Raw genomic sequence first — 280,820 nt, 5'->3', positions numbered from 1 at the left:
GTGTTCTGCAGGTTGTATGGGCCTACGCTACTGATCAGTTTATACTGAATAAACTATGTCAAGCACAAGGCGTGTGGAAGTTTTGATTCAGTCATTATTTCCTCATATTTATCATCCCTATTAATTCTGGTTCCGTTTCTAACAAGTACATTTAATTGTATTGCAATAGTAATACACAGTAAACGGGCAGAAACAAATGTGTTGATGCACAGAACAATTAGATCCTATCATTTGATAATCACTTTGATTTTTCATGCATCAATGTTGCTTTCAACCTATAGTATTTGATTTTCCTGCATTACTTCCTATTTTCAGCATATGGCACATAAAATCACATTAAACTTTGAAATACGAGGATGGATTGTTTTTTACTTTATCATTCCCACTCATTGTGACATTGTAGAAGTAGTGAGACTGCACACTGGCAGAGCTTCTTAGTAGATATGAGTAATCATGTGAGTATATAAGAGGGTCATTATGAAATAGTTTATGAAGATGCAGAGTTTTTTCCACACTAGAGAAATCTAGAGTTAGGCGTATAGTAGCAAAGCCATCAAGCCACAAAGTGCAGTGCTTGAAGGGCTGCCATGTTTTCCAGACCAACAGATGCATCGCGTTTGCAGCTACAAGCAAGCATGCAACCTTTTTCAGCACAAAGAAAACCCTAAAGCAGGCCTATTCAACTGGCGGCCCGCGGACCGGATGCGGCCCAGAACCAACTCCCGAGTGGCCCAGCCTCCCGTAGCCAAATTCCTACACTAGTACAGACCATGAACGCAAAACTCCGCGTTGCATAGAAACCCCCAAACCACAACGCAGCACGTTTTTTGAAAGTGCATCTAGTGGTGCTAGTAACGGTGGTCCTATGATAGCAACTCTAAAACATGTCCCTCTCAACTCTGAAGCGTAAACAGAGACAAAACGGTCATTGATCTTGTGGAGCAGATCCAAGTCAAGCTGGACCTTTTCGCTACCGACTTGAGCACGGGTCGGATGCTGGATTTTCCGACGCTCCCCAAACACATCACATCTCTGGCCCAAATCAGGGATGTGATGACAGATTTCATTGCGAGGTTGAAAGAGAACTTTGCCGGTCGATTGGATGGACTTGCTCTGCCCACAGACGTGATGATGGGCTTTGCCAGAGACCCCTTCACTGTTGCAATAGAGGGGGACGTATCAACCAGAGCAAAGGAAGTGGTCCCCTGCATCGACAAGGGGAAATATACACTGGAACTTATTGACATGCAGCGCACTAACGGGCCAGCGAAGTTTTGGAGTGATGTCAAAAAACAGCAGTTCCCTAACGTTCAGAAAGTAGCGATCTGTGTGCTCAGTATGTTTGGATCAACATACACATGTGAATCAAGCTTTTCACACATGAACTCAATCAAAAATATTGCTACAGTACTACCTCTGTGTTGCATTGAAGCTCTTTAGCTGTTTTTTTTGTATGTGAGCGCATTTATTAAGACTGCTATTATTGTATTCAGTAAATGCACTTTGTGATGTGCCTGGTTCAGAAAAAATAACCTGAATATTTGACTTCTAAAGCAAACAAATGTAATGCTACAACTGTGCACTTTTTTTCAGATTCTGTTAAATTAATGCTAATTTGTTGTGTTTTTATGCACTTTTTGACCTACCTTTGTTAGATGAACAATGAATAAAAATTGCAAGTTTTTCATCGCAGTAATATGTGTTGGTTTAAAATGTGTCACTACCCACTTTTTACAGGCCGCTGAATGTCTGGCCCAGCTGAATTTTGTACTTATAAAATCTGGCCCAACTGAATGTGTAGTTGAATAGCCCTGCCCTAAAGGCTGGATTCACCCATCACTAGTAAACACTTCCTGAAGGTGTAACCAATATTCTCTGATTCACAACTCTTCCAATAGCAAGAAATGTACAATCCAAAGTGTCAGTACCAGCTTATCCTGCTGGCTCATTAACATGAAACTAAAGGCTAAATACTATGCCTCGACCTATGTATGCAGACAAAACAGTGAATAATCTGAAAACTCTTGCACAACTGAGCCCAATTCAATGTAAGAACTAAGTCACCAATGAATATTACTTGCAAAGACTTGAAGGTGTAATGACAACTAAAAGGCCATTGTCAACATTTCTATGGTCAAGTGAAGAGAGAAAACTGAACAGATGATTTTGTCTTCAACACAGATTTTATTTTGTCAATAGAAAAAGCCTCTAAGCTTTGACTGCAAATTTGCGGACTGAGTAGAGGAGGTCTTTCCTCTGCTGTTTCTTGGTCCGCAGACCCTCCTCATGCTTGTTGAGCCGGCGGCGCAGAGCTCTGGTCTTCTTGGGTCTCAGATCCAGGGGCTTGTACTTCTTACCCTGAAAGAAAGGACATTAACTTTCAGTAGAGCTGAAAACATATGTGGTCCAAATGCAAAGAGAGAATAGTGAAGGACAGGAAAGTAAAATGTGAACAGCTTAAGATGTCGAAAACTTTGCCATTTTACACTTTAACCTGTTAAACCCTGAGCCTGTTTTTCAGGTTTCAGGCTCGAAAATGACATTCCCAGAACAAATGACCATATCTTCCCTTCTAAAAGGGTTAAATTAATAATCTTGATTGATGCAAAACAAGTGAAATTTGAAATTTTTAGACAGATTTAGCACAAAAAAAACTATTCTGGGGCCATTTGGGTGTATGTTTCATATCTCTGGCTCTGCCTGCTGGATTTTGACATGTGACATCTCTTTCTAACCGTCAGAGCCAATGGAATCGAGGGAAACTCCCACATAGTCCTTATTTGGTCACGTGTGTGTATTATACTGCCGCATAGCCAAGACCGGAAGCAGCAGCCACTCTGGTGGCTACCATTAGCAGCTAACTTTTGCTCTGCGATTTTTACATAAAAATGGTATTATGGATTATAAATAATTCCAATTATTGCCCAGAAACTTTATCAACCTATGGATTAACCGATTCAGCCGCGTTTTCTCGTTTTAATGCCATTGAACACGTCTTTTGATCAGATTAACAGCTACGGTGAGACGATCTCCCTAGAAGCTACGTAAAGGTACGTGTTGTGATGTCTGTCTTTGATTTCCCTGTCGCAGGTTCAGATCACTCAGTGATGATACTACCGTAATTTTCGGACTATAAGGCGCACCTGAATATAAACCGCAGCAGCTAAATTGAATGATGTGTACATATATAAGCCGCACTGGACTATAAGCCGCAGGTGTTTTAATGTTTAATTACCATATGTAAGGGTTCGTGCACAGAGGGGATTGTCGGGAAAGAGATGGCTGTTTGAGGAAGCTCCCATTTATTAACATTTCAACAAACAAGTTGCATATTTGCATAACTTATTCAAGTGTTACCATTTAGTGCAATAGTAGCTACAGAACATGTACTGTGCTGTGTAAACTGTACTGTATCACATGGCGTTTCAAACACAAACTTTTCAACTTTCAAACTTAAACGGTGCGCTCCCAGCGCACGTACCGGCAGTGATCTACAGCAGCGGTTTTCAACCAGTGGTACGGGGACAAACTGTCTCGCTCTCGTAATGTCTGTCTGTCTGTCTGTCTGTTTTGCTCTCGTTCTGTCTCTCGTACCACTCTCGGTTCCACTTTTGCGCGCTACCTGTCTCACTCTTTTCCGGCCTCCAGCTTTTCCTGCTGGAGCCCGCCGCTTAAAGGTGGGGGGCACGGACCGGCCATAGAGCCCATAGAGTTAAAGGTGGTGGACTGTAACCTGTAAAATCCATAGATTTAGGAGGTCCCCTGGTGGCCGTTAGCTGTAAAAATCCATAGATTAGCCGCACCGTTATATAAGCAGCAGGGTCGAAAAATGGGGAAAAAGGCGCGGCTTATATTCCGAAAATTACGGTATATACCTAAATAATCTGTGGAACCTCAGCTTTAATCGGATATCTTGTATGTGCAGCTACGATAAGTAATAAGGGTACTTTTATCTTGAGTTCTGTGCCAATGTCCGTTAGCATTTTTCGCTAAGGGGTCATTTAGATGCTTTTTATGAGACTTGTGTTTTGTTGTGGTAAAAATGGTTTATATTGTCAATTAGCTGAGATTATTTCCGTTAATCTGGTATAACACATCAATAGGTTCTTAAATATTAAGATCCCCTGAGACAGTGTCCTGAAAAAAAAAAAACATTAACAGGTTAAAGTAATGTCTTCATAAGAGTTATTTAGGAACACTCGCGTCATCTCAAGTCTCAGTCTGTTGGTAAGCAGTTGAGAATGCATCAGCAGTACATCAGCTCAACATGTATCAACTTTGACTTGAGATCCACACAACAAGTCTTCTCTCAGGGGTGGGTTACTGCTAACAGGAAGCTTCTCGCTCTTACCTTGTAGAACTTCCTCAGGTTCTCCTTCTGCGTCTGGTTTATTACAGTCAGGACTCTGGCGATGGACTTGCGGACAACACGGCTGCAGAGAAGACAAAGTCACAGTGGATTAGCCCAGCAGATTTCACATAAATCATGTTGGATCCCCATGAGAGAACACAGTTCTAAGATTCAGATAATACATACAAAACAATGGTTTGTTAAATGTGACTCATTTCAAAAGCAGTAAACTGGTACATGTCTCGGTAGATTCTTCATACCCTGAAAGAATAAAAGTTATCTCCGTCATCTCAAGTCTCAAGTCTTTTGGTAAGCAGTTGTGAATGCATCAGCAGAACATCAGCTCAACATATATCATCTTTGACTTGAGCTCCACACAGGACTTTGAAATTCTACCATTTATAAAGTCTCTCCCTTCACTGCCTGCCTGGATAAACCATTTCATACCGTGAGTAACGTTACTTACATCTTGGAGAGCTTGGAAGTTTACATTCCATTCACATCCGTCAGATTTCTTACACGTTTGCTCTGGAAATGGATAGTATACCAGTATATGCTCTCAGAATGTTCCTATATCCCGGTTTATTATTGGAATTTAAAAAATGTGTTTTAATTTACGAGTTACATTGACGCATTATAGCATTCACTACAGGCAGAGTGGGGGCGCCAACTGTCTGGGGAAATATTGCCCAATAATACTGTCTTGGTTCTGAGTTGAACGTGGCTAAAGATATTCAGTGTCTGAACATCGATTCCCCAACTCAACAAAATAGCTCATAGTACTGCATAACCCTAATTTCTTCATAGATGTCATGTGCCACATGCAGTCGTGGGACATGCAACGGTTTAGAGATGGGTTTGGTTACACTTTCCATTTAATATAAGAAATGCTCAAAGTTTCATGGTGTGTGAAATTATAACATTTCCTGACTTTTGTAAGTCCTGCCTATGGTATAGTTTCAGAATCAAGAATTTTAGACAGGTGTCAAATTAAAGTTCTGACTATTATTACAAGGAAGAGTTGTGAGGAAAGTGTGCCCGACGGTAAAATCATTGTTGTACCGTGAGTAATGTTACTTACATCTTGGAGAGCTTGGACGCAGCTCCTCCGGTAACCTTTGCCACACGGAGCTGGGAGAGCTCGTTCTTCAGGTCGTCCAGCTGCTTGAGCAGCTCTTCCTTCTTCTTGCCCCGCAGATCTCTTGCCTTGATCTTGGCCTGGACAATTACAAAAACAACATTTATGTGAGACAGTGGCGCATCGGACTCGCACCACCTCAGACACTCTCTTTCCGACACGAGTCAGTCTAGCTAATGCAGCTTGTTGTGGGTAACAGAGCTACGTAAGAATACAGCTCTAAAACAGTAGTCTTTAGTCTGTCCCAACCTAGCAAGCCGCAACTTAAGCCTGCTTAAATACATCAACTAGCTAAGTTATCTACAAAGCCACTAGCTGTAGGCAAGCCGCTAATGTAGTCCAGCAATTGTAGCTGCTAGGCTATTATTAGCCAGACATGTATCCATTAGCCTCCTGCTAGCAGCTCCACAGCGCCGTCCGTCAGAAGTAGTGGTTCAGAATTTAACATTTTATTACATTCCTGTGGCAGCCTACTTATCAATACATGCAATAATTTATACACGAATAGATTATCTGTACCCATAACAAAAATTAATAGGGTTTAGTTCAGATACACATGACAAAAAACAGAGTTTTTGTGCGAGTGTCGAGCTCCTCACCATGTTTCTTCTCGCAGCCCTGTTGGAAAGGCCGGACACACCGCGTGCCGAGAAAATGTAGCTTCCGGAGAATTTCTTCTTCACCGCTTGAATGTCCCTTTTGTGGAAATACAAACAGCTCCACTGACGGCGAAGGGGGGAACAGCGCATACATCAAATAAGCCTTTGTGAAATATAAATCCTTCCTAATAGTAAATTATAAGAAAACAGGAACTTTGTTAAATTCCCTATTCTCTTTACAATCTACAATTAACATTCTATTACGACAAAAGATTGAAATATGTTCTGGCCATGAGACTTGACATTTATCTCAGACACCTCTCATGTGAGAGGTGTCTGAGATAAATGTCATCATCATTCTCTCATCATCTTTAAAATGTTTACACCTTGATTGGAATCTAACTGTGGTAAATCCAATTGATCGCAAAACATTTGTAAAACACACGCAGAGTCCAAAATGTAGATTTCTGTTTCACAAATAATATTTAAATTGAAGAATTATCAAGATTTACAATAACTCCCGGCAAAAGCCATACAAATATGAAATATATAGGAATAATATAACCGGAACGCACAGAAAAGGGTCATTCTTAAACAATTAAGACTTAGCTTTTTACATCAACCTCGGAAAACAAGGGAAGGGGGGGAGTAAATGGTTTGTCAAAACCATGAGAAATTTAACATAAGAATATTATATTATATTATCTGTATAATGTATGTGTGTCTATTATTTTATATATTTTTAACCTGAGTGTATAGCAATAACCATATAAATCATTTAATTAACAAACTAAAGATAGAGCAAAAAGAGCAGCCAATTTGGACATTCTCCCCACGCCATTGGAAGCTTCTTGTTTAATACTATAATCAGAACTTTTCATTCCACTGACACTCGGGCACTGTGGAATGCACACTTTCTTCCATAGTCTAAAGCATTTATTACACACATGTTCCCCTCTCATATTCACAGTGTGGATCAATTGAGACAGCGTGGTGTCCAGAGAGTTGCAGAGACTTTGGGAGAAACCTCAGCGTGACGGATGTCCTGTCTGTGGGTTTGGCTAAAGAGGACTGAGGTGGAGCGGTCTTTCTCTGGGATGACGACCAGGGGCCTAATTTTTAAAGGGATACACGCTCAAAAAATTGCGTACGACAGTTTCTACGCAATGTTTGCGATTTATAAAATACTAACTTGACGGGAAAATGTGCGGTCCTCCACGCAGACTCTAACCCATGTGTACGCCCTAAGCATAAAAACGGGATGGACAAGAAACTACGACACCGTTGGCAGAAGGAAGAATGGAGAGAAATATATGGAAATAATACCATAAATAAAATGTTACCTCTCATTTATCATATATGAAGAATTCATGGTCACAAATTGATTAAAGCCAATCTTAAAATGATTAAACAAACGCCTGTTTGAGACTCCTCAGTGCACACAAAAACATAACTTGGATAAATAAATAAATACGGATATGTTATTTAAAACCACCTCGAATATGTTGTGTTAATTTTATGAAATGTTTTATCATAAATGATGCGGTAAGCAGAAGGACAGAATTACGTCTAAACTGACGCCGTTTTGCATTTCTATAGGTTGTAGATACGAGCATGGTTTTATATACTATCACGTTTAATCGTGTTTTATGCCGTTTGTCAAGACTTGATAAGTCGCTCGTAAAACACAGGAGGTATGGAAAGACCTATGTGGTAAATTGAACAGCTAATACAACACAAAACATTAGTTGTATTTCCTTTAACTGGTTGATTATGGATATATAGTTGCTGATCAACAGCTGGAACACAAACCATCAAATACAACAAAATTATTCAGATCCATTCGTCATGACTCCACTCCGGAGGGATTCCCCGATCATTTCTTAAAGTTTCTCATCAAGGGGGTGTCTCCTGTCCCCGGTACAAACAGACTGCCTGAGGAAGGCTATGTGTATTTTTTTTGTCATTAACCTTTTTCGGACCACTAATTTATTTATTTTGGTGACGATCCGACCTCCATGCTGCTACACTGGTTCATTCTGCATCCACCAAACAATATGATTTATCTCGACCTCCCCAAAATAACCAAAATCTGACACGGTGTGAGATGTCTTTTTTAGCTGGTCTCTAGTAATTTTCTGCAATCTTCTTCATAAAGTCAGTCAAAATGAATGAATGAATGCGCGTTTCTTTGACTATTTATAGGCAAATATGGGCGTTACCTGAAGCCCGCAAAAGCTGCGCCGCATTTCGAGTCGATTGTGATTTATAAAGGGAAACCGGCGTAGGAAGTGCCGTATGCACTTCCCTCACCGGTACGCAATGTTTTGTGAATCGAAAAATGTCCTATTTTTTTGCTTTGTACTACGTAAGTAACCTTCCCACGTGAATCCTACGCAAGGCGTTATAAATGAAGCCCCTGGCCTGATGAAGAAACCACCAAACTGCATCTGTGAGCCCATACTGGGGACATTCATGTGATTGGTTGTTGGTCGCGTTAACCCCCCAAGCTTCAGTCACGCCCACCGCCAAGCGTCAACGCACGCCGCCGTGTGGACGCTGCAACCGTAGCAGATCCAGAGATCCAGGCATACTCATCATGCACGAGTCAATAGCAGACTCAGATTCGCAAATCCTGACTCACTGAGGCCCAATCCCAAATCACCCCCTCGACCCTACCCCTCCGTCTGTAGCCACACTCGCAGCTGAATGAAGTTCCCCCCATTATGGCGCATTTTGCATTGGCATTGGCGCAGGCCTCGCTCGACTTAGTACGAGTTTGTTAGGCCTTGTTAGGCCTTGTTAGGCCCGGCTCACTTTAATGCTGCGCTTCCATTACAGTTTAGGAGCTGGGGCAGTAACTATAGTAACGCAGTGTAGGCGGAGCCGTGACGTCATCTTCAATGAGCACCCCAGAAAACCAACATCAGCCATTAGCTGTTAGCACTCAGAGCTCACAGCTCCTCATATCTGTTCAGAAACTAGACAAAAGTTAAACAAGTACAAACCATAGACTGTCTGTGTCATGGCGAATACAGTCGCTGGTTTATTTATGTCTGTATAGGCCGTTGTTGTGAGTGTGGACGGTCGGAGTATATATTGCGTTAGCTTCGCCGATCTCCATTTAGACAACAAATAAAATAAAATCAAGTTTTATTTATATAACACATTTTTAAACAATATTTGGTCGAGCCAAAGTGCTGTACATATAATAAAAATACCCTACAGTAAAGAAACTTTTCAGCAAATACAACAGCACAGTTTGTAAAGAATATCAGCATGAGAAAACGACACCCTCTGTCCTTAGACCCTCACATCGTACAAGGAAAAACTTCCGGAGAAACACCCACAGTTTAAAGGGGACAATGGGAGAAACCTCAGGGAGAGCAACAGAGGAGGGATCCCTCTCCCAGGATGGACAAACGTGCAATAGATGCCGTGTGTAAATCAAAGAGATAATACATTTTACAGCATAGGTAGTCCAAATGTTTGGAAATGCAGGTGTCTGTAATAAGAAGATGCATCACGCATTTTAAAAGGTTTTTCACCTGCCGTCTGTCTGCAGACTTGTCAAAGCATTAATTCATGGTTTTTACTAACCGGTATCAGTATGTTGTTACTTCAGCATCATTTTGAAACGTGTATTACAATTAAATCACGGTCAAATATGTTCATCTTGTTGTAGTTGTAGCCCCCTTGCCAGCGATTCTCTCTCTGGTTTAGCAAACTCAGCCCAACTCAGCCCTGTTTGTTGGCCCCGATAGAACCACGATTTTGTCGGGCCAGAAAAAGGGTAAAAAAGTAGCCCCGGGCACGCTTAAACCGCGCTCCGTGCCATGGTGGAAATGCGCCAAAGAGAGCAAGTTTTGGGACAAACTCCCCTCTCTCCGGCAGAAACAGGAAATGCAGTAACTGTATACAACGGTTTCAAATCAGCATCTCTTTGATAAAAAATGTAAATTAATAACTCAAATAAACTCCAAACATCTTTAATTGTGTTACTTTTTTGTAAAACTCTTTTAGTTTTAAACCTGATGTTTATAAGCTTCTTAGTTTTTGCAACAGTCTGTAAATATACAGAACTTTATAATAAAATGTACACATTTACCTTTTTTTCTAGCTAAGTTAAAAACATATTAGGCTATCATGAGGTTGTTAACATCGCAGTTTATCAGTGGATGTTTGCTGGAACTACTTGTAGCGTGTTTCCTGACAGTAGGGTTGCAAAGGGGCGGAAAGTTTCCATGGGAAGTTAAGCTGGGGAATTTTGGAAATATTCGATGCAAAATTAAACAAAAAAATAAGACATTTCAACAGATTTAAAAAAAAAAATATATATATATATATATATATATATATATATATATATATATATATATGTTTTAAGTAGAACAGAACAAGTTTTTATTATTTTATTGAACAATTATTTGTTTCATTGAAGAACAAAACAGGAATCTTGAGTTAAGTATTACTCATCCCCCCCAACCCCACTCATTAAAAAAATGAACAAAAATGCACCCCCCATCCAAAGATCCCCACAAAGTCCCATTCAAACTGTTAAATGAAAAGAGCTCTTCTCCCTCCAAAAAGTCCCATTAAACATGCAAATCTTCCTTCAAGCAATCCTCTGCATTTTTGCTAAACCCTTTCAGTCAACGGGCCTCATCAACATCCAACTCTGAGTCTTCCTCTTCAGTGTCACTGTCCAGCCTTGTTGAGCATGGCTCTGTGTCAGGCTCAAAGAGCCTTAGGTTTGCCCGAATGCCAACCAGTTTTTCCACTCCCACATTTGTGAGCCTTTTGCGAACCTTTGTGTGGTCTCAATAGCCATGCAGTAAGCAGTGTGCTGCCATGGATATTCAAGTGTACTTGAATGGCATCCGTTTGTTTTAGTCAAGATTATGCTAAAAATATACTTTCCCCAACTATATTTAAGTTCCCTATGAAGAGCCAACCTTCAATTTAGAAAATTCCCAGTTTATTCCCATAAATTCCCGTTTATCCCGTTAATTCCCGTTATTTCCCGTTAATTGCCGTGGAAAGTTTCCATCTTTGAAAATTCCCGGAATTTTGCAACCCTACCTGACGGACACACACAGCGTTGACTCCGGTCAGGTAGAGACCGGTCTCAAGTCAGCACCGCTGCAGACTCGCTGTTTGAGGGCTTGATAGCCCACCCCCCCTCCACACCGCTCCACACTCATTGGTTTGGAACAGCAATTAATATGGCGGAACCTCCACGCGAACGCGCAAACGGAGGGGGAGTGTGTAGGGGTAGGGTGTAGGGGGTGATTTGGCATTGGGCCTGAATCAAGGGAACTTCCTTCACTTCCTGCAGACTCGGGAGTCGTGGGGACTCAGAGCCATAACTGTATAGCAGATCCAGTCAGAGATCCAGACCATACATGCATGCATTTCAAAATAAAAGACCTTTGAAGCCTCATATATGAGCTATCATCCCTGTTTTTAGATGAGAATAAAACAAAAACTGTCCAGTATCATAGATCCATCTCACTCCAGGGTGATAGCAGGACACCCCATCTAGTCACTCAGAAGAAATCAGGACATTCTGATGTACAGTTTCAAAATAAAATACCTTTGAGGTCTCATATATGAGCAATCATCCCTGTCCCCAAAGGTCTTTTATTGACTGTGAGTACATGGGGTGTCCTGCTATCACCCTGGAGTGAGATGGATCTATGATACTGGACAGTCTTTGTTTTATTCTCATCTAAACACAGGGATGATAGCTCATACAATAGAGATTTCAAAGGTCTTTTATTCTTAACTCTACATCAGAATGTCCTGATTTTTTCTGAGTGACTAGATGGGATGTCCTGCTATCACCCTGAAGTGAAATGAGTCTTTGATACTGGACAGTTTTTGTTTTATTCTCATCTAAACACAGAGGGATGATAGCTCATATATGAGGCTTCAAAGGTCTTTTATTTTGAAACTGCACATCAGAATGTCCTGATTTTTTCTGAGTGACGACATTGGGTGTCCTGCTATCACCCTGGAGTGAGATGGATCTATGATACTGGACAGTTTTTGTTTTATTCTCATCTAAAAACATGGATGATAACTCATACAATAGAGATTTCAAAGGTCTTTTATTTTGAAACTCTACATCAGAATGTCCTGATTTTTTCTGAGTGACTAGATGGGATGTCCTGCTATCGCCCTGAAGTGAAATCAGTCTTTGATACTGGACAGTTTTTGTTTTATTCTCATCTAAACACAGAGGGAGGATTTTTGTTTGACTCTACCGTAATGCATAGGATATTCGCGCACCGCAATATCACGTGAGGGCTGGCTTGACTAGGTTTTTCCGAGTGGAGGCTGGCTTGACCGCAGTCTAAAACTAGAGAGAGAATCGCTGTCAAGGGGGCTACAACTACAACAAGATGAACATATTTGACCGTGATTGAATTGTAATACACGTTTCAAAATGATGCCGAAGTAACAACATACTGATACCGGTTAGTAAAAACCATGAATTAAGGCTTTGACAAGTCTGCAGAAAGACGGCAGGCGAAAAACCTTTTAAAATGCGTGTTTTCTAATGGAGATTTGGCTAAGCTAACGTTGTAAATGCTCCGACCGTCCACACTCACAACAACGGCCTATAGGCCTGCCTACAGACATAAATAAACCAGCCACTGTATTCGCCATGACACAGACAGTATGTGGTTTGTACTTGTTTAACTTTTGTCTAGTTTCTGAACAGATATGAAGAGCTGTGAGCTCTGAGTGCTAAGAGCTAACGGCTGTGTTGTTTTTCTGGGGAGCTCATTGAAGATTACGTCACGGCTCCGCCTACACTGCGTTACTATAGATACTACCCCAGTTCCTCACGAGTCTAAAAAACAACTCATGTCAACGCACGTAAGCAACGTGGGCGCCAACGTGAGCGCTCTCGTGACCAAAATATTTGACGGCGCTGATTGGCTGAAATTATGTTTCGGCGGCACAGTTTACTATTGAGACTTTTGCAACGTGCTGGTTGCTGCTGTTTGGCTCGGGGGCAGCGCCCCGTAATGATAAACTAATGCCAAGGGCAACGCCAGGCAGGAAACATGTGACTTATCAGTAACTTTAGACATCGTAACACAATTTTAAACAAGATTTTATTGTAGATTATACATTTTACTGATACTAATTGTATGATATTTACCTTGTTCATTAAAAATAAAAAATAAAAAATATATATTTTCTTTTTAAATATGTTTTTTTAAATATATATATTTTAATTTAATATATTTTTTGATATATTTTTTTGTATGTGGGAAGAGTTGGGGCGGCGCCCCTAGCGCCCCTATGGGCCGGCTTCCACTGCAAGCATCCATGATCCAGACTCGTCATGCACGAGCATAGCCGCGGGAACTTGGAAGTCATTTTACTTAGGGGGTGCAGACAAAAGTGGGGAGAGATTTCAACAACAGTAACATGAAGTTTTTCAAATGTACACCTTTCACAGCCCCGCCTCCAGCACCACTTCCCGCGGCTATATGCACGAGTCAACAGCAGACTCAGAGATTCACAAATCCTTACTCACTATGCAAAACATAGCAGACTCGTGCGGACTCAGAGCCGTAACATTATTTATTTGATTTTATATTTTATAATGGGACACAGGGTTCGGTCCGGATTGATTTGCAGTTCGGTCCGGATCCGGACCTTAGTCCGGAGTGTGAGAAGCCCTGAAAGACCAGACACTGCGCGTGCTCAGAATATTTAGTAAATCTTCTCCGTGGATTTTAAGGCCCATTCCCAAACCGCCCCCTACACCCTACCCCTCCGTTTGCGCGTTCACACGTAGGGTCCGCCATATTGAGGGCTGTTCTAAACCAACGAGTGTGGAGCAGTGTGGAGGGGGAGTGGGCTATCAAGCCCTCAAACAGCGAGTCTGCATCGGTGCTGACTTGAGACCGGTCTCTACCTGATCGGTCTCAACGCTGTGTGTGTCCGTCAGGAAACACGCTGTTAACATAGGAGTCCCCGTTTGTATTGCCCTGTCCCCGGTTGAAACTGTCCCCGGAAATGTCCCCGTTTTTTAATATATGTTAAAAACACATAGCAACGTGAAATAAAACGTTTCATGTCAGCAAACACTGGGTAAACAGACTGTGGTCAAGCCAGCCCCCACTTCGGAAAACACAGTCAAGCCAGCCCGCACGTTGTATTGCGGTGCGCGAATATCCTATGCATTACGGTAGAGGCCTGTAAAAACCGCCTTCAAAATAAAAGCGTTTACTCGGTCAATAACAAATATACCTAAAAAACACACCAAACATATTCATATATACTGGATCTTAAATTAAGAAATATTTACTATATAATGTGATCAATAATCATTTAAAACAAACTACATATAACTACCACATTATAACTGAGTGAATGTAAAATGTAAGGATACAGTTATGAGGACATAGCTGACATTTCCACTGGGTGACTAATTTCAATTGATGTTGACATCTCACAACACTCCGAAAATAACATTACTTTCTGAAGCACAATTTAAAATGTATGCTGTTTAAAATCTCAAATTAGATCTATTGTCTATCTATATTTTGATTATTATTTAATGGGAACCGTCCATAATCAAAGAGTCATTCGAAGTCAATCAAATACTTATTTCACTTCAGGGTGATAGCAGGACACCCCATCTAGTCACTCAGAGAGAATCTGGACAATCTGGATCAAACCTTTGAAGTCTCATATATGAGCTATCGTCCTTCTGTTTGTATCCAACAGTTCAAATGTTCGAATTACATTGAACCAGAATTGTCCCCCTTTTTTCTTTAACAGCGAAGAAAATTGGATATGTTAAGGAGATTTCGACCGCAAAACTCAAAATGTCCCCGGTTTTCATTTTGAAAATTTGGTTACCTTATGAACAAGTAGTTCCAGCAAACATCCACTGATAAATTGCGATGTTAACAACCTCATGATAACCTCATATGTTTTTAACTTAGGATCATATACCTGTGTTTAGTCTAGAAAAAGGTAAATGTGTGCATTTTATTATAAAGTTGTGTATATTTACAGACTGTTGCAAAAACTAAGATAAATGCTTATAAACATCAGGTTTAAAACTAAAAGAGCACAATTAAAGATGTTTGGAGTTTTATTTGAGTTATTCATTTACATTTTTTGTCTAAGATCTGATTTGAAACAGTTGTTACATAAAGTTCCGGCATTTCCTGTTTCTGCCGGAGAGAGGGGAGGCCGTCCCAAAGCTTACCGCTGTATTTACTCCCTCCATCTGACAGGAGGGAGCCTCATTCAGCTGCGAGTCTGGCTACAGACGGAGTTCACTCCGTCACGGAGGGGTAGGGTCGAGGGAGTGGTTTGGGATTGGGCCTAAATCTCACTTTGATTCTACACAAACAGCGCCACTATAAAGCTTTATACCTGTATAACATTTCAAAGAATTTAAAGATCAAGCAAAATGAGCTGAGGTTTAAAGTGTCATGGAAAAATTACTGAAAATGTATGTCTTTGTGATATTTAAATGTTTTAATACTAAGATATTTATACAAATATCTAATCCTGTTTTTCACCTTATGTTGTTTCAATTGTTAATCGATGAAGAAAATGTTTAAATTTAAATTATTATAGCATTGGGTTACAACTTTAAAAAGGTAAATCGGTCTGTATTCTTGATGAATATAAATAACAATATAAGGAAATGTACTTAGTATCAACCAAACTGATCCACAGAAAACGTCTGTTATAGCCTACCTATTAGTAACAAACTAACACATTGAAATGTTTTAACACTAACAATATGTACTGCAGAACTGCCAAGTCTCACCCTTTGAGAGTGAGAGTCACGCAATTTAACCTCTTCACACGTCTCACGCCACACTTGCCATTTCACACGCTTTTTTCCCCCTCTCACTACTTTATAATTATTTTTTTATTTAATGATATATTTTCATAACTTGTTGCTTGAGGCTTTCCGTAGTTCGAGTCAGGGACAGGGTGAGCCCGCCCTATTCTGCCCCCGATTGGCTGACCGAGATACGTGATAACCAATTATCAGCCCCCAACGAAAGGCACCACGTATACAAACCAATCAGAGGCAGCTTAGGGCGGCTCATTGCGTCTCTATCCTATGAAGACAACTCTATAGAGAGGCGAAGTCCCGCCCATCTACTTCCGACCCATGGGACCCCGGAAGCGGAAAATTATACATTGACGTCAATGGAGAGAGAAAAGTCATCTTTCGATCCCGTTTGAATTGTGCCACGAATGACACATATGATGTTTGTCAAATTAAAAGAACATTTTGCAAGTGAAAAAAATACAAATGTGTCGTAAAACTGTGAAGTTACAATTTTTTTTGTGTGAAACCGCTCAGTGAACTACAGGTCTCTGGTCTCGCACAATACGCGTCACCATCACAAAGATGGCCGTCACGTTAGTAAATTTCACCTGTTTCTTTCAGAATGAGGCGAAAAAGTATAAAACGAGGTGAAAATCACTACAAGTCTGGGCATGTTGAGAGCTGTACATACACGAAAGGGAGCGGTTCTGTAAGAGCCAGCATGCGGGACCGGCTTTACAAGGTTTCAGTGAGTAATATGAGTGCAATGTTTAAAGAGCATCTTGCAGGTTTTTATTTTTTCTACATTTATGCTTAAACTTGCTTGAAAATTACAATTAAAAAAGTGAATGCAGGATTTGATATGTTTTACGAGACATAAGGGCAGGAATTCAGAGGGAAAGGAGCAATTTTGAGCTCTGCTCTCCCCTCCGGTACACGGCACCGTAAGACATAGTGTCGAGTTGCACTAGGTAACGCTGTGGTGGCTGTACTGCTCCAGCCGTCTCCTTTGTGTTTGTTTGTTTCCCCCTGTCTGTGTTGTTTGTGTGGGTGTGGTGGCTGTCACTCCTGGCTCCCGGCTCAACCTCCACTCACCTGCTGCAATCAGCTGTGCACCCTCCCCGACTACACACCTGCTTTCCATCAAGCCATTTACAACGGCATATCAACGGAGGCTCCACAACCTTTCTCCGCCAGATCGTCAAGTATCAGCCGTATCTCGCATCTCCACTCCGGTACACAGCACGGTAGTGTGGAGTTGCATTAGGTAACGCGAGATACGGCTGATAGTGATGGCAGTTTGACACTGAAGCTTCGAACGGAGCTTCAACCCTGGACTTCCTATTCCATAGAAGCAGTGCTTCGAAGCTTGCTTCAAATCACGTGACATGTGACGTCCGAAGCAGCAACTGCTTCAAATCACGTGACATGTGACGTCCGAACCAGCAACTGCTTCATTTCCTGAATGAATCAACTCACTGGTTCGCCGTCCAATCAGGTGATTCAATGCACTGCCTCGTCTCGATTCTGACAGGTGACAGGTTGAAACAGTTTCAAATTTGAGCGCTTCAACACTTTATAACCGCTCTAAACAATGCGCAATGTGTGGGTTGTTGTCGTAGTTTGCATTGTTGCTGTTGAGTTGTTGTTGGCATTGCATTTGAATTGGATCATTATAGAGCAAGCCAGGAAGAAAAATAGGTCGTTCTGGCTCGTGAAACACTTCGAAATGTGGAGAAGTTGTGAAAAAAAAGACAATGAGTAATATAAAAACACTTTAATGGTCGAAGGAATTGATAGCCCAGTGGATAGAGCCGGCGGCCAGGATGCGGCGATATCCTCCGCGCAGCTGGTTCAAAGCTCTGAATAGTTACACTTTTAATCATTGCTTTTCAACTTTAATACTTTAATAACTGATAAAAGGCCCTCTCCGCCCCAAAAAATGTCAAGCACTCTCTAGTCTCTTCTCAATAACCCAATACACACTATTATCAATCTTTAATTGCAAATAGAACATGATATTCAGTCTTAGTGTGTGTGTGTGTATCGAATATTTTTCAAGGCAAAGATAGGTTAAACCCACTGCAGCCTTGCACTTCGCCAGGAGAGGTCGCTGTAACTGAAGCTTCGAGAATTGAACCTATTTCCGACACAATTGTCCAAGTGGTTCGACGCTTCATTCAAAGCTTCATTTTGCCATCACTAACGGCTGATACTTGCGCATTAGTCTCTGTTATGGATCAGTATCAACAGTCCTGCCAGTAACGTTACTATATTATCAATGCTACGTTAGTTATAGCCTGATATATGATAGCTAACTTTACAATGTTGTGATGTGACATTAGCTAACATTCTGTAGCTAATGCCGGTCACTCACCAAGATAGCTGCCCAGTTCTCCACTGGTTCTCCTCACACCACAGCTCAATTTCTCTCCGATGGCCGTTATTTCTTCTAATCCTTGGCTGCTCCTGGTCTCTTGGACGCCTAGCAGGCTCATAATTATAAGGTTGTGGTCCGTCATATGCATTCGAATATTCATGTTCAACTTCTTCTGTGTCTTCTGTGTCGAAACTAGCATTGGCATCCATGTTTATTAATACGTTACACCGGCCGCTCTCCCCCTTGTGTCCCCAGTGTTACGTCACACGCGGGAGGTCACGTGCCGAGGCTTTTTTATGCGGAAGTGAACATTTCTTACAAAAACGACGCCAGATGTCACTGTAGTGTATATTTCTGTATATTTTTTTGAAAATCTAGTGTATTCATCATTTTCCTACACATTTATTCACAGGTGTCTTTAACCTGGAAGTTGCTCTTTAAGGTTAATGTCAGCTAGCTAACAAGGTACACTAACGTGTTTTGTTTTAGCAACTAGTTTTCTCCTTAAGAACTTCGTGGTGTCTGTGTATGCTGTGGATAACATTAGTGTTCACAAGAACAAGATACACTCCCGTGTTTTGTTTTAGTTGCTCTTCAGATTGAAGCGGCCAGTTTTATATCGACTATATGTGTGATCTCCTTTTTACATCTCGTTGTGTCATTTGAGTTTATTTGCTGTGTGTAGATTCAAGGATTTTGGTTATCTTGTCCAGGGATGCAAACTTGTCACCTTTCGGCGAAATTCTCCATTTTGAATCCAAAATAGGTCGTTTGTGTGATTCATGTAGATCTGCAATAAAAATATTTTGGGGTATGGGAGGGGGTCTGGGACCCGGAGTAATCTGCGGCCGCGAGCTTTTTTTATATATTATAATGAAGCGCGAGCTGTGTGCTCGAGTCTTCCTGCCTGTCGGCTCCGCTCATGATGTATAATAAGGCTCTGCTGCTCCGAGATGATGGTCTAGCTTCAGCAGCTACATTACCTACTGGTGCGTTCGTTAATTTTAACTGTGCGTCCGGAGTCACTGTGGCACAGACTGGACCGCTGGTGAACAGCTGTTAGAACGGGCCGTTCAGGTGTTCAGAGCAGAGCTCCCTGTCGGAACGGCAGAGCGTGATGTGCACTGAAAAGTTTTCTTTTCCCGTCGCAATATTATCGTTGAGCTAGCTAACTAGCATACATTGTCACTATCTGCTAACGTTAGCTTTAGCCTAAGTTTTGTAATCGTTTTTTTCATAGGCTATAAACAGAGGTGGTATAAGTATATATCTTGTACTTGAGTAAAAGTAGAAGTAGCCTACTCAGATCGTGTAGGCTACTTGAGTAAAAGTAGAAGTACTCAGATCTTGTACTTGAGTAAAATTAGAAGTACCAGAGTGTAGGAATCAGGGCAGGAATTTCACGAGGGCCACGAGGGCCATGTGCCCTTAAAAATGATATCTGCCATAAGGCCACAGTGGCCTTGATGCCCTCTCTGACTAAGTTTTGTGGTTTAGCAGTCTGCCTCTTTTCTGACACGGCTTCAACACCAGCATATTTTGAAGGAGGAAAAAAAAATCAGCGGTGCGCTTGATTTGAGCCTGGAATGCACCGCTCGGACGGTCTATGATGACAGTTGACATCAGTCTAGGACCTATCTCCGCCCACCCCCTCACGCGTCCGTGTGCGTATGGTCTAGGACCTAGCTAGCTGATTCTCCGCTCAAGAAAAGGCTGAGGTGAGGTAAGGTTTTGTGATGATCCTGTTTGCCGTTAAGTTTTTCATTTGTCCAGCTTTAAGTGTAATTTTATGGATAACATTACTATTTCTTGCTCGTATGGTAATGCATAATTATAATATTTTGAAGTGTTTTTGTTACTACTTGGATAAGTTATGTTGCAGTTGTGTTCTTTTTTTATTATTATCTAGTGCTAGGCAGTCAGCGCTGTGTTGTTAGCTGTCAAAGACCTCTGTGCAGACTTATTTGACCACCGGCGATCGCAGACGGAAGTTCAAAGTTTGCTGCTCGTTTATATCGCCCAATTTTCAAAACGCGATCAAAATACTTGGGTAAGAATAAGAGAGACAAATAGTCTACTATATAGATGTAAAAATATGTTTGTTTGTTTTTTTGCTTTACAATTAATTAGAAAAGGGCAGGACAATTGAGAGAAAGAATGTAAGGATTTTACATAGGTTCAGGTGATTGTAATTACATTTTCACTTATTTAATAGTAAGAAGACCTAATTCTTAATTTCTTTTTTGTGTTCCATATTTTTTAAAGTATTGCAGAGCCAACAGCATGTAATGCAGATGGAATATTTGAGGCCATTATGGAAAAGTGTGCAGACAACAACATTGATCTGAGTGGCTGCTTGACAGCAACAGCAGCTGATGGTGCAGCAGACAAATGGTGTCCTCACCAAACTACAGGGACATGTGCCGTCAGGGCCGGGCCTAGACTTTTGGGGGCCCTAAGCAAGATTTTGTTTGGGGGCCCCCCTCACTCTAGCGCGTTCTCACTACACACAACACGGAACCAACTTTTGTCTTATGATGTTAGTATGAGCACACATATTGTACAAATAAGCATGTAAACACTAAAGTGGGACCTGAGAAGAGCAGCACAGTCTTTAAATTGACTACAAATAACTACCTAGGCTATAACTAATGACTATATAAACTCAGTGAACAGAAATATAGAAACTCCTCAGTCCTCAGTGACATATGTTTTGTTGTTGTGGCTCTGAGTCTGTACTCCAGCACATTAGATTTGAAATGAAACAAGGACTATGAGGTTAAAGTGCATACTGTGACCAAGTATTAAATATGACTACTTTGTTGAAGTGTATGTTAATTTGTCCAATATTACATTTGATCCCCCATTTTAGGGGATCAAAAGTACTCTGACAAATGAACATAAACTTGAATAAAGTAGTCATATCAGATAGCACTGATGAACTGACAGTACAGAATAAAAAGACTGACAAAGTGACCATCACTGTTCAAAGATAGATATTTTTAATAAAAAACACTCAACACTAAATAGAATATATAAATAGATCCAAAAATACCTTTAAAGGATTAAATAATATGTGCAAAACAAACTGCTTAACAATGAAATGAAATGTAAAAAAACAAATGCAAATACAAATGTTCCTCTCGTACGTACAGTCAGAATTGTTCTCTTCTTGCTTTCCTGGAGGCAAAGTCATTGATGACCTGATCATAGGAGATCTGGCTGCCAATCTGGTGGTTTATGCTGATTATTGCCATTCCACTCAGGCGATCCTGGGCCATGGAGGACCTCAAGTATGTTTTTATCAGTTTGAGCTTCGAGAAGCATCTCTCTGCGGACGCCACTGTCACTGGAAGGGTACAGGCTATTCTCAGCGCTATCCAAAGATTTGGATAGATCTCACACAGCTCGTTTTCATTTAAGAAGGTGAGCATCTCCAATGTGGTCATATCTTCTTTGGGAAGCTCTGGAAGGCTTTGCATCTCCATGGCTAGCTCTCTCCAGTCAACGTCTGCCTCTTCGCCACAGGTCAATGTTTTTCCCAGCAGGGCACATTGGTCTGTAAGTGACTCATCATCCAGATTATGGAAGTTGTGAAGCACTCCAAACTTGTCTCTTACTTCCCCCAGGGACTTGAATCTGTCCTCCAAAGACTGGATGCCACAGTCCACCACAACATTAAAGAATCCTGTTTCCAGTCTCGTCATGGCATCAGCCACTGCCTCGTCAGCTGCCTCGTAGGCAAAATGCCTCTTTTTGCTCCGCAGCCTCTTTTCTTTCAGCACTGCCTCAACATTCATATTTCCACAGAGCTCTTTTGCTGTGGCCTGAGCATCTGTGAACCCAGTGGCCCTGTAGGTTACCAGCGATGCTTTGGTTTTGTCTAAGAGACTGACCGCAACATCCAGCTGCATGTTGACAGACTGAAGGAGCTTGCTAACTGTATTGATCTTTGACAGAATATCATACCAGACAACAGTGCAGATTTGGAATCTAAATGATCCAATTTCTTCTGCCAGGGATTGGGCCTCAATTCTGACCATGAGATCATTTGCGTTTTCCCTCACCTCTAGCAAAGCCTCCCTGACCTTATCCGTTTGGTAGCGCAACGGCTCGATGCTATTCACTCTGCTCTCCCACCGCGTCTCACTCCAGGACTTGAGAGTGATGTCCACATGTTTTTTCAGGATGGTCCACCTCTGGGGAGAACCTGAAAACAAGGTGTACAGCTTCTGAACATTACCAAAGAAGCAAGTAGCATCTATTGATCCTTTGGCTGAATCCGCCACCATCAAATTCAGTGTGTGGGCTGCACAAGGAACATACAGAGCTCGAGGATTCTTCTCCAACAGCCTGGCCTGCACCCCTTTATTTCTGCCCTTCATGTTTGCACCATTGTCATAGGATTGTCCTCTGCAGTCCTCAAAGGGGATCTTCAGCTCCTCCAGCCTGTTCAAAATGAGTGTAGACAAACCAAGCCCTGTGGATGCAGGGGCTATGATCTACCCCAGAAAGTGCTCCCTGATCTCAGTCCTTTTCTTCACACTCACTGTTCGAATCACAACAGTCATCTGCTCCTGGTGGCTGACGTCTGGGGTGCAATCCAAAATGATGGCAAAATACTTGGACTCTTTGATTTCAGCCACCATTGCTGCAAGTATTGTGTCACTGATACAGGACATGAGTTCATTTTGGATTGTTTTACCCAAGTATGTAGTGTAATTTCCTCCACTGTCAATGCGTCTGATGTGTTCTTTCAGAACAGGGTCAAACTTGGCAATTAGCTCAACTTCTTTGAGGAAATTCCCGTTGTTGTGGTTATGCAGGGTGTCAACAGTCCCTCTAAGTCCCAGGTTCCTCTCTGCTAGAGATTGGATGATGGAAACCAACCGAATGAGCACCTCTCTCCACCTCTTCTTCTCTGCCTCCAGGAGGTACAACTCTGTTTTGTCTATTGTCTTCCCTTTTCTAAGACGGAGCTCTAGTTCCTTCCAAGTCAACACACTTTTCACATGATCTGGGCTGTTGTCGTGTAGCTTCAGTAATGCGCCAATATTCACCCAGTCCTGTTGTCCCTCTGTTATGAGCTTTAATGATTTCTTGGAAAACAACTTGCAGCAAAAGCAGTAGACTGAATCATTGTTCTTGGAGTATATTAACCAGCTTCGCTTAACTTTCTCACCATTTACAAGTGTTCTAAACATGTAATGATAATGAACGCTTCTGTTGTTTGGTGTTTTCGGGAATACAAAATCTCTGTCCACCTGTACTGGCCCCCTAATCACCAGATCTGTACGTACGTGATCGTTAAGTACTGATGGCCACCCAGTTGGATCCATTGGTGAACCAGAGAGAAAAGGAGTAGAAGTTACAGAGGTAGGTGTAGTAGGCGTAATGGTACTGCTCTCAACTTCAATGGGTACAGAAATACCTATAGGGAAATTAATTTTAAAAAATAAGTTTTTGTTACTTGACATGTTTACAAGTTGATGTTCCTGGCAATGAACAACACAGTTGAATGATTGAACACAATAGTAATAATAATATTCATAATAATAATAATAATAATAATAATAATAATACCATGATTGATTGGACATATAGTGCTTTGCTTTTCTTGACAAACAAAGTTAAGGTCTCTTTGATGTAGGCCTAAACTTACCAGCATTGTCAGAGGTGGTTTCTTCAGTGATGGAAGTTGATGGAACTGCTATGGAATAAAGAAGTATATCATTGTTTAATATATGACTATAGGACTGTCTCTAGATCAGCTGTCTTTTCACCACTATGGCGCTGCTTTTGAGATAGCTCCAAAGTGCTGATCCAGAATCAGTCCTTAAAAACAGGTATCATCAAACTCCTGCCCCTTGCATGACAGATATTTATTATAAGCAATGAACAGCGAGCTTGCTCAATAGAACTTCGACAAATGGCAATTGTAGCTAGCTCTATGGGCTTAATCTATACACTTAACACATCATTTACCAGCATTGTCTGAGGCGGTTTCTTGGATGACATCGGAGTCACTGGTGCCAACAGCTGACCTTGTGGTTTCACATTCACCAACAGCAGCAGTGGAGGTTGATTGACCTGCTATGGAATAAAGAAATATATGATTCGTAATGTAATGACTTAATATTCCAAATTCAGAAAGCTCTCACTTTGGGCCCATTTGAACTCACCAACAGTGTCCTCAGTGGACGTTGTGGTGTGTGCTGGCACCTGCTGTGGGCTTCCAAAGTACTTCAGAAGTGCTCCTGAGGAGAGTATGTTACAGAGTTAAGCTTTATGGAAACAGACTTGAAATGGAACATCAAATGGAACATACTAGCTTTATATAGCTAATTCAATATTCAGCCAATGAATACTTGCATTTACATGAACTTAGAACCCACACAATGATGTTTGGATAGTTCGATAGATAGATAGATAGATAGATAGATAGATAGATAGATAGATAGATAGATAGATAGATAGATAGATAGTACTTTATTAATCCCAGGGGAAATTGGTTTACTTGGTCAAAATATGAAACAAGCACATATACCTAGCTAACATTAGCTACGAGTGTGACTTGCTGCCTGAGCTAAACTTTTCTAAAGTAAATTAATCAGTAACGTTAATAGCATCGCATTATTCTACAGAAAGGCTGAGATAATAATGATAACTTAGCTAGTTAGCTAGCTGTAACGTTAGCTAGAAAGTAAGTAGTAGTAGTAAGTAAGTTAGAATACTCCCAAATCCAAGTTATCCAACTATTGTTAGTGGGACACAGGACAGGAGACAGAGCCATAATATGAAGTTACATACCTTTATTGTCTTGCCTTTTTTCTTCATTATGTTTTCTATTTTTTCGTTTTTGATCACCAGAGGCGTATGTCCTTTTTTTGCCAGACATCATGCAAACTGAAGGCACCACAGTTGAGCGCTCAGCTTTGCCTGCCTGCTCGCTCAAGTTGTCACAGCGTTACAAATGTGCCACAAAACCAACCAATCGGAGAACTCGAGAAGGTCAATTCTGATTGGCTGGTCGTCTCCAATCATATCTTCTATCTGAGATAGATGAGAGTAACACCTACGCCACGACGATTGTTTTTGTACTCCAAATATTAAGCAAAATATGTCACATTATATAATGACTGTTACAGAGTCATCATTTTGAGAAAAAGGCCTTCAAAGTTTCCTCTTCTCTGGATCGATCTGATTGATTATTAGCGGAGCAAATTATCAAAATAGTACGGAGGGAAGATATTTTCGTTTGGATTACTGGTCTGGGGGAAGCCCGCGAGTGTGTGTGTGTGTGTGTGTGTGTGTGTGTGTGTGTGTGTGTGTGTGTGTGTGTGTGTGTGTGTGTGTGTGTGTGTTTGTGTATTTTTGCATTTGTGTGTATTGTGGGAAAACACTCGAGAAACACCGGCTGTTGTTATGCCTGCTGTGACGTCAAGTTACTCCGTTCTCCGCTTTTAATTATGCCGTTACAAGCTTCAAAGTTGTATTTATCATCTAAATTTGCCGAAACAAGTTTAATATTCTGAAAGCCAATACTTTGTTTATTTGAAATCAGATGAAAACAAACTGTAACGGACCCTGCCGTGTTATCTATGATTACTATACACCTTACATTCATCATTTCAGCGGAGGGAGGGGAAGCGGCGCTGCGGAACAGCAGAGTGGCGAGTGAGAGCTGTCATCCTCCCTTTACAAGCTTCAAATGCCTGTAGCTAATGAGATTGAATCAGTGTTCGAATTACCCATTTGCTTTCGGGGGAGCCCTATTTATTTATTTTATTGCTAATCATATAGGCAGACCTGAAAGATCTATATGTTTCCTGCATTAGGTCAACATTGATCGCCAATAGCTTGTTTGGTAGGACATCTTTTTTTCTCCTCTCCGAAATCTCGATCGCTTTTTCGTTTGCCTGGCCCTTATGGTGATTATAAATCTTTTTCCGCAGGTTATTCTTTTAATCACTGCTGACTTTTCCCTGAATCCTTTCTTGTGAAAGGTGCACTCCGGTGGATTTTTCTGCGAGCGGCAGAGAGATCAATATACTTTTTGCCTCTTTGCAAATCTCATATCCACATTCATCAGAAAAGATGGAGTGAGTGGAATGAAAAGCCATGGATAGCTTTCATTCCACTCACTCCATCTTTTCTGTGTCCAGTTAAAAGGCAGGTCATGGGCATCGTCAGGTTTGCTAGTGCAGGTGGCGCCGGCGGCTGTGGCCGTTGTTGAAGCCTCTTCAGGCTCCGCATCGGCAAGCCTCTCCCTCGGTGTGGAGCTGTCAAACGCGACCCTAACGCCGCTTACAGCCGGCTAGCTAAAAGTTGTTCCGTTCACGTTGTCATTTTTAGAATCCTTCGCTTCTTTGCTTGTGAATCCAAAAGCTGCGAGGCTTGGCTGATTTCGTTTCGCCATATTTTTTATGAACATTTCAAATACGCCGCCGGCATCGCCGCCGTAACCATAGCAACGTAAGTAGCGTAAAGAATGCAGCGCCGCCACGTACAGATGGCAACACCCAGAAATATTCACAAATATAAAACAAATATTCAGAAACTGTAATGAACAATGACTATTATTTATTTCAAGAACTTTTATTTACAGAAACTCAACATTTCTAATCTGTGTGACACAAATATGCAGCTCCCCCTATTTATCTCAAAGTCGGCCTTCAGGGGAGCTCCCTCCCTCTTCGGGGGAGCCAAGCTCCCCCTTGGCTCCCCCCCATTTCGAACACTGGATTGAATATAACAATCAAAAATAACAAAATATACACAGCTAGATCAGATCGCGTTTTAGATGCGACTTTAGAGTAGAGCAACGGTGTACTGAGATAAAAAAAAAATAAAATAAAATAATTTTTTTTTTTGCTAGGGGGCCCCTCAGTGGCTGCGGGGCCCTAAGCGGCCGCTTATGTCGCTTAATGGGTTGGGCCGGCCCTGTGTGCCGTGGATGCTTAAAGTACATTGCATTGCCCACAGACTAGAGCTATGTCTGAAGGATGCCTTCAAGGGCACATACTTTGAACAGGTAGGAGGAGTAATTCTTCTATAAAATATGAAAATAGAATTTGTAATACAATGTCTGATTAATGCCTTAATAATGCCTATTTAATTCTGTATTTTCAGTTTTTCTTTGAACAAGATTGATGACCTGCTCATGAAGATTTACTCTCTCTACCGTCGTTCTCCCAAAAAATGGAGGGAGTTGAAGGCCATTGGAGAGGAACTGGAGGAGCACGTCATTAAACCAGCTCGCTCCGTGGGGACCAGGTGGATAGATCACAGGAGGAGGGCTGTTTCCTGTCTTACGACAAAAAACTACAGAAGCATTGTTACCCACCTCCAGGAAAGACAGGATGAGGCATCACCAGACAAAGAAAAGATCAGGGCAGTGTTAAGGCAGTTGACCTCACCAAAGTTTATTCTTCACATGGCACTGTATCAGGATCTTCTATCTGACCTGGCTGAACTCTCACTGAATTTCCAAGGTGATCAACTGCCCTTGTCGTGTGTGCGTAGCAGGATCCTTGCTGTACAGGCTGCGCTACGCAAACAAACAGAGAAGCCAGGCCCCTATGTCCGTTCAGTGCTTGAGTCCTTCACAACCACCAGTGAGGAATTTGCATACAATGATATTAACATCAGAAAGTCCAATGTTTCTGCTGAAGCCTTCCTTCTGTCAAGGAAAAACATAGTTGACAACATCATTGCGGCCATTGGTGAGAGATTCTCTACTTTCTCCACCGACCCTGTACTCCTGGCTGTCTAAATATTCGATCCCATCAATTTCCCAACAGAACCAAATTTCTTAGAGGAGTTTGGGGAGAAGGAAATCCATCATTTGTGTAAACACTTCGAGCCCCTCCAGACCAAAAATGGCTGCAATGTGCCTGAGGTAGACAAAGAATGGTTCAGAGCCAAACACGACATTGTGCGTCACCATAGTAGGGAAACTTTCCTCCCATTATGGTCCAGATTCTTGTTGGAGAAGGGAAGAATGTACCCCAATCTGCTGCACCTAATACAAATAGTCCTAGTTTTTCCTGTCTCTACCTCTCAAGTTGAACGGCAGTTCTCAGTAATGAAGAGAATGCAGGGCGATTGGCGTTTAAGCCTGCACACTTCAACAATTGAAGATCTACTCCTCATCAAATCCCAGGGTTGTGCTCCTGCTGAATATCAAAGTGATGAAGCTGTGGCAAGATGGTGGGCAGCTGGCATCAACAAAAGGAGACCCAATATTCATCCCTATGGTCAAAGGAACCCCAAAAGTCCAAATCTCCCTGACTCGTCATCATCTCCATCTTCAAGTGACTCAGAATAAGGACGCACCTTGACGTAGGCCCACTACCACAGTCTCACAGTGAGCCAAACATGTCCGTGCTATAAGAATCCTTTGTAGTTTTCATAAAGAATTTGTTTAATTGCAATTTGGTGTCCATTGAATGCTTAATACATATATATAAAAGTATTGTAAATGCATATACAATCGTAGTCACTTCATATCGTATGTTAAATCATTGTTTTAATTTATGGCCTTGGTGCCCTTGCTTTTGGCCTTTGTGCCCTTAAAAAATTGACAACTCAAAAGGCCAAGTGGCCTTGCCCCTAAAATGACGAAATTCCAGGCCTGGTAGGAATACTCTGTTACAGTAAAAGTCCTGCATTCAAAATGTTCCTCAAGTAAAAGTAGAAAAGTATTATTATTATCAAAATATAGTGAAAGTAGCGACAGTAAAAGTAGCCATTGTGCAGATTGGTCCATTTCAGAATAATATATATGATATGTTTTATAATGATTGATCATGAAAGTGTTCTCAAAGCTGGTAAAGGTGCAGCTAGTTTGAATGACTTTGTATTCTGCAGGGTAGCTTGTGGATTTACTCCAGGTGGAACTAAAGTCTGATTTAACACTTGATTATATTTCACATCATTCATCCATTCAAAAATGTATTGTATATTATATAACAGCTGCACATCACAGACCGGAGTCTCTGCTACTGTGGACCACGAAGGAGGCGATCATCATCCCCATCCCCAAAGACCCTGCATGGCATGGAAATCTCCTCCTCCTGGAACAATTCTACACCCAGCATATGCTCCCTGTGTTGGCCAGTAGAGAGGAGGACATTTAAATAAACATACTCTTAACACCCTCGGACTCTGCGTTGTGTTTCGTATGTGTGATGGGGTGTTACGCAGAGGGGAGGAAAACAGGACACAGCAGATTGGGATTGTGGTGGAGATGCTGAGCAGTTATTTAATTGTTGCATGTAATTATTATTATACTGCGTGCTTCTTAGTTATTCCATCTTTTGCTGTAACATGGATCTGTATGTAACTCTATATTTACTTGTTATCTACCACACTTCCTTCTACATCATACACCATCATTATACATGATATAGGATATATATATTTGTATACATATCTGTAAATTGTATAATTTTATTTTTCGTATTTGGGATTTCTCTTTTGTCCACTCAAATACACTTGGCCCTTTCTCTTTTCCATGTGGAAAATGGCAGCTGCATATTCTGCTTCTCTCGTCTGGCCCCCTGTCTGCTCATCTACAATGAGACAATTATATAATTAATTACTAATAATCATTTAAACCTGTTATTACCAATATTTCACAAATTCTTCATGTCAACTTAAGAGCACAGCTGTATGTTGAGTGTCAGCTTGGCTTGGTTCATCTTACTGGGGGGCAGCTACATGGATGTCGGTGCAGTCCACAATAATTTTGCAGTTGAAGGCAGAATGAATTATTGACTCAGAATGAAGCACAACTTCGTGTCATACAATACATTGACTTTATTTGTAATTGTGTAAAAAAATATGAGCATTGATGAGCAAGCAGGACCTGCAGGAACAGAGAACGGTGATGGATGGAGCTGGGAAGAGAGAAGAATAAAGAAAACAGATCAACTTTATTATCGGATATTAAAAATTCAATTTCAAAACAAGTTGCCGCTCCTACAGTTTTCTAGTATGTAAAGATGATTTCACATGACCTATGCAAAATATCACACTCAATACATGTGTGTCTCTGGGGGGTGCATTGTGCCTTTGATGTATATAAATAATATACCATAACCAAATACTATTACATACAGTGGAAATCAGGTTGCCAGAGCAGGTCAGTGTGCATGTTCCTCAGGGTCTCAGCAGTTACAGGTGAGGTCAAGAAAATAAAAGAGAAAAAGGTCAGTAACAACACTTTAAAGTAACAACACTGAATAATTATCTCTTTTAATAATTTTCTCTCAGTGATCACTCAACTGAAGTCTTTCCAACAAACAGATGGACTCACTCTCACTATCATCACAATGAAACACGTCCAGAAGAATGTCATGCAAAGCTCCCTGCCTTCCTTCCTTCCTTCGACTCTCCCTGAACTGCCTGATCTTTTAATGTTCAATGTTAACCATTTGTGCAGATAGCATTAAGTAGAAAATATGCTAATGTGGCGTTAGCCTACCTCCCGCCCCCTTAGCACCTGGTGGAGGGGGCGATAGGCTACTCTTCAAATGTATCACAAAATACTTACCATCATGACTACTCTTACTCTTTAACATTTTGGTTTACTTCATGTTAAGGCTAATACAAATGACAAGGCTAAGTAATGTAATGTAATGCTAACTAACATGCTCGCTACTAGCTAGGTAGCTAACTTGACTCTTTTCCATGCAAAACATGTATATTACCTGATATGTTTGGTCCAACGACTCCTGGTCCTTTCATAAGGCGGGAAGCGATAGAACGAGCAAGTGGTATGATCACTTTTGTGATTACAACCTGGTACAAAGCACACAGGCATCTTGTAAAAGTGAATTTATTGGAGCAATCTCTTATATTTATTGGAGGGAATAAATCAGTCTTCTTATTCCTCTTTGGAATACAGGCTGCTGTTGAGCAGTGTGGCAGGTTGCTGCGGTGGGTTTAACAACAAACAACCGTGACTAATAGCAGTGTTAGTTAAATCATCACGTATTTGCGTGTGTGAGCTAATGGATACTTGCTATGAGCTAAGGGAATTTACAGTACTGTACCTGTGCTGTTTGCATTTCTGTCTAATAAAATATTCAATCAATCAAACAGTAACATGTAGCTATCTTTTGAGACTGGATCATTCATTCCTTAACTGTATACTTCGATTTCTGTCTGATGTTTGTCTGTTAGTTTGAAAGTCTGAAAGCTGTCAGGTAGACTCTTGGCTTTTGTCACATTTTCTTAACATTTTCTTAATAGATTGTAAAGTTCAATGACCACATCTGAAAAACAACCCGTTTCAGCTACATTACTTTACCACATTGTGTTATTTTTAGGTTTCCTAAACTTCTCCCATACAACGGACCTGACGAGCGTGACAAACTGAGTGAGGAGTTTCTGGACTACCAGTCCATGGACATTGCAATGCCCGAAGACCCAGCCACGTTCGACATTGAGAGCTTTTGGGGGAACATGGCATCAATGAAGAATAAGGTAAGAATTATTCTGCACCCTTTGAAATACAATATACACAAATACTTGAGAGTAATTAGGCTTCCTATGTACATTTTTCAAAGGTGACCGGTATGAGCAGATTTGGGAGGCTCTCTCGTATTGCCAAGTTGGTGTTGGTACTTCCACATTCAAATGCTGAACGAGTGTTCTCTGTGGTGGGACTGAACAAAACCAAAACCCGAAACAGTTTGGCTCTTGATGGAACTCTATCATCCATCATGACTGTGAAGATGGCAAACCTTGAGCCACAGTGTTTCAAATGGGAGCCCCCTCCCTCTGTCATCAAGGCATCAAAATCTGCCACAAACACCTACAACATGAGACATGTCATGTAAACCAAAACACACAAACAAAGACATGCACTTTTATTTTTGTATAATATATATTATATGTATATTATTCTGGTTCTAATTTTGTTACACTTAAAAAATAAATGCACTAAAGGAAAAGGCTGCTATTGTTTCTTAAAAGGCTGCTATGTTTTCTTTTATATTGACATTTTATAAATAAATGTATTTTATTCGTCAAACTTTTTCTTGTTACAATTGTTTTCATTTCTACTTGTGCTGGTCAATTATTAACACTATATAAGCATGAGGAGGCCGACAGTGCAGGGAGAGCAGCTGGCATGGGGGTGAAGACATCACAACAGTCTTAATGTTAATTTAAATTGAGATATTCCTCTAAATCGACGTTAAAAAAGGCCACATTTTTTTCGCCGCCGACCGAACGCATCTTCCCCCGAAAGTCTCACTCCTACTTTTTACTGAAACTTGGCAGCCCTGTATACTGATACAACTATGAACAAATGCAGTAAAACACTGTGGTCTCAGAACAAGGTTCTGAGTAAAAACCTGCTAGCGGGCTTTTGTGTGTCCAGTTTTCATGTTCCTGGTGTCAGCTGTGCACCTGTCCTGTCCCCCCCCCCCACACAAGGCGTGATTTTATGATTTAAAATGTGTTATTAACAAATGGGGGAAAGAAACCTTTGCAGTAGCAGCAGTGAAATCATATACAGCTAAATACATAACATCTTTAGTGATTAGACTGTTGGGTTTAAGGGTTTAAAACAGAATCAGATTAAAAAGTGCATTAGTTTTCTCCTTTGTTTCTCAAGCAGAGACAGTATATTACCCAGCAGAGTTTGGGTGACTACGGCCCAATCCCAAACCACTCCCTCGACCCTACCCCTCCGTGACGGAGTGAACTCCGTCTGTAGCCAAACTCGCAGCTCAACGAGGCCCCCTCCTGTCAGGTGGAGGGAGTAAATACAGCGGCAAGCTTTGGGACGGCCTCCCCTCTCTCCGGCAGAAACAGGAAATGCCGTAACTGTATGTAACAACGGTTTCAAATCAGCATCTCTTTGACAACAAATGTAAATTAATAACTCAAATAAAACTCCAAACATCTTTAATTGTCTTTCTTTTTTGTAAAGCTCTTTTAGTTTTAAACCTGATCTTTATAAGCTTCTTAGTTTTTGCAACAGTCTGTAAACATACACAACTTTTATAATAAAATGCACACATTTACCTTTTTCTAGACTAAACACAGGTATGATCCTAAGTTAAAACATATTAGGTTATCATGAGGTTGTTAACATCGCAATTTATCAGTGGATGTTTGCTGGAACTACTTGTTAACAGCGTGTTTCCTGACGGACACACACAGCGTGACACCGGTCAGGTAGAGACCGGTCTCAAGTCAGCACCGCTGCAGACTCGGGTTGCGGTCGGATAGTTTAAAAATCAGCTCCTAAGTTCTAACCCTATCTCCTATCCCTTGACCTCTGAGTGAAATGTCACGGGGTTAAGGGATAGTGGATAGGAGAATTCAAAAGGACTTAGGAGAAGAGACTGCGGTACTTTAGAGAATCCTAATGCACTTTCACTATCCGACGTGTTTATGATGCTCCAGCGGACGTCATTGTGTGCGTCTGCTGCTGTGGTGAAACTATGGAAACTACAGTGTTCTATACAACAGACTACATGGATGTTTATTAAGAACGAGGGACTACTGTAAACTCATCTAGAGACTCTGCACCGTGCTCTGATGCTGTTGTTTTATGCTTTATGAACGTGGACAACAGAGAAACATATTATACATGACCAAAGTTGTAATTGAAATAAAAAAGGAAAGTTAAATGTATGCTCGTCACCCTCTCCCTCCGGTCCACATTAATACAAATGATCCCAATACGTATGATTGTATGAAAATATCTTAAAATAAATACAAATGTATTTATTATAAACGTTCGTCCTTAACATCTATCACTGTGTATATCACCATTCAAACATCTTTTAAAAGTTGAACAAACCCCACACAGCTCAGTGAAATGATGACTTTATTTGATCATTTCAGTAAAAACTAACGTTCATATTTCTCTTTTTGATTATAATACTGATGAACGTTCAAAACAAAGCACTTTGGCAACTTACCACATACGTTTTAAAATGCTTAATAAGCACCGTAACTTTCATGATATAACTTCTCCATAATCGTTTGTTTTCGTGAACGGCCGACTGTTGTGTGACGGCAAATGCTGCGGCTGCAAGGCATTGTGGGGCAGCATTTTCTCCTCTCCTTTCAGTTAGGTAGGTCCAGTGGTTCCTAAGCTAAAGGAGGTTATAAAGGAAGTTTGAAACCTCCTTTCCTATCATTCTAGAGAATTCGAACGGCACTTATCATGGCTGCCACTGAGGGACTTCCGGGTCATTTCACTCCGTTAGGAAGGTTCCTAAGCTAAATGGACTATTCGACTTCAGCCCCACTGTTTGAGGGCTTGATAGCCCACTCCCCCGCCACACTCGTTGGTTTGGAACAGCCCTTAATATGGCGGACCCTCCGCGTGAACGCGCAAACGGCGGGGTAGGGTGTAGGGGTAGGGTGTAGGGGGCGGTTTGGGAACGGGCCTAAGAAGCAGGATTTTCGTTTAGCAAGATAACTTCTGGGATTTCCGGTACTACGAAGCTGGTTCCATTTTTAGCGGGCTAGATCTCCATGGTGATTTATCCTGGAACCTAGTCTGTGCTCCGAAGCAGGATAGGTTCCAGGATAAGAGATCAACTCAGCGAAAGCACCACGCCTGCTGACCAATCAGAGCTCAGTGTGCGGAGGAAATACAGTTTAAACTGCCGTTGCAGGAAGGACGGCCGGCCAAAATCACAGACTGTGTGAAAGTGAAAATGAATAGAACATCACCTCCCATCCTCAGAGCAATCTGACTATTATAACATTAGCGTGAAGAAAGCTTACTTAAATATCTGCCACAACATAACGGATCAGAGTAACATTAAGTACAGTCCGCGGCATATCACATCATATTGTATCATATATTTCCTTATCTGAGTCACCTGAGCCGTATCTGGCCGTGCAACACTTACGGCCCGTCCACACACAGGCATGAAAAAAATCTTTCAAAACTTCGCCCATTCACTTGAATGGGGTATCGTAGAAGATTTTTAATCTTCGCCGAACTGCATTGTGGGGAGCGGAGCAGAGTCCTGCATCTGGTCGGGTATCCGCGGGTACCCGACGGGTGACCCGCAAAAAAGGTGATTTGCGGGTGGTATTTTTTCAAACGCTTTTTTCCGGGTTCGGTTCTGGGTAAAACAAAGATGATGCGGGTCGGGTTGCGGGTGTTGCATAATAAATATATTTAAATAATAATAATTTAGTTTAATGTTTAAATCCTCAGACCTCTCCCCCGCGGGACCGAGCATAATCATAACCTCTGCAGCGCATCTATCTGCTGCTGAGCGCGCCACATTCTGAAAGGCTGAGGTGAAGCTCTCTAGCGGAGAATACAGCATTTTCAATAACTCTTCCTCAAGAGCGAAATCCAACGTCTGGGAGGCTTTTGGTGTCATCCTAGATGGAGAAAATAACCAACATCCCACGCTTTTTGAGCCAAATATGCAACTGCGTGTGTTAATAATTACACGTTTTCACTGCTCATATATATGCGGGTTCGGGTCGGGTTGCGGATCTTGTGCCGGCGGGTCGGGTCGGGTTGCGGAAATAATTGGCAATATGTGCGGGTAGCGGGGCGGGTTCGGTATTGCACGTCGCGGGTGCGGGGCGGGAGCGGGTCTTGAAAATCAGACCCGTGCAGGACTCTGGAGAGGAGCATGGCTTTGCATCGTGAGCATCAAAAGTTGAGCAATGTTCAACTTTTGATGCTCCCAATGCTTGCAAAGCTGGCAATATATCCAGAACTCCGCCGCCCGTCTACTCACCCACACCCGAATCCGTGAACACATTACACCCGTCCTCATCAAGCTCCACTGGCTCCCCATCCCCCAGAGAATTCAGTACAAGATAATAACCTGGCCCCATCCTACCTGACTGACCTCCTCCACAGACCCACTCGCTCCCTCCGCTCTGCCACTGCCAACCTCCTGTCCCTCCCCACCCGGACCAACCTCAAGTCTTGGGGCGACAGAGCCTTCTCCGTTGCTGCACCCACCCTCTGGAACTCACTACCCCAATCCATCAGAGATTCTTCCTCCCTCACAGCATTCAAAACATCACTCAAAACCCACCTGTTCAACACTGCATTCAACCACTGACCAGCCCCCTCCCCCCCTATTTTCTGTTTTGTTTATCTCTTTTTGTATTTCTTTGTCTTTTTTTTGTTGTCTTTTCTTAATTCTCTGTCAAAGCGTCTTTGAGTTTCATGAAAAGCGCTATAAAAGTCCCATGTGTATTATTATTATCAGCCAATCAAATCCGGTTTATGCAAATCCCGCCAGTGCAAGCTGGGAGAGCCAGACCGCAGTTAATTTCCTCATATTCCAAACGAGATATTGCGGTAGTAAATCACCCGGTTCTTTACGACCAGAACTATTTACCGGGATACAAACCGGAGGAACCAGGCATGGAGGGAGGTCTCAAAAAGCTTGCCTGAAGTCGGACAGCTCCGAGTCGGCTTCTTCTTCTTTGCCTTCTTCTACTTCTTCTCTCGGTTTTTTGGCGGATTGCAAACAACTTTAAGGCGTTGCGTTGCTCGCAAAAAATCGCCAAGCTTCAGACACGCCCAGCTCCAAGATTTTTCAAGATTTTTTTCATGCCTGTGTGTGGACGGGCCGTTACAGTGTCACATACTGTGTGCAGAAGTATTATTTTAAGCAACACATTAAGTTGACAAAACACTCGAGTCAATGTAATTAAAGTCAGATCCACTCGTGTCTTGGACGGGGCAGTGATATCATAAACCTGTTAATGTACGCATTCAAACACTTTTTCTTTTACCAGCTGTATTCACCTTGCAGGTGCAACTGTGTGGCTTTTATCCTGGATAAAGTGTTTAAGTCATGGATGTTTAAAGTTTAACTTCTTCATATTTGACTAATATTATAGTTGACTTTTCATTCAGGTAGTATGACGCTGCGCTATCAGTATGCTTCTCCATGTTTGTGATTGGTCGAATGCTCCAGATACCACCCCTTTCATGTGAACGCGCACCTAACTAGATAGGGCACGGCTGGCATGAGCGAACGAGTTGATCGCAGCGTTGTAGGACAGTTTAGCGAGAGCGGGTACAGTACGAATCTAGTTCAACCGTATGTTTTGAGTTATCCGGTTGACTTAATCCAAAACAAAGCCACTGTTCTATATGAACATTATGGGCAGTTTATACATTAAATAAATCAACGGTATAGTGGTGATATGCTCAAAGTGTATGGGATTAGTTTTGTATCATAAAGATAAAGCAACACTTTCTCAGAATAAGCAAACTGAGAGTTTAAAAGAAAAAAAAACTGAGTCAAGCAAAATAAAATAAATTTCAAAAATAAAACTATAAGTTGGAAAAAAATCTTTTTGTAATCATGTAAACTGTAAGTCTTTTTTCTTTGTTTTACATATATTTTTGTTTGCAGTTCTCTTTGCTCCTTTCTCAATGATCAGACTTTTGCTCTCGCTGCAGCTCTTCTCATTTATATGGCGTTATATTTGTGCCTCTATCCTGAGCACGCAATGAAACATGTTGAGCATAGAAAATGCGATTGAGCGCGCACTTGAACATTTTTGAGCACAGAGAAATATATTTTGTCTCATAAAACTCCTGCTCCGTGCGCAAGCAGAACGCTGCACGCGCTCGCTCGACCTCTCCACCCTGTGCGCGCTCAGCTTTGCCTGCGCTCTCTCAAGTTGTCATAGCGTTACAAATATGCCACAAAACCAACCAATCGGAGAACTCAAGAAGGTCAATTCTGATAGGCTGATCGTTTCCAATCATATCTTCTATCTGAGATGAGAGAGGGATTTTCGGTTGCCATCAGGCTGTTGACGTTCTTATTACACATCCATCATTGACATTTACAGGACTTGACAGACTTGAATAAAGAAAATAGTACGCCATAGTGTCAGGTGAGTTATACATTTCTAGTTTTCTGATATCACGTTATTGTTTGCAATGCCTGAGTTTGCTAGCCGGCAACATAGCTATAGGGGTAGTTTAAGCAAACGGCTAACAAACCGTAGCCTACATGTACATGAACCCTTCTGAGGTATTGATTACTTGCTGTAAGCATTAGAGGTGGCAGAATGACAAAACATGTTTCTCTCTCTATCACAATTTTGGGTTGACCAGAACCTGGACCAACTTCTGTTTCCTGTTCTACAATGGGCATAGAGCTTGCGTTAATTTTCAATCGGACAACTAAACAGATTAGGCTAGGACCGGATAAAGTTAGCAACACACGTTAACCATGAACAGCCTATTAATCCGTTCTCTTAATGTTATTCCGTCCAACGTTGTGGAATTAGAGAGAAAGGGCTTCTTAACGTGCTTTTATCCGGGGTGGAGGGAGTTCAATATTAGTTCAATATAACATTGGGGCGTGTGATTGTAGTGGGTGGAGGTGGTGAAATGAGGATATCCATTTTGGAGTTCAAACTAGTATAATATAGTTAACGTTACACAATAATAAGGAAGAGAGCTATTTTTGTGATACATTGCTATTGATATGGATTTAGAGTGCATATTTGAGACTTCTAAACAGTAAACAAAAACGTAACTTATAGGTGAGTGTTTTTAGCAGTCATATTATGTCCTTGTGATTCTGTTGATTATTACCTCTCTGTATTATGTTGCAGCTCAGCTGATTTTGGATTGATGGCAAAGGGAGAGGGACTTAAGTGAGAGTGAAAACACAAGGTAAGTTTCAAATAGGTCAGCAATTTCTCCTCCTATAGGTTGCTAGATGTATCTAACCCTTTCTCCTGTCTTTGTCTCCCTCTCTCAGCACAAGAACCCAAGGGGGATTCAATGGAGCCTGAAGACCTACAATGAGACCCTCACCCTGAGCCTGAGTCTCACCTCCCAGAGCTTTGCAAGCCTCTCCCTGTTCCTTATTTTGATTTAAAAGACATTAAGCTTCCCAATGGTCTGGTTTTCGTTTTGTGAAAAATACCTCACATATTTTGTTGCTTTTGTTGTTGTCTTTTGTGATAGTTAAATTGCTCCTGCTGACTTGAGCCAGCCATTCTTTCCTCCTCTCTGTGTCAGTGGGGAAGCCGTACATTCATACTCCTTTCTTTGAGTGATTGAAGCATCCCCAGTGTTAAATATGTTCGCTATTCTCGCGTCCAGGAGAGAAGCTTTAAAATGAGACTAAAAGGAGTCTCTGAGAAGATTCAAATGGGATACTTTAATTTAAAAAAAAGGCGCGGTAGTGTTACAGACAGAATATTGTTCAGGCGGAAAACAGCTGTGATCCGGTGTCGGTACCAGATGTGTTCGGGGTACCAGATGTGTTCGGGGTTCGTCTCTTACCAGTGACGTCACGACGTACGACGTAATGACGTCAATGATGTTATTGTAGCTAAAACGGCGATTTCTGAGAGATTTTAAAATCTCAGATCTGCTCAACTCCAGCTGTAACTCAGGTCTCAGTGAGTCACGCCCCTCAAGTGTGCATTACAATAGGTAGGAAGACTCTGCTGTCGCCCATCAGCAGAAAATAGTTAACTAATTACAGGGGCGTGCTCCCAAAGCTGTGAGAACTGAGCAATCAGGTATCCATCTTAGGTTGCGTTTTAGTGGAGCGTCAGCTTCAGCGTCAGCCAGACGAAGACTGACAAAGACATTAAGAGTCCTGTGGGAGTCACGTGGGAGGCAAAGAGGAGGCAAATCCTACTCTGATTGCGCCAAGTATCGCTGGTGTTATTTAGTTTTATTCAATTCTCTTGGGTTCTCTAGCCCCTCATGCTATAATCATGTGTATTTTCTGCATTCCTGTTCATGTGTCTTCTCGCAATTATCACTGGCCCCGTGTTTCTCCTAATCGATTTCACCGGCCTGCTCTCGTCTATCCCACATACTCCACTGAGATCCAACATCTCGTTTCAGGGGGCCTGTGGAACTGCCAGTCAGCTGTCCCTAAGGCTGACTTCATCTCTGGCTACGCTTCCCTGCAGTCTCTGGATTTCCTTGCTCTCACGGAGACCTGGATCACTCCATCCAACACATCCACCCCAGCAGCTCTCTCCACAGCATATTCCTTCTCCCATACACCCAGACCCTCTGGCAGAGGAGGTGGCACTGGTCTCCTGCTCTCTCCCAACTGGAGCTTTTCCCTCTTCAAGCTACCTAATTTCACTCCTTCCACCTTTGAATTCCATGCCGTCACAGTAACCCATCCTATACAATTAACCATTGTTGTTCTCTACCGTCCACCAGGCGCCTTGGGGGACTTCTTGGAGGAGTTAGATAATCTCCTCTCACACATCCCTGAAACTGGCCCTCCCGCTGTACTTCTCGGAGATTTCAACCTCCAGACAGGGAAGATATCTGAACTAACATCTCTGTTAACCACCTTTGCTTTCTCACTGTCTCCATCCCCACCAACTCATAAAGCTGGCAATGTCCTTGATCTCATATTCTCAAGGAACTGCTCTACTTCTAACCTCTCTGTAAACCCGCTCCACACATCCGATCACTTCTTCATTTCATTCTCTCTACCCCTTTCCAAACATAACAACCTAATCTCTTCTAACTCTGCTCCTGTCCGCCGTAACCTCCGTTCCCTCTCCCCCTCTACCTTTGCCTCATCGGTGCTCTCAGCCCTCCCTTCCTCTGACTCGTTCCAACTCCTGCCTCCAAACACTGCTGCAAAAACTCTCCTCTCGACTCTCTCATCCTCTATGGACTCTCTCTGTCCTCTCACATCGCGGCCGGCTCGTCAGTCCCCTCCTGCTCCCTGGCTAAATGACGCACTGCGTGCTAATAGAACCATCCTTCGGGCAGCAGAGCGGAAATGGTGGAAATCCAAACACCATGACGACCTCCTAACCTATCAGGCTCTCCTCTCCTCTTTCTCTGCTTCCATCTCTCAGGCAAAAAGCACTTTCTTTCAAGATAAGATCCAATCTTCCTATTCCAATCCCAAAAAACTATTTTCTATCTTCTCCACCCTCTTGGACCCCCCCAAAGCACCTCCCCCCTCCTCCCTTCTGTCAAGCGACTTTGTTAACCACTTTGAAAAAAAGGTTGATGATATTCGCTCTTCTTTTTCTGACTCACCTTTACTCACCGCTGGGTCACCAGACCCTCCCTTCACCCACACACTGACCTCCTTCTCCCCTCTCTCTCCAAGTGAGGTTCTTACCCTCGTTACCTCTGCCCGTCCTACCACCTGTTCTCTGGACCCTATCCCCTCAAACCTCCTTCAGACTATCGCTCCTGATATTCTACCATTTCTCACCCATTTCATCAACACTTCTCTAACTTCTGGTCACTTTCCAAACAGTCTCAAGGAGGCAAGAGTAAACCCTCTCCTTAAGAAACCCACTCTCAATCCGTCTGATGTTATTAACTACAGGCCCGTCTCTCTCCTCCCGTTCCTGTCTAAAACACTTGAACGCGCTGTCTTTAAACATCTCTCCTGTTATCTCCATCAGAACAACCTTCTGGATCCGCACCAGTCTGGTTTCAAGGCAGGTCACTCAACAGAAACTGCTCTCCTTGCTGTCTCTGACGAACTGCACACTGCTAAAGCAGCCTCCCTCTCCTCTGTCATCATCCTTCTGGACCTGTCTGCTGCATTCGACACGGTGAACCATCGGATCCTCCTTCGCACTGTCCAAGAACTTGGAGTTTCAGGCACTGCACTTTCCCTCCTCACCTCATACCTCAACGACCGCACCTACAGGGTTACTTGGAGAGGGTCCGAGTCCGACCCTTGTCAATTAACTACAGGGGTCCCTCAGGGCTCGGTTCTTGGTCCCCTCCTCTTCTCCCTGTACACAAACTCGCTCGGGTCTGTCATTAGCCCGCATGGTTTTTCATACCACTGCTACGCTGACGACACCCAACTAATTCTGTCCTTTCCCCGCTCAGAGACCCAGGTCGTCGCACGCATCTCTGCTTGCCTAGCAGACATCTCTCGGTGGATGTCTGCTCATCACCTCAAGCTCAACCTTGACAAGACTGAACTGCTCTTCCTTCCGGGAAAAGATTGTCCCACTCTTGACCTAACAATCAACATCGGCACCTCTGTTGTTTCCCCGACTCAGACTGCAAGGAATCTGGGTGTGGTCCTAGATAACAAACTGTCCTTCACTGCAAACATCGCTGCTACAACCCGCTGCTGCAGATACACGCTTTACAACATCAGGAGGATACGTCCCCAGCTGACCCAGACATCAGCGCAGATTCTGGTCCAGGCTCTCGTCATCTCACGCCTAGACTACTGCAACTCCCTCCTGGCTGGTCTACCTGCATGTGCCATCCGACCTCTGCAGCTCATCCAGAATGCAGCGGCTCGTCTGGTCTTCAACCTTCCCAAATTCTCCCACACCACACCGCTCCTCCGCTCCCTTCACTGGCTTCCAGTAACTGCTAGAATCCACTTCAAGACACTGGTACTTGCGTACCATGCTGCGAATGGATCTGGCCCTTCCTACATCCAGGACATGGTTAAACCGTACACCCCAGCACGTGCACTCCGCTCTGCATCAGCCAAACAGCTCGCTGCACCCGCACTGCGAGGGGGACCCAAGTTCCCGTCAGCAAAAACACGTGGGTTTGCTATCCTGGCTCCAAAATGGTGGAATGAGCTCCCCATTGTAATCAGGACAGCAGATAGCTTACACATCTTCCGACGCAAACTGAAAACTCATCTCTTTAGACTCCACTTCGAGCGATAGAATTACTAACAAAGCACTTATATACTAATAAAGGGCTGGCTTTCTAAATGCCAGTTGAGTAGCACTTGAAATGTTTGGCTCTATGAAACCTGATGTACTTATATGATTCTGTTTTCTTAAAGGTTGTATCTTCCTGGTCGAATGCACTTATTGTAAGTCGCTTTGGATAAAAGCGTCAGCTAAATGCAATGTAATGTAATGTAATGTAATGTAATGATGTCACGCATTGTGATTGGCTGTACGGTCATTTACCCACGCTGTCTAGAGTATAGAGGTTTTTTTTTATCATTACATTACATTGCATTTAGCTGACGCTTAAGTGCATTCGACCAACAACATAAAAACTTCAAGAAATACAATACAAACTTGAAGAAAAACAAAGACGAATGAGGAGAAGAACAAGAGAAATCGAAGGTAAGAAGTATATAACGTAATATGGTAGGTAATATGTAATATGTTCAGTGCCGTTGGTACGTTAGTTCAAACAGTAACAACGGACTATTTTTTTTATTTCGTTTTGATTGTTATATTTGATTATATTATATATTATCAAGAAATGATATATTATATATCAATATGATATACTTTTCTATATAATAGATTATCAAAAAAAGTATTTATTAAGTAAGGGATAATGCGCAGCAATCACAATCCATGAAATATGTATATATACAACATTTTCGCGCCATAGGTAATATGTAATATGTTCTTTTGTTATGTTCATTGCCGTTGGTACGTTAGTTCAAACAGTAACAACGGACTATTTTTCTTAGCGGATGCATGTCAATTTCAATCAATACATACAACTATTTTTAAATCAATAAAATCATTTTCTAAATCCACAAAAGCATTTCAATTAATATTGGGAGTCATATCGTTACTTTGTTGAGAATGTGTCCATGTAATAAGCGGGATAATGTGCAGCGACTTGGTCATTATGGTGAAAAGAATACCTTCATGCCGATCTAAATCCCTCCGCTTCCCCATAATGACCACGACATTTTCGGGCCATAGGTAATATTTTCTTTTGTTCTTAACTTTCATGACAGAAATTGAGAGCTTTTATACTGAGATAAAGCACTACGTGCTCAATGGTGGTTACCACGATCTCACCATCGCCGCTGAAAAGCCTGATACAAGGATGGCGTTAATCCAGAGGGCATCCAAACAATACCTGATCAAAGGTAAGTAACAGAATAAGGCCATGGTTAAGTCATGAACATACGTTTTTATTATGAGGTATAAACCCCTGTACATGTGACATCATCACATCCCTTTACTTTTAGGGATCAATAAAGTATATATCTATCTATCTATTTATCTAATGGTGTTTTTTGGTGCAAAAGTGATCATACCTCTAATGGTTTATCATATTGCAATTCCAAAATGTTTCAGTAAATCGCAAGGACTCCATAGCTTGTTTCTCCTTTTTCTTTTTATTAGTATACACACTATTACTGTAGTTGTTACGTCTAAACCCCATTTGCCACTGGATTTCTTGAACAGCTTTTAGTCATAATGTCATCTCTACCCATGTCTAAATGATTGTTTTTTTGTTCCTGATGTGCCAGCTGGAGATTTGTACTACAAGTACAAGGACAATGAGAGGATGGTTGTGTGCACCAAGGACCAAATTATCGATGTCCTGAAGGAGTGCCATGATAACCTGGGTTCCGGAGGTCATGCAGGGAGAAGGCGCACCACCGAGAAGATTTTGGCAACGTACCACTTGTCCACTATGCGGGAAGACGTGAAGAAATGGGTGGGAGTTTTTGACTGACTGATTATTGATCTATAGAAATGTGTTGTATGTGTACATTGAAACAGAGTGAGACAGTTTGAGCTACATCGGAGCTGATTAAAAACATATTTCAGAACTTGAACAGTTTAATTCTGTCTCCTCTGAAAGTTTTCTCTGTTCTATCATTTTTATACCTAAGATTTTTTGTTTTGCTGATTGAAAATGTATGATATTTGCGAAGGTTGATGAGTGTCCCCGCTGCCAGCAACACGAGGCCATTAAAACGGTTGCACCCGTACTGCATCCGATTCATGTTCCCGAGGCATGGACTGTCCTTGGTGTGGATCTCATTGGCCCACTTCCCACCACTGCTAAGGGCAAAAGGTACTATCATGATGGGCTGAAGCATGTGTAACCTCCTTTAAAGGTTCTAAACGTGAAGATTCTGGTTTAAAAAGAAAGGAAATAATTGACAGTTATTCTGTATGTATTTACAACATTCTGCATTTCATATTGCAGATACATTCTAACAGTGACCGATTTATTCACGAAGTGGGTGGTAGCAAAAACTCTCTACCAGAAAACAGCTGCTGAGGTCTTAAAAAAGATCATCAACATTCTTCTCGATTTCGGGCTTGTCGAGAAGATCATTACCGACCAAGGACGGGAATTTGTGAATGAGGTACAATAATCTATCTAATACAGTGTATGTGTTATGTGTAACAATGTAATACGATCAGGGTAATTGGTGTACACTAAACCACCTGCAGTTCAACCGTGGTGTTTTCGATGCATTGGGTGTAAAACACTGCATCACTTCAGCCTACCATCCCCAGTGCAATGGCCAAGATGAGCGTACCAACCAAACCATCAAAAAAGCACTTTCCAAGTACTGCGGAGAGGACCAGAATGACTGGGATGAACACTTGAGGGGCATTGTGGCCAGCATTAACACCTCAAAGCAGGTACAATGTTGTAACAAATGCAGATGGAAACAATGCTCAACAGAGATACTAAAAGGAATTGTTATGTTTTCAGAGGTCAACCAAGTGCACGCCCTATTTTGCCCAGTTTGGGAGGCACCCTCGCGTCCCGGGTTCAATAAATGCAACACACAATGACGGGGATGATACCTCTGTTTTGGTGCCTGCTGATGAGGCAGAACAGCAGCTTGAGGCAAAGGCTGCAACCGTTGCAGATTTGCACTCGAAGGTGAGAATAAAATGGCAATATTTAAAACATAATAACTCCTAAAAAATGCAAGCGTATGTTAAAGACTGTAAATGATAACTGTTACATATCTTTCTCAGATTTACCAGAACATTCAAACTGCACAACAGAGACAAAAAATCCGTTATGAAACAATCAAGCGAAAGAATGTAAAATCTTTCCTGATTAATGTTGGAGATGAGGTCCTGAGAGCGAATAAGAGGAAGGAGGGCCGAAAAGGTGGAAAACTGGAGTGCAACTGGTTTGGGCCTTATGTGGTTTCCTCAATCACCAACAAGGGTGTGGCAACCCTGTTGGGCTCAACAGGAGCTCAGCTGAGACAGGGTGTGAATGTGTCTCAGCTGAAGCCCTTTATCCAGCCTACGTTGAGAGGTATTTCGATTATCAATACAAGGACACATTTTAGGTATACTTCATGTGTGGTACTTGAATAATACTGTTTATTTTTTGTCTATCTATCTAATAACAGCTGAACCGAAGTTGGATTCGGAGGGATCAGTTGCTGACCACCAGTATGCCCTCTCTGGTGCGAAATACGCAAAGGATCTACATCCGATTCAATCCAAGCTAGATTACTAGTTTACTTCATTTACAGTGATGAAGGTGCATTGTTTTGATTTTAATTTTTCTATTGGCTTGAAGTATGTTTTGCAATCTGTTATTTGCAGCTCAGCTATGTGCTAGACCACGATAGGCCTGGAGCAGAGGTCATTGTGAAGGAAGGGGATGTGTGCCTGACCAGAGAGGACTTTTGGAGCCTGGTTCTTCCTCAGTGCATGGAGTCAAATGTAGGTATACTAGAGCTTTCCTGCCAACTTTATCTTGTCTCAATTAAATGGCACAGGTACTGAAGGATTATTTGAATTATTTGAAGTATTAAAGTAACGTGTTATGGCAGGAAAGTTAAATCTGGTATATTCATTTTAATGTCACCTTATATATATTCATGTGTGTTAAATTTGAAGGGACAAAGTATATTTTCCCTCCCCAATATATTGAGGTGAAGTCTTTGTGTTTAGAGAAGGATGGGAGCAGGGGACATCCTAATTTGGGGATAGCTCCAAGACTCTGGAATGTTTCCCTCATAAAAGAAGAGTGTGCGTTACACATGCTTAGGGCAAATGTGTGTGTTTTCATTGCAGTAAATATATGTGCTGCATGATTACTGTTCAACTATACCTCTGTTTTTATTCCTTCATGTGTGGGTACTAAATGGCTACAAACATTGTGGAGAAATTAGCTTAAACATGTTTTATTACTCTATGAAATGGAAGCAGCTTTTATGAGAGGGACGAGAGAGCATTTTCAGCATGTCAATTATCAGGGAAATCTACTTGTTTTCAATAGATGTGTGTGGTTAATTACTTTGTATTAATAATAACAGTATGTGTAAAGGAAGCTGGAAATATGCAATGTGAAACCTTTTATTTGAAGTAAAGATGTGAACAATAGCTCAAATGGCGGGAGGGGCTGTAGGACAAATGAGTGTGTTCTCTATATTAGGCCTGTGTGAAGTTTGACTATTTGAAAAGCATCTATAATACTGCTTAAGAGCACAGGTAATGTGTTCCTCGTTATTATTGATATGAAAGTGATTTACATGTATTACGTATAGTTAGCCAACTATAACAACTATATCTTAAAACATACGTTTAACTTGTGTGTGGCAGCCTGAGGCGGGAAGATGGACTCAGGGACAAAGGGCCATAAAGGGGATGTGTGTGTGCTGGCTACAAGATGTGAAATAAGATAAGGAAACTTGTTGTTGAGAGCAAGTTCGTACCAGACACCAAAATGTGTCTGGTCTTCGTCAAACTGAAAGAGACTTTTTGTTTCCGGGTTTCTTCTGCTGTGTCGCACTGATTGGGTGCGACAGGCCATGTGTTGGTCTCTCCCAATAAGATGACCTCTGGGGGAAAGCACGCACACACCTCCTCCTGTGTTTTAGTATGAAAGCCTGTGTTTTCCTTTGGTTCGTGCTCTTGTTTTTGACCGGCCGTTCCTGAGACCTGTCTCACACGTGGTAGAACCTGAGCCCGGAGTACTCTGCAGAGTGCTTCGCGATTCCTTTGTATTTGTATTGTTACCTTGTATCATTAAAACAAGATTATTGTTTCACTTGCATTCTGGTGTTTCTTAATCCCTTCCTTTTTACGAATTTACCCAGCTTATCAAACGACACGCGGAGACGAGGTTGGTTTTAAACATCCTCCAAATCTCCAACAGTACCTTACTGTTATTACTGTTTCAGATTGGAAACACGTGCCTGAAGATGGTACAAGAAGCCACCCAAATACATGTAAGGTTTTCAACAGACATCATTGGCCAGCTTTTTTCTTTTGAATAACACATATTTTCTAAATAGCTGTTTAGTGGTGAAACTCCAATCTCGTGAAGTGTGGTTTTCTCTTGTTGTTGAACATACTTCTATGAAGATTTCATTTTTTTTGGAAAACTATCAATATAGGGCAAACATATACACATCGTGGACATGTATGTGGTTCCTACCTGGAAGTCCAAAACAGCTGACGCGTTGGCCAGTTTTCCAGTGAGTTCCTGTTGCTTGAGACCTTCTATGTTGCTTGACATTGATATACAGCAACTTAAAATCCCTTGTTTATAATACGAGGCTGACAAAATGGCCACCAAGGACATGGTTTGAATCCCTGCCTGGAGTCGAAAGCAAGGAGAGGCAGATCACTATTTGCTTTGCGTGAGTCTGTTCCAAATGATCTCACCAGCTGGTACAAAATGAACACAAGTTGTGCTGTGTGGTTTTCTTGAGGTGTTGGATTATGTCTAATTTCAGCTGTTTTGTGAATGGTTGACAGGTGATCAAGCCAGCAAAGAGAGAGTTGTATTTGCTCGACCCTCTTAAGCAAGATGGCTTTGGTGACAGTTTCTACAAGGACATCTTTAGTTTTTGTAACATGATTACCCAGCCCCGTTCTGTGGCTTGTATGGGAATTCTAAATAGTTTATAGTATTCTAATACTGCAGTAACCATCTTGTAGACCAGGGGTCTGAATTTGATCAAATTCATTTATAATATATCTCCATTTCCACAAAGTCTGGTGTGTCCTTAGTGGAACCAAAAAAAAAAGTCTGCAACAGGATGCTATGAATTATAATGTTCATTTTGTTATAAGCCTTGTTCAAAGGTTGTTTTCAAGTTCAGCTTTGTTCAGAGGCTGGTAAACGTCTTTTTGTTTGTTTTATTTTAGCCCCGTTCAGTGGCTTTTCCAAAAACATTAATTATATTGAGTATAGCGTTCCTTCACCAAATCAATTCCCATGTCTTATAATTTATTTTGACAGTGACCTAGCGCGCCACATTGCTCCAGGTCAGTGGACAGTAAAGTTTGGCATCGACGTCGAGGTACATTTCTCCACCATCTCATACACCTGCTTTCACATGTCTTTATTTTCCCTTTCACCATGCACATCACTGTTATATTCCCAATTCTTACAGGGTTTGCCTCACCAAACCACGGGCAATGACTGTGGTGTCTTCATACTGATGGTAAATTCCTCTCTTGACACTTTTTTTTAAGGGGTTTTGTTAATTTTTGAAACTCAGAACTTTACAGATCTTTATCCTTTCACAGTATGCACTCAACCTCAGCACAGATTCTCCACTTTGGTTTACCGAGGTCAGTATTTATCCTCTGAGTTAGTATTTCAGGGGGAAGAGGGGGCAAATGATGAGGTTCCATTCATTTTCAACTTTATTATTGTTACATTGTCTTGTAGCGGGACATAGCACAGATCCGGAAATGGTGGTGCATTATGCTGATGGAACGGTACCAGATTGAAAGGTAAATCATACCTTTTAAATGTTACTTTATAGACAACAGTTTCTTTGACACTGATTTACATTTTCATCCTGATATTATGTGATTTTTATAGCCACGGACAGAGGTTTTCTTACTGGACCAATGAGGCCGGAGAGCTGCTCAAAGGGGCACTGGAGCCAGTGTACAGGGTCCCAAAGAAACGAAAGACAGAACATGAGGTGAGCATGAGGCCGATTGTGTCACTCCTGTTGTGATAAACAAATGTAACAATCCAGATTATTTAACACATGCATACATATCAATATTGATAATTGTATACACATGTAATTAAACAATTACATGACCCACACCTTATATTTTCCTTCAAAGGTCCAGTCTCAACAGTCCGACATGTGCTTCATATTGGAGGTAATATCTTTTCAGTTAAGCAGTTACTTTTTTTTTGTTTAAAAAACGACCTGTGATCACGGCAGAATTTCCAACTATTATGTCTCACTGCTTTTTTAAACTTTATTGATAGCTGTTTTTTACCTCAAGGAGAAGAATAACAAAACATAAATGTGTGTGATATATTCAACATTAATATTAAAAATGTGTATTTTTGCTACCTGAAGCCCAAAGAATCTTGGTATTTCGATTGTGCTGGCAACAGTCTCGTCAATGTGTTGTTAAATATGTTTGATCTAGTCTGACCAATACTTCACAGCTGCCAAACTGTCTTCTTTCGGACATTCTGATGGAAATGGTTCTCTAGGAAGGTGACAAAGCGTACTCAACAATCGCTCTAGTGCAGGGGTAGCCAACGCGGTGCCCGCAGGCACTAAGTCGCCCACAGGGGGGAAATTGGTCGCCCGCGTGCATGTTCTAAAAATAGCACAAGTCACCATGGAGCTCCGTCTAAAAAAATTATTGAATACATGTTTATTTTTAAAATGACAATATTGAATATAACATTTTAAAAGCACACATTTTGTATGTACATATGTAAGTGAAATGGAGATTTGGTGCGTGAAATTGAACTCTGACCCCAGATAGGTTCAGAGTTGAACTCCACGCACCAAATCTCCGTTCCACCTTTAGCTGAGACAAGCTAGCATGAGCAGCTAGGTTATGGCTAGAAAGGATCCGTCTAATGTAAATATGACGTCACGTTCTCGTTCTAACTCTCGTTGTAATCGGAGCGGCTCGGTTGTAATCGGAGCGGCTCGGTAGCGCAGTCACGTGGCTGAATGTTTACGTTTGGGATGGCGAGAAACTAAACTATATTAGGTATGTAAATACTTGTTAGCGGTCTTGCTGTTGAAAGAAGAATGACAACACTGTAGATCAGCAACACTATGGTTTATTTTGTATTCACAGGCAAGTCAACGTTGTTGCAGTAAAAGTCCCAAGATAGCTCCTGGTGCAATAAAATATATGTTGCATGTTACTGCTGTAGATGTGTTTACCTCTTTTATATCCCGTTGGGTAGTTTAATCTGCAGCAATGCATCATATTCTATAATATCATCATATATGTGTAGCTTTGTCTCTGTCGTATCTTTCAAAAGTAAAGTGAAACAGCTGTTTTTTTTTGTTTTCAAATTAACATACAACATTAATATAACAGTAACGAATAAAACAAAATAACATTATGCAACTCTGATCTTCTTGCTGATACTTTTCAAAGTTACTTTTACATTTGCTCTACTTCTCCTGCTACTGTTTGCTCTGCTTTCAACTTCTCTTTCAACTCTGCTCTTTACTCTGCTTTCCCTGTTTCCTCTGTTCTCCTCTCCTCCTCATACTCTCCTCCTTTTGCTGTCTCCTCTTCTCTGTTCTCCTCATCTCCTCTCCTCCTCAGACACTCCTCCTTTTGCTGTTAGATATTTAGACTGTAATGACAGCTTATGATATACTTTTTATAACTACATCAATCACATGCAATGGATTAAAAACGTTGTTTTACTTACCACCTCTTTACAGCTCCATTCATCTCCAAGCTTCCTCTTCTGCCTTTTGTGTTAGGGGGGCGTGAAGGTGAGAGGAAGACTACTGTCATGTGGGGTGTGTTGCTTTACGTCCTCCAAAAGATCATTTAGTCTTGATATCACTGTACACATGAACGTCTCATCCTGTAGGTGGTATTTGTGCTCAGTAATTTCCCGCAATAAGGTCCCACACTGCTGTCGTTTCCTAGAGTTAGAACGACGTCTCTTCTCGATCTTCCCGCGTCCCGCCCACCCCGACCCTTTCCGATTACAGCCGAGCCGCTCCGATTACAACGAGAGTTAGAACGAGAACGTGACGTCATATTTACATTAGACGGATCCTTTCTAGCCATAACCAAGCAGCTACGATCATGGGCCTCATCACCCCACCCACCCACCCACACCCACACCCACACACACACACACACACACACACACACACACACACGCACACACACACACACACACACACACACACACACACACACACACACACACACACACACAGCAGTGGTGAGGATCTCAGCCTGCCACTGACGTTCAACCAGAAAACATCAGCAGTTAGCTGTTAGCAGTTAGCAAACAGAGATCACAGCTCCTCATATCTTTTCATTAACTGGACAAAAGTTAGACAAGTACAAACCACAGACTGTCTGTGTCATGGCGAATACAGTCGCTGGTTTATTTATGTCTGTAGGCCATTGTTATGAGTGTGGAATGAGCATATACAACGTTAGCTTAGCCTGGTCGACCCAATCTCCATTCAGAAAACAAGCATTTCAAAAGTTTTTCGCCTGCCGTCTTGTCTGCAGACTTGTCAAGCATTAATTCATGGTTTTTACTAACCGGTATCAGTATGTTGTTACTTCGGCATCATTTAGAAACGTGTATTACAATTTAATCACGGTAAAATATGTTCATTTTGTTGTAGTTGAAGCTCCCGAGCCAGCGCGTTTGAATGATGCGAGTAAGGCCTATGCCTTTTAAACGTATTGTATACCTGTGGTGTTTATTTTTATTATTTTATTATCTTTGCTTTGTAATGCCTGTTTTAAAATGCCATTATATATGTGTTTTTACTGTATGTATCCTAAAAAGTCTTTTAATTTGTTTTGTAAAGCACTTTGAATTGTCGCATACAGAAAAGTGCTATATAAATAAACTTGCCTTGCCTTAACTTAACTTACAGCCAAACTTGACAGACTCTTCTCTGTCATTGTAGACCGCAAACACCTCATTCCTTCCGTCTACTTGGATCCAAAATGCTTCTCGTTTTGCGCTGTCCCCCCGTTCAAATCATATTTCCAGGCTCGCGCCAGGGCCGGGGGAGGGGTTACAAGGCTCACGTCTTGTGCTGCATTCACTTGCACTCGGACATTAGAGATTTTCTCTCATAAATGTCCGATGAGCCACAACTTTTCTTTCAAAACAAAGCTGCCAACTGGGGTGGCAGCTGGGGTGGCAAGGCATTTTTCTGAGGTGGCAGCTGCCACCCCGTGCCACCCCGTAGAACCGCCACTGCACGCTAGGAGTAAAGGAATACTTCAATTCGGTTCGTCATGATCTGTAGATGTGATTTTCCCCCGAGCACCCCTGGGTAAATTACCGTACAGCCAATCACAATGCGTACAATGTGTGACGTCATTGGTAAGAGACGGCCCCCGAACACATTTGGTACCCCGAACACATCTGGTACCGAGACTGGTGTCTGCACGCTCACTCACTGCTAGCTATGTAGCTAACTGTTAGGCCACTTAGCTTGCATTGTTATGGATCTAAAGGTAGAAAAAGCTAACTTTCATAGCACAGCTTTACTTCTCAATTAACACAATAAAGAAACAGACCGTATAGTACAGCACAAACAACACAAAGGATCAATACTTACATATATTTTCTCTTGTAGTATTATAATAATTGAAATGCTGGTTCTTCTGGGGGTGTTCTGTCCACGCTCAGCTACCGCACCGCAGCTGCCTGCACTGTACAATCGCTGGAGGACTGGGCTGTCACTCAAAAACTGAGTAGCCAATGGGGACGCACCCCTGAAAGTCCCGCCCACCTGGGAGGTTTGTGTCAGAATCTCAAACAAAAAGTAAAGGAGCGCAAACGAGAGAGCTGCAGTGAGAGCAAAAGTCTGATCATTGAGAAAGAAGAAACAAGAACTGCAAACAAAAAGATATGTTAAAACAAAGAAAAAATACTTATAGTTTACATGATTACACAAATGATTGGTTTGCAACTTATAGTTTTATTTTTGAAATGTATTTTATTTAGCTTGACTTAGTTTTTTTTCTTTTAAACTCATAGTTTTGCTTTATGCTGAAAAAGTGTTGCTTTATCTTTATGATACAAAACTAATCCCATACAGGTGGAAGCGATTCGCCATTAAAGCAAAGAAGAAGAACAACTCCGCACAGTTGATCTCTTATCCTGGAACCTATCCTGCTCCGGCGCAGGCTAGCCGTTCAGAATAAGTTATCTAAGCCCGCTAAAAAGTGAACCAGCTTCGTAGGACCGGAAATCCCTGAAGTTAGCTTGCTAAACGAAAATCTTGATTCGTAGTATAGGCCCCTGGTTAGCCGCTCAGCACTTACCATGGAGATTTAGCCTGCTAAAAAGAGACAGCGTCGTAGGACCGGAAACCCAGAGTTTTTCCTGAAGTTAGCCGGCTAACCGAAAATCCTGCTTCGTAGTACAGGCCTCTGGAGAACAACACTCGGCCTAAAGTACTGTTACTGATAATCCTATGCAGACAGCACTTCAATGTAATTCTGCTTCATATTGCATGCCAAAGAATAAAAACAAATGCTGTTACCTTAACACATGAAGGTAATTGTAGGGCTAATTTAGAGATTCAAGGTCAGCAGCAAACATGCAGATTCCCTGGGCTCTCCACAGATGTGAAAATAAAGCTCATCATGTTGGAACTGATATCAGCCTGAGGAAGCATTATGTTGGACAGAGTGACACACTGAGGCAGAAACCAGTATGTGTTGTGATCTTAGATAAAAATGATAAGCACTGCAAACTGGTCACATCCAAACATTTACATCCACAGATTTATAAAGATTGCAATGCATAGAGTATGTACATATTTCTATATATAAATAGACATGTGGAATGTATTTCATTTACATTAGCAAAGGCAGGTAAAGGTAGAGCATGTTCTCCGGTCATCATTAAAATAGCATTCACTTATTTTATCACATTATATTATCTAAATGGACAACTGTAGACTAAATGAGTTTTTTTTAAGTGGGAGGTGGGGTTCCAAACATTTGCAGCTGACTCAGTTAATGGATCTAAATCTAACATCAAAGAAAGATCTCATAGAACAGCATGTGTGTGAGGTGATTAAAGATATCATTCAGAGATGCAGTAGAGAATTGTAAAGTTGTTCCTACTTTCCAAAAGTCAAAAAAACTAATGAAGAACCCCTTGGGAAATACTGTTTTATGTAAATAATGACATCTGAAGTGATTGAGTGGGTGGACACCTTTTCCTAAGCTTTGTCTGAGTAGAGCAGACAGTCTCACACTTTTAAAATCCATTTTGATTATTAATTGGAATTATTCAAATGTTACCCGTATCAATAACAGTTTGCGTGCGAGGTAGTTTTTGCCCTAGCCACACGGAGACGGTAACGAAAACAGTCAAAGTCTTCCGTCCACACGCAATCGGCACCAGAAACGTGTCCACACGAGACCGCTCGACCCGCTGTAGTACATATGCCGGGCCTGTAAGTGGCGCTGTACTTCTGCCAAAAAAATACACCAATAGCAGCGAAGAAGACTTCCCGAGCATGCATGTGCCATGGTTTCCCTTCTGTTTACTCTCCACGGTGGATTTAACAGCAGAGGTGGGGAGAGGCAGGGCTCTGGCTCTTTTTCTCCCTCCCCGAAGCAAGCGGGTGCTCCTGCTGTAAATCTCCCCAGTAGTCCACCAGCAGATGAAAAACACCCACCTCTCCGCCTCTTCCAAGGGACGAGGAAACCGAGCGGCAGAGTTTCTTTTCGAATTTTTTTTCACCAGTCAACAAGTCCGTTAAAGTTGAAATATTCCGAAAATAATTATAAAAGTGCCGGTCAGAGGTCTTCTTTGTTATTTATTGAGCTTTAAAACAAATGACTAGAGACTCTATATAGGGTGCCACAGTGACGCGTCCTAAAACCCGGAAGTAAGCTGCGCATGGGTTCCTTCGACAAAAAAGCAATGCAATTTCTCCATAGGATTTTGGAAAATACCTCGAAATAAGGTCTGTGGTTGAGGCATATTTAAGAGACGGCTCACGTTTTGTTCAGTCGGATAATCTCCACATGTCTACCCTACTTTTATAATTTTTGGATCATAAACCTATCGATCATAAATCTATCGATACACGGAGTCTCTCTTTTCCTCCCCATCTTCTGACAGCCCGTCAGTATTTTCGTTATCAGGAAATGATCGTATAGGGCGTAATCACAGAGCCGTTTCCCCCCCCAGAGCGCAGCATCCTCAGATCTACCCACCTTGGTACCCGTTATCGTTATCTGCGTTTCCCTGTCAGCCTCGTGTGGTCGAACCGTCTATATGATAGAGAACTGTATGTATCCTTGTGGCTAGGGCATGATGACAGTTTTGTTAACAGATTATTAGGCGCTGTATGTACTATGCTGTTATCCTGGTATAAGACCGAAGAACCAGTACCAGTCTACCATCTTGTAAAAGTGATTCCAATGACAGTGTAAAGAATTAAGAAGCAAGTGTGCTTTTACAGAGAAATTAGAGCAAGGAAGTTTCATTAAATGCCCAATTTACTTTTGAAGTGATTAAAAAAAACTGTTAATTGTAAAGTTGTAAAGTAGTCTTTTAAGAATTGTATACCTTTTCCATCAGACCATAGATGCACACATTCCTTTCAATTCTATAATGAATATATAAAATGATGTACACTTTTCAAGCAAGGAAAATGTGTGATGGCAATTTGATGAAAGAAAATCGGCAGAGGGGCCTCAATCTCTAAATGTAGATACATTTAGATCCTTTGACAGAAATGTGAACTATTTGTCAATTTGGCAGGTATTATTAAATAAACTCACTGGTACTGAAACCAGCTTGGGTAACCTGTCCCATCGTTCAATGACACACTCATTGAGAAGCCCTCTGTGATTTATACTGAAAGAATAACCATGTGACCGTTAGCAATGAATGCAGCACCACTCGTCCAGTAAAGAAGTCACAATGTTCTTCTGTTCTGACAAACAGATGTGACTGTGTCGTGTGAGTCATTGTAGAAATGATCTAAGATAACAGTGGAGTCAGTCTGTCACGTCTTCTAAAACTCTCTCACGTCCTGACATGCTAACTCATTGTGATGTTTGTCACATAAGATAAATCAGACTTCATGTAGACACTTAAAAACCATAGTACGAGTGATGTGTGTCAGTTTACTCTCTGTAACATATGGCCACAGGTCCATCGGCCCCAACCAATGAGAAGGAAATAATGTCATTTAAAAATCAACAATTGATGAAGAACATCCTGTGTAGCCCTTCTCTGTCCCACCGGAGCAGATGAACAGTCCTTCCCTCACAGAGCCAGAAAACCAAGAGAGGCTGTTCAGAGTTTAAAGCTAGAGCTGCTCAGTGATGGGAGCCCGAGCAGAAAGATTGTCCCTCCTTCAGTTTCTTACTCTCCACAGCTTCAATCTTTGCTGCTGCTACTCAGCTCCAGTTCGTTGAAGAGCCTGAGATTGAAGGCCGGATGGCACCCTTCGGAGAAGGCTTTGATCCAAACCAGGACATCTAAAACATTTAACACAGCAGACATCAAGTTAGGATGCAACTCTTTTAATAAATGCACTGTATATATGGGTTCATTTCATTGAAGTGCTCTAAGTTTCATTAACCAAATCATTGCACAGACAGGTGTTTGAAGCTGCAGACTGAAGACCAACCTTGTACTCCAGAGTTTGTTTCAACATGTCCTCTTCCTCACGAGAGAAGTTCAGCAGCACAGACACAGCGCGTATCAACTGGAATGCCTGACAGAGCAAGACACACAGATTCAGACTTGGTAACAGAACTAGGGTCAGTCAGTCAACAACCAGCTGACATAGATTATTTTAGCCTACCTCAGCCTCTCTACATGACATAAATTTGAGTACGACGTGTTTGAGATACTCAAAGTTGATTTCTCGTGAGTCGTTGAGGTCGGAGGTGTTGGTCACCGTGGTGATGGAGGTGGGGGGGCTAAGCGTGGATGCTGGTGGCGGCTCTGGATAAACCCTCTCTGGTTTTTCTGCCCGGCTTTCCGGAAACTTCTCCTTCCCTTCGGCTTCTGGTTCAGGCTTAAGCTTCTACAGAGCACAACAAGTAAACACTGGTCGTTCAGAGAATATTCAAACCTCTTCACTTTTCCCATTTTCTTATGAAACTGCCTTGCACTGAAATCAATCTATTTCAACACTCCATCAGGAAAAAGTAAGAAGAGGATTTTAGATGGACTGGGCATTAGGGGTGTAACGGTACACGTACCGAAATTATTCGGTACGGGCCCTTCGGTTGGGTACACGTGTGTACCGAACAAATATAACGTTAAACGTAAAAAATTGAGAACGTGAACAACTTCTTGGAAGTAATCTCAGGTGCTGCGTTGCAGCATTCTGAGTAATTTGCTCACATTGGGTTCAACGCGTCATAGAGCGAGCAAGTCATTTCATTGGACGAGAGGCAGACTATGAGAGCTGGTCAGAGGGATGCGTTCAAATGTAGTCAGTAATTTGAGGAACTATCCAAATGGCGAACGCAGATCAAGTTGAGCTCGAAAATCCTCCAGCATCATTGAAGTCTCCGGTTTGGGAACATTTTGGTTTCGCAGTTACGTACAAGGATGACGTACAAAGACAGGTGGACCGAATCAAAGGTGTTTGTCGGCATTGTTCAACTAAAATTGGTTACGCGGCTGGCAATACATCAAACTTGCATACTCATTTGAAAAGGCATCACCCGAACGTGAATATCACAGGTACCAAAAGAAAAAAGACTGAAGTGCAAACCAAACTCCCGCTAGCATTTAAGCCTCCACCACTCTAGCTATTACAAACGCCAAATATCCTTATGTTGCCATGTTAGCAAAGCGCTACCTGGCTGTAGCTGCTACCTCTGTCCCTAGCGAGAGGGTGTTCTCCACAGCAGGAGACAAGTTAGTGCCAGCAGATCTGCCCTTTCGGCAAGCAATGTGGACAAGTTATTTTTTCTTTAAAAAAACATGAAAATACAATGACAAGCAAGTCATAATGTCAAACTGGCTGCTTAGGTACTAGTACAGTACAGTTCAACTAGAAAATGCATTTCCTGCAGAAAATGTGTGCGAATGCTGTAAACTGTGAACATTTATGGCTGAATTTAGCTGAAAATGCAGAAAAAGCTGAATATGTTATTAGCTGAATGGTAGCTGCTTTTAGCTATAAAAATGCAGAAAAAGCTTAATATTTAAAAGAAAAGGTTTAAAAAAAGGTATAAACAACAACATGTAAAGCCTTGATGTCCTGAAATAGCTGAATAATGTAATAGTTGAATGGTTTCTGCAGCTGAAAATAGGCTGAAGGAGTTAAATATCAGATGTAAGTAGTAGTGAATGAATTTGTATTAAGATGACAAAAGAAAGTAAAAAGGCTTGGGCAAGCAGCAGAATATACTGCAAACTTTTCGACTAAAACCATACGTCACCAATAATGTATAAAATATGTGGAACCTGTTGAAGTTTGTATGAAGTCTCCATCAGACAGAAAATAATAGGCTGAAAGAGTCTGTTAAAGTCCAGTCTGTCAGTGTTTGTTTCTATTCCTGAGCACCTACTCATAACACCCAATCATAACACCTGTGTGTGTCCAGAGATCAAAGACAACCAACTGCAGCACTGTGTCCCATAAGAATGCATTGAGTTGTATATCTGACCATTTTGCCACCCGTTCAAAAACTATGGAGAGAGAGAGTCTGTGAGAGAGTGTGTGTTCGTCTGTGTTTGAGAGTGTCGGTCTGTGTGTGTGTGTGTGTGTGTGTGTGTGTGTGTGTGTGTGTGTGTGTGTGTGTGTGTGTGTGTGTGTGTGTGTGTGTGTGTGAGAGAGAGTGAGAGAGAGAGAGAGAGAGAGAGAGAGAGAGAGAGAGAGAGAGAAAAAAAATCAGAAAAGACCTGAGAAAAATAGCAAATGAAAAACATCGGCAACCAAACAACCCAGCCTTACGCATTAGATACAATGACGTTTTAAACAAATATAAATGTAACAGAAACATGGTGTAAAAATGATCTGCTCACTCACTGTCCTCCAGGTTATAATGAAGTAATGGTGCCCTCTATAAAATCAAAAAACATACGCAAGGGCAGAACATCGGGGGGGATCTTGGTGTGGTATAAAGGAGATCTTTGCCATCAGATCTCAGTAGTAAAACAAGGTAAATCACACATTTGGCTAAGGTTAGATCAAACCCTGGGCATAACTGACAGGAATCTATACGTGTGTGCTATTTATATACCCCCAGTAGATTCTCCTTATTTTGAAGAAGACATTTTTGAAACTCTCCATTCAGAAATAGCCTATTTTCAGGCCCAGGGAAATGTGCTTCTAACTGGAGATCTGAACGGACGAACAGGAATTGAACCTGATGTCATAGACCCACAGGGCAGCCACCATGTATTTGGTGAACCCCCCCTGTTTACCACACCAACCGTCAGCCATCGGAACAGCCTTGACTCTGAAATCAATCAGAATGGCAAAGAGATAGTGCATCTCTGTCGGGCCTTAGGCCTGTACATAGTGAACGGGAGGTTCAGAGGGGACTCTTTAGGGAGATTCACATACTCCTCAGCTCTAGGGTCTAGTGTAGTAGACTATGCAATCACTGACATGGACCCCTCCACTATCAGTGCATTCACTGTCAGACAGCAATCCCCCTTTTCAGACCACAACCAAATCAATGTGTTCTTTAAAGTCTCAGGTCCAATGAGTGACACAACAAGGGAACCCAGTAAGCTGTATACATTAAATCCTACTTACAGATGGGCCCCAGACAGTGGAGACAAATTCACCATGGCCTTGAACTCACCTGATCTGTTGAATGACATGTCACTATTTGACCAAAATCAATATGTTCCTACCAAAGATGGTGTAAACATGGCCATTGATTATATCAATATGGTATTTCACAAGGCAGCTATTAAAGCAGACCTTGTAAAACAAAAGCGGAAGCCTGTTAAAAGGCAAAACGCTGACAAATGGTTTGACCAGGAATGCAAGACCATCAGAAAAACATCGGCAACCAAACAACGCAGCCTTACGCATTAGATACAATGACGTTTTAAACAAATATAAATGTACAATAATGAACAAAAAACAAAATGATACCCACATGAAACTTGAAGATATTGAGAAAGCCATTGATCAAAATCAATTCTGGGATCTGTGGAGCAACTTCAACACAAAACAACCACAAGCATTACCCATCCAAAACGGTGACATCTGGAGAGAACATTGTGAAAGTTTGTACAAAGACATACCAATAAATCTAATGAATTCAGGTCAATGTATTACAAAAGAGAAACTCCAAACATTAGAAGAAACTATTAAAGACAACCAAAACCCCCTTGATTTCCCAATGACTTGGGAAGAATTGACCATACAGACACAATCTCTCCGGCGAAGGAAAGCTTGTGGCCCAGACAACATTAAAAACGAAATGCTCAGATGCAGCACCCCAGAGATGCAGGGTACAGTGTTAAAGCTGTTCAATATCATATTGCAGTCAGGATGTTTTCCTGACATCTGGTGCAAAGGGCTCATTTCCCCCATTCATAAGAGTGGAGACAAATCAGACCCTAATAACTACCGTGGCATCTGTGTCAGCAGCTGTCTGGGGAAATGATTCTGTAGTATTCTCAATAAAAGAATACAAGATTTCCTTAACCAACAATCCATCTTGAGTAAAAATCAAATTGGCTTCCTTCCAAAACACAGCACCACCGACCATGTATATACCCTTCACACTTTAGTTAACAAACATGTACACCCAACAAAACATAAGATAAGGTAAGATATTCACTTGTTTCATTGATTTCATAAAAGCTTTCGACTCTATTTGGCACGAAGGGCTCTATTATAGACTTCTACATTGTGGTATAGTGGGCAAAATGTACGATCTGGTTAAATCAATGTATTTAGGGAATAAGTGTGCTGTTAAAATTGGAGACAAACAAACTGAATTCTTCACCCAGAGAAGAGGTGTTTGTCAGGGTTGCAATTTAAGTCCCACTTTATTTAATATATATATAAATGAACTTGCTGTTCAGTTGGATCACTGTGCTGCTCCTGGCCTCTCCCTCCTATATAGAGAGGTGAAGTGTCTGCTTTATGCTGATGACCTTGTTCTGCTGTCTCCTACTGAACAAGGACTACAACAACAGCTGGACATAGTAGACCAGTACTGTAAGAACTGGGCCCTGGCAGTCAATATGAAGAAAACTAATGTCATGGTTTTCCAAAAACGCCCCAGATGTCAGGAGAACAAATACCAGTTTACCATAAATAATCATATCATCTAACATAGTATGAGTTACACCTACCTCGGTTTAACCATAACAGCATCAGGAAGTTTCAACATGGCAGTGAATGCACTCAAAGAAAAAGCCAGAAGAGCTCTAAATGCAATTAAGAGAACATTTTATAATGTCCAAATTCCAATTAAAATCTGGCTCAAAATCATGATAGTGTGATCCAGCCCATTGCGCTGTACGGTAGTGAAGTATGGGGTCCACTCAGTCACCAGAGCTATACCCGCTGGGACAAACATCCAACAGAGTCTTTACATGCAGAATTCTGCAGATACATTTTACGTGTTCAGAGAAAAACACCAACAAATGCATGTAGAGCAGAATTAGGCAGATACCCACTGATCATTAACACTCAAAAGAGAGCACTAACATTCTTTAACCACCTTAGATCCAGCCCCAGAGACACCCTCCACTCCAAAGCCCTCCAAAGCCAAGAGCTAACCCCAGAGAAGAGTCCCCTATGTCAGCTGGTACTGAGGCTAGCTGCCCCCTCTCAGAGCAACTCTGACCAGTCTCTCAACAACACTGCTCTCCAAACACCAATCACAGTCAAACGCATTATAACACAATGTAAAGACAACTATTTACAACATTGGGAAGAAGAAACTAAAAGCCAAAGTAGATTAGAATGTTACCTGGCTCTAAACAGAGATTATGAGCTGGCAGAGTATCTCTCTACTGTCAGAGATAGAAAGCAGAGACAGATCCTAACCAAGTACAGGCTCAGTGATCACAAACTGGCAATCGAAACAGGAAGACTCAAAAGATCCTGGCAACCAAAAGAGAACGGTATACAGGACTGTCTCAGAAAATTAGAATATTGTGATAAAGTTCTTTATTTTCTGTAATGCAATTAAAAAAACAAAAATGTCATACATTCTGGATTCATTACAAATCAACTGAAATATTGCAAGCCTTTTATTATTTTAATATTGCTGATTATGGCATACAGCTTAAGAAAACTCAAATATCCTATCTCTAAATATTAGAATAGTTCCTCAGACCAAGTAAAAAAAAAAGATTTATAACAGCAAAACACAATCAAACATTTGAAAATGTCCATTAATGCACTCAGTACTTGGTTGGGAATCCTTTTGCACGGATTACTGCATCAATGCGGCGTGGCATGGAGGCAATCAGCCTGTGGCATTGCTGAGGTGTTATGGATGCCCAGGATGCTTCAATAGCGGCCTTTAGCTCATTAGCATTGTTGGGTCTGGTGTCTTTCAGCTTCTTCTTCACAATACCCCACATATTCTCTATGGGGTTCAGGTCAGGGGAATTTGCAGGCCAATCGAGGACAGTAATGCCATGGTCAGTACACCAGTGACTGGTGGTTTTGGCACTGTGGGCAGGTGCCAGATCATGCTGGAAAATGAATTCCTCATCTCCATAGAGCTTTTCAGCAGACGGAAGCATGTAGTGCTCTAAAATCTCTTGGTACACAGCTGCATTTACTCTGGGCTTGATGAAACACAGTGGACCAACACCAGCAGCTGACATGGCTCCCCAAACCATCGCTGACTGTGGGAACTTCACACCGGATTTCAAGCAACTTGGATTTTGCTCCTCTCCAGCCTTTCTCCAGACTCTGGCGCCTTGACTTCCAAATGAAATACAAAACTTGCTTTCGTCTGAAAAGAGGACTTTGGACCACTGTGCAACTGTCCAGTGCTTCTTTTCCTTAGCCCAAGTCAGACGCCTCTTCCGTTGTCTTGAGTTCAGAAGTGGCTTGACCATGGGAATACGGCTATTGTAGCCCATTTCCCGGACACGTCTGTGAACAGTGACTTTTGATACCTGGACTCCAGCTTCAGTCCACTGTCTTTGAAACTCCCCCAAATTCTGGAAGCGACTCTTCTTCACAATGCTGTTAAGGCTGCGGTCATCTCTCTTGGTTGTGCAGCGTTTCCTGCCACATTTCCCCCTTCCAACAGACTTTTTGTGGATGTGCTTTGAAACTGCACTCTGTGAACAGCTTGCTCTTTGAGAAATTTCTTTTTGTGTCTTACCCTCCTGATGGAGGGTGTCAATGACGGTCCTCTGGACAGCAGTCAGATCAGCAGTCTTCCCCATACTTGTGATTTAGTTTACTGAACCAAGCTGAGTGTTTTTCAAGGCTCAGGAAACCCTTGCAGGTGTTTCGAGTTAATTAGACGATTCAAGTGATTCGTTGAACACCCTACTAGTATACTTTTTCATGATATTCTAATATTTAGAGATAGGATATTTGAGTTTTCTTAAGCTGTATGCCATAATCAGCAATATTAAAATAATAAAAGGCTTGCAATATTTCAGTTGATTTGTAATGAATCCAGAATGTATGACATTTTTGTTTTTTTAATTGCATTACAGAAAATAAAGAACTTTATCACAATATTCTAATTTTCTGAGACAGTCCTGTATGTGGTCACTGTACGACAGGTGAGACTGAGACAGAGATGCACTTCCTCCTGAAGTGCCAAACATTCAACCAAGTAAGGAGCATTTACTGGAACAAGCTGAACTCTGTAATCCCAGGTTTCAAGGAGGTTGATGACCTCTCAAGACTGAGAGTACTCCTAGGAGAAGGAGACAAGGCACACCTTGCTGCCCAATATGTATACACATGCCACAACCTGAGGGACAGTGAATGAGACACACACACACACACACACACACACACACACACACACACACACACACACACACACACACACACACACGTTGAAATGTAATTGTATCACTGTATATATATATCATCAATAATATGTAAACACTTGAAATGTATGTTAATGTTGTTAATTATTTTGTATTGTGATGCTTTGGCAACATTGTTTAATTTAACTTTCATGCCAATAAAGCCCCTTTGAATTGAATTGTGTGTGTGTGTGGGGGGGGGGGGGTGTGTGTGTGTGCCTGTGTTTGAGAGAGTGAGTGAGAGAGTGAGTGAGAGAGTGAGAGAGTGAGAGAGTGAGAGCGTGAGTGAGTGAGTGAGTGAGTGAGTGAGTGAGTGTGTATGTGTGTGTGTGTGAGAGAGAGAGAGAGAGAGTGTGTTTATTCATATTCTGAAAAAGTTAAAAGTTTCCCATCATGTGCTGAAAAGGCTGAATAGTTTGATATTTGAATGGTTCCTGCAGCTGAAATTAGGCTGAAGGAGTTAAATAAAGATATAAAATGTAAGTAGTAGTGATTGAATGTTTACAAACACCTGTGTGTGTAAACCCAGAGATCAAAGGGTTCCATGGTGTCTGCTCTGATTGGATGATGTGTCTCACGTGTGTGTGTGTGTGTGTGTGTGTGTGTGTGTGTGTGTGTGTGTGTGTGTGTGTGTGTGTGTGTGTGTGTGTGTGTGTGTGTGTGTGGCTCCAATCTGCCCAGCAACACCATGACAACCAACTGCAGCACTGAGTCCCATAAGAATGCATTGAGGAGTATATCTGACAATTTTGCCACCTGTTCAAAAAATATGGCTTTTCAATTACCAGGCCTTGAGCATCAGGGAACCCCAATAAACTGAAATATGTTTGTTTTTTTGGGTTTTGTGTGGTAAATGTGAAGAGGAGAGCAGTTTGTCTGAAGTGCACTTCACTCTGTTCTGAAGAAAGATCCGGATGTTCTTAACATGGGAATCAATTGGGAGCTAGCTGGACTTTTTGTCTCTTCATGCCCTCAAGAGGCATTTTGTTTAATTTTTTTTCTAAATCTTTTTTTATTTTCCAACCTAGGAGAGTTTTTCCTAAGTTTTTCATGAAATAATATGTCTGAGGAGTTTAGGGTTTGGGAATTATGGCAAGTTTAAAACATTTTTGGGGGAGAATTTTAACCACTGCTCCACTCTGTTTTGAGATCAAAGCACTCTAGACTTAACAAGCTGCTCCATCCACTGTAATGATAAAATCTGAAAAAGGCCTCTCTACCAAGCGCCAATCTAAATTCAATATCTCAAAAAGTTTAAAAGATATCAAATCTGAATAGGAATTGAATAGCTGACGGTCTTGTGATCATTTGAAAGTTGGAAGGAAGTGTCTACCTGAAATTATATGGAAGGAGAAGCATTTGGCGAAAAGTGTAGCAAAAGTGGATTTGAACGCATCTCCCATTGACTTCAATGTTAAAAAAAGAGATTTAAAAGCTGAATATTTAAAAAGGTGTGAAATATTTTGAAAAAGTTGAAAGTTTCCAATCAATTGCTGAAAAGGCTGAATAGTTTAATATTTGAATGGTTTCTGTAGCTGAAAGTAAGCTGAAGTTATGGAGAGCTAAAGTATTGGCTGATTTGAAGGCTCTTCCCATTGACTTCCATGTAAAAAAAAGAGTTTAAAAAGCTGAATATTTCAAAAAGTATGAAATATCTTTAAAAAGTTGAAGGTTTCCCATCGATTCCTGAACAGGCTGAATAGTTTAATATTTGAATGGTTTTTGTAGCTGAAAATAAGCTGAAGTTATGGAGAGCCAAAGTATTGGCTGAAATAATAAGGGGAACTAGAAAATGCATTTCCTGCAGAAAATGTGTGCGAATGCTGTAAACTGTGAACATTTATGGCTGAATTTAGCTGAAAATGCAGAAAAAGCTGAATATGTTATTAGCTGGATGGTAGCTGCTTTTAGCTACAAAAATGCAGAAAAAGCTTAATATTTAAAAGAAAAGGTTTAAAAAAAGGTATAAACAACAACATGTAAAGCCTTGATGTCCTGAAATAGCTGAATAATGTAATAGTTGAATGGTTTCTGCAGCTGAAAATAGGCTGAAGTAGTTAAATATCAGATGTAAGTAGTAGTGAATGCATTTGTATTAAGATGAGAAAAGGAAGCAAAAAGGCTTGGGCAAAAAGCAGAATATTTTGACTGTAAACTTTTCGACTAAAACCATACGTCACCAATAATCTATAAAATATGTGGAACCTGTTGAAGTCTGTATGAAGTCTCCATCAGACAGAAAATAATAGGCTGAGACAGTCTGTTAAAGTCCAGTCTGTCAGTGTTTGTTTCTATTCCTGAGCACCTATTCATAACGCCCAATCAAAACCCCTTTGTGTGTCCAGAGATCAAAGACAACCAACTGCAGCACTGCGTCCCATAAGAATGCATTGAGTTGTATATCTGACCATTTTGCCACACGTTCAAAAACTATGGATGGATGGAGATGAAGGGAGAGAGAGAGTGTGTGTGTGTGTCTGTCTGTCTGTCTGTGTCTGTGTTTGAAAGAGTGTGTGTGTGTGTGTGTGTGTGTGTGTGTGTGTGTGTGTGTGTGTGTGTGTGTGTGTGTGTGTGTGTGTGTGTGTGTGTCTGTCTGTCTGTGTGTGTCTGTGTTTGAAAGAGTGTGTGTGTGTGTGTGTGTGTGTGTGTGTGTGTGTGTGTGTGTGTGTATGTGTGTGCCTGTGTTTGAGAAAGAGAGAGAGAGTGTGTGTGTGTGTGTGAGAGAGAGAGAGAGAGAGTGTGTGTGTGTGTGTGTGTGTGTGTGTGTGTGTGTGTGTGTGTGTGTGTGTGTGTGTGTGTGTGTGTGTGTGTGTGTGTGTGTGTGTGTGTGTGTGTGTGTGTGTGTGTGTTAGAGAGAGAGAGAGAGAGAGAGTGTGCCTGTGTGTGAGAGAGAGAAAGAGAAAGAGTGTGTGTGTGTGTGTGTGTGTGTGTGTGTGTGTGTGTGTGTGTGTGTGTGTGTGTGTGTGTGTGTGTGTGTGTGTGTGTGTGTGTTAAAGTTATATTTTGGTTTCATCTGACCATATGACATTCTCCCAATCCTCTTCTGGATCATTTTAATGCTCTCTAGCAAACTTCAGACGGGCCTGGACATGTACTGGCTAAAGCAGGGGGACACGTCTGGCACTGCAGGATTTGAGTCCCTGGCGGCGTAGTGTGTGACTGATGGTAGCCTTTGTTACTTTGGTCCAAGCTCTCTGCAGGTCATTGACTAGGTCCCCCCGTGTGGTTGTGGGATTTTTGCTCACCGTTCTTGTGATAATTTTGACCCCATGGGGTGAGATCTTGCGTGGAGCCCCAGATCGAGGGAGATTATCAGTGGTCTTGTATGTCTTCCATTTTCTAATAATTGCTCCCACAGTTGATTTCTTCACACCAAGCTGCTTACCTATTGCAGATTCAGTCTTCCCAGCCTGGAGCAGGTCTACAATTTTGTTTCTGGTGTCCTTTGACAGCTTTTTGGTCTTGGCCATAGTGGAGTTTGGAGTGTGACTGTTTGAGGTTGTGGACAGGTGTCTTTTATACTGATAACGAGTTCAAACAGGTGCCATTAATACAGTTAACAAGTGGAGGACAGAGGAGGCTCTTAGAGAAGAAGTTACAGGTCCGTGAGAGCCAGAAATCTTGTTTGTTTGTATGTGACCAAATACTTATTTTACCAAGGAGTTTACCAATTAATTCATTAAAAATCCTACAATGTGATTTCCTGGATGCTTTCCCCCCATTCTGTCTCTCATAGTTGAAGTGTACCTTGGATGAAAATTACAGGCCTCTCATATTTTTAAGTGGGAGAACTTGCACAATTGGTGGCTGACTAAATACCTTTTTGCCCCACTGTATATTTTATGTTTTGTGAGAATTTTTTGTGCTGTACCGAAAACGTACCGAACCGAACCGTGACCTAAAAACCGAGGTACAGATGGAGCACTGAATTTCGGACTCCAGCTTACAGCTTCCTGCCTACCACCAGCCAAAGACCAGTATAGAGGAATGTTAAGCCCTCCCACTATTTTCCAAGAGGGCGTTGCCAGATTTTCAATTTCAGGTTTTAACCAGGAGATGGCGCTTCATTCACAAATACAGAAAGACAAGTTTCATGGACTTTCAGTTGTGTTTTGAAGAGCATTTTAACACATCAATATTTTAGATCAACTAAAGTATATCTAATCTTGTAATTCAATAATATATAGTCTTTATATATTAAATAATCATAATTATAATGTAAATGTTTACATTACACTTCTTTATTTGTTATGCTCATACTTTAACCTTTACAATCGTTTGCTTTAATATGCAGTATATTTTTGTGTTTGCTTCCTCCTGCTCCCTTTCGGACACATACTGTATGATTTATTATTATTATTAATATGAAGATATTATTAAGATAAGATAAGATGTTACTTTATTGATTGAACATTTTAGTTTAGAATGTGCTGTCCCACGGTAATTCAGAAGGCTCACAGGTCACATTCCGACCATTATTTAAAACAATAGGTGCTTTCACACCGTCTACAGTTTGATTTGTATAGAGGGAGCTCTGTCAGTTTTCGAATTACCCATTTGCTTTCGGGGAGCCCTATTTTTCAGAGCACATCCTGCTTCTAAATATGTCACACGCACGCTCTGTTGACTGGCGCAGCAGCGCGGATGCGATCAATTGCTATAAAAACACTCTTCTACTAATACAGACGGTGTCACTATGCCGGCGGATGTGGCCGTTGTTGAAGCCTCTTCAGGCTCCGCATCGGCAGGCCTCTCCCTCAGTGTGGAGCTGTCAAGCTCGACCCTAACGCCGCTTACAGCCGGCCAACTAAAAGTTGTTTTCCGTTCACGTTGTCATTTTTAGACTCCTTCGCTTCTTTGCTTGTGAATCCAAAAGCTGTGACGCTTGGCTGTTTTCGTTTTGCCATATTTTTTTATTACACAGCCAGAGTTAAAAAAATATCAATATGAACATTTCAAATACCGCGCCGGCATCACCGCCATAATCATAGCAACGTAAGTAAGAATGCAGCGCCGCCACATACAGATGGCAACACCCAGACATATTCACAAATATAAAACAAATATTCAGAAACTGTAATGAACCATCCATCCATCTTCTCCCGCTTATCCGTGGTCGGGTCGCGGAGGTAGCAGTTCCAGTACTGTAATGAACAATAACTATTATTTATTTCAAGAACTGTTATTTACAGAAACTCAACATTTCTAATCTGTGTGACACAAATATGCACGACTGTTTTGGGCTCCCCCTATTTATCTCAAAGTCAGCCTTCAGGGGAGCTCCCTCCCTCTTCGGGGGAGCCAAGCTCCCCCTAGCTCCCCCCCATTTCGAACAGTGTCTGTGGCTGAATGGCCAGCGATTAGGTGCGGCGCATTTGTCATAGGTGATCAGAGCTAACTGCCTGCCGTCAGATTTCATTTAAAAAACAGATCTGATTTTAAGACTATTTCTGCGCTCATAAAGAATGATAAGAATAAGAATAATGCGTATTGAACTGGTTTAATTAATTAGTGAGTTTATTTAATACTAGAACCGCCAATCGGGTCAATTTGTGTGATGTGTTGTTGTGTGTGTGCAATGTAACTTTTTTTCAATAAAATATTAAAGTCTCCCAGTCCCTGACTTTTCCTGAAAGTGTGTTATGTAGCACCCTATGTTGTTAAAAATTGCATTCTAATAGCGGGATTTGACGGGTTTAGGTAGGCCTATACAAAAACCTCTGGCGGTTCTAGTGTTAAGGTAATTAGGTACAGTAGAAGCCCTTTTTTATCAGTAACGAATTTAGCAGTTGAACATAAAAGTCAACTAACTGAGGGTCACTTGCAATCACAGTGTTGTGTCTAACTGTAAGCTTGTCACTCAGAGTAACCTACCGTTAATTTAGCTGCTGGAGAAGAAAGATCAAGGGGGGAGGGGGGGAGAGAGCTGTGGTTGATGGGCCATTAGTTGTGTAAATACACAGCTGAGAGCTGCCGTTTCATTCAGACTGTTTAAAAAAACTGTAACAACGGACTATTTTTCTTAGCGGATGCATGTCAATTTAAATCAATACATACAACTATTTTTTAAATCAATACATACAACTATTTTTTAAATCAATAAAAAAAAATTCTAAATCCATAAAAGCATTTCAATTAATATTGGGAGTCATGTCGTTACTTTGTTGAGAATTTGGCCGTGTAATAAGCGGGATGATTTGCAGCGACTTGTTCCTTATGGGGAAAATAACACCCGTCATGTGTGTGTAGTAGAGGTGTGTGTGGTTAAAACACTTTCATGAAGTGAAGGAATTTCCTTCTATAAAACAGCTGTGGGCAGCAGTGAGTGTCACGGACATGAATTCATAGATCAAGGCAGACTGGTGCACACACTCTCCTGTCCTGCCAGGCGACACGCCCGTTCTAAGCCGTGTCCCTCACTCCTCACATCCCAAGCATCCCCACAAGTGTATTATGTTGTTACATCGTTTCAGATGTTATGTTTCAGTTGTGCTCTGTCTATGTTCAGTGATGCAAACTTGTCACCTTTCGGCGAAATTCGCCGTTTTGAATCCAAAATAAGTCGTTTGTGTAATTCATGTAGATCTGCAATACAAATATTTTTGGGGTATGGGGGGGGCTGGGACGCGGAGTAATCTGCGGCCGTGAGCTGTTATGTGCCATCATGACACGCATGGTGTTCTTTTTTTATATATTATAATGAAGTACGAGCTGTGTGCTCGAGTCTTCCTGCCTGTCGGCTCTGCTCATGGATGTATAATAAGGCTCTGCTGCTCCGAGATGATGGTCTAGCTTCAGCAGCTACATTACCTACGGGTGCGTTCGTTAATATTAACTGTGCGTCCGGAGTCACTGTGGCACAGACTGGACCGCTGGTGAACAGCTGTTAGAACGGGCCGTTCAGGTGTTCAGAGCAGAGCTCCCTGTCGGAGCGGCAGAGCGTGATGTGAACTGAAAAGTTTTTCTGTGGCAATATTATTTAAGGAATCGTTGAGCTAGCTAGCTAGCATACATTATCACTATCTGCTAACGTTAGCTTTAGCCTTCTATTTCTAATAGTTTTTTTCATAGGCTATAAACAGAGGTGGTATAAGTATATATATTGTACTTGAGTAAAAGTAGAAGTACTCAGATCTTGTACCTGAGTAAAAGTAATAGTCCCAGAGTGTAGGAATACTCTGTTACAGTAAAAGTCCTGCATTCAAAATGTTCCTCAAGTAAAAGTAGAAAAGTATTATCATCAAAATATAGTGAAAGTAGCGACAGTAAAAGTAGTCATTGTGCAGATTGGTCCATTTCAGAATAATAGATATGATATGTTTTATAATGATTGATCATGAAAGTGTTCTCAAAGCTGCTAAAGGTGCAGCTAGTTTGAATGACTTTGTATACTGCAGGGTAGCTTGTGGATTTACTCCAGGTGGAACTAAAGTCTGATTTAACACTTGATTATATTTCACTTAATTAATCCAGATCTGTGAAGTAACTAAAGGTATTAAATACATTTAGTGGAGTCAAAGTACACCATGTACCTCTGAACTGTAGTGGAGTAGAAGAACAAAGTAGCAAAACATTGAAATACTTAAATAAAGTACAAGTATCTCAAAATTGTGCCCAAGTATAGTACTTGTTGAGTTTATGAACTTAGTCACTTTACACCATGTGGCTATAAAGATAAAAAGACTTAAGCCTTGCACAGAGGCCTGAAAATAAATTTTCAAAATGCTCAACAGTGCTGCCAAAATTATAAACTGACTGCTACACAATTTGAAATAAATGCTTTTCTATATTTCTATTGTGTGACTCTTTGGCGTTTCTGTTATTATTAACACTGCTGCTTTAGTTGTTCTGCTAAAATCCTCTGTCATTCCGTGGGGTGGGGGGTGGGGGGTGGGGGAGCCGGGGGCTCGGATCCTTGTCACCTTTTTCATACCTGATGAGTTTGCATCCCTGTATGTTAAAAAGCCTCAGTCACCTTAATTCATGTCATAAAAACATCTTAGGTCAGTAACACTCAAAGCTAAATGTGCAATACCATGTTCAGCTATGTTACTATTTATAATGTTATTGTTGTTACATCAGAAGATGTACATATTGAAATGATTTCTTAACTTACAGTAGGCTATTTTTTACAATGTGTGTTGGAAGGATTTATTAAATTACAATGAATATTGTCATTGTTGACGGCTTTTAGAGAAGGGTGAACTATAAGCCTGAATTACATAACATTTTATACCTAAAAACATAAAAGCCACAATAAATAAGTCACAATTATTGTAGTTATTTTTACCTCCCGTATTGCTTTCAACCCACCAGCTTTTATGGATTTGTTACGTCACTAACTGTAAGCTTGTCACATACAGTCTATGGTCACTCAGAGTAACCTACAGTTAATTTAGCTGCTGGAGAAGAAAGATCAGGGGGGGAGGGGGGGGAGAGAGCTGTGGTTGATGGGCCATTAGTTGTGTAAATACACAGCTGAGAGCTGCCGTTTCATTCAGACTGTTTAAAAAACGGTAACAACGGACTATTTTTCTTAGCGGATGCGTGTGAATTTAAATCAATACATGCAATTATTTTTTAAATCAATAAAAACATTTTCTAAATCCATAAAAGCATTTCAATTAATATTGGGAGTCATGTCGTTACTTTGTTGAGAATGTGGCCATGTAATAAGCGGGATAATTTGCAGCGACTTGTTCTTTATGGGGAAAATAACACCCTTCATCCAGATGAGGATCCCTCCGCTACACTTTGGGATCCTGATCGACCGACGAAACTCCATTAAAATATACATATCTTTGGTGAATTACTGAGTTTAGGCAGGTTAATAACGTTTTAATGAAGTTGAATACAGTATATTCATATGTGTCAGTGATTTCATATCAATTCGGCAAACATAAACATAAATGATCGTGGTGAAGATGATGATTAAATTAGGATTAAAAATCGAGAGCCGGGCTGCATTTCCTCCCGTTCGTTTTTTTCGAATAACAAAATTATTTTGTTAAATAACAACATGTTGATGTTTTGTAAATGATTACATGTCTCTTATTTAGCACAGAGTATGATATCCGTGACATATGGATCTTAACAAAGTTCCGCTGTACATCCAGCGTACTGTATCTGACTTTATTTCACATGAGCTCCAGTGTGGAACCCCACTGCACCTCCTGGTGGATCAATGATCCATTGCAGCTGGCTTCATTATAAATACATTTATCTATCACGGGGGCGGTCTCAAGTCAAGCGGGAGGTTTTCCCTTGAGCGAGGGCAGATCCCGTACCAATCACGGCCCTCGCGTTTCAAACTGTCCGAAATGAATCGCTCCATCTGTACGTACCGAACCGAAATGTTTGTGAACCGTTACACCCCTACTGGGCATTAGACGGGGCTCTGGCTGGGCCACTCAGAAACATTAAGAGCTGTCCAGATCACATGACTTGTGCATGTTTCACCAATATATAAAGAACAGGGGGGACTGGCCACAGAGGCAAGAGAGGACTATAAATACATTCTGGTGATTTTTCTTTCAGTCTTTTTTTAAATGATTTTCACTCCTGTATTTATGACTGAAGTACCAGTGGAGAAAAAACAAAACTAAGATACAACAGATGTAACAAAATACAATATATGTTCATTGTGTTTGGAGTGCTGGAGACATTAAAACTCACCTAGAAACAAACACATGGTGACGGAATTAGTAGAAACACTACGGTCAACATTTATAATCAACATGTTTCCATAGATGACATTTTTTAAAGAAATAAAAAACTTTTTTTAACCTGTTGTACATGCATCATTAGAATGTTGTTCTCAATTGCCTCTCAGGGCTTCTGTTCTCTCTTATCAAGACGTGTTCACAGTTTGCAGACATATTGTGAAAAGGAAACAGTGAACCTAAGAAGATCGTCAGTGTGTCTCACCAGTTCCTTCTGCAGCGTCCTCTTCAGTTCTGCCAGTCTCTGCTGCAGCTGCTTGATGGTCTGCAAAACAATGACAGTGTGTTTTATGTGTGTCTGCAGGTATGCGTTCATTATGAATAATTGTTTAAAAGCTGGAGGAACAGAGTGGAGTAAAAAGATAACCAACCCTGTTCTTCTCAGTGAGCTGCTGCTCCAGGTCTCTGTTGACCTTGTGGATGTGATCTAGGTCATCCACCGTCACACTGCCGTTCTGATCCTCCTCACACACCTCAGGGCTGTGGAGCTGCTCGGTCAACGTTTCCACCTCCACCTCCAAGAACGAGATCTGAGCAACAGAAAGCAAACCACATAGACCAATCCTTCAAGTTCCATCAGTGGCACTGACCCAGTGTTTGAAAGTAAGTACATCTATTGAAGGACTGTACTCACTGCAATATTGAAGTACTTGTACTTCATTGAGTATTAACATCTCAAATACTTTTACTCCACTTTCTTTAGAAATTAACTATTGTACTTCTCACGATACTATATTTTGACTACAAGTTTAGTTACTTCGGAGGTAGCACGGTAGCTACAGTATAGTTATTGCAATGCAAATTGAAGTCTCATACTTATTATTATGATATATTATTATGGATTAAGATGCCCAAAAGTATACAAAGTAATTTAAATAAGCTACACCTTAAAATGTAAATGAACAACACATTAATGCATCTCTTATTATAATCCCACAATACAATACATTTGGCATAATGAGTATTTTTAGTTTTAGTGTTTCAAATATAATTTGATGCCAATACTTTTTAACTTCTACCTAATGAATGCATGCATTTAACTGTGGTTACATACTTTTAAAAAGGTATGGGTAAACAGTTGGTGGCCCATTCAAAGAGAATGTAATAAATGTATTTACAGGTATGAAAAACAAAATGGGAAAATAACATTATTTTTAACGTCAAACTTATCTCTTAATGGAATAGTTTGGATGTTTTGTGTGCCGACCGCCATCTTCTGTAGGTCATACACTGACTATGGATGAGTAACTCATAAAACCACACTTCACAACAACCAAACTATCCTTTAAAACTTGAGCTTCTAATATTGAATACTGGTCTTCCTGAATGTATTTTTCGCGTTAGAAATGACAGGATGTGCCATACAAGAGTATGAATGCATGTGTGTGTGACCCTGTGTGTGTGAGACTGTGTGTGACCCTCTGTGTGTGTACACTGAGTGTGACCATGTGTGTGAACCTGTGTGTGTGACTGTGTGTGTGACCCTGCATGTGTGACCCTGTGTGTGTGTGAGACTGTGTGTGACCCTCTGTGTGTGTACACTGAGTGTGAACCTGTGTGTGTGACACTGTGTGTGAGACCCTGTGTGTGAGACCCTGTGTGTGAGACCCTGTGGGTGAGACCCTGTGTGTAGGTGCTGACCCGAGCTTGGCAGGTATCGAGCTGCTGAGTCTGGCTGAGCAGCTCCTCCCTCAGGCTGCTGAGCTGGGAGTCTTTGTCCAGCTCCACCTGCGCCAACTGCACTCGCTGCTGCTCCACCTCCGCCTGCAGCTGCTCCAGGGAGGCCTGTCGGCACTGCACCTCTGCAACACATACACACATAAGCACCATCATTTATGAAAAAATTATGTTTTATTTAAAGAACCATTTAAAATCCAAGACTTTACATATAACACTTTTATACAGACAAAACCTGCAGAGTGACTAGCAACCTAAAGAAAACTTAATGTTTTAACAATGTTTTAATTGTCTTGTGAAGTCCACTTCTAAGATGATTTGGCTACTCTCAGTGCAAGCATTTCAATTTAAAAAGCCTGTAACACTGCTCTTAGATCCAAGATGCTTATAAGTATTCAAAGCTTCGATAGTGTTTTTCAGTCTCGGAATGTTGGAAAAGAAACAGCGTTGAGACCTTCACGTAACTTTAATTCTCTCATGAAATCCATGCGTTTTATTTCATGTAGAGTAAAAGGCATATTACTGTGAAATCAGATGACTAGTTTCTGAAGGGGAACTGAAGCCAAAGTCACACATACAACAGTGACGGAGGCAGCCTTGGACAAGCATCCCCCGTTGTCTGCGATGTTAGAAAATATATAGATTTTCTTATTTTCAATGGACTCAAGACAACTTTTTCAGTTCCCCGTTGAAACATATAGATTGTGTAGCTGTCCCACAGCAGGAGAAAGCCGTGAAAATACTGTACAAGCACCTCATACAACAGAACTGCAAAACAATCCCAATTAACCCTTTAACCTGACTATGGAAGCACAGGAACTGCAGGTGGACATTTTTTTTAAAGGATGTGAAGAGTGAGAGCTTGTGTGTGCGTGTGTGCGCGTGTATGTACCACTCTGAAGCGTTTCGATGTCTTCTTCTTTCAATGATAGCTTCTTATTGACAGTGGACACCTGCTGCAGTGAGCTTTGCAGGGATGCAGTAAACTCTCCAACCTGACACCAAGCAAAGGAAACACTTTTTATTACACTGCACAGCTGTTACACTCACACACAGGATGACAAGCCGCTCTGTATTTCTTTTACATTGTCTTACACTCTGTAATTAGCGCGAATGCTGTGCCACAGCATTCCACTATAGTTCTTCAAATCTTTATTCTTCCCCTTATTATTTCACCAATACTTTGGCTCTCCATAACTTCAGCTTATTTTCAGCTACAGAAACCATTCAAATATTAAAATATTCAGCCTGTTCAGGAATCGATGGGAAACCTTCAACTTTTTAAAAATATTTCATACTTTTTGAAATATTCAACTTTTTAAAGAGAAGAGAGAGAGGGCTATCAAGAGAAGAGAGAGAGTTACGGCCCGTCTACACTACAGGCATAAAAAATCTTGAAGCTGGGCGTGTCTGAAGCTTGGCGATTTTTTGCGAGCAACGCGACCAACAACCAATTACATGAATCTCCCGCCCCCGACATACAAAGCAATAGCAATGTTAAAACAAAGTAAACTGGATATAAACTCTCCAAACAGGCGAAAAACCTACCAGTTTCACCAGCTGTCTCTGCCACTTCCCTCCATGCCTGGTTCGTCCGGTTTGCATCCCGGTAAATAGTTCTGGTCATAAAGAACCGGGTGATTTGCTACCGTAATATCTGGTTTGGAATATGAGGAAATGAACTGCGGTCTGGCTCTCCCAGCTTGCACGCGGTTTGAATGGCTGTGCTTGCACTGGCGGGATTTGCATAAACTGGATTTGATTGGCTGATGCCAAGCATCGAGCCTCAAAAGTTGAACAATGCTCGTGATGCTTGCAAAGCCATGCCATGCTCCCCATAATGCAGTTCGGCGAAGATAAAAAATCTTCTACGTCACCCCATTCAAGTGAATGGGCGAAGCGTTGAAAGCATTTTTCGATGCCTGTAGTGTAGACGGGCCGTAATGTAACCTCCTAATATAATGTATAACTCCAATGAAAATGTTAAAAAAGTGCTCAAAAAACTTCACATGTGTGCTAACAGTCCAGCCGTGAAGACATCTACGGGACAGTTGACATTTCTTCAAATGCTGTTGCCATGGCAACACAATGCTCACCATGAAACACGGTTTTCTCATAACTTCAGTGAAAATGCTCGAAATGGCCCAAAACTTCACAGGTTTGGTAACGATGCAGCCATCAACACATCTAAGCATATTATGGGGTGTCATCAAATGCCGTTGCCATAGCGACAGATAATTCACCATCAAGTTAGTTCAAGCTTTTTTATTTTATTTTCTCTTCTTAATACAAATTCATTCACTACTACTTACATCTGATATTTAACTCCTTCAGCTTATTTTCAGCTGCAGAAACCATTCAACTATTAACTTATTCAGCTATTTCAGGACATCAAGGCTATACATGTTGTTGTTTATACCTTTTTTTAAAACCTTTTCTTTTAAATATTAAGCTTTTTCTGCATTTTTGTAGCTAAAAGTAGCTACCATTCAGCTAATAACATATTCAGCTTTTTCTGCATTTTCAGCTAAATTCAAATGTTCACAGTTTACAGCATTCGCATGCCTTTTCTGCAGGAAATGCATTTTCTGCAGGAAATGCATTACTAAACAGGGACACTGCCACATGTCGGATGTTGCTTGTCAGGCTTTGTGAATGTTCGGTGACGTGTGTTGCCTACAGACCTGTGTTTGCAGCTCCTCCTTCTGTCTTCTGCTTTCTTCTAGAGCTTTTGCGATTTCTGTGCTCAACATCTGCCGACTGTTCAGCTCCGCCTGAGGGGCCGAGGCAAGATGTGAGGACTACAAACACAATCTGCTCTCCTTTATGAAAACAATCTTTACAACTATACATTTGTAGTGGATCTGACAATTCTGGTGAATGTCACCAAGTACTATGGCTGCACAATTTGGATAAAATAACTTATTGTGAATTTTTTACTGATATTACCATTGGGATATGCTTCACGATATTGAAGGGATTGATACTTTTTTTAATCAAAATTATCATTATAATTGGAAAATATATTAAATAATTATGGCATTATTTTCAGGAGGATCTGGACAAAGCAAATATGTTTTTTGTTAATTGTAGAATACAAATTGTAGGCTGGTATAGCTCTGCAGCTCCACATTTCTTCATTCAAAAAATTGTATTTAAACACAAATGTAGCCAAATGTTGTGCTTCTTGCAATATGAATATTGCACTAGTCCATATTGTCATTTCGATAGAAAATGCATTAATTGCATAGCTGTATTAAGTACTAAATATACAGCTTTTAGTTTAGTTTATTTATTTATAGTGTCGTGGACAGTCCCCATCGCCGAACTTTCACAAAAACAGTAAATGGTGCAGCTTTAGCCGACATGGCTAATTTCCAGCTGTTGTCCCCGGCCAGATGGTAATAGACACCCTTAAAATTACAATATATCAACAGCATTAGTGACATTTTGAGTATGTAATAGGGCTGTCAGCAAAGTTGTATGACATTATGTGAAGACAGTACAAAATATGTAGGTTTATGTGTTTACATACTTTTGAATTACATTTGTAATAGTTATTTTTCCCCATTTCATGTTTCTATTTAAAAAACAGTGGGTTAAATGACTGTCTACTGCTTATTTACAAGCAATACACACCAACAAACAACAGTTTGCAGGTCTGGCTTGGTGGGCTTTCATATTCCCTTGCTCCTGAGAAACGTACCTTTGTGCTTAAGGGTAAATATTCTACCTTTGAAAGGATTTGGAGAAGCTTTTTCTCATTTCTCGAAGGGAGAACCCCACACCAACCTTTCTATAAATGTGTGATTTCATGTGTCATGTAAATGCCTATTTTCTTTTATTATTTGTTTATTTGATTTAAAATGTTCCTTTTAAACATGTAAGGGACTCGTTGAGGTACCTTGTATAATAACACTTTGTAGGAAGATGAATGATGGATCAGAGCTTTGTGTATTGTAGTGGATCTTACCCTGCACTGTTCCAGCTCCTCAGTCCGCTGACTCAGGCTGGAGGTGGCCTCGTCCCTCTGACTGTCCAGGTCAGCCTAACACAGGAACAGGGAAACGATCAGTCATCAAAGAGCAAACAGTGTTTTTGCTCTGTATATATATATATATATATTGGTTGTGTTTATAGTAAAGTTTTATCTATTAAGCTATCAATGGAACAGCATGACTACTGCATAGTCTTACGATTACAAAGACATGTTTGCCTAATGAGAAGAGACCATGAGGAGCCTACCAGCTGGTGGTGCAGCAGCTGTCTGTCATTCTGCAGGGAGTTGATGCTCTGCTGCAGGCGGCTGGCCTTCTCCTCGCTCTGCTGCTGTAGCAAACACACCTGCTGATTCAGAAAGGCCTTCTCTGCATTACACTCTCCCTGCTGATCATAACACACAAACAAAATGCATTGTTAACAAAAGCATCCAAAAACCCAGATTTTAAACCCATTGGAAATAGATATATATTTTCTTTTCCTTACAAAAGGACTTGAGTGCATAAAACATTTCAGATTTTCACTAGCAACATATGTTTTTTTTCTTTCTTAGAAATGTTAGAAATGGATAAAGGTTGTAGATAAATAGCTTATTATATAAATGAGTATATAGTGTGACAGCACACCCGTAATGGTTATATTCATACAGTGCATCCAACTGGCCTGAAAAAGAGAATGTGGTCTTTATCATAGAGGTTAAACATTGGATATCATGGACACGGCCACCAGGAGTTAAGGTTTGCTGGGAAAAAACGTTTCCTGGACCTGAAACTGAATTCTTCGTAATCGACAAACAATTTTTACTGACAACATGACTAATAAAACTAGGGCCGGGACTTTAACGTGTTAATTAAGATTAATTAATTACACAAAAATTAACGCATTTTAATCGCACTTATTTTTGCACCGCGGAACGTTTCTCACTGGATGAGTTTCAGGGGTACCGATTATACTGGAGCACCAACTAACGTTCATGACTTCAGACAACAACAAACCACAGTGAACAATAGTCAAACATGAACGAAGAAGCTGATGAGACCGCTTTGGTTGGCCCCGTGGATGGGACATTTTGTTTTAAAAAATGGACGGATGGAAGCATTGATAAGAGCACGGTTGTATGCAAATTATGCAAAAAGGAATTTGCATATCACCGCAGCACATCACGCCTCAAGTATCACCTCAATGCAAAACATATAGCAGTTAGCGTGGAAGCTAGCGTGGACGTTAGCCCGACTCGGAGTACAAGGACCCACACCCAATTCGCGTTGATCAAACAGTGGCCTATGCAACAGAGAGATTTTATTTTTCATCAGGATATTGGAAGAATAGGAGGGATTGAGGTCAATCACTGGCACTTTTTTATTTTATTTTAAATGGTACACTTTATGTTGAACTATTTATTATGTTGTTGGTGCAACTGGCACTTTATGTTGAACTGTTTATTGTTTTGGCCAAGGTTATTGAGAGAGTTGGACTGACATTTATTAGATTTTTTAAATCAACTGTTGGTAAATCAACAAAGTCTGTTATGGCCTCTGAAGCAACAGAGAGATGTTTTCTAATAGTCAGGGTTTCCAATGTTCTGAATGTACTTGAAAGTATTGTGTTTTACTTAAAAAACAAAGTGTTATAGTTTACAGAGGGTCTACCTACCTATAGGCTACCTGAGTCTCTGAAATGTACTATATTCCTAAATATGCTATTGCTACACTTTATGGCAAAAATTGCACTTTTCTGTAGGTCTTGGTTAAGTACCATCTTGAAAAAAATAAACAATGTTTTGTTGCTTAAGCTTATGTATTCAGTCATTATTCAATGGTATACTAAAATCCATGTGAAAGAAATTGCTTCTCACTGTACTCAGGTCAAATATTTATATGTGATTAAAAATGCGATTAATTTCGATTAATTAATTACAAAGCCTCTAATTAATTAGATTAATTTTTTTAATCGAGTCCTGGCCCTAAATAAAACAAATGTTTTCATGAATAGTTTTTCAATAAAGTGATTTTCCAGCAGGATTACCCGCGCTGAAACGGTTTACGTTATGGAATGACATTATTACATTACAAATCATTATCATTTATGTGCTGAAAAGATGTCACCAAAGTACAGACTTTTCTAAATAATAAAATATTATTGTAATAATTAATATATTTTTTTATATTTAATTTAATATTTAACAATTTTAAAATAACACATTGCTTAACAAGTGCTTACATTTTGCATTCATAGTTCCCGATTATTTCCTATTCGGTGAAGCAAGCTCAACTTCCTAGTACTATTTACTATCCTGAGCCAGTTTGTGGAGAATGAAACCCCAGAGAGCAACCAAAGGTTTCTAGGTATAAGTCAACCTACAGTCATTTCTGGAAGCGTCTAAAAGACAGTGTTTGCTCTTGATAGTTGTGGTACTCACCAGTTTCTCCATGTGTTGCTGTTTCTCTGTGATCTGATGCTCTGCACTCCTCAGTCTGTCACTACTCTCCACCACCTTCAGCTCGAAATCAGCTATCTGAAACAAAAAGTTGTACAATGATTATTTATAGCATTCTATATTTTGAGCAACATTATCAGCCATTCAACATAAATCAATGTATTTCCTATCAAGGTGAGGACCCATATACAAACCCCAATTCCAATGACGTCGGGACGTTCTGTAAAACTGTATACAATTATTTTGCAAATCCTTTTTGACCCATATTCAACATTTATTGAATACACTACAAAGACAAGATATGTAATGTTTCATCTGATAAACTTTATGTTTTTTTGCAAATATTCAATTATTTTGAATGTGATGCCTGAAACACATTCCAGAAAAGCTGGGTCAGGGTCATATTTACCACTGTGTTACATCACCTTCCCTCCAACAACACTTTAAATGGAGACAGGTCTGGAGTGCAGGCAGGCCGGTCTGGTAACCCCACTCTTTCTCTTGGCATTGTCTTGCTGAAATAAGCAAGGACGTCCCTGAAAACGTTTATGTAACTTTCAGCATTAATTAGACCATTCAGAAAAACGCGATCCTACGATCGCAGAATTTACCGCATAATCAGCAAAATGGCGCAGATTTTTTAAAAGGCCGCATATTTATCAAAAGGCCGCATAATCCCCGCATTTTCCACACAAAGTTGAGAAGAAAAAAAATGTAACTCGTCTTGACGTGAAGTAGTGATGATGATGATGATGATGATGATGATGATGATGATGATGATGATGATGATGATGATGATGATGATGATGATGATGATGATGATGATGATGATGATGATGATGATGATGATGACGTGACGTCTCGCGCATCACAGAAGGTAAACAACACCGTAGACTGAACGTGTGGAACTCACACGACGAACATTTCTGCTAAAAACCGGGCAAAGCAGTACCCCGATGTCTTTCACGAAAGTGGGGGGAAACTATTCTGCACCCCGTGCAACTGTGTGTTGGAGCATACGTCTTAGAGAAAGTCGACGGTGATGACCCACTTTGATTCATTCGAACATGCTTTCTGCTGCTGCGGACAAGAAAGCCAAACAACTCACGTTCACCGAGGCATCAACCTCCAAAACCCTTTCAAAGTGAGTAGCCTACAAGATTGAAGCTGGTCAGATAACGAACGAGTAAATGAAAACAGAATGAGGCGGAGAAGTGTGTGTGTGTGTGTGTGTGTGTGTGTGTGTGTGTGTGTGTGTGTGTGTGTGTGTGTGTGTGTGTGTGTGTGTGTGTGTGTGTGTGAGAGAGAGAGTGATTAAAATAGCCCCATTGCTTTTACAATAAATAAACATTGAATGTGTTTAATTGAATAGGAAAGGGGTTTAACGTTAGTGGCAGGTTGTGTGTGAGACAGAATAAAGAAGGCAGCCCAATATTTAAAAAAAAATCTATTCTTTTTCACAGCTTTCCGCATATTTTGCAACTTCCCGCAATTTCACCGCATAAAATCACATTAAAACCCCACGTTTAATCGCATAATCAAGGATTTTTGCCCGCATTTTTCTGGAGGGTCTAATTAATAGAGAACCGCAGTAACGCTTCATAAAACCCGGAAGTAAACTTCTTCCGGTTCCTTCACGAAAAACCAATGCAAATTCTCCATAGGATTTTGGAAAATAGCTCGAAATAAGTTCTGTGGTTGACACACATTTAAGAGAGGGATCACGTTTTGTTCAGCGGGATAATCTCCACATGTCAACCCTACTTTTATAATTTTTGAATCATAAATCTAGTCGCCAAAAGCGAAATGCTAACGTTATGCTATAAACGAACTACAAGCCAGTACAGCAGCAGGGTCGCACGACTTCAACGTCACGCCAACTTAAGATCGTTTCAACTGCCCGTTTTGTTTAATGTATACCACGTTTATCTAGGCCCTTTTTGTTTTGTTTTATGTATACATGTCACACTGTGGGAAACGATATTTAGATATTTCTGGATGTATAACACATGTAGAATTTTTTGCTTGCATATTTTAACAAAGCTTTTCATTTTAGCCAGACTGAATTTAACTAGAAGTCATGGCTGTGTCAATTACCAGTCTGATATCGTTTTACAAAGATGACAAGAAGAGTGTAGATAGAGGAGAGAACCACTACAAGTCAGGACACGTTACAGTGCAGCCTAGATGAAGGTCTGCTTACCGGTGTTGTCAGGGCTAGCATGAGGGACAAGGTTTATAGTGTCGGTGAGTAGTGATAGCAAGAGTACCGTTAACCTAGAGTTAATTTATTCACATTAATTCCCATCAACAAATCAATTGTATGTGTCACATGAAATCTTTATTAGGCAAGGCAAGTTTATTTATATAACAGTTTTCAACACAAGGCAATTCAAAGTGCTTTACAAAAAATGAAAGACATTAAGAAAATGGCATTTAAAATCAGTCATTAAAAAGAAAAGCTAATAAAATAAACATTAAAAGAAAAAATACATGGATAAAAGTTACAGTGCAGTCTAAGATATGAATAGTTCAATTAAAAGCAGCGACAAAAAGAAAAGTCTTCAGCCTGGATTTAAAAGTAGTAAGAGTTGCAGCGGACCTGCAGGTTTCTGGGAGTTTGTTCCAGATATTTGGAGCATAATAACTGTACGCTGCTTTACCATGTTTAGTTCTGACTCTGGGGACAGAAAGCTGACCAGTCCCTGAAGACCTGAGAGATCTGGATGGTTCATCATTTAGCAGGAGGTCAGAAATGCATTTTGGTCCTAAACCATTCAGTGCTTTATAAACAGCAGCAGTATTTTGAAATCTATTCTTTGACACACAGGAAGCCAGTGTAAAGACTTCAGAACTGGAGCGATGTGATCCACTTTCTTAGTGTTGGTAAGGACTCGAGCAGCGGTGTTCTGAATCAGCTGCAGCTTTCTAATAGATTTTTTAGTGAGACCTGTGAAGACACAATTGCAGTAGTTCAGTCTACTGAAGATAAAAGCATGGAAACGTTTTTCCAAATCCTGCTGTGACATTAGTCTTTTAATCCTAGATATGTTCTTTAGGTGATAGTAAGCTGATTTAGTAACTGTTTTAATGTGACTGTTGAAACCAATAACTAATTTAACCCGCTGACAAGAGAGCCTACCTCCGAAGATCGTGACTGGCTGAGGGACAGACTCGGGGGCAGGTTCTCAGGAATTTCTTGGCTTCTCTCCCCCGAGCCAGAAGAGGAACACTACAGCTTGGAAACACTTACTGTTCCTGAAATGATCAAATCTGTTGGGCATCAGGGACCTGAGGCAATTGTGGCAAGCATGGCATTGTCTGAAAAGCAACAGAGGGCAATTCAGGTGGCTACCACTGGTCAGCGAACCAACCCAAACTGGCATTTGTTCAGGAAAGGAAGGTTGACTGCCAGCAACTTTGGAGCTGTCCTGAGGTCAAAGCGTGTGACTGCTTCCTTTATTGCCAGGGAGCTTGGGCAACAACAGGCCCTTGATGGTATTTTCTCTGTACAGTGGGGGACTATGAATGAATGTGAGGGCGTCAGGGCATTCACCACTGCAACCCAGATGCAGGTCCATGAGTCAGATTTGTGGCTCTCCCTATCAGGATTGTTGGGGGCATCCCCAGATGGTCTGGTAGGGTCTTCTGCTGTGCTGGAGGTAAAGTGTCCCTACGGAGCCAGGGAAATGACAATTAGTGAAGCATTGCAAATCAAGGGCTTCTGTGTCAGTAAGAAAGAAACATTCAGCCTGCGTGAGAAACATCCTTACTGGCACCAAGTGCAAGGTCAGCTTCACCTCACTGCAAGGAAGAAGAAATAAAAAAATTGTGAATTGTTTTTAATTTACATTTACTCGCCTTTGCAATGTTGTGGTTGTTAGAGTGTTAGGTTTTCTGTCAGCTCGTCTGTTGGGAAGATAGAAAATATTAGTTTCATGGAAGTCACACCGTCACATATATTGTAAGAGCATTAAGACATACAGTACATAGGCTAAAACAAAACATCTAAAGATATAACCTTGCACTTTGATAAGTCTCGTGAACATTTTCACTATTTTGACATTTTTATAGATGAAAATTGAACTAAAGAAATAAATGGTAGATTAATCCATATTGAAAATAGGTGTCAGCTGCTACACTAATTATAATAGTTATATTTCTTAATTAATTAAGATAAGATATTACTGTATTGATCCCAATTTGGGAAATGTTTGTGTTGCATCAGCATAACAAGAAAAACAAAATATAAGTTATTATATATACAAAAGTATGTGAGGGATGGAATATTAAATTGAATATAAATGTAAAATGTACATGTGATTTTAAGTCCAAGAGAAGCTATGGAGCAGAGAGTTCTCTGCCAGCCAGAGGTGATTTGTTATTAGTTCAATATGTCAAACTGATTTCCCTGACTACAATCTTTAGTTACATGGTGAAACGTTATGCTGTTTGTACTAATTAGACTTATCATATAAGCCACACAGGTTTTAATAGGATGTATTCATTATCTTTACTTGTGTTGCGGTCTTTTCAGCAGCGCCATCTCTAAAATGGCGATACAGTCACTACCCATTATTTACATTTCACCGTGACATGGACAAAAATGTAACGTCAGCTTACCTCATGGCACGAATCAAGACTCTCCTTTGGAAAACATTGGCCGGGAAACGATTGAACAAGCACGTTTCATGCGAAGACCTGTGGCTGCAACCCGGAGCAAAGCAACAAACCATTGCGTAGCTAACTAGTAGCGCTAACGTTAGCTAACGAAACGAACTGGAAAAAAATTGGAAAACACTGGTAATTAATTATTCTATCATTTGTAAAACTACGGTGTTAAAAACGACAATTTCAAAAATACAGATTCTAATGGTCAGATATAGATATAAAGATACTAAAGATAGGCAGGTACTTGCTTTCAAGCAGAACACAGGGGAAAACAAACTTAGCGGGAGTGTTTATGTGTTCGGCGTAATGACGTACAACGGCCTCGACAATTTCTGTAGTCCTATTCAGCCATTCGGTAACAACCATCGTTTTTCAGACACGTAAACTCTTCAAAAATCCCCAATGGGGTCACTGCTGATGTATTTAATGTCGTAGAACAAAACGTCAATTATCTCTTAAATTTGTGTCAACCACAGACCTTATTTCGAGGTATTTTCCAAAACCCTATGGAAAAAATGCATTGCTTTTTGAGGAAGGAACCGGAAGTGCTAAAAATGCTAACTTACTTCCGGGTTTTACGACGCGTCACTGCGGTTCTCTATGGTGCCTTCACAGATGTACAAGTTGCCATGTGCACTAACACCCTCCCATACCATCACAGATGCTCGCTTCTGAACTTTGCGCTGATAACCATCTGGATGGTCCTTTTCCTCTTTAGCCCGGAGGACACGACGTCCATGAAAAACAATTAGGAATGTGGACTCACCAGACCACAGCACACTTCTCCACTCTGCCAGTCCATCTCCGATGAGCTCAGCCCAGAGGAACCAGAGGAGTTTCTGGGTGTTGTTGATATATGGCTTTGGCTTTGGTAGAGTGTTAACCTGACGAACTGTGTTCACTGACAATGGTTTTCTGAAGTGTTCCTGAGCCCACGTGGTAATATCCTTTACAGAATGAGGTCAGGTTTTAATGCAGTGCTGCCTGAGGGGTCGAAGGTCACAGGCATTCAATGTTGCTTTCCGGCCTTAAGTGCAGGGATTTCTCCAAATTCTCTGAATCTTTTGAGGACATTATGGACTGTAGATGATGAAATCCCTGGCAATTGTATGTTGATTAAACGTCAGTCGTAAACTGTTGGACTATTTGCTCACGCAGTTGTTCACAAAGTGGTGAACCTCGCCCACACTTGCTTGTGAACGACTGAACCTTTTGGGGATGCTCCTTTTTGACCCAAATATGACACTCACCTGTTTCCAATTAACCTGTTCACCTGTGGGATATTATATAAAGTTAGACCATTCATTATGGTCACTGTCAGACAGTTTTTACTGTATGCTTCCCTTGTCCCCCAATACTATGTGATTTGTTAATGAACAATGCTTTAAGGCGGGCATCATTTGGTGCGAACCCAGACGCCGACCTGTACAGACCCGGACTTATAATCAATGAAGTATTAAGGGATTTTCAATTCTGACGGGGCGCTTCTATTCTAACCGGCGCAGACAGGGGGCAAAAGAGAGTGAGCGATACAGTGAGAGAAACACAGAAGAAGAGACGAGTTGCGGAGAGACGAGTCAGCTGCAGACAGGGAGAGAAGAATAAGTACACATGGCGATCTCTAAGAAGAGAAAGGTGGACAGTGAAACAGAGCTTTCAACCCAGAATGGACAGACTCATCCATGTTCATCCTGCCCACTGGGAGTGTCTTGTTTGCTAGGAGACCATGGCGCTCATTAAAAGTCCCAATGTGAAACGCCACTATGAGACAAAGCACAACGTTTCCCAAACATTCCCAGTCTGAACTGAGGTCACAGCTTTTCATTCCTGACAGGACAAGCAGAACCGGCGCCAGAACAAATCTAAAGGGAGGGCATATGATTTTTATGGGAGGGCACAATATATATCAAACAGCAAGGCCAACAGCATTGCGCAAAGACGCACACTCATCGCAAATACATACACAAATAAAGGGCAACATAGACACCACTTTTGAAACATTGTAAATCACGAGCAAGGCACACTGGTTAAGGATGGCAGCTTCCTCATTGTTGCACTCGGAGAGAAATAGTAGAGACGGAGATGATGAACTGCTGTTAATTCTATTTTGGCATTTTGCATGTCGTGAGAGGTGTATGTTGCTGTGTGGGGAATGCTTTCCATTGTTTTGCCCAACTCTGCATCTTTGTGCAGCGTATACTCAAACAGCGATAGGAAGAGCCCACTGCCTGACTCGGACATGCTGTGGAGTGAATCGTGGTCACCTCTGAGAGGGAGTTGGTTGACAGCTAAAAAAGCTATAATATCAACGACAGCTGACACGTAATAACGGTTCCGTGCCAGCTGATCTGCACCAGAGTAGTAATTTCCTTATTTGTTTCCTTGTGTATCTGTCTCTCTCTCCACAAACTCTCACATGAAATGTGTTCTTTTGATGCGGCATGCCTTAGCAGTCCTTTATTAGTCTGTAATGCGTGTTTCCAGACGCAAAAACCTTTGACAGTAAAAGCCGCATCAGATGAAGACGTATTTACTTTAAACTGTCTACAGGGGAAACAAAAGGCTGCGTCTGCTTTGAACGAATCTTCAAGCCATGGTCTGTTGTTGTACCATGCAGTGGCAAAATTGCACTTCTTTCTTGAAAACAATCTCCCTGGATAACGATCCAGTTTCACCTGGTTGGGTTTATTAACCCCACGATCATCTGGGGCTGTTGGTCTTTGAGCGGTTGCTGGCCCAATAGTACCTGTTGATGTGCTGCAAGGTAGGGTCTGTAGTGGAGGCACCGGCACGGAGGAGGAGGAGGAGGAGGAGGAGGAGGAGGAGGAGGAGGAGGAGGATGCTGCTGCTGCTGGCGGGTGTGGTACAGGGTGTGGCAACGCAGGTGGTGTTGGTGGGGGCACAAGGAGCTGTGCCTCGGAGGACAGCGTTGGTGGCGGCCGCCTTGATGACTCAAGGATTGGGCTCGCTAACTCAGCCCCGGGGTTTGCCGAGGTCAAGCTTGTGACATTAAGGCGTGCTGCTGCAATGGCAGGTGCAGGGTTGCCAGCAGCACCATTGGCTGCAGTTCTTTCATCGCTATTTCGTTTAATAAATCCTTAGACCATTTAATCCAATTTCTGATGTCCATTTTGTAATTCAAACAGAAATGGGAGTCTACAGAATGCACAATAAACAAACAACCTTGGGTTGCGTTTATTTGTTTTTGTCATAGTGTTGTGGCGATGTGGTTAGTGTCAGCTGTTTTCGGACACCTGTCTCGGGGGCACGTCCGCGTGATTTTGTGGTGTTGCCTGCGTGCAGGTCGCTCCATAACTCCGCCGGGTTCCAGTGCGTAATTACCCGCCGCAAGCCACATGAAGACCAGGTGAGATTAGTACGATTTTCTGTTGGGTTTTTCTTTTGCCCATGCGTGTTGTCTTTCTGATTGGTAATAGGTAACATATTATGGGTTCTTTGTTGGCGTTTGTGGATGCGCCCTCAGTGTCTTTCTTAGATGATTGCCAGAAGGCGCAGTTGGTCGAAATAGCAGAGCATTATGAAATTGCTGTTGTAGGGAGCAAGCGGAAACATGAGATTAAAGCTGTCATCATGTCATCTTTATTTGAGCAGGGGGTGTTGCAGAAGAGTGAGTTTGGTGCGGCAGGGGTCGTGCCGGTAGTGGTTCAGAAAGCTGGTTTGACGTTCGAGCAGCAAAAAGACCTTTCGGCCATGCAGTTTGAGCAGGAGAAAATGAGGTTGGAGCACGAGAAGTTGCAGTTGGAGTTGAGGTTGGAGCAGGAGAAGTTGCAGTTTGAGCAGGAGAAGTTGCAGTTGGAGTTGAGGTTACGGTAGCAGGAGGTAGAGAAGCATTTAGAGGTGGAGAAGGTGCTGGAGGTGGAGAAGAACATTATACATGCCCACAGTATTATATTTCTTTATAGTTCAATGTTAAGTGACAATAAATATTAATATTACCGTAATATTCGGACTATAAGGCGCACCAGAATATAAGCCGCAGCAGCGGCATACCACTCTCGGTTCCACTTTTACTTTTGCGCGCTACCTGTCTCACTCTTTTCCGGCCTCCAGCTTTTCCTGCTGGAACCCACCGCTTAAAGGTGGGGGTCCGCGGACCGGCCATAGAGCCCATAGAGTTAAAGGTGTTGTCCGTTAGCTGTAAAAATCCATAGATTAGCCGCAGAGTTATATAAGCTGCAGCGTTGAAAAATAGGGAAAAGGCGCGGCTTATAGTCCGAAAATTACGGTATATATAATATTTGTTTATTTGATGGTCAGTTGTTGATTAAATGCCGACAATGATACAGCTAATAAGCTACTTCAATATATATCAAACTAATTCATAACACAAGTTAGACATTATGATGTTCCGGACCTTTGCTGGAGGAAACTTTGTTGAATTTGATTTGAATACCCCTGCTTTAAGGGAACAAGAAGATGAAATATGAAAATGAATAATGTTATCTGTCATTGTGACACTGATGTGTCTGCTTGCTTACTTGTGTGTCTGTTCTGTCTCTGTAGGCTCTGGAGGAGTCGTCCTTGTGCCGGAGAAGGGTCTGCAGCTCAGTGATGTTGCCGTTCTGTTTGGAAACCTGGGTCAGAGAGGAACACACAGCCCACACTGATTTATTACTTTCAATATGACCGGTTTCCCTTTGACAACCTTTGTATGAAGGTTACAAGAGCTTTGCCATAGTTAACCTTGTGCTTGTGATAAGAAATGAATGCAAATGACAATAGGCAAATGTAAAGTGGAAAGAGTAGGAAAGGAAGTAGAACTTCTTTTATTCACCTGAATGCTTCAACACCAACTGTAAATTGGTGACCTATGTCTGCTTATTTAGCACAATGAGTCAATATTACATCAATTATCGTTCAAATAAGAGCAAAAGATACTATCTTCAGCAGATATCCCCGCAGTGGTTTACCTGTGTCTCCAGAGCGCTCACAGTATCAGCGTGGTTTGTCCGAACCAACAGCAGCTCTGCTCTCGTCTCCTCCAGATTTTGCTCAAGGCCACACTTCTGAAAAGACAACAACTGGACAGGTAAATGGTTTGGTTTTCAAATCATATTTTTTCCCTCTGCAGGACATAAAAAGGATTTTGGATTCTGAAAAGATTTCTGATTAATTCCCTAGAAAAGGGACGGGGCATAATCAGAATGAAATGTAAGGTAAGCTCAATATTATACTCTTCTATTAAGAGATTGATAATTATTTAAATAAAAGGACCAGCAACAGAAAACAACTAAATCTAAGTTCTGAATATATTTTGATGTTATTTAAGATTTGTTTAGAGTTTTGCAATACTTTTAGCTATGAGCAATACAATGGTAGTTTTCATCCTGATGGTGTTGTTCACCTCCTGGAGAAACTCCTGCAGATGCTCTTCCTGGCTCAGGTTCCCTTGGAGCCGCCTCTCCAGAGACGTCACTTTCTTCTGAAGGTCTGCTAACAAGCGCTCCTTGTCCTCCTCTGTAACAGCAGCCTGAGGAGGTCAAGGGAAAACATAAATCACCAAAGTTTGACTTGAATTGTTAATATTGTCATTTTAAGATATTGTTAATTAAATGAGAAACATGGTGGTACAGTCTCATCAGAGCTCCCTGTTGTCGGTGAAACCTCCTCCTGACTGCAGAACGTCTCTCATTATACTCATGTGTTATAATGTTTTTTAATGCACGTTGTCTGATTATATAATCCTATGAGCTTTCCATTAAAGTCTGTTGATCTCCAGATTAACAGCAGCATGGAAATAACCTGCCGATGCTCCATTCGGGGGGCTACGGTAGAAATGCTGGGATTTGTGTTTTTAGCCGCATAATGTCTGACCAATTGTTGAACAGCATTGCCGTGCACATGAATTTTATTGACAGTTTATAGCCCTTCTGAGGTTTGCCTATGTGAACGCAAACCATACATTCATAAAAAATGAAACAATGTAACAAACTGTCGTCTGGTGCGCACCAAAGAAGTGACTATTAGGTTTGAATGCGACCATAGAATGGCGACCAGCTCACAGGGTACACTAGAGAAAAAGGTTGGGAACCACTGTGCTAGAAGATACATGAATGGATCTGACCTTCTGTTGTTGCAACTTCAGGGCGTCATGTTCAGTCTGCAGTTCATGGAGGGACCTCTCTAAAGTCGACACCATACCCTGTGACTGAAAAACAAACTTCTCTCATTGAAAGGGACGTGTGAATGAGTACCATGATACGACGTTAAGTAAATAAGTAGCGGAGCTTGTGTTCTGACCTTGTGGAAGTCTTCAGAGACCCGCTGGAGGACGGCCTGCAGCTCACTCAACTTCTGCTCCGCCTCTTCCTTGAGCAGCAGCAGCTCCTCTCTGTGCACAGTCACACACATGCACTTTGTGCTCTTTCACACAAATCAAGTACCAAAACTAATGCAGACTTATAAAGAGAGGACATTTTATACAAGTATGCAGGAAACATAAAGGTGACAGGACTATGGTCTACATCAGGGGTTCCCAACCCCCGGTCCGCGGACCAGTAAACATACAAAATAAATCTAAATTGGTTAGCATAAGGTCTCAGCCTCTCGTGCGCAGAGAAAGTTACCGGTGCGCCAATAGGAAGTGGAGCACACAGGAGACAACGGTTTCATCGCAGACTGTTATGTTTATGTGGGGATATGGCAGTGCATACATTATTTGAGATATATTTCGAACTCGGACTTCATTTTAAGGACATTGCGGCCAGGGGTGTAGAGCTATTTTTTTTTTTTTAAAACCTCCTTCACTTCATGAAATGGCTGCAGCATCAGGAGGCAGCCTCTGAGAAGTGCAGCACCGGCACGTACACACTGCCTTCACTGCGTTCCCCACTGCAGGCTGCTACGCTTCAACCACACACACCTCTACACACACACACACATCGAATGGCCCGATTATTCCCCCTATTACTCGTATGAAGGAAATCAGTAATTTACACACATCTGGCCAACTCCATAGGTATGTGGGTGTTCCCAAAAGAAGTTAGTTTAATCTTAATCTCGATGTAGTGCTAAATACTGTTGGAGTGCACCGGAACGAACGCCCCCGGTATGACGTTATTATGGCTGGCAAACAAGCCCAGGGGTCTCACTGACATTTCAGTTCATCTATATGTGTACAGTGGTCCAAATTTGTTTTAATTGTATCCTGGTTTTAAACTTTGTTAATATGTTTTGGATGCATATTGTTCTATTATTTGTTGAGGCTGTTACATACAATTAGCAACTGTTGCCACCTATATTAGGCTATATTACATTATATTAATATTTGTAAAGCGATCCTAATTTTTTGTTTTAATTGTATCCTGGTTCAGTCTGTTAAATACAATTAGCCTCTGTTGCCACCTGCTGGTGAGTAAATATTAAAATCAGTTAAAATTGACAAACAGTCCACGAATTTCTTTTATTGTTTCTGCCGGTACTTGGCACAATAAAGGTTGGGAACCCCTGTACTACATGGTTTCAAATATATTATATCAGCAGTAAACCTAAAAAGCAAAAATCATGTTTAAACTCTATATTGTGATTTATTTGATTATATTATTTTTAATGCTGTCAAAATTATCGCGTTAACGGCGGTAATTAACTTTTTGAATTAATTGCGTTAAAATATTTAACACATGTGCAGAATGGCCCGCCCCATACATCCCACCAGTGGCAGCGCTGGGGTAGGCTACAGCCATACCAAGAAATGGCTTAGCCCCACCTTAGCCCCACCATGAAAGATGATGTTAAAGTAAGCAAAATAAAGTCCGCCAACTCGCGCGGAGTAAATTGCACAGACAGCAGAGTAAGATTTTCAGTTGCCACTTGTCTGGAAATACCGAAGACTAGAAACGGTTTTGAAAACTTTTGTCACGTAGTGATCGTCTTCTCAATAGAACATCTTTGATAATGTCTTCTGGCCAATCAGAATCAAGATAACGGCGTGGTGTTGTTGCAGGAAGTCCCGACGGAGAATACTTTTGCTGTAATGCATCTATATACATCGATACAACATTACGTGTTGATAGAAATCAACACGTAATGAAATAAGACCCCACGGTTTGATGATTGATTGATGTGTGTGTGTGTGTGTGTGTGTGTGTGTGTGTGTGTGTGTGTGTGTGTGTGTGTGTGTGTGTGTGTGTGTGTGTGTGTGTGTGTGTGGTGTGGGTGTGTGTGTCTTTCATTTTGACACACAAAACAATGTTATAATAAACATACATACTGTATGTTAAATGGATATATCCGCCTTCTTTCATTTATCTTTCCATTCCCACAACAATATACATAAAGAAATGGCGTATTTTGGACATAGTTCGAATGGTGATTAATCATGATTAATTCATTTTTAAGCTGTGATTAATCTGATTAAATAATTTAATCGTTTGACAGCCCTAATTATTTTTAGTTTCCTTCATTTGTTAACTTTATAGTTAACAGGCAAATCCCCAGCAGTTCCACTGGGGATGACTCTGTCTGGGAAAGCTTAGCTATCTGATAGCACAGCTGATTCAGAAGATGAACCAACAGGCCAAAAGAAATGAGCATAGAAATCCCATCAGTCCTGCTGCGTTCCTCCTTACCGTTCGATTTCCAGCTCAGTGTTGATTGTGCAGCTTTCTGCGTTCTGCTGTTCCAGAGTCTGGAGTTTCCCTCTGACCTCAGACAGCCCTCGCTTTGCTGACTGAACTTCAGCCTCCTTTTGCTGGAGCTCCTCGTCCTTCCGGCTCAGCTGCTCCTCCTTCTTCAGCAACTGATAGACACAAATGGTAAACAAATCATAATTAAAGAACATACATGGCCAAAAGAAGTGCTGATATGAACCCAGGTGAAAATCACACCTGAACAAACTCAGAGACTCTCCTATCACTTTTAAACCATAGTTATTCAAATGACAGCAAATCCTTTCAATTTCAAAGTTCCCATCCAATAGCTGACGGCATCACTGGGATGAAGTTGTGTTCTTAGACTGTATACAAGAAGCCAATGTAGACTCTGAGTCTAAAGTCAAGCCAATATGTAATATTGCAATATAACAACTGTCATTTTATACTACCATATGTATAAATGTTTTCTGCTATTTTAATATATTGTGGAACAGTCTAAATGATCTAGACAATGTTATAATGAGTATTTCTGTGCTTCATCTTAAATTGTACTCCATCTGGAATACAATTAAGAAAATATACAATAAAGCAGAATTTGCAACTACCAGAATCTGAATTGAGTAGTAGCAATGTTCCACCCTCTTGTCTAATTACAGTATGATACTGCTGTAAATCCAAGCTTCCAGCTCACATGTACGCACCATGTGTTTAACTTTAGCGAGCTCCTGCTGCTGAAAGCCCTCCAGTTCATCCAGGTCATCCCTTTTCTGGAAGAGTGCTAAGCTTTTCTCCATCATCTCCTCTAGCCGGGCTGACAGGGCAGCTTTCTCCTAAACAAACACAACAGTTATACCAATTTATGGTACACGTGCATTATTCATTTTGAGGGTATGAGCAGGTTCCAAGTCCTAAGCCCCTGGAGAAATAAGCCCCTTACACCCACTAACATCTGGCTTTTGATTCTGCAGAGGAAAAGTTACATTCTGCATTCAAATCCTGACTCTGCAGTAGTCACAGTATTTACCTGATCAGCAGTGACAGAAACATGACGCTGGGTGGACACAGTGATTTTCGCCACCTTCTGGGCTAGAGCTATGTGACGTGCTTTGAAGGGATTTTACAGTGGATACAGAAAAAAATTGTATTTGGACCATTATTATAATTTATAAATGTAAAAGCTCCTGTAAGAAAAAGGTAACTGTACCTTAATGGTTTTGTTATTTTGAATAAAATAACTTAATTCAAACAGAAACAAAAAGAGACCCATTAAAACCTATTTGTTAGTCTTTCCACTGCTCTGACATCTCCAACTTTAAAAGTCTGAAATAGACTGAAACAGTGACAGATAAAAGAAGAAGAAACCACTTCTACTTACATCAAACGTGATCCACCAGAAAAAACACACACAAAAAAACTGAAATGCATGCTGGTCTGTTGGTAATGGGGAGGGACTCTACCCCCTCTTCGAACGGGGTTTGTGTTTTTGTAATAATAATAATAATTTTTTGTAAAAGGGGAAAGTGGGCTTTAATACCTGGAGTTCAGTTTGGTTTCAACCAATTATTAATATTGTTCTAAAATAGTTTCCCTTCAGCTGTGGTCCCCCCTTTTACGTACTTGTATAGACAAAGTAGGACACGAGCAGAACAAACTGCTGTAACTTCTTTTTGCTTTCTGATACTTGGTGACAGGCATACTTGATGCCATGGTTGTAACTTTTAAAAACCCTATATAGTATTTACTATGAGAAGATCCTGTGGTTGGTCTGGAACCAGATTGTTTTAAGGTTCTTAACCAGGTTGTTTTCTGTGCACCAGACCTTAATAGACCATTTCCCCACCAGCAGAAGCAAGCCCAACTAAATGGGCAGCAGCACCAACTGAAAGTCAATAGGGCTGCAACAAACGACTAATTTGATAATCGATTAATCTATCGATTAATGAAACGATTAATCGATTATTCGGATCGTTAAGGTTTTAACTGTACTACTACTTATATCGATACTGCTTATCGATCCGGTCCTTTTAACGATAGTATTAACGGTTCTTTTGACAAGAAATAAGGTAAACTAACTAAACAAATTGTGAACAAAACTAACATTGCTTTTTATTTTAATTACCGGTAAATGCATAATATGTCACATCAAAAGAAACAACAATGTTTTAACAAATCATATTAAATAATGTGATGACAGAACTGTAAACAGAATAGCTGAAACGTTAACAACATAAATAACTCAGTTACCTCTAATCATTAACCTAACATACCTATGTTTTTATAACTGAGTTAACTCAGTGTTACTGCTAGCATACATAACTCCTGACGTGGAAACGTTACTCGTGGACGGGGGGGCTACAGAGCTGCTGGAAAGACAGTGGAACCCGGTGCATTTCTCCGTCTGGATGTGGAGCACTTTTGCTAAATGTTTAGACAAATTGCTCGTGTTACCGCCCTTACATGATAAACTGTTATTGCACTTTTGGTAACGAGCTTTGTCCACATCGAGACGGCTAAAGTTGAACCACACCTCGGAGCGCGTTCTCTCCACCATCTCCTCCGTGTGTGTGTGTGTTGCATGCATGTAGCAGCGGCATGTGTGTGTAAACTGCCCCGCCCCCTCGCAAGCAGGCGGGGGAGAGAGATCTCTCGTCTGAATTGAGAAAATCGAAAATACATTATAGACGCATTTTTTAGTCATATTGCATATTAGAAATGGAGTTGGCAACACTAAAACTGCGATATAATGTTTATGTAGCAATAATACATATGACATATGTTTTAAATGTCTCCTGTACCGATAAAAAAAAAGCGATAACGTTGGAGCTTAATGGGGTGTAGAACACATGTGATGACGTCACCAACGAATCGACGACTGAATTAGTTGCCAACTAATTTGGTAATCGATTTTAATCGATTAAGTCGATTAGTTGTTCCACCCCTAAAAGTCAATCACTCAGGATAATGTGAAAACACCGTATTGTGTCCTTGACCCTTCTATATAAGATGTTGAAAACAGACATAATAAGCTTACTTTCATTCTTATAGAATTAAAAACCCACCTTTTCCAAATCAGTCATCTTCTCAATCCATTCCTGCAGGTAAATTATAGAAAGTGATTACTAGACATGCCATAAATCAGGACTGTGCATTAAGTGAAACAGGAGTGTTATTTACCTCATCCTTCTTCTCCAGAGCTAGAGCCATCCCCTCTGCCATTTTGGCTCTGCTGGTCTGGTGAGTCTCGTTCTGGTCTTGAAGTTTCTTTATGGAAGCTGGGCATTGACAGTAGGAAAGAAAACAGAAAGGGAAAGATGGAAACCATACAGAGAGGTTTCTATGAAGCCAAAGAGAAGAGACATTTTAAATAGCACAGACAATGGCATTGTTAGTAGTTGTCTAAAGTAAGAGTCAGATTAGGAAGTGTGTTCATCCCATAAGCAAAGACAGGCAATGCTTAGCAGCTGTCACAAACTAAAAGCACAATTTGTAAAAACTAACACTGCAAGTATTGTGTGAACTCAGAAAAACACCATAAGAAGAGGTAGTACAGTAACTTCACTTTTCATTAAAAGCATCGGAACTTTCCTCACAGCCGTCTCCAAGGAACGGGACACAGCTCTGTCACTGGGCTCAGATTGTGATATTTGGCCTGCACTAACCCAAATCAAGCACCAAAACTTCAACCTCAGAGTCAAAGAAGATTTACAGTATAATCTTAAAATTGTTATAAAAAAGTACCTGCAATAGAAGTGAGTCAAATCTACCAGAGTGCAACACAGCTATAAGACATGTTATAAACAATGGATGTGGATCTGCAATAGTCTAAATGTTGTTATTGCTCATAAGCGCTCATACAAATGAGTCCAGCTTTAAATAACAGGCAATTAAGGTAGTTGTCACAGATTGTAGGAAATCTAGGAAACTAATGTAGGTGTGTGAGGCGATTGAGAGAAAGTGAGTACAGCAACAAATGAATAGAAAATGCAAAGATTACTCTGATTAATATGCCAATAAATAGTAGAAACGTTTTAAGGGTGAATTAGATTAGAAGTAAAAGCATTCAGCACTCCCAAAGCAAACGTCTAAAGCTGATACTGACGTATAAGGTTCTGAATAAAAAAAACATATTTATGGTAGAAGATGATGATAGGCTAGGTGATCGTTATTAACAGCAGAAAGACAGATGAGAGAAAGTTAGCTCATTGGGAGGAGAGTAGAGGTACGTACAATCCTGTTGCATTTCTAATGCAATTTCAAGCTTGTCCTTGGTCTTCTGCATAATTCGTAGCTGCTCAGCGTAGTCTAGTGTTGGGAGGTGATGATGATGATGAACACACACACACACACACACACACACACACACACACACACACACACACACACACACACACACACACACACACACACACACACACACACACACACACACACACACACACACACACACACACACACACACACACACACACACACACACACACACACACACACACACACACACACACACACACACACACACACACACACACACACACACACACACACACACACACACACACAAGAAAGCAAAAGGGAAAACATGATTGAGAAATAATGGAAGGGTAAACTATTAATGGTTTTCTTATCTGAGAAAACCATGCTGGTTGAAAGGCTGCGTGTGCGATCTTTAACCGTTATTAAGGGCACAAAGTCACATAGGCCACCCAAAGGACAAAGGGGTTATTAGACTGAGTAAAGGAGAAAAACACCCTAAGCCTCAAATATGTCAGGACTATGTCACACAGCAACACATTATTATATGCTCATTCTGAGACATTAATATGATCATCATTAGAAAAACACATTCTTTGTGCTGAATATTGCATCAGGCAAACAGAGCTTAACATTCCAAACTTTGTGGCAAATTCAGATGATCTAGAAAGTGAATGTAAAAAAATATATATATTTAGAATTTCTACCGTATCACGCTTAACTATGCATTGATATATTTATATTTATGAAGTATAATATATATACATATACTGTAGCTTTAACAATGCTATTGTTTTTTATGAAGATGAACAATAGTCTTGATTAAATCAAAAACATATTACAACAATTTATCTATCCCTTGGCATCTTGGATTCATAACATTCCAAAGTCTTGTTGTTGGTGTATTTACTCTATGACGTAAACTAAATATGGACAGGAAACAAATGATATTAGTCAGTCACAAATCGAAAAGCGATGAGCTGCACAAAAAATGTGGAAATCCGACCCTGGTTGTTATTTTAAACTCCATCTTGAGAATTAAACTTGATTTGATTTTGATTTGATCTTAAGTTTAATATCTCATATCAGCAGGAACCAAGGTGGCATTATTTCACCTCAGAAACATTGGAAAGGTACGGCTATTCTTGACCCTCCAAGATGCCGAAAAATAATTCATGCTTCTATTCAAATTTGATTGGAATATTGTGTTGCATTTGGACCCAAACTCTAAAAAAGTTATTTGATATTGTACCAAAACTCTGCGGCTTCTAACAAAAACAAAGAAAAGAGAACACATCTTGGACACACTGCTCCCAGTGGCCTCTACAACTGTGTTAACGTCCTTGTAAGTGGACACTAAACGTGTTACTTGTCTTCATTCTGTTGTCATTGTTGTATATGTAAAGCGCTTTAAGCGGCATGTGTTAGATGAAAAGTGCTACAGAAATAAAGTCAATAAATGTTTGTATTATCATTAGCCTCGGTCATTCAGAGATTGCATTGTGTTTCTATCATTTCATGATAAAACAGTTAGGATAGGGTCTATGGCCGCAGCACTGGTGGATGTTGGACTTACCTGATAGCTTGGCCTCCAGCTTGCGGATCTGATCATTCCTCCTGAGAAGCTGTGCAGGCAGGTCGTCCCTGGAGCTGCTGCCATCAGATGCCTGAACACACACAAACACTCACAGCGTTAAAATATGTAGCACCTAATATTCATCCTGTTTGAGGAGGGAAATGGACCAGATATCCATCTAAAGTTGGTTTATCACAGTCAAAAATCCTCAAATCTGTCTAAAGCACAAGTGTTAAGTTTTGTTTTCAGAGTAGGTAGTTTCACTCTACTGATTACTTTATAATCTGGTTATTAATCAGAACATTTCAGAAAGTCCACACATCAAGTCCAAAACCTGAAGTGAATCATTCATGTTTCCTATCAAAGTGTTCTGTACAAGCCCACACAAATCTGGATCTGCAGAACTCTGACAACACCTCCGCAGATTAAAACAAAAGAGATGTTTCTTCGTTATCCTAAATAAATATTGTCAATCACATTACAACAGAAATGTGGCTAGGTTCTGCAGATGTTCCTTCTGGTTCATGGCTGTAAACTATTTAAAAAGATATCTCCAGATTTGGGTCTGAATACCAGTGTATTACTGTACATGTCAGTGGTATTTGGCTAGTCAGCTCCAGGTAATACAAATCTATGAAGTGGTTGCAAGGCAAGACAAGTTTATTTATATACCACCTTTCAACACAAGGCAATTCAAAGTGCTTTACAAAAATGAAAGACATTAAGAAAATGGCATTTAAAAGCAGCATTAAAAGAAAAAATACATGGATAAAAGTAACAGTGCAGTTTAAGATTTTAATAGTTCAATTAAAAGCAGCGGCAAAAAGAAAAGTCTTCAGCCTGGATTTAAAAGTAGTAAGAGTTGCAGCAGACCTGCAGGTTTCTGGGAGTTTGTTCCAGATATTTGGAGCATAATAACTAAACGCTGCTTCTCCGTGTTTAGTTCTGACTCTGGTGACAGAAAGCTGACCAGTCCCTGAAGACCTGAGAGTTCTGGATGGTTCATAATTTAGCAGGAGGTCAGAAATATATTTTGGGCCTAAACCATTCAAAGCTTTATAAACAGCAGCAGTATTTTGAAATCTATTCTTTGACACACAGGAAGCCAGTGTAAAGACTTCAGAACAGGAGTGATGTGATCCACTTTCTTAGTGTCAGTGAGGACTCGAGCAGCAGCGTTCTGAATCAGCTGCAGCTTTCTAACAGATCTTTTAGTGAGACCTGTGAAGACACCATTACAGTAGTCTAGTCTACTGAAGATAAAAGCATGGACACGTTTTTCCAAATCCTGCTGTGACATTAGTCTTTTAATCCTAGATATGTTCTTTAGGTGATAGTAGGCTGATTTAGTAACTGTTTTAATGTGACTGTTGAAACTCAGGTCAGAGTCCATGACTACACCTAGATTTCTGGCTTTATCTGTTGTTTTGAAAATTGCAGGCTGAATGTCAGCGCTAACTTTTAAACTTTCTGCCTTGGCTCCAAAAACCATTACCTCAGTTGTATCTTTGTTTAATTGGAGAAAGTTCTGACACATCCAGTCATTGATTTGTTCAATGCACTTACTCAGTGTTTTTAACTGGAGAATAGTCTCCTGGTGAAATTGTTACGTAGATTTGTGTGTCATCCGCATAGCTATGGTAACTTATTTTGGTGTTTTTCATTATCTGAGCCAGTGGTAGAATGTAGATGTTAAAGAGAAGAGGCCCCAGGATGGAGCCTTGAGGAACCCCACATGTCATATTTGTCAACTCAGATGTGTATTTACCTATAGAAACAAAATTGTTTCTGTCCTTTAAGTAGGATTCAAATCAATTTAGAACTGTTTCCGAAAATCCCACCCAGTTTTCTAGTCGGTCTAGTAATATATTGTGGTCAACCGTGTCAAATACAGCGCTGAGATCTAATAAACACTGAAGTTCTGCCACTGTCTGTGTTTAAGTGGATGTCATTGAAGACCTTTACAAGAGCAGTCTCAGTGCTGTGGTTTGGACAAAAGCCTGACTGGAACACATGGAAACAGTTACAGTGGGGAAAAAAGTATTTAGTCAGCCACCAATTGTGCAAGTTCTCCCACTTAAAAAGATGAGAGAGGCCTGTACTTTCCATCCTAGGTATACCTCAACTATGAGAGACAAGCTCGGGCTGCGGTGGTGCTAGAGACGGGAGCATGTTGATACGACCTTCCTAGCCGAAGATATGGCCGCCTTTTACAAGAAACATCCGTTGGGTCGCTTAAAAACAAATATCGCAAATCCAATCGCAATCGCAATATCTGCCAGAAAAATCACAATTAGATTATTTCCCCAAATTGTGCAGCCCTACTGTGCACTGCCCGGCACTAAAACAGGTCAATTAAGCAGTCACATCCAAAAAAAACAACTCAGTTACAAAAGACAGAAAGGTCAGCTGTGCGGGTTCTGTTGGGAAACGAGAAGTGAATCAACATGGCTTCATGTTAGACTGGTTGGTTTGGGACTGAGTTACACCGTATCCTGCCTACATGAAATGAACACGATGTAATGTGAGACACACCCCGGCCCTGCTACCTAGAAACTGCCTGACTGGTGACTACTTCAAAAGCTGTCAGCCAGGGTTCCCATCATAGCACTGACATTCATTCCTGCCATTTTCTTCCAGTCTCCAGAACTACAGTGACAAGAAATAGTATGTGAACCCTTTGGAATGTCCTGTTTTAAGCATGAATTGGTCTTTAAAGGTGATCTGGGGCCTCATTTATAAAGGGATATACGCTCAAAAAATGGCGTACGCCAGTTTCTACGCAATGTTTGCGATATAGTGGAGACGCTGCGCACAGCTGATCGACAGCTGGGACACAAACCACCAAATACAAAAACATAATTCAGATCCAGTCGTTATGACTCCACTCCGGAGGGATTCCCCGATCATTTCTTAGAGTTTCTCATCAAGGGGGGTCTCCTGTCCCCGGTACAAACACACTGCCTGAGGAAGGCTATGTGTATTTTTTTTGTCATTAACCTTTTTCGGACTATTTATTTATTTTGGTGACGATCCGACCTCCATGCTGCTACTCTGGTTCAAACTGCATCCGCCAAACAATATGATTTATCTCCACCTCCCCAAAAGAAACAAAATCTGACACGGTGTGAGATGTCTTTTGTAGCTGTTCTGTCGTCATTTCCTGCGATCTTCTTCATGCAGTCAATCAAAATGAATGAATGAATGGGCGTTTCTTTGACTATTTATAGGCAAATATGGACGTTACGTGAAGCCCGCAAAAGCTGTACCGCATTTCGAGTCGATTGTGATTTATAAAAGGGAAACCGGCATAGGAAGTGCCGTACGCACTTTCCGGTACGCAATGTTTTGTGAATCGGAAAATGTCGGAACATTTCTGTACCTATTTTTTGGATTTCTACTACGTAAGCAACCTTCCCACGTGAATCCTACGCACGGCGTTATAAATGAGGCCCTTGACCTTCACCAAAGTCACAAGAATAGACAAACAAGCTATTAACACACAAACATTTCTAATCTTTTATGTCTTGGCAGGAAAAGTAAGTGAACTCTCTCCATTTTATAACTGGTAAAACCTCCTTCTGCAGTAATAACCTCAAACAAGCGCTTCCAGTAGCTACGATCAGACCTGAAACGAGGGGGGAAGGAGAAATGGAGCATTCTTCCTCACAGAACTGCTTCAGCTCAGCCATACTCTCAGGATGTCTGGTGTGAACGGCTCTCTTGAGGTCATTTCAGTGCATTTATATTGGGATGAGGTCTGGGCTGGGTCATTGTCCTGCTGCACCAGCCAACCATGGCTGAGCTTCAGCTGGCGTACACCAGTCTGAATTTATCCTGGAGGATATCTTAGTAAACTTGAGAATTCCCTTTTCTTTTAATGATGGCAAACTGTCCAGGCCACAAATCAACATCACAGCCCAAAGCCTGGTGATCCCTCCACTCAATTTATAAATAAATGCAGGTTATTAAAAAAGGGTCCACATACTTGTTCTTGTGCAGAAAACACTGACTTCTACAAGAAGTTTCCTGTCTTTTTTTCACCCCGAGTATGGCAAAGACAAATTGTAGGCAATACAAAAAACTGCTTTAAAGCTTTCATTGTGGTAATTGCTGTTGTTTTAGTGTGGTTTTTGGCATGGTACTGTATATTAAATGATGTATTTAATCATTAACAATTGTTCTGCACTGAGAGGGAAGATGTGATACTGATGACATGTAGTCATTTGGCAGTGGTGCTGCACTTTAGAACACGGCACAGAGGGGATTACTGCAGCTGGACCCCGGCCATCAGCATCAAACTGTGCAAACTTTGCCTTTGCAAACTGCATAGCCTAACTGGATGGTCCTCACTTAGTATGCGTAGGTTCCAGCATTGTTTTTTATTAATGTATAAAGCTATTTTAGGTAAGCTTCCACTGTACATACAGTGGGGCAAAAAAGTATTTAGTCAGCCACCAATTGTGCAAGTTCTCCCACTTAAAAAGATGAGAGAAGCCTGTAATTTTCATCCTAGGTATACCTCAACTATGAGAGACAGAATGATAAGAAAAGAAAATCCAGAAAATAACATTGTCTGATTTTTAAAGAATGTATTTGAAGTATTTCAAACAGGTGCCATTAATACAGTTAACAAGTGGAGGACAGAGGAGGCTCTTAAAGAAGAAGTTACAGGTCTGTGAGAGCCAGAAATCTTGTTTGTTTGTAGGTGACCAAAAAACGTATTTTACCGAGGAATTTACCAATTAATTCATTAAAAATCCTACAATGTGATTTCCTGGATTCTTTCCCCCCATTCTGTCTCTCATTGTTGAAGTGTACCTAGGATGAAAATTACAGGCCTCTCATCTTTTTAAGTGGGAGAACTTAAAAAGTGGGGGAAAAAAGAAATCCAGAAAATCACATTGTCTGATTTTTAAAGAATTTATTTGCAAATTATGGTGGAAAATAAGTATTTGGTCACCTACAAACAAACAAGATTTGTGGCTCTCACAGACCTGTAACTTCTTCTTTAAGAGCCTCCTCTGTCCTCCACTTGTTAACTGTATTAATGACACCTGTTTGAACTCGTTATCAGTATAAAAGACACCTGTCGACAACCTCAAACAGTCGCACTCCAAACTCCACTATGGCCAAGACCAAAGAGCTGTCAAAGGACACCTGAAACAAAATTGTAGACCTGCACCAGGCTGGGAAGACTGAATCTGCAATAGGTAAGCAGCTTGGTGTGAAGAAATCAACTGTGGGAGCAATTATTAGAAAATGGAAGACATACAAGACCATTGATAATCTCCCTCGATCTGGGGCTCCACGCAAGATCTCACCCCGTGGGGTCAAAATGATCACAAGAACGGTGAGCAAAAATCCCAGAACCACACGGGGGGACCTAGTCAATAACCTGCAGAGAGCTGGGATCAAAGTAATAAAGGCTACCATCAGTAACACACTACGCCTGGATATGGTTCCAGGTACCTGCCGTGCGGATTGCGGCTGGGAAAATGTGTCTTTTTTTATTATGGTCTTTGGTCTTGGAATGAGCTTCAATCAAGCCTCAAACTGACGGCACTTGTCCCTATAGCCTGTTTTAAATTGAAGTTGTCTGAGGTCCTTACCACCAGCTGCACTTCCAGTAATAAGTTGTGCACCTTTCTTACTGTCCAAATGTGCACAATGTAGTGACTGCTTTTTGTCTTTTGTTTACTTAGTTGTGTTCTCTGTATTTTAAATGTCTGTGTTATGTGTAATAATGTGTAACGTTGCTGCCTTCTTGGCCAGGTCAGCATTGTAAATTAGATTTTATCTCAATGCTTTTATCTGGTTCAATTAAAAAAAATTCAAACAATTCAACAGAGTATAGAACACTGTCCTTAATATCACAGTGCTGCTTTTTATGGTGGACATACAAGTATCTACAAATAGTAAGGGTGCTTTGTTCAGCAGTTTCTGTTTATCCACTTTCAAATAAACTCACTGTAATGCAGTTCATGAAGGACCCCTTAGGCCACAAACAGATATATTCCTTACAGTTATGGACATTAATCAATTAGTTGAGAATAAAGTGATTTCATTCAGAATTTGTTAAAAAACAATTATGGAGGCTGCTGTGATCACTGCCATGTTTCACAAATGACCTACTCGTAAAGCAGAGGTCGGCTACAGTTCCTGCAGTTCATAGAAAGTCCCTTTACGTGTTGTGTGTTGTCAGATCAGGTACATGAAGATGTTTGTTTCACCTTTCAAAGCCCAGAGGCCTGTACTACGAAGCCGGATTTTCGTTTAGCGGGCTAACTTCAGGGAAAACTTGGGGTTTCAAGTCCTACGATGCTGGTTCTCTTTTTAGCGGGCTAGATCTCCATGGTAACTTATGCTGAGCGGCTAAACTGCTCCGGAGCAGGTTAGGTTGCAGGCTAAGAGATCAACTCAGTGAAAGCACCGCCTGCTGACCAATCAGAGCTCAGTGTGCGGAGTTTAAAGCGATCAAGTCATATTACAGGAGAAAGGAAATACAGTTTAAACTGCCGTTGCAGGAAAGACGGCCGGCAAAAATCACAGACTGTATGAACGTGAACATTAATAGAATATCACCTCCCACCTTCAGAGCAGTCTGACTATTATAACATTAGCGTTAAGAAAGCTTACTTAAATATCTGCCACAACATAAGTAACCGGATCAAAGTAACATTACGTACAGTCTGCGGCATATCACATCATAATGTATCATATTTCCTTATATAGTCAGCTTCTCGAGCCGTATCTGGCCGTGCAACACTCACAGTGTCACATACTGTATGCAGAAGTATTATTTTAAGCAACACATTAAGTTAACGAAACACTCGAGACAAATGTAATTAAAGTCAGATCGTGTCTTAGACGGGGCAGTGATATCATAAACCTGTTAATGTACTCATTCAAACACTTTTTCTTTTACCAGCTGTATTCACCTTGCAGGTGCAGCTAGGTGGCTTTTATCCTGGATAAAGTGTTTAAGTCATGGATGTTTAAAGTTTAACTTCTTCATATGTCTAATATTATAGTTGACTTTTCGTTCAGGAAGTATGACGCGCTGCGCTGTCAGTACGCTTGTCCATGTTTGTGATTGGTCGAATGCTCCAAATACCACCCCTCTCATGTGAACGCGCACCTAACTAGATAGGACACGGCTGGCTTTAGCGATCCACTTGATAACCCGCGTCTTATGACCGTTCAGCAAGAGCGCGTATGTTTGGATTAGGCCAACCGGCTAACTCAAACATATCCAGGTTATGTTGAACCGGCTTCATATTACAGGCCTCTGTTGGTGTGTCCTTTCAAAAGGACACACCAACAGGGGAATGGGGTTTGAAATGGATGGTGGACTCTAAACCACAACTATGACGAGTCGACAACAGCCAACAATATTGTTGGGATCACTTAAAGGTCCCATGTCATGGCCATTTCCACTGATCATAATTCCATTGTTAAGGTCTACTAGAATAGATTTATATTGTGCAATTTTCCAAACTCATATTGGTTTCTCATACAGCATCTCTGTAAACTATGTGTATTCACTGAATTTCACTCTCTGCCTTTAACGGCTCGTTGTAGCTCCAATAGCTCCAGCCCCCACCCTCCCTGTGAGCACAGTGTGCTCTGATTGGTCGGGACGTCGTGAATCGCGCTGAGCTCCGTGGAGGTGTGGTTTCCTTGTTTAGCGATAGCGAAACACAGCCAAACTTACCCTCAGCACACACAAAGTCACAGCCTAAGTAAAAACAATAAGTGGGGCTTGATATTGAGTAAGAAAAAGGTTGATAAACGCAGTGAGAATGGGTCTCCAGAGAGAATTTCGCAGCGATCCCAACTGTCTGTTATCAGCCTGCAGCCAGGGAGGAGAAATCAGCAGAGCTGCCTGCACTGAGTGTGTGTGTGAGGAAGTCCGTGGATTGGTGAATTTGGACCAATCAGCGGGGGCTTAACGTAACGGCTCCGTGGACGTAACAGCTCCACGCATTGGTCCATTTGGTTCCGAAGAATCAATGGAAAGTGACGTATCTCCAACGAGGCGTTTGGGGAGGTATTTTCTGTGTTAGAGTTTTACTCGCTACAGGGTGTACTTTGAGAGTTTTGACTCTGCAGACCGTTTACATGCAGAAAAACCTTCATAATACACAAGGGGACGGGTAATAACCGGAAAAGCATGACATGGTAAATGTTAAATGGACTGTACTTATATAGCGCTTTATCCAGTCTTTAAGACCACTCAAAGCGCTTTACATACTACATGTCATTCACCCATTCATACAGAGCAGTGTACCTTACTCTAGGACCTAACATTCACACACATTCACACACCGTTGGCCATGCCATCGGGAGCAACTCAGGGTTAAGTCTCTTGCCCAAGGATACATCGACATGTTGACTGCATGGGCTGGGATCGAACCCACAACCTTCTGGTTGAAAGACGACCACACTCCCTCACAGCCACAGTCGCCCTGGGACATGGGACCTTTAAGAGCGATTTGATGAACATAAGAAACACTGAAATTAAAACTAAATCCATCTGAATATGAATATATTCACACATGGGGATGGATTAGTTAAATGGTCTTTGAACATATTCGCTATCAGCTAAATAAAATGAACAGCTTCTATATCTCTCTCTGTCTTTCCTTGCATATCTGGTGCTGAAAGACACACAGTTGCATGACAAGGCATCAATCACCTTCCTTCAACAGTTTGTATTATTCCTATTATTTCCATCCTTATCTTAATTTCTTTCTGCTGGAGACGTACAGCAGTAACAGGTCATTGATATCTATTATGGGGCCTCGACATGGTTATCGTTACTCAGTGTGGATGCTTCCATCACTGTTTATCGTGAAATCAATACAAATGTGCAACACAAAGATATTATATGGAAAGACAGATAATAACAGTTAAAGAGCAACTTCCAGGTTAAAGACACCTGTGAATAAATGTGTAGGAAAATGATGAATACACTAGATTTTCCCAAAAATATACAGAAATATACACTACAGTGACATCTGGCGTCGTTTTTGTAAGAAATGTTCACTTCCGCATAAAAAAGCCTCGGCACGTGACCTCCCGCGTGTGACGTAACACGGGGGACACAAGGGGGAGAGCGGCTGGTGTAACGTATTAATAAACATGGATCCCAATGCTAGTTTCGACACAGAAGTTGAACATGAATATTCGAATGCATATGACGGACCACAACCTTATAATTATGAGCCTGCTAGGCGTCCAAGAGACCAGGAGCAGCCAAGCATTAGAAGAAATAACGGCCATCGGAGAGAAATTGAGCTGTGGTGTGTGGAGAACCATCTTGGTGAGTGACCGGCGTTAGCTACTGAATGTTAGCTAACGTCACATCACAACATTGTAAAGTTAGCTATCATATATCAGGCTATAACTAAAGTAGCATTGATAATATAGTAACGTTACTGGCAGGACTGTTGATACTGATCCATAACAGAAACTAATGCGCAAGTATCAGCCGTATCTCGCGTTACCTAATGCAACTCCACATTACTGTGCTGTGTACCGGAGGAGAGACGCGAGATACAGCTGATACTTGACGATCTGGCGGAGAAAGGTTGTGGAGCCTCCGTTGATATATCGTTGTAAATGGTTTGATGGAAAGCAGGTGTGTAGTCGGGGAGGGTGCACAGCTGATTGCTGCGGGTGAGTGGAGGTTGAGCCGGGAGCCAGGAGTGACAGCCACCACGCACACACAAACAACACAGTACCGGAGGGGAGAGAGAGAGATAGCAGCGAAGGGGGGAGAGGAGATAGAAGTAATACGGTTTCCTGATAAAGCTGTGGAGAGTATGTTCTGCAGGGAGGTGGATGCACAACGCACCCAGGAACGAACGCTAGCTCCGGTCCTTTTTACTGTGGACTCGATGTCCTGACAGGCTGGTATTTGTGCAACCTGCACAAACACAATACTGCACCATGATTACAAATGGTGAAATGCAATGTAAAACTACCGAAAAATACCAGCTCCTTAAAACACAACCGCTCTACTCAACGCAACTCTACTATACCCGCGGTCAGAGAGCGGAGTTGTGTCCCCTGTGTGATGTAATATGACGCGTTTGACGTATGAACTTAAAAAAAAGCCGTTTTTAAGAGCAGAGCTCAAAATTGCTCCTTTCCCTCTGAATTCCTGCCCTTATGTCTCGTAAAACATATCAAATCCTGCATTCACTTTTTTTATTGTAATTTTCAAGCAAGTTTAAGCATAAATGTAGAAAAAATAAAAACCTGCAAGATGCTCTTTAAATACAATAAATCATCCAGCAAAAACAAAGCCGTTTAGTTTCTTCTTGAGTCAGGAACAGGACTTACCATTACATATTTATTATTAGATTAACACTGAAAAGTTACTGAACTATTTTGTAAGGTGATAAAGTATTTATAAAGCGCACCATTTGTAAAGGCAACATATCCTTTAAAGCAGGGTCAACAAATAATCTTAATCGCCACTTAAAAACACAGTATCTAATATCAAGGCAAGGCAACTTTATTTACTTAACACATACAGAGGGTAAATTCAAAGTAGTACATTCACTGACATGAAGGACATGGATATGGCGCCACCTTGTGTCATGTTTACAATGCAGATTATTGACATTAGGTCTGACAATACAGTCAATCATTATCCTGGTGATTATTTCGCAGATAAACCTAGTAACCCCGCCCCCTTTTAAAAAACGGCTCTTTTGAACGGCTCTTTGAAAGGAACTGAGCCATAAGATCCGGCTCCCTTCAAAGAGCCTTAATTCCCATCACTATTGATTATGCATCAAGAAGGGAGTAGACCATCTGCAAAACATGAAAACATTATATTGCATTAGAATAATAGCTTGTGATGAGTTCTTAAAGTACTTACAAAGTCATCCCCTGAGTCTGCCCCTACTGAGGCGATGGATTCCTTGCTGATGGTGCGCGGTATCCGAACACCACTCCGAGGTGCTGTGGCCGCCTCCTCTGCGATCTTCTTCTTCAACTTGGCAAACATGTCTGTCCTTTGAGTGTCTATTTTGTTGGTGCAATTTGCAGTTTCTAGAGAGTAAGGGACTTCCTGTGACACATGGAAGTTTATGGCTCCTTGTTCTGAAGTCTGAAACAGAGCTGCGCCCTTATGCAGTACCACTCCAAACAAGTTGTTTCTGCTCATTCCATTCTGTTACAGCTAGGAAAAGAAAAGAGACAGTTGTCAAAATTGCAAGTTTGACAAAATGGGTTTCTTGTAAGAAGAGTCACATGTCACATTGTTGTAATGAGTCCAGCAACAAGATCAAGAGCTTTTCTGCATCCATTATTATCATTTTATAATAGACGGGCTGTTCGGGCGAAAAATAAAGACAGACAAAAGCTGGAACATTTTGGTTGTCAAGTCTTTCTACTTTAAGGGCCATTTATTACAAAGAATAATAATAAGGTGATAATTAAGTAGTTAATTGAAGGATGTGTTTTACTGCACTGGAAAACAATCCATGTTTGTCAACTTGGTATGTGAAAAAACTGTCCAATAATTTGATCATCATTTTCAACCTTCTGAATGCTTCCATTTTGCACCAGAGGCTCTAAAGGTTTGGGTTAAAATGCTTCTTTATCGGGTTGAGGAAATGTTATGATGGAGTAAGTATGCAATTCATCAAAAATGATAGCATTAGGAAATACAACTACATTTAGAGTTTGTAAATAAATGTGTTTCCGTGTCAACGCTACAGTGTATTCTTACTGACTCCAACCAAAGTGGTGTCACAAATTGCAGCAAAGTAAAAGCTCTGTCTGTGTGTTTCGTCACTGTAATCCCATTAGGAAATGTACAATGACACTGTCAGACTATGTTTTGACAGACAGCTAGCCAGCTAGCTCTTCTAGCCATAACAATAAGAGTTAACACCACCACCGGGCGATGCTAGCTGTCGTTAGCTTGCTCGTCGCCTTTCTCTTACCATATTAACTTCGACAACGGATCAGTCCGTAGCGTTTTCAAATGTTCAATGAATGTACGTTCGCTTCTTTGCTGTATACACGTAAAGAAAAGCTATCCTTGTGACAGTCAATATGTACTAGCTGTCTCGACTGACAAGCTAGCTGCCGCTAGTTGTTGAGCTACACGTATTCATCCCAACCATGATCCCAACAGATGACTGATGACGATACCGCGGGGCCTCTGTTCATTGGCTACGGCCCCGTCTCAGGTCAGTTAAATTAAATCCTTGCTTCCCTCACTTGCGTCGTTTCCCTGTGTTTAGTCCCTCCCTCCAAGGAAGCATGGAGGGACGCAAGGAAACCACGAGAAGCAGGGTTATGGCTAGAAAGGATCCGTCTAATGTAAATATGACGTCACGTTCTCGTTCTAACTCTCGTTGTAATCGGAGCGGCTCGGTTGTAATCGGAGCGGTTCGGAAGCGCAGTCACGTGGCTGAATGTTTACGTTTGGGATGGCGAGAAACTAAACTATATTAAGTATGTAAATACTTGTTAGCGGTCTTGCTGTTGAAAGAAGAATGACAACACTGTAGATCAGCAACACTATGGTTTATTTTGTATTCACAGGCAAGTCAACGTTGTTGCAGTAAAAGTCCCAAGATAGCTCCTGGTGCAATAAAATATATGTTGCATGTTACTGCTGTAGATGTGTTTACCTCTTTTATATCCCGTTGGGTAGTTTAATCTTCAGCAATACATCATATTCTATAATATCATCATATATGTGTAGCTTTGTCTCTGTCGTATCTTTCAAAAGTAAAGTGAAACAGCTGTTTTCTGTTTTGTGATGTATTTTCCAGCTGATCCAAGAGGCTTTTTAAACACCTTACTTGGCTTAAGAGGGAGGGGAATTTTCTCAACACATAAAGGAACACTTTATCCTTCAGTTTATCACAAACATTACATCAACACATTTGGAGATCCTAATTTGAATTCAGTCTGTAATTTGATATTAAGGTTTTAATAATGAAATGAGGTCACGAATCGAGTTCAAGGTTAAGATCATCTTTATTATCCTATGTACACAAATTAACATACAACATTAATATAACAGTAACGAATAAAACAAAATAACATTATGCAACTCTGATCTTCTTGCTGATACTTTTCAAAGTTACTTTTACATTTGCTCTACTTCTCCTGCTACTGTTTGCTCTGCTTTCAACTTCTCTTTCAACTCTGCTCTTTACTCTGCTTTCCCTGTTTCCTCTGTTCTCCTCTCCTCATCTTCTCCTCAGACTATCCTCCTTTTGCTGTATCCTCTCCTCTCCTGTTCTACTATCGTCATACTCTCCTCCTTTTGCTGTCTCCTCTCCTCTGTTCTCCTCATCTCCTCTCCTCCTCAGACTCTCCTCCTTTTGCTGTTAGATATTTAGACTGTAATGACAGCTTATGATATACTTTTTATAACTACATAATTCACATGCAACGGATTAAAAACGTTGTTTTACTTACCACTTCTTTACAGCTCCATTCATCTCCAAGCTTCCAACATTCACCTGGCGGTGGTGCCTGGGATGAAAACAACTTTTGATATGATACAATACAACAACAATAGTTAACACCTAGCCACAGCAATAAGCACAATGAGAAGACTAATGGTCTCTTTTATACCAATTTCTATTGGAGTGAAATGAACTGTGCCATGTCACATAGGATTGGCTGTGTTTTGTGAATATAGAGGAGATGGATGGCAAAAGTAAATATACTTTGTTCTTACCTAAAGCATCTATCCTCCTCTTCGTACCCCTGCCTGCTCCTCCCGCATTAGACTCTGGGGACTTAGCTTTTAAAATCTTGTTCAAGCTGTCCACTCTGTAGTTGGATCTCATGACCTCAGCTTTATGACCCACCCGGCCTGAAAAAGGATGTCTACGATGGCTGGTACTGAGAGGTGTTATGGTCCTCTTCTGCCTTTTGTGTTTGGGGGGCGTGAAGGTGAGAGGAAGACGACTGTCATGTGGGGTGTGTTGCTTTACGTCCTCCAAAAGATAATTTAGTCTTGATATCACTGTACACATGAACGTCTCATCCTGTAGGTGGTATGTGTGCTCAGTAATTTCCTGCAACAAGGTCCCACACTGCTGTCGTTTCCTATCTCTTGAGGACTTTGAGTGGTTACCACTGCTCTGATTACAACGAGAGTTAGAACGACGTCTCTTCCCGCGTCCCGCCCACCCCGACCCTTTCCGATTACAGCCGAGCCGCTCCGATTACAACGAGAGTTAGAACGAGAACGTGACGTCATATTTACATTAGACGGATCCTTTCTAGCCATAACAGAGAAGCAGGGAAATGAGTTTTAAGAGCAATGGGACGTCCTTTCCTCCGGAGCGTCACGTGAAGCGACGTCCGCTTGTGATGACGCCGCACAGTTGTTCGTCGGACAGCAGCTCTGTCCCCGTTATTTTCACAAACACCCCTGCCACCCATTTACTGACACAAATATTTGTATCATCTGTTGTAGACCCCAATAAATAAAATCAAATAAGAACTCATTCTCAAAAAAGATAAACGCCATTCTTAAAATGTATAAACGAACAATAGTTTGATTAATATTGATTAGAGTGCACAATAGAAATAAAATAATTGAGAGAAGAAAAATATATATATTATCTATCAAAACCCAGTTAGATTAACATTCATTGGATTGCACACTTTGTTTGTTTGTGTGGATATGTAGCACATTAACATTTTAATAGCACTTAATGACTGACTGAATGGAAATGACAGTAAATGAAAATATAAAACGAAAAAAGCGATCATGAAAATGTTTCCAATAAATGAATAAAACGATTTTTGACCATTTTGTTGTTCAGATATATCACATATTTGTAACTAAATGATACATGAATTGAGACAACACACAGTTTAAACTGAGTAGTGACTCTCGTGAGTTTCATTTATTTTCTTCACTCCGCTGGGGTACTGCTCTCATGTCAAGAACAAGAAGCATGAGATCAGTGCATGCACTGCATCGTCCAATCAGTGAGCGATACACAGTAAGGGGGCGGGGCGAGTATCTGAGGATTTCATCGGAGGATGGACTGGTGGTTCCTCGATCATCGCTCCTCCATTATCGCTCCTCGCTCCTCAATCTTCGGTCCTCCGGCAGAAATAAGAGCCATGGGACGGTACTCAAGATGGCGCAGACAAATCAACTTCCGGTGAGACCGAGGACCGAGGACCGAGGAAATGAAAATAGTCGACCTGAGACAGGGTTATGGCTAGAAAGGATCCGTCGTGTGTAAAACTCTCGCGAGAGTTTGGCTGAATGTCACATGGCTGAATGTTTACGTTTGGCAGGCAGCCTTTCAGTTACGATCGTTAACATCAGTGGGCCACAGCAAATGATGATGAGAAGCTAAACTATCTATTAATTATGTCAATTACAGGGAGTGTGATTGTTGAAATAGGGTGTTAGCGGTCTTGCTGGTGTTCAAAGAAGAATGACAACACTGTAGATCACCAACACTATGGTTTATTTTTTATTCACAGGCAAGTCAACGTTGTCGCAGTAAAAGTCCCAAGATAGCTAGAAAAGGATCCGTCTAGTGTAAATATGACGTCACGTTCTTGTTGTAATCGGAGTGGCTCGGAAGTAAAAAAAAAAATAATCCCGTCAAAAATGATAGTGCGCGATTAGTTTCCCTAGGGAGACAATAGTCTGTTGCACAACCGCGCCAAAATCCCACAATGAAAACAGCTGCTTACCTGCAGCCAGAAAAATACTGGTAGGTCTGCGCTATGGATAAATGGCTGAAACGTCCGCTTGCTCTGGATTCAGGCCAGGAGGAGCCCGCAGAGAAACGTAAGAAAGAGGCCAAACTGAAACCAAGGCAGTACAGTGAAACATATATATTATTTGGATTAATTTCTACTTCTGCGGACCCACCGCAGCCTCAGTGCTTCTTTTGCGGTGAAGTCCTGGCTAATAGTGCGATCAAGCCAGCGCATTTACAGAGACACCAGAGCACCAAACACTCGGGAAGTGTCGATAAAAGTGAAGAATTTTACAGACGAAAGCTGTCGGAATTTTTAAGTCGAGCCAGACAGTAATGATGAAAGCCACGAATGTGTCAATGAAAGCACTCGAGGCATCTTACGCCGTGTCCCTGCTTGTTGCTAAATAAATAAAAACCTCACTCTATTGTTGAGTTGCTCATTCTCCCTGCAGCGACTGCGTTGGCCGAAATTATGATAGACAAGAAAGCAGCCGAAGCACTCAAGAAAGTTCCCCTGTCGAATAACACCGTATCCCGTCGGATCAATGATATGTCTGTTAATATAATTGGACAAGTGGTGAACAAAATAAAACTAGCCGGTCAGTTCGCTTTGCAGCTGGATGAAATTACAGACGTGAGTGGAGAAGCGCAGCTCCTGTCCTTCGTGCGTTACAAAGATGCGTCGGACATAAACGAGCATATTTTATTTAGCAAAACGCTGCCAGGAAAGACAACTGGGGAAGAATTGTTCCAGGTTATCGACAGCTTCTTCAGAGAACATCATCTGCAGTGGAAAACCTGCAGCCACATCTGTACTGATGGAACAGCTGAGATGACGGGGCGTGTAAAGGGACTTTTTGGGCACGTAAGAAAGGTAAATCCCGACATTAAATGGATGCATTGTATTATTCATCGTGAAGCACTAGCTAGCAAGAGGATGAGCCCTGATTTAAGTGCTGTTATGGATGATGCTGTGAAGATGATAAGCTTCATCCAATCTCGGCCATTGAATCACAGGCTGTTTGAAACTCTTTGTCATGAGAACGGCACAGAGCACGATCAGCTATTGCTTCACACAGACGTGCGCTGGCTGTCTCGTGGGAAAACGCTACTGAGACTTTATGAACTTCGCAATGAAGTTTTTGTGTTCTTGAGGGAGCATCTGCATCCTCTTGCTGTGCAGCTTGAGGATGACAAGTGGGTGGCGCTCATGGCATATCTTGCTGATGTGTTTACCAAACTCAACGAGCTCAACCTATCACTTCAGGGCAAGCAGTCACATATCCTGAAATTGTATGACAAAGTTCAAGGATTCACAAAAAAGCTCAAACTATGGGAGAGGAAATGTGATGAGGGAGACGGCATACTTGCCAACCTTTAGACCTCAGAAATCGGGAGCATTTCAAAATGCAAAATTTGGGGGGGAGGGGGGGGGGGTGCTAGTGGATCGCCGGAGCTGTTAGATTAACATAACATGCTTATTGTAGTTGTAAGTGCACTGCCTTGCGGCCTGTAGCACCGTCCTTGATGGAGCATATGTGTGGGCTGGACCTGTATTTTACAGGAAAGGAGTGAGCAGAGAGTAGAGTAGTTGTCGATTCTTGTTCTGTTTTCTGTGAATATCTGCCTCACCCGCTCAGACTTTGAGTTGCGCGCCACTAAAGAGACGTGTTACCATGGAAACCAAACAATGGTGTAGCTGTATTAAAGTCCGAGTGGAAACAGTCGTGTGTAAATCTGATTTTGTCAGAAATCGGGATAAATATGACCCCGGGAGGAAACCGGGAGAGGGCAATGAAATTGGGAGTCTCCCGCGAAAATCGGGAGGGTTGACAAGTATGGGGAGACGTGAGCTGTTTCCCACTACTCAATGCCCATCTTGACACAACTGCTGTTGCCAGGGGTCCAGTGGTCAAACTGGTGCAAGCACACCTGTCCAAACTCTGCACTGATTTCAGCCATTATTTTCAGGACATTGAAAATAAGTCAGAAAGACTGGATTGGGTGAGGAACCCATTCATTGTGAGTGAGAGCAGCAACAGCCTTCCAGCAATGCTGCAGGAGCCTCTGATGGAATTATCATCTGACCGTGGTCTGAAGATGGCATATGCTGAGAAGTCATTGACTGAGTTTTGGTGTGATGTGGAGAAGGAATATCCTGAACTGGGAGAACATGCACTGATTGAACGTTTGCCGTTTGGTTCTACTTATTTGTGTGAGGTGACCTTCTCAGCTTTAACACACATCAAAACCAAGCAGAAGAACAGACTGGATGTGGAGACCAGCCTGGTCACAGCTGTTTCCACACTGCCTCCAGAACTATCAAAGCTTATGAAAGACAAGCAAGCTCAAGTGTCTCATTAAAGCTCACATGACTGGTGAAAAGAAACTGCTAGATCATACTGATTCTGGATATTATTTTGCTAAGTGTTTTGTTCCCGAATTAAAGTTTAAATGCCTGTTTAAAGGGGACTTATTCAAAGGGGCTCCAGGTTTAAGCCTAAATGTTACAAGATATATAGCAAAGATAAGTTGATTATTTTGATTTCATATGTATTTATTTGATTATATTATTTATTTTCAAGGCAACATATTCATTTTTATTGAGTGATTTAAGTTAAAATTAAGAAAATGCCTGAGAATTAGATGTTCAAATTAAGGAGATGAAATAAAGTTATTTTCATTCAATAATCAGTTACGTTCTACTTGTGAAGGATCATCAGCACGTATGAGTGAGGGGGTACTCATGGTATGACAAAAGGCTCAGGGGGTACACAAGACAAAAAAGGTTGGGAACCACTGGTCTAGAGGATACAGCACCTTTAGAGATTTACCAAGATGAACATACTACAACATCTCTGTAACCTGCTTTAAAATGTGAATAAATAAATAAATAATGTATTAGTATATGTCAAAAACAAATATCAAATGCTTGAGAAACGCTTAATTCTGCAGTAGCTTTGACAAATGGAATCAATGCCTCTAACTGTATTTGCAGAGGTGAAATAAATCATCAGATATTTACTGAAGTGGAAATACCCGTTATAAATAGTGAAAACACTATTACAAGTAACCGTCTTGCATAAAAAATCCTACTAAAGTAAAAGTACAGAAGATGTATTTACATCAAACCATACTCAACTACAACATAATAATAATAATAATAATAATAATAATACATTGGATTTTATAGTGCTTTTCCGAATGCTCAGACACTTTAAATAAAATCAGAACAGAAACAGTACAAAGAAAACTAAAAGAACGTAGTCCTAATCCTAGTCAGCCCTAAAGTATATTATTTTATTTTGTATGGTAATGTTAATGAACCCTCCGGTTTAGCTTTTTTGTGTAAATAACTTGTAGTTCTGATGTTAAAACCGAACTTTTCAGGAATAGTAGCTTGGGGAGTGATTTGTAAAATATGCATAAAGTAAAAGTAAATCTGTTTACAGTTCTGTTTCATATGGGTGTTGAGAGATGTATCCATGGATCTCTTAATGTTGCTCTCGAAGTGCACCAGATTGATGCTTTTAACTTCAACATTTAATAAAAAAATATTCCCGGGGGGGCATGCCCACGGACCCCCCTCGAGGAGGTTAGGTCCACCACCTGCCCACACCCCCCATCAAATTGTCCTACCCACATTGAGGATGCTTCCAACGCCCATGCCTGAGACACAGTTTTGTGAATGTTGTTGTTGTTTGCCCACACAAGTATCCCATGTGTTAATGAATTTTTATATATTTTCCTTTAGAATGGCAGGAAATTAGTATTCAAATGTTGATTGAATTTTTGGTCCCCCCCAATGTTGACTCCATGGTTACGGCCTTGGGATGAGGTGAATGAGGTAGGGGGGGGGGCAAGGTTGTTGATGGCATAGTAGGTGAGAAGTAATCATTTGAAGTCAATTCGGTGTTTGATGGGGAGCCAGTGGAGGTCCTGGAGAATAGGGGTGATGTGGTCGGAGCGTCGGGTGTAGGTGAGCATACGGGCAGCGGAGTTTTGGACATATTGCAGTTTATTGAGGATGTATGCAGCCATAGAGGATGCTGTTGCAGTAATCCATACGGGATGTAATGGAAGCATGGAGAGTTTCAGCAGTGGTGGATGAGGGGGGGGTGGGGGGTCTGGTGCGGGCAATGTTCTTGAAGTGGAAGAAGGCGGTTTTTGTGGGCTGGTTTACGTGAGGGAGAAAAGTGAGGGCGGGGTCGAGGATGATACCAAGGTTACAGACGTGAGTTGAGGGGTTGACGATGGAGCCTTCGATGTTTAGAGGGGAGTCCTGGGTGGAGCGGTTAGTGAGTTTGGGCCAATAATGATTATTTCAGATTTGTCACAGTTTAGTTTCAGAAAGTTGTTTTGCATCCATGTTTAGATGTCAGTGAGGCAGTTGGTGAGTGAGTGGGTTGTTGCAGAAACAGTTTTTGTAGCGAGGTAGAGTTGGGTGTCGTTAGCGTAACAGTGGAACTGAAGTCGGTGTTTGCGGAGGATCTGTCCAAGTGGGAGGATATAAATGATAAAAAGCAGGGGACCAAGTACAGAGCCCTGGGGGACGCCGTGAGTGACTGAAGCGGTGGGGGATTTGCAGTTGTTGATGGAAATGAATTTTAATGTTGTAGCTGTTCAAGATGGTAATTTAAAAATGTTTTTAAAATATACTGTTAGTAGTTAAACCAATAATAATGCTACAGCTGCAACTGACAGTTATGTAGGCACATTTTTATTGATTAAAAGAATAAACACAAATAGCACGATAGACACACATATTTGCTCTATCTTGCCCCACTGAAAAGGCACTGCACCGATACTGTTAAAAATATTGGCATAGTTCATCCCTGTGCTGCTTGGCTCGAGCTGTAGCATGTAGCTATTTGTTGTTTCTATATATCACGCAGTCTGTCTTCTGGTTGCCTCTTTTGAATGACGAATACACACTACTTTGCGGTGTGTTCCAGTGCGACTTTTTGGCCAAAAAATAATTACAAGCACTGATTCCAAATCTTGAAATCACAAGGAATCTTCAAAGGTATCACAGGCCTTACAGAAATCTAACAAACGGATATAGCCATTTGTTTACACATTTACTCCCATGTTTACATGTTTATTTATAATATCACATGATAACACTACGTGTATAACTCCAATTTGTGCAGTGCTTTATTATCTGACATCCAGTTTTAATACATAAGCATAACAAAATAAATTGAGACATTGTATATAACACTGCACCTGCAATTTCTCCGCAGAGGGAATTTCTATAGATAAGTACAATCTAAAAGTATAAATATGAATGTTTTACAAGGGTCATTTTCATCCTTCCTCTAAAACAGCACAGCGACACTGCTGCGCCACCTCACTTAACTGTACTGGGGATAACAACGGGCAGTTGGCACAGCAAAGTGCACTGTAAATACTCTAAATGTACAATACAAAATTCATATGGGTTTATAAGTGCTGATGCCACCGTCTGTGCACTGAACAAATGGCTGCTTGGTTTGGTTTTAATGGGCTTACAGGAAATAGGGTGTAGTTGTTCGGGGTGGGATAACCCTCTCAGAGTCAGGCACTGCTCTGAAGAGCTTCGGTTCTCTTGTGTTAGCATCTTTAAAGACCATAATGGAGGCGATGTTGCCGCAGCGATAGCAGTAGTTCGGAGCCGACCACACTGTGACTAGCTTCTCATCGAACATGAACTTGTAGCCTTCGTGGACAAGTTGGTGTGCCCTGCAGATCAGCTTCAGGTTGTTGATGTGAACAAACTCCAGTTTTTGAAAGATGGAGAAAAAAAAAAAAGAAAATATGTTAAAAAGAAGAACCTTCTTTTATTGTTACTGTTGGGACCCACAAGATCATTGAGAGGAAAAGTTGAAGGACTTAAATACACAGAAGTAAATACACAACATCAGGTAACAAATGCTGTGCTCACGTCACTGTCATTTTTGAGATTTGACATATGAACTGACATTTTATTTATGAATTAAAATGTAACAACGAAGCACATGTAAAATGACAGATTTTGCATTAGCTTTCACTACACTGAACTGCCAACCATAGCTACTGCCTATTTGCTCACAGAGGATTGAGAGGCCAAGTTCGGTTTGGAGTCAGGAAATATCCTATATTTCACGTACCACAAAGCACTTTGCATTGCTGCTACTTCTATGGGGCTGGCACACTGTGTGTATTTTCAGTTTTGCATCATGACAGCAGCGAGGTGGACTCGAGTTGTTGTTGACTTTAAGTCATGCGACTGCAGCCAGTGTTTTACTGACGCCCAACTTGACTTGACAGAAATAAATGACTTAAGACTCGACTTGAAAGTGGATGAATCTTGTCTTGATCTGAGACACGTTGAGCTGAACTACTATTTTATATTTTCAAATTAAATAGTGAATATATAAAAAGTTTATATTGACATTTGGAGTGGAGCAAATAAAATAAATGCTACAATCAGTGCATGACATTAAGGATTTTGGGAGATGGCCCTGTGGGCCATCTAAGCTAATTTACAGATGGCCCTGAACCCAATAGAGATTGCCCTGAAAAATGCGCGCGGACGAAATGGCACGAAGGGTTTGGGGGGCCTCCCCCTAGAACATTTAGATTTTTCCAGGTCTTACTGTAGATGCTGTCTGGTGCATTCTCTAGACTGAATTATAAGATGAAACACCACAAAATTATATTGTACAATTTCAATTGTATTCTTCATTTCACTTGTTTGTTTGCTCTTGTTTGCTCGCTTGCATGCCCTGCATAGCTATAAGAAATACTTAAGTTGTTGGTCAAGACACTTTCCATCTGATGAAGGCAAATGCCTTCCCAGATGTAAAAAAGTAGAAAACATTACATTCAGTTGTAACTGCCAAAACAAACATTATTTACACTATTATGGCCCCTGTTAAAAATGTTTGTAATGTTATCTACTGTAAGTTGGTCGAATGAATGCTTCCTCATCCGGAAGCTGACCGAGCAGACCCGAGCAGCAGTCGAGAGGAGCCGAGCGCATCCGCGAAGCACATAACATGGTGACGTCGGAGTTCCCGTTAGCCGGCAAATCTAAATCTCTTCGGTCAAAATAATTTCCCTTTAGCGCAATACCGCTTCAGTTGCGCCACTTATGTGACAGACAAGAAGAGTATGTGACAGACAATAATAGTCAATTCTAATGTCTAACACGTAATGTGGAGAAAGAGATGTCCTGTATGGGTTGATTGTGCGTTGATCTGTTGGTAATGCCTCGGGCCTCCGGTGGGCATGTAAACAAATGCATAATGCCGCGCTATACTTTGTGGCCTCACCCGGTTGCATAGCGACACTTATTGTTTAGGTGTCTTTTAATAAGCAGGTAGTCATATCATTAGCTAGAACTAGCTGGATCTGATCGATATGGACATAAACGCGAGTGAAGTCTAATCTGACGAGAGAGAGAGAGATCAGCTGCTGCTGCTGACGAGTCGACACGCAGCTCTGCATGATCACATGCAGCGGTGAGCGGACAAAACACACACTTCAGGTTAGAATATCACTCGTAGCTATTTTAATTACCTCTCAAACTACCTAAACTAGTTATAGATATGTTTAGTTTTACTGTCGGGTCACTCATTACTGGATCCGCGAGCTGCATGATACTGGCAAAATAGATTGCCCGATCGGGCAACCAGCAGGTGAGGCTTCATTGCCCGAGCTAAATACTAGATGGCCCCGGGCCATCGGGCAGTCCTTAATGTCGAGCCCTGGCTACAATTGCATAGGTCATATTTGTGTACTTTTGTTAATGTTGTTGCCGAGCATGTAAGAACTCAAGTGTACGTATTCTTGTAACACAATCAAAGTGAGGCCAACCTACCTCATTTGTGACCTTTGCACCAAAGAGCCAGCCGGCTCCTCTGGGGCTGATGGCCCAGGTGTCCACGTCTTCAGGGTCTGACCACACCAGGTCACAAAAGGCTCCTTTGTGAGGAATCTCCTGGTTTCGCTCAATGGTTCGAATTTGATCCAGAGTTTTTATGTCTGGGGAGAGGCCTCCGTGGACACACAGGATCTGCTCGTCCATCAGCTGAAAACAACCCAAAATTCAGATGTAGGTCCTAAATGTATAGATATAATGAATCAAACTGTATTTATTTTACAGAACCAGCTCATTTGTGGAGGCTTTGTAAGTAAGGAAAGGCAGAATGATCTATCACATTAAATGTTGTTTAACCCATGGTTAATAAATATACTGTATTCAGTGGTAACATATATCATCTGGAAAACAAGCTTGCTTACTATATTAAAAAAGTGCATATCAAATGTTGTGTCATGGTTTATGTTTGCAAAAAATGTGGCGGAGAAAGAGAAGAATTAACTAAATTAAAGAGGAGATGGACTGAAATCAACTTCTATGCAATTAAAAAAAAAACTGTCCAACCCCCAAAACATGTTGTGATAGTGTCCCAGTAAGTTGCCTGTCTTTAATGTAGTCCATGTAAATACTAAGATCATAAAAAGTGAACCATCCTGAGCTTCCCTAGCGATACGCCATGGATTTATCTCTCTACTGAGACATCATTTACCATCAGAAATAAACAAGTTTTAAAGGCATGATGAACTATCATTTATCAGGTCACATATCAATCTTCCTTATTTATTAACAACAACCAAACTCAAAGCCCAGTCACATGGCAATACTTACTGCTGCAACTGTTAACATATCAAACACTTTGGTGCAGTAACGCCAGGCATTTGCATTCCCATACTTGGTCTGGCACTCATCTGAAAGACAAACGGAGTGAACATTTATTTCAAACAGAAAGGTCTGATTATTGTCCAGGATGTGAGATATGGGACAGTGCAGATTGAAGATGGGCATTAATCCAATCCTACCATAAAAGCCATACACCTGGGTGATCTGTCTGCTTTCATGGTTTCCACGTAGAAGTGTGATGCGGTCGGGCCATTTGGCTTTCAGCACAAGCAGGTAGGTGAACGTCTCCAAACTGTAATAACCTCGGTCAACAAAGTCGCCCTGCAGATGACAGAGGATTACTAACATCTGTTGAATATAACACATTGAGACGGATTCATTTGAGTTCAAACTTATTTCAATGCACAAACCATAAATATGTAGTTTGTGTCAGGAACCTGGCCGCCCGTTCGGAAGAGTTCACAAAGATCATAAAACTGTAGAACAAAGAGATACATGGTTAGTGCATGCATCACATGTTATGTGTACAAGAGACCAACATCTCTGTAAACCGCAGGATGTGCAGCGCCATCAGGGGAGACCAAGGGTTTCCCGCTGAGAACTTCTGGTTCTTACCTGTCCATGTATGTCACCACATACTGTTACAGGAGTGGAGACGGGCTGCACGTTGGACTCCTCCAGCAGAAGGTCACACACGTAATCACATAACCTCTGTATTGATAAAAACACAACACGCAGATGAGTCATCATTCAGCACTAGCATGCTTTTCACTGAGACAATTTTAAGGACAAAGCTTTAACTTAAACTAAAATATTCTTCCAGGTGAACAGCGTGTGAAACGGTTTACAGTCTGCGACACCTTGACTCATAAAATCATCTTTAAATCTGATATGTAATATTGTCGTTAAATGAACATATAATAGGGGATGGAAAGATTTATATTTTTTTCACAGATCACAAGAAGAAACTCCCTCAAAAACTGACCGTGGTGAACTTCCACTATCGGGCTAAAGCCTACTGAATAAATGTATATTTACAAGACAAGCGAACTTCCCAGTGTTCCGCACTGGCCTTACATATGAGGGTCAGGGATGTGTAATCTTATTACTTTCTTAGTACAAACCCACTAGTGTCTATAAAATAAGATATGTTGACATTGACTGCTTGGTCAGTGGGTCACAGCATGACTGTGACTTATAGCCAGCCAAAGAACAATGCTGGGCTACAAGTGGTTTCATATTTTAGGGTGTACACACATTAGGTTATCAGTGTAAGAATATTTCCCTTGTATACATTACACTGCATGTTCAGGGGCCCAAAAGCAACTGGAGATATTAAGAGAAGTGTTATTAAAATAATAATAATTTTGACTTGTTCGTAGTTGACATTCACTCTAATCAGCAGATTGTAACCTTCAAACTCACTTTCCTTTAAGTACACCAGTACACTGTGTAACTTACTAGTTATTATAACCTTAATAATTATTTTAAATATGGTGCCAAATTTATTTTACTAGTATTGTTAGTTTCCTACTATCAAATGCTGTCTCTTGAAAGAAGCTAAAACAATACTTACATCCATTCAAAATCTTGCACAGTAAATTAAAGGTTCAATGCTTAATGTTGCAGTTTACAGATTGAATGAGGTGTTATATCGTTCTAGAAAGTAGATCACATCACTCCAGTTCTGAAGTCTTTACACTGGCTTCCTGTGTGTCAAATAATTGATTTCAAGATACTGCTGCTGGTTTATAAAGCACTGAATGGTTTAGGCCCAAAATATATTTCTGATCTCCTGCTAAATTATGAACCATCCAGATCTCTCAGGTCTTCTGGGACTGGTCAGCTTTCTGTCCCCAGAGTCAGAACTAAACATGGTAAAGCAGCGTTCAGTTATTATGCTCCAAATATAATAACAAACTCCCAGAAACCAGCAGGTCCACTGCAACTCTGACTACATTAAATCCAGGCTGAAGACTTTTATTTTTGCCGCTGCTTTTAATTGAACTATTCATATCTTAAACTGCACTGTAACTTTTATTCATGTATTTTTTTATGTTTACCCTACAGGGTAACTTGGCAACCTTGACAAGACTAAGCTGCTTTTTCTTCCAGGAAAAGACTGTCCCACTCTTGACCTAACAATCAACATCGGCCCCTCTATTGTTTCCCCGACTCAGACTGCAAGGAATCAGGGTGTGACCCTAGATAACAAACTTTCCTTCACTGCAAACATTGCTGCTACAACCCGCTGCTGCAGATACACGCTTTACAACATCAGGAGGATACGTCCCCCCCTGACCCAGAAAGCCACGCAGCTTTTGGTCCAGGCTCTCGTCATCTCACGCCTAGACTACTGCAACTCCCTCCTAGCTGGTCTACCTGCATGTGCCATCCGACCTCTGCAGCTCGTCCAGAATGCAGCGGCTCGTCTGGTCTTCAACCTTCCTAAATGTTCCCACACCACGCCGCTCCTCCGCTCCCTTCACTGGCTTCCGGTAACTGCTGGAATCCACTTCAAGACACTGGTAATTGTGTACCATGCTGCGAATGGATCTGGCCCTTCCTACCAGGGGCGGATCTACCGGGTGGCAGGGGGTGGCAACTGCCACCCTAAAAAATAGCCTTGCCACCCCAGCTGCCAATCCAGTTGGCATCTTTGTTTTGAAAGAAAATGGTGGCTCATCGGACATATATGAGAGAAAGTCTCAACCTTCCTAAATGTTCCCACACCACGCCGCTCCTCCGCTCCCTTCACTGGCTTCCGGTAACTGCTGGAATCCACTTCAAGACACTGGTAATTGTGTACCATGCTGCGAATGGATCTGGCCCTTCCTACCAGGGGCGGATCTACCGGGTGGCAGGGGGTGGCAACTGCCACCCTAAAAAATAGCCTTGCCACCCCAGCTGCCAATCCAGTTGGCATCTTTGTTTTGAAAGAAAATGGTGGCTCATCGGACATATATGAGAGAAAGTCTCTAAGATCTGAGTGCAAGTGAAAGCAGCACAAGACGTGAGTCTTGTAACCCCTCCCCCGGCCCTGGCGCGAGCTTGGAAATATGATTGGCGGCGATTTCATTTGAACGGGGGGATGGCGCGAGCTTGGAAATATGATTGGCGGCGATTTCATTTGAACGGGGGGACGGCACAAAACGAGAAGCATTTGGACTCAAGTAGACGGAAGGAATGAGGTGCGGTCTACAATGACGGAGAAGAGACTGTCAGTTTGTCTGTACTCAGCATTGAATCAAAACGCACTAAAGCTTTAGATCTTAATAAGTGTGTGAGGCGTTTTCCTGAACAAGATGGTCATCGCCGCATTCAGCTTATAGGCATGCCAACTTGATGCTCTGCTCACGGATGACTCGATGAGCATAACAGCTGTTAAGATGATGACCTTGTATGTGTATATATTTTTTTTCTTTGTGGGGGCACTGTTTCCCCTAGGATGGAGTCATAGCAGCGGTGCTAAGGCACGTGGGCACAGCATAATGTGAGCGCGGAGCACGTGGAATTGTGTGTGCGCGTGCGAAGTGCGCCCCGCCAATTTGTTTCTATGTTTCAGCACAAGAAAGGCTCTTGAGGCCTAGTACCAGGGCCGGTTCTAGACAGTTTGCTGCCATAGGTGAGATTTTAGGCGACATTTTATGTGTAAAGAATAAATGAAAAATCTCTACAAAAGACAAATACACTGCAAAAACAGAAACTTATTGACATAGGTAATAGACGTCAAAATGGCTTCAAATGTATTCCGTTTTTTTTGGGGGGGTACCTGGCTGGCGCCCCCTAGCAGCGGCGCTCATATTTCAGCAGCGGCGCTGCGCCGCCAATATTTGTATATAGGGGAAACACTGGGGGGTCTGCCCCCATAAAACAGTTTTAAGTCCTGAGAAAGTCAAATAAGACGGTGTGTCCACACACTACACTGCCCAGCCAAAAAAAAGTAACTACTTTGATTTCACTAGGCCAGTAGGTAAGGGCTTTCCACTGGATAATAACTGCAGCGATGTATATGTTTTAGCTGAATACACGTTTTTTAACCCTAACTGATGCAGTTAGTCACTTCTTTAATGTTTGTTCTTTCTGATGTAAAGTCAAGGTTGTAACTGTTTGCAGTAAAGTCGTGGGGCGATGAACTGTTCCTTTGAATCTTTTGAATTTTGATACATAATATAATTACTTGTCTTTCAAATTTGAAGGAGGGGGTACATTCATCATTAACTCCTCCAAAAAATATAGTTTATTCAATAATAAATGAATGTGAATCATAAAAGTGATTGACAGCCGATAGGAATAATATGATTGTTAATAGTATCATATTAATTCAGACAAACATCGATGAGAAAGTTAATTAATGTACTTATTGCAGCAGACTGCATAGATTTGGTACCCCTGCTGGTCTAAGAGTGAAACAAACTCATTTAGTTAAGTTCAGTTAAAATTCATTAAATTATGTCTGTCATCTTTATATATCTCTATTAAAGGCTTTACTGATGTGCCACAATAATATCACCTAATGTTATTGAGTTAAAATATTAATATTGTGGCTTTCCAAGTTAACATTGATTGATATGACTGCGATTAAATCAGCATATACTTCTGCCAGGGGATGCCACCCCTCAAAATCTCCTGCCACCCCATGGATATTTGTCTAGATCCGCCCCTGCTTCCTACATCCAGGACATGGTTAAACCGTACACCCCAGCAGGTGCACTCCGCATCGGCCAAACGGCTCGTTGCAGTGTTTGCTCTCAGCTAACGTTGCTGCTAGTAAACAATCCGCTGCCACCACCATGACAGGCAGCCTGACTACGTCACCGTAGATATCTTTCATTTTACCCTCAGCAGGGAACGACATGTCATTCATAGTGTTGATACATTTAATACGGAGATTCGGACTTGTGTTTCTCTATTGCAGCTAAACTGAACATTTGTTTTGGCCGAGAGATGGAGTCAGCAGGCTAACTTACTAGCTAGCTCACGTTAGCTAACAGATAATCACGCTGTTACAACATACCATTAGAAGTCCATCACATGTCTCAACAAAAACACATTTATATAAAGTCACATTTACCTTCAGGTCATTTTCTGGGAGATATTTACACTGTTTGGCAATCTCTGCATATTTATCCAGATCTAGAGGCGACATGGTGCCGAGCTTGTAGTCATGCGCAACTTCCTGCAACAATTCAGCGAGCTCCCTCTACTGCCGTCTGCCGTCTGTGTTTACCAACAGCATGTATCTGTTCACCTTCGACACCAAAGAAAGACCACCTGTCTGTCAATGAAGGCCCAATCCCAAACCACACACTCCCCCTCCGTGACGGAGTGAACTCCGTGGAGTGACGTATGGGAGTGACACTCGCAGCTGAGGGTGCCTCCTGTCAGATGGAGGGTGTAAATACAGCAGCAAGCTTTGGGACAAACTCCCCTCTCTCCGGCAGAAACAGGAAATGCCGTATGTAACAACGGTTTCAAATCAGATCTTAGACAAAAAATAAAAATGAATAACTCAAATAAAACTCCAAACATCTTTAATTGTGTTACTTTTTTGTAAAGCTCTTTTAGTTTTAAACCTGATATTTATAAGCTTCTTAGTTTTTGCAACAGTCTGTAAATATACAACTTTATATAAAATGCACACATTTACCTTGTTTAGACTAAACACAGGTATACGATCCTAAGTAAAAAACAAATGAGGTTATCATGATTTGTTAAAGGTCCCATGTCATGGCCATTTCTACTGATCATTATTCCATTGTTGAGGTATACTAAAATACAGTGGTGAGCCGTCAGGGCCCTCTAGGCCCTCTGTGAGGGCCTAAGATATTCTAAAAATTAAATCAAGTTATTTTGGTAAAACTAATGAAAAAAAAAGATTTTTTTAAAAATGTTTTACCAAAATAACTTGATTTAATTGTATTTGTTTTCAGTTTCTGTTGGAATGTGAAGGGTTAAATGCCGTCTCTTCGAGTTACTAGAGGTTTCTCAATACTCTAATTTCCCCTCCTCGACTGCTCGACTCCTCGGTCCTCCGGTAGTGACCCGGAAATGGATTTAAGCGCGCCATTTTGAAGGACATCCCATTTCTCTAAATGCACACCAGGGGCCCTTCTCACTTCTCTTATTTTTCATTTCCTCGCTCCTCTGTCTCGGTCTCACCGGAAGTTGATTTTGTCTGCGCCACCTTGAGTAGCGTCCCAATGGCCTTATTTTTGCCGGAGGACAGAGGAGCGAGGAGTGATAATGGAGGAGCTATAACCGAGGAACCACCAGACCATCCTTCGATGAAATCCTCAGACACTCGCCCCGCCCCCTTACTGTGTATCGCTCACTGATTGGACGATGCAGTGCATGCACTGATCTGATGCTTCTTGACATGAGAGCAGTTTCCCAGCGGAGTGAAGAAAATACATGAACCTCACGGGAGTCACTCCTCAGTTTATACTGTGTTTTGTTTCAATTAATGTATCATTTAGTTACAAATATGTGATATATCTGAACAAAGTGGTCAAAAATCCTTTTATTCATTTATTGGAAACATTTTCATGATCACTTTTTTCGTTTATACATTTTAAGAATGGCGTTTATCTTTTTTGAGAATGAGTTCTTATTTTATTTAATGTATTTGGGTCTACAACAGATGATACAAATGTTTGTGTCAGTACATGTGTACTTTCAGAGGCGGGGGTGTGTGTGGAAACTATCGAAACCCTAAAGTGCCACTATTCGCCCGTTTTTTCAAAAAAACGCGCGTTCCTGACGCGTAAAAAACGCGCGTTTTTTAATATGATAATGAGCCCCACCTTCTGTTTTGCATAGCCAGTACATTTAAAGTGTGTGCAACCAATCAGCGAAGAGTTAAGCCAGACTAAAGCAATCTGTTGATGAAAAGTTCCTGTAACCTACCCCATTGTGAGATTTAGATAGAAAGAATAATCACAATAATTAAATCTAAATTAAACATGTACAGTAAATAATATAAAGTATAAACATATCTACAGTCACAATTTCATTATTGTTATTCATACTTTCTGTTATGTAGTTTATTAATGTTCCCGTGCTTTCAGTTTCCATCCAGTAATATAATCACAATGCTATTTTGAGGGTGTGTTCAAAACAATCTATGTAATGCAACTTGCTGTAGGTACTGCTACACCTACTATTGGGGAATCTGATGTATGTTGTAATGTTTGTGCCGGAGCCGCTTCATAAAAAACAGTACTCCGGTTAGAGAGATGACACCTGACGGGAAATAAAGTCAATTGGTACACACTGTGAATATGAGTGAGAAAAATTAGTGTAATAAATGCATTTTAGACAAGAAATATAAAGTTAACTCAACTAAAGTTGCTCAGTATTTTTGTATTGTCAATACTATTGCTGCATAACTAATATCTCACATCTGAAGGTTTAAAGAAAAGGCACCTTAAAATAAAGATTGGTCTTTCAATACATTAGCTGGTGGATTTTGTCTTTTGAATTGTTTATCTAAAATCAAGTAGCTATAACTGGTACTTATCGTTTGAAGATACAGTCTGGTTATAATGCTGTTTGAAGGAGGCACACAGGTAAGAGCACTAACTAGCATATGTATCTTAGCTTGAATTAAATGTATTTAACGTATAATAAAGTGACTGCAAATATATGTATCACAAACTTTATAAAAACTTATATTTCAGTCCATAAATACACAGAATAAAGAATACATTCAGGTCAATGTAGAAAAATAAGAAATACTTTAGTCCCCTCTGTCTTCCTCTCATCAGTAGAGGAAAAGTGTGTGTGTACAAGATAGATATTAATTTTACTCCACAATTTCCTACCGTATTATTAAATAAGTCTGCACAGCTGAGGGGACACCTGTAACTGATTTCATGTGATTTATTCATTAAAAACTGTATTTTCAGAGTTAATCAAATGACAGCCACATTGTTACCTAAAGTGTCTCAAACACATTTAAGGAGTGCAATGCAACTCAAAGGTACAATAATAAAAGTAAAATAGTCAATTTCTTCAGATCAATCTGTATATTTTAACTCCAGAGCACATTTATATGAATGAAAAACAAGTTGTTCACACAACCAGCTTTGGCCTCTGAGGCAGCCATTATCTGATCTTAGACATGTTAATAAGTTCCAGTTATTAGTTGCAGTAATATGTGCCGCTTCCAAACATCAAACTCTTAGAAAAAAGACTTGTCCTTATTATCTACTGCACACTTTTTTAAAAGCAACACTGACAACTTGCGCCTGTGAGACATGTAATCTCTGAAAAATGATTAGACATGCTTCTACAGTGAAAATCGGTCATACTGTAAGTGCAACTTCTGAACACAACACTTTTTCGCAAATGTTTTACAATACATAATTATTATAAAACCTTGGTTTTAGAAACCTTACCATGTAACAATGGTAACTGAGTGAGTGCAACAAAGTGTCTACTCTGGGATGAACAGCTGGGTTCTCAGTCTATTCACTTTTGGGCTCATCTTTTTCCCCTCAAGCTCCATCAGGACTTTTTCCACAACTTCAAAAGTGTATTGCAGTTATTTCGGATATCTTAAGTTCAGTGCGTATATTAGCCCGAAGAGCATGGCAAAAGCTGTCGCAACCGAGGGCAAGCCGCTGAGGACCTCTGTTCCTTCGATGAGAACCTTGACGTCTTTGGGTCGATGAAACTCCTCTTTCCCAATGACAAAGATTGCCATTGTTGCCTGCTCCAGTTCTCCAGCCTCAGCGTCCTGCAGATCATGCAAACAAAAGGGAAATGGATGAGGACCACAGAGTGTAGTTCAACAGGCCTGAGGCGCAAAAGGATTCCCCAAGTTTGCCGCTACCTTTTAAAAATACAAGATTATAGTGGATAGATGAAAAAAGGAAAGTTCTCAGTTCAGTCGACCCAAGAGGAAAGCTCAGGAGGTCATCACAAATGACTAGCTTTCTAACCAAGCAGTTATTTGCATGCAGTACAAATATGTTATTTTTCTTTTATGAACAAACATCTTGTGAGTGAGTGGGAGGTCTTATCTGGAATTCTTTGATGAGATGGTCAACAGGTTAACCCAGGTAGATCATTAGAGATTTGAGGATGCATTCTCTTCTGATGGCGATGACCACAGTCTGAGTAAGAACAGTTTTATTTATATATATATATATACATACATACATACATACATACATACATACATACATATATATACATACAGGACTGTCTCAGAAAATTAGAATATTGTGATAAAGTTCTTTATTTTCTGTAATGCAATTAAAAAAACAAAAATGTCATACATTCTGGATTCATTACAAATCAACTGAAATATTGCAAGCCTTTTATTATTTTAATATTGCTGATTATGGCATACAGCTTAAGAAAACTCAAAAATTCTATCTCAAAAAATTAGAATAGTTCCTCAGACCAAGTAAAAAAAAAAGATTTATAACAGCAAAACACAATCAAACATTTGAAAATGTCCATTAATGCACTCAGTACTTGGTTGGGAATCCTTTTGCACGGATTACTTCATCAATGCGGCGTGGCATGGAGGCAATCAGCCTGTGGCATTGCTGAGGTGTTATGGATGCCCAGGATGCTTCAATAGCGGCCTTTAGCTCATTAGCATTGTTGGGTCTGGTGTCTTTCAGCTTCTTCTTCACAATACCCCACATATTCTCTATGGGGTTCAGGTCAGGGGAATTTGCAGGCCAATCGAGGACAGTAATGCCATGGTCAGTACACCAGTTACTGGTGGTTTTGGCACTGTGGGCAGGTGCCAGATCATGCTGGAAAATGAATTCCTCATCTCCATAGAGCTTTTCAGCAGACGGAAGCATGTAGTGCTCTAAAATCTCTTGGTACACAGCTGCATTTACTCTGGGCTTGATGAAACACAGTGGACCAACACCAGCAGCTGACATGGCTCCCCAAACCATCGCTGACTGTGGGAACTTCACACTGGATTTCAAGCAACTTGGATTTTGCTCCTCTCCAGCCTTTCTCCAGACTCTGGCGCCTTGACTTCCAAATGAAATACAAAACTTGCTTTCGTCTGAAAAGAGGACTTTGGACCACTGTGCAACTGTCCAGTGCTTCTTTTCCTTAGTAGCCCAAGTCAGACGCCTCTTCCGTTGTCTTGAGTTCAGAAGTGGCTTGACCATGGGAATACGGCTCTTGTAGCCCATTTCCCGGACACGTCTGTGAACAGTGACTTTTGATACCTGGACTCCAGCTTCAGTCCACTGTCTTTGAAGCTCCCCCAAATTCTGGAAGCGACTCTTCTTCACAATGCTGTTAAGGCTGCGGTCATCTCTCTTGGTTGTGCAGCGTTTCCTGCCACATTTCCCCCTTCCAACAGACTTTTTGTGGATGTGCTTTGAAACTGCACTCTGTGAACAGCTTGCTCTTTGAGAAATTTCTTTTTGTGTCTTACCCTCCTGATGGAGGGTGTCAATGACGGTCCTCTGGACAGCAGTCAGATCAGCAGTCTTCCCCATACTTGTGATTTAGTTTACTGAACCAAGCTGAGTGTTTTTCAAGGCTCAGGAAACCCTTGCAGGTGTTTCGAGTTAATTAGACGATTCAAGTGATTCGTTGAACACCCTACTAGTATACTTTTTCATGATATTCTAATATTTAGAGATAGGATATTTGAGTTTTCTTAAGCTGTATGCCATAATCAGCCATATTAAAATAATAAAAGGCTTGCAATATTTCAGTTGATTTGTAATGAATCCAGAATGTATGACATTTTTGTTTTTTTAAATTGCATTACAGAAAATAAAGAACTTTATCACAATATTCTAATTTTCTGAGACAGTCCTGTATATATATATATATATATATATATATAATAAATCAAATGCAAAAAAAACGACGATTCAGCCACTGATCCCACAGATAAACTCATTCATAGATACCTCATCCAAAACCTGCAAGATCCCGGTGGTCTTCTGTTTCACAACTCCTCCCCTGCTCCGGATGACCTGCAGCAGTTTGGTGGAGTGTTTGTCCAACTGCGCCAAGAACTTTGTCTCCAATGGAATTGTTGTTATGAACTCAGCATTTACCTAGAAAATATAAGCAGCATAGAAAACAAAAAACACTGAGAATTTATAATACACATATTTGTTATAAAGAGCCAACGGTTTGATTAAAAGTACTCCAAGTCAGCTTGTATGAATGTAACATTTAAATTAATCCACATATTTATTGAAAACCACCACCAAATAAAGACACTAAGATTAATAGATGTAAAGCTTATATTGTGATATATATTAAAAATAAAACGTCAACATATTTGCCTTGGCTGTCTATAGTTGTTAGTTAGTTGGGCCCTCATTTCTTCTCCACTACAGGCTTACATCAAAATAATGACCTCTTCCATGTGAAAAAGTGCAGGCCACCGCTCCAAGAGGCCTTCAATGCTTGGCCTCTGATGCACTATTTCTTGTCTTCGGTATCCAAACGCCTTCGCCATCTTTTCTTTTATTGATTGCCGGTTGTTTCTTTTCTGTTGCTCTGCCAAAAGGGAAATTGTCTCTTGCTCCATGCTTTCTGGAGTCTCACCAATCGGCAAAGATGGAAAATGGTTGGCCTCAGCTCGCCTGGCTCTCTTTAAATTCTTCACAGGGTAGGACTCTTCTTGAGACTTGGTCTTCAACGAGTTCACAGCGAGCTCTGCAGATGATTTGAGCTTGGTGTCAGTCTAGATTGGTTCTTTGTGTACTCTGCATTTCCTCTCTGTAATTGACATTCTGTCTCATAGGAGAAGACCGGGATTGGAAACACTTTAGGCCAAAAATATGCAATTTCTTTATGTATATTGTTGTGGGAATGGAAAGATAAATGAAAGAAGGCAGGTATATCCATTTAACATACAGTATGTATGTTTATTATAACATTTTTCTGTGTGTCAAAATGAAAGACAGCCCACACACCTATCAATCATCAAACCGTGGGGTCTTAATTCATTACGTGTTGATTTCTATCAACACGTAATGTTGTATCGATGTATATAGAGATGTACTACAGCAAAAGTATTCTCCGTCAGGACTTCCTGCAACAACACCACGCCGTTATCTTGATTCTGATTGGCCAGAAGACATTATCAAAGATGTTCTATTGAGAAGACGATCACTACGTGACAAAAGTTTTCAAAACCGTTTCTGGTCTTTGGTATTTCCAGACAAGTGGCTACTGAAATCAATCTTACTAACTGCTGTCTGTGCAATTTACTCCGCGCGAGTTGGCAGACTTTAACATCATTTTTCATGGTGGTGCCAAGCCATTTCTTGGTATGGCTGTAGCCTACCCCAGCGCTGCTACTGGTGGGATGTATGGGGCTGGCCATTCTGCACATTCGTTAAATGCATTAAATATTTTAACAGTTATTTCAAAAAATTAATTACCGGCAATAATGGGATAATTTTGACAGCATTAATATATATATATACTCATTCTGACCTTATACATGAATGTATCTTTTAAGAGTTATTAGCCGCATTCCCCCAACTGTATAGTCAGCCAATAGGTATGGATCAGTCAGTTCATTTGAGTCAAGAAGCTCCACCTTCTTTGTAGGACACAGTTTCAGTTCATAGGCTCTGTAATGTTCCCTATACCATGCACTCAGCTTTCTGACGATGAAAAGCAGCTTATTCTTGATAACAACCATCTGGATTTTTTCCGTGTATTCCACGGTTTCCTATTGCAGCTTGAATGGGATTTGAAATGCAAAGTTCAGTGGCCAACACTTTCACAACTGATTCATCAACTTGGCAATTGCGATCTTGTAAGAAGTGGATTATAGTCTTTTGGGTAACTGGCACAGAGTCAGTACCAATTAAATATTGCAGCTCTTCTAGAAGCTCATTCACAGCTGCACTTGATACAAGAAAATCATTTTCTAATTTAAGTAGGACTGAGGCAAGTTTTAATTCAAAATCTGTTGAAACTGTTGATTCTTCATCAGGAAGTTTTTCAGATGGCAAATCATCATTCAACTGATCAGTAGTACCCGTTTCAAATTATTGTAAAACATCATACCCATCAACAATTCCAGGCTTTAAACCATTAAGTGGATGTGGGGTATGCTTCCTCCATTTGTGAGTATTGAAAGCTCCGTAACGATTTGTTTTGTATGAGCAACCAGGATCATCCACATGGGTAGAACAGTAGGAATAGATGGGTGCTTCCCTGAAGTTTAAAAGAGAAAACCTTTCATTAGTATTTAATTAGCCATCAAAGTGTCCAAGCTACAAGAAGATCATTGACATATTCAAAATATATCAAACATTAAACTTAATTCGTTACTCAAAGCCTATACTTTATTTTAGGACAGTGGTCAACATTTTGGTGATGTAAAAATATAAAGACACAATGTTGTAAACTAAAGTTACATTTACAATATCTTTATCAATTGAACTCAAATTAAAATATAAGTCGCTCGTCAATATGAAAGAAGCTCACTTACTCGGTCCTTAAAGTGACGTTTAACACCAGAATTTCTACTCTGGTAATAAATACAAATTCATAGTCTTATCTATTTATTTACAATAGAAAACACGCAGCCCGCCTGTTCATACTGTTTACAGGCCACCAAGCCTCAGTTAAGAAAAGGTAAAGTTGATACTTAATGTTTGTCATAGTATATCTACCTTTGAATCTGGCCATGACTCATGCTGGTAGGCCGCTAACGCTAACGCTAGCATGCTTTATTCAGACATTGACTTTAGCCTTTAGTCGAATTGGAGTCATGGGTGGGTAGTGTTGTTACAGTCCACTAGCTCAGTTAAGAACATTTAACGTTACAGTTAATGTTGTGTTGAGAAATATATGCTCTGCTGAGTGTTCTTCACTGGATAATGCGTGGTCTGAATAAAGCATGCTAAACGTTAGCGCATGCTAAACATTAGCGCAATCTTTTACGGCCTCCTCAGTCAGAGTCACGGCCAGACACACGTAGGCTAACGTTTCCCATCAATAACGTTACATTTTCTTAACTGAGCTACCGGACTGTAGTAACGTTAGCCACCCATAACTCCAAGCGGGCTAAAGGCTAAAGCTAATGTCTGAATAAAGCATGCTAGCGTTAGCTTATAAGGGCTATCAACAGCCGGTAAGAGTCACAGCCAGAGTCAACGGAAGATATACTCAGACAAGCGTTAACGTTTCGGTATGTGAAATTATATTATATATATATATATATATATATATATATATATATATTAACATTAGTTCATCCTTACCAGTATCACATGTGCTCGTTTTCCAAGTGTCAAAGGCTGGATAGAAGCGGAGGAAGTCTGCTGGTTACGACGGTTACCTCTGTCACTAACCGATCTGCCCACATGATCTGCCCCCCTGCCCGATCTGTAGTGATGGCAGTTTGACACTGAAGCTTCGAACGGAGCTTCTTCTTCTTCTTCTCCTCTTGCTTTTGGCGGATTGCAAACAACTTAAAAGGTGCATACCGCCACCTACTGTACATGAGTATGCATCATCACATCATTCCAACTCATTAACCTATGTTCTAATCAAAATTAAATTAAAATAAATTAATAAAACCATTAAATAAATAAAACAAAACAAAACAAATCTATGTTCTTTCCTGATCTAATGTTAAATTATTTTTCCTACCCCAGTTTCACTCAAAAATGTAAACAGTGCCTTTCTGGTAGCTCTTACTCCCTCTCATTTTGTTCCCAAAACACCAACCACACTCCACTCCCTCTCTGCCTCTAAGACTTTAGTATTTAATTGTTCTCTTTCCGCTTTATAGATGTCACAATTTAACAATATATGTTCTACATCTTCTTTTACTGCACAGTTCCCACACTTGTTACTGTCACTTTTCCCCATGATATACAGCGTACTATTCAAAGCCGTGTGATTTATTCGGAGTCTAGCCATCATGTTTTCCTCCCTTCTGTTTCTTTCTTTATGAATATTAATTGTAAATGTATTTTGTACTTTGTGATAGTCCTTGCCTTTCTCCCACCTTTTCTGCCAGATCTCCATCCCTTTCTTCTTAATGACTGCTTTTCCTTCTCCTTTACCAAGTTGAACTGGTAGTGTTATTTGCTTTTGTAGTGCAGTTTTTGCTAATCTATCAGCACACTCGTTCCCTTTCACCCCCTCATGTGCAGGCACCCAGCAGAACTGCAGATCTATGCCGCTTCTGTGCAGTTTTAACAGGCTATGATTCAGTTCTATGAGAATGTCTTCTCTAGTAGTTGTTGTTGATTGTATGCTTTGTAATATGGACAATGAATCTGTACATATGACCACCCTATCTGGTCTGACCTCTTCAACCCACTGCAATCCTATTATTACAGCAAGCATTTCTGCTGTATACACTGATAATTGATCAGATGTTCTTTTTTAAATAGATATTTTAAAGTCTGGGATGTATATGCCAACTCCAACACGCTCTTCCTTGTTCTTAGAGCCATCTGTATAAATTTGTAGGTAATTGTAGTACTTTTCGTTCAGATACATACTTGTTTTAATTCCCACTTCATTTATTTGCCACTCTTTTTTCCTTTCTATGATATTCATATCTATGTTAGCTTCTGGGAACAGCCATGGGGGAACACTGCTAAATGGAGTTGCTTTGGCAAACGTGATATTCTCCACTCCATATGCCCTCGTTCTTTCCTTACTCGTCCAGCCAAACCCACGTCCCTGGAATTTTGCATATTCCCAGCAATCCTGTAATATTCTGTTTGAAATATTTTCTTCTCCACTACCTTGTAGTCTGACCCAGTATGACAGAGCAAGTTTCTCTCTTCTGATCTCCAGCGGTGTCTCTCCTGCTTCTATCAGAACTGCATTAATAGGGGATGACTTTATTGCTCCAATACACAGCCGCAATGCTTTATATTGTATTCTATCAATTTTTAAAAGCGATGTTTTTGCTGCTGCTCCATATACTATACAACCGTAATCTATTGTGGACCTCATAATTGATCTGTAAATGTCTATTAATGCTTGTTTATCTGCGCCCCAGTTGCATCCAGCTACAGCTCGCAATAAATTTAATACTTTTTTGCATTTTGTTTCCACTTGATTAATATGCATTTTCCATGTGTATTTGCTATCAAACCACAGTCCTAGGTATTTGAACTCATTCACCTTTGTCATTGGACGCTCATATAGTGTTAGCTGTTGGCCATCAATCTTGCGTTTGTTTGTAAATACCATGTAGCATGACTTGCTTTCTGACATTTTGAATCCCCAGTTATATGACCACCTCTCCACTTTTGTAATCGCTCTAGCTATATTCTCCATTACGTATGGGGCATTTCTTCCCCTCATCCAAATAGCCCCATCATCTGCGTACAGAGCCGATTGTATGCATGTGTCTAAGCATGTAAATATATCATTAATCATGATGTTAAATAATATTGGACTGACTGCACTCCCTTGGGGAATACCATTTTCTATTTCAAAATAGTTGGAAATATCTGCTCCAACCTTTACTCTAAATGTCCTGTCTGTTAAAAAGGCCCTTACCCAATTATACATTCTCCCTCCAATACCCATTCTACCCAATTTGATCAGTAACCCATCCCTCCACATAGAGTCATACGCCTTTTCAATGTCAAAGTACACTATTGCCATTATCTCTTTCATTTTCAATGTTTTTTCCACATCGTTACTCACTCTTACTAGCGCATCTATTGTGGAACGCCCTTTACGAAATCCGCTCTGAAAACTACTCAGCAGCCCTTTCTGTTCCAGTACATGTGAGAGCCTATGGACAATGATCTTTTCCATTCATTTACATAGGTGTGATGTAAGAGCTATTGGTCTGTAATTACTAGGGTTAGCTGTATCTTTCCCTGGCTTATTGAATGGTAGCACGATTGCTGTTTTCCACACACTTGGCATATCTCCTTCTCTCCAGATTTTATTGAAAAGACTCAACACCATTTTCATAGTTTCCATAGGTAATTGTCTAAACATAGCATAGCATAGCTGGTCTTGTCCTGGGGCTGTATATCCTGTACCTTGTAAGGCTATTTTGAGTTCTGACATTGTAAATTCCACGTCCAGAGCCGACCTATTATCCTGTCTCTTCTCCTTCACGTTTTCATTCTCTGCTAGTAACTGCTGTTTTTGCTGCCTGTGAATATCACTGAGATGCTCCCCACTATGTACTGCTGCAAGTGTCCTTCCTAACATATCTGCCTTCTCTTTATCTGTCACTGCCAGCCTCTCCCCATCCACCAAGGCTGGAATTTTAATGGATTTCCTTTTCCCACTCATCCGCTTAAACATGGACCAGACATCACCTAATTTAACTCCTCTGCCAATGGTAGAACAAAATTCTCTCCATGTTCTCTTTTTTGTATATTTAATTGTCCTTCGAGCAGATGCCCCTTTCCTTTGAAACTCTATGACATTATTTTGCGTCATGTTTTTCTTTAATTCTCTAAATGCATTATTTCGCTCTTTAATAGCCCTGCTGCATTCCTCATTCCACCATGGCACCACTTTCTTCCTACCCTTGATTGTTGTTTTGGGTATACTGTTCTCTGCTGCATTCAGTATATGTTGCGTTATTTGGCTTGTAATGACCTCTATGCTTCCCTCTGATGTTAGCAGGTGTACCGACTCCTCACACCATATCCTAAATTTCCCCCAATCAGCTTTAGCAAAGCACCACCTGGTTATTACACCTCCTTCCTGCATATATACATTAGTATTCATTTTAGTAAGCACTGGATAATGGTCACTTCCTACAGTGGAGCTATTCAAAACAAACCATTCGCATGTATGAACCAAACAGTTTGACACTAATGTCAGATCCAGGCATGAGACTTTCCCCCTGTGTACATCTACTCTTGTGCCATGTCCATCATTAAGGCATACTAGTGTTCTTTCCTCCAGCATTTCTTCCACTATATTTCCGTTACTGTCTGTATGGTTGCTGCCCCATAGACTGTTGTGTGCATTGAAATCACCACACCAAACTTCCTTCCTATGTTTATTGCCTGCTATTTCTTTAAATATATCAGTGGTTAGATTTTTACATGGGTTGTATAAATTGATTATCCTAATGTTATCTTGTTTCCTAGGGTTGCAAATTTCCACTATAATACACTCTATATCATCAGGAGATTGCACCTCCCTATATACCACACCATCTTTGAGAAACGTGGCACACCCTCCACCATTTTGACTATTAGCTCTATCATGCCTTATACAGCTAAATCCTGGAATGACAAAGTCTAATTGAGGTCGTAACCAGGTTTCTTGCACACATATTACCTCAGGGACCACCTCTAGCTCATATATATATTTCTTGAATTCTTGACCATTAGCTATGAGGCTTCTTGCGTTCCACTGTAGTATGTGCAGAACCATGATTAAGGATCTAAACCTCATCCTGATTTTCATTTTCCCAAGCTCCATTTATAGCTAACATTGCATGTATCTGATCTGCTTTAATATCTTTCATGTCTAGGAATTTTCCAGCTGCCTCCACAATGGCTTTGATTCTATCACTTTTCTTTTTTAACTGTAATGCAACATTTACAGTATGGCATATGAATACCACAAAATTCACCTTTTTCACTCCTAGAACATCATCATCCTCTTTACTCTTGGTGGCGCTGTGGGGTTGGATTTGAAGATTACTTTTTGGTGTGTTCCTGCCATTTTGTATTGTAATGCTCTGCTCCATTCCACTAGGGGTCTTATTGATTGTTATTGTTCCCCTTACTTTCTTTATTGCTTCTGCGTATGAAACTTTGTTTGTAATCTTAACTCTCTGCACCTCTCTGGCCTCTCTCTGCACTTCACATCCTCCAAACGCAGCACTGTGATCTCCTCCGCAGTTACAACATTTATCCTTTGCATCCTTTTCACATTTTCCATACTCATGTTTTCCTCCGCATCTCGCACACCTTAGCTGCCCTTTACACTGCTGTGCTGTGTGCCCCATTCGTTGACATGCGTAACACCTGAGAGGTTTGGGAATGTACTCCCTAACAGTGAAGTTCAAATATCCCATTTGTACTGCCTTAGGTAATGTTCTCTCAAACTGAATGAGAACTGATAATGTTTCTTTGAATGTGCCATCCCGTTTGCTTTTAAGCCTTGTGACTTCCACTACTTTACCTCCTTTTAATTCACTTTTAATATCTTCCACTGACATGTCCAATGGTACTCCTGCAATTACTCCTCTCAGTTTTGCCATTGCTCCTGGTACATGCGCCTTCATTTTCTCCCCATTCAGTGAGTTCATTCCCAGAATCTTTTCCTGCTGCTGTTTGTTATTGGCATGTATCAAAACCCGCTTGTTGTTCATGAATTTAGCAAACTTAATTTTTCCAATCTCTTTTTCAATTGCTTTGGTAAGTTTAATCGGGTGGTAATGCCCACCATCCTGATTGAATTCTATTACAACTTTCCACTCGTGTTCTAGTTCTTTATCCAACATTGCTTGGCTGACACTTTGACTGATTTTTGATTTTTTTGCTTTGATTAGCCTTGTCTGCTTCACCCGACCAATCCGACCACCTTCTAGCTCTTTCTGAACTATCTCTTTCTTTCAAAGATCTTTTCTTCCTCGCAGCTTTGGATATCATCCATTCCATATCGTCTCTTTGGCTACCATCTGAGCTGGTTGACATGATGAAACACTCAATGTACAGTTTATGCAAATCCGCCAAAAAATAACAGTCCAATGCTACCGTTTCTGTATGTATCCGAGTTTTCCGATTCTCTCTGAGCTTTCTGTCACGCGTCTCCGACTTCACTTCCACTTCCGGTTCGTTGTAACTCTCAAGCGAGAACTCCGACTGAATGATCCTGACCACCTTCGAATGGAGCTTCAACCCTGGACTTCCTATAGAGAGGCGAAGTCCCTCCCTTTCCGGGGGAGCTCATGGGACCCCGGAAGCGGAAAATTATACATTGAATTCAATGGAGAGAGAAAACGTATCTTTTGATCCCGTTTGAATTGTGCCACGAACTACACATATGATGTTTGTCAATTTAAAAGAACATTTTGCAAGTCAAAATAATACAAATGTGTCGTAAAACTGTGAAGTAACAATTTTTTTTGTGTTAAGCCGCTCAGTGAACTACATGTCTCTGGTCCCGCACAATACGCGTCACCAACACAAAGATGGCCGTCACGTTGGCACATTTCACCTCATTCTTTCAGAATGAGAATAAAAGTATAAAACGAGGTGAAAATCACTATAAGTCTGGGCATGTTGAGAGCTGTACATACACGAAAGGGGAGTTAGTCGGTTCTGTAAGAGCCAGCATGCGGGACCGGCTTTACAAGGTTTCGGTGAGTAACACAAGTGCAATGTTTAACGTTAATGTCAGTCAATAAGGAGGAGAATGAAAAAGAAGATGATGAACCACAGACCCGGCATATAATGACTGCAGTGTGCAGGGCTGTGTTAATTTATGTTACTGTTATCAATAGCATTAGTTGACTGAGAAAACCGTCAAGAAAAAAAGTTTAGCGATGTTACGAGTCGACTAGTATAATATGCCCACGGCTGTGATTGACAACCTGGACAGCCAGTCAGAAGCTAGAGTGCCAACCTAGAGAGCCAATCAGAACCTAGAACGGGTGTACTGTATACGGGTGTGTATGCTATGGATAACATTAGTGTTCACAAGAACAAGGTACACTCCCGTGTTTTGTTTTAGTTGCTCTTCAGATTGAAGCGGCCAGTTTTATATCGACTATATGTGTGATCTCCTTTTTACATCTCGTTGTGTCATTTGAGTTTATTTGCTGTGTGTAGATTCAAGGATTTTGGTTATCTTGTCAATTTGTTTGGTTATCTAGGCACAGCTGTGTGTGACTCCCTCTGGTACACTGGTATGTGTTTTCCTAATGTAGAGAGCATTGATTAATTCATAAACTACACACTGAGTCTAGATCCTGACCAAATCCTTTTTTTTTGATGAAATGTTTTTCAAAAATGTAATACACATTTAAAAAAATACAATGTACAATCACAACCAATACAACACAAATTACAAAGAATACAGAAAAAACCAACAATAACAACAATCAGACAAGAGGACAAAACTATGAAAAAATAAACCCTCCCACCCCCAGATCCGGACCATCCTTGTATTGCTCATTCAATCTATTATAGCATGTTAACAAACATGGTACTTACTTTATTTGTACAGATCTACATGGGAGAGGATGGCGCGATGCAGAGCGCTGTCTGTGGTTGTGCACGGGAAATGTACAAATGCAGCCACGCTGCAGCATTGGCAATATTTGCCATGTGGCAGATCAGCTCCACAGAAGTTGAGTGCCAGTGGAGGAAGCCTGGCACTTCAAAAGTAGTCCAGCCGGTGTCTCAACTCTACCAACAGCAAGAGGAGACCTACAACCCACTGGCCAGAGACATCGCCACTGAGGAAGTAGACTGGTTCAGGTCTGCACTGAGGGGCATGGCATGGCTTTTGTCACCTGAGCCAGAGCTGCAGCCTCAACATCAGGCCATTTTCAAAGTGCCGGAGCTGGTGAAGGAGCATGGGGGTCGGGGGCTTGAGGCAATTCTTGACTCAATGTGACTGAGCAGAGACCAGCAAGCTGCCATCCAGACAGCCACCGTAGGGCAGCGGACAAATCCTCAGTGGCAGTTACACAGGCAGGGCAGGTTGACAGCCAGCAATTTTGGTGCTGTGCTGAGGTCGGGACTTTCATCCACTCCATGAAGAGGGTGCTTGGGGGGTACAATTTAGACGGAGTCATGGCTGTCAACTGGGGAGTTGTAAACGAGGTGTATTTGGCCAGTGTGTTTGGCCTTTTAAGTGTGACACATATGTAGTGATAAATGCTTCACTTGACCACTGTTCCTAAATAAAAAAAGTTTTCTGCATCGTCGAGCACAGCTGTATGTTGAGTGTCAGCTTTGCTTGGTTCATCTTAATGGGGGCAGCTATATGGATGTTGGTGCAGTCCACAATCATTTTGCAGTTGAAGGCAGAATGAATTTATTATTGACTCAGAATGAAGCACAACTTCATGTCATACAATACATTGACTTTATTTGTAATTGTGTAAAAAAATAAAGCATTGATTAGCAAGCAGGACCTGCAGGAACAGAGAACGGTGATGGATGGAGCTGGGAAGAGAGAAGAATAAAGAAAACAGATCAACTTTATTATCGGATATTAAAAATTCAATTTCAAAACAAGTTGCCGCTCCTACAGTTTTTTAGTATGTAAAGATGATTTCACATGACCTATGCAAAATATCACACTCAATACATGTGTGTCTCTGGGGGGTGCATTGTGCCTTTGATGTATATAAATAATATACCATAACCAAATACTATTACGTACAGTGGAAATCAGGTTGCCAGAGCAGGTCAGTGTGCATGTTCCTCAGGGTCTCAGCAGTTACAGGTGAGGTAAAGAAAATAAAAGAGAAAAAGGTCAGTAACAACACTTTAAAGTAACAACACTGAATAATTATCTCTTTTAATAATTTTCTCTCAGTAATCACTCAACTACTGTCTTTCCAACAAACAGATTGACTCACTCTCACTATCATCACAATGAAACACGTCCAGAAGAATGTCATGCAAAGCTGCCTGCCTGCCTTCCTTCGACTCTCCCTGAACTGCTTCCTTAGCACCCGGTGGAGGGCGCAGTAGGCTACTCTTCAAATGTTTCACGAAATACTTACCATGATGACTACTCTTACTGTTTAACATTTTGGTGTACTTCATGGAATAAAATAATAACTTCATGGTAAGGCTACTAAAAATGACAAGGCTAAGTAATGTAATGCTAACTAACGTGCTCGCTACTCGTCGCTACTAGCTAGGTAGCTAACTTGACTATGTTCCATGCACAACATGTATATTACCTATGATATTACCTGATATGTCTGATCCAGCGACTCCTGGTCCTTTCATCAGACGGGAAGCGATAGAACGAGCAAGTGGTATGATCACTTTTGTGATTACAACATGGTACAAAGCACACAGGCATCTTGTAAAAGTGAATTTATTGGAGCAATCTCTTATATTTATTGGAGTGAATAAATCAGTTATGAAATCTTCTTCTTCGCTTTAATTACGAGTCTCAACCACTTGGAACATTATCGCCTGTGACATCACATACGCGACCCAGAATGGGATTTGGGATTTGTAGTCTTTGTAGTCGCGTATTTTTCATAATCTTATATTTCAACAGTTTTACGACAAAATGTGACTTTTTTGACATGGAAATGATTGTTTAAGATTGACAAACATCATATGTGGAAGTAGATGGGCGTGGGCGTGTCATGGGCGTGACTTCGCCTCTCTATTCCATAGAGAGGCGAAGTCACGCCCATCTACTTCCGGTCCATGGGACCCCGGAAGCGAAAAATTATACATTGAATTCAATAGAGAGAGAAAACGTATCTTTTGATCCCGTTTGAATTGTGCCACGAACTACACATATGATGTTTATCAATCTTAAAGGTATGCATTTATAAAGAATGCACACATGTCTTTAATCGTTAATGTCAGATATGTACTAAGTAAATACATTTGTTCCTGCTCAAGATTAGATTCAACTTTATTGTTATTGCACCGATTACAGGTACTGAGACAACGAAATGCAGTTTAGCTTCCAACCAGGAGTACAACAAGCAGTAAAGTGAAAAGTAATGTACAAAATCTAAAGAATAAAATATAGAATTAATTGAATGATGAATAAACAGTGAGGGGTATGAATATACACAGCAGCCTGTGAGCAGTATGGACAGTGTGTATGAATATACTAGATACACACAGCAGCCTGTGAGCAGTATGAACAGTGTGTATGAATATGCTAAGATATATAAAGTATGAAAACGGTAAGCAGTGCAAGTATAGTATAACATATATAGATATTAATTTCATGATGATAAACATTGTGGAACAATGATGAAAAATGTGAATGGAAGTGGCGAGGTAAAACTGACACAAAACAACAACAAACTTTTGCCGAGCCAATTGGAGAGTTTCATCACCAGCACGTGGTAAAAACCACCAATAAGCGCTCAGCTCGAGATACCAGCGAGTCGTTTCCCATCAAGCATTTCGCCTCCGCAGCACGTGGAGAGGAACTGCGGCGCCTCGCCGCGCCTCGCTCTCAAGGCTGCGGGCGTCTTTGTCCCGCGAGATTTCAACGTCTCATGTGAGCGAGCCTCCAGAGCAAGTCGGGTTATGGCTAGAAAGGATCCGTGTAATGTAAATATGACGTCACGTTCTCGTTCTAACTCTCGTTGTAATCGGAGCGGCTCGGCTGTAATCGGAAAGGGTCGGGGTGGGCGGGACGCGGGAAGAGACGTCGTTCTAACTCTCGTTGTAATCAGAGCAGTGGTAACCACTCAAAGTCCTCAAGAGATAGGAAACGACAGCAGTGTGGGACCTTATTGCGGGAAATTACTGAGCACACATACCACCTACAGGATGAGACGTTCATGTGTACAGTGATATCAAGACTAAATGATCTTTTGGAGGACGTAAAGCAACACACCCCACATGACAGTAGTCTTCCTCTCACCTTCACGCCGCCCAAACACAAAAGGCAGAAGAGGACCATAACACCTCTCAGTACCAGCCATCGTAGACACCCTTTTTCAGTCCGGGTGGGTCATAAAGCTGAGGTCATGAGATCCAACTACAGAGTGGACAGCTTGAACAAGATTTTAAAAGCTAAGTCCCCAGAGTCTAATGCGGGAGGAGCAGGCAGGGGTACGAAGAGGAGGATAGATGCTTTAGGTAAGAACAAAGTATATTTACTTTTGCCATCTCCTCTATATTCACAAAACACAGCCAATCATCCATTCCAATCCTATGTGACATGGCACAGTTCATTTCACTCCAATAGAAATTGGTATAAAAGAGACCATTAGTCTTCTCATTGTGCTTATTGCTGTGGATAGGTGTTAACTATTGTTGTTGTATTGTATCATATCAAAAGTTATTTTCATCCAAGGCACCACCGCCAGGTGAATGTTGGAAGCTTGGAGATGAATGGAGCTGTAAAGAGGTGGTAAGTAAAACAAAGTTTTTAATCCATTGCATGTGATTGATGTAGTTATAAAAAGTATATCATAAGCTGTCATTACAGTCTAAATATCTAACAGCAAAAGGAGGAGAGTCTGAGGAGGAGAGGAGAACAGAGGAGAGGAGACAGCAAAAGGAGGAGAGTATGAGGAGAGGAAAACAGGAGAGGAGAGGATACAGCAAAAGGAGGATAGTCTGAGGAGAAGATGAGGAGAGGAGAACAGAGGAAACAGGGAAAGCAGAGTAAAGAGCAGAGTTGAAAGAGAAGTTGAAAGCAGAGCAAACAGTAGCAGGAGAAGTAGAGCAAATGTAGAAGTAACTTTGAAAAGTATCAGCAAGAAGATCAGAGCTGCATAATGTTATTTTGTTTTATTCGTTAGTGTTATATTAATGTTGTATGTTAATTTTTGTACATAGGATAATAAAGATGATCTTAACCTTGAACTCGATTCATGACCTCATTTCATTATTAAAACCTTAATATCAAATTACAGACTGGATTCAAATTAGGATCTCCAAATGTGTTGATGTAATGTTTGTGATAAACTGAAGGATAAAGTGTTCCTTTATGTGTTGAGAAAATTCCCCTCCCTCTTAAGCCAAGTAAGGTGTTTAAAAAGCCCCTTGGATCAGCTGGAAAATGCATCATCACAAAGCTGAAAACTGAGGTTACCTACTGTAACCCCAGCTTCTATGAGTAAATGGCGCAGCCCTCTAAGGCTATCGCTATTGGGTAATCCCCCTGCGCCCCCGCGCAGCACTGAAACACTTGTAGTCCACGCCCACCCGCAAGGTGGGCCCCACCCTCGGGCCTCCTTCCGGTATAAATAGGAAGGTGGCCCGGCAATCTGCTCCCATACAACATAACTTTTCTTCAGCTATTCGTAGAGCCAGTGGGGCCCCGCACTTAGAGGGCTGCGCCATTTACTCATAGAAGCTGGTGTTACAGTAGGTAACCTAAGTTCTATTTCGTATATGGCTTCGCCCTCTAAGGCTATCGCTATTGGGTTAAGGGCGAAGCATGATGTAGTCTGCGCCCCACTGGGTCCGCCCGGCACTAGAAGCACAGACATACCTGCTCAATAAGACCCCCCTGCCTGATGTGCCATGCGTAATGGCTCATCACCGTACCTGGAACATAGCAAAACATGCCTATCTTCCCGACGGGGTGAAGGCTGGGAACAATACATACCGGCCGCTGTGAGAAAGTAGAGACGAAAGTCCCACCTCGTCCTGTGATCGTAGTGGGGGAACAGCAGCTCTCTGCGTGCAGACAGGCAGGAGAGCGCACAGCTGGATCCCTGACGTCACTCACTCTGACCAGGCACTCCGTACAAAGTGTGTTAGAGGAAAAAGGAACATCGCTCCTATAAGAGGGGAAATGGGCCGCTCTCCGCGTGCCAAAAGGCAGGAGAGAGGCGCACAGCTGGCTCCCTGACGTCACTCACCCCGACAGGACACCCAGTACAGGGTATGTCAGAGAGGAATGGGAGACATCCCTCAAATAAAAATGAATAAATGAACAGGGGGAAGACCAAGATGCAGCCGTGCAAATATCTTCCACTGACATTCCTCCGTGCAAAGCCGTGGAGGAGGAAATTCCTCTGGTGGAGTGCGCCTTGATGTTCTCCGGGGGCTCCACCCCAGAGGAGAAATATGCCTGTGACACAGCCTCACACAGCCAGTGTGACAGCCGTTGTGCAGACAGAGGTTGCCCGATTGAGCTCTCTCTATAGTGCACGAACAGGCGCTGAGAACGGCGCCAGGCCGCCGTGCGCTCCACATAGCAGGACAGCGCGCGCACCGGACAGAGGAGATTTAGAAAAATAGCGGGGGTAAAAACCACGCAAGACACTGTTCCTGGGATGACAGGAGTGTTTCTTGTATCCCATGGAACTGCTGGGGGGAGAGGCTTCTCTGTGAAGTGCCGTAATGGTCTTCATGGTGACGAGCCACGCCATCGCCGCCGCTGCCCGTGAGGCAAAAGGGCTGCGAGGGAGTTTCCACACGCTGCCTTTCACTCCGTCTCTCCTCATGAGGCGCGTACACGCCCAGGGGATGAGAGGTGTGTGCATGCTGTCCACACGAGGCGTTATAACGGTGCTCGTGGTTATTAGGACCGTGTGTAGGAGGCATATCTGGGACAGAGGAATGCCGCGAGTTCTGCAGTTTATAAACCAATAGGTTAAAACAGCAGGCTTCTGCAGCGAATGAACCACCTCTGGAGTGTCCCCCTGTTGGAAGAGACTCAGGGGGATCATCACGTGACCAGCTGACGCCAACGCCGAGCAGCTGCGTCACGGAGAGGGCTGTGTGGGTTGTGACACGCCGGAGGAGAGCTGTCAGTTCTTCCCCTCGCTGCCGCGAGAGTCGCGCTCTCATGCTGGCTGAGTTTAACTCCACTCCCAGATAAACGATTGTCTGAGAGGGAAGAGGACAGCTCTTCTTCCAATTTATTATGAAACCCAGGCTTTGACAGATGCGATACGAGATGTACCGTCTGTAAAGCGACTTCCTCCCTGGGGCGAGCCAGCAAATAGCAGGTCGTCCAGAGGAAAACCACACTCTCATCCCTCCTCTGTGTAGTGGCTCCAGCCTTCTCTACACAAATGCGAGGAGCCAGGAAATATCCGAACGGCAGACGATTGTCTGGTCTGATATTCCCTGAATGGAAAAACGCAGGAATTTCCTGTGTTTCGGGATGATGGGTAGGCTACGTGGAAGTATGCATCCTTCAGGTGGAAGTGAACCAGTCGTCCTGGTGAAAACATTCCAGCACCTGTTTGATCGTCAGCATGTGGAATACTGACAGATCCAGGATGTCTCATTCCCCCAGTCTTTTTCGGGATTAGAAAAATAACGGGAGTGAAAACCCCTGATTTTCCTCCCTTTGAGGAACCCTGGAAATATCCTCTTTCAACAGGAGTTCCAGCAGCTCGGATTGGAGCGCAAGACATAGCTTCTGGGAGGACAGGAGTGTTTCCTGTATCCCATTGAACTGTGGGGGTGGGGGAGAGGCGAACTGCAGGACGTATCCTCTGCTGATCAGCCTGCTCATCCATCTGTCCATCAGACACACGCGCTGCCACTCTGAGAAACACTCTAAGAGTGCTCGAGATGTTCTGTGGTCGTCATGGCAACGAGCCACGCCAGGGAGTCTCCACACGCTGCGTTTCACTCCGGCTCACATCATGAGGCGTGTACACGCTCAGGGGATGAATGGAGGTGTGTGCAGTGCTGTCCACACGAGGTGTTATAACAGCGCTCATGGGTTTATTATGACCGTGTGTAGGAGGCGTATCTCGGACAGAGGAATGCCGCGAGCTCTGCAGGTTATTAACCGAGGTTAAAACCGGCAGGCTTCTGCAGCGAGCCCTGCTGTCTACTTAATCAACAGATTAGTGGCAGCCGGCTTAATTAGCGAGCTCTGCAGGTTATTAACCGATAGGTTAAAACCAGCAGGCTTCTTGCAGCGAGCCCTGGCGCCGTGGCGCTGCGGGCGCTACCGCTGGAGGCACTCAGCCTGGAATACTGCTCATTCCCCCGTTCTGGCTTCTCTGTGATGCCATTGCCCTCGCCGCCACTGTGAGGCGAAAGGGCTGCGAGGAAGCCTCCACACGCTGCGTTTCACTCCGACTCTCATCATGAGGCGCGTACACGCTCAGGGGATGGATGGAGGTGTGTGCAGTGCTGCCCACATGAGGCGTTATAACGGCGATCATGGGTTTATTAAGGCCGTGTGTACGAGGCGTATTTCGGACAGAGGAATGCCGCAAGCTCTGCAGGTTATTAACCGAAGTTAAAACAGGCAGGCTTCTGCAGCGAGCCCTGCTGGTAATCAACAGAGTAGTGGGAGCCGGCTTAATTAGCGAGCTCTGCAGTTAATTAACCGATAGGTTAAAACCAGCAGGCTTCTGTAGCGAGCCCTGGCGCCGTGGCGCTGCGGGCGCTTCCGCTGGGGGCACTCAGCCTGGAATACTGCTCATTCCCCCGTTCTGGCTTCTCTGTGATGTGCTGTAATGGTCGTCATGGTGACGAGCCACGCCATTGCCCTCGCCGCCGCTGCCCGTGAGGCGAAAGGGCTGCGAGGAAACCTCCACACGCTGCGTTTCACTCCGGCTGTCATCATGAGGCGTGTACACGCTCAGGGGATGAGTGGAGGTGTGTGCAGTGCTGTCCCCATGAGGCGTTATACCGGCGCTCATGGGTTATTATGACCGTATGTAGGAGGCGTATCTCGGACAGGGGAATGCCGCGAGCTCTGCAGGTTTATTAACCGATAGGTTAAAACCAGCAGGCTTCTGGGAGCCCTGCTGTCTACTTAATCAACAGATTAGTGGCAGCCGGCTTAATTACCGGCTCCGCTTCCTCGGAGGCTCTCGCGGAGCAGACCAGGAGCGGGGGAGCTTCACTCCCCTTTGACTCGCCGCCGGGAGACCCTGTCTCTGGGGTGGCGGGGGAGCGGAGACGTGGGACGGAGCCCCTGCCGCCGCCGGGGCGGTTGCTGTGGATGTCTCTCCGCTTGCGGCCTCCTGTGGCCGGCGTGGACGCCGCGACTGCTGCGGGCGTTGGTGCCGCTGTGGCAGATCAGCCGACTGGAGTCAGCTGTACATGCTGGCGAATGCCGTCCACCTGTTCCGCGGCCGTCTTCATGAACTGGGGTCCGAACAGCCCGTCCGGGCTGATTGGAGTGTCCAGTAGCACTTTTCTGGCCGTCTCCGTAACAGACGCCGCCGCGCTGTGGTGACGGAGAGGGGGAAAGCATGTTCGGCCGCCAAGCTGGCACCCTGCTCCGACTGTGTCTCCCCCGCCCGGGGGAGAGGAAGGAGGGGAGAACCGAACGGTGAACCGTGGAGGGAGGCGGGGCATTGCCCTCGCCGCCGCTGCCCGTGAGGCGAAAGGGCTGCGAGGAAACCTCCACACGCTGCGTTTCACTCCGGCTGTCATCATGAGGCGTGAACACGCTCAGGGGATGAGTGGAGGTGTGTGCAGTGCTGTCCACATGAGGCGTTATACCGGTGCTCATGGGTTATGACCGTGTGTAGGAGGCGTATCTCGGACAGAGGAATGCCGCGAGCTCTGCAGGTTTATTAACCGATAGGTTAAAACCAGCAGGCTTCTGCAGGGAGCCCTGCTGCCTACTTAATCAACGGATTAGTGGCAGCCGGCTTAATTACCGGCTCCGCTTCCTCGGAGGCTCTCGCGGAGCCGACCAGGAGCGGGGGAGACTCACTCCCATTTGACTCGCTGCCGGGAGACCCTGTCTCCGGGGTGGCGGGGGAGCGGAGACGTGGGACGGAGCCCCTGGAGCCGCCGGGGCGGTTGCCATGCCTCTCCGATTGCGGCCTCCTGTGGCCGGCGTGGACGCCGCGGCTGTGTGCGGGCGCTGGTGCCGCTGTGGCAGCTCAGCCGACTGGAGCCAGTATGCTGGCGAATGCCGTCCACCTGTTCCGCGGCCGTTTTCATGAACTGGGGTCCGAACAGCCCGTCTGGGCTGATTGGAGCGTCCAGTAGCACTTTTCTGGCCGTCTCCGTAACAGACGCCGCCGCGCTGTGGTGACGGAGAGGGGGAAAGCATGTTCGGCCGCCAAGCTGGCACCCTGCTCCGACTCTGTCTCCCCCGTCCGGGGGAGAGGAGGGAGGGGAGAACCGAACGGTGAACCGTGGAGGGAGGCGGGGCAGGAATTGCTTCGGACTCCTGCCCGGCACTCTGCCCCAGGGACACGAGGCCCCGTCCGCGGGCTCGTAAGCCTGGACGGGCCAATCGTCCTCCTCGGCCACAGCAGCAAGAGTGTCCGCTCTCCGCTTCCTGTCGCCCGAGGGGAGACGAGCGCAGTGCATGCTACCTGCTGGTTTAGAGCCGCGTACGCGTGCTCTGACCCCCGGCAGGATTCGCATACTGCTTTTATCTCTGCAGGTCATAACTCATTATGAACCCAGAGCCACATGAGGGACAACCACGGACGCAGTTGTTGCTCATGATGATTCTCAATTGCTGTGCTTCAGTAACTGTGCTGGTTTGCTGAAAAAAAGAGGGAGCAGATTGTGGGGCCACCTTCCTATTTATACCGGAAGGAGGCCCGAGGGTGGGGCCCACCTTGCGGGTGGGCGTGGACTACAAGTGTTTCAGTGCTGCGCGGGGGCGCAGGGGGATTACCCAATAGCGATAGCCTTAGAGGGCGAAGCCATATACGAAATAGAACAGCTGTTTCACTTTACTTTTGAAAGATACGACAGAGACAAAGCTACACATATATGATGATATTATAGAATATGATGCATTGCTGCAGATTAAACTACCCAACGGGATATAAAAGAGGTAAACACATCTACAGCAGTAACATGCAACATACATTTTATTGCACCAGGAGCTATCTTGGGACTTTTACTGCAACAACGTTGACTTGCCTGTGAATACAAAATAAACCATAGTGTTGCTGATCTACAGTGTTGTCATTCTTCTTTCAACAGCAAGACCGCTAACAAGTATTTACATACTTAATATAGTTTAGTTTCTCGCCATCCCAAACGTAAACATTCAGCCACGTGACTGCGCTTCCGAGCCGCTCCGATTACAACCGAGCCGCTCCGATTACAACGAGAGTTAGAACGAGAACGTGACGTCATATTTACATTAGACGGATCCTTTCTAGCCATAACCCAGCAAGTCGGACAAAATGACTAACCATCATGCAACGCACGAGCAAGACGTTGATCGAAATTGCCCAGGTCTGCGCAGGTCTCGCTTGTCTCAAACAAGCCTATTCATTCACAATAAGACAAAAAAACATAAATAATACATCCAATAAGAGCCAGGGGGAGAGAAAAAAGCATAAAGGCACAAAAACATTTAAGAGGCATTAAGCTTACTTAAAATAACAACCATTTTGAAATGTCATTGCAAATCTTTATAGACATGTTACAAGATTGTATTTTCCTTAGGGACAGAAAAAAGGACTTGAACTCATTTATGAAACAGGGAAAGGAGGGCTTGCCTCCTCTCCATTTACTACAATGTAAATGGTATTTACCCAAAATAATAACTATATTTACCAAATCAGATATGGGAGAGTCCAAATTATCAATATAATATAAAATTTGATATATTTTGAAGGCCGGAATATTTGTTAATTTAAGTAACAACCAATCTCTCACATCCGACCAAAACAATTCAGAAAAAGGGCATGAGATTAATAAATGTTCCAACGATTCATCAGATAAATTACAAAAAGGAACATTGTTCCACTTCAAATTTAAATCTTGAAATTAAAAAAGTAGAAACCGGGTAGATTTTATGAACAATTTTAAAATGAGTTTCTTTTGCTTTAGGAGAAATAGGCCATTTTATAAAATAAGATAGAGCTTTTTCCAATACAGATAAAGTGTCTAAATCGATCGCTTGTGGAAATAAGCCTCTGTTGAAATTGTGAAAAATGTGGGATTTCAGAGAAGCATTAATAGATTTGTGATTCTTAAGAGTATCGCCAATAAATTCTAAATTAGGAAAAACTGATACAACATTTGAGCACAGTAAAGTATTATGAATCATTTCAATAAGTGGTACAGGAATTGCTTTACAGATTTTGTTATGATCTTTAGCAGTACACTTTATATTGTATTTCGTTGAAAAAGCCAAAACATCTAGCAGTTTACCATTGCAATCTAGTAAATCATAAACAAACAAAATACCCCTCTCATGCCAATCACTCCTAAACAAGGATTTTCTGTTTATAATAATCACTCTGTTGTTCCATAGAGTAGATCCATGAGGAGAAAAATTGTGGGTAAATATCATTTTCCAATAATGAAGTATCTGCTTATGAAAATTTGACAATTTGGTCAGAATCTTATTAACCTCAAAATCATATTTTAAAAGAAAATCAAACCCTCCTTGACGTTTAAATATGGCCTTTGGAATATGGAACCACATGGATTCTGGCTGGGACAAAAAAGCTTTTAACCATTTTATTTTAACGTTCCAATCATCGATTCAAAGTCTAAAGCTTTAATTCCGCCTTTATCATATTCTTTAACAAGCTGTGACTTTTTAATGTAGTGAGTTTTATTTCTCCACAAGAATTGGAAAATAATTGAGTTGATTTTTTAAATATTAGCCGAAGAGACAAAACATGAGTGGCATGGATAAATAAGTTTAGATATACCTTCTGCTTTAGTAAGAAGAACTCTGCCAAAAATAGTAAGATCTCTAGTTAACCAACGACTGAGAGATTTCTTCATATCTATGATACGGTTACAAATATTAAGATCTTCTCTCCTGATATCATTTTTAGATAATGTTATTCCTAAATATTTCACTTCAGGTACCACTCTAATAGAGTCAATAATGGAATCATCACATGGATAGGGAGTAATTCACATTTTGAAAGAGATAACCTTGATGCTTTTGAAAAAATTGAAATTGTGTTAAGAGTTTCCTTTACCATGGATTTATTCTTTAGGGAAATGGATGTGTCATCCGCAAATTGACTAATTTTAAATTCTTTGTCAAAGAGGGTAATGCCTAATATTTTTTGATTCTTTATAATAAGCGTTGTCAATACTTGGGTGGTCAGAATAAATAATTTTGGGGAAATAGGGCAACCCTGTCGAATACCACGTAAAACCTTAAACCTAGGGCTCATTCCAGGGTTCAAAGATACAGAACTATAGATGTCCGAATAGAGCATCCTAATTATGTTGCAGAAATGTTCACCAAAACCCAGAAATGTCAGAGTTTCCATTAGAAAGGAATGTTCGACAGTATCAAAAGCCTTATAAAAATCCAGAAATAGTACGAGACCTTCAGTATCAATACATTCCTGGTAATCGAGCATATCCAATATCAGTCTGGTTATGAATACTTCTGACCTTTATAATGGCTGATTGACATTCATCTACTAGTTGATTCAGACCCAGTGGCGGCCGGCGCGCTAGGGGCGCCGCCCCACCTCTTCCCACATACAAAAAAATATATTAAAAAAAATATTAAATAAAAAAAAAAATATTTCAAAAAATATATATTTCAAAAATATATATATTTTATATTTTTTATTTTTAATGAACAAGGTAAATATCATACAATTGGTATCAGTAAAATGTATAATCTATAGGGCTGCCCCCGACCAAAGATTTTCCTGGTCGACCACTGGTCGTCAGGTAAGGCCACTGGTCGACCACTGATCGACCAGTGGCGCGAATGAAAGCGCACGCAGAGACAAACCGCCTTTTTCGCGCAACCGGCAAGTAATTAAATTATGATTCTGAATGTGTTGGAAAAATCAACAAGTAGACTGTCTTAACATTTTGTTAATTTATTTCAACACAACACACCATATAAAAACATCACACAACTTATGAACTTTTAAAACCAACACAATAACTTTATAAAGCAAACAAAAAACAGTCTTCTGTTAAAAAACTAAATTTAAACTATATTTTTCGTTTCTTTTAAACATGTAAAATAAATATAAATTATATAAACAAACGAATAAATAAATATAGGCTCAAGCCAACTTAAATATTTAAATATCAGTGCAAAAGTAAACAGGCCTATAGAGAAGTATTCTCAACATGAAAATAAAACTTTCAGTTTTTTCCTGAGGTCGGAATGCAAACAAAAATTATAAATATACCGTAAAAAATTAACTTAAACACTTCAGTTTAACGAACGAAGAACGAAAACTATAAACTACAAAACTATGGTGTTATATTAGGCTAGGCCTATACCTGACTTTCAGGGTTTCCCTCCGATCTTAGTCTTCTCATATTATGAGACAAGAACACGAGTTTGTCTGTGTTGTCCGGGAGAAGTGAGCTCCGTGTCTTGCTCACAATGAAGCCGGCTTTGGAAAATATGCGCTCCGATGGCGTGGATGTGGAAGGGATGGAGTGGATGCGCTTAGCTGCTCTGGCAAGCTTGGGATAGCGTTCCTCATTCATTTTCCACCAAATCAGTGGTCCCTTGTCAACCTTGGTTCTGTCCTCCAAGTATGTCTTCATTTCATTTTTCTCTTCTTCCGTCTGTTGATCTTCATCAAAGGCCATCAGCATTGATATGTCCTGCTGCTTTTCCCTTTGCCTCTTTGGTGTGGGCTCACTTTCCTCTGCGCCGCTGCTGTCCTCTCTCTGAGCAGTAGCTTCTTCTGCTGGAGATAAACTCTCAGCCAGATCCCACACCGTTGTGTATGCATCGTCCCGTTTCTCTGCACCGAGGAATGACAAGCTCTTGAACCGTGGGTCAAGGACTGCAGCTTGAATATATATGCTGCCCTCCAGACTCCCTGTGAGCTCCCACCTTTTGTCGATTTCCTCTGTGATTTTTTTCTTAACTGCTTTCACGGTCGTGCTGTCATCATCACGACTCAACAAGTGGCGCCTCTTCATGTTGACGAGCATCGGCAGCGTAGCAGACAGAGATGCGTTTATATCTTGTGAGAGCAGTTCGGTGAGGGTGATCATGGGCCTCAGCACGGAGACAATGTCCTCCGCTGTCCTCCATTGGGCAGTTGTGAGATCCAGATCTCGGTCAGACTGGTGGGTGGTCCCGGGTTCTGAAAGCACAGCTGTAACCGGACATCTCTGTTCCAGAAGACGCTCCAGCATTGAATAAGTGGAGTTCCATCGTGTGGACACATCTTGTATCAGTTTGTGTTCAGCCACATTCTGTTGCTTCTGTTTCAAAGTGAGAGCTGCTGTTGCCTTGGCACTTTTTTTGAAGTGTCCCACAAGGCGTCTGGCAGCAGCAATCACTCGGCAGATGGGATCTAATTTAACAGCCGCGTTTATGCACAACTGCAAGGTGTGCCCCGCACAACGAATTCCCTGGACATTACCCCAGCACGGGTTTTGAGATAGCTGTTTAGCGCACAACACCATATTAGCGGCATTGTCGTGTACCACAGCGACCCTCTTTTCTGGCGGAATCCCAAACTCCTCCATCACTTCGCTGAGTCGCTCCGCTATGTTGGCAGCTGTGTGGCTCACCTCCAGCACTTTAGTCTCCAACACGAATGAATGTAATTGCCATTTTTGGGAAATAAAGTGTGCCGTCACAGTCATGTAACCATCCATTTGGTTGGAGGTCCATGTGTCAGTAGTGAAGCTGACTGCTGTGCAGGCTTTAAGTTTCTCCAAAAGTACCTGTTTGGTCGTGTTATATTTGTTTTTAATGGCGTGCATTACGGTGTCACGTTTGGGTACAGTGTAACCCGGTTCGATGAACTTCATCATCTGTTTGAACCCTTCCCCATCGACAATGTTTACAGGTCTCATGTCCAGTGCCACAAAATCTGCAATTTTGTCGGTGATGTCTCTCTTCCTTTTCTCGGAAAGAGGGGGCTTCAAAACGAGTGTTGTCTGTGAGAGTTTCAATGGCGGCTGCGAAGATGAAGTTGAGGTAGATGCGGTGGCCCTATCAACGTATAGTGGATGAGCCTATTGAGAGAAATGCACATTAATTTAAGTTTACACTAAGCCTAATAGCCCATAATATGACAATACATTTTATCTAACAGGCTTTTTATTAAGGCTAGAGCCGCAGAGCGTCCATCTTTTAATGGCTTGAACGGTACTTACATGTTTCAGGTGATAAGTCATGTTTGTAGTTGATGAATGATAGGAGAATATTTGCTTGCAAAGTTTGCATATAACCTTCTTCGGGTTGTCTTTTACTTTTTCGAAATGCTCCCAAGCTCTTGATTTTACGCCTGACATGGTTAAAACTATCAGCTTATCTGACGTGAAAACAAGTGACTCACTGTCACCTCCTGTTTCCCGGTTTTTTTTTTTTTTTTTCTCAATCTTTTTTTTTTTTTTTTTCGGCGACCAACGACCAATTAAATCTTGACCGACCAAAGACTCTTTGGCCGACTAACCTTTGGTCGACTAATCGGGGGGCAGCCCTAATAAGTACCACAGTTAAAATGCAGTAATATGTGCCGCTTCCAAACATCAAACTCTTAGAAAAAAGACTTGTCCTTATTATCCACTGCACTTTTTTAAAGCAACACTGACAACTTGCGCCTGTGAGACATGAAATCTCTGAAAATGATTAGACATGCTTCTACAGTGAAAATCGGTCATACTGTAAGTGCAACTTCTGAACACAACCCTTTTTTGCAAATGTTTTATAATGCATAATTATTATAAAACCTTGGTTTTAGAAACCTTACCATGTAACAATGGTAACTGAGTGAGTGCAACAAAGTGTCTACTCTGGGATGAACAGCTGGGTTCTCAGTCTATTCACTTTTGGGCTCATCTTTTTCCCCTCAAGCTCCATCAGGACTTTTTCCACAACTTCAAAAGTGTATTGCAGTTATTTCGGATATCTTAAGTTCAGTGCGTATATTAGCCCGAAGAGCATGGCAAAAGCTGTCGCAACCGAGGGCAAGCCGCTGAGGACCTCTGTTCCTTCGATGAGAACCTTGACGTCTTTGGGTCGATGAAACTCCTCTTTCCCAATGACAAAGATTGCCATTGTTGCCTGCTCCAGTTCTCCAGCCTCAGCGTCCTGCAGATCATGCAAACAAAAGGGAAATGGATGAGGACCACAGAGTGTAGTTCAACAGGCCTGAGGCGCAAAAGGATTCCCCAAGTTTGCCGCTACCTTTTAAAAATACAAGATTATAGTGGATAGATGAAAAAAGGAAAGTTCTCAGTTCAGTCGACCCAAGAGGAAAGCTCAGGAGGTCATCACAAATGACTAGCTTTCTAACCAAGCAGTTATTTGCATGCAGTACAAATATGTTATTTTTCTTTTATGAACAAACATCTTGTGAGTGAGTGGGAGGTCTTATCTGGAATTCTTTGATGAGATGGTCAACAGGTTAACCCAGGTAGATCATTAGAGATTTGAGGATGCATTCTCTTCTGATGGTGATGTCCAGTATGAGTAAGAACAGTTATTTATTTATATATATATATATTTATATATTATAAATCAAATGCAAAAAAAAGGACGATTCAGCCACTGATCCCACAGATTAAAAAAACTCATTCATAGATACCTCATCCAAAACCTGCAAGATCCCGGTGGTCTTCTGTTTCACAACTCCTCCCCTGCTCCTGATGACCTGCAGCAGTTTGGTGGGGTGTTTTTGTCCAACTGCGCCAAGAACTTTGTCTCCAATGGAATTGTTACGAACTCAGCATTTACCTAGAAAATATAAGCAGCATAGAAAACAAAAAACACTGAGAATTTATAATACACATATTTGTTATAAAGAGCCAACGGTTTGATTAAAAGTACTCCAAGTCAGCTTGTATGAATGTAACATTTAAATTAATCCACATATTTATTGAAAACCACCACCAAATAAAGACACTAAGAGTAATAGATGTAAAGCTTATATTGTGATATATATTACAAATAAAACGTCAACATATTTGCCTTGGCTGTCTATAGTTGTTAGTTAGTTGGGCCCTCATTTCTTCTCCACTACAGGCTTACATCAAAATAATGACCTCTTCCATGTGAAAAAGTGCAGGCCACCGCTCCAAGAGGCCTTCAATGCTTGGCCTCTGATGCACTATTTCTTGTCTTCGGTATCCAAACGCCTTCGCCATCTTTTCTTTTATTGATTGCCGGTTGTTTCTTTTGTGTTGTTCTGCCAAAAGGGAAATTGTCTCTTGCTCCATGCTTTCTGGAGTCTCACCAATCGGCAAAGATGGAAAATGGTTGGCCTCAGCTCGCCTGGCTCTCTTTAAATTCTTCGCAGGGTAGGACTCTTCTTCTTTTTTTTTTTATAATTCTTTTTTAACAGACATTGCTCCAGATAACAAACCGTACATCAAAACATGTAACAACAAACAACTAAACAAAACGTAACGGGGGAGCGGGGGGGGTGGATGCAAGGATGACTTCCTAAGACAGCTGATTGTGACATACACAGGACATTACATACACAATACATTATACATTACACAGGAGATGCCATATTGACAGGGTTAGACAGGAGAGCTGCGGACAGTGAACCGCAATCCTCCTGTCTCCCCTCAAAATCCCCCAGCAGAGAAGCTGCACGCTCCATGTTCAGTAGGTCCAGATACTCCCTCAGCCATGAGTCCCTAGTAAAGCAGGCTGGTTTGCGTTCCTTCCAGTTTAATAGGATGAGTCTTTTTGTCACTAAACAGCCCAATGTCCAGAGCCGATCGGTAGTCCTTGCAGGATTGCCATCTGGCTTGAGACCCAGTAGACATGCAATGGGACATGTAGGGAAATTAACTTTTAAAGATTCAGACAATAAGGATATTACTTCTGACCAAAGTTTTTTTACCGTTGGGCATTCCCAGAGTAGGTGCAACAATGTACCTCGCTTGCCACATTCATGCCAGCATAAATCTCTGTGTTTATTGTCCATCTTGGATTTTGTAACAGGGGTGATGTAAGCTCTATTTAGAATTTTGAACTGTATGATCCTGAATCTTACACATTTAGAAGAGAACATAGCTGACTGCCAAATGGAGTTCCATTGCAAAGCAGACAGAGAGATATTCAAGGTATGCTCCCAGGACAGTTGGACAGGAGAATAGGTATTCGGGGCAGCCCTAGATAATAATTTATAAATGTTAGAGACCACACCTGATGATATGATTGCTCTCTTGAGGCGCTGGTCCTCTTCCATACATGAAGCAGGCATGGCTCCCTCCTTACATTTTGTACTAATAATAGATGCTAGTTGTGCATATGATAGAGAAGACGAGCCTGAGAGACCATACTGATTTTTGAGTTGTTGAAATGGAAGGGTTTGGTCTCTATATATCTGTCCAATTGTAGTAATACCAGCCTTCTGCCAGATATTATTACTTAAAGTGCCTCCTCCTGCAGAAATACAGGGGTTACTCCAAATGGGGCAAGATGGTAAAGAGAGCCCCTCTATGTTGAGTCTCCTGTGCAGTTGCTTTACAATAGAGCAGGGGTCGGCAACCCCTGGCACGCGTGCCAGCATTGGCACGCGGCACTGTAACCAGTGGCACACTAGGAATAAGTGGAATAAGTGTGCAAAAATATTTAAATTGTATTTTCGGATCCTGAACGAGACCGCCGCCAGAGCGCGTCTCCCCGTTACCTGCCATGCACGCAACGCAGCCCCGTTCTCTTTATCTCCAGGTGACTTTCTGCCGCTTTCCTCCGTGGTGCAGTGCTGATCGTTTCACCACGGAGGAAAGCACTTCACTAATTGCAGTACCCATAAGGAGCTGTACAAATGCCGCAGTTTTTGCGTGGCTGTGTATTTAGTTGAAAGCCCAGTGGCGATCTGCTCATCTCTCATCGAAATAATATGCTACAAAGGGGCGGTCTGGCCATCTGTGTGTTGAACTTTCCTGTCGGCTCCCAGACCGTAGTCGAGGAGGGAAGAAGCAACAAGCTTCAGGTTCAATAACCCACTTTAACTTAAATGACTGGAGAGAGGCGAGCTCTTCTTAGGAGGCCGTTGCATTTATTTAGCTGTTCTTCTGTTTCACAAAATACATCACAGACCTCTGTTTTTCTGCTGCCTCGTTTCACTTTCAGAAACAAACACACGTTCCCTCACTGTCGCTCTACCATCCACACACACACATGCACAAGCCACACCCCTCTTTCTCTCTCTCTTAAAGGGACAGCGATCTCATCTCACTCTGCATGACCCTAATATCATAGCATGTGTGTTCTGGAGAATCACAGAACGGACGATCGTCCTTATTACTATGCCGTTTAAACCAATTATTTAAATGTGTTTGTTAAATTCGACATCATGTAAGTTGCGCTGACAGGTCCACACACTGCTTCCCCCGCAGCGAGGCTCCCCCCGCCCTCCTGCTGATAGTTCGCTCCTCTACCCCCCCCCCCCCCCCGTTGATAATTCTCGATCGTTGGCACGCTGATAACATTTTTTTTTTAAAATGGCACTTCATATCAAAAAGGTTGCCGACCCCTGCAATAGAGCATGAAAAGCGGATGATGGTATTATCCATTGAGGGTGGTGGTTTTGGGCAGTACCACATTGATGCCAGAGATATGTTTTGGTTTACAGACATGATGGATTGCTCCAGCCATTGCCAACTGCCTACCGAAGAGGCACTTTTGTACGCCCACGATAATGGATACTTTGCATTGAAGGACAGATAATACTGGAATACATCTGGGACTCCCAAACCTCCCATTGATCTTGGAATGATCAACTTATTATGTGCGATTCTGGGTTTCTTATTATTCCAAAGGAACCGAGTGAATAGGGATTTGATATCTTTAAACCATTTTAGTGGGAATTCAAGAGGGATAGAGGAGATAATATGAGAAAGCCTTGGGAGAACATTCATTTTCAAGGTTTCTGCTCTGCCCCGGGTAGGACTCTTCTTGAGACTTGGTCTTCAACGAGTTCACAGCAAGCTCTGCAGATGATTTGAGCTTGTCAGTCTAGATTGGTTCTTTGTGTACTCTGCATTTCCTCTCTGTAATTGACATTCTGTGTCATATGAGAAGACCGGGATTGGAAACACTTTAGGCCACTGCTGTGTTCTTAATGATTCCGAGGAAGAGCCGCTAAGTAGTAATGTGTCATCTGTATTCACAGATCCAGAGGAGGAGTCTTCACTGTACAGTCCACTTGTAGGGGTACTATTTAATAGGGATGTAACGATATACCGAATACCGCGGTAATGAAACGGCTCAATACCGTCGTGAGACTGAAAAAATCTACCGCGATATTACCGTTCATTCATTTATATCTCGCCCTGTAAATAAAAACTTTAATGTTTTTGTTTGAACAGCAGAGGATGCCATAATACTAATCAAGAATACTCCCATCATCCTTTGCGTGCAAGCCCGCCCTCACACTCAGAACCAACGAGAAAATGGCGAATGGAGTAGACGAACGTGCTGACCAACTAAATAGAAATTGTGAAATTGAGGATGCTCCATCGACTTTTAAAGCTGTTGTGTGGCAGCATTTTGGTTTTCCCGTTTCAAGAAATGACAAAGGTGAAAAGCAAACTAACAAACGCCAAACTATTTGCAAATCCTGCCGGGCGACGGTCGCCTACCATTCGGGAAACACATCGAACATGATTAGTCATTTGTCACATCACCACCCAGAAAAGCTCCGAACACAACAACCTACTGTGAGGAAAATGCCTAATCCAGGCCAACTGACTGACAGAAGTATTTGGAGCGCCACTTCCCCCTAACAGTCCAAGAGCTCAGGAAATAACAAGGTGCATCGGCGAGTACATGGCCAAAGACTTAAGGCCGTTTTCTGTGGTCGACAACAGTGGATTTCGGAGGTTAGTAAACACGCTGGAGCCCAAGTATGCCATTCCATCACGGCCATACTTTAGTCGAACAGTGCTACCCGCTCTGTACCAAGAGACAAAAGCTAAAGTGACACAGAGCCTCAAAGAAGCAGAGTGCATCTCAATAACAACAGATGGGTGGACTTCACGAGCTACGCAGAGCTATTGCGGTAAGCATGTTGTAACTTCCGGTTGTTGTTGTTGTTGTCATCTCCGGGTATCCCGTGTGCCTGTTCTGTTGCTGATAGCTTATTATCTTAACTTAATTGATCGTTTTAAAACTCTTGATCACGGCAACTGCCTGACGTTGTAATCACACGTTACTACAGCTTAAGCACTCACAAACTCTCCTTCTCTTAGCGACTGTAACTCCACAGTTGCCTACACTCTTTTCGGGTTTGCTAACGGTAGCTACTTTAGCTTGATAGCTAGCCATGGCTCTTTCCCCACCCTCGGGTGCTATTTCCTGCTCTAACTGTCTCATGTTTGGTTACTCCCCTACCTCCTTTACTGGTACCGATACATGTGTTAAATGTAGAATAGTTGTTAGGTTGGAGGCGGGAATCATAGCCATAGAAGCCCGGCTCCGTATCTTAGAAAATAACTCAGCTACAGTAAAGCCCATGTTAGCCGGTGCGGACCGGCAAAAGGTAGCTCCTCTTAGCCGTCCCCCGGCAACTCCCGAGCAGCAGGGAGAATGGGTGACTGTTCAGAAGGGGCATAATGCGAAACCCGCAGGTCCCCACCAACCCGTTCACGTATCTAACAGATATTCCCCACTCAGCGAGACACCCGCTGAGAAGCCAACTCTGGTTATTGGTAGCTCTATTATGAGACACGTGAATTTAGAGACCGAAGCGTCCACAGTCACATGCATTCCGGGGGCCAGAGCGGGCGACGTTGAGGCGCATCTTAGACTGCTGGCTAAAAATAAACGTAAATACAGTAGGATTGTTATTCACGTCGATGGTAATGATGTTCGTTTACGCCAATCAGAATGCACCAAACTTAATGTGCCGTCGGTGTGTAGTTATGCTAAAACAATGTCGGACACCGTAATCTTCTCTGGTCCCCTCCCCAATCTGATCAATGATGACATGTATAGCCGCATGTCATCATTTCAGCGCTGGTTGTCTTGGTGGTGCCCAGCAAACAATGTGGGCTTCGTGAATAATTGGACAGCCTTCAGGGGAAAACCTGGTCTGATTAAGAGAGACGGCATTCATCCTACTTTGGAAGGTGCAAATCTCATTTCGGCAAACATTTCAGGGCTCTGTGGACTTAATCCATGACAAACTGGAGTTGAGACCAGGAGGCAGAGTCGCAGTCTTACACGCTTCTCTGCGCTCTCTCCTAGGCAGTCATCCATAGGAATCCCGAACCCAATAAAATACCCAATATTAACGGTGTGTGTGTCTTCCCAAGGACAATTTAAGGTAAAACCTAATAGAGGTGTCATACATAATAACCTAATAAAAGTAAATGTAACAACTACTACAGTGCAACAAAACAGGAAGATTAAATGTGGTCTCTTAAACATAAGATCTCTAGCATCCAAAGCAATACTGGTAAATGATTTAATATCAGATAATATTGATATATGCTGTCTCACTGAAACTTGGTTGAGACATGAAGAATATGTCAGCATAAATGAGGCCACTCCACCCAGCCATATCACTACTCATATTGCCCGAGGCACGGGCCGAGGAGGTGGAGTTGCAGCAATCTTTGACTCAAGTTGACTTATCAATACTAAACAAAAATTAAATTATACCTCCTTTGAAAGCCTCATTTTCAGTCTTACGCATCCGACCTGGAAAACTTTGCAGCCAATCTTATTTGTTACAGTGTACCGTGCACCAGGTCCTTATTCAGAATTCTTATCAGAATTCTCTGAGTTTTTATCAGCTTTGGTACTTAAAACAGATAAAGTAATTATCGTAGGTGACTTTAATATTCATGTTGACAATGATAAAAATAGCCTTACTGTTGCATTTAACTCTATATTAGATTCTGTTGGTTTCTGTCAGAGTGTAAATAAACCAACCCACTGCTATAATCACACTCTTGACCTTGTTCTGACTTATGGTATTGAAATTGAGCAACTATTAGTCGAACCGCATAATCCTGCTTTATCCGACCATTTCTTAGTAACTTTTGAAGTACTGTTACTAGACTACAAAGTATTAGCCAAAAGCTCCTGCAGCAGAAACCTATCTGTTAGTGCTATAGCCAAATTTAAGGAAGAGATTCCCACCAATACTTAACTCGATAGAATGTCTGCATGTAGGGGAGGAAACTTATACCAAATGTACACCACCCCAAATTGATCATGTTGTTGATAGTGCTACAGATGCGCTGCGAATAAAATTAGACTCTGTTGCTCCTTTGAAAAATAAGCAAATAAAACAACATAGATTAGCTCCATGGCATAATGCCGAAACCCGCAAAATAAAGCAAAAGTCGAGACAACTTGAAAGGATATGGCGTTCCACTAAACTTGAAGAATCTCGTTTAATTTGGCATATTACTCTCAATGAATATAAGAAAGCACTGCGTAAAGCGAGAGCAGCATACTACTCTTCATTAATAGATGAGAATAAGAATAATGCAAGATTTCTTTTCAGCACTGTAGTCAGGCTGACAGAGAGCCACAGCTCGACTGAGCCTTCTATTCCCATAGCACTCAGTAGTAAGGATTTTATGTGCTTTTTTAACGATACAATTGTTACTCTTAGAAACAAAATCAATGACCTCTTGCCTTTGACCAGTATAGTGTTATCAACAGCTCCCGGAAACGTAAGTTCTAATATTACACTAGATAGTAAACTAGAATGCTTTTCAGCCATAAACCTTGAACAATTAAATTCAATGATTCTCTCTTCTAAACCATCAACGTGTATCTTAGACCCGATTCCAACTAAGCTGTTAAAAGAAGTTTTTCCATTAATTAGCACTTCTTTATTAAATATTATGAATATGTCTTTATTATCAGGCTATGTTCCACAATCATTCAAAGTAGCAGTGATAAAACCGCTTCTTAAAAAGCACAACCTCGATCCAGAGGTTTTAGCCAACTATAGACCTATTTCTAATCTTCCGTTCCTCTCAAAAATTCTTGAGAAAGCAGTCGCAAAACAGCTTTGTGATTACTTAAAAAACTATGATTTATTTGAAGATTTTCAGTCTGGCTTTAGAACACAACACAGAGACAGCTCTGGTTAAAGTCACAAATGACATTCTAATAGCCTCAGACAAGGGACTTGTCTCTATTCTTGTCTTGCTCGATCTTAGTGCTGCATTTGATACTATCGACCATGATATCCTATTGCAAAGACTAGAGCACTTAGTTGGCATACAGGGAACTGCTTTAGGCTGGTTTAGGTCCTATCTATCTGAACGCTCTCAGTTTGTACGTGTCAACGATGAATCTTCCATGCAAACCAAAGTTAGCCATGGAGTGCCACAGGGCTCAGTGCTTGGACCTATTTTGTTCACCCTATATATGCTCCTGTTAGGCAATATTATAAGGAATCATTCTGTAAACTTTCCTTGTTATGCGGATGATACTCAACTATATTTATCAATCAAGCCTGATGAAATTAATCATCTAAATAAAATTCAAGACTTCCTCAAGGACTTAAAAACGTGGATGACCTTAAATGATTTGATGTTAAACACGACCAAAACTGAAGTTATTGTACTTGGCCCGAAGAATCTACGAAACAAATTATCTAAAGATATATTAACTATGGATGGCATTAATTTGGCCTCCAGTGAAACTGTAAGGAATCTTGGTGTTATATTTGATCAGGATTTATCCTTTAACACCCACATAAAATCAATTTCAAGGACCGCCTACTTCCATCTACGTAACATTGGAAAAATCAGGTATATCTTGCCTCAAAAACGATGCAGAGAAACTAGTCCATGCATTTGTTACTTCAAGGCTGGATTATTGTAACTCCTTATTATCAGGGTGTACCAAGAAGTCAGTCAAGTCGCTTCAGCTGATTCAAAATGCTGCAGCTCGTGTACTAACCAGAGTTAGGAAAAGGGACCACATTATTCCTGTTCTGGCTGCCTTACACTGGCTCCCTATAGAACACAGGATAGAATTTAAAATTATTATTCTCGCTTACAAAGCCCTTAATGGGCAGGCGCCATAAAAAGGGACCACATTACTCCTGTTCTGGCTGCCTTACACTGGCTCCCTATAGAACACAGGATAGAATTAAAAATTATTCTTCTCGCTTACAAAGCCCCTAATGGGCAGGCGCCATCTTACCTTAAAGAACTCATTATACCCTATTGTCCTACTAGGGCATTGCGTTCCAAGAATGCAGGGTTGTTGGTTGTTCCTAGAGTCTCTAAAAGTACAATGGGAGCCAGAGCCTTTTCTTATCAAGCTCCACTTTTGTGGAATCAGCTTCCAGTTTGTGTTCGTGCGGCAGACACCCTATCCGTTTTTAAGAGTGCGCTTAAGACCTTCCTTTTTGATAAAGCTTATAGTTAGGGCTGATTAGATTCAGCCCCTAGTTTTGCTGATATAGGCTTAGTTTGTCGGAGGACATCTTACTTCTTCCTTCTCTCTGTCTATACCTGTGTACTCTCATGTTCCGATTAACCCAGCTTCCCCAAATTTCTTTCTTTTTGGTGTCTATATACGCCGGGATCCGGAGTCATGGATGATCCTGCGGTCCTGTGTCATGGATTGCGAGTCCTGGATCTTGAGTCGTGGCTGTGGTCCTGGATCATAAGTCCTGGATGGATATACTCGTGGCTTCATCTTCCTATTATACACACATGCATTTCCAAACATTTGGACTACCTATGTTGCAAATGTATTATCTTTTCAATTTATACACGGCATCTATTGCACGTCTGTCCGTCCTGGGAGAGGGATCCCTCCTCTGTTGCTCCCCCTGAGGTTTCTCCCATTTTTCCCTTTAAACTGTGGGTTTTCTCTGGAAGTTTTTCCTTGTACGATGTGAGGGTCTAAGGACAGAGGGTGTCATATTGTCATACTGATATTCTGTACAAACTGTGAAGTCCACTGAGACAAATGTAACATTTGTGATATTGGGCTATATAAATAAACATTGATTGATGATTGATTGATTGAGCTATATTACAGTCACGGCTCATGTTATGACCAGCGAATGGGAAATTAAAAGTTTTGTTTTACAGACGCGGCCTCTTTTCACATCACACACTGGACTAAACATTGCTGAGGTGTTAAAATCGGCTGTTTTGGAGTGGGGACTCGACAATAATCAAGGCATTGCTGTCGTAACAGACAACGCAAGGAATATGGATGTAGCGGTGAGAGAGGCCGGTCTTTCCCCACACATAAAGTGTTTTGCCCACACTTTAAACCTCGCTTCAAAAGCGGGTTTGAACGTAAACCGGGCAAGCCGTCTGCTTGGTAGAGTGAGGCGTGTAGCTGCGTTTTTTCACCGCAGTTCAACTGCCACAGCTGTGCTGGCCACCAAACAGGGAATGTTAAACCTGCCTGCGCATAAACTCATCATGGATGTGGTCACAAGATGGAACAGCTCGCTTGACATGCTCGAGCGCTACCTGGAGCAACAACAAGCTATCGCTGCAATGCTACTCAGTGCTGAAGTAAGGCGCAACGCACGCGAGATAGAGACTCTGGAACCAGCTGACATCACGGACGCCGAGGACATGGTTCGGCTTCTCTCACAGCTGAAAAAAGCAACCACCGTGCTATGCGATGAGTCTCGACCTACAGTCTCTCTCATTGTGCCCCTCAAGCACATGATAGAGCAAAGCATGGCACAGTGCGATGAGGACTCCTCCACCATCGCCCAAATGAAGAGAGCCATACTGAAGGATTTAACGGATACCAAGGGGAGCAAAACAAGTTTCTGCAAGAGAGCACTGCGTTGGACCCCCGGTTCCGGAGCTTGCACCAGCTAAATGACAGTCAGAGGGAGGACGTTTTCGACAGGCTGAAGTTGAAAGCCACACAGATGCAGAACCAGGTACATATTTAAATATTCTTTTTGTGTCTGTGTAACTTTTTCAGATAACATAAGGTGTGTTTGCCTCTGTTGTTTTTGTGAAAAGAAAGATAAGACGTTTTTTTTCTACCTCTGCTTGCTTGCATAGAACCCTAGTGAAACAGAAGGGGAAAGAGCACATGACGCTAAGGAACAATCTCCTCCTTCCAAAAAGACAGCACTCGAAGATCTCCTTGGGGAGTCTTTCAGTAAAGAAGTGCACGTCGCACAGCACAACACTGTTATCGAGGCTGAAATTGACTTGTACCGCAAAGCGACCTCTATTTTACTCTCTGACTGTCCTCTCAAGTGGTGGAGAGATAATGCAAAGTGTTACCCACTGCTGTCCCCCATGGCCAAAGCATATCTCTCTGTCCCAGCCACATCAGTGCCGAGTGAGTGAGTTTTTTCCACAGCAGGGGATATAGTAAACGCCCAAAGATCCCAGCTTCTACCTGGAAATGTTGACATGCTCATCTTCCTGAAAAAAAACCTGTCTGATGAGTGAGTGAGAGAGAGTTTGAGTTGAGTTACTTGAAATCTATTTTATTTCGGGGTCTGATTCTTGAATGTTCTTGTTTATTTGCACAAAGAAAATGCATACTTTTGTTTGGTAGTACTTGTTCTTGTTCCAGTCTGTTACTGTTTTGACACTTTAAATGTACTACTATACTAAATGCTGTACAAATCAGATTTATTATTTAATAAAGAAAACATTTTGGAATTTTTTTTCCCTTCAATATATCTCGATAGATATCGTACCGTGGACTTGTTATCGAGGTATTACCGTACCGTGAGTTTTTGGTATCGTTACATCCCTACTATTTAATGGTATCTCTACTGGGTACAAGACCACAGTTGTAGAATCGGGGTCTAATTCGACAACTTTGATCACTGTTAAATCTTTAATCGCATATGTAGATGTAAGATTAACAAATGTGTTCCCAAAATCAGTGTCTTTTTACTGTAGCCTTATGTAACCTTCTAATCCACATGAATTCTTGACCTCCTCAATGAGCTCTTCCAGTGAGTTGGGAATCCCATTTTGAAGCTCTATTCTGACGCTGTTGTCGTCGTTCAAGATGATCAGCAATCGAACAGGTGGTCCAATATCAGCCATGGCGCTCTTAAGAGAAAGAGAGAAATAGAGAGATGTGAAGAGGGAATTAATGAAATGCAGGTGTACACTCAATACATTTTTTCTTTTCAAATTGCATTGTGTTATACTTTACAAAGTTCATATATATATATATATATATATATATATATATATATATATATATATATATATGTATGTATAAGGTCAGAATGAGTATATATATATATATATATATATATCAGTGATGCAAACACAGGTATGGTGAAAAAAGAGATAACTATTCGAAGCAGGAAAAAAACCGCGTAATATACCATCTGACAAAGGCCTGTGCTATGATGCTTCAATTAACTGGCTATTCTTTATAATATACTCAGATCAATAGGAGACAGAGATGTTAAGTTATAAATCAAGGGTTTTTATTATTATTTACAGCAGGGGTGGGGAACCTTTTTCCTTTCAATTTTTACAACATCCTCCGAGGGCCGTACAAATTATTGAACTCAACCTCTGCTTAAAAAAAATAAAATCACAGCCAATTAATTTGGCCTTTCTTTCATGCTGTGCAAAGAAAAAGCAACCTCTTGATCCAGATATCTTACTATGACTCGCGCATGCATGCATGTGCACGGTGTGGCATGACCACCAAAACTGAAAGATATGGACACAAGATGTGTGCAAATGTATTTAGTATCCATGTGAACATGATTTAAGTGGGGGGGACCTAACCTCCTCTAGGGGGGTCTGGGGGCATGCTCCCCCGGGAAGCTTTTTTTTTTAAAATATTGAAGTTAAAAGCATCAATCTGGTGCACTTTCAGAGCAACATGAGGAGATCTATGGATACATCTCTCAACACCCATTTGAAACAGAACTGTAAGCAGATTTTCTTTTTGGATATTTTACAAATCACTTATTTTTAACAACTTTTTTGTTACTGTCATATAGTATTTTATACCTGTTTTTCATTTAGTCTCTAATGTCTCATTAATAAGTATAATGATCATATCAAGGTGTGCCTTAACCTCACTGAGCTGAGGTTATTTGAGCCTCTCAGGAGAGAGCTCTCTTCCACCTGGTTGTAGAAAAGCTCTTTAAATTCGTTAGCATAGCTAGCTAACCAGATGCTAATAACAACAGATCGCCACTGTGCTTACAACTAAAGACACAGCCACGCAAACACTGCAGCATGTGTACAGCTCCTTATGGGTACTGCAATATTTGAAGAGCTGGAGCGGCTTTCCGGTGCTCTCCGTAAGCACGTCTAGTCTACACTCCTTTCAGACGAGACATAGCCAAGTGAAGACACGTTACGCTCGTGTTGTGTTCAAGGAACCTGTCCTTGGCCAGGAAAAACAGGCACTCGCTTGTTTAATTATTTTGCGATCTAGATTTCTTCTTCTTTTTTGAAGTGAGAAGTTGTCCGTCAGTCGGACGGACTAACGGACGGACCCCCCCCCCCCCCCCCAAAACGAAAACTCTTCGGTTCTCCACGAATTACACAAGTCACCCAAAGCAGCGTTAAAAAAGCGGGAGGCGCCGAAAAGCGACTAATTTGCATCACTGATATATGAACTTTGTATATATATATATATATATATATATATATACACTCATTCTGACCTTGTACATGAATGTGTCTTTTAAGAGTTAATAGCCGCATTCCCCCAACTGTATAGTCAGCCAATGGGTATTCTTCATCAGGAAGTTCTTCAGATGGCAAATCATCATTGAACTGATCAGTAGTACCCGCTTCAAATTATTCTAAAACATCATACCCATCAACAATTCCAGGCTTTAAACCATTAAGTGTATGTGGGGTATGCTTCCTCCATTTGTGAGTATTGAAAGCTCCGTAATGATTTGTTTTGTATGAGCAACCAGAAAACATACAATTGACAAATTCATACCCCCATGACATTTTTATTTATTTTTTTAAACTTACCACAAGCAATGACCATTCACAGGATCATCCACATGGGTAGAACAGTAGGAATAGATGGATGCTTCCCTGAAGTTTAAAGAGAAAAGCTTTCATTAGTCTTTAATTAGCCATCAATGTGTCTAAGCTACAAGAAGATCATTGACATATTCAAAATATATCAAACATTAAACTTAAATTCGTTACTCAAAGCCTATACTTTATTTTAGGACAGTGGTCAACATTTTGGTGATGTAAAAATATATAACACAATGTTGTAAACTAAAGTTACATTTACAATATCTTTATCAATTGAACTCGAAAATTAAAATATAAGTCGCTCGTCAATATGAAAGAAGCCCACTTACTCTGTCCTTAAATTGACGTTTAACACCAGAATTTCTACTCAGGTAATAAATACAAATTCATAGTCTTATCTATTTATTTCCAATAGAAAACACGCAGCCCGCCTGTTCATACTGTTTACAGGCCACCAAGCCTCAGTTAAGAAAAGGTAAAGTTGATACTTAATGTTTGTCTGAGTATATCTACCTTTCAATCTGGCCATGACTCATGCTGGTAGGCCGCTTCATTATAAATATAAAAAAAAGAACACCATGCGTGTCATGATGGCACATAACAGCTCGCGGCCGCAGATTACTCCGGGTCCCAGACCCCCCCATACCCCAAAAATATTTGTATTGCAGATCTACATGAATCACACAAACGATCTATTTTGGATTCCAAACGGCGAATTTCGCCGAAAGGTGACAAGTTTGCATCCCTGTATGTTACACCCACACAATGAAAGTACACTATTCCTGTAATATTTACATTTACCTATCTTCAAATGGATCCTTGTTGTTGTTGCTGTATTCTCCAGGTTCTGATGCTCCATCTCCACTGCTGCTAGTGTTACAAGTCCGCTGTGCAGAGCTGGTAATCAGATAATAAGCCTGTTGAACAGGAGAAAAGAATGAAGCAGAGGGAAAGTTGCTGCCGTTTGTGTGGTTGTCCTAGGCAGAATTTATTAAACACATTAATAAATTCACTTACAAATTATATCCGTTTTCTCTATTTATCTAATCATTCTCTGGTTTGACGCCACATGTATCTCTGCGTTGTGTTGTGTGGTCGAATGAATATAATAATAATACATTACATTTATAAAGCGCTTTTCCTTGTGCTCAAAGCGCTTAATATGACTTCCTTCTTTCCAACCAGGTTTATTATCTGTGCAAACAGAATATAAGGAAATGGCTTCACCAGCTTTCTACCTAAATACTTCTCCTCAGTGAGGCCTGAAGCTAACTGAGAATGTAAAAATACATTTAGCCAATCAAAATAACTGTATGTCTGACATATTTCGTTTTCTAATCAAACGTGGACATAAATCCACATGCCATATTATGACTTTCATGAAGGATTAAAGCCTTTTTCATTTACAGTATAATACAGTGATAACAGATAACACACACAGTACATGACTGTACTCACTTTAACATGGCTGTTGTACAGGCACAATATTAGCATAGCATTAGCGCTTTAGCATTGAAATAATATGAACAATTATGACCTCAGACCAGCATTTCACATATTTATACAAACAGAATAAACTTGAAATGTAAGCCAGACTAGTGCACGGGACTCATACACATAGTAACATATTAGAGCTACATTATTCAGGGAGCAACAGCCTGTGTTAAAGAAGCTAGCGGACACCATTAGCCACACGCTAATGGCGTAGCTCACAGAATGACATTAAACTACACATAAAACAGTTTCAAAGACACTTCTTAGATCGAAATATGACATAATCTGTGTACACAGTACACACTACTAACCTGTTGAACAGGAGAAATGAATGAAGCAGAGGGAAAGTTGCTGCCATGTGTCTGTCTTTGTCGTCTTCGTCGTCGTCGTCTTCTTCTTCTTCTTTCGTGTTTATTGGCGGTTGGCAAACCAATTTGTAGGTGCATTACCGCCACCAACTGGACTGGAGTGTGGACAAGAGACTAAGCAGAAAACAATAAACAAAAGAAACAAAACAAAGAACCAAAACTCGAGATTATTTTAAATGTATGAATTTCTCTTAGAAACTTAATAATCTCACAATATATATTGCCTGATGTTTTCCCTAACAGTCCTGATAGCGACAAGTCATGGAATTTTGCTTTCTTCAGTGTCTGGAAAAACACATTTCTCTGAGTACTATATTTCCTGCAAAGCAGTAAAACATGCTCAACAGTTTCTGGCTGGCTACAGTGTATATACTTTCCGGTTGGATGCTTTCCTATTATACTTAATGTATGATTGAGACCTGTATGACCTATTCTTATCCGAGAAATGACATTTTCCTCCCTTCTTTTAAACCCCACCTTCCTTCCATCCCCCACATACCTTTGAATTTTATAAAGATGTCTTCCTGTATCACTAAGGTCCCAATGATCTTGCCATGTTGTTTGTGCATATTTCTGTATGAATGTTTTAACCTCCGCTTTACTGAGTGGGACTTCTATGTCTATGTTCATACTTCTGAGTGTTTGTTTGGCCAGAATATCCACCTGTTCATTACCCTCCACACCAACATGAGCAGGAACCCAGATGAAACGAGTTGCTATGCCTTTGATTTGCATTTTATATAAAATGAGATATATTTCATTTATTATGTCCATTCTAGATGAAGATCTACCTGATCGTATACTCGATAATGCTGAAAAGCTGTCAGATGCAATTACACTATTATTCTTTCTCCTCTACCCATTTCAATGACAGTACAAATGCCAACAACTCTGTGGTTTATAATGACACATGGTCTGTTACCCTTTTCTTGATATGTGTATTACTCACTGGGATGTATACTGCTGCCCATGCACGCCCTGTCTCTGGATCTTTGGAACCATCTGTAAATATGATTGTTGAGTGTCAGTGATATCTTGCAAAAATAATTCTGGACTATGCGCCATACTGGTAGTTCTTTCTTTTCCTTTAACTCCCTTTGTATATTGAGGTCTACACTTGGCAATGGGAATAACCAGGGTGGAATGGATGAGATTGGAATTGTGGGGCAATACTGTATTTGATTCAAACCTATACTTGCTGCTTTAACATCGCCAATCCATCCAAAACGTATTAAATGTGACTCATGTGCTCCCAGCAGTCTTTCAAAATACTTTTCGCAGGATGACTATCATCGGCCCCTGAAGGTTTACCCAGTATGCCAACATTAACTTCACTCTTCTTATCTTTAAAGGAATTTCTCCCATTTCCACCTGTATTGCTGATACTGGAGATGTTTTAAAAGCTCCACTACAAATTCTCAGGGCCTGAGCTTGTAGGACCTTCTTCTTCTTCTCTCGGACCATGCCGTTTCTCCATAGACTGTATATGCATTTCTCTAACGCTAAACCGGAAGTGGCAATACCGTAAACCGGAAGTGAGGCTAAGAACGGCGAACTTCAAGATAACAATACCATTAGCACTCCTAGTGGTGACTTTATGAACTGCAAACATTCCTCATTCCACCACCGCACCACTTTCCTCCTACCCTCTGTTGTTTTTTTTGGTATAGTTTTATTTGCTGCTTCTTTAATGTGCATTGTGATTTGATTTGAGCACTCCTCTATACTTCCTTCTAATGCTAACAATTGTGCTGACTCCTTACGGCAAAGTCTACATTTCTCCCAGTCTGCTTTACCAAAGCACCACCTGGAAAATATACTCACTTCCTATTTGTGTTGATGATAGTGAAGACTGGGTACAGTCACTTTTTACATACCATTCACACGATTTAGCTAAACTATCCGTCACAAGTGTGAGGTCCAAACATGATTGTGTCCCCCTATTCACGTCTATTCTTGTTTTTTTTGTCCATCATTAAGGCAAAAACAATGATCTTTCCTCTTTCTTCTCCAACATCCCCATTACTGTCTGTTTGACTGCTTCCCATAGGCTGTTGTGAGCATTAAAGTCACCACACCATACTTCCCTTCTGTGAGCCGTCCCTGCTATTGTCTGTCAAGTTTCAATGTGAAGATTTTTACACGGGTTATAGACATTGACAAGCTTTATGCTTCCTTCTTTCATTGGGCTGCACATTTCTACTATGACACATGCCTTGTCTTCAGGGGAGGGAACTGGGGGCTGAAAAGAAGAACCGGTTCCGAACCAAAAGAGCACTAGCACCGAGCTAGAACGGGAACCGCGTTGGTGTGAAAGGAGCACTGTGTTCTTTGTTCCATTTTAGAAAGGAAGTGTGAATACACAGATTCTGATTGTGAAGAAAACGGATATAATTTCTAAGTGAATCAGAGCTGGTCAGATAATAAGCCTGTTGAACAGGAGAAAAGAATGAAGCAGAGGGAAAGTTGCTGCCGTTTGTGTGGTTGTCTTAGCCAGAATTGATTAAACACATTAATAAATTAATAAGTGTGATTGTCATTCATGAGGGTATTGATGGGTATAGCTGCCTGGTCGTCTTCCTCCGGGCCTTAGACAACAACAGGCGCACTACCGTGATGGCGAGCTTCATGGACGCGGTGGCCAAGTATGGTGTGCCCTCGAGGGTCAGAACTGACCATGGGAGCGAAAACAACGCTGTCTGCCTAATGATGAACATCTTCAGAGGCTCTCACAGAGGCAGGGCTCTCCGTGGAAGAAGCACTCACAACCAGAGAATAGAACGGCTCTGGGGTGACCTGTGGCGAGGTGTGAGCAATGTCTATTATGACCTCTTCAACAAGTGAAGGCATAATAGACGTAGACAATGAAATGCACATGTGGGCCCTGCATTATGTCTATCTCCCACGCATAAACCATGACCTACAGGGTTTTTTGGACCAGTGGAACAATCATGGGTTGAGGATCGAAAGACACCAGAGTCCCATACAACTGTTTGTCCAAGGTTGCCTGGAACGGCAGGGCCAGACCACTTCTGCCATGCAGAACCTCTTTGGTGGAGGACAAGGAGATAGTCAGGAGGAGCCAGAAAGAGAGGGTGGAGCTGATGCAGGGGATGTTGCATTGGACTGGCCAGAGAGGGTCACCGTACCTCGAAACCAGCACCTGCTAAGCGATGAGGAAATGGAGCAACTCACCGCACAGTTTGATCCTCTTGCTGGTCGTAGAGGAGATCTTGGACTGGACGTCATCCAAAATATACTGTCATTCATTGCAACATTGAATGTTGTCTGATTTTGTCACTGACATGACACATATTTCACAGCGGCTCCCCTGCAGGCTGTTCTTTGCCCTTTGAACTCACACTAATTGCCTTTTTTAAAACTACTACTTTGCACATTTTTCTAGTGTGCAGTGTATATATGTGTGTAACTATGTTTTTATGTTGTAGTATTCGAGTGAATTTTTCTTAAATAAATTACTTAGTTTAAACAATGGTCTCTCTCATTGATGTTGTGACAGTTACTAGCCCGCTTGTGGCCTGCACTTTGCTACGGTCACTGAGCTTTATATAGTCATCCATTGGGATGTGTTTTCGACAAATAACAGTCCAGACCTCATGGGGAAATTCAATAATAGCCACTAAATGTTTTTTTAAAGAAAACATAATGTGTTGACATTGATATATTACAAAACATATTCCTGAGTTTAACATTGTTCATTAGTGCCACGGTACATAAGCACATACTGTAGGAAAGCAACAAAAAAAAGCTATAGATAAATGCACTATGCATTGCTGTCTGAGAACATGCACAGCTTGAAATGCTATTAATATCGGCATGAAGTTTAAAAAATGCTCTTGTTTCTTTTACTAATTACAATGCTTTTCAACATGTATTTATCCATTTTCATTCAGTCTTCATACGCGATGCTGTTTCTTGGTGAGCTTGACAGTAATTCTTGACTCCAATGAGGTGAAGAGGCTAAAATTAAGTTTATAATGTAATCTCTGGATGTTCTCAGACATCGAGGATATGTTCTTGTGAGTACCTGGGCATAATGTAATAAAATATTCCGACTGACTAATTGTGATACCACTTTTACCAACTGATAATCTAAAACCTAGCAACGGATAATGTACAATTCTCGTGAAAATGCATAATTGGGAATTGATCACGGTTTCAGTTTTTTTTTTTTTTTTTTTTTAAACTGATAAAGTTATACATTTGGTGTTCTAAGACCTGGGATGTATGTCATACATGTGTGCCATGGCATTCAGCTAAACTGAAAATATTTCCATCGCAGCTACACACTGTGTTGTGTGTCCACTTGCACTTCATCCCCTCGTCACCCTGTTAGTATATAAGTCCTGGTTTTCTGTGCTGTTCTTGTCGGTTCCTTGTTTGTCTATGTCATGAAGTTCGGTTTTTTTCCGTGTTGATTGTTGTTACTTGAGTTCCTGTTCTGCCTGTTAAATATACATTTTTGTTAAGTTTTCTGCTGTCTCCGCATTTGGGTCCAACCACTCCTTGCTTCACATGAAAATGATTGATTTGTACTATATATGGAATTGCTATTTTTGCCATTATTGTATTGTAATTAGTGCTTTTGCAGGGAATTATTATTATTACTTTAAATCTCATAGATATTAATACTATTATACATATGCCTGAAATAATCATCATCATTAATTGTTTTGTGATATTATGTCCCTCTTGTTTTCATATATAAATATTAGGGCCGGGACTTTAACGCGTTAATTAAGATTAATTAATTACACAAAAATTAACGCATTTTAATCGCACTTATTTTTGCACCGCGGAACGTTTCTCACTGGATGAGTTTCAGGGGTACCGATTATACTGGAGCACTAACGTTCATGAGTTCAAACAACAACAAACCACAGTGAACAATTGTCAAACATGAACGAACAAGCTGATGAGACCGCTTTGGTTGGCCCCGTGGATGGGACATTTTGTTTTAAAAAAACGGACGGATGGAAGCATCGATAAGAGCACGGTTGTTTGCAAATAATGCAAAAAGGAATTTGCGTATCACCGCAGCACATCAAGCCTCAAGTATCACCTCAATGCAAAACCTATAGCAGCTAGCGTGGAAGCTAGCGTGGACGTTAGCCAGACTCGGAGTACAAGGACCCACACCCAATTCGCGTTGATCAAACAGTGGCCTATGCAACAGAGAGATTTTATTTTTCATCAGGATATTGGAAGAATAGGAGGGATTGAGGTCAATCACTGGCACTTTTTATTTTATTTTAAATGGTACAGTACATTTTATGTTGAACTATTTATTATGTTGTTGGTACAACTGGCACTTTATGTTGAACTGTTTATTGTTTTGTCCAAGGTTATTGAGAGAGTTGGACTGAAATTGATTAGATTTTTTAAATCAACTGTTGTTAAATCAACAAAGTCTGTTATGGCCTCTGAAGCAACAGAGAGATTTTTTCAAATAGTCAGGGTTTCCAATTTTCTGAATGTACTTGAAAGTATTGTGTTATACTTAAAAAACAAAGTGTTATAGTTTACAGAAGGTCTACCTACCTATAGGCTACCTGAATCTCTGAAATGTACTATATTCCTAAATATGCTATTGCTACACTTTATGGCAAAAATTGCACTTTTCTGTTGGTCTTGGTTAAGTACATCCTTGAAAAAAATAAACAATGTTTTGTTGCTTAAGCTTATGTATTCAGTCATTATTCAATGGTATACTAAAATCCATGTGAAAAAAATTGCTTCTCACTGTTCTCAGGTCAAATATTTATATGTGATTAAAAATGCGATTAATTGCGATTAATTAATTACAAAGCCTGTAATTAATTAGATAACATTTTTTAATCGAGTCCCGGCCCTAATATATATATATATATATATATATATGTGTCCCCTCTTCCTTCACAAGCACTATATATCAATATATAGAAGCATGCAATGAAATAGAAGCAGAAAATGCTGCAGTGTTTGTGATGAACCTTTGTATACATTTCTGAATAAGTCTCAGAACCATTTTGTGGTACACTCTAAAAAGTGTACTTGATAGCAGTTGAAGTAACTTAATACTTTTAATAAATCTGATTCAGATTTATGCTTTAGAGATTCCAATGTACTTTTGTGGGTTGTATTCATGTGATTTTTTTGTTCGTTGACTTGACTTGCTATTTTGTTATCAGTGAAAGCAAATCAATCAAGCTTCTCTCATCTAACGTACGTCATGAAGTCAACGTCAACGTGTTTGCCACATCTTTCCACCGTCACATGTGCCGCCTTTTTCTTTTGAGACGTGACTTCGACATACGGTAAGTGTGATTCAGACAAGTTATATTTCTTATATAAAAATAATGTACAATGTCAGATATAACATGTTCCACCTAAATTGTTTAACCAAACCAAGCTATGATGCACTGGCTCCACTGTTAGCTAAACCGCTAGCTTTAGCTCAAACATGACGATAGTTGGTTGCTTGCGGGTAGAAGCCTACTCTCTTGGTTTAATATTGTAACTGAAATGTGTTAAAATTATTCCTATTGTGTACTGGCGTAGCTGCTTATTACCAAATTAGCGCAAACTAATGCGCAAACTGTGTCATGTTAAGGCTAGTACTATCATTATTAGTACATAGCTTGTCACCAAACTGCACACATTTTTGTTGTACTATTTTGGCGTGTGTGTGTGAACGATTTAATGTAGTGTCACCGCCGCTGCGTCGAGTGTAATTATAAAGACGATACGGCATCACCGAGCAGTGAGGGGGCATGTTGCCCTGGTGAAAGCCCGGTGATGCATCCGGCTGACGAACATAGAACTTAACCTCGCTGTGTGGGAGATGCAGTAATAATTTGTTGTGCCGGTCGCCTCGATGGCGGGACTCCCTTCTTGTTTTTGCTGGAAGTGATTGATGCGGCGTTGATAAAGCCTCACATTTATAGTAGCTCGGTGGTTAAAGCGTTATCCAGCTCTGTGTTGCTGTGCTAATGTGCTAATAAGAAGCCTTGTAGTGTAATTTGCTGTTGCTGATAAGACCATTACTACCATACTTTAGTGGATCGCCGGAGCTGTTAGATTAACATTAACATGCTTATTGTAGTTGTAAGTGCACTGTCTTGCGGCCTGTAGCACCGTCCTTGATGGAGCATATGTGTGGGCTGGACCTGTATTTTACAGGAAAGGAGTGAGCAGAGAGTAGAGTAGTTGTCGATTCTTGTTCTGTTTTCTGTGAATATCTGAGGTTACCTACTGTAACCCCAGCTTCTATGAGTAAATGGCGCAGCCCTCTAAGGCTATCGCTATTGGGTAATCCCATCGCACAGCACTGAAACACTTGTAGTCCACGCCCACCCGCAAGGTGGGCCCCACCCTCGGGCCTCCTTCCGGTATAAATAGGAAGGAGGCCCGGCAATCTGCTCCCATACCAAATAACTTTTCTTCAGCTATTCGTAGAGCCAGTGGGGCCCAGCGCTTAGAGGGCTGCGCCATTTACTCATAGAAGCTGGGGTTACAGTAGGTAACCTCAGTTCTATTTCGTATATGGCTTCGCCCTCTAAGGCTATCGCTATTGGGTTAAGGGCGAAGCATGATGTAGTCTGCGCCCCACTGGGTCCGCCCAGCACTAGAAGCACAGACACACCTACTAAATAACACCCCATGATGCCTGTTGTGCCATGCGTAATGGCGCATCACCGTCCCTGGAACATAGCAAAACATGCCTATCTTCCCGATGGGGTGAAGGCTGGGAACAATACATACCGGCCGCTGTGAGAAAGTAGAGACGAAGGTCCCACCTTGCGCAGCGATCATAGAGGGGGAACAGCAGCTCTCTGCGTGTCAGACAGGTAGGAGAGCGCCAAGCTGGATCCCTGACGTCACTCACTCTGACCAGGCACTCCGTACAAAGTGTGTCAGAGGAAAAAGGAACATCCCTCCTATAAGAGGGGAAAAGGGCCGCTCTCCGCGTGCCGAGAGGCAGGAGAGAGGCGCACAGCTGGCTCCCTGACGTCACTCACTCCGACAGGACACCCAGTACAGGGTGTGTCAGAGAGGAATGGGAAACATCCCTCAAATAAAAATGAATAAACGAACAGGGGGAAGACCAAGATGCAGCAGTGCAAATATCTTCCACTCCACATTCCTCCGTGCAAAGCCATGGAGGAGGAAATTCCTCTGGTGGAGTGCGCATTGATGTTCTCCGGGGGCTCCACCCCAGAGGAGACATGCCTGTGACACAGCCTCACACAACCTGTGTGACAGCCGTTGTGCAGACAGAGGTTACCCGATCGAGCGCTCTCTATAGTGCACAAACAGGCGCTGAGCGCCACCTAGCAAGACAGCGCGTGCACAGGACAGAGGAGATTTAGAAAAATAGCGGCAGTAAAAACCGGGATGATGGGTACGTGGAAGTATGCATCCTTCAGGTGGAAGTGAACCAGTTGTCCTGGTGAAAACATTCCAGCACCTGTTTGATCGTCAGCATGTGGAATACTGACAGATCCAGGATGTCTCATTCCCCCAGTCTTTTTCGGGATTAGAAAAATAACGGGAGTGAAAACCCCTGATTTTCCTCCCTTTGAGGAACCCTGGAAATATCCTCTTTCAACAGGAGTTCCAGCAGCTCGGATTGGAGCGCAAGACATAGCTTCTGGGAGGACAGGAGTGTTTCCTGTATCCCATTGAACTGTGGGGGGGGGGGGGGGGGGGGGGGTGGGGAGAGAGGCGAACTGCAGGACGTATCCTCTGCTGATCAGCCTGCTCATCCATCTGTCCATCAGACACACGCGCTGCCACTCTGAGAAACACTCTAAGAGCGGGCGCACATGCTCGAGATGTTCTGTGGTCGTCATGACAATGAGCCACGCCAGGGAGCCTCCACACGCTGCGTTTCACTCCGGCTCTCATCAGGAGGCGTGTACACGCTCAGGGGATGAATGGAGGTGTGTGCAGTGCTGTCCACACGAGGCGTTATAACAGCGCTCATGGGTTTATTATGCCCGTGTGTAGGAGGCGTATCTCGGACAGAGGAATGCCGCGAGCTCTGCAGGTTATTAACCGAGGTTAAAACCGGCAGGCTTCTGCAGCGAGCCCTGCTGTCTACTTAATCAACAGATTAGTGGCAGCCGACTTAATTACCGGCTCCGCTTCCTCGGAGGCTCTCGCGGAGCAGATCAGGAGCTGGGGAGCCTCACTCCCCTTTGACTCGCCGCCGGGAGACCCTGTCTCTGGGGTGGCGGGGGAGCGGAGACGTGGGACGGAGCCCCTGCCGCTGTGGCATCTCAGCCGACTGGAGCCAGCTGTACATGCTGGCGAATGCCGTCCACTTGTTCCGCGGCTGTCTTCATTGGACTCCACCATGACGTGGAACTGGGGTCCGAACAGCCCGTCCGGGCTGATTGGAGCGTCCAGTAGCACTTTTCTGGCCGTCTCCGTAACAGACGCCGCCGCGCTGTGGTGACGGAGAGGGGGAAAGCATGTTCGGCCGCCAAGCTGGCACCCTGCTCCGACTCTGTCTCCCCCGTCCGGGGGAGAAGAGGGAGGGGAGAACCGAACGGTGAACCGTGGAGGGAGGCGGGGCAGGAGTTGCTTCGGACTCCTGCCCGGCACTCTGCCCCAGGGACACGAGGCCCCGTCCGCGGGCTCGTAAGCCTGGACGGGCCAATCGTCCTCCTCGGCCACAGCAGCAGGAGTGTCCGCTCTCCACATCCTGTCGCCCGAGGGGAGACGAGCGCAGTGCATGCTACCTGCTGGTTTAGAGCCGCGTACGCGTGTTCTGACCCCCGGCAGGATTCGCATACTGCTTTTATCTCTGCAGGTCATAACTCATTATGAACCCAGAGCCACATGAGGGACAATCACGGACGCAGTTGTTGCTCATGATGATTCTCAATTGCTGTGCTTCAGTAACTGTGCTGGTTTGCTGAAAAAAAGAGGGAGCAGATTGCCGGGCCTCCTTCCTATTTATACAGGAAGGAGGCCCAAGGGTGGGGCCCACCTTGCGGGTGGGCGTGGACTACAAGTGTTTCAGTGCTGTGCGATGGGATTACCCAATAGCGATAGCCTTAGAGGGCGAAGCCATATACGAAATAGAACTGCCTCACCCTCTCAGACTTTGAATTGCGCGCGCTACTAAAGAGACGTGTTACCATGGAAACCAAACAATGGTGTAGCTGTATTAAAGTCCGAGTGGAAACAGTCGTGTGTAAATCTGATTTTGTCAGAAATCGGGAGAAATGCGGGAGAAATATGACCCCGGGAGGAAACCGGGAGAGGGCAATGAAATTGGGAGTCTCCCGCGAAAATCGGGAGTGTTGACAAGTATGATTACTACGTTCGGGGTGATAATACGTGACTGTGAAAGCTTAACAACTAATAGAAATGTCCCCCCTAATACAGTATATAAATGTATTTATTTTTCTTCTCATGATTTCTCATGCCTGACCGGTGGTGGTTTCTTCAGGCTTTGACACATCGTATTGGACTACTACCTAAGTTACGTGAAGCTACACTACTGTGAGTGATATAGAGAGTACTTTAATGTTGCTGTGTGTTCTGAAAGTAATTACAACGTAAACGCAAAGTGCAGGAGGTGATTATAGGACAAAATCCACTGTTTTGTTTTCTGTGGAGTTATTCAATTTAGAGTTCAGCCAAAGCTGATATACAAATTATTTTTTACCTACAAAAGATACTCCCAGTAAAGTGTGGGATGATCTTGATCTATGGGGACTCCCAGAGTTTTGTGAAATCCTCCAAATGGTGATACTGCAGGACAAGTTGATCTTCATTGTGAAAAAGCTCAGTGGATGGTACATTGAACATTATAGAGCTTATGATCTCAAAACGTCACCAGGCAAGGAAGTGGAACTTCTTGAGCCACAAGATAATCCCTACCCACTGGCAGACTTCAAAATCCGAGGGATGCGTCTTGTCACATTGAAAAGATATGTCCATGTTTAAAGGGTGAGGAAGCGAAAAGTGATATTTCATTAGGTGGAAAAATAAATAATTCATAACTATTGTGTTCTCAAAACAGATTTATTTCATACCAGTGTTTATTTTTGTTTTCAAAGGTTTTATTTATCATTTCACCAACAAATAATTACACTAGGTAAATATCAGAAAATAATTTGTGAGAACACTCAAACAGTGTATGGGCTTTTTTTGAGTGGTCAGAGTTTTAATGCTTCACCTGCAGAACAACAATATATTTGTTTTTTTATGACTTCCTATACATATTTGTTATTGGTGAAAGACTAACTATCAACCCTTTGGAGATTTCAAATGATAACATTCAACTTTTTTGCACATACAAGTTGTCAACTGCAGATTTCATTTATTTAAAAGGAACCTAACATTGAGGGTAAGGGTGGGCATTATGTAATTTTTTTAATATGTGCTGATGGAGTCCAGTCAGCAAATGCCGCCAGTGGAAAAGGGATTAACACGAAGTTGTAGTCCTTTTACTGAAAACTGATAACACATCCAGTGTTTCCCCTAGGATGGAGTCATAGCAGCGGTGCTAAGGCACGTGGGCCCAGCAGCATAATGTGAGCGTGTGGAATTTTTTAGTGTGCACGTGCAAAATGCGCCCAGCCAATTTGTTTCTATGTGTCAACACAAGAAAGGCTCTTGAGGCCTAGTACCAGGGCCGGTTCTAGACAATTTGCTGCCCTAGGTGAGATTTTAGGCGACATTTTATATGTAAAGAATAAATGAAAGATCTCTACAAAAGACAAATACACTGCAAAAACAGAAACTTAGTGACATAGGTAATAGACGTCAAAATGGCTTCAAATGTATTCAGTATTGTATGAACATGTTTGAATTGGGGGGTGGACATCACATCCTCTAGGGGGGTCCGGGGGTATGCTCCCTGGCGAAGATTTTTTTTGAACATTTTACAGTAAAATGCTTCAATCTGGTGCACTTTGAGCACACAATTACTAGAGACCTGATCTAGGGGGCACAACTCTAAAACGCCCATATGAAAAAGATCGGTTTACATTTTAATAACCAAATAAGTATATGAACATAACCAATAACCTACCATAGCCAATAACAAATAAATGTAGCTTATTTTATTTTTGTTGTTCATTCATATCTTATTTTTACCTAGTTAACATTTATTTATGCATATTTTTGTATCTCTCCAACCTTAAACGATATTTTTTGTTTACTGTCCTATAGTATACATTGGAATGATTTCAAACCTGTTTTTATTTATCCTAATAATTATAAAGGAGTGCCTTGGAAATATGTGTTTACATAATTTGTGGTCAAAACGTTTGAGACTCACTGAGATAACTAAAAATTAACTATGTAAACACTCAGAGAGTCCTTTACCTCACTGAGCCTCTGACAGGAGAGCTCTCCTCCGCACTTTGGCTGTGAGCTGCGGGCACTTGATAAGCCAACATCCCCCGCTTTCATCACTTACAGCGCCCACCGTACAGGGCAAATTAAACGTGTAACCGGGGTGAAAAGGGTGTTACATTTACTTAATTATGAATGTTTTGACATCAAGGCCGAACATTTGGATGAGCGCCAACGGTCAAAAAAAATTTTTCCCTCCCAGAGCTACCAGTGCAGCGCCCCCCAGATGTGGCGCCCTAGGCGACCGCCTCTGTCGCCTATGCCAGAAATTGGCCCTGCCTAGTGCATACAGTGGCAATGTCTCAAGATTTAGCAAAAACACACCTTTATTGAACATACAGTAACACAAATACTATAAATCAGGAGTAGCCAACGCGGTGCCCGCGGGCACTAAGTCGCCCGCAGGGGGGGAAATTGGTCGCCCGCGTGCATGTTCTAAAAATAGCACAAGTCACCATGGAGCTCAGTCTAAAAAAATTATTGAATACATTTTTATTTTTAAAATGACAATATTGAATATAACATTTTAAAAGCACACATTTTGTATGTACATATGTAAGTGAAATGGAGATTTGGTGCGTGAAATAGAGTTGAACTCCACGCACCAAATCTCCGTTCCACCTTTAGCTGAGACAAGCTAGCATGAGCAGCTACGATCATGGGCCTCATCACCGCGCGCACACGCACACACGCGCACACAGACACACACACACACAGCAGTGGTGAGGATCTCAGCCTGCCACTGACGTTCAACCAGAAAACATCAGCTGTTAACTGTTAGCTGTTAGCAGTTAGCAAACAGAGATCACAGCTCCTCATATCTTTTCAGAAACTGGACAAAAGTTAAACAAGTACAAACCACAGAATGTCTGTGTCATGGCGAATACAATAGCTGGTTTATTTATGTCTGTAGGCCATTGTTATGAGTGTGGAATGAGCATATACAACGTTAGCTTAGCCAGGTCGACCCAATCTCCATTCAGAAAACAAGCATTTTAAAAGGTTTTTCGCCTGCCATCTTGTCTGCAGACTTGTCAAGCATTAATTCATGGTTTTTACTAACCGGTATCAGTATGTTGTTACTTCGGCATCATTTAGAAACGTGTATTACAATTTAATCACGGTAAAATATGTTCATTTTGTTGTAGTTGTAGCTCCCGAGCCAGCGCGTCTTGTTTGAATGATGCGAGTAAACACAGCTGGCAGCAGCGGTGAAACTCGAGCGATTAGAGCGAAGTCGCGTCCGGTGTGAACTCAGCATTACAACGACCCCTGATAGATCTCGCGAGAATGTGTATAAATATAGATACATTTTCATAACAAAACAATGGGGTTGCTATAGCAATGGTAAATCATTGTTAATCATTATTGAGGAATAATTAACATTAACATGTGATCAGACAGTCCTTCACATACAGTAAATTAATATGTATTCTGATTATTATTAATAATAATATTATCATTAAAGGTGAACCGTGCAATTATGTTATTCAGGAAGTTTGTATCAAACAAGTAGCCCTTCGTATTACTCAGTACCCTTGAAGTAGCCCTCGGTGACAAAAAGGTTGGTGACCCCTGCTATAAATCCACATAAACAATCAAAAATGAAAAAGGGTCGCCACTTATTATTATTTTAAGAAAAAGAAAAAAAAGTAAAGAAATCTTTTTTTTTGGGGGGTACCTGGCTGGCGCCCCCTAGCAGCAGCGCTCATATTTCAGCAGTGGCGCTGCGCCGCCACTATTTGTATATAGGGGAAACACTGACATCTATAAGATGATACATTAACAGTGTGAATAATAAGGAATTATGTTTAATGTGCCTTTCTTAAAACGTATTGTGCTTGTGTTGTCTTCTCAGACTGCCATGGCTGATTTGACGCCTGCAAGACTGAAAGTGATTTTGGGGGAGAACAACATTGAAAAACTGTCACTTCCAAATGGCATACCGGAATCATTGGATGACCTTCTCAGCAAGTTAAAGACTTTCTTTGGGTTAAAGGGCGACGTCAGACTGCAGTACATGGACCAAGACTTTAGCAACGACTTCTTCAATCTGAATTCCACCACTGAACTTCAGGATTTGGGAACAATCAAAGTGATCCACCAGCAAACAAATACACCTTTGAACATTGTCACTGATACCACATCATCGACTTCACTTGAGTGTGATGGCAATGTTTCGTTGGCATCAGATGACACAATAATCCTCTCATTCCCCCGAATCTGTGTCCTCTCGAGCCAAACAGTGGCCAGCGGACTTTCCGATTCCTCAATTTTCATATGACACGGAGCTGCAGCTAGTGAAAGGGAATTCTGAGTTTAATGGAAGCCACAAAATGTTGACTGTCAGCTCCCGAAGCAAGTCTGATATTCTGAATAGACTTGCAGAAACAATTACTGGATACAAGGCCTATCCAGATGATTCACATTTCTGCACAGTAGCAGAGGCTCTTATCAAAAAGCATCCTTGTTTGAAAGAACCTGGCTCATTCAATGGCTGCAATGGATGGAAACAGCGCCTGAAATATAAGATGGGGAAACTACAGGACTCAGCTCAAATTGCAGGGGTGCCCAGAGCTGGTGGTAAATTCCCTGAAATCTAAAGCTGCTACAGATGCTTTCCCTGCTAAAAAAAGTCAAGAGGCCAAAGCGAGCTGAGTCTAACTTTTATCCATCCTTCCCCACTGGTGCCAATCTGGAAAGCCTGGAAAAAGAAAGAATAGAACTTCTGACAGACATCAGGATAAGGAACAATAATAGGGTCATCGCTGACAAAATGGCTCACACGTTCGCCTACAGACGACAGGAGGTGGTAAACCAAGAGCCAGGAATCAGGGACTTCAAAGACAGGTGGCCGGCACTGTTCCAACAAAAAGAGGTAATAATCTAGTCTGTATCCATTTTTTAGTAAGCTTTTATCCATTCATCATAATATGGTGTGGTAAAGATTATGTTTAACAGTGTTTACTGACAGAATTCACATTTTTAGTTTTTTATACTTTTTGCCAGTGTGTAGGCATGCTTAGTTTAGTATTTTTTCCTCGAGCGTGTAAAACCAAAGAAAATACAAATGAAACAAAAGGTAATACAGTACTATACAAATGAATGCAATAAGGAAACATTGAATTAATAATTGAATAATCTGTAGTGTCATTGTCTGGTATAAATAAACAACAAAGCTTTAGCTAATTACACGTCCGAAAAGGGGTCGGAAGAAGTTTACACTTGCTTCAAAGGTTCTTTTTTCAAATGTTAATTGCATACAGACTGAGTTCAATTGATTTTTTATGAATTTACTCACTGTCATTTTGGTATTATTCTTTCATAGATCAATGCAGAGTTCCAGATGATAATGACCATTCCTCTTGAGGAGAAGTTCATGGCCCAGTTGGACATTCACTCAAGTCAGCTAATCACAGTCATCCGTGCCAAAGGAGGATCAACAGGTCAAAAGACTGCTGACATCATGGACATTTTTGACCAGGTAAATCTGCATTGTCAAATGAGTCCTTGCCAGCTAAAAGGGATACATTTTGTGTATCCTTTTAGAGATGCACGGGGAGGGCAACCGTTGTTTTATGAAACTCTGTAACTAGGACTGTCCATTTGTTTCTAAATAAAGTGAAGGATTTTAGCTGTAAGAGTAAGGAAATCTGTCAATAGACATTTTGAAAAATAAAATTAACCAAAATAATGTTGTCTTAGACTGAAGACATTCATCTTCGGAGGGAGTGTGTCCTGAGAGCCCTCATTATCTTCCTGGGAGAAGATCCAGATGAGCTGATCAAGGAATATCTAGTAAGTTTTAACTGCAATTTGCATGTCAGCAAAGCTTGTCAAAGGCACACGTGCGAATACATATTAGATTGATATTAATGCTGTAAAAGGGAAATTTCTCTACTAAAATAACACCTGTCAGGTTTGATTATATTCATAATCTTGGAGATTTGACATCATGTAAATTTAAAGCACCTTTATGGTTTTCCAACTCCTCATAGCACTTTAAAGTGCAACTTCCAGGTTAAAGACACCTGTGAATAAATGTGTAGGAAAATGATGAATACACTAGATTTTCCAAAAATATATACAGAAATATACACTACAGTGACATCTGGCGTCGTTCTTGTAAGAAATGTTCACTTCCGCATAAAAAAGCCTCGGCACGTGACCTCCCGCGTGTGACGTAACACGGGGGACACAAGGGGGAGAGCGGCCGGTGTAACGTATTAATAAACATGGATCCCAATGCTAGTTTCGACACAGAAGAAGTTGAACATGAATATTCAAATACATATGACGGACCACAACCTTATAATTATGAACCTGCTAGGCGTCCAAGAGCCCAGGAGCAGCCAAGGATTAGAAGAAATAACGGCCATCGGAGAGAAATTGAGCTGTGGTGTGAGGAGAACCAGTGGAGAACTGGGCAGCTATCTTGGTGAGTGACCGGCGTTAGCTACAGAATGTTAGCTAACGTCACATCACAACATTGTAAAGTTAGCTATCATATATCAGGCTATAACTAAAGTAGCATTGATAATATAGTAACGTTACTGGCAGGATTGTTGATACTGATCCATAACAGAAACTAATGCGCAAGTATCAGCCGTATCTCGCGTTACCTAATGCAAATCCACACTACGTCTTACGGTGCTGTGTACCGGAGGGGAGGGAGAGAGCAGCGAAGGGGGGGAGCGAGATGTAATACAGTTTCTTGATAAACGTTTTGTTTTGTAGGTGCTTGTGTGGGGAATGCCAGCCCATGACCTCAGCTGTGGAGAGCATGTGCTGCAGGGAGGTGGATCCCTTCTGGGCCCTGGTGGAGAACCTCAACCCCAGACCAGACATAACATGCCTGACACTGCACTCAGGCTTTGAAGCATGCTGTCTGAATCCCTTTGTGCTACAGATAGCCTACATGAACTTCAGGCAGGAGCATGGCCCGCTTCAGGCCAGCAGACATGAGTATGTTTAGATTACAATTAAAAAGATAAATACTATTAAAGATAATACAGTTGCTATTGACCCCGAGTGTTTAGCAGGTTTCAAAACCCAGAACCTGTAGATTATATACTATATAACACTTGTTGATGATGTTAACAAGGCTATCAAGTTTACCTGTAGATATTGTGTCCCTATCCCCAGGCAATACCGCTACACAGCTTACAGGCAGGTCATCCGCTGGGCCTATGGAGTTCTAGGCAGGCACATTAGGAAGCCATTGTCATGTGTTGTGTCTGCCATCAGAAAACAGTTCCTAGAAGAAGGAGGAGGAATTTACAAAGGTTTTGAGTGGCCTCATTTTGGCGACGATCAATACAATTAATCACAATCATAGTGTGTTCGCACTATGTGTTCGCATACACATGCATTTCCAAACATTTTGTCTACCTATGCTGTAAATGTGGTATTTTTTCAATTTACACAAATAAACATTGATTGATAGATAGTTTTTTCATTAATAACCACCCAAATACGTTATTTGAACACTCCTCTCGATCGATTTACAAAAAAAAAAAAATAGTATGGCCCGCCCTAATACACCAATGCAGTTTTTAAAGATATTCATTTTTCAACACAGAATCATTTAACAAATTACACCATATCCAATCATTTTACGAGTCAGAAAATGCTATCTGTTCATTGCAGTTATTGTTTATTGAATTAGATTACCATGACCTCAACATAATTATGTAGAGTACAAGTCCACAGCCAAGAAAATTGTATTTGCATATCATTTCATTTATGAATATGGAATTATTTATTTAATATTATTATCGCAGCTCAACGAGGCTCCCTCCTGTCAGATAGAGGGAGTAAATACAGCGGCAAGCTTTGGGACCTGTCCCAACATATCCTATGAAGAGAGAAAGAAAATATTGTTATTATATATTAATATTGATTTTTGCACCATCAAAATCTCTTACCAGGTTTTATCTAACAAATAAACAAATGTCAATTTAGAATAATCTTACCCTGAAAACTGTGAACCACAGAATCTGCTGGTTTCACACTAATTTCCTGTGTTAAACCGGAAATGCCGTGCCAGATAAAGGCCAACTGCCTCATCCTTGGCGATCTCCTGGCAGGAAGTGGAAAGAGGGGCAGGGGCAGTGGAGGACAAGACTGCACTGCTCTCTCGTAGAGTCTCTGGCGACCTGGAGTAGCCCTCTCTCAGACACTCCATGAAGGCTGCAGCGTATGCTGAAGGAAGGAAACAAGTGATCACATTCAGTGATATTATAGATCAGGGGTGGGGAACCTTTTTCCTCTCAAGGGCCATTTCAATTTTTTCAACATCCTCCGAGGGCCGTACAAATTATTGACCTCTGCTTAAAAATACTAAAATCACAGCCCATTCATTTGCAAAGAAAAAGCAACCTCTTAATCCAGATATTTTACCATGACTCGCGCATGCATTCACGTGCATGGTTGTGGCATTACCACCAAAACAGAAATATATGGACACAAGATGTGTGCAAATATATTTAGTTTCATGTGGACATGATTTAAGTGGTGGGGGGACCTAACCTCCTCTATTTTTTTAAATGTTGAAGTTAAAAGCATCAATCTGGTGCACTTTGAGAGCAACATTAAGAGATCTATGGATACATCTCTCAACACCCATACGAAACAGAACTGAAAACAGATTTTCTTTTTCTTTATGGATATTTTACAAATCACTCTCCCTTTAAATTGTATTCTTGTTTATTAATAACAACTTTTTTTTACTGTTATATAGTATTTTATACCCGTTTACTTTATTCTCTTATTTTTGTATAACTATAATAATCATATAAAGATGTGCCTTTACCTCACTGGTTGTAGAAAAAGCTTCTTAAATTTGTTAGCATAGCTAGCTAACCAGATGCTAATAACAACAACGTTATTGACTGTGAACAGATGAACAGATCGCCACTGGGCTTTCAACTAAAGACACAGCCACGCACAAACTGCGGCATGTGTACGGCTCCTTATGCGAGCACAAACTACAATTTGTGAAGTGCCGGAGCTGCGTTCTGGTGCTCTCCTTCTGAACTGCACCCGTCAGACGAGACATATACCCCATATACCACGTGATGACACGTTATCGTGTTGTGTTCAAGGAGCCTGACCTTGGCCAGGAAAACAGGCACTTGCTTGTTTAATTTTTTTTGCGGTCTAGATTTCTTTAATTTTTTTCTTTTTTGCGTGTGTTTATAAATTACCTCGAGGGCCGTACCAAATGGTCTCGTGGGCCGTATACGGCCCGGAGGCCGGTGGTTCCCCACACCTGTTATAGATGCATCACACAATAAATAATATTTAGGGACCGAGTAAAACAGCTAACCGTATGATGGCTTCTCCTTGATAGGGCAAACTACCCAGCCACCTTTGCAGAACCTTGGGTAGCGAACTGCATAACGCACCTCACCATCACTGGTTCGAGCAACCTCTCTGCTGCTATTGTGGTTAAAGTGCAGGGCTGCCATGAGAAGCCTGTAGAAAAAGCAGATTATGCAGTTCACAAGTTGTTTGTACATATGTGAATAAACTGTTTAACTGATAGCATTAGTCGGTTAAACTTCGTATTGTTAGTTAACGGTTAAATGGTTAATTATTAACATCCCTAACCCGTACACATTATTTCACCATCCAGGGCTCGACATTAAGGACTGACCGATGGCCCGGGGCCATCTAGTATTTAGCTCGGGCCATGAAGCCTCACCTGCTGGTTGCCCGATCGGGCAATCTATTATACCAGTATCATGCAGTTCGCGGATCCAGTAATGAGTGACCCGACAGTAAAAGTAAAACATATCTATAACTAGTTTAGGTAGTTTGAGAGGTAATTAAAATAGCTACGTGTGATATTTTAACCTAAAGTATGTGTTTTGTTCCGCTCACCGCTGCATGTGATCATGCAGAGCTGCGTGTCGACTCGTCAGCAGCAGCTGATCTCTCTCTCCCCCGTCAGATTAGACTTCACTCGCGTTTATATCCATATCGATCAGATCCAGCTAGTTTTAGCTAATGATATGACTACCTGCTTATTAAAAGACACCGTGACCTAAACAATAAGTGTCGCTATGGAACTGGGTGAGGCCACAAAGTATAGCGCAGCATTATGCATTTGTTTACATGCCCACCGGAACCCCGAGGCATTAGCAACAGATCAACGCACAATCAACCCATACAGCACATCTCTTTCTCCACATTAAGTGTTACACATTAGAATTGACTACTCTTGTCTGTCACATACTCTTCTTGTCTGTCACATAAGTGGCGCAACTGAAGCGGTATTGCGCTAAAGGGAAATTATTTTGACCGGACATTTTGACCGAAGAGATTTAGATTTGCTTGCTAACGGGAACTCTGACGTCGCCATTGTGTGTGCTTCGCGGATGCACTCGGCTGCTCGGGTCTGCTCGGTCAGCTTCTGGATGAGGAGGCATTCCTTCGACCAACTTACAGTAGATAACATTACAAACATTTTTTAACAGGGGCCATAATAGCGTAAATAATGTTTGTTTTGGCAGTTATAACTTACAATTGAAATTGTAATATTGTGGTGGTTCATCTTATAATTCAGTCTATAGAATGCACCAGACAGCATCTAAGACCTGCAAAAATCGAAATGTTCTTGGGGGAGGCCCCCCAAACCCTTCGTGCGTCATTTCGTCCACGCACATTTTTCAGGGCAATCTCTATTGGGGTCAGGGCCATCTGTAAATTAGCGTAGATGGCCCACAGGGCCATCTCCCAAAATCCTTAATGTCATGCACTGCCATCACATCATATTTACCTGCTGTACATCCCAAGGAAGGAGAACCCAGTGTGCTTTGGTGCAAAGTGGAGGATGAGGGAGTGAAATGCCTCCAGGGAATAGGTCTGATGCTGTGGAGACAACTTCCGGACATCCTTCACCAGTGCTGTTCTCAAAGTCACCCTCTCCAGTTTAATGGCTGCAGTTGTTCCTGTACAAACACATATTTTGTTCTGATGTTACTAGAATTGTCTACATATGCATGTATTACCTACACTGATAAAGCACGATTGTGTGATACTATCAGGTGTTATTTATATAACGCCTTGTTAATGTGTTAGCACACTTTGGGTTATATATTGATGGAGTGCTCTGGAACCAAAATAAACTAGGCACCAACACAGTGTACAGAGTACGTTACCTGGTTCCAGCCACTCCTTGTCCCTTGCTTCTCCCTCCAGAGGTGGATGTGCACAGCAGGGAAATGCAGGAGTGCCGTGTTCATGGATGTCCTGAACATGATTCACCATACTTTGCCACTTGGCTTCCATCACATCTGGATCTCCATCAGGAGTGGAAGCTGCAGTCCAGTACAGGTGATTGATGATGGCTGGCATCCACAGCTTCAGGTCCTCACACTCCCTCTCCTTTGCAGCAGCATCCAAAGCTTTCCCTAGACCTGTTTCACAACAGAAACAAAATGTTAAAAAATAAAATGTAATTATAAACAAATTTCAGCCTAGTCAAACCCACCAACATCAAGATACATACTTTTACCAATATGCCAGATATCAAAAAAATGAGTCGTTCCTCCTGGACACAACTCCTCCCGCACCCACTTGGCAACTAAAAGAGTGAAACACAACACCTTAATTACTTACTAACTAGTAAGAAAATGCATTTTTTGCTGTTAATATGGTGCGCCAAGAATCTTTGTGTGTACATATGTCTGTCCGTTCTTGTGTGTCATTACCTGGCGATTTCGGTCCGTAATAAGGGCTGAAACTTGCATGTGTTGCTCCTTAAGGAAGTCAATGCTGCGTTTCAGACCTTCTAGTTCACACCAGGTGCTGCTTAGGACCTCTGAGCTCTGTAAAACAACATTATGCAATCATATCACTAACCGTGTCACATCAGACGAAAGCACATCTGATTTGTGTGACTTATAACGTTAACTTACCTGGACAAGTTGAAGATCCAAAACCTTGTTTATTCTGTCCTCGATCAAGGAGTTGGTGCCATATTTGGCACAATGGCCAGGAGAGTCTGACCTATGAGTGTCAAAAACAGTTTAATTCAGACGTTAAAGCCCAAAAAACAATGCAATGCAGTTATTGTAAGTTGCTTTGGATAAAGCTAAATGAATGTAATTTTTTTAATATTGTTTTGACCTCTTTTTGATATCAATAATACAAGCTGAAGTGTTCTACCTGCAGTCACCAGAGAGGATTAGCCCACCCCCCATCTACTTCAGTTCTCGGATGATCCCAGCCTGCTCAGTTTGCCAGGCCTGCACGATAGTAGGGATTGTGTACAGGCGTTGATGGCGGAAGAAGGTGCCGACACTGATGCACTGAAGCCCTAACAGTTTCAACATCCGTATTGTCTGGGTCGCCATGCAACCTGAAAAGTGGATGGCCCCACTAAGTAACAGGTTGCAGGCTGGCATGTTTCTGTACAGCATTGGCTGGTTCTGCCAAAAACACTCATACCCACATGCTGCACATACCTAAGAGATGTGAAAAGCAGAACATTGCCAGTACAACTCTTAGTCAGTCAAAAATCAATTATACCATAAAACTGATGAAGTATAGACACAGTGAATTGATAAAACATAAAAATAAAATAAAACAAACATTTACATACAGGTTATGATACAACCTTTATTTTTACATAAGTGGAATTCACACATATCCTCTTACTTGTTTTATCTTTATATACGTTTCCTCTTGCTGCTCCACATTACCCTGGGTTTCCCCACAACAGGAAGGGCAAATGGTGAACAAGGACATCAGCTGGGTTTGGCACACAATGAACTTGTCAGCAGCACTGAAGAAAAAAAAAAACCCCTTGTTATTTCTGACCGACACAATTTGGTAATACAGTACACATCATCTCAAATTAAAAGAAGCCTTACTTGAGATCAACATTAGTTCGCTGCAGTGGCTCTTTTGATGGTTCCTCGTCAGACGACTCGCTCATCATTTCCTCCTCTGGGCTCCATTGCATATCCCCAGGGTGGTCCATGGTTACAGAAGATGAATCATCATCACTGTGTGCAGGACTGGGCAGTGGAGATTCTGTCTGACACCCCACACTGACCATCCTGGGCTGTACCTGGACAGCTAGGATAAAAAGATATATATTATATAATTGTGCCTGCCATAAACAACAGCCCTACCATACAATCTACCTTTACAAAGCTTATGTTCAGGTTTTGTTGACATTCGGGCTGAGATGTTTTAATTCATTGATATGTTAATTATTGAGGTCATAGCAAGTCTTGGAGTTGTAACAGCCTGCATCATACTGAGATGTTTTTCTAATATGTTTTTAACATGTACAAAAACTATGCAGAGTCTTTACCGCGTTTTGATGTAAAATGGGCGCGCTACTTCTTTGTTACATTTACCTGATGAACGATGGAAAGGTCTGAGGTTACACTGTGAGCCGCAGTGAAGCACAGATGTTGGCTGAGGAACCAGTGGAGAGACGACCTCTTGCTCTGGGTCTATAAGCCCAGTATCACTGGCTGTAGGTGAATCTGCAGTACTGTTGTCTCCCAAAGTCTTGAAAACACCCAGATGAAACACATGATTACAAATGAAAATAAATAGCAACTGCGCCATTAGATATGCAAATAAAGTCCCCACGCCAATTCTAGCTAACATGATCCATTATGACTTAGCAAGTGGGTTTAACAAGCTTGCAACATTAACTTACAACAATAAATACTAAACAAACGTTGCTTGTCATTATTGAAATCATTATACTGACTAATTTGGAAGTTAGCAAACGTTAGAAAAACAATACTTACGGTGCACAGTTCACGTTTTCGTTTTGCTGAATCTCAGACCGACGCTCCCCCGCTATCACTCCAGCCTGCTGCTGCTGCTGCCGGAGCTGTGTGTATTGACGGAACCGCACTAGCTATCAGCCTCACAGGGTCCTGGCTTCGATATCCCATACTGCACTCCATCACATCACTTGACTCATAATCCTCCGCTCGAAAATGAGCGCCACAAACGACCGCGTTTTTCGTCACAGACGCAGCATTGAAGTCCAGTCTCTTTGTCTGCACAAAACGAACCCAGAACCGAAAGCTAGCTAGCTTTCTTTTCCTGTTAGGGAAATAGTGGACTCGATGTCCTGACAGGCTGGTATTTGTGCAACCTGCACAAACACAATACTGCACCATGATTACAAATGGTGAAATACAATGTAAAACTACCGAAAAATACCAGCTCCTTAAAACACAACCGCTCTACTCAACGCAACTCTACTATACCCGCGGTCAGAGAGCGGAGATGTGTCCCCTGTGTGATGTAATATGACGCGTTTGACGTATGACCTTAAAAAAAAGCCGTTTTTAAGAGCAGAGATCAAAATTGCTCCTTTCCCTCTGAATTCCTGCCCTTATGTCTCTTAAAACATATCAAATCCTGCATTCACTTTTTTAATTGTAATTTTCAAGCAAGTTTAAGCATAAATGTAGAAAAAATGAAAACCTGCAAGATGCTCTTTAACACCACGTTCACATTCACCCATTCATACACTGATGGACCATGCCACCTGCTCATCAGGAATAACTAAAGCATAGCATCGGAATTTGGGTTTTTAGTAGTTTTCCCAAGTATACCGCGAAACACAACATGTATACAGGACTGTCTCAGAAAATTAGAATATTGTGATAAAGTTCTTTATTTTCTGTAATGCAATTAAAAAAACAAAAATGTCATACATTCTGGATTCATTACAAATCAACTGAAATATTGCAAGCCTTTTATTATTTTAATATTGCTGATTATGGCATACAGCTTAAGAAAACTCAAAAATCCTATCTCAAAAAATTAGAATAGTTCCTCAGACCAAGTAAAAAAAAAAGATTTATAACAGCAAAACACAATCAAACATTTGAAAATGTCCATTAATGCACTCAGTACTTGGTTGGGAATCCTTTTGCACGGATTACTGCATCAATGCGGCGTGGCATGGAGGCAATCAGCCTGTGGCATTGCTGAGGTGTTATGGATGCCCAGGATGCTTCAATAGCGGCCTTTAGCTCATTAGCATTGTTGGGTCTGGTGTCTTTCAGCTTCTTCTTCACAATACCCCACATATTCTCTATGGGGTTCAGGTCAGGGGAATTTGCAGGCCAATCGAGGACAGTAATGCCATGGTCAGTACACCAGTTACTGGTGGTTTTGGCACTGTGGGCAGGTGCCAGATCATGCTGGAAAATGAATTCCTCATCTCCATAGAGCTTTTCAGCAGACGGAAGCATGTAGTGCTCTAAAATCTCTTGGTACACAGCTGCATTTACTCTGGGCTTGATGAAACACAGTGGACCAACACCAGCAGCTGACATGGCTCCCCAAACCATCGCTGACTGTGGGAACTTCACACCGGATTTCAAGCAACTTGGATTTTGCTCCTCTCCAGCCTTTCTCCAGACTCTGGCGCCTTGACTTCCAAATGAAATACAAAACTTGCTTTCGTCTGAAAAGAGGACTTTGGACCACTGTGCAACTGTCCAGTGCTTCTTTTCCTTAGCCCAAGTCAGACGCCTCTTCCGTTGTCTTGAGTTCAGAAGTGGCTTGACCATGGGAATACGGCTATTGTAGCCCATTTCCCGGACACGTCTGTGAACAGTGACTTTTGATACCTGGACTCCAGCTTCAGTCCACTGTCTTTGAAGCTCCCCCAAATTCTGGAAGCGACTCTTCTTCACAATGCTGTTAAGGCTGCGGTCATCTCTCTTGGTTGTGCAGCGTTTCCTGCCACATTTCCCCCTTCCAACAGACTTTTTGTGGATGTGCTTTGAAACTGCACTCTGTGAACAGCTTGCTCTTTGAGAAATTTCTTTTTGTGTCTTAACCTCCTGATGGAGGGTGTCAATGACGGTCCTCTGGACAGCAGTCGGATCAGCAGTCTTCCCCATACTTGTGATTTAGTTTACTGAACCAAGCTGAGTGTTTTTCAAGGCTCAGGAAACCCTTGCAGGTGTTTCGAGTTAATTAGACGATTCAAGTGATTCGTTGAACACCCTACTAGTATACTTTTTCATGATATTCTAATATTTAGAGATAGGATATTTGAGTTTTCTTAAGCTGTATGCCATAATCAGCAATATTAAAATAATAAAATTGCAATTGCAATATTTCAGTTGATTTGTAATGAATCCAGAATGTATGACATTTTTGTTTTTTTAATTGCATTACAGAAAATAAAGAACTTTATCACAATATTCTAATTTTCTGAGACAGTCCTGTATGTAAAAACTAGTCCTAGCATGTTTTTTTTTTTTAAATACTCTGTTGAATTTTACACATTTTAACACAGAACAATGCACAACACCCCCCCCCCCCCACACACACACACACACACAGACAGCCACACAGCACGTCCACAATTTGACAACTATTGAATGATATTAATATTAATCCTTCTCAACATAATCGCAATAATACAGATGGATCAGATGAGATAAATTAATTAAATATTAGGTTCTGATCATGTGAGTCGTCAGAATAATCAGTGAGTAATCACAGAGTAGGGCTCCGGCCAGTGATATTATTGTCCCATATTAAGTGCATATTAGTGCAAAGTGATGCCAGTGATGTTTGTTGTCATTTACTCCTACTCTAGGACTCCAGAACAGATGATCTTCAGAGGGAGATGGAGGAGCTCACAATAGGTGTGTTTGTGATACAGATGGAGGAGGAAGGACTGCAGGAGCCACCAGCAGACATCGGCATCATCATCGAGGGCGTGGAGGTGCTGAATGAACTGCCTTCAGTTGCCTCAGCTTGTGCCCTCTTTCTGGGTTTGCTATATGCACTCAACATAGCATATCCAAAACCCCCTTCATTTCACTTTTGAAGTACTTCAGAAAATAATCATGCAGCTTGACCAACACAAGATGTCCGTCAAAGTGCAAAGTCTGTATGGCAGACTTCAAAGCTCAGAGTAACGACAAACAAAACAATGTTTTCCTCCTCTGGGCCAAAACATGGCCTAGTGCTGTATTAGCACAATGGCGTCTTGACATCGGACATTGCACATGTAAAATAAAATGTTGTGGGTGCGGTAGGTTTTTGTTTCACCATTTTAGTTTCGATTCCAAGAAACGGTTGAGTTGTGCATTGTTATTTGTGCTTGAGAAACATTCCACTTGAACTTTATATTTTAATGAACTTAGTAGTAATTATTGTCCTATATTTCTATCCGATTTCACAGCTGCCTGGTCCTAGCAGCAAGAACCTCCATCTGTGCATGCACCCAGGTCAAGATCTACCGTGGCTCAAGGGCCTTCACCAGAGCCATCACCACCAAGGACCAGCATCACTACAGCGGCCTCCACCTCCATCTGTGCCTGCCACAAGATTAAGATACACCTCGGTACAAAGGCCTCCACCACAGCCATCACGATCAACCAAGCCAGCAAAGAAGTCTCTCCTAGCAGACGTACCTCCCACACAGCCGCCAGCATCAACCTGGGACAATCACACCTACTTCCCTCCGACACAGCCACCAGCAGCCCATGCACCATGACCCCCACCTACACAGCAGCCAGACCCACTGTCATGGAAGACAGACCATTACACTGCTCCCCCTGTCTTTACATTTATAATGAATAGTTGGTTGAGAAAGTTCTGATATTGTAAATATTGAGATTTTACAGTTTCTTATGTTAACATAAATAGTTGGTTGAATAAAAATGTTTAATGCTCAATTTGTATTTGTACACATCATCACATGAACCTTGGTATGGAATATGAATCAGTCCTGATGTAACTTTTCTGTGGTGAAAGTAGAGGGATGGAAATATTTTACTCTAAATTATAATTTACACATTTTCATTTTAGACATGAACAACATATTTATATAGGCCTATAGTGTAATTCATATATTTCACTACTTTGGTGAACCAAATCTGAAACACCAAAAAAAATGGATGACATGAGTACATCTGTGTTTGACAACAGTTTTGAAGTTTTCCAAAAATCGGATTTCTAAGGTTAGTATCTCATAAGGTGAGTGACTTTGCATTTCTAGCAAGACCAGAGACTGTACTGAACATTTTGACATGTAACCCCATGCCATGTTATAAGAAGCACAGTTAAAAGTTGATTTAAGGAGACATCTAAAAATTGAGAAAATACCCTTCACTTCACACTCCAGAGGGTTAAGGAAAAGGGTAAGGCAATTTTATTTTTTACATATATATATTTTATATTGTTTGATTTATTGATTATATTCAAAGGAAAAGTAATACTTGGTCCCGTTGGAACTTTTCATCTACATCATAGTACATCTGTGTTTTCACAAGAGTTTTTAAGTTTTCAAAAAATCTGATTTCTAAGCTAAGTATCTCATAAGACAGTGCTCTAAGGCAGTTTTTCCCAACCGGGGGTACGCGTACCCCTAGTGGTACGTGGGTGGTCCCCAGGGGGTATGTGAAAAGATTTTGAAAAGTAAAAAAATAAAAAATAAAAAAGATTTGATTTTAGATTTTTTTTTATTACATTTTTTACAGGAAAACTGTACCCAAATAAGGAATAATGCATATTCTGTAATAATGTAACCACAATTGGGGGCATTCAAATTAAGTAATAATTTGCTGGCTATATATTATTATTGGCGCGGCGTTCAGTTTCCCGCCGGACTGTCAGGTGTTACATCATCATCATCATCATTGTAGTGGCGCGCTGGTTTTCTTGCTAGCTAGCAAAATATCAACATCCTATCAAGTGAATGCGCTGGTGTTTATTGAGATCAAGATTTATGTTAACATAATCATTATGGATCAATGGCTGAGTCGAGCGGGTTCATCCAGAAACAACAGCACAGGTGATACTGCTGAATCAGGAGAACCTGTTCTCAAGAAAATGAAAACAGAGAAGGTGAAGAATCGTCAGTTTGGTGAACATTATGTGCTCTCCGGGTTTACGGTCACAACTGTAGATCATTCTCATATGATTAAGTTTGTCCTTTGCAGGCCACCGTAGATGGTGCGCCACCTAAGACAGATGCAATCACTAACATGCCAGTCCCCACAGACGTTGTCTCACTACAGCGTTTCCTCGGTATGGTTAACTACCTCGGCAAGTTCATCCCGAACTTCAGCAACATCGCAGCACCACTGAGAAAACTCATCCACAAGGACACTGCATGGTGTTGGTTCCAGCAGCATCAGGATGCATTTGACCTTCTTAGATCATGCTTATCAAGTCCACCTGTCCTGTCATACTATGATGTCAGAAGACCAGTCACGCTCACCTGTGATGCGTCATGCTACGGACTTGGAGCAGCGTGCATGCAAGATGGCAGGCCAGTAGCGTTTGCATCACGCACCCTCACTGACACAGAGACAAGGTATGCACAAATTGAAAAATAATTGCTAGCTGTCGTGTTTGCCTGTACAAAATTCAAAGACTATGTGTATGGAAAGGCTGTAGTGGTGGAGACTGACCACCAACCTTTAGTGACTATCTTAAAGAAGCCCATCCACACAGCCCCTGCCCGTCTGCAGAGAATGTTGCTCCGGCTGCAGAGCTACGACATCAGTTTGGTGTACAAAAAGGGCAAGTATATGTATGTAGCAGACACACTTTCACGTGCCCCAACCACACAAACATCTCAAAGCCCTGCTGAAAATGATGCTTATGAAGTTATGTCTGTGAGCTACATCTCCACAGCCCGCTTGGAAGAACTCAGAAAGCACACAGCAGAGGACGAAGATCTGCAAGCCCTCAGTGCAGTCATTAATAGAGGATGGCCCATCCGACAGAATCAGCTCCAACATTCTGTCCGTCTCTTCTTTCCCTACAGAGATGAAATGACAGTAGAAGAGGGAATTGTCATGAAAGGCCACAAAACTGTCATTCCTCAATCCCTGCACAGAGAGTACATCAAAATAGTGCACATAGGGCACCCCGGCATTGAAGCAACCAAACGCAGAGCAAGAAGCATCATCTTTTGGCCAGAAATGTCTAGAGACATCACTGAGGAGTTGCTTTCATGTCCGGTGTGCAACAGCACCAGATCCCATCAGCAAAAGGAGCCCCTCCAGCTTCATCCTGTGCCAGATCTCCCATGGTCCACAGTGGCAACAGACATCTTTGAGTGGCATGGAAAACGGTATCAGGTGCTGGTTGACTCATACTCTGGCTGGTTTGAAATCGACCTTCTCCGGGATGTGACCTCATCAACTGTGATAACTAAATTGAAGAGACATTTCTCTGTTTTCGGCACACCACACACACTCATCTCTGATAATGCTGGACAGTACGCCAGTCAGCATTTCAAGGACTTTGCAAAACAGTGGGACTTTGTTCACATCACCAGCAGTCCTGAATACCCACAGTCAAACGGACTAGCAGAGAGAGCAGTTCGCAGTGCAAAGCAGCTGATGGAACGTTCACACAGAGATGGCACAGATGTCTTCCTCAACCTGGTAAATCTCAGAAACATTCCCCGTGATCTGACGTTAGGCTCTCCTGCTGAACGCCTGATGTCGCGACAAACACGTGCAGCCATCCCTGTGAGCACCAACCTGTTACAGCCAAACCCAAAAGATGCACAACTAATCAGAACACAACTCCTCAACAAGCGGCTCATCTTAAAGCGCCACTATGACATCTCAAGTTCTCCTCTAAAACCCCTGGCAGAGGGACAAGTGATCAGGAGGCAGACCCCAAAAGGATACGATCGGCTTGGCGTTGTCAAGGACGTGAGCGAGAAACCACGCTCTTACATAATCCAAGCCAACGGGACTTCATACAGACGTAATCGTCGTCACATCATTCCTGTTCTCGAGCCGTTGCTCCAGCAACAGCAGCCTCAAGATTTCGACCCTCAAAACACTGACCCCTCTATGATGGACTGTGTACCCCACACACCACAAACACCTGAGAGAAACAGCAGGCTGACACAGAACAGTTCCCCTTCACTACCAAGACACACATCACATTTCCCTTGCAACAACAGTGACACACCATACATAACACGATCAGGTCGCACATGCAAACCAAACCCTAAATATGTGCAGTAACACTGTTCGACAATCTTGTTAAAGTGATATGTTTAGTCATTTCCTTTTCCTGTTACCTGGTAAGGTATTTAGTAATGGTTTATTGTTTGTGTCACCAAATGCTAAAGGAATGTTCAATATCCTCTGCCTTAAATGTTATTTACTTTCAGATAGAAACATCAGCTAAAGAGAAGGGATGTAGATCATTCTCATATGATTAAGTTTGTCCTTTGCAGGCCACCGTAGATGGTGCGCCACCCGGTGACGTGTTAAGATAATAGGCATTCAGTTGTTAGTCGGCATGCAACGTACATGTTCACTGTTCATGCTGTGGTCATAAATAAAGCCACCACTTGCCTATGCATTGTGTATTCCTTGTACATACACACATGCATGTATTAAGAAGTATCGACAACTTCTACAACAACTACAGAGCCACCGCAGCCAATGTGTTTCATCTGTGGCGACGTGCTTTCTAATAAGAGCATGAAACCATCCCATTTACATCGGCACCTTAGTACTAGACATCCCGCCTGTGTGGGTAAGCCTGCAGAGTTTTTCCACCAAAAGCAGGCTGAATTTAAGGGAAGCCAAGAAAAACCAAAGAAAGCGACATTGGTCTCAACCAAGGCCTTGGAGGCATCTTATGCCGTGTCGCTACTCGTTGCTAAATCGAAAAAGCCATTTACCATAGCCGAAGAGCTAATCTTGCCTGCTGCTATAATTCTCGCAGAAACTATGCTCGATAAGAAAGCAGCTGATGTCCTGAAGAAAGTGCCGTTGTCAAATAATACTGTGTGCCATCGGATCGACGACATGGGAATTGACATTATTGACCAAGTGGTGGAAAGATGTAAAGCGTCTGGTACGTTCGCTTTGCAGTTGGACGAATCAACGGATGTCAGTGGGGAAGCACAACTGATTGCGTTTGTGCGTTACAAAGACACTTTGGAGATGAACGAGCACATTCTGTTTTGCAAGAAACTCACGGGGAGAACTACCGGACAGGACGTTTTTAACGTTATTGACAATGTTTTCTCTCAACACAAGCTGGATCGGAAATCCTGCTCATGTGTGCACAGACGGCGCTGCGGCGATGACCGGCAGAGTAAATGGATTAATGGCCCACATAAAAAAGGTAAACCCTGACGTTACATGGACGCACTTCATGATTCACCGAGAAGCATTAGCTAGCAAGAGAATGAGTCCAGAGTTAAACGATGTTTTGAATGATGCCGTAAAAGTGATCAACTTCATACAGTCCAGGCCTTTGAATCATAGACTGTTTCAGTCACTTTGTGAAGACGGTGGGTCAGAACATAAACAGCTCCTGCTTCACACTGACGTCCGCTGGTTATCCCGAGGGAAGACGTTACAGCGGCTGTTCGAGCTACGCAATGAAGTGAGGGCATTTCTGTCGGAGCACACACACCCACTTGTGGCTATGTTCGACGACGCTGACTGGGTAGCTCGGCTGGGATACCTCTCTGATATTTTCAGCAAACTCAACCAGCTGAATCTCTCTTCAAGGTAAAGACACAAATGTTCTTAGCTTGTATGACAAAGTGTGTGGATTCATGGAGAAGATCAAGCTCTGGCAGAGCAAATGTGAAAAAGGGGATACAAGTTGTTTCCTGCAACTGAACGCATACATTGCTACTGGTGAATGTGACAGAGCTCCAATTGTGAAAATAGTACACACACATTTGTCCAAGCTCAAGAATGAGTTCAACTCCTACTTCCCTGATATTGACAACAAGTCATCCACACTGGCCTGGGTGCGTAATCCATTTGTGACGTGCATTAGAAGCAGCATTCCCGCCAGACTGCAAGAAGACCTCATAGATGTGTCCTCAGATAGGAGCCTGAAGATGAGGTACTCAAGCACACCACTGACACAGTTCTGGTGTGGTGTGGAGAAGGAGTATCCTGAATTGGGGAAACATGCCCTGAATGAACTGTTGCCTTTTGGGTCCACATACCTGTGTGAGGTGACATTCTCCGCCATGACCCACATCAAGACTAAACACAGGAACAGACTCAGATTGGAGAATAACCTGGTCACAGCTGTTGCAACAATCTCCCCCAGACTCACAAAACTGATGAGGGAGAAACAGGCTCAAGTTTCACATTAATTGGTGAGTTACCTTACTTTTTTTTTTAAGTCTTTAAACAATGGCTATTATAATGTATATGATTATTTATGATTGAATAGGATTTAAGTGTCACATTAATTGTCGCATTGGGTCACACAGACAAAAATATCCCCCTCTTCTCTATCTCTCCTCGTCACTTCTCTCCTTCTTCCACTCCCAGGTTTCACCTTAGCCACACACACACACACACACACACACACACACACACACACACACACACACACACACACACACACACACACACACACACACACACACGTGCTAATTTTAATGTGGGCCGCCGTGCCAATTTGACTATATACTGCTCTGTCATCTCATGGTGGCTGGTGGCTATCCATGGTGAATGGTGTGTCAGAAATGTAGTCATATTATTAGGCTATGTTTTCGTTGTCATTGTGGTTTGTTGGACTTTGTCATATTATATTATTATCTGATATATATTTCGTTTCTACTATATTTCGTTTCTATACCCTTTGTAGAAACGAAACCTTAAATATTACACCTTTTCTTTGGTTACTTTTCTTTCAAACGTTGTTTTAAATTGTAATCGTAATTGTAAGCGACTTTTTACGCACGAGCGTCAGATTACCACCCCGGACTCCCGATATAATGTCAAGCTTTATTGGGTTTAAAGGGCCCGGTGATGTGGCCCCGCCCCCCGGACCGGGTCTGATATGTGCTGCCACTGCAAACACACACACACACACACACACACACACACACACACACACACACACACACACACACACACACACACACACACATTTGATTATTACGGTATATGGTTATTATATCCCTCTCACATTTTTATATTCAGATCTAATTCTATATTTCTTTCTTTCTGCTATTACCCTGCCCATACCTATACCCCCCTCCCCCATGCTGCTATGACACCCACATTTACCCAAGGGGATCAATAAAGGAATATCTCATCTGATTGTATCATATCGTATCGCATCGTATCTCATCTCATCTCATCTTAGTTTTGTTGCAGATTATTCAGTGCTTTGTTGACTTAATGTTACAATGGGAATGAAGTGATGATGTCAGACCTCAGAACTAAAGCTTTACTTCAATAAACTGCCAACCTGTGTGACCATGTGACTTTATCCAGGTCACACACACACACACACACACACACACACACACACACACACACACACACACACACACACACACACACACACACACACACACACACACACGCACACACACACAGCCGGTCTGCCACAATATATAGACTATTAATATATCCTGGGGATCACCACGATTGATTGCGTAGTAGGGGGTACTTTAGGTTGGCTTGAAATGCTTTGGGGGTACAGTACTCAAAAAAGGTTGGGAACCACTGCTCTAAGGTGAGGAGTGACTTTGCATTTCTAGCAAGAACAGAGACTGAACATTTTGATATGCAACACCATGTTATAAGAAGTACATTTAAAAGGTGATTTAAGGAGACATAAATACCCTTCACTTCAGTAAAATAAGGTAAGGTAAGGCGATTTTATTTTAAAAGACAATGAAGTCAGGATATATTGATTGATATATTTATTATATTGAAAGGCAAATTAATACATAGTCCCATGGATCTGGAATAACGTACAATTTACAGCCTCACAATGTCAGGAACTTTTCATCTACAGATTGCTTTGGTCTGGCTTTACTCTTCACTGATTGGTTACAGAAACTTTGAACTCATTGGCTATGGAAATCAGAAGGAGGGGCTCATTATCATATGAAAAACCGCGCGAAAATACGCCTGTATTTTCGCCCGTTTTTTCGCACCAATTTACGGGCCTCCCCGTAAGTTGGTGCGAAACTACGGACGAACATACGGGCGTATTATGGCACCTTTGGCTTTCGATAGAGCTCCCTGTCGGAGCGGCAGAGCGTGATGTGAACTGAAAAGTTTTTCTGTGGCAATATTATTTAAGGAATCGTTGAGCTAGCTAGCTGGCATACATTGTCACTATCTGCTAACGTTAGCTTTAGCCTTCTATTTCTAATAGTTTTTTTCATAGGCTATAAACAGAGGTGGTATAAGTATATATATATATATATATTGGACTTGAGTAAAAGTAGAAGCACTCAGATCTTGTACCAGAATAAAAGTAGAAGTACTCAGATCTTGTACTTGAGTAAAAATAGAAGCACTCAGGTCTTGTACTTGAGTAAAAGTAGAAGTACTCAGGTCTTGTACTTGAGTAAAAGTAGAAGTACTCAGATCTTGTACTTGAGTAAAAGTAATAGTAACAGAGTGTAGGAATACTCTGTTACATTAAAAGTCCTGCATTCAAAATGTTCCTCACGTAAAAGTAGAAAAGTATTATCATCAAAATCTAGTTAAAGTAGCGACAGTAAAAGTAGTCATTGTGAAGATTGGTCCATTTCAGAATAACGTATATGATATGTTTTATAATGATTGATCATGAAAGTGTTCTCAAAGCTGGTAAAGGTGCAGCTAGTTTGAATGACTTTGTATACTGCAGGGTAGCTTGTGGATTTACTCCAGGTGGAACTAAAGTCTGATTTAACACTTGATTATATTTCACATCATTCATCCACATCTGTAAAGTAACTAAAGGTATTAAATACATGTAGGGGAGTAGAAGTACACCATGTACCTCTGAACTGTAGTGGAGTAGAAGAAAAAAGTAGCAAAACATTGAAATACTTAAATAAAGTACAAGTATCTCAAAATTGTGCCCAAGTATAGTACTTGTTGAGTTTATGAACTTAGTTACTTTACACCATGTGGCTATAAAGATAGGAAGACTACGCCTTACACAGAAGCATGAAAATACATTTTCAAAATGCTCAACAGTGCTGCCAAAATTATAAACTGACTGCTACACAATTAAAATAAATGCTTTTATATATTTCTATTAGATGTCACTCTTTGGCGTTTCTGTTATTATTAACACTGCTGCTTTAGTTGTTCTGACTGCTAAAATCCTCTGTTATTCCGTGGGGTGAGGGAGCCGGGGGCTCGGATCCTTGTCACCTTTTTCATACCGATGAGTTTGCATCCCAAAGCCTCAGTCACCTTAATTCATGTAATAAAAACATCTCAGGTCAGTAACACTCAAAGCTAAATGTGCAATACCATGTTCAGCTATGTTACTATTTATAATGTTATTGTTGTTACATCAGAAGATGTACATATTGGAATGATTTCTTAACTTACAGTAGGCTATTTTTTACAATGTGTGTTGGAAGGATTTATTAAATTACTATGAATATTGTCATTGTTGAAGGCTTTTAGAGAAGGATGAACTATGAGCCTGAATTACATAACATTTTATACCTAAAAACATAAAAGCCACAATAAATAAATCACAATTATTGTAGTTATTTTTACCTCCCGTATTGCTTTCAACCCACCAGCTTTTATGGTGTTGTTACGTCACTAACTGTAAGCTTGTCACATACAGTCTATGGTCACTCAGAGTGACCTACAGTTAATTTAGCTGCTGGAGAAGAAAGATCAGGGGGGGAGGGGGGAGAGAGCTGCCGTTTCATTCACACTGTTTAAAAAACGGTAACAACAGACTATTTTTCTTAGCGGATGCATGTCAATTTAAATCAATACATACAAATATTTTTTAAATCAATAAAAACATTTTGTAAATCCATAAAAGCATTTAAATTAATATTGGGAGTCATGTCGTTACTTTGTTGAGAATGTGGCCATGTAATAAGCGGGATAATTTGCAGCGACTTGTTCCTTATGGGGAAAATAACACCCGTCATGCAGATCAGATCTGATCTGCCGACGAGGCTCCATTAAAATATAAATATTTTTAGTGAATTACTGAGTTTAGGCACGTTAATAACGTTTTAATGAAGTTGAATACAGTATATTCATATGTGTCAGTGATTTCATTTCAATTCGGCGAACATAAACATAAATGATCGTGGTGAAGATGATGATTAAATTAGGATTAAAAATCGAGAGCTGAGCTGCATTTCCTCCCGTTCGTTTTTTCCGACTAAACAACATTATTTAGTTAAATAAAAACATGGTGATGTTTTGTAAACGATTACATGTCTCTTATTTAGCACAGAGTATGATATCCGTGACATATGGATCTTAACAAAGTTCCGCTGTACATCCAGCGTACTGTATCTGACTTTATTTCACATGAGCTCCAGTGTGGAACCCCACTGCACCCCCTGGTGGATCAATTATCCATTGCAGCTGGCTTCATTATAATTACATTTATCTATCACGGGGGCGGTCTCAAGTCAAGCTGGAGGTTTTCCCTTGAGCGAGGGCAGATCACGTACCAATCACGGCCCTCGCGTTTCAAACTGTCTGAAATGAATTGCTACATCTGTAGCTAGGTAGCTAACTTGACTATGTTCCATGCAAAACATGTATATTACCTGATATGTTTGGTCCGACGACTCCTGGTCCTTTCACCAGACGGGAAGCGAAAGAACGAGCAAGTGGTATGATCACTTTTGTGATTACAACCTGGTACAAAGCACACAGGCATCTTGTAAAAGTGAATTTATTGGAGGGAATAAATCAGTTATGAGATCTTCTTCTTCTTCTTTGCTTTAATTGCGAGTCGCAACCACTCTTGGAGCATTATCGCCTATGACATCACTTACGCGACCCAGAACGCGATTTGGGATTTGTAGTCTTTCTCGTTGCATATTTTTCATAGTCTTATATTTCAACAGTTTTACGACAAACTGTGACTTTTTTTTACATGGAAATGATTGTTTAAGATTTATTGCAGATAGCATGAAGTAGAAAAGATCCCCGATGCTAATGTGGCATTAGCCTACCTCCCGCCCCCTTAGCACCTGGTGGAGGGGGCGATAGGCTACTCTTCAAATGTTTCACAAAATACTTACCATCATGACTACTCATACTGTTTAACATTTTGGTTTTTCATGTTAAGGATAATACAAATGACAAGGCTAAGTAATGTAACGTAATGCTAACTAACATGCTCGCTAGTAGCTAGGTAGCTAACTTGACTATGTTCCATGCAAAACATGTACAGGACTGTCTCAGAAAATTAGAATATTGTGATAAAGTTCTTTATTTTCTGTAATGCAATTAAAAAAACAAAAATGTCATACATTCTGGATTCATTACAAATCAACTGAAATATTGCAAGCCTTTTATTATTTTAATATTGCTGATTATGGCATACAGCTTAAGAAAACTCAAATATCCTATCTCTAAATATTAGAATATCATGAAAAAGTATACTAGTAGGGTGTTCAACGAATCACTTGAATCGTCTAATTAACTCGAAACACCTGCAAGGGTTTCCTGAGCCTTGAAAAACACTCAGCTTGGTTCAGTAAACTAAATCACAAGTATGGGGAAGACTGCTGATCTGACTGCTGTCCAGAGGACCGTCATTGACACCCTCCATCAGGAGGGTAAGACACAAAAAGAAATTTCTCAAAGAGCAAGCTGTTCACAGAGTGCAGTTTCAAAGCACATCCACAAAAAGTCTGTTGGAAGGGGGAAATGTGGCAGGAAACGCTGCACAACCAAGAGAGATGACCGCAGTCTTAACAGCATTGTGAAGAAGAGTCGCTTCCAGAATTTGGGGGAGCTTCAAAGACAGTGGACTGAAGCTGGAGTCCAGGTATCAAAAGTCACTGTTCACAGACGTGTCCGGGAAATGGGCTACAATAGCCGTATTCCCATGGTCAAGCCACTTCTGAACTCAAGACAACGGAAGAGGCGTCTGACTTGGGCTAAGGAAAAGAAGCACTGGACAGTTGCACAGTGGTCCAAAGTCCTCTTTTCAGACGAAAGCAAGTTTTGTATTTCATTTGGAAGTCAAGGCGCCAGAGTCTGGAGAAAGGCTGGAGAGGAGCAAAATCCAAGTTGCTTGAAATCCGGTGTGAAGTTCCCACAGTCAGCGATGGTTTGGGGAGCCATGTCAGCTGCTGGTGTTGGTCCACTGTGTTTCATCAAGCCCAGAGTAAATGCAGCTGTGTACCAAGAGATTTTAGAGCACTACATGCTTCCGTCTGCTGAAAAGCTCTATGGAGATGAGGAATTCATTTTCCAGCATGATCTGGCACCTGCCCACAGTGCCAAAACCACCAGTAACTGGTGTACTGACCATGGCATTACTGTCCTCGATTGGCCTGCAAATTCCCCTGACCTGAACCCCATAGAGAATATGTGGGGTATTGTGAAGAAGAAGCTGAAAGACACCAGACCCAACAATGCTAATGAGCTAAAGGCCGCTATTGAAGCATCCTGGGCATCCATAACACCTCAGCAATGCCACAGGCTGATTGCCTCCATGCCACGCCGCATTGATGCAGTAATCCGTGCAAAAGGATTCCCAACCAAGTACTGAGTGCATTAATGGACATTTTCAAATGTTTGATTGTGTTTTGCTGTTATAAATCTTTTTTTTTTACTTGGTCTGAGGAACTATTCTAATTTTTTGAGATAGGATTTTTGAGTTTTCTTAAGCTGTATGCCATAATCAGCAATATTAAAATAATAAAAGGCTTGCAATATTTCAGTTGATTTGTAATGAATCCAGAATGTATGACATTTTTGTTTTTTTAATTGCATTACAGAAAATAAAGAACTTTATCACAATATTCTAATTTTCTGAGACAGTCCTGTATATTACCTGATATGTTTGGTCCAACGACTCCTGGTCCTTTCACCAGACGGGAAGCGATAGAACGAGCAAGTGGTATGATCACTTTTGTGATTACAACCTGGTTCAAAGCACACAGGCATCTTTTAAAAGTGAATTTATTGGAGGGAATAAATCAGTTATGAGATCTTCTTCTTCTTTGCTTTAATTGCGAGTCGCAACCAGTCTTGGAGCATTATCGCCTATGCAGTGGTGTAGTGGTCCCTGGAGAAGTGGGTATACTCTTAGTTTTGCAATTTTTTTTAAGCAGCCCATAGTGCAAAGGATTATCGCCCTGTTTTATAATGACATACTCTATTTAGTTCACCCCAAAAATATTAACCCAGTATAGTTACTCAGTATTACTTACACACAGTGGTGGACAGTAACGAAGTAAATGTAATTCGTTACTGTACTTAAGTACTTTTTTGAAGTATCTGTACTTTACTTAAGTATTTCCATTTTGGGGGACTTTTTACTTTTACTCCACTACATTTCAAAGTAAAATATCTTACTTTTACTCCACTATATTACGGGACATCTGTCGTTCCTTCTCATGAGTGAATTATTTGTTATATAAATAAGCAGAGCGTTCCACAAGGTTTAGGAGTGTGTTTATGGGAATTTTTTACCATTCTTCCAGAAGCGCATTTGTGAGGTAATTTAACCAAGAGATTTTGGACAATTCCATACTCCCAACTTTGAAAACAGTTTGGGAATGGCCCCTTCATGTTCCAACATGACCGTGCACCAGTGCACAAAGCAAGGTCCATAAAGACATGGATGACAGAGTTTGGTGTGGATGAACTTGACTGGCCTGCACAGAGTCCTGACCTCAAACCAATAGAACACCCTTGGGATGAATTAGGAGCACAGCCTGAGAGCCAGTCTCTTCATCCAACTTCAGTTGCCGCTTCTGGAAGAATGGTCAAATATTTCCATAAACACACTCCTAAACCTGGTGGAAAGCCTTCCCATAAGAGTTGAAGCTGTTATAGATGCAAAGGGTGGACCGACGTCATATGAAACCCTATGGATTAAGAATGGGATGTCACTTAAGTTCATATGCACATCAAGGCAGGTGACCCAATACTTTTGGCAATATAGTGTATATATATATATATATATATATATATATATATATATAAATAAATATCACCACAAATATTGAATATCATCATTCAAATAATTCAACAATAAATTCAAAACGATATGTTACAAAACAACAATATATAGTTAACAATGAACAAAAATATATACATTTTACAACATATCCATGAAAACCAAAGTGACTCTCTCAACCCAGTGCTGGGTTTCTAAGTAAGTGCTCATATTACAGTATTTTCCAGACAGACTTGCTTTCTGCAGGAGTTTTCACACCGCATTGCCTTGAACGCATAGAAGTGGCAGCACGGTGTCTCTTCAACCAGGTCCTCATATACTTTTGAGGATCAAACATAGAAGTAGGGGGGCCGTTGATATTAATCATCATCAAGTTTGATATGTTTGAGATCAGTAGTACAGCCCTTTTGTCTGAGCTTATATTGTTCATAAGGCTAAAGTTCCTCTCACACTCTGCTGTGCTGACAGGGAATGTCTTCATACAGTTCATGGGTGGTTTTAGGTCCTTGGGCTCACTATTGGGCTCTTCCAGTAGGTCTCGCATCCCATTCAGTGCTTGGTCTGTGCACAAGTGAAATCGCTTGCACAGTCGCTTAACCTGGTCTTCACCATGGCGAATGCTGGGGTTTGATGGCCATTTACTCTGATCAAGGATGCTGAAGTCCTTGATGACCGCATCTTCGAAAGACAAGCGTTGCTCAAGATTGTTCACAAGGCTTTGTAAGAACTGGCCTGGATTGAATGACTTCAGCTTTGCAGTTCCTACTAGAGCTATAGAGCGATACTCTCCAGCCTCTTTTGCCTCTAAAGCCTCACAGTATTTTTCACCTGGACTCTCTTTGAAAGACTGTATCACTCTGATTGAGCATTTCAGCAGATGCTCTGCTCTGAGCAGAGTTATAGAATGAGCTTGAAGCTCCAGTGACAGGACACTTAGTTCATGGAGAGTGTCATACATGAGCCCAAGGTCACAGATAAATTCAGGACTTTGAAGACGGTATAATAAACCTCTGTACATTTGTTTCTCTTTGGTGGACCTCATCTCATCGGAAGACGCATTCTTAAAGTGCTGCACAAGACCTCCCAGGGATGTCCACACAGCACGAACAGTACGAAAGCTACTGCCCACCCAGCGTACATCTAAAACTCTGCCAATGCGAAGAAGTTGTGAGCCTACTTCAGCTGCTGCATCTTTGAGTTCACGCTCATTTTTGTTCGACATACTATAAAGTAGGGGTGTAACAACTAATCGACTTAATCGATTAAAATCGATTACCAAATTAGTTGGCAACTAATTCAGTCGTCGATTCGTTGGTGACATCATCACATGTGTTCTACACCCCGTTAAGCTCCAACGTTATCGCTCTTTTTTATCGGTACAGGACTCAGAGACATTTAAAACATATGTCATATGTATTATTGCTACATAAACATTATATCGCAGTCTTAGTGTCGCCAACTCAGTTTCTAATATGCAATATGACTACAAAATGCGTCTATAATGTATTTTCGATCTCTCCCCCGCCTGCTTGCGAGGGGGCGGGGCAGTTTACACACACAAGCAGGAGATGGCGGAGAGAACGCGCTCCGAGGTGTGGTTAAACTTTAGCCGTCTCGATGTGGACAATGCTTGTTACCAAAAGTGCAATAACAGTTTATCATATAAAGGCGGTAAAACGAGCAATTTGTCTAAACACTTAGCAAAAGTGCACCACATTCAGACGGAGGAATGCACCGGGTTCGACTGTCTTTCTAGTAGCTCTGTAGCCCTGTCCACGAGTAACGTTTCCACGTCAGGTGTTATGTATGCTAGCAGCAACACACAGAGTTAATTCAGTTATAAAAACATAGGTTAATGATTAGAGGTAACTGAGTTATTTTGTTAAAGTTTCAGCTATTCGGTTTACAGTTCTGTCATCACATTATTTAATATGATTTGTTAAAACATTGTTGTTTCTTTTGATGTGAAATATTATGCATTTAATTAAAATAAAAAGCAATGTTAGTTTTGTTCACAATTTGTTTAGTTAGTTTACCTTATTTCTTGTCAAAAGAACCGTTAATACTATCGTTAAAAGGACCGGATCGATAAGCAGTATTGATATAAGTAGTAGTACAGTTAAAACCTTAACGATCCGAATAATCGATTAATCGTTTCATTAATCGATAGATTAATCGATTATCAAATTAGTCGTTTGTTGCAGCCCTACTATAAAGTGAATATAGCTTCTGCATAAATATTTTAAAGTGGTTGACACCCGTCACCTCATCAACAGCATTTGACACAGCTAGTTCCAGCCTATGGTTCATACAGTGCAACACAAAGAGCCTTGGGAATCTCGAGGTCAACCTGGTTGCTACTCCTGACTTCTTTCCTAGCATGACACTGGCTCCATCAGACACAAATGTTACCCAGTTTTCAAGAAGCCACTCTTCTGTAAAGCCAGCCTTCATTAAACAGGTGAGTAAAGCCTGTTCTATGCCATCTGCTCTCTGATTGTCTAATTCAACTAGATCAAGGAATATGAACTCAGGGCTTGCTCCTTCAATTGACGCTTTTACAGAAACTGTCATGACAGGTTTGTGACTTAAAGAAGAGGCCTCGTCAATAAGGACAGCTAACTTCGTGGATGATGCTATTATGTTACTCACAATTTTGCTCTGCATCTCACTGGCAACATGTTGTATGATTTGTGTTGCACTGTAACGTGAATGAAGTATTGAGCCCATCTTAACACCATTCAGTTCCTGCAGCTCAATGAGGCTCTCATGGTCAGAAAAGGGTCTGTTCTTTTTGGCCAAATGGTAGGCTGTTCGGAACACAGCATCAGTTTCCTTCTTGTAGGACTCAGTCATAACCTCCACTGCATTCTCAATGGCCGATTCTTTTTGTTGTTCTGCCACCTTCACAGCCTGAGAGTGTGCCTTGGACAAAGCATGTTTCCTGATCTTATTTCTCAAGACTGACAGACTTGTTTCTCTACTTCCCTGAGAAGACACTTGAATTTCAAAGTTCATCCATTCTCTTGAGAGTGATACACCTTGCTCCTCGTTGATCCCAATAGAGTTCACACTGCTACAAACCAGACATCCTGTGAAGCATAAACATACAATGTAACTACTGTATCCACAGCTGTATGTGTGCATGGTCTATTTTTCCCATATACATAAAAGGACACACACACACACACGCACACAATATTAATGTGTGTCCACTGTTTCAGAAGCTACCTAAACTAACAAGATACCTAAACTTACCAAGTTTTTTGTTTTTGGATCCCAACCAGCGGTTCTTGGATTTAAAATCCTCTTTTTGATTGACAGTCCACAGGTCAGGCCAGTCATTATTGATGTCTAAGGGAAGAACAACAAAAGTGATTGAATTATAGGCTATAAAAGGGGAACAATGACCATAACCTATTCAAAAGTGTAAAGTCGTCACCTTCATAATCTGCATTATTAGATTTTTCATTTTAGCCCCCAAATAGTCAAATAGTCAATTACACAGGGCCTAGCTGTAGCTTTATCCATGGCTGTGTCAATACAAAGTGTGAAAACTCTTCTAAGAAAAGGCGTTATGACGTGACTCAATGTTGCACACAAATTAGACCTAAACACAGACAAACCTTGTGCCCTTTTCAACCAGGTCCTTGGTAAACAACAGCACGTTTCCTTTCGTGAGGAAGACGCACTTTTAAACTTTTACCGTCATATAAGTCTTTTACTTCCTACCGCATCCTGCCTTCAAAATAAAAGTACCCGTTTTCATAATGTATCCAAATTCGTGGATTCCACGTAGCGTCGCTATGCCCGAATCTGGCTGTGCGTCGCACAAGGTCAAAATGCCCTTGCTATTTTTAAGCTGTTGGCTGAAACAACAGTCGCCAAAGTAACACAGATATAAGACTTTATTCAATCCTAAAAGAGGTAGATCGGCGGGATAAATGGCTGTCTTTAATTAGAAGAGACCACTGGCAGCCAACATCTACCCTCAGATTGTGCAGTCTCCTATAAATTAGCACTAGCTACATTTGACCTCAAATTATGTAGCTGCTAGTGCTAGCTAGCTAATTTTTTATCTCCATTTGACAGGAAAACGCTGACAATCCAAAACACTAATCTTCAGTTGCCACAGCTAATGTTACAATTAAGCAGATAGCTGTGTCACGTCACCAAACACACGATGATCTTAGCATTATGTTAGCTAACGTTAGCTAAGCGCTAACGTTCTTCAGATTTCGTGGTACCTAGCTATGCTCTTGAAAAGCCTTCAGGCTATCTCTGGTGTATGGGGATGGATTTTGTGTACAAGATAAATGTAAATGTCAGGAAAATAAAGTTGGGGCAGACACTTAGCATAAGGGACACAATAAAGTTCAGAGTAATAAATATGGATTGCAGCAAATAATGGATGTATTTTCCAAATGTCTTTCTGTCTCACTAAGGTGTGCTGTGCTCATTGCCATGAAGCTATAATAGCTAACTAGTGCCACTAGAATCAGAAATACTAAATTTAAAAGTTGAAACCAACTATTAACGAAAATAATGCTATTACTACTTTTATGTTAGTATATATGACTACCTAGCTACGATTTGTTACAAAAATCTTAAAATATAGAAGTGAGACCCACCGTTATTGTCGTCTTCATCTCCTTCCCTGTCAGCATCCTCTTCAACGGATGAGGGGGACGGAGGGAGCGCAGGTGTTGGGCTGATGTCAGGGCTGATGATAACAGGGCTATCAGCTAACAGCTCCGGTGTTCTAGCCTCACTATCTGTAGCTGAGCTGCTGGCCGATGTAGTTCCACAAGGACGTTTATTGTAAAAGGAAATTTTAGTCTGAATGGCTCGCTTCATTTTAACAGTTCATACAATTTTTGTAATGGCAAATAGTTGAAAGTAAATTAACATTTGTCTATATGCAGTTTTTTCCCCTTATTAAGACCCGCCCTACTCTGCCTCTGATTGGTTTTTCATCAGTTCTCGCGCTGAAAACCTGACCAATCTAACCAGCGAAGGCATAGAGTTAGCCAATATGAGGCAGAGTAGGTTTGTGTCATGAGTCTTCACAGTACTATGAAATGACATTGAGCCACTACTAAATAATGCGCACCAGCGGTGATTGAGAAGTGGGTATACGCCATGGTGTCTGAAAAATAAGTGGGTATACGCCGTATACCTGCGTATACCCTGGACTACACCACTGCGCCTATGACATCACTTACGCGACCCAGAATGCGATTTGGGATTTGTAGTCTTTCTAGTGGCGTATTTTTCACAGTCTTATATTTCAACAGTTTTACTACGAACTGTGACTTTTTTTTACATGGAAATTATTGTTTAAGATTGACAAACATCATATGTGTCATTTGTGGCACAATTCAAACAGGATCAAAAGATAACTTTTTCTTTCTCCATTGACTTTAATGTATAATTTTCCGCTTCCGGGGTCCCATGGAGGCTCCCGGAAGGGGAGGGACTTTGCCTCTCTATTGAGAAACCTCTATGGAAACCACGAGAAGCAGGGAAATGAGTTTTAAAAGCAATGGGACGTCGTTTCCGTTCTTATCATACATCCATGGTCGTTTCCTCCAGAGCGTCGAGATCTGCTCGGGAAGATGGCGGAGTAAGAAGCAACAACGTTGCAGTCTCGTAGAAAAAGTTTAGATTTGAGTCCTTGACTGCAAAACCGACAGGCAATAGCTTATTCATGATACACTTTAAGTTATTATAGAAGCTTAAATAGTCACATTTTACTTTAATTCTCCAGTTACCAACACTTTTGACATAAAGTGCCTGCTAGCATGACCGACCAAGATTACAACTTAAAAGTTCTCCGTGAGGCGTGTGACGACTCGGTTATTGAGGACATGGAAGCAGACAACTCTAAGGGACACAAAATAAATTGGGACCACTCACCAACTAAAGGACCGAATCCAAAGAAATCAAAGGTTCATGGCGAAACACAAATGGCAGAGGATAGCAGCAGCACCATTCTCCAGGCGATACAAGTCTTATCCGGAAAAATGGATGAACAGACAGAGCTGTTAAAAAAGTTTGAAAAACGCATTGAAGCAAACACTGAAGCAGCTTAAGAAAATAAGAAAGACATTTCTGCTCTTCAGAAAAAGTTTGATGATCTTCTGGAAGATAACACTTTACTACGTAAGTCTGGAGAGGAGCAAGCACGCTACAAACAGAGGTGGAATCTGAGGATGAATGGTCTGCCTGAAAAAGAAGGAGAAAACACAAGAGAAGCTGTTATCGGGATACTCACAAGAGTTGTTCCGCTGTCTGTGGAAAAGCTGCGTGACTCAGTAGACACTGTCCATCGGCTGGGTGTGAAGGGTAATGCAGCTACAATCATCATTCAGTTCAGGATGAGGACTGTTCGTGACGAGATCTGGAAAAAGCCCAAAGATGCGAGAGTCTGCAATGAGATGCACATTCGTTTCAAAGAGGATTTCTCCAAGGAGGACCGGGAGGCTCAATCCAAGCTGTGGCCACTGGTTCAAGAAGCCAGGAGAAAGGGGAAAAGAGCTTTTCTGAAGGAAAGCTTCGCGCTGATTCACAACAAAAGAGTGGACCCGGAATAACGTGAAAAACACCGCAGTAATTTACTGGAGGGACAGGGAGCAGGTTTTCGGTCCTCAGTAGGTATGCTGAAGTTCTCAGTTTGAGTGTTTTTAGGATTGGACTTGTCTCAGGTTACATTCAAAATGTTGTGAGCTATTGCACTAAATGTGTTTGTTAAGGGCTACGTTACTCACTCCTGCGCATCGATATAGCGCATTCCTTTGCGCATTCTTTTGCGCATTTTCTTAAGGATTCTATCTTTGCTCTTTCAATCTTATCGTTCATATCCTTAAATGCTAGGGGGCTAAAAAACAATGTGAAACTTAAGGCAATTTTTCTTTTTTGTAAGGAACAAAAGGCAAATTACGTTTTTCTGCAAGAAACTCATTCTGCAGACGCAGACACTAAGTTCTGGAAAGTACAATGGGGAGGCAATATTCTTTTCAGCCATGGAACATCACATTCGGCTGGAGTGATGATTTTATTTAACAGGTTACCTGGAAATATAATTGACCACAGGAGTGATACAAACGGTCATTGGCTAACAGTTTCAAAATAAAAGACCTTTGAAGTCTCATATATGAGCTATCATCCCTGTCCCCAAAGGTATTTTATTTTGAAACTGTACATCAGAATGTCCTGATTTTTTCTGAGTGATGTTGGAGATTTGGAGGATGTTTAAAACCAACCTCGTCTCCGCGTGTCGTTTGATAAGCTGGGTAAATTCGTAAAAAGGAAGGGATTAAGAAACACCAGAATGCAAGTGAAACAATAATCTTGTTTTAATGATACAAAGTAACAATACAAATACAAAGGAATCACGAAGCACTCTGCAGGGTACTCCGGGCTCAGGTTCTATCACCGTGTGAGACAGGTCTCAGGAACGGCCAGTCAAAAACAAGAGCGCGAACCAAAGGAAAACACAGGCTTTCATACTAAAACCCAGGAGGAGGTGTGTGCGTGCTTTCCCCCAGAGGTCATCTTATTGGGAGAGACCAACACATGGCCTGTCGCACCCAATCAGTGCGACACAGCAGAAGAAACCCGGAAACAAAAAGTCTCTTTCAGTTTGACGAAGACCAGACACGAACCTGCTCTAAACAACAAGTTTCCTTATCTTATTTCACATCTTGCAGCCAGCACACACACATCCCCTTTATGGCCCTTTGTCCCTGAGTCCATCTTCCCGCCTCAGGCTGCCACACCCAAGTTAAAAGTATGTTTTAAGATATAGTTGTTATAGTTGGCTAAATATACGTAATACATGTAAATCACTTTCATATCAATAATAACGAAGAACACATTACCTATGCTCTTAAGCAGTATTAGAGATGCTTTTCAAATAGTCAAACTTCACACAGGCCTAATATAGAGAACACACTCATTTGTCCTACAGCCCTTCCATTTGTTTGAGCTATTGTTCACATCTTTACTTCAAATAAAAGGTTTCACATTGTATATTTCCAGCTTCCTTTACACATACTGTTATTATTAATACAAAGTAATTAACCACACACATCTATTGAAAACAAGTAGATTTCCCTGATAATTGACATGCTGAAAATGCTCTCTCGTCCCTATCATAAAAGCTGCTTCCATTTCATATAGAGTAATAAAACATGTTTAAGCTAATTTCTCCACACTGTTTGTAGCCATTTAGTACCCACACATGAAAGAATAAGAACAGAGGTATAGTTGAACAGTAATCATGTAGCACATATATTTACTGCAATGAAAACACACATATTTGCACTAAGCATATGTAACGCACCCTCTTCTTTTATGAGGGAAACATTCCAGAGTTTTGGAGCTATCCCCAAATTAGGATGTCCCCTGCTTGCATCCCTCTCTAAACACAAAGACTTCACCTCAATATATTGGGGAGGGAAAATATACTTTGTCCCTTCAAATTTAACACACATGAATATATATAAGGTGACATTAAAATGAATATACCAGATTTAACTTTCCTGCCATAACACGTTACTTTAATACTTCAAATAATTCAAATAATCCTTCAGTGACTACATGGGGTGTCCTGCTATCACCCTGGAGTGAGATGGATCTATGATACTGGACAGTTTTTGTTTTAGTCTCATCTAAAAACAGGGATGATAGCTCATATATGAGACTTCAAAGGTCTTTTATTTTGAAACTGTACATCAGAATATCCAGATTTTTTCTGAGTGACTAGATGGGGTGTCCTGCTATCAACCTGGAGTGAGATGGATCTATGATACTGGACAGTTTTTGTTTTATTCTCATCTAAAAATATGGATGATAACTCATACAATAGAGATTTCAAAGGTCTTTTATTTTGAAACTCTACATCAGAATGTCCTGATTTTTTCTGAGTGACTAGATGGGATGTCCTGCTATCACCCTGAAGTGAAATGAGTCTTTGATACTGGACAGTTTTTGTTTTATTCTCATCTAAACACAGAGGGAGGATTTTTGTTTGACTCTACCGTAATGCATAGGATATTCGCGCACCGCAATATCACGAGAGAGAATCACTGTCAAGGGGGTTACAACTACAACAAGATGAACATATTTGACCGTGATTGAATTGTACGTTTCAAAATGATGCCGAAGTAACAACATACTGATACCGGATAGTAAAAACCATGAATTAAGGCTTTGACAAGTCTGCAGACAGACGGCAGGCGAAAAACCTTTTAAAATGCGTGTTTTCTAATGGAGATTTGGCTAAGCTAACGTTGTAAATGCTCCGACCGTCCACACTCACAACAACGGCCTATACAGACATAAATAAACCAGCGACTGTATTCGCCATGACACAGACAGTATGTGGTTTGTACTTGTTTAACTTTTGTCTAGTTTCTGAACAGATATGAAGAACTGTGAGCTCTGAGTGCTAAGAGCTAACGGTGTTGTTTTTCTGGGGAGTTCATTGAAGATGAAGTCACGGCTCCGCCTACACTGCGTTACTATAGATACTACCCCAGTTCCTCACGAGTCTAAAAAACAACTCACGTCAACGCACGTAAGCAACGTGGGCGCCAACGTGGGCGCCAAAGTGGGCGCCAACGTGAGCGCTCTCGTGACCAAAATATTTGACGGCGCTGATTGGCTGAAATTATGTTTCGGCGGCACAGTTTACTATTGAGACTTTTGCAACGTGCTGGTTGCTGCTGTTTGGCTCGGGGGCCGCGCCCCGTAATGATAAACTAATGCCAAGGGCAAGGCCAGGCAGGAAACATGTGACTTATCAGTAACTTTAGACATCGTAACACAATTTTAAACAAGATTTTATTGTAGATTATTAGGGCTGCCCCCCGATTAGTCGACCAAAGGTTAGTCGGCCAAAGAGTCTTTGGTCGGTCAAGATTTAATTGGTCGTTGGTCGCCGAAAAAAAAAAAAAAAAAGATTGAGAAAAAAAAAAAAAAAAAACCGGGAAACAGGAGGTGACAGTGAGTCACTTGTTTTCACGTCAGATAAGCTGATAGTTTTAACCATGTCAGGCGTAAAATCAAGAGCTTGGGAGCATTTCGAAAAAGTAAAAGACAACCCGAAGAAGGTGATATGCAAACTTTGCAAGCAAATATTCTCCTATCATTCATCAACTACAAACATGACTTATCACCTGAAACATGTAAGTACCGTTCAAGCCATTAAAAGATGGACGCTCTGCGGCTCTAGCCTTAATAAAAAGCCTGTTAGATAAAATGTATTGTCATATTATGGGCTATTAGGCTTAGTGTAAACTTAAATTAATGTGCATTTCTCTCAATAGGCTCATCCACTATACGTTGATAGGGCCACCGCATCTACCTCAACTTCATCTTCGCAGCCGCCATTGAAACTCTCACAGACAACACTCGTTTTGAAGCCCCCTCTTTCCGAGAAAAGGAAGAGAGACATCACCGACAAAATTGCAGATTTTGTGGCACTGGACATGAGACCTGTAAACATTGTCGATGGGGAAGGGTTCAAACAGATGATGAAGTTCATCGAACCGGGTTACACTGTACCCAAACGTGACACCGTAATGCACGCCATTAAAAACAAATATAACACGACCAAACAGGTACTTTTGGAGAAACTTAAAGCCTGCACAGCAGTCAGCTTCACTACTGACACATGGACCTCCAACCAAATGGATGGTTACATGACTGTGACGGCACACTTTATTTCCCAAAAATGGCAATTACATTCATTCGTGTTGGAGACTAAAGTGCTGGAGGTGAGCCACACAGCTGCCAACATAGCGGAGCGACTCAGCGAAGTGATGGAGGAGTTTGGGATTCCGCCAGAAAAGAGGGTCGCTGTGGTACACGACAATGCCGCTAATATGGTGTTGTGCGCTAAACAGCTATCTCAAAACCCGTGCTGGGGTAATGTCCAGGGAATTCGTTGTGCGGGGCACACCTTGCAGTTGTGCATAAACGCGGCTGTTAAATTAGATCCCATCTGCCGAGTGATTGCTGCTGCCAGACGCCTTGTGGGACACTTCAAAAAAAGTGCCAAGGCAACAGCAGCTCTCACTTTGAAACAGAAGCAACAGAATGTGGCTGAACACAAACTGATACAAGATGTTTCCACACGATGGAACTCCACTTATTCAATGCTGGAGCGTCTTCTGGAACAGAGATGTCCGGTTACAGCTGTGCTTTCAGAACCCGGGAACACCCACCAGTCTGACCGAGATCTGGATCTCACAACTGCCCAATGGAGGACAGCGGAGGACATTGTCTCCGTGCTGAGGCCCATGATCACCCTCACCGAGCTGCTCTCACAAGATATAAACGCATCTCTGTCTGCTACGCTGCCGATGCTCGTCAACATGAAGAGGCGCCACTTGTTGAGTCGTGATGATGACAGCACGACCGTGAAAGCAGTTAAGAAAAAAATCACAGAGGAAATCGACAAAAGGTGGGAGCTCACAGGGAGTCTGGAGGGCAGCATATATATTCAAGCTGCAGTCCTTGACCCACGGTTCAAGAGCTTGTCATTCCTCGGTGCAGAGAAACGGGACGATGCATACACAACGGTGTGGGATCTGGCTGAGAGTTTATCTCCAGCAGAAGAAGCTACTGCTCAGAGAGAGGACAGCAGCGGCGCAGAGGAAAGTGAGCCCACACCAAAGAGGCAAAGGGAAAAGCAGCAGGACATATCAATGCTGATGGCCTTTGATGAAGATCAACAGACGGAAGAAGAGAAAAATGAAATGAAGACATACTTGGAGGACAGAACCAAGGTTGACAAGGGACCACTGATTTGGTGGAAAATGAATGAGGAACGCTATCCCAAGCTTGCCAGAGCAGCTAAGCGCATCCACTCCATCCCTTCCACATCCACGCCATCGGAGCGCATATTTTCCAAAGCCGGCTTCATTGTGAGCAAGACACGGAGCTCACTTCTCCCGGACAACACAGACAAACTCGTGTTCTTGTCTCATAATATGAGAAGACTAAGATCGGAGGGAAACCCTGAAAGTCAGGTATAGGCCTAGCCTAATATAACACCATAGTTTTGTAGTTTATAGTTTTCGTTCTTCGTTCGTTAAACTGAAGTGTTTAAGTTAATTTTTTGCGGTATATTTATAATTTTTGTTTGCATTCCGACCTCAGGAAAAAACTGAAAGTTTTATTTTCATGTTGAGAATACTTCTCTATAGGCCTGTTTACTTTTGCACTGATATTTAAATATTTAAGTTGGCTTGAGCCTATATTTATTTATTCGTTTGTTTATATAATTTATATTTATTTTACATGTTTAAAAGAAACGAAAAATATAGTTTAAATTTAGTTTTTTAACAGAAGACTGTTTTTTGTTTGCTTTATAAAGTTATTGTGTTGGTTTTAAAAGTTCATAAGTTGTGTGATGTTTTTATATGGTGTGTTGTGTTGAAATAAATTAACAAAATGTTAAGACAGTCTACTTGTTGATTTTTCCAACACATTCAGAATCATAATTTAATTACTTGCCGGTTGCGCGAAAAAGGCGGTTTGTCTCTGCGTGCGCTTTCATTCGCGCCACTGGTCGATCAGTGGTCGACCAGTGGCCTTACCTGACGACCAGTGGTCGACCAGGAAAATCTTTGGTCGGGGGCAGCCCTAGTACTTATTAACATGTCTAAGATCAGGTAATGGCTGCCTCAGAGGCCAAAGCTGGTTGTGTGAACAACTTGTTTTTCATTCAAATAAATTGAGTTAAAATAATACAGATTGATCTGAAGAAATTGACTTTCATTGAGTCAATGTAAAATATTTCTCTACACTATTTTTTTTTTGTTGATACAACGTTTTACTTTTATTAGTGTACCTTTCAGTTGCATTACATACTTATTTAAGAATACGGTAGGAAATTGTGGAGTAAAATTAATATCTATCTTGTACACACACACTTTTCCTCTACTGATATGAGGAAACGTCAAAGAGAGGAAGACCGAGGGGACTAAAGTATTTCTTTTTTTTCTACATTGACCTGAATGTATTCTGTGTATTTGTGCACTGAAATAAAAGTTTTTATAAAGTTTGTGATACATTTATTTGCAGTCACTTCATTATACGTTAAATACATTTAATTCAAGCTAAGATACATTAGCTAGTTAGTGCTCTTATCTGTGTGCCTCCTTCAAACAGCATTATAACCAGACTGTATCTTCAAACGATAAGTACCAGTTATAGCTACTTGATTTTAGATAAACAATTGAAAAGACAAAATCAATCAGCTAATGTATTGAAAGACCAATCTTTCTTTTAAGGTACCTTTTCTTTAAACCTTCAGATGTGAGATATTAGTTATGCAGTAATAGTATTGACAATACAAAAATACTGAGCAACTTTAGTTGAGTTAATTTTATATTTCTTGTCTAAAAAGCATTTATTACAATCATTTTTCCCATTCATATTCACAGTGTGTACCAATTGAGACTATTTCCCGTCAGGTGTCATCTCTCTAACCGGAGTACTGTTTTGGATGAAGCGGCTCCGGCACAAATATTACAACATACATCAGATTCCCCAATAGCAGTATGTACAGCAAGTTGCATTACATAGATTGTTTTGAACACACCTTCAAAATAGCATTGTGATTATATTACTGGATGGAAACTGAAAGCACGGGAACATTAATAAACTACATAACAGAAAGTATGAATAACAATAATGAAGTTGTGACTGTAGATATGTTTATACTTTATATTATTTACTGTACATGTTTAATTTAGATTTAATTATTGTGATTATTCTTTATTCTTTCTATCTATATAAATCTCACAATGAACAGTTATGTTACAGGAACTTTTCATCAACAGATTGCTTTAGTCTGTCTTAACTCTTCACTGATTGGTTGCACACACTTTAAATGTACTGGCTATGCAAAACTGAAGGTGGGGCTCATTATCATGAAAAACCGCGCGAAAATACGCCCGTATGTTCGCCCGTTTTTTCTCACCAACTTACGGGCCTCCCCGTATGTTCGTCCGTAGTATGGAATATGGAAAGCCAAAAGTGCCATAATACGGGGGTGAAAAAACGCGCGAACATACGGGGAGGTCCGTTTTTTCGCGCGAAAAAACGCGCGAACATACGGGGAGGTCCGTTTTTTCGCGTGAAAAAACGGGCCAATATACGGGCGAATGTTCGCGCGGTTTTTTATATGATAATGAGCCCCTCCTTCTGATTTCCTTAGCCAATAAGTTAAAAGTGTCTGTAACCAATCAGTGAAGGGTAAAGCCAGACCAAAACAATCTGTAGATGAAAAGTTCCTGACATGGTGAGGCTGTGCTGTAAATTGTGCATTATTCCAGATTCAGGGGACTAAGTATTAATTTGCCTTTGAATATAATAAATATATCAATCAATATATCAATATAACCTGCCTTCATTGTTTTTTTTAAATAAAATGGCATTACCCTTTTCCTTAAACCTCTGGAGTGTGAAGTGAAGGTATTTTCTCAATTTTTAGATGTCTCCTTAAATCCACTTTTAAATGTACTTCTTATAACATGGCATGGTGTTACATGTCAAAATGTTCAGTAGTCTCTGGTGTTGCTAGAAATGCAAATTCACTCACCTTAGAGCACTGTCTTATGAGAAACCTAGCTTAGAAATCCGATTTTTGGAAAACTTCAAAACTGTTGTGAAACACATATGTACTCATGTCATCCATTTTTTTTGGTGTTTCAGATTTTGTTCACCAAAGTCTTTGGTTCACAAAAGTAGTGAAATATATCAATTACACTATAAGCCTATATAAAAGTGTTGTTCATGTCTAAAATGAAAATGTGTAAATTATAATTTAGAGTAAAATATTTCCATCCCTCTACTTTCACCACAGAAAAGTTACATCAGGACTGAATAATGACTTCATATTCCATACCAAGGTTTATGTGATGTGTACAAATACAAATTCAGCATTTCAACTTTATTTTTCAACCAACTATTTATGTTAACATATGAAACTGTAAAATCTCAATATTTCCAATATCAGAACTTTTTCAACCAACTATTCATTATAAATGTAAAGACAGGGGGTCTTTGTCCATGGTCTTTGTCTGTCTTCCAAGACAGTGGGTCTGGCTGCTGTGTAGGTGGGGCTGATGGTGCATGGCCTGCTGGTGGCTGTGTCGGAGGGAGGTAGGTGGGATTGTCCCGGGTTGATGCTGGTGGCTGGATTGGAGGTACGTCTGCTAGGCGAGACTTCTTTGCTGGCTGGGTTGATCGCGATGGCTGTGGTGGAGGCCTTTGTACCGAGGTGTATCTTGATCTTGTGGCAGGGACAGATGGAGGCCGCTGTAGTGATGCTGGTCCTTTGGTCCTCGGTGGTGATGGCTCTGGTGAAGGCCCTTGAGCAACGGTAGATCTTGACCTTGGTGCAGGCACAGATGGAGGTTCTTTCTCCTAGGCCCAGGCAGCTGTGAAATCTGAAAGAAATATAGGACAATAATTACTACTAAGTTCATTCAAATAAAGTTCAAGTGGAATGTTTCTAAAGCACAAATAACAATGCACAACTAAAAATAAAATGGAGAGGCGGGACAGGAGTCTCTCTCTTACACAGGTATTTTCCAGTTATTTCCCATTCAATATAAAGTCACAGACACAAATATAACTACATCTATAGGTGTGTATGTGTGGGACGAATACAAGTTGATGTTATTCATCTACACATGTTACCTCACTTTTACACACAGAAATCACTTTTACACAGAGTAAACGTTTACTAACGGAGAGTCTATTTTGTCACAAGAGAAAGTTCATGACTATCGATAAGAATACAAACAATACCTATGTGGGATTCACCATCAAAAAGTTTGTTCTCTTTTATCCTCCTAATGACACGCTCTACATGAACCCTCAGTCTGGCAATGGCCTGTGTCTCCCTCACCTCATAGGCTGGCATTTGCTTCTGCTTTGACAGAAAAGGTGGGCAGTACACCTTGCATTTGCAGCAATCGCTGATCAGGAAGCTCTTATCTACCATCACTGCTATGTTTTCAGTCAACAACGCAGCTATTCCAGATTGTTTGAAAATCTCCTTGTCGCTGACAGAACCACCATACAGACTGGAAACAAATGTCACTGCACCATGTGGGGCTATGCCAACCAGGGCTTTCATGGTGCAGTGAGATTTCTATGTAGAATACATTTCACTTTGGAGGAGGAGTGAGGATGGTGTTTGACACCTCAGCTCTGTGCAATCCAGGATCACCTGTGTGTCTGGGAAATCTTTGAATGCCTCTGGGAGGTGGGCTTGAACTTCTGCAGGTGTAAGCCAGATGCACTGTGACCCCAATAAAGTTGTAAGAAAACTTGTCCATGTTGCAATGATGCGGCTCACAGAGGACTGGTGTACGTTGAAGCGGTTTGCAAGGTCCCTCTCTTTCAAACCCACCGACAGGAAGCATAGAAAAAGGAAGAACTCGTCAATTGGCTGAAGCAGCTGTCTCTGGAAGATAAAAACAAAAAAAGGTTACTATATTAATGTCATGAGTGTAGCACACTATGGGAAAAACATTAAGTTGTTTTAGTTCTCTGATGTATTCAAAAAGGATTGAGTACTTTAGCCTTTTAGCCTACACAAAAGCAATGAAATGTCGGAGAGACATTTTCCCTTCAGTTTGTGTTTAGATTGTGTGTTAAAAGAAACGTAACCTACCGTTGATGGACGTGCGTGTGTAACCACTTCTTCATTACTCTTGGCAGTTGATATCGCTCTAGTAACACAAACCATTTAATGAATTGAAGGCTCAATTAAAAACCAGAAGGCCATCAGGTGGTTATAGCTCGGGAATCTGTACACAAAAGACACATGTCAGTCATTAATTGACAGTAAATACAATCGTGTTAACTGTAACACATGGGCTAATGCTTTCCTCTTGTTTGCTATAATACATTACAATTCAAATAGACTGAGTAAGAAGGCACTAGGTGCAGGTATAGTAATCTACAGCAGTAAAATGTAGCAACTACATTAGCAGCAGTAATAATAATCTAAAACATACAGGGAACATTTTACACACAATGACTACGTTTACTCTTCATTCTTACGTGTGCAACTGGGGGAAACGCAGTGGATATTGACATACTTTTACTTTGGTAAGGTTTTGAAGATTTCCACTTGTAGTAAAATATTATCAGTATGTTGTTAGTATTAATATGTTTTACTCCACCACATTTAGTTAACCTTCATAGTTTCTAGTTACTTTTTATATATGAAAACACAGGATTTATGATTCTACATGTTCAGTTCAGGAGTATTTTAAAACCATAGTATTTGTACTTATACTTCAGTTAAGTTGAGTACTTATTCCAACACTGCATGCATATAGTCAGCGGTCACACGGCAGGTAAACAGGATTCTTTATAAGCTAACCCATCTCAAAAACTTGGATAGAATTTAGCCAAAACATTACCTTGTATAGAATCGGATGTTGTCGTCGGAGCCAGCAAACCTCTGTTAGCAAAACTCTCGCTGGACTCTTAACTCCTGCAGTTGCTTCTGCAGATCCTCCACTGTTTTGGAGTTGTCTTCTGCAGCTTGAGAGGACATGTCCAGTGAAGCTGCTTCTGGGTCTATCCGCCTCATGCTGTCCCGCACTCTGCGTCTCTGTATCCACATCTGCTGGGCCTGCAGCTGTGCCCTGACAGATTCAGGGCCAATCTGGTTATTCCCAGCCACTATCTCCTTGATGAGGTCGTCTAGTGTAGCATCTGAGATGGTGGAGTATGTCCCAGAGCGCAGCATGTGGAACTGCCTGAAAAATAAACATGTTTTAAATATATGAGACCTACGGTATTCAGATTTACTTTACAACATGCATAGTGTAACATGGCTACAACCCCTCCTTGGGATGTTTACAATAAATTGAGACAAGATGGCACTTCCAATGTTGAAGACATTGCTACATACCTCAATCGCCGTCTCACTGTGCGCAGAGATACTTTTAATATCTGTGCCATCTTTGTTGCTGTAAAACCACAGCTCCTCAAAAAAGAGATTTGCTCTCTGGAAATGCTGAATTGTGGGGGACCTCGACCACCCAACAAAATGAGTGGGGCGTGGTAGCCAGAAAGACCTGCAACAACAGGAAAACATTAGATTACATTTATTGTCATTGTTGTAAAAGCAACGCATTTATGCCGTTGTGCCAGAAACGCACACAATGCGTCTATTTTATTGTCATTGCCCAGCCTAAAGATACTTTAAAAAAAAATGAAATGCAGTTTGGCATTAAACCAGTGCACATGCAATACACTATAGTTGTAGTATACAGTAAGAACAAAAGCATAAATGTGTATGGGCATAGAGATACATAGTTGCAGTCTGTGTCTTCCAACCCTGAAGACAGAGACTCCCCCTCTGGCACCCTTTCAATGTCCTCATTCACACGTTTGATGATACGTGGTGTACTACAGATGGCCAGACTGCCCTCGACGGGGGAGGGGGAATAGCGTCTCCTCTACTGTGGCAGGATATAAAGGTGGAATTTGGAGTACAGTTTTAAGTGGACAACTCGAGACTCAGAGCGTCTCACCAGAATGTTGTAATTAATAGCTGGCAACTACAGATTAAAAAAGGTGTTTATATTGGTATTACCCATATTTAAAACAAATAATTACTTTAAAATGTAGTGGCCTGTTGGACACTTAGTACTCAACAATACTAGCACTGGTTTATCAACGAAAGCCTATGCTAAAGTGAACAATTATCACATCGACCTACCTTGTTGTGCGGGTGTGGTAGGCCAAGATCTCCGGACTTCAAGTATATATTCCCGAAGGTCCTGAAGTAAAAGATCAGCTGTAGGGACGTTAATTAGCCTGCCCCGTGACCACTCGAGGCTCCTTTCCATGGTTTCTAACCTGCCAGTAAACGGTTTGGTGAAATAGGGGAGAAGACAGAATTTGTAAGTGTGAAAGATCTCACACAACCTCAGTTTAGGTTACATGCAAAAACAAACTACATTCCTTTGTGTTGGTAGTAGTGTTAACTGTGTACGTTATTCTCCCGACCAGGAGAGAAGCTTTAAAATAGGAGACTAAATGGAGTCTCTGTGAAAGTTCAATTGGGTACTTTAATTAAAAGAGGCGCGGTAGTGTTACAGACAGAATATTGTTCAGTCAGACAAACAGCTGTGATCTGGCTCTCCTCGATAGGGAAGAGAAGAGCCCGGATCTCTCCTCCGGTGCTGTTTATATATCGTCTGCTGGCTCCTCCCCGCCAGCCGGCTCGCCTCGTCTCTAATGTCCGTTATTGCATTTAAACAGAGGATAGGTTCTTTTCACATTCAATATATGCTTAACACGCAGTTTCTCCTCATATTCTCTTTCATCACTCTTCATTTAACACATTCTAAACGCTGTAATCAATACTCTAAACAATACTTCTCGGCTCGTTTGGTTTCCGGTCATTCCGGATGTTGTCACATGCTACTCTCGTCTGTAAATAATGTATTCAAATAAACTGTACCTTCATTTAATATTCAGCATGGTAGTATCTCGACATCTATAGTTGTAGTGTTAAGTCAGTAGGCTTCGGTTTGCACCACTCTCTCATTTCGCTACTAAATTCACCTCTTCAGGAAATCGTATATTAGCCACATGCTAAATGCTAACCGGAGATGAAGGATTTTCAGAATAAAAGCTTAACTGCTTGTGCACAAGAATTTCTGGTTTTTCAGTATAAAAGAGCATTAAAACTGACGGCATGTTTAAACTACATTTCCCCATTAAAACATTGATTTTAATTTCTAACAGTAGCAATAGGCTTGGCCCTTACCTCGTTACTGTGGATTGTAACACGGCATGACCGGCATCATCTGTTTGGAGAAGTCTTGTGCAGTCATTTATTGTCCTTTTGCAACGCAAGATGAAGTTTCTCGTGGACATTTTTCCGGCTGCTGCTACTGCTGCTGCATGCTTATAGAGAGGCGAAGTCCCTCCCTTTCCGGTTGAGCTCCATGGGACCTTATTTCGGAAAAGGTATGTATTGAAGTAAATGGAGAGAGAAAGATTATCTTTCGATCCCGTTTGAATTGAACCACAAATTACACATATGATTTTTGTCAATTTAAAAGATAATTTTGCAAGTCAAAAAAATTTAAATGTGTCGTAAAACTGTGAAGTAACACTTTTTTTTTGCCTGAAACCAGTCAATGACCTACATCTCCCGTCGCGCACCACACACCAAGACGGCCGTCACGTTGGCACATTTCACTTATTTCTAGTTGCGTATTTTTCATAGTCTTATATTTCAACAGTTTTACGACAAACTGAGTTTTTTGACATGGAAGTGATTGTTTAAGATGACAAACATCATAAGTGTAATTCGTGGCACAATCAAACGGGATCAAAAGATACGTTTTCTCTCAAGATATGTTGCCTGATCTTTTCCCTAACAGCCCTGATACCGAAAATTCATAGTATTTTTCTTTCTTCAGTGTCTGGAAAAGCACAATTATGTTGTTTTTCCGGTTTTGTAGACAACGAAAAAAGTAAACAATCCTTCCTTTCTAAAACAGAACAAAGAACACAAAAATGATGCAATGTGCAATTGCAATTGCACTGAAGAGAAACATTCGAATTAAAAAATTTTTTTTTTTATAAATTAATACATCTGAGGCTGATCAATTCCCATTTATTTGAAACATGAACGCAGGCGACAGGCTACCACCTTAAACAACTGGAGAACAGACAGCTGTTGCCAAGCAGTTGGGACAATTAAGGTGAAGCAGACCTTGGAATACTTTGCATTTATACAAAGATTGTAAGTGAATGAAAAGAGATAACACAAAAAAACGTTTCCTTTCCGAGACTCGAGCCCGGCCCTCCCGGATATTAGACCCTTTGACCGTTAGTCTACAAGCAGATAGTGGATAGATTTAGTTTGAAAGATATAACTGGAGTCCACCCACGCAGCGTCGAAGTGCGCATATTTTAGATATTTAATCATATATTTTCGAATATAAGGGGTAGAAAATATGATTCAGATAACCGCATAAATATGTGGGCACATTTTCAATGTATATTGTCTTGTATAAATTAAGTTATACTCTCGAAGGCATGTTTATGTTAAATATTGTATATCATTACAAACAGCAGAGGGCAGTATAGGACACGGAAAGGCCTCAGTGGGCATGCCGTAAAAGGGAATGTGTTGCTGAGCGCATGCCGTAAAGTAAGTGTTGTTATTATGTGTCTGCCGCAGACTTGGCATTCTGGCTGGAACGGCAACAACGTTCCCTCTGCTTCATTCATTTCTCCTGTTCAACAGGTTAGTAGTGTGTACAAAGATTATGTCATATTTCGATCTAAGAAGTGTTTTTGAAACTGTTCTTTATGTGTAGTTTAATGTCATTCTGTCAGCTAGTTCGGCTCCACTACAGTGGCTAATGGCGTCCGCTAGCTTCTTTGTTCTTCTATGTTACTAGGTGTATGACTCCCGTGCAGTAGTTTGGCTTACATTTCAAGTGTATTCTGCTTGTATAAATATGTGAAATGCTGGTCTGAGTTCATAATTGTTCATATTATTGAAATTCTAATAGCGCGCTAATGCTATGCTAATATTGTGCCTATGATGTGCTGCGTACCGGTACGCCGAACCGGTACTGGACTTGTAAAAAGTTTCGGTTCAAGTCCGGTTAAAACCGGAACGTCGGGAACCGGTACTTACGTATATTCTCCTTTTTGTTCTAAACCATCTAAAACCTTCCATAGATCGAGAAATTTGCGCTGAGAAAAGACGAAAAACATTGTTTTGGCTTCTGATATGGCGGCCATTACTGAAGTCTCGCAAAATATCGCAACTGCTCGCGAGATCTGTGTGACGTCAAGGGAAGCTGGCTTAGACATAGTGGACACTGACAGCGTGGGATGCTGGTTGCCATATTTGGTAGTGTAGCTAAGCTAACTCCTTTGCATGTATGGTGATATAGTGTCTGCCGAAAGAGCAACACTTCACCCAAACAATGTCAATATGCTGTTGTTCTTGAACAAGAACACATAGACTTGTACTCTTGCAGATTGAGTCTTGTATGTACATCACTATGTATGTAGTTGTGTTGTGTAGTTAGTAACACATGTAGAGTTATAGAAAATACATGGTGTAGACACAAGTTGGAAGGGGGCACAATAAACCTGACGAGTTTGAATTTGAGTTGATTATGAGTTTATTTTCAATTGATAATTAGCTCACAATAAGTTCACTTTAGTTACTCACACAACTTGACCCAAGTCCGGACTTATAAGTCCGGACCTGAACCTGAACCTCTGGACTTGAGTCCGGACCTGAACCTGAATGTGAGTCCAGGTACACAGCACTATGCCTATCAGTGGACAACAGAGCCAGGTTAAAGTGAGTACAGTCAACCGGGTTGTGTGTGTTATCACTGTATTATATACTGGAAATGAAGAAGGCTTTAATCCTTCATAAAAGTCATAATATGGCATGTGGATTTATTTCCATTTTTGATTAGAGAAAAATACGTCATACAGTTATTTTGATTTGCTAAATGTAAAGGTATGTTTTTTTTCCTTCAGATTTCACAGCTGCCTGGGCCTAGTGGCCCAGAGGTGGCGTTTATCCAGCAGCCAGAACCTTCATCTGTGCCGGCCCCCAGGTCAAAATCTACCGTGGCTCAAAGACCTCCACCACAGCCATCACCACCAATGACCAGAGGACCAGCATCCCTACAGCGGCCTCCACCTCCATCTGTGCCTGCCACAAGATTAAGATACACCTCGGTACAAAGGCGTCCACCACAGCCATCACCACCAAGGACCCGAGGACCAGAGGACCAGCATCCCTACAGCGGCCTCCACCTCCATCTGTGCCTGCCACAAGATTAAGATACACCTCGATACAAAGGTCTCCACCACAGCCATCACGATCAACCCAGCCAGCAAAGAAGTCTCGCCTAGCACACGTACCTCCCATCCAGCCACCAGCATCAACCCGGGACAATCCCAGCATCAACCCGGGACAATCCCACCTACCTCCCTCCGACACAGCCACCAGCAGGCCATGCACCATCAGCCCCACCTACACAGCAGCCAGACCCACTGTCTTGGAAGACAGACAAAGACCATGGACAAAGACCCCCTGTCTTTACATTTATAATGAATAGTTGGTTGAAAAAGTTCTGATATTGGAAATATTGAGATTTTACAGTTTCCTATGTTAACATAAATAGTTGGTTGAAAAATAAAGTTGAAATGCTGAATTTGTATTTGTACACATCACATAAACCTTGGTATGGAATATGAAGTCATTATTCAGTCCTGATGTAACTTTTCTGTGGTGAAAGTAGAGGGATGGAAATATTTTACTCTAAATTATAATTTACACATTTTCATTTTAGACATGAACAACACTTTTATATAGGCTTATAGTGTAATTGATATATTTCACTACTTTTGTGAACCAAAGACTTTGGTGAACAAAATCTGAAACACCAAAAAAAATGGATGACATGAGTACATATGTGTTTCACAACAGTTTTGAAGTTTTCCAAAAATCGGATTTCTAAGCTAGGTTTCTCATAAGACAGTGCTCTAAGGTGAGTGAATTTGCATTTCTAGCAACACCAGAGACTACTGAACATTTTTGACATGTAACACCATGCCATGTTATAAGAAGTACATTTAAAAGTGGATTTAAGGAGACATCTAAAAATTGAGAAAATACCTTCACTTCACACTCCAGAGGTTTAAGGAAAAGGGTAATGCCATTTTATTTAAAAAAAAACAATGAAGGCAGGTTATATTGATATATTGATTGATATATTTATTATATTCGAAGGCAAATTAATACTTAGTCCCCTGAATCTGGAATAATGCACAATTTACAGCACAGCCTCACCATGTCAGGAACTTTTCATCTACAGATTGTTTTGGTCTGGCTTTACCCTTCACTGATTGGTTACAGACACTTTTAACTTATTGGCTAAGGAAATCAGAAGGAGGGGCTCATTATCATATAAAAAACCGCGCGAACATTCGCCCGTATATTGGCCCGTTTTTTCGCGCGAAAAAACGGACCTCCCCGTATGTTCGCGCGTTTTTTCGCGCGAAAAAACGGACCTCCCCGTATGTTCGCGCGTTTTTTCACCCCCGTATTATGGCACTTTTGGCTTTCCATAGTTCACCAGCCATCCAGTCTGTGCCACAGTGACTCCGGACGCACAGTTAATATTAACGAACGCACCCGTAGGTAATGTAGCTGCTGAAGCTAGACCATCATCTCGGAGCAGCAGAGCCTTATTATACATCCATGAGCAGAGCCGACAGGCAGGAAGACTCGAGCACACAGCTCGCACTTCATTATAATATATAAAAAAAGAACACCATGCGTGTCATGATGGCACATAACAGCTCACGGACGCAGATTACTCCGGGTCCCAGACCCCCCCATACCCCAAAAATATTTGTATTGCAGATCTACATGAATCACACAAACGACCTATTTTGGCTTCAAAACGGCGAATTTCGCCGAAAGGTGACAAGTTTGCATCAGAGCACAACTGAAACATAACATCTGAAACGATGTAAGAACATAATACACTTTGTGGGGATGCAGCTTGGGATGTGAGGAGTGAGGGACACGGCTTAGAACGGGCGTGTCGCCTGGCAGGACAGGAGAGTGTGTGCACCAGTCTGCCTTGATCTATGAATTCATGTCCGTGACACTCACTGCTGCCCACAGCTTTTTTATAGAAGGAAAACCTCCTTCACTTCATGAAAGTGTTTTAACCACACACACCTCTACACACACACACACACACACACACACACACACACACACACACACACACACACACACACACACACACACACACACACACACACACACACACACACACACACACACACACACACACACACACAAACACACACACACACACACACACACAATTGACATGAAATCACTGACAAATATGAATATACTGTATTCAACTTCGTTGAAACGTTATTAACGTGCCTAAACTCAGAATTCACTAAAAAGTATTTATATTATAATGGAGCCTCGTCGGCAGATCAGGATCCCAAAGCGTAGCAGAGGGATCTTGATCTTGAAAAATAGTCCGTTGTTACCATTTTTTTAAACATTCTGAATGAAACGGCAGCTCTCTGCTGTGTATTTACACAACTAATGGCCCATCAACCACAGCTCTCTCCCCCCCTACCCCCTGATCTTTCTTCTCCAGCAGCTAAATTAACTGTAGGTTACTCTGAGTGACAAGCTTACAGTTAGACACAACACTTTCATTGCAAGTGACCCTCAGTTAGTTGACTTTTATGTTCAACTGCTAAATTCGTTACTGTTGACAGAGTCACATGTATAGCAATAAACTGGTCATGACGACGAGGCCTTCTTTAGCCTTAACTGCCGTGGTTTATTTTCATATGTGCATTGCACCACTTGACCTGCTCACCATGAGAGCTAGAGAGAGAGAGATAGAAGGGGAGGGAACAATCCCTTATATCTGATACCTGACGTCAGCTACAATAGCTGCGCCTCCTTACGCCTATAGCGCCCTCTTACTGTGGAACAGTTATAGTGCAGTTACATGCAGACATATTAATACTTACACTTAACACTCCCACTTATGAATGACGTGTATACTGTACAATCTTTCCAAGAAAAATAACTGTTCGAAACATCAAAAGAACATGGCAGTCAATATTACATAGTAGGCAATATTTTACACACCGAACATGACCCCTGCTAATTTTTTCGATTCCAGTTTGGAGACAGGCTTGGTCATAGCATCTGCAACCATGTCATCTGTAGGACAGTAAACCAGTGTCATCTTTCCTTCTCTGATGACAGATCAAATGAAGTGATATTTTATATCCACATGTTTACACCTCTGTCGGCACACAGGGTTTCTGGCAAGTGCAATGGTTCCCTGGTTGTCTTCATAAACAACAGTTTTCTTTTATACATAGGTATCCATTCCTTCGAGCAGTTGTTCAAGATAAATACATTCCTGTATTGTCAAGGCTAGAGCCATATATTCGGCTTCACAAGTTGATAGTGCCACTGTGAGCTGTTTCTTTGTTTTCCATGAAACCAGTGAGCTGTCTGTACCCATACTCACACAATACCCTGTGGTACTTCTCCTGTCTGTGGCGTCTGCCGCCCAATCTGCGTCACTATAGGCTTGAAGCCCTAAGCCCTCGCTGCTCTTTCTGTAACAAAGCTGTTTATCTGCTGTACCTTTAAGATAACGGAAAACATGTTTTGCCTATAATCCAGTGCTCTTCTGTGGGATCAGCAAAATGCTGTGATAACTTACTCACTACAAAACATAGGTCAGGGCGAGTACATGTTGTCAAATAAATGAGGCTGCCTACAGCTTCTCTATACATTTTTACATCCGTCAATTTTTGTGCATCCTCATTGTAGTCTAGCTTTTGATCACATGGTGTTTCCCTAGTTCTACACTCCTGCATGTCAAAACGATTCAGGATCTTTTCCACATATCTCTTCTGGGATATTTTTACACAACTGGCAGACTGTTCGAAGTCCATGCCTAGAAAATGTTTTAACCTGCCCAGGTCCTTCATCTTGAATCTGGTGGAGAGCATATCTTTCACCTGCTCTAGGTTTCTAGTGTTGTCTGCTGCGATGATCAAATCATCCACCCAAATCACAATGATCACTTTCCCTGAATCTTTTGACTCCTTTGTGTGAACACAGGGGTCTACTGGGTTCTGTATGAAGTGGTCTTCAATTAGACATGTATGAAGCATCTCGTTCCAATTTCGCCCAGACTGTTTCAGGCCGTAAATGGATTTTTCTAGCTTGCACACTAGCTTCTGTCCTTTCTTCTCGTAACCTTCAGGTTGTTCCATATATATGTCCATATCAATGGGTGCGTGAAGGTAGGCTGTCTTCACATCCATCTGGTGTAAAATCAAGTCGTCTTCGGCTGCCTTCTGCATAACTACCCGTACACTGGTCAGATTAGCTGTAGGGGAGAATGTCTCACCGTAGTCTATTCCTTCCCTCTGACTGTAGCCTTTAGCTACAAACCTGGCCTTGTACATGTCGTGCCCTTCAATACCCTCCTTGATTGAGTACACCCACTTGCCTCCCACTATCTGTCTACCCTCTGGTAATTTTGTTCGAGTAAAAGTATGATTGTCCTCCAGGGACCTCATCTCCTCATCCATCGCTCTCTCCCATTTTCCTGATTCAGGGGATATCATGGCCTCTTTAAAGGTCTGAGGTACACCACTCACTACTCTGTAGCAGTAATCTATGCTGGTAAGTGTACTGTCATCCTCGTCACTTTCTCTCTGGGCATAGTCTTTCAGATACTTTGGGGGTTTATGTTCCCGGGGGGGATATCTCCCACTGCATGAGGCACGTGACGTCACCGTAGGGTGCTTCTTGCCATCATCCTCCGGTGTCTGTTGACCGTCTGTCTGCATGTCTGTGCTCAGTACACTAGGCTGTGTCGTCTCTCTTTTCTCACACCCTACTCTGGAGTCCATCTCTGGCTCCTGTGTCTGTGTCTCGTTCTCACATGTTGTCTTTGTGACAAACTTTACTAACCTGTGCTTTTGCACTTTCCCCTTACCGGGATAATAGACTAGAAAAGCGGGGCTGCCCTTGTCATGCCCTACAAAAAGTCCTTTCTCACACCTGGACTCAAGTTTTCCTCTGTCCTGTTGGTAAGCATAACACACTGACCCAAACTTGTGCATCCTGGCTAGATCACACCTTTTTCCTGTCAGTGCTGTATATGGGGTGGTGCCCGTGTGCTTGTTAAAACACCGATTTCTGGTGTAAGCTGCTTCTTGGACCGCATAATACCATAGACTCTTAGGTAAGTTACCGTCTATTAGCTTACACCTAACCATTTCGAAAAGAGTGCGCCCTTCCCTCTCAGCTATCCCGTTCTGGTGCGGGGAGTAAGGACAGGACGTTTCGTGTCTGATCTTGTTCCTTCTCAGCAGTGACTGAAACTCTCTATTTGTAAACTGTGTTCCGTTGTCGGACCTCAGGCATTTTACGCTGCCATACGGAGCTACATCTGCAAGGAATTTCTCTGTGGCCTGAAGTGCGTCACTCTTTGCTTTGAGAAAGTAAACAAACACTGCCCCTGTACACACATCTGTGAAAGACTGCATATATTTAAAGCCACCTATGGACTCATTAGTTACTGGACCGGCTAGATCTGTGTTAACTAGCTCAAGTGGTGTCTTTACTTTTTCTGTGGGACCTCTGTTCCTTGTTTGAGTGAACTTTCCCTTTATACACACATCACATTCTTTGTTAGGTCTATGCTTTTCACCGTTAATGTGCATGCCTACTGTTACCGCCTGCAGCTTCAGTATATCCTCGTAATTACAATGACCCATGATCTCATGCCATGTCTGAATATCGTGACTGATATTACACACATCATTTTCATTCCATTCTGTTTGTAGATAATACATTCTCTTGTACACCTCAATGTTAAATCTTGTACCGTCAGGCTCCACAAGAACATCGTTACCTTCATTGAAGAACATCTTGGCACCATTTGCAGTAGCAGATTTTACAGAAAATAGTTATTGGGGGAACGAGGGTATGTAGAGGGCGTTCTTCAACGTCACTGTACACCGGCGCCCCTCAATGTCTATGAGGCATACCTGTGCGTCTCCTCTCCCGTGCGCCAACCCGAAAGTGCGCTTCCCGTCTGCCAGCTCCATGCTGTGTCTCTTGAAGGATTATTTGAATTATTTGAAGGATTAAAGTAACGTGGTATGGCAGGAAAGTTCAATCTGGTATATTCCTTTTAATGTCACCTTATATATATTCATGTGTGTTGAATTAGAAGGGACAAAGTATCTTTTCCCTCCCCCAATATATTGAGGTGAAGTCCTTGTGTATAGAGAGAGAGGTGAGAAGGGGACACCCTTATTTGGGAATAGGGCCAGACGCTGGAATGTTTCCCTCGTAAAAGAAGGGTGTGCTTACACAGGCTTGAAGCAGATGTGTGTGTGTTTTCATTGCAGTAAATAGATCTGCTACATGATTACTGGTCAACTATGCCTCTGTTCTTATTCTTTCATGTGTGGGTACTAAATGGCTACAAACATTGTGGAGAAATTAGCTTAAACATCTTTTATTACTCTATATGAAATGGAAGCAGTTTTTATGACAGGGACGAGAGAGGTGGGGGAGGGAGCGCATTCCGAGGAGTTTCAGCATATCAATTGTCAGGGGAATCGACTTGTTTTCAATAGAGGTGTGTGGTTGGTTACTTTGTGTTAATAATAGCAGTATGTGTAAAGGAAGCTGGAAATATACAATGTGAAACCTTTTATTTGAAGTAAAGATGTGAACAATAGCTCAAACAAATGGAAGGGCTATATGAGGCCTGTGGGAAGTTTGACTATTTGAAAAGCATCTCTAATACTGCTTAAGAGCATAGGTAATGTGTTCCTCGTTATTATTGATATGAAAGTAATTAACATGTATTACGTATATTTAGCCAACTATAACAACTATATCTTAAAACATACTTTTAACTTGTGTGTGGCAGCCTGAGGCGGGAAGATGGACTCAGGGACAAAGGGCCATAAAGGAGATGTGTGTGTGCTGGCTACAAGCTGCTGTGTCGCACTGATTGGGTGCGACAGGCCATGTGTTGGTCTCTGCCAATAAGATGACCTCTGGGGGAAAGCAGGCACACTCCTCCTCCTGTGTTTTAGTATGAAAGCCTGTGTTTTCCTTTGGTTCGCGCTCTTGTTTTTCACCGGCCGTTCCTGAGACCTGTCTCACACGGGGGTAGAACCTGAGCCCGGAGTACTCTGCAGAGTGCTTCGTGATTTCTTTGTATTTGTATCGTTACTGTATATCATTAAAGCAAGATTATTGTTTAACTTGTATGCTGGTGTTTCTTAATCCCTTCCTTTTCCCGAATTCACCCAGTTTATCAAACGACACGCGGAGACGAGGTTGGTTTTCAACATCCTCCAAATCTCCAACACTCTCCAGCTCGGAGGTGCTGTCAAAGTTCTTGAATCGGTTCCTGTCATTGATAATGTGGGACGACGCACCTGTGTCCACGATCAGTCCCTTCCTTTGGGCCTGCTGCTGCTGCGCTGACCAGCTGGCGTATGCTGTCTGCGCCCCGAAGGTGAAGTCCTCTCTTCCCGCTGCTCTCCGGGCGTCGTCTCGACTCGCCTCACGTCCACCGCTGCCGCCATCTTGTCCACAGCTGCCATCTTGCACGCGCGCGTACCGAGCGCTCTGTTCGCACTTCTTTCTAAACACTCTGTCTGCGTGTCCCGAAGTTTTACAGAAACTACACCAAACAGTTTTTGTGCAATTATCTTTTCGGTGACCCTTTTCTCCACATCGCCAACACGCCATCTCCGTCGGGGGTCCGGTCTTTTTCTTTGGCGCTGCCCGGGCCTTCATTACCCTTTCTCCCGCCTTCTCGGCGACCGGGTCTGAGTCTTCTGAGGCCTCGTAGTTCCGCAACTTGGCCTTGAACTCCCCCAGCGACATGTCCGCTGAACCGTGCGTCACCAACAGTGTGAACGGTTTATACATCTCCGGTAGTACCCTCATAACCATCGCCATCATTAATCCATCGCTCGGTGCTTCTCCTGCACTTTTGAGCGCCGTGATGATCTGCTCCGCCCTGATGACGTATTCAGTCACCGTCTCTGTGTTAGCTTTCTTCAGCGCGGTCAATGTTATATACAGGGATACAATCCGGGGCCTACCTCAATCAATGCAATCAATCAATGTTTATTTATATAGCCCAATATCACAAATGTTACATTTGTCTCAGTGGACTTCACAGTTTGTACAGAATATCAGTATGACAATACGACACCCTCTGTCCTTAGACCCTCACATCGTACAAGGAAAAACTTCCAGAGAAAACCCACAGTTTAAAGGGAAAAATGGGAGAAACCTCAGGGAGAGCAACAGAGGAGGGATCCCTCTCCCAGGATGGACAGACGTGCAATAGATGCCGTGTGTAAATAGAAAAGATAATACATTTGCAACATAGGTAGTCCAAATGTTTGGAAATGCATGTGTGTTTAATAGGAAGATGAATCCACGAGGATATCCATCCAGGACTTATGATCCAGGACCACAGCCACGACTCAAGATCCAGAACTCGCGATCCATGACTCCGGATCCCAGCGTATATAGACACCAAAAAGAAAGAAATTTGGGGAAGCTGGGTTAATCGGAACATGAGAGTACACAGGTATAGACAGAGAGAAGGAAGAAGTAAGATGTCCCCCGACAAACTAAGCCTATATCAGCAAAACTAGGGGCTGAATCTAATCAGCCCTAACTATAAGCTTTATCAAAAAGGAAGGTCTTAAGCGCACTCTTAAAAACGGATAGGGTGTCTGCCGCACGAACACAAACTGGAAGCTGATTCCACAAAAGTGGAGCTTGATAAGAAAAGGCTCTGGCTCCCATTGTACTTTTAGAGACTCTAGGAACAACCAACAACCCTGCATTCTTGGAACGCAATGCCCTAGTAGGACAGTAGGGTATAATGAGTTCTTTAAGGTAAGATGGCGCCTGCCCATTAAGGGCTTTGTAGGCGAGAAGAATAATTTTAAATTCTATCCTGTGTTCTATAGGGAGCCAGTGTAAGGCAGCCAGAACAGGAATAATGTGGTCCCTTTTCCTAACTCTGGTTAGTACAAGAGCTGCAGCATTTTGAATCAGCTGAAGCGACTTGACTGACTTCTTTGTACACCCTGATAATAAGGAGTTACAATAATCCAGCCTTGAAGTAACAAATGCATGGACTAGTTTCTCTGCATCGTTTTGAGGCAAGATATACCTGATTTTTGCAATGTTACGTAGATGGAAGTAGGCGGTCCTTGAAATTGATTTTATGTGGGTGTTAAAGGATAAATCCTGATCAAATATAACACCAAGATTCCTTACAGTCTCACTGGAGGCCAAATTAATGCCAGCCATAGTTAGTATATCTTTAGATAATTTGTTTCGTAGATTCTTCGGGCCAAGTACAATAACTTCAGTTTTGGTCGTGTTTAACATCAAAACATTTAAGGTCATCCACGTTTTTAAGTCCTTGAGGCAGTCTTGAATTTTATTTAGATGATTAATTTCATCAGGCTTGATTGATAAATATAGTTGAGTATCATCCGCATAACAATGAAAGTTTACAGAATGATTCCTTATAATATTGCCTAACGGAAGCATATATAGTGTGAACAAAATAGGTCCAAGCACTGAGCCCTGTGGCACTCCATGGCTAACTTTGGTTTGCATGGAAGATTCATCGTTGACACGTACAAACTGAGAGCGTTCAGATAGATAGGACCTAAACCAGCCTAAAGCAGTTCCCTGTATGCCAACTAAGTGCTCTAGTCTTTGCAATAGGATATTATGGTCGATAGTATCAAATGCAGCACTAAGATCGAGCAAGACAAGAATAGAGACAAGTCCCTTGTCTGAGGCTATTAGAATGTCATTTGTGACTTTACCCAGAGCTGTCTCTGTGCTATGTTGTGTTCTGAAGCCAGACTGAAAATCTTCAAATAAATCATAGTTTTTTAAGTAATCACACAGCTGTTTTGCGACTGCTTTCTCAATAATTTTTGAGAGGAACGGAAGATTAGAAATAGGTCTATAATTGGCTAAAACCTCTGGATCGAGGTTGTGCTTTTTAAGAAGCGGTTTTATCACTGCTACTTTGAATGATTGTGGAACATAGCCTGATAATAAAGACATATTCATAATATTTAATAAAGAAGTGCTAATTAATGGAAAAACTTATTTTAACAGCTTAGTTGGAATCGGGTCTAAGATACACGTTGATGGTTTAGAAGAGAGAATCGTTGAATTTAATTGTTCAAGGTTTATGGCTGAAAAGCATTCTAGTTTACTATCTTGTGTAATATTAGAAATTACGTTTCCGGGAGCTGTTGATAATACTATACTGGTCAAAGGCAAGAGGTCATTGATTTTGTTTCTAAGAGTAACAATTGTATCGTTAAAAAAGCACATAAAATCATTACTACTGAGTGCTATGGGAATAGAAGGCTCAGTCGAGCTGTGGCTCTCTGTCTCTACAGTGCTGAAAAGAAATCTTGCATTATTCTTATTCTCATCTATTAATGAAGAATAGTAGGCTGCTCTCGCTTTACGTAGTGCTTTCTTATATTCATTGAGAGTAATATGCCAAATTAAACGAGATTCAAGTTTAGTGGAACGCCATATCCTTTCAAGTTGTCTCGACTTTTGCTTTATTTTGCGGGTTTCGGCATTATGCCATGGAGCTAATCTGTGTTGTTTTATTTTCTTCTTTTTCAAAGGAGCAACAGAGTCAAATTTTATTCGCAGCGTATCTGTAGCACTATCAACAACATGATCAATTTGGGGTGGTGTACATTTTGTATAAGTTTCCTCCCTTACATGCAGAAATGCTATCGAGTTAAGTATTGGTGGAATCTCTTCCTTAAATTTGGCTATAGCACTAACAGATAGGTTTCTGCTGCAGGAGCTTTTGACTCATGCTTTGTAGTCTAGTAACCAGGCCTGGAATTTCGTCATTTTAGGGGCAAGGCCACTTGGCCTTTTGAGTTGTCAATTTTTTAAGGGCACAAAGGCCAAAAGCCAGGGCACCAAGGCCATAAATTAAAACAATGATTTAACATACGATATGAAGTGACTACGATTGTATATGCATTTACAATACTTTTATATATATATGTATTAAGCATTCAATGGACACCAAATTGCAATTAAACAAATTCTTTATTAAAACTACAAAGGATTCTTATAGCACAGACATGTTTGGCTCACTGTGAGACTGTGATAGTGGGCCTACGTCAAGGTGCGTCCTTATTCTGAGTCGCTTGAAGATGGAGATGATGACGAGTCAGGGAGATTTGGACTTTTGGGGTTCCTTTGACCATAGGGATGAATATTGGGTCTCCTTTTGTTGATGTCAGCTGCCCACCATCTTGCCACAGCTTCATCACTTTGATATTCAGCAGGAGCACAACCCTGGGATTTGATGAGGAGTAGATCTTCAATTGTTGAAGTGTGCAGGCTTAAACGCCAATCGCCCTGCATTCTCTTCATTACTGAGAATTGCCGTTCAACTTGAGAGGTAGAGACAGGAAAAACTAGGACTATTTGTATTAGGTGCATCAGATTGGGGTACATTCTTCCCTTCTCCAACAAGAATCTAGACCATAATGGGAGGAAAGTTTCCCTACTATGGTGACGCACAATGTCGTGTTTGGCTCTGAACCATTCTTTGTCTACCTCAGGCACATTGCAGCCATTTTTGGTCAGGAGGGGCTCGAAGTGTTTACACAAATGATGGATTTCCTCCTCCCCAAACTCCTCTAAGAAATTTGGTTCTGTTGGGAAATTGATGGGATCGAATATTTCGGCAGCCAGGAGTACAGGGTCGGTGGAGAAAGTAGAGAATCTCTCACCAATGGCCGCAATGATGTTGTCAACTATGTTTTTCCTTGACAGAAGGAAGGCTTCGGCAGAAACATTGGACTTTCTGATGTTAATATCATTGTATGCAAATTCCTCACTGGTGGTTGTGAAGAACTCAAGCACTGGACGGAGATAGGGGCCTGGCTTCTCTGTTTGTTTGCGTAGCGCAGCCTGTGCAGCCAGGATCCTGCTACGCACACACGACAAGGGCAGTTGATCGCCTTGGAAATTCAGTGAGAGTTCAGCCAGGTCAGATAGAAGATCCTGATACAGTGCCATGTGAAGAATAAACTTTGGTGAGGTCAACTGCCTTAACACTGCCCTGATCTTTTCTTTGTCTGGTGATGCCTCATCCTGTCTTTCCTGGAGGTGGGTAACAATGCTTCTGTAGTTTTTTGTCGCAAGACAGGAAACAGCCCTCCTCCTGTGATCTATCCACCTGGTCCCCACGGAGCGAGCTGGTTTAATGACGTGCTCCTCCAGTTCCTCTCCAATGGCCTTCAACTCCCTCCATTTTTTGGGAGAACGACGGTAGAGAGAGTAAATCTTCATGAGCAGGTCATCAATCTTGTTCAAAGAAAAACAGAAAATACAGAATTAAATAGGCATTATTAAGGCATTAATCAGACATTGTATTACAAATTCTATTTTCATATTTTATAGAAGAATTACTCCTCCTACCTGTTCAAAGTATGTGCCCTTGAAGGCATCCTTCAGACATAGCTCTAGTCTGTGGGCAATGCAATGTACTTTAAGCATCCACGGCACATGTCCCTGTAGTTTGGTGAGGACACCATTTGTCTTCCCAAAATTGACTGCTGCACCATCAGCTGCTGTTACTGTCAAGCAGCCACTCAGATCAATGTTGTTGTCTGCACACTTTTCCATAATGGCCTCAAATATTCCATCTGCATTACATGCTGTTGGCTCTGCAATACTTTAAAAAATATGGAACACAAAAAATAAATTAAGAATTAGGTCTTCCTACTATTAAATAAGTGAAAATGTAATTACAATCACCTGAACCTATGTAAAATCATTACATTCTTTCTCTCAATTGTCCTGCCCTTTTCTAATTAATTGTAAAGCAAAAAAACAAACAAACATATTTTTACATCTATATAGTAGACTATTTGTCTCTCTTATTCTTACCCAAGTAATCTGATTGTCGGGGAGCCGTGTTCAATAAGCTTTATGCTTATGACTTCCTTATCTGATGTTCTTTTGTCTGTGCTGCCATCAAACAGTAAGGGGCAGTAGAAAGGCTCACATTTTTTCAGAGCTTGAAGTTGGTCTCTGATGCTGCCAGCAATGTGCTCAATGAATATGCGGCAGGACTTTGAATTATGGTAGGTGAACCCGAGCTCCACCCCATGCTTGCGCTCCACTGACACAAGAGTCTTGTACAGACTAAACGGCTGCTCAGTATATGCTACAGTGTATGCAATGTCAAATAACTTGCACATCTTTGTTTCGGTTTTGTTGTTGAGCTTCTGGAGCTGTGTAACTGTTTTCGAAGTAGTTGGAGCCTGATTTGATTGCTGCCATGCTGTGATGTGAGCTTTTGACTCATAATGTGTTTTGGCTGTACATTTTTTAACATTTGTGCTGCCAGTTATGTATGTGTCTCTGTTATGGATATATGTGTGTTGTGCAGTGCGGTTTTTATAGTGCTCCCTGCAGATGCAGCACCACAACTTAGTAACATAGCCTTCCTTGTCCTTCTCAAAGTGCAGCCAGTCATACCCCCAAGACTCTACAGTGGTGGCAGTAGTTTTTCTCTTCTTGCTGTTTCCATCTACCTCTTGGTCATGGCCTTGTCCCGGTCCCTCCATGTCTTCTCCTTTTTCTCTCCTTTCCTCTCCCTTGTTCCTGTAATCGGTCTCATCTTCTCCTGCCTTTTCTTGTCCTCTCTCTTCCCTGGTTTCTAGCCCATTGTCTCCTCCAGCCTTCTCTAAATCTGTCTCATTTCTTTCTCCTCCACTACCATCTCGTTGTCTTGGTACTTCAGAATCTCCTTCTGTTACTTCTGTTTCCCTATCATTATCAAGGCCTTCATCATCTCCTCCTCTCTCATCAATGTTCACTGGACTTTGTCTCTCCACTCTTGTCTGCTCTTCTTCATGTCCAACTCTCTGTTTTTTTTTTTCTGGCTCTCTGTCCACTGACTGATCTGCCTTACTGCAACTAAAAAACAATTAGTATTTTAATTTAATATGTCCATTTTATCACATACTTTTAACATAAATTAATAAACGTAATGTGATGTATAATTGAAAGGGTAATGTGACTTATCTTATAGAACTAATTAACTAATAAACACTAATAATGAGTGTTCAATATGCGATACAACCTCTGTACGTTATTTTAACTGGTTACCCTAACTTATATACTTAGCTTATTTCTCTCCCGTTCAAATTGGGGACAGTTTTAATCGGGGGCAGAGTGTCATAATCTGTCACCTTAATTTTAGGTGTGCTGCTGTTACTTATACTAACAAACTACAATATCTTGTTCCCTCTTGAATCATTATTTACCACTTACCTCCTGAAAAATGAGTCCATTGTTTTGCAGTTTTTAGCTGCATCTTCAAAGTTTCTTTTAATACACTTCTCCCTTCGCTGTTTGCTCGGCATAGTTTTATCTGGGGATGATAAAAGAAAACAAACTAATGTTGCTGCAAGTAACAACACAAAAAACAATGAGACAAAATCTCTAATTGATTGGCAGTCGTTCACGTTAACCTCTTTGCGCAAATGGGATGATGGCTTAATTTGGAGACGGAAAGGCATGCAATACCCCTTACAAACAATAGGTGGCATAACACCAGGAATCTCGGGTCTGTTTGACTGACCCCGTATCAAAGTGTATTGACTTTTATTCCACCTTTTGAGTACGAGGTCAGATACGGAAGTCACGCTTTTCTGTAATGGAAACTCGGTTCGGTGCACACATGAAATATAGCGCCGTCTTTGAGAAACAGTTGGTTGACAACAAATGAAGACCTTTTGGTTTGATAGGGGACTTCTTCACAAGTTTGTCGATGTATGGCATTATGCATACATTTGTTTCGGCTGACCAGAAAGAGTTGGCCGACATCATGGTGGAATTACATGAAAAAATACTGACTGTTTTTCCTTGTAAATGGATTAAGCATATAAACGGTTTCCCTGGACATTTCCACAAAACCAAGGCCATTTTCCAGACGCCCGAAAGGTAAATAATGAGTTCATTACTTTATTTAAGCTTACATAATAACTTTAACACAATATGTTTTGAAAGGACGTCAATTACAATGTAATTGAATGGCAGTTGCTATGCTAAGCTAACTAATCTAGTTCTGGCCAGTGGGGGTAACGTAATTTTTTTGTGGACAGTTCAGGCATGCCACAAGACATGTGAATGGGTATTTTGATCGCGTTTTGAAAATTGGGCGATATAAACGAGCAGCAAACTTTGAACTTCCGTCTGCGATCGCCGGTGGTCAAATAAGTCTGCACAGAGGTCTTTGACAGCTAACAACACAGCGCTAACTGCCTAGCACTAGATAATAATAAAAAAAGAACACAACTGCAACATAACTTATCCAAGTAGTAACAAAAACACTTCAAAATATTATGCATTACCATACGAGCAAGAAATAGTAATGTTATCCATAAAATTACACTTAAAGCTGGACAAATAAAAAACTTAACGGCAAACAGGATCATCACAAAACCTTACCTCACCTCAGCCTTTTCTTGAGCGGAGAATCAGCTAGCTAGGTCCTAGACCGTCCTACGCACACGGACGCGTGAGGGGGTGGGCGGAGATAGGTCCTAGACTGATGTCAACTGTCATCATAGACCGTCCGAGCGGTGCATTCCAGGCTCAAATCAAGCGCACCGCTGATTTTTTTTTCCTCCTTCAAAATATGCTGGTGTTGAAGCCGTGTCAGAAAAGAGGCAGACTGCTAAACCACAAAACTTAGTCAGAGAGGGCATCAAGGCCACTGTGGCCTTATGGCAGATATCATTTTTAAGGGCACAAGGCCCTCGTGAAATTCCTGCCCTGTATATATCCTATATACACCATCATGTATAATGATGGTGTATGATGTAGAAGGAAGTGTGGTAGATAACAAGTAAATATAGAGTTACATACAGATCCATGTTACAGCAAAAGATGGAATAACTAAGAAGCACGCAGTATAATAATAATTACATGCAACAATTAAATAACTGCTCAGCATCTCCACCACAATCCCAATCTGCTGTGTCCTGTTTTCCTCCCCTCTGCATAACACCCCATCACACATACGAAACACAACGCAGAGTCCGAGGGTGTTAAGAGTATGTTTATTTAAATGTCCTCCTCTCTACTGGCCAACACAGGGAGCATATGCTGGGTGTAGAATTGTTCCAGGAGGAGGAGATTTCCATGCCATGCAGGGTCTTTGGGGATGGGGATGATGATCGCCTCCTTCGTGGTCCACAGTAGCAGAGACTGTGATGTGCAGCTGTTATATAATATACAATACATTTTTGAAAAACATTTGATCAACAAAAAAAAAGGATTTGGTCAGGATCTAGAGTCAGTATGTAGTTTATTAATTAATCAATGCTCTCTACATTAGGAAATCACATACCAGTGTACCAGAGGGAGTCACACACAGCTGTGCCTAGATAACCAAACAAATTGACAAGATAACCAAAATCCTTGAATCTACACACAGCAAATAAACTCAAATGACACAACGAGATGTAAAAGGAGATCACACATATAGTCGATATAAAACTGGCCACTTCAATCTGAAGAGCAACTAAAACAAAACACGGGAGTGTATCTTGTTCTTGTGAACACTAATGTTATCCACAGCATACACAGACACCACGAAGTTCTTAAGGAGAAAACTAGTTGCTAAAACAAAACACGTTAGTGTACCTTGTTAGCTAATCTTGTAAAGCCGGTCCCGCATGATGGCTCTTACAGAACCGACTAACTCCCCTTTTGTGTATGTACAGCTCTCAACATGCCCAGACTTGTAGTGATTTTCACCTCAATCAATCAATCAATCAATGTTTATTTATATAGCCCAATATCACAAATGTTACATTTGTCTCAGTGGACTTCACAGTTTGTACAGAATATCAGTATGACAATACGACACCCTCTGTCCTTAGACCCTCACATCGTACAAGGAAAAACTTCCAGAGAAAACCCCACAGTTTAAAGGGAAAAATGGGAGAAACCTCAGGGAGAGCAACAGAGGAGGGATCCCTCTCCCAGGACGGACAGACGTGCAATAGATGCCGTGTGTAAATTGAAAAGATAATACATTTGCAACATAGGTAGTCCAAATGTTTTGAAATGCATGTGTGTATAATAAGAAGATGAATCCACGAGGATATCCATCCAGGACTTATGATCCAGGACCGCAGCCACGTCTCAAGATCCAGGACTCGCAATCCATGACACAGGAACGCAGGATCATCCATGACTCCGGATCCCGGCGTATATAGACACCAAAAAGAAAGACATTTGGGGAAGCTGGGTTAATCGGAACATGAGAGTACACAGGTATAGACAGAGAGAAGGAAGAAGTAAGATGTCCCCCGACAAACTAAGCCTATATCAGCAAAACTAGGGGCTGAATCTAATCAGCCCTAACTATAAGCTTTATCAAAAAGGAAAGTCTTAAGCGCACTCTTAAAAACGGATAGGGTGTCTGCCACCTCGTTTTATACTTTTTCACCTCATTCTGAAAGAAACAGGTGAAATTTGCTAACGTGACGGCCATCTTTGTGATGGTGACGCGTATTTTGCGAGACCAGAGACCTGTAGTTCACTGAGTGGTTTCACACCATTTTTTTTGTAACTTCACAGTTTTACGACACATTTTTATTTTTTTGACTTGCAAAATGTTCTTTTAATTTGACAAACATCATATGTGTCATTCGTGGCACAATTCAAACGGGATCGAAAGATTACTTTTCTCTCTCCATTGACTTCAATGTATAATTTTCCGCTTCCGGGGTCCCATGGGTCGGAAGTAGATGGGCGGGACTTCGCCTCTCTATACTCAAATTTCCCCTCCTCGACTCCTCCCCTCAAGACTTGGTGCCGCCCACAGGAGATGCGAGCGGAGGACTGAGGAGGGGAACCGAGGAGAGAGGAGTGGAAGCAGCAGGGGGTTAGAGAAATGAGAACTCCTCTCCTCTGAGCGGTCATTTTAAAGAGACAGGTGGCACAGCAGCACTCTGATGGACAGATGTGTTCATGACGACTTATGTATAGGCCTATTTACTTTTAATTAATTGACAGTGCGGTATAATGAGACAATAACAGGCTACAGATGCAGACAGACAGACAGACAGACAGACAGACAGACAAACAGACAGAGACACACACACACACACACACACACACACACACACACACACACAATTTCAGAATCAAACAAGTATGAGAGCACTCTCATAATAAAGTAACACAATCAGAGACTGGATTTATCCCCCCCCCCCCCCCCCCCTCTCTCTCTCTCTCTGGTCGCTCAAATGGGGAATTGAAACTACGGGCCAAAAGTTGTACAAGTAGGCTATTCAAAGTAAGCATAGGACACCAAACCAACTGAGACCCGTCTGTCCGCCGCATCTACGCACTGTACAACACACACCTACACACTGTACCAAACACACACCTACTGCTCCTAAAGCATAATCAGGCTACAGCCGTTGTGTATTTTATTATGTGAAGCACTAAATGGTCTTAAAAAAATATCGACTCTGTTTGTAGATATCTACTAAACTACAGCATTCAAATACAGAAAGTAATGTAGGCCTGTTATACTGAGTGATATATGTTTTACACACTGCTCTGCTTTCTGCACGGACCTCACAGCTGTTTTCACTGTAAACATCGCGTTGTGATGAAAGCAGTTACTAAAATAATATCCAAGGGATGCATGCAGAGCTGTCATTGGCTGAGATAAGTCCGGCCGTGCATCACGCCTCCACCGTTCCCGGAAATGCATCCGTGGAGGAGCCGTGGAGGACCCATCAGTGTCTCCTCGGTTAGAGCTCCTCCAGAGAGCCTCCTCGATGCTCGATGCTCGGTCCTCGAAGTGCATTTAGAAAAATGAGATGTCCTTCAAAATGGCGCGCTGAAATTCATTTCCGGGTCACTACCGGAGGACCGAGGAGTCGAGGAGTCGAGGAGAGGAAATTTGAGTATTGAGAAACCTCTCTTGCATCTCTCCACGCGTCCCTGGTGGGAGGGACTAGTCATAGCCGTGGGAACATGTTTCAAATGGGGGGTGCTGTGGGGATGGCACCAGGGCTGGTTCTGACCAATGTGCTGCCCTATAGGCAAGATTTTAGCTGGCAATGAAAAACCTCTACAAAAGACCAATACACTACAAACAGAGAAACATATTGACATGGTAGACAGCTTATATAAAAAGGCTTCAAATGTATTTAGTATTATAACATGTTTTAATTGGGGGGTGGACTTCACATCCTCTAGGGGGGTCTGGGGGTGCCCCCCCGGGAAGATATTTTTTACATTTTAAAGTAAAATGCTTCAATCTGGTGCACTTTGAGCGCCCAATTACTAGAGAATGATCTAGGGGGTACAACTCTAAACACCCAGAAAAAGATCGGTTTGCATTTTATTAATCAAATAAGTATGTGAACATTTTCAATAACCTACCATAGCCAATAACAAATAAATGTAACTTATTTTATTTTTGTTGTTCATTCATATCTCATTTTACCAGTTAACATTTATTTATTTATGCATATTTTTAAATCTCTCCAGTTTTAAATGATATTTTTGGTTTACTGTCCTATAGTAGGCTATACATTGGAATGATTTCAAACCTGTTTTTATTTATCCTAATAATTATAAAGGTGTGCCTTGGAAATATTTGTTTACATAAATTGTGATCAAAACGTTTGAGACTCACTGAGATAATTTAGACCAAATTGAACTAAACCCTCAGAGTCCTTTACTTCACTGAGCCTCTCAGTCTGACAGGACAGAACTCTCCCTCCACATTATTGTAGAAACAGCTTCTTATATCCGTTAGCGCAGCAGAAGCTAACAACAATCCCGCCGGAACCGGTGCACCCCCTCTCTCTATCTCTCTCACTTTGGCTGTGAGCTGCGGGCACCTGATAAGCCAACACCCCCCACTTTCATCACTACAGCGCCCATCGTACAGAGCAAATGGAAATTTAACCAGGGTGAAAAGGGTGTTATCTTTACTTAATTATGAATGTTGTTACATCAAGGCTGAAAATTCGTTTTTATTGTATTATATCTTGTAGAAGTGCAGATCCCCTGTCCTCCACCAGGGGGTGCTGCAGCACCCTCAGCACCCCTACTTCCCACGGCCCTGGGACTAGTCGCAGGGAAATAACGTAAGTGAGGGACGCAAGGAATCCATTTAACCGAAGTGAGAAGGGCCCCAAGCCCCCAGGAAGTGCGCCGGACTCAGATGAAAATATTCGTGGTGGCCAAACGGCGGTACTACACTTCCGTTTGGTTGCCAGGCCCGGAAGCACTTTTTCCCATTGACTTACATGGGGAAAGAGTGGTCTGTAAATCGTTGGATAATTGTTTTTAAACTAAATAAACTACCCAGTATGAACACTTGTATAGCCCTTATTAAAAATATTTGTTCCTCAAGTTGTAAAAATGTGCTAATAACGTTATTCTGAGAGTTATTTCCCTCTGCATTATGAACGCGCATCTAACCCACGGGGCCGCGCCGCCCGGTACGTTCATGTTACGTGTTCAGCATGGTCCCGACCAATCAGAGCACACTATGCTCACAGGGAGGGTGGGGGCTGGAGCTATTGGAGCTACAACGAGCCGTTAAAGGCAGAGAGTGAAATTCAGTGAATACAATACACGTAGTTTACAGAGATGCTGTATGAGAAACCAATGTGAGTTGCGTTTATCTTTACCCATGGATGCACAATAAGAACGGACCCATATCGTCTTACTGCTATCCCACGGAGCTGTAATAATGGATATATTGCACATGTTTGCTGTAATTCATTATTATACTACATGGGCTGTATGATTAAATATTCTACCTTAAATGTTGTATTAAATAAAGTTAATATTACCGACGTTAGATTAATGTCCCTGTAGCTTCTTATTGCACTAAGAAGCTTATTGCACTGTGTATGCATATATATATATATATATATATATATATATATATATATATATATATATATTAATATCAAATCCATCATAATAACAATCCATTACCATGCTGTCATGAACGTGCTGTTACGTGTACGCAAATTGATGTGCTTGATGTGAACGAGCATTTTGGTTAAAGTTGCGCATGCGCTATGAGCGCACATATACGGGTACTTCTTAGGCATGCCGGGTAATCTGTGTCACTACCCGATCCGTCCCATGGATGTATAATAAGAACTGGATACAGCGTGGGAGGCAGGGCCTCTATGGGCTTAAATATGTCTCATAATTATTTGTGTGAACATAAAAATAATGTGTGTAAATATGTGATTTGGAAATGTAAAACACCATCCACAAATGCATTTCAAAGATTTGCAAACTCACAAATAAATTTGCAAGTGTAAAACGGATCTGCAAATACGCTAAATATTTTCATAAATAAAAAAAAGATCTGTGAGTATCTCTTTAACATTTACAACTTTAAATCAGGCATTTGTGAATCCATTTTGTATTTGTCGACCAAAAATGCGCTTGCGGATCTCAAATCTCTGCTTGTGGATCGTCTTTTTACACACACGGAATTTTGAGACATACTTTCCGCCGGTCTCGGCTAAAATCTACTCGTGTCACTCGGTTATTAAACACGTGTGGGGGGGGGGGGGGGAGACAACACAGGGCACCAGGTGAACATAATCAGGAGCAACAGAAAAAACGGGAGGGGGAACACTTTTCAAAATAAAAGACATGTGCAATATACAAGGCCCGAAGCCGTCAGTCCACAGTGACGAAGTTATCTTGGTCACAGGTAGATAGACGGACAGATAGATAGATAGATGGATATATAGATAGGTAGATAGATAGATGGATATATAGATAGATAGATAGATGGATATCATATATAGATAGATACTTCATTCATCCCAAATTGTGAAATGTGTGGAAACAAGTATAAACACAATAACATTAAATACAAATGAAAGCAATAGACAGGAATATATGCATATACAGTAGAAAGGACACAATGAATATTATAACATTTAATGTAGCCTTACTATGAAGGCTGACCTAAATACGGTGCTTTTCTACAGATTACCTTACCACTGCACTGGTAAGGTAAAACTAGGCCGATTAATAAGATGTGAAGTGCTTTGTAACTTTGACCCGCTTGACTGAATAGACAACAAACAATGAAGAAAGAGTTTTGTCTGGGCTGCTTCACTGCCAGCTGCTCCCCCGGGACCCGAAGTTGGCGTAGGACTATAGCCTGTACTTCAACATCAACGAAAGTGCTCGATATGCTATATTGAACCAATAAACTAACACAAACTAACTATATCACTATAACATGATGGTGATGATGGGGATGAAAAATGCATCTAACGTTCCGCTGTTCATTATAATAAAAAACAGAGTATTAAACAAACCATCATGCTCTTACTTTGAAATCATGCGGAAATGTCGTCATCAGCAGGCCATCACGTGGTTTCCGAAAATAACCGAGTGACCCGAGTAGATTTTAGCCGAGACCGGCGGAAAATATGTCTCAAAATTCCGTGTGTGTAAAAATACGATCCACAAGCAGAGATTTGAGATCCACAAGCAGAGATCAGATCCGCAAGCGCATTTTTGGTCGACAAATACAAAATGGATTCACAAATGCCTGATCGAAAGTTGTAAATATTAAAGAGATATTCACAGATCTTTTTTTTATTTTTCAAAAATATTTAGCGTATTTGCAGATCCGTTTTACATTTGCAAATTTATTTGTGAGTTTGCAAATCTTTGAAATGCATTTGTGGATGGTGTTTTACATTTCCAAATCACATATTTACACACAAATTATTTTTATGTTCACACAAATAATTATGAGACATATTTAAGCCCATAGGCCTCATTAATTCCTATGAGAGTTGCTCAATGGCGCATGATGATAAAATGGCCCAACTTTTGAGAGAGCGAAACGTCACAGATTACCTGGCATGCCTGAGAAGTACCCGTATATGCGCTCATAGCGCATGCGCAACTTTAACCAAAATGCTCCTTCACATCAAGCACGTCAATTTGCGTACACATAACAGCACCGCGCGTTCATGACAGCATGGTAATGGCTTGTCATTATGATGGATTTGATATGAACGAGGCGGCAGTTCCGCCACTTAGCAACTAGCGGCTAGCTAGTAATTATTCTAATGTGCACATCAATCGTTATGTTCTTATATTACGCTGTAACAGGATCTAGTGATATCCAAGCAACAGAGCTTCATTTAGCATGAAAGAATTATTGCATTATACAGTGCAATAAGCTTCTTCGCGCAATAAGAAGCTACAGGGACGTTAATCTAACGTCGGTAATATTAACCTTATTTAATACAACATTTACGGTACAAGATTTAATCATACAGCCCATGTAGTATAATATTTTACAAATGATGAATTACAGCAAACATGTGCAATATATCCATTATTACAGCTCCGTGGGCAGTAAGGCGATATGGGTCCGTTCTTATTGTGCATCCATGGGTAAAGAAATATAAACGCATGTGCTGCTGCATGCTGAACACGTAACAAGAACATGCCGGGCGGCGCGGTCCCATGGGTTAGATGCGCGTTCATAATGCAGAGGGATATAACTCTCAGAATAACGTTATTAGCACGTTTTTACAACTTGAGGAACGAATGTTTTTAATAAGGGCTATACAAGTGTTCATACTGGGTGGTTTATTTAGTTTAAAAAAAATTATCCAACGATTTACAGACCACTCTTTCCCCATGTAAGTCAATGGGAAAAAGTGTTTCCGGGCCTGGCAACCAAACGGAAGTGTAGTACCGCCGTTTGGCCAGCACGAATATTTTCATCTGAGTCCGGCGCAATTCCAGGGGGCTTGATCCGTCCCCCTGGGTTATGGCTAGAAAGGATCCGTCTTGTGTAAAACTCTCGTGAGAGTTTGGCTGAATGTTTACGTTTGGCAGGCAGCCTTTCAGTTACGATCGTTAACATCAGTTGGCCACAGCAAATGATGGTGAGAAGCTAAACTATCTATTAATTCAATGACAGGGAGTGTGATTGTTGAAATAGGGTGTTAGCGGTCTTGCTGGTGTTTGTTAAATATGTTCTTTATTCTCGCGTCCAGGAGAGAAGCTTTAAAATGAGACTAAATGGAGTCTCTGAAAAGATTCAAATGGGATACTTTAATTAAAAAAGGCGCGGTAGTGTTACAGACAGAATATTGTTCCGGCAGAAAACAGCTGTGAGAGAAGGGCGAATCCCCCGTTCGGTGCCTTTATACATATCCTCTGCTGGCTCCTCCCCGCCAGCCGGCTCGCCTCGCCTCTAATGTCCGTTGTTGCATTTAAACAGAGGATTGGTACTTTTCACCTTCAATATATGCTTAACCCGCCTTTTCTCCTCATATTCTCTTTCATCACTTTTCATGTAACACATTCTAAACGCTGTAATCAATACTCTAAAACATACAGAAAATGCTTCACGGCTGGTTTGGTCTCCGGTCATTCCGGATGTTGTCACATGCTAATCTCGTCTGTAAACAATAGTGTATTCAAATAAACTGTACTTTCATTTAATATTCAGCATGGTAGTATCTCGACATCTATAGTTGTAGTGTTAAATCAGTAGGTTTTGGTTTTAACCACTCCATGTCATTTCGCTACTCAATTCACCTCTTTAGGAAATCGTATATTAGCCACATGCTAAATGCTAACCGTAGATGAAGGATTTTCAGAATAAAAGCTGAACTGCTTGTGCACAAGAATTTCTGGTTTTTCAGTATAAAAGAGCGTTTAAACTGACGGTATGTTTAAGCTAAATTATACCATCAAAACATTGATTTTAAATTTCTAACAGTCCCTCCTTACACACCTAAAAGGTGTGTATAATACTGAAATCAATGAGTTCTTCATCTGAACTTCGCATAGTACATATCTCATATTACAAACATGCAATCTAAATGGAATGGTTCAACAGGATTAACTTTACAGAAATACAAAATAAATTATTTGCCTGTGCTCAAACATAAAAGTTTTCCCTTGTGTATAACTTCTAGTGTTTGCATTCAATATCATTCTTCAAAATAGCAGCAATGGCTTGGTATCAGAACATTTCTTCCTCCCTCCTTTCACAGAAACCGTTCTCATACCACGCTCAGTGTTAAGGCACTTGTTTTTACAAAGTGAAAAGAAACAAACCATAGAATAAAATAATAAAGTCAAATAAAATGGACTATCTTAGAATAGTGTAAAATTAATTGGAATAATAAAAAATATACTATCTTGGAATAGTATGAAGTAAATTGAAATGGATTCACTCCATTTTAATTTTGCTCACTTCTTCACATGATATCATTTAAAGAATCACATCGGCTGGAAATTCATTGATCAATCTCATCTCCGAACATCCATATCATTTAAACTAACTCATCATTGTCATCAACATCTGTATACGGGGTGGGTCATCTTGGTCTGCTAGCATTTGTAACTGTCTCCTCATGAGAAATGTACCCTCCCTCCTTTCATAACATTTAAGGTATGAAAGTAAGATGTTCTCTAGAAGGGGCCGTTGTACGTTCTACTCTGGGGTACGGCATTCTAGACAGTCATTTCTGGGAAAAGATTTTGGTCAGTTACAACAGTTGTAGAATTTCATCACTTAAAAGTTCCTACTAAGTAACTTTGGGTGGTCTGTTCTAATGCAGTGATAAAGTCCCTGAAATGGTGTGAGAACCGGTGGAATATCAATAACTCATTATACTAATTTATTTTCAATTATGGTCGACTTAAATAACTATGCTAACCCCTTTAACAGTGTGTGGAACCTTGGGTACCGAGCATGTGATAATTACTTCCTCCTTTAGAAAAGGATTTTAAAAACAGAAGTCATTTCATTAATGGTTTGTAGTTTAATTCAGGAATTTACACTTATGGCAGATATGTTTTTCCTTTAAATAACATCTCTAAATGTCAGGTCATCTGGTGAATGGATGACCATTAGGAGGTGGTGGCGCTTGTCTTTTAAAACTCATACTCTGGTGCCGTGCGCTCCCTCTGAAGCTGCAAGTAAGATTTAAAACATCTGCAGGGTGGATCGAGCGACCCCTTCTCCCTGAACGATATTTGTTGTAAAATATGCACCATCACAATGAGTGATCCAAGGCCCCCCATGTATTACTCCCAATTATATTAGTTTTTTTTTTTAATTTAAAATGTGCAATCTCTCTTTGCCCATGCTGTCTTTTTAAAACTCTACATCTTGGACGGAAAACAAATGTTATTTCCACCTTAATCTTCCCTCCTGAGGTAATAACCATGCTACAATGGAGAAATCAATACTCGAGATTGGAATACTATCTTTGGCTTGGTATTAGCTCTACCTTTAACATTTTCCATACAAATAAAGATTTGTCTGCTTTTATAGAGTGGTTACTAAAACCATCCCTTTAAACTGTAGGTCTATACTGTAACAAATTAAATCTTCCCCAAATTCACACATGAATAAAAAACTCTTAAAGAATAATTTGTTCATATGATGAAAAGATTGAATAATATGTTCTACCCTCAGTGTGTTTTTAGGGTTATTTAATAGTTTCCTCTTTTTTCTTTATAAATTCACCAATTGATTAATTCATGGCTAATAAGTATTTTTCTTTACGTATTTCTCGTTGGTGAATAAGTGTGTTTGTGTAAACTCACTAACTTCCGTTTCCCTTCTCTCCCCCTCTGGTTGTCAAGCCACGACCCCCTCACGTTCTGCCGGACCATGCCAACTCCTCCGTCCTTTCCTCTCCCCCGTCCACCTTCTCCTCAGTCCATCCGCTCTTGGATCCTTCCGCTGTAACTCTTTTCAGTGTCCTATCTGCTTTGCATTTCATCTCCTCCTTTACAGTCTCTACTGGTTGCATGGAGGGCGTATTCCGCTCTCATGTCCCACACTCTGCTCTTGTGCCCAAATCTTGTGGCTCAGCTTGGAACTTCATGTCCTGTGGGGGACCGATGAGTGTGCCTTTTTATGTCACCTGTAGTTCTGGATGCCTCAGGTGGAGATGGTTCAGCTCTGCTTCTCTGTCTGTTCGATGGAGGAGGAGGAGTCTTCCGTGGTGAGGTCTTTTGTCTGCTTGGAAGTTGGGGTCGTAGCGGTCTGACAGGCGGATAGATAGAGAGAGAGAGATCTCGGGAGGCATTACGTATAGTTAAATTCTAACACACCGAGGTCAAATAAATCCAACCTTTTCCACTCTATTTTCCTAATCTTACCATCCATCTTAGTTGTTAAATGTAATCTAAACACAATTCATGTCTACTAATAATTTTACCATATCCCTAAACATTGCTTTCACCCACTGTAACATGTTTACTCCAATGAACTCTTTCAGGAAACCATTTTCTTCTATACATTTAAATACCTACATGTTTCAAGCACCACATATTTCACACACTATAAAAGAACGTCTCCATATTTTCTCCATCACTTTAATCCCACTGTTATTTAGAACCTTAGTAACTTTTGTGACTGGACATATCTGCAATGTCGCCACTATCCGCTGGGGAATCTTGTTCATAGAGTTTGTACATACAAAGCTGTACTTGTGGGTTAGTAGCCTGTGTCTAACAATCATTTTCAATAATTGTGCTTTGGTCACCGGTCGGTTGTTCATAGCTTAACAGGGGGTGTTTCTGGTACAGACTAAAACATGGATCCAGTGTATTTAGAGATTCCCCTAATCTGTAAATCCCCATCACTTACATATCCCGATCACTTAAACCCATCTCATCATTTGATACAAGAACTGCATATAAGGGGGTGAATCATCTTGATTATAACCGCCTCACCTTTGGGAACGAGTATTTCTAACTCCTCCTCTTGTTGCTCAGCTGATCTTTTGGCTCGGGGGATAAGTGAAAGTCTTTGAAACACAGCTGGAGTCTTGTTAGTGATGTGGGCATTCTCTATGAGTGAACTAATGGTTCCATGTATTACTTGATATTGTACTCCCCTTCCAACCAGAAAGGTGCCAAGTGTAATGAGCACAATCAACAATGCTATTCTGCCTCTTATCCCTAGGGGACCCCACAATTGGTTTGGCTTTGTTCTTGTAATCATCTCTATTTTATCCCTTGTTGTGTCCGTTACAGAATTTAAATAATGAGTACAGAAATAACATATACAAAAAATTGGACTCTTTTTCAGATGTAAAACAAAAAATAGGTTTTCACATTAATGTACAATCTATAAAAATCTATAGACTATTTGTCTTTTGAGCTGTTTCTATCTTTATCTTACTTCTATTTATTGTTTTGTTCCAGCTCTGCCAAATCAGTCCTTACTCCCAATAATGTTCTGGAAGTTGCCAGTGAAGGGTGACAATGTGTGAGGTGGTGTCAATTTGCTCCTTTTTCTTTACCTTTAAACCAGAGCGCGTGTGAAGTTTGTTACAACTTTTCACGCTTCCGTTCACCGGGGATCCGCCCACTGTCTTTTGTGAACTTTCACCCTCACCCAATCACCTGGCCGAACAGGAGTCTCTTCTGGTGTCTCGTCTGGTATCTCTGTAGTTTTCCTAGCCTGCTGTGTAGACAAAACTTGCATAATATTACTCAGAGTTCTGACATATTCATCCACTTCTATTTGTCTAATATCTAAAACTGGACCACTCCCTCCTTGGAGAAGGCCCAAGCTTCGGCATACCTCTTGTTGTTATGAGACCTATTGTTGACTACATGTTATTATTTATTAACTACAACGTCACTGAAATCAACATATCTGTATAACCATGACACTCCCTCCTTTGAGCATAAAATGCTCAATTAATATTGCAATGATTACCGTATTATGAACAGGACATGTAAAACCCATAACGTTGCATTAAATAAATATAAAAATCTTTTTTTTTTAAAATACTTTTTTTTAAGTTTTGTATTCAATTTTACAAAACAAAAATACCATGTTCAAATCTTAAAGTCATCCTGAGGCCTTAGTTTTGGTTTCAAATTACACAACATCATGTATGTGTTGCTTCTTTGGGGCTTGTTTTCATAGACCTGGTTGCTTATTTCTCTCAAATCTGGCAACAGAGTGGGCAGGGCCAGTGCTTGAATTGGGCCGGTACTCACCGGTACACAGTACCGGCACTTCTGATTTTTACCCATGTGGTACCGGCACTTCTTACTGAGTACCGGCAAGGTGCCGGTACTCAGTAAAATGCCGGTACTCAGCCGCCGGCAATATACGTATATATTGTAAACGCAACGCAGAGCAAATGTGGGTCTGACTCTGCCTCACAGAGGGTGACTGGCTGTCTACATGATGTGGCCTGCCGACATTGCCACTTTCATACAGATCATACTAATGCCCTCGATTGGTCTCTGTGTGTCATTCAAGCTCGGGAGGGTGTGTGTTGGTGTATGTGTTGCGCGAGCGAGCGAGAAAGCGCGCGCACCGGTTACGTGTATTGTTATTAGCATCTGGTGCTAGCTAGCTGCGCTAACGGATATAAGGAGCTTTTTCAACAACAAGGTGGAGGGAAAGTCCTTTGCTGTCAGACCGAGAGGCTGAAAACTACAGCTCTGGTGAGGTAAACTACTCTGAGTCTTTAGATAGTTCACTTAGTTTAAGTTATCTCAGTGGGTCTCAAACGGTTCGGTCACCATTTATGTAAACACATATTTCCATTTGAGGGGGTAGTGATTAGTAAAATATGCATGAATAATACAAACAAAATGTTAACTAGGTGAAAAAAGGTAAGATAAACTTGTTGAGAGCTAAAACTAGTCTTTGCTGTTGCCTCAAAGAGGAGCAGGGGGGAGAGGAGGGAGACAGGAGAGGCTGATGCAGGAGCCCAGACACACTCACAACTATAAATGAACCAAAAACAAATAAATAAACAAGTTTCAATGTTTTTTCATATTGGATATTGTATGTTATTGGTTATGGCCATGTACTCATGATTTTATGATTATTTAAATGTATACATTTTTGTTTCATATGGGTGTAGTCTCTTTATTTCCCCCTCAAAATGCAACAGATTGATGCATTTAAGTCCAACATTTAAAAACAAATCTTACCGGGGGAGCATGCCCCCGGACCCCCCTATAGGATTTGAGGCCCGGCCCCACTGTTCCCAAATAGATTTGCAATTTTTTTTTAAATATTAACCCATCTCCATACGTTTCTTTTTGGGTAGTAGATTTAAACTAGAGGGCTATCACTTTGTGCAGCAACGCTATTGACAAATAAATCCAGCAAAATGGCACAAAAAAATGGTAGTGGCCTCAGGGACGAGGAGTCATTTAACCAGCCAGTAGGAGTCAAGCTTTACTTTCTTTTATATCCATAAAGAAAAAGTAAATCTGTTTACAGTTATTTCATTGTGGATGTTGAGAGGTATCCATATATCTCTTCATTTTGCTCTCAAAGTGCCCCAGATTGATGCATCTAACTTTAATATTTAAAAACATTTTTTCCCGGGGGAGCATGCCCCCGGACCCTCCTAGACTAGAGGGTGTCAGGTCCACTCCCCACTTATAAAAATAGCACTTTACCACTGCACCCCCTCTAATCTCAGATGCACCCTGAGTCATTTTGTTTAAGTACAGTGAGCCTTTCTAAAATATACAGTAAAGAGACAAACCCACCAGCATTATAGGATAGACTATGACTTTGTGCCAAATACTTGTTGCTGATTTAGAGTACTGGCACCTTTTTTATTCCAATTCAAGCACTGGGCAGGGCGCAGTGTCTAATTGTAGCAGTAAGCTAACAAGCACTGATAAGCTTTATTTTTGTTTTGATCCAATGCTGCACAACTGAACTGATCCAATGCTGCTGTGAAAGAAAGAAGCTATATCCATGTCGGATAGAATATCCAATTTAAATAAAAAAATAACCTTAAGGGACAACTTGAATGCTTTTTTTTCTCTTAATGCATTGCATAAAGATCGGATCGGGAAAAATCGGTATCTGCAAACTGTCAAAATCAAATGCAAAAAAAGGTGATCGGGACATCCCTACCCCTGGCGTCGCTAATGCGTCTCAATAATTCTAGGATTAGAGGATTGGTTGACACTGCTGAACTAACATATGATAAAATAATCTTTCTCCAAACTGGAGGGAAAATATGAACTATTCTCACAGAGAGTGACCTGCATGAAGGGCTGGTGCCCCTCACTCAAATGAGATATTGCCTTACGCACTACACTATAAATCAGTATAGTTACTCAAGAATAAATAAATAAAGACTGATTCTTGAAACTGTTGTAAAAACCCTACAACTTCTTCATCCAAGCTCTCAATCAGTGTTATGTTATTTAATCTGCAGCTCACGCCTTAAAACAGATACTTCAGACCGATTATAAAATTGTGTTTATGAGAAAAATGTAATCTGACTCCATAAATCACATAATTGTTTGATTAAAAACTGCACTTCTGGCTAAGAATAAATGAAGTTCCCCTTTAAACACAGCCCCGGTCTTCTGACGGGGTCTATCTATGTACTGGCTGGAAAATGTTGGGCCAGTTTCTGTCGCTCCGTCACAGTTCTCCCGCTAACAGTCACTCTCTAGTTCAGCTGGGTTCTTGTTGACTTCTTCACTGGTTTGAGACAAGCGACCCTATCAGACACCTCCCTTTGTAGCCAGACTTCACCACAGCAGAATCGAGTTTCTGTTTTCAGGTCTGGACAGCTTCACGTCAGGTGTATCGCCGCCTCTTGCATATTTTGGGTGGAAGCCCGTCTTCTTGACCTCACTAGTTGTGTGGACACACAATAGTTTTCTGATGGTCTGGTCCTCTAAGCTTCCTCATTGTTGTGGTTGATGCCAGGCTGTGGCATTTGGTTCATGTTTGGAAATCCTGTACGTCTTTGACATCTCTGGGTTGCTTGGTATTTCATATCGTGGTCAATGAGATGTTGTCTCCATTCTTCAATGGGTATAGCGTCTAATGCCACCACATCTCCCAGGCTTGCCTGCACTGATTGGGGAAGGGCGTTAATGACCGCGTTCTTCCACAGCATTACGACAGATGGTGAAACGTCATGTCGTTCTCCAGTGCAGTCCTCCCACACTCCTTCACATCTCTTCAGGAAGGCATACATGTCTTCCCCCGGTTCTTTTCTCAGGCTGTTGAGGGCATGTAAACTCTGTGTTGTTGGTTAGATTTGACGAATGGCAGCCCAATACCTCGACCTGAATTTGTTGAAGAAAATGTAATCTGGAGAGTTGGTGCATTTGGCCTTGGAATCCACTGCTCTTGCCTCTAGTCTTCCTTCTATCCGTCCAAGCAGTGCCCTCATGTCTCCCAAGCACATGGCACAAGCTCCTCTCCATCTTTCTGTTGAGCTCCTCTTCCATTCTTCTGCCTAGTTCTTCCAATCTTCTGTTGAGCTCACCAGATAGGAGTTTTACCTCATACTCCAAGTCTTTGACAGGTGTAGCTGTGGGGAGACCGTCCAACTCCAATACTCCTCCTAAAACACCTAGAGTTGGAGCTTGTATTGGGGGTTGAAAGAAACTGTATTCTTCTTTCATGTAGGGAGGAGGCGCATCTGTCAGGCTTAGAAGGAGCTTTGAAGGTTGGATTACTGAAGCTTCTTCTGTCTTTTCTTTCTTATCTTCCTTTGCTGTGAGCTCTGCTCCTTGAGCCACATACATGCTGTTCGTTGATTCTTGGCTGACATATTTTAGATGGAGTACCAGACTTGTAACTCTGGATTTTCTTTTTTCAGCTCTGTTTATAGCGCTTTTAGCAGGTCCATACCAAGGGGGTTGTCCGGCTTTGATCCATGCTTGTTGTTCTCGCAGGTATTCTCAATTTTCATGGTCAATTACTGCTTTTCTATGGGCTTTCGTTGGTGCTGGTTGATCATCAGCTGGATACAGTCCTCTCGTTTGCCATTGTTCCAACAGTTTCTCCATGTGGTTCCATGTCTTTTGTCTAAGATTTGGAACTGTTATAGCATCTGATCTGATTTTTATCCTTCCCTTGATATCTGCTGTTGAGCCTAGCCCTGCGTCTAGTCTCAACTTCGTTTGTTTTGGTGACAGGTTCTCTAATTATTTATTAACTTATTAAAGATGAAGCACTAATCTTCTGACTAGCACCTTCGTTGCTGTTCGTCCGAACTTTAAATCTTTTTTTTTTTGCTGAAGGTTTTATTAACTTTTTTTTTTTAATTATAGATTTTAATTTTTTTAAGTTTTAGGTAAAATATTAATAAAGTTGATTAATATATAAAAATATGCAAAATTTAAATATTAAATGTTAAAATTAAGTTGTACCGTGTATGGTTTTGACTTTGAAATATGAATATGGTTCAAATCCAAATCTCCTGTGTACAGTGCATACCGAAATGTATGAAATTATGCTAATGTCACTACTTGTGTTAGCTTCAATAAATTGGTGTTTGAAAAAGTATTATGTAAAGTTTCTTCTCTTATTATTAGAAACCACTTGCAATTCTATCTTGGCAATCAAGCATGTGTTTATTTATAACACTTAAAATTATACTTCACAATGTTATGGTGTTTCTTCTATTTGTGTAATAATTCTGTACTACTACCAGAGTGCGCTATTTTAATGTCCAGCTTAATCCACTAGGGCAGGGGTTCCCAAACTTTTTCAGCATGAGACCCAAAACAGAAATGTTGTGGTCCTAAGGGACCCAAGCTCAAAAAATGTCATGATTTTCCATAATATCTACAGTTATAAACAAAGAATGCAACACACGATGAATTTAAAATGTAAATGAAAATATTTATTTAATTATAAAAGTGCACCCTTTGAGCTTGCCCAGAAAAAAATAAGGATCAAAGCAGAAAGGCGAAACATGGGACGTGCAGTCAAGTATATACAGTACAAATTTCAATTATACAATTATCAAAAGTGCAATATTAAGTTTGTCGCTAGCTCAAAAACTATGTACACACCATTTTAAACTATTTTAAATGAACAAAGAACAAACATGTTGTAAACACAAAAGGGACAAAACACTAACTGAAGTGCAGTCAAGTGTATTCAGTACATCACAGGTGAAACTACATTTAAATTATCAGAAGTGCAACATTAAGTTTGTCACTAGATCAAAAACTATGTATACACATATTTTAAACATTTTTAAATGAACAGAGCTGTTTTAAAACACTCTGAGAGACAAAGAAACTCCAACACTTGGCAACTGATTAACTTTTTTTTTGTGGAGGCTGACTTGATAGGATGCCCTCAGTGCCCCTCTGTTCCCTTTGAATGCCTGAAAATAACTGAGAAGATATTATCATTAACATTGCTGGGTTATTGGGTGATTTTTAATGCCAGCCGGCGTACGCTGTATACCCAATGTGGACCTGGCAACCGCATTTATAGCGCATTACATTACATGTTACTTGTTAGACGCTTTTATCCAAAGCGACTACATACTCAATACTGTGGGGAATCCCCACAGAGGGATTTTGACAGGGTTGTTGCACAAAAGACCCAAGCGCACACAGAAGAAATCTGAGAGCAGACATTTCACGAGCGCACAGAAACAGCCTGAGTGCAAGGAGAAGGTTTTAAACTGGAACACAGGAAACCTGTAAGCGCAGCAATATATCTGAGTGCAAGCGTACAGTTTGAGCAGAAGCAGAGCAAATCTAAGCGCAAGCAGGCACTATTTGAGTGTGAGGACAGGGTTTGAGGGAAAGAAATACATATTCTGAACGTGAAATCAATAAAGTATGCTCTCAAATTTAAAGACCACGCTCTTGAATAACCCCCATATGTATTCCTATATTACACTGCAGCAGTCACGTCCGTGCGGCTGATACTTTCTCTCGCTTTCCTTCTCATACTGCCTGTCACTTTCCCTCTAATCTTCCAGTGGTTATTGTTTCGAAACACCGCTCTCTGCCGCTGCAGAATGTAGTGGACTCGCGGGAGCGAGTAGAGGACGCGCGAGAGCGCGCAGCTGGCGGTCCGCTCCAGGGCTCAGTCTGCATTTCATCCAACTTTGCATTAACGAAACAATTTCACAACAGACCCTGACTAACTCACAAAAACACAAAACAAATTATTAAAATGAGTGACTTACTTTTCCGCCGTCAAAACACTGCTTCTTGAAAGACTCTTCTTTGCAGATGAAAAAATCCTTCGATTTGTCCCGATGCAGAGGATGTTTTGTTTGGAGATGCAGGTCCAATTTATTCATTTTCAAGCTTTCGTTACTGAGCACCTCTCCATATAAAACACACTGAGGCCGCTCCTCTCCATTTCTAACAGCTTTTGTGAAGCCAACGTTTAAAAACTCCTCTTTGTATCATCTTTTTGCCATCATGTACGATCGGGATTAATCAACAGACAATAAACAGACAGCGCGAAAACTTTCGCGGGGGACGCGTCAGAGCTGATACAAATACAATCTTTTATTTTTAGTTTATTTGTATTTAGAAAAATGAAATCATGCAATATACAATGCTATATTGCATAATTTCATTTTCAAAATAAAAAAAAAAAAAAAAAAAAAAAAGTATTTCCAATGCAGACATCAGCTCTGACGCTGCGTGTGTGTAGCAATGCATTTAACTGGCGACCCAATCAAAACGGGTCCGGGTTGCGACCCTGAGTTTGGGAAAGGCTGCACTAGGGAATAGCTGTTGCAAAACTGACTTGTTTTTAACAAGGAGAAACTTATTTTCCTTAAAAATATCTTTAAAATAGGAAGAACATTACACTATGGTTAAACACATAACCGCCAAAACACATTTGCGAACAAGAATATTCACAAAACCGCCAATACACATTTACCAGCAGAAGTACTTCCAATAGTTCTAACTCTAACAAGAAGTATGGTTCTTTACTAGATGGAATGCCTAGCCTCAGTGTGTTAAAGCAAACAGAGTACTTCAATTAGCATTTCATGAAATGGCGACTGCCGTGTGGTTCACTGTGAACATGAGGTCAAGACAAGATGGCTACTGGTTTTCCAACCTTTGACCTGAAGAACAAAGGGATTTGAGAAAACACCTGGAGTTGAAATAATGGTGGGGTGATATTTTGTCTAGTAAATTCAACACACAACACTGTAGTTTAAAATAACATCTCTATTTAGTTTACAATGATAAATGGGCCTTATACCCTTACGTCATAGCCGTCTACACATGTACGTAAATGTTTTGACTTTAAGAGCCAGTATGGTCATCTCTGTTTAAACACGCTATTTATGGGACAAAATGGGACGCTATCCAAACACAATCAGAAGAATATCATCTATCTAACGCACGAATGTCGCACTTCCTGCCGTAATCCACAACGCAATGTCTTTTTGAAAACAGCAATAAAGTAACCACTGAAAGCTTCAAACTCCTCAGGCCTTTTCCTTGAAAAATGACTTTTTTAAAACAGCCTCACACTGTTGTTAACACAAAACACTCCAATAACTTTAGCTTCAAACTTGTGTCTTTGCCTCAAGCAGTCCCGACTGCTTAATGGCCTAAACCATTCACATTAACTTAAAACGCAACAAAAGACACCTATAGAAGTGATTGGCCTCTAGCCGACATGTAATAACAGACAAACGAATAGCATGCAGGGTTAAATAGAACAAAAGAAATTGAACTCACCCTGCCTGTGACAAAGCAACGCCACGTGTGGTAGGACACCAATGTTTATCAATTTAGGCTTGTTTTAACTTAAATTTAGGCAGTCTTTCTCAGGAGTCCAACTTACCAGACAGACACACACTCCTATTGTTCACTATGTAATCTATTGAAGATTTTGAATAAACAGGTACTTCTTTACCTTTCTGTATGGGCCCGAGTGTATGTCTGCCAGCATTGTTCAAGCTCCTTTGAAAACTGCAACTGCTCTCCCGGTGAAACGAGATCACGTCACGGCACCAATTGTTAAATATGTTCTTTATTCTCGCGTCCAGGAGAGAAGCTTTAAAATGAGACTAAATGGAGTCTCTGAAAAGATTCAAATGGGATACTTTAATTAAAAAAGGCGCGGTAGTGTTACAGACAGAATATTGTTCCGGCAGAAAACAGCTGTGATCTGGCTCTCCTGAGCAAGAAGAGAAGGTCGAATCCCCCGTTCGGTGCCGTTATATATCCTCTGCTGGCTCCTCCCCGCCAGCCGGCTCGCCTCGCCTCTAATGTCCGTTGTTGCATTTAAACAGAGGATTGGTACTTTTCACCTTCAATATATGCTTAACCCGCCT

The 280,820-nt window shown here is 41.4% G+C and overlaps 10 protein-coding genes and 3 long non-coding RNA genes across 25 annotated transcripts; 4 read left to right on the top strand and 9 right to left on the bottom strand.

The window, feature by feature from the left end:
• Positions 1-2,164: 2,164 nt before the first annotated feature.
• On the bottom strand, positions 2,165-6,253 carry LOC307044526 (large ribosomal subunit protein uL29-like). Its single transcript, XM_079689835.1, has 4 exons — positions 6,089-6,253; positions 5,433-5,569; positions 4,352-4,433; positions 2,165-2,358 (listed from the first exon to the last, which is right to left on the bottom strand). The coding sequence occupies exons 1-4, from the start codon at positions 6,236-6,238 to the stop codon at positions 2,209-2,211; spliced, it is 519 nt and encodes a 172-aa protein (XP_079545961.1). The 5' UTR covers positions 6,239-6,253; the 3' UTR covers positions 2,165-2,208.
• A 15,035-nt stretch (positions 6,254-21,288) lies between these two features.
• Positions 21,289-27,135, bottom strand: LOC307042579 (52 kDa repressor of the inhibitor of the protein kinase-like). Its single transcript, XM_079686545.1, has 4 exons — positions 24,486-27,135; positions 24,289-24,396; positions 23,966-24,013; positions 21,289-23,734 (listed from the first exon to the last, which is right to left on the bottom strand). The coding sequence occupies exon 4, from the start codon at positions 22,686-22,688 to the stop codon at positions 21,459-21,461; it is 1,230 nt and encodes a 409-aa protein (XP_079542671.1). The 5' UTR covers positions 22,689-23,734; positions 23,966-24,013; positions 24,289-24,396; positions 24,486-27,135; the 3' UTR covers positions 21,289-21,458.
• Positions 27,136-39,443: 12,308 nt separating this feature from the next.
• Positions 39,444-195,917, top strand: LOC307044827 (uncharacterized protein). Its single transcript, XM_079690218.1, has 2 exons — positions 39,444-43,187; positions 195,626-195,917. Exon 1 carries the CDS (start codon positions 40,039-40,041, stop codon positions 42,967-42,969), a length of 2,931 nt encoding a protein of 976 aa, XP_079546344.1. The 5' UTR covers positions 39,444-40,038; the 3' UTR covers positions 42,970-43,187; positions 195,626-195,917.
• golga1 (golgin A1) lies at positions 54,689-114,248 on the bottom strand. 6 transcript variants are annotated; one of them, XM_079690221.1, is made up of 24 exons: positions 113,884-114,247; positions 112,812-113,114; positions 101,915-102,005; positions 100,315-100,389; positions 99,262-99,359; positions 99,147-99,179; positions 96,789-96,917; positions 96,064-96,233; positions 93,737-93,827; positions 93,561-93,656; positions 92,841-92,966; positions 92,407-92,502; positions 91,975-92,070; positions 82,787-82,882; positions 80,614-80,712; positions 80,342-80,416; positions 79,053-79,142; positions 77,261-77,363; positions 76,333-76,493; positions 75,063-75,221; positions 74,897-74,956; positions 57,819-58,043; positions 57,642-57,728; positions 54,689-57,489 (listed from the first exon to the last, which is right to left on the bottom strand). In XM_079690221.1, the coding sequence occupies exons 2-24, from the start codon at positions 113,097-113,099 to the stop codon at positions 57,409-57,411; spliced, it is 2,625 nt and encodes an 874-aa protein (XP_079546347.1). In that variant the 5' UTR covers positions 113,100-113,114; positions 113,884-114,247; the 3' UTR covers positions 54,689-57,408. The 6 variants fall into 6 exon arrangements, with proteins under 6 accessions (XP_079546347.1, XP_079546345.1, XP_079546346.1 ...); XM_079690219.1 differs by having other exon boundaries at positions 80,614-80,754; positions 113,884-114,246; XM_079690220.1 differs by having other exon boundaries at positions 80,614-80,754; positions 93,561-93,644; positions 113,884-114,245.
• LOC307042409 (serine/threonine-protein phosphatase 6 catalytic subunit) lies at positions 122,353-131,709 on the bottom strand. Its single transcript, XM_079686270.1, has 7 exons — positions 131,409-131,709; positions 126,950-127,045; positions 126,745-126,810; positions 126,514-126,655; positions 126,323-126,402; positions 125,495-125,704; positions 122,353-123,407 (listed from the first exon to the last, which is right to left on the bottom strand). The coding sequence occupies exons 1-7, from the start codon at positions 131,481-131,483 to the stop codon at positions 123,159-123,161; spliced, it is 918 nt and encodes a 305-aa protein (XP_079542396.1). The 5' UTR covers positions 131,484-131,709; the 3' UTR covers positions 122,353-123,158.
• LOC307044833 (E3 SUMO-protein ligase ZBED1-like) lies at positions 134,199-167,167 on the bottom strand. Its single transcript, XM_079690237.1, has 6 exons — positions 164,388-167,167; positions 162,955-163,891; positions 148,676-162,813; positions 140,578-148,455; positions 137,248-139,525; positions 134,199-135,456 (listed from the first exon to the last, which is right to left on the bottom strand). The coding sequence occupies exons 2-3, from the start codon at positions 163,090-163,092 to the stop codon at positions 161,101-161,103; spliced, it is 1,851 nt and encodes a 616-aa protein (XP_079546363.1). The 5' UTR covers positions 163,093-163,891; positions 164,388-167,167; the 3' UTR covers positions 134,199-135,456; positions 137,248-139,525; positions 140,578-148,455; positions 148,676-161,100.
• On the bottom strand, positions 175,209-204,317 carry LOC307044847 (uncharacterized protein). 2 transcript variants are annotated; one of them, XM_079690268.1, is made up of 17 exons: positions 203,765-204,317; positions 203,360-203,516; positions 202,865-203,072; positions 202,650-202,776; positions 202,158-202,456; positions 201,908-201,998; positions 201,701-201,817; positions 201,499-201,573; positions 201,149-201,406; positions 200,767-200,938; positions 199,312-199,460; positions 197,957-198,185; positions 197,100-197,838; positions 179,544-180,602; positions 178,540-178,655; positions 177,724-177,789; positions 175,209-175,809 (listed from the first exon to the last, which is right to left on the bottom strand). In XM_079690268.1, exons 9-12 carry the CDS (start codon positions 201,342-201,344, stop codon positions 197,995-197,997), a joined length of 708 nt encoding a protein of 235 aa, XP_079546394.1. In that variant the 5' UTR covers positions 201,345-201,406; positions 201,499-201,573; positions 201,701-201,817; positions 201,908-201,998; positions 202,158-202,456; positions 202,650-202,776; positions 202,865-203,072; positions 203,360-203,516; positions 203,765-204,317; the 3' UTR covers positions 175,209-175,809; positions 177,724-177,789; positions 178,540-178,655; positions 179,544-180,602; positions 197,100-197,838; positions 197,957-197,994. The 2 variants fall into 2 exon arrangements, with proteins under 2 accessions (XP_079546394.1, XP_079546395.1); XM_079690269.1 differs by lacking the exons at positions 175,209-175,809; positions 177,724-177,789; positions 178,540-178,655; positions 179,544-180,602; positions 197,100-197,838 and having other exon boundaries at positions 198,101-198,185; positions 199,391-199,460; positions 203,765-204,315.
• Positions 196,102-197,832, top strand: LOC307044853. Its single transcript, XR_013809701.1, has 2 exons — positions 196,102-196,946; positions 197,127-197,832. It is a non-coding gene; the product is annotated as an uncharacterized lncRNA (long non-coding RNA).
• Positions 204,318-220,774: 16,457 nt separating the features above from the next.
• On the bottom strand, positions 220,775-226,056 carry LOC307044599 (E3 SUMO-protein ligase KIAA1586-like; the record flags this gene model as incomplete). Its single annotated transcript, XM_079689910.1, has 5 exons — positions 225,536-226,056; positions 224,163-224,258; positions 223,217-223,996; positions 221,355-221,582; positions 220,775-220,812 (listed from the first exon to the last, which is right to left on the bottom strand). Exons 1-5 carry the CDS (start codon positions 225,759-225,761, stop codon positions 220,775-220,777), a joined length of 1,368 nt encoding a protein of 455 aa, XP_079546036.1. The 5' UTR covers positions 225,762-226,056.
• Positions 226,057-231,076: 5,020 nt separating this feature from the next.
• Positions 231,077-232,951, top strand: LOC307044598 (E3 SUMO-protein ligase ZBED1-like; the record flags this gene model as incomplete). Its single annotated transcript, XM_079689909.1, has 2 exons — positions 231,077-231,097; positions 231,239-232,951. The coding sequence occupies 2 exons, from the start codon at positions 231,077-231,079 to the stop codon at positions 232,949-232,951; spliced, it is 1,734 nt and encodes a 577-aa protein (XP_079546035.1).
• A 1,995-nt stretch (positions 232,952-234,946) lies between these two features.
• LOC307045343 lies at positions 234,947-235,325 on the top strand. Its single transcript, XR_013809876.1, has 2 exons — positions 234,947-235,003; positions 235,046-235,325. It is a non-coding gene; the product is annotated as an uncharacterized lncRNA (long non-coding RNA).
• Positions 235,326-235,822: 497 nt separating this feature from the next.
• Positions 235,823-242,714, bottom strand: LOC307045342 (uncharacterized protein). Of its 7 annotated transcripts, none has more exons than XR_013809873.1 (8): positions 242,626-242,714; positions 240,733-240,920; positions 239,677-239,816; positions 238,864-239,029; positions 238,367-238,708; positions 237,610-237,745; positions 237,292-237,399; positions 236,235-236,374 (listed from the first exon to the last, which is right to left on the bottom strand). XR_013809873.1 is itself a non-coding variant. In XM_079690963.1 (6 exons), exons 4-6 carry the CDS (start codon positions 237,642-237,644, stop codon positions 235,957-235,959), a joined length of 507 nt encoding a protein of 168 aa, XP_079547089.1. In that variant the 5' UTR covers positions 237,645-237,745; positions 238,367-238,708; positions 238,864-239,029; positions 239,677-241,268; the 3' UTR covers positions 235,823-235,956. The 7 variants fall into 7 exon arrangements, 4 of the variants coding, with proteins under 4 accessions (XP_079547089.1, XP_079547086.1, XP_079547088.1 ...); XR_013809874.1 differs by having other exon boundaries at positions 236,236-236,374; positions 237,346-237,399; XR_013809875.1 differs by having other exon boundaries at positions 236,237-236,374; positions 237,163-237,399.
• A 14,760-nt stretch (positions 242,715-257,474) lies between these two features.
• Positions 257,475-259,443, bottom strand: LOC307044710. The gene is made up of 3 exons (XR_013809670.1): positions 259,147-259,443; positions 257,968-258,067; positions 257,475-257,610 (listed from the first exon to the last, which is right to left on the bottom strand). It is a non-coding gene; the product is annotated as an uncharacterized lncRNA (long non-coding RNA).
• Between the last annotated feature and the right edge of the window lie 21,377 nt (positions 259,444-280,820).

The sequence above is a fragment of the Notothenia rossii genome, assembly GCF_949606895.1.
Source record: "Notothenia rossii genome assembly, chromosome: 6".
NCBI lineage: Eukaryota > Metazoa > Chordata > Actinopteri > Perciformes > Nototheniidae > Notothenia > Notothenia rossii.
The sequence above is the reverse complement of the archived record's forward strand: the minus strand, read 5'-3'. Positions and strand labels throughout refer to the sequence as shown.

Excerpts from the sequence above, each read along its gene's own strand:
- LOC307044526 (XM_079689835.1), bottom strand. The coding sequence starts at position 6,238 with ATGCGCTGTTCCCCCCTTCGCCGTCAGTGGAGCTGTTTGTATTTCCAC. Across the intron at positions 5,570-6,088 it reads GGGCTGCGAGAAGAAACATG|GCCAAGATCAAGGCAAGAGA; the intron begins GTGAGGAGCTCG and ends GTAATTGTCCAG. Across the intron at positions 2,359-4,351 it reads ACCTGAGGAAGTTCTACAAG|GGTAAGAAGTACAAGCCCCT; the intron begins GTAAGAGCGAGA and ends CCTTTCTTTCAG.
- LOC307042579 (XM_079686545.1), bottom strand. The coding sequence starts at position 22,688 with ATGAAGGGCAGAAATAAAGGGGTGCAGGCCAGGCTGTTGGAGAAGAAT.
- LOC307044827 (XM_079690218.1), top strand. The coding sequence starts at position 40,039 with ATGTGTATTTTCTGCATTCCTGTTCATGTGTCTTCTCGCAATTATCAC.
- golga1 (XM_079690219.1), bottom strand. The coding sequence starts at position 113,099 with ATGAGCAGAAACAACTTGTTTGGAGTGGTACTGCATAAGGGCGCAGCT. Across the intron at positions 99,360-100,314 it reads ATTAGAAATGCAACAGGATT|CTTCCATAAAGAAACTTCAA; the intron begins GTACGTACCTCT and ends GTCAATGCCCAG. Across the intron at positions 99,180-99,261 it reads CTCTGGAGAAGAAGGATGAG|GAATGGATTGAGAAGATGAC; the intron begins GTAAATAACACT and ends ATTTACCTGCAG.
- LOC307042409 (XM_079686270.1), bottom strand. The coding sequence starts at position 131,483 with ATGTCGCCTCTAGATCTGGATAAATATGCAGAGATTGCCAAACAGTGT. Across the intron at positions 127,046-131,408 it reads TCCCAGAAAATGACCTGAAG|AGGTTATGTGATTACGTGTG; the intron begins GTAAATGTGACT and ends TTATCAATACAG. Across the intron at positions 125,705-126,322 it reads ATATGTTAACAGTTGCAGCA|CTGATGGACGAGCAGATCCT; the intron begins GTAAGTATTGCC and ends GGTTGTTTTCAG.
- LOC307044833 (XM_079690237.1), bottom strand. The coding sequence starts at position 163,092 with ATGTCAGGCGTAAAATCAAGAGCTTGGGAGCATTTCGAAAAAGTAAAA. Across the intron at positions 162,814-162,954 it reads TGACTTATCACCTGAAACAT|GCTCATCCACTATACGTTGA; the intron begins GTAAGTACCGTT and ends TTCTCTCAATAG.
- LOC307044847 (XM_079690268.1), bottom strand. The coding sequence starts at position 201,344 with ATGCCAGCCATCATCAATCACCTGTACTGGACTGCAGCTTCCACTCCT. Across the intron at positions 200,939-201,148 it reads CAAGGAGTGGCTGGAACCAG|GAACAACTGCAGCCATTAAA; the intron begins GTAACGTACTCT and ends GTGTTTGTACAG. Across the intron at positions 198,186-199,311 it reads CAAGGAGAAGCCATCATACG|CATACGCTGCAGCCTTCATG; the intron begins GTTAGCTGTTTT and ends TCCTTCCTTCAG.
- LOC307045342 (XM_079690960.1), bottom strand. The coding sequence starts at position 242,667 with ATGGAAGGTTTTAGATGGTTTAGAACAAAAAGGAGAATATAC. Across the intron at positions 239,030-239,676 it reads TACCACACCCGCACAACAAG|GTCTTTCTGGCTACCACGCC; the intron begins GTAGGTCGATGT and ends CTGTTGTTGCAG. Across the intron at positions 238,709-238,863 it reads ACAGTGAGACGGCGATTGAG|GCAGTTCCACATGCTGCGCT; the intron begins GTATGTAGCAAT and ends TTTATTTTTCAG.